The following is a 243,793-nucleotide window of genomic DNA, read 5'->3' on the forward strand; positions in this document are numbered from 1 at the left end:
CATCTGAATCATTAATGGGTCAATAAAGAAATAAAGGAAAAAATTAAAGCACTAAATGCCTACATAAAGAAGCTAGAAAAATTCCACACTAGTGAATTAACAGAACATTTGAAAACTTTAGAACAAAAAGAAGCAAACTTACCCAGGAGAACTAGATGGCAGGAAATAATCAAATTGAGAGCTGAAATCCACAGAATAGACAAGCCTTTATCCAAACTAACCAGAAGGCAGAGAGATAATATCCAAATTAAGAAAATCTGAAATGAAAAGGGGGACATAACAACAGACATGGTGAAAATCCAGAGAAACGTTAGGTCATATTTTGAAAACCTGTACTCCACAATATTGGAAAACTTAAAGGAAATGGATAACTTTCTGGATAAATATCACTTACCAAAATTAAACCAAGACCAGATAAGCAAATTAAATAGACCTAAAACTGCTAAAGAAACAGAAACAGTCATCAACCATAAAAAAAAAAAAAAAAAAAACCCAGGACTAGACAGTTTGAGCTCAGATTTCTACAAGATGTTCACAGAATAACTAATACCAATTCGCCTCAAATTGTTCCACACAATAGAAACAAAAGGAACATTGCCAAACCCTTCTTATGAGGCTACAATTACTCTGATATCCAAACCACACAAAGACATTACTAAGAAAGCGAATAATAGACCAATCTCACTCATGAACATTGATGCAAAAATACTCAATAAGATACTGGTAAATTAAATCCAAGAACATAACAGAAAAATCTTTCACCATAATCAAGTTGGCTTCATCACAGGCTTCATCCATCTCAGGCAGGGATAGTTCAACATATGAAAATCTGTCAACATAATCCACCATATAAACAAACTCAAAAATAAAAACCATATGATCATCTTATTAGATGCTGAAAAAGCTTTCGACAAAATACAACATCCTTTCATGATAAAGGTCTTGGAGAGAGCAGGGATATAAAGATCATACCTAAACATAATAAAGGCAATATACAGCAAGCCAACATCCAGCATCAAACTAAATGGAGAGAAACTCCCAGTGATCCCACTGGAATCAGAAACAAGACAAGGTTGTCTACTCTCTCCATATCTATTCAATATATTTCTTGAGGGCCTAGCTAGAGCAATAAGACAACAAAAGGAGATCGAGGGGATACAAATTGAAAAAGAAGAAGTCAATCTCTCACTATTTGTTAATGATATGTTAGTTTACATAAATAAGCCCAAAAAAATCTACCAAGGAACTTCTACAACTCATAAACACTTTCAGTAATGTAGCAGGATACAAGATTAACTCAAAAAATTAGTAGCCCTCCCTTATACAGAGGATACATGGACTGAGGAAGAAATCAGAGAAACATCACCCTTCACACTAGCCATAAATAACAAAATATCTTGGAGTAACCTTAACCCAACAAGTAGAAGAACTGTATGACAAGAACTTTAAATCTTTGAAGAAAGAAATTGAAGAAGACACCAGAAAATGGATAGATCTTCCATGCTTTTGGGTAGGTAGAATTAACATAGTAAAAATGGCCATCTTGCCAAAAGCAATCTACAGATTCAATGCAATGCCCATCAAAATCCCAGCAAAATTTTTCTCAGACCTTGAAAGAACAGTACTCAATTTCATATGGAAAAGCAAAACACCCAGGATAGTCAAAACAATCCTGTACAATAAAGGAACTTCTGGAGGCATCACCATCCCTGACTTTAAAATCTACTACAGAGCTATAGCACTGAAAACAGCCTGGTATTGACATAAAAATAGACAGGAGGACCAATGGTATGTGTATGTTTTATATATGCACACATATATATGTATCTTACTGAATCCTGTTAGATTAATGTTTATGTGTACATGTATGTGTTCAGGGATGACCATTTGGGATTGAGCAAGTTGTGTGGGAGTTTGCCCTAGAAGAGACTGATTCTCTCAGCAGGCATTGTTCACTTGTACCTCTTCATGTAGGAGTGCAACCATGTGGAATTTCTCTCCACATTGGCATGTCAACTGATGCTGTCATTATACTGTTCTTGTTCATGCAACAGTATTGTTCAGGGTCCATGGGTACAGCTTTCCTATAATACATAGAAGAAACTATCTCAGCAGAGGTCCTAGCCTTCTAGTTTGCACAAATTTTTGTCCCCCATTTTGTGATTTACATTGGGGGAAGCATCATCACCCCACCAAGTGGCAAAACTTCCTTTAAATTACTTACATATGTATACATATGTACTTTTGTATGTATTTTAAGGAAACATAAAATACTTTTCCTTATTGCTTTTCAGCACCCATTAGTATTCTTCTTCCTCCTCTATCCCTCCCCCTCAGTGTTTCTTTCCTTCCCCCACACCAGAGAGAGTCCCCCCACATTTTCTGAACTTCCCTCTTCACAGCACCCATGTTTGACTGCCTGCTTCTCTACAGCTCTTTCTTCCTGCCACCCAACACGCCATGGTCCTACTTTACTGTCCTGGTTCCTGCAGTTACTCCAGGCTCCATCTTGTCATCTGAAGATTTGGAGCTAGGAACAGCAACTAAGAGGGAACCTACAGTCTTTGTTTGTCTAGAACTGGGCCACTTCACTCAGTATAATATGTTCTAGTTCCATCCATTACTAACAACTTTAATGATTGCATTGTTTTACAGCTGGGTAGAATCCCATTGTTTATATCAACCACGTTTTCATTAGCCATTCATCAATAGAAAGCTATTTAGTTTATTTCCATGTCTAGTTCTTATAAATAGAATGATAATGAACATGGCTGAGCAAATATCTGTAGAGTAGGCTACCCAGCTCTTTGGGCATATGCCAAAGAATGGTACAGCAGAAGCATACAGTAGATTTATTTTTAGCTTTCTTAGAATTCTTCACACTGGTTTCCAGGGTGATTGTAGCAGTTTACAATCCTACTAACAAGGATTTTCCCATAACCTGGCCAGCATTTGTTGTCAGTCGTTTTCTTGATCTTGGCCATTCTGACTGGGGTAGGATGAAATTCCAAAGTAGTACTGACGCACGTTTTCTTAACTGTGAAAAAAAAAAGTTGAGTATTTTTGATAAATTTCTGAGCCATTTCTATTCCTTCTTTTATTACTCTATTCAGATTGATAATATCCATCCTAACCCCCCTTTTCAATGTGGTTAGATGGTTTGCCAACGTGCATGTCTGTGCACCATGTGCATGCAGTGTCCGCGGAGGTCAAAGGAGGGAGCGAGATTACTTGACAGTAGGGTTAGAGACAGCTGTGAGGCACCATGTGGGTATTAGGTTGCTTTTTGTAGGATGATCATTTTCACAATATTAATCCTACCCATGAACATGGGAGATCTCTTCATCTTATAATGTCTTCTTCAATTTCTTTCTTCAATGTCTTAAAGTTTTTATTTACAAGTCTTTATTTTTTTTGCATTTTTTTATTAATTAATTTATTTAATTATTAAAGATTTCTGCCTCTTCCCCGCCACCACCTCCCATTCCCTCCCCCTCCCCCAATCAAGTCTTCCTTCCTCCTCAGCCCAAAGAGCAAGCAGGTTTCTCTGCCCTGTGGGAGGTCCAAGGACCACCCACCTCCATCCAGGTCTATTAAGGTGAGCATCCAAACTACCTGGGCTCCCACAAAGCCATTACGTGCAATAGGATCAAGAACCCATTGCCATTGTTGTTCAGTTCTCAGTAGTCCTCATTGTCCATTATGTTCAGCGAGACCGGTTTTGTCCCATGCTTTTTCAGTCCCCGGCCAGCTGGCCTTGGTGAGTTCCCGATAGAGCATCCCCATTGCCTCAGTGTGTGGGTGCACCCCTCGCAGTCCTGAGTTCCTTGCTCGTGATCACTCTCCTTCTGCTCCTCCTTTGGATCGTGAGACTTCAGTCCAGTGCTCCAATGTTGGTCTCTGTCTCTGTCTTCTTTCATCGCCTGATGAAGGTTAATATTCAGGGGGATGCTTATATGTTTTTCTTTGGGTTCACCTTCTTATTTAGCTTCTCTAGAATCACGAATTATAGTCTCAATGTCCTTTATTTATGGCTAGAAACCAAATATGAGTGAGTACATCCCATGTTCCTCTTTTTGGGTCTGGCTTACCTCACTCAGGATAGTGTTTTCAATTTCCGTCCATTTGTATGCAAAATTCAAGAAGTCATTGTTTTTTACTGCTGAGTAGTACTCTAATATGTATATATTCCATACAAGTCTTTAAATGCTAGGTTAGAGCTAAGACAAGAATTTTTGTTGTTGAGGCTGTTGTAAAAAGTATTTTTGCTCTGATTTCTTTCTCGGGACTTTGTCATTTATTTATAGGAAGGTCACTGATTTTTATGTGTTAACATTGTATTCTGACACTTTGATGAAAGTGTTTGCCAGCTGAAGAAGTATTCTGATGTAGTCTTTAGGGTGTTTTATGTTTCTCTCCATTTATAATTATGCTGACTGTGCACATGTAGGTGTTAGGAATTGAACTTGAGTCTTCTGGAAGAACAGCAAGTCCCTTAACTGTTCAGCTCTCTCTCCAGCTCCATAACCAATTGGGTCATTTTTTTTTCTGGAGTCTTTGTTGGTTTTTTGTTTTGTTTTGTTTTGTTTCGAGTTCTTTATGTATTCTAGATATTAATCTTCTATCAGACATGTAGCTGGCCAAGATTCTCTCATCCAGGGGGATACCTTTTCACTAGGTTGGTTGTTTACTTTGTTGTATAGAAGTTCAGCTTTTTAAGGTTCCATTTATCAACTGTTAACCTTAACTCCCGAGTGAATGGGCCCTGACACCCAATGTCCTTGCGTTTGCCTGTATCAGAGCATTGTCCACGCTTTCTTCCAGCAGTTTCAATGCTTCAAGTGTCATTCTGAAATCTGTAGTTGATATCCGTGCAAGGTGATAGTTATGGATCTAATTCTGTTCTTCTAAGTTGATATTTGTACAAGGTGATAGTTATGGATCTAATTCTGTTCTTCTGCATGTGTATATTCCACTTTCCTAGTGAAGATGCTACCTGTCCTCTGGCATGTACTTTTGGCATCTTTGTCAATATCAGAGGGCTGTAATTACATGTATTCATACTCATGTTTCTATTTTGGCCCATTCATCTACACACCCATTACCATGATTTTGTTTTTCTTTTCTTTTTTTAAACCCTATCTCTGCAATAAGGCTTAAAATCTGAAACAGTAATCCCACCAGCATTATTATTCTTATTCAGGATTACTTTGACTCAGTTCTGGGGTTCTTTATGATTCTGGGGTTCTTTATGAATTTGGGGTTTTTTTTCCATTTCTGTGATAGATATCATTGGGATTTTTACTGAAAGTGCTTCGAATCTGTAAATTGGTTTTGGTAGGATGGCCACTGCGGCCACACTGGTTGTACCAATCCGGGATCATAGGAAGTCTTCCATCTTCTAGTGTCTCCCCATCTTCCCTCAGAAATTTAGTCCTCACTGATACATTTTTATTGCAAGAGGAAAGGTTAATGTTACTTATAAGGGAATTACTTATGAATGCTAATAAATTATACCCTGGAGGTTGAACTAGGTTTATTGTTTTTATAAATATACAGTATTAGAGCAAAGAAATGTCATTTGTTTACGTACTAACTCTGCAGAAGCAAAAGTGACTAATTCTAACAGAGATAATAGTCACTGTCGTTTTATCAGAATAGGTTTGCTGACTTCTGACCTAAAATAAAAAGACATGGAAAAGTTAAACTTTTCTACACCTAGTCAAGTAGACTTCAAAAGCAGTAAAACATGTTAAGAGAAAAGCTGAATACATGTTTTAATAGAAGAACATACTCACAGACTATAAAAATCAATATTGTAAAGATATCATTTCATTTGAAATTGTCCTATATGTTCAGTTGAATCACAATTTAAAATGTCATCAGAGGTTTGTTTGGTTTAGTTTGATAAACTCTTATGTCCATTCTAAAATTGTAGAGGAAGAAGATTGACAGAATATTGATGAGCAGCTGAAATCTTCAGTTTGGAAAAAATACTCAAAATCAAAAGGACAAACAAGTTAAGGTAAGAAACAGATAAGACAAAAAGTAATTAGAAAGAAATAATAAAAGTAAGAGAGAAGCATATCAAGTAGAAAAGACACAAAATAGAGCACTTATAAAGCCAAGTTTGTTTTATTAAAGAATAATAGAAATAGCCTTCTAACAACGTGCTCATTATTCAATACTGTAGCCATTAGTCACCTGTGGCTCCTTAAATTTAAATGCAGGCGAGTTAAAAATCAAATGTAGTTAACGTGGTTCCTCTTTCACAGTAACTACATGTCAAGCATTCAGTAACCACATCTGGCTTGAGGTCACCTCACTGAAGAGGGCAGGAAAGCATATTTCTACCATCACAGAACAACAGCACTCAAGTCCAGGAAGTCTACTCACAAAAGAGAAGGTACGTATGACCTTCCTACCCCCACATCTAACACAAGCAATCAGAATGTGATAGAATAGTATAATATTTCTTTGATAAATAAAAGTAAAAGGCTGCTATAAGCAACCAACCCATATTTGCATTACCTTGGGGAGCCCTTTAGAGGCAGGGATTTTGAGATAAGTGTGAGCTAACCACACAGACAAATAATTATTAAATTCCTAGTGTAGATAGCCTTTTATTGTAAATACTAGAGTAAAATAAAAGAATTGAGATGAGCCATGTCTTCAAAGAGCTCACATTGTGTAACAGAGATAGAGTGTAAACACACACACACACACATCTTACAGTGGTCTAAATCAACCTTAAAAGTGACTTGAGCTGAACACAAGTGAAGGAACCTTCATGTAAGTTATATGAGGTAGAATGGCTTTGTTAGCTAGTGAGAGACAGGGCAGGGCAGAATTGGCTTTGGCTATCAGCAACTATGCTTGACCTTGGGGAGAAAACTTTGTCTAACATGATTCCAGAACAGACAAGCAGCATGGTGTGCATGAACCAAAGTAGGAAAGAGTGAAAAATTATAACCAACGTACCCTCAGCACTGCATCTCAATGAGGTACAAAACCCTGGGCAAAGCATGCCCCCCAAAGCAGGCATTATCACTTCTCTTTCTTCTCAGAAAACTGATGAGGGGAAGCCCCTCTTTCTGAAGCTTCATCATTATGGAACAAATATGCATTAGCATTTCATGATCTAGGTTCTGGAGATACAATAAATGAGCAAGAAAAGTCTAGTCCTTGTGGTATCTGTTAGGAGAGAACAACTCAGAAGATACAGGATGGAGGGCTTGATATGACAGAGCGTGAGAAGCCTCCTCAGTTTGCTTCTGCAGGCTCACAACATATCCATAAGCAAAATGCTTCCATTGTATTGGCATACCATCTACTGTCATATATATCTGACACTGCGATTTGCTTCCTTAAATCTTAGAAGCAGTGAGGAGACAGTTGCTCACATACATGGAAATAAATCATTGGTACAAAAGTCACATTTCTCAGGGATCAAGCAGTTTTATTCCCTAACCATTGTGCGTCTTATAATAAAATTAATGGACTGATGACAAGAATGTGGATGATAGAGTCACACAGTCCACACATTTGGACATAAAAGAAACCATGAATCAGACTTGAGCTCCCTCTGTCCTCCTGGGTTATTTGAATAATCCAAGCCAAACACCAACTCTCAGAGATGGAGGTCAAGCAGAGAAAAAAACAGCTTGGCTCCCAGGAGCAATTATCAGAGCTAATGGAAGAGCTGTCTGGGTGTGTGTCCCCTGCAGGGAGGTTGTGAGGAAGATCATGAAATACACAGTACAGCCCAGTGCCTTCTTTTCCAGAAGAGAGCGAGAGATGTATTTAGACCTGAAACCCTCCAGCGTTGGAGAAATTTGGTCTCAGTCCAACTGCCAAATAAATAGTCTTCAACTCAGAGGAAACCATCCCATTTCACCTCCTTGGGGATGACAAGGGATTTTCTCCAGTTTTTGAATCAAAACCAAGGTTGTAGCATCAAAGTTGAAGTGACTGAGCCCTCAAAGGAAATGCTTCTGATGCTGCAAGTAGGATCTGGGGAAATCCACACCAGCTCTGGTCTGGCCTTACAGGATGCTAACTTCTGTTCAGGACAGGGACTGGGAGAGGGCTGATGGCCAATGATTAAACAATGAGACCACAACAAAAAAGAGAGAACAAACACAGAAACGATTAAAAAAAAAATAATAATGCTGCTTGCTTTCAAATGAGTCACAGTGGTACTGGGAAGGTGATAAATCTAAGATTTGGGCCAAAGACCCCAGAACTAGATAAATGCAGTTGGTTTTCTTTTCTTCCAGAAGCCATGGCTTCTCTTTGCCTGGCAAGTGGACAGGTGGTAAATAAGGTTTGGTTTTGGGGGGTTTTCTGTTTTTACATGTATAATTATATGTCTCTGTCTCTTTTGTGCTTCATCTGTTTCATTTTGAATTTGCCTCAGTCAAGAGGGGCTTACTAGCGACGGTGGAGCAGAAAAGCAGTCTTTGGCACTGGGGGGAAAAAATCCGCCTTTCATGCCAACTCTCGCTCTGACAGCCCCTGCCCATTCCCCCCGGTTTGTGCCACCCATACTTTACTCTGCCCTCCCTTCAAGTTCTGCAAGTTCTTCACACTGAGGTTCTTAGCTAACCACAGCTAGAGCTTCTCCAGACTGGCATTTTTTAAAAGGCTTTGACGTCTATCCTTTGTTACCAAACCCCTGAAAAGAGCCATTTAAAAATGTCATCGTTGCCCATTTACCGATGAGAAAATAAAATGGCGGTGTACTGGCAATGATCCAGGTAGGTCTTTAACTCAAGTCTGGGAGCTTTTGAAACAGATCACATAAATAAACACATAGGTTCTGAAGAATACAATTCATATAGAAATTTAGTAGCTATACAGCAAGCAGTAGCTACATAATTGGTACAGATGCTTCTAAACTAGCAGCTGTACACTACAATATCTTTCTTTTGGCAAAACATTCCACTCATATATGAGAATTGTTTAAAAAGAGGCACAGGGAACACAGCTGGTTCATGTTGTCTCTTAACCCTCAAACTCACAGAGATCCACCTGCCTTGCCTCCCAAGTGCTGGGATTAAAGGTGTGCGCCACCACTACCCAGATGTTTGTTTGTTTGTTTTTACCTTTACTGACTTAGTGTCCAAGAAAAGGAATGCCAACAAATTAAATTAAAGATAAAAATATTTCCCATGATTTCAGAAAACTAAGATTGCTTTCTACATATTTCTTCAACATATTTTCTACTGTTTTCTAACCATCAACCAATGGGCCTTTGATGTATTTTCTGGATCCAGAATGTAATAGAAAACATTTATGGAGTTGATAATCTGTTTCTTTGCTTGGTAGGTGCCTAAAGTAACTACACAGTCATTTTCAGACCTGTACTTGTAGGTTTTGAGTTGTTTTCTGTATAATAAAAAATGTTTTATAATAAAAACAAGTAAAATTAAAAAAAAATAGCAAAGTTCAAATTTGTGCCGTGTTTTACCAAAAGGCAACCCATATGTGTCCCTAGTGTTGACTATTTGATTTAAGAGCCTGTGACTAAGATCTTTTGTTTCTAAAATAATGCATAACAGAGGTTTTTCCAGAAATGATAGAAATTTATAATCATAAGTGTAGAGATCCATCTGTTTCACAATCTGCAATAACTAGAAAATGAGTGTTTCAGCCTGATAAAAATGTGGGGTTTGGAGGTGACAGAGAAAGGAAATGTGGGAAGACATTGCCTTGTCAGGGACAAGCTGAGGGATCCTTAGCCACAGAGCTGATGCCAAGCAATTGTTTTTAGACCTGTGTATCCCTACCTCTGGAAGACATGTTTTACTGATTTTTAAAGTGACCTTTTAATTTTTATTTATAAGAGGAATATTTTGTGTCCATGTGCAAAATGGAGGCCAGAAAGGGCATCTAATCCCTCAGAGGTGAAGTTACAAGCACTTGTGTGATGCCCAGCTTATTATGTGGGGCTGGGATCCAAACTCTGGTCCTCATGGTTGTGCAGCAAACACTCACAACCGTTGAGTCATCTCTCCAGCCCCTATTTTTTTTTATTTATTTTTTTTTTTTGGAGCTTAATAGGCTTCTGGGTTATGGTGATTGTTTAACAGCTATTCATTTTAAGCTTTATCTCTCCCTAGATGGACAGATGGGGAAAAGAAAGGAAAAAAGGAAGGAGGGAAGGAAGGAAGGAAGGAAGGAAGGAAGGAAGGAAGGAAGGAAGGAAGGAAGGAAGGAAGGAAGGAAGGAAGGAAGGACAGAATGGGGAACTAAAGCTGAAAACCTCAAAGTCCTTATTTCAGCCCCCCCACCCCCACCCCACCATGCTGGGGGTTTCTCCAGCCAGGAAGCTCTGTGAGGAAGAGGAGAGGATATCAGAAATCTTCAGTCATTCAGAGAAAACATGAAAGATGGTATCTGCCATGGATGCTGAGGTTGCACCTTATCAGTTCATAAATCTCGGAGGTCCCTGGGGCACTTTGTTGTCATAAAAAGAAGTTTCTAAGTTTAGGGATTTCCCCCAAGAGTCTTTGTCACGGTTTCATATTTAAGCTGTTGGGAGCCTGCTAACTCTCTCATTATCCAAATGGAACTGCCCTTGATTGACCTTTGAATGTCTAATGCTGCCGGCATTCACAGAAGCAAATTACACATTTTTTCCGCACTTTCCATCCAATGAACTCATTTAGGCAAAAGCTTGCATTCACATACAGAAGTGCCAAAAACTATCAAACTGATAATCCTCTCCATGGAATAGTTTCATGAGAGGAGATGATACATTGTGGGATACTTAATCTATCATTCAATTCTTAATTTAAAAAAAAAATCCAAAATAGGGAGATGTCTTAGTGTATAAAAACACTGACAAGCCTGACACCCAAGTTTGAGCCACAGAACTGCATGTAAAAAGTTGGGTGGTGGCATACATCTGTAACTCTGCACTTCTATGGCTTGTATGGAGGCAGACACAGGAGAATCACCCAGACACTCTCAAGCCATCTATCCTGGAGGAAACAGCAGAGACAAGAGAAATGCTTCAACAAGGTGGAAGCCACGAACTGACTACTGAAAGTTGTCCTCTGGCTTCACATGGGCAGCATGATGTACATATATCAGTACTCACTCACTCACACATATGCATGCATACATACATACACGTAAATAAACATAATTTAAGTATAAAACACAACTTCTTATGGTTTAAAGACTATAGCACCCTTTATAAGAACCAAGAATCACAGAAACCAAGAACCTTAAAGTAATATATATCCTTCTGCCTTCGCATGAACTCTCAGATTCTCCTGGAATTATGGGAGATCTGATGTGGGGGTTTAGTCACATCTTGGAACCATCTTCAAAGACACATGATTGTCCCTTACTCAGGGTTCTCTAGCTTTTTATTAAGTGTTCAAAGCCAGTGATATAGAGCAAAAAATTTCTTTTCAACAGCCACAGACTAGATAGCTACATCAAAAAACTTTTTAAAGAACAGTATTTTCGGAATAAATGCATGTCACCCCATCAATAGGTTTCTATTTTTGTGTCCAGTTTCAACTGCCCATGGGGGTTTCATTATTACAACTCTCTAGTTATGAAAACAATCACTTCTTTCTATCCTGGAGGCTTTGGGCATTTAGTCCACTGATTCTATGTGTGTGAGAAAGATCACAAAGTAGTCCTTTCTAGAACAAAGTCTCCAAGTAATAGTGCTTGCTAAAAACAAAATATTGCATGAGATTCAAAGTAAATATTACTCTGTAGCCACAAAAAAAAAAATCTGACCACAATCTCACATGATGGCTGTGCTAAACTGCCGTATAAACTAGTTAGTCTACATTTTGTCAAAATTCCTGAGGCCAGATAACTAAAGAGGTTTACTTAGCTGACAGTTCTAGTGGCTGGACCATGGTGTCTGTTGAGGATCTCCTGACTGCATCCCGGCACAACGACCTGAGGAAAGTGGGAAAGCACATGCAAAGGGTCTAAAGGCACGCTTTCTCCAAAGCTAATTCATCACAGGAAATTAGCCTTTATCCATCCGTGAGGGTCAGGACCCTTGTCTATTACTTTCCAATAGTCCTCCCCTCCTAAAGTTTCCTACGATGTCAGACTGGACCTAAGCTTCCAGCATACAAAAATCTTTGTATGTTACATTTAAAAGGTATCCAAGCTATAGCACCAGATAAAAGATTTCAGATGTTGTTCTAGAAGCAATGAGAATAGGTAGGGGTGTATTCCTTTTTTTAACTGGAGGAAAACATGATCAGATGAATAATACATGAAAAACTCACTGGATAAGACAATGGTTTAGAAAAGGGGAAATTTCAGAGCAGAACATTCTACTTGCTCATGAAGGGAAAGTCCTTCAAATGTTTGGTATCATTACAGGAGAATCACCTGGGGCCTTTACCATTGCTGGTAGAAGCACAAAAAGCAATTCTGGTCCTTCCTTCCAAAATGCTCCTTGCCCCCAAAGAAACAAACTCCCTCTTCTGTTCACTGAAATGACTTCATTTCATGGCTGCTGATAATGTTCTCAGTCCCTTACACAAACTTGGGGTTACTTGAATGTTCTCATGACTAGTTTCTCCCAGTGCAAGATATTGAGGGACAAGATTATGGAGGAAGCCACACATCTTCTAACATAGTCTCAGAAGCCACACACTATTGCTTCCACGATATTATTTTTCAGTAGAAGTTAATAATTCGTTTAATCCACGACACACTCAAAAGGAGAGACACTATGTACGTGTCATCTCCAGAGCAGGCACATTCCTGGACGCATTTTAAATCTCACTTATTTACTGGGTTGGGACACTCAGGCCACGTGCACATATGGAGGGGGTAACATGTGAGATTTACTTTTCTCCTTCCACTGTGGGGATTGCTGGGGGCAATACAGTTTCAAAGGCAGGCAGCCCCTTTCCCTGCTGAGTCATCTCCCTGGTCCTAATGGCACATTTTAAAGGACTCCACAGTTGAGACACTGAAGATGGAAAGGTTGAGTTTCTGAAAGACAAAGCTCTACAGAAACTCATGAAAGCAACAAGGAATGCCCCCGAGATTCATCAGGTACAGACCTGGGAGGGCTGCTCCCTGTTTGTCTATATACCTGAGAGGCAGAGAAGCCAGATGGGATTTTCATTGTACTGCGTCCTGATTTTTACTTCTAACCACAGAAACTAGTATTCCGTCCTTCTGAACAATTTAGATGCATTACACCGGAGAAGGGGAGCCTTCGAATGAGCCCTCAAGCAACTTCCTCCCTTTCCGTCCTGGAGTTTGAGAAAGGCAAGTTTGACTCCAGTTACTTGATCATCTGATGGGGGAATACAGTTCCTGCCCATTTATTGAACGAGGGCATCCTTGGATGCCGGTAGGAAACAGCTCTGTCTTTGTAGTCGCTGTGCTCCTTTAAAACATCTGCATTAATTATTTACTCTATCCTGGAGTACATTTCAGGCAAATCATACTGTTTTCCCATCCAATCTCAGGAAAGAAAAATAGTACAGCTGTTCTAAGGTGAATATAATTTTCTGGTTTGTTTTTGTTTTTGTTCTATTTTGGGAGGATTTTGGGGTTTTTTGTTTTTGTTTTTTGTTTTGTTTTGGGGGGCTTGGGGGTTTTTTGTTTTGGGAGTTTTTTGGGGGGTTGTTGTTTGTTTGTTTAGTTGGTTGGTTGGTTGATTTTTCGAGACAGGGTTTCTCTGTAGCTTTGGGGCCTGTCCTGGAACTTGTTCTGTAGTCTAGACTGGCCTCAAATTCACAGAGATCCTCCTATGTGATCTGCCTCCCAAGTGTTGGGATTAAAAGCATGTTCCTGGATATATATATATAATATATATATATTATAATATATATATATATATATTCCTGTTTTAACACATCCTCTTTGAAATTTAAGCCCCAATAGCATCTTGCAATCATAAGTAGAAAACTTCTTTTTCATTTTTTATGACATATGAAAATAATGACGCATTATATAAAATAGCACTTACACTAAATTAAATGTGGTAATCCCTTTCTGTGGGCATAAGAGATTGTAGTTGAGAACAGTAATTAAAATTATTCTCATTAAATTGCAATTGGCATAACATCTGAGAAGGCAATGGTGGCTTTAAAATAAGCCACGGCCAGCTCTCTGCACTTTTCCTTCAGTCCCTGACTGGCGCACTGGGACCTTCCAAGGTCTGCAGCATGCAAAGAAAGATGAATAAACAAAGTCATTCTCCCACAGCACTTCTACTCTGCTGTGGGCATCTCCTCTGCAATGGATGTTCTAAATGTCAATTTCTTTCCTGGGCTGGTTTTGTGGTATTTTTTCAAAGACGACTTCCATCACTGGGTATTTCTTGCTTACGGTTCCTCCTCCAGATGACCACTTCCAATTTCCCCTATCTTGTGACCCACAAAAAAAAAAAAAAAAAAAAAAAAAAAAAAACTCAATATAATACCCTCCTGCTCGATCTTCAGGAGCTCATGCAAACTCGAGCAACAATTATTCCAAATACTAGAAGTCGTGATGAATTCCAGCAGAGCCACCTTCTCTCACTCTGCTCTATCAGCAAATGTCAAGGCATTGTTTCTATGGTGTTTGTATAGGAGACTACACAGAGGGTGGACAAATCCCATGGTTTTAAGGCCACATCAACCTTAGATTTTAAAGGTATAAGGCAAATTCTAGTCTATCCATCTCTCCAACTCCAGAGAGAATACCAAGAACTGTCTGAATGGTCCAGAACCATCCTCTTTGAATTTGAGAACACTACTCACTAATTTCTTCTTAGAATGACCAGTCTAAAGCAATAATTTCACTTCTGTTTCTGGTTTTATCATCAACTTATATAAATAATTTTATTTATAAATAAAATGAAATGTGAGGATTTTGTGTTTTGGTTGTTAAATCAACTCATTCCCTACTTTTGCCTCACAGTACTGAGAAGTAACTTTCAACACCCATTCATGTATAATCTAAATCTAATCAGGAGGCAATAGCAGCCACTCCCAGGTTCAGCAACATCATACAAAATAACTGGCTTATGTTCTCGCAATATGTAAGTGACTTTAGGTGACAATAAAAGGCTAAGGGACCATTTCGAAATTGATGAGAAGATAGAAATTTAAATAAGCACAATGCATGAACATGAACAGGATCTTGGATTGGGAAAAAAATTCTGCTAAGCGCAATTGAAAACATGGGTAAATCCATGTTAAATCTTTCAGTTTGATAGCATACAGCAGTCATATAGAAGAATGTGATTTGCTCTTAAGAAATATTAAAATATTTAAGTCTAAAAGGACACACTTCCTAAGACTTTCAAATAGTTCACTAAATAAATGGACATACACAGATGTGATTCTGGATCCTATGAGAGAGAAGAGGCAGAGAGAGGAGGGAGGAGGGAAGGGAGGAGGGAGCAGATATGACAAAATGGTAGCACTAGGGTAATCAGAGCAGGATACACACACTGAAAGGCGGAAATTACTTCAAAATAAAAATTAAGTTATTTCTCATATTCTTTACAAACCTAAAAGTATGTCTGATAGTGCCCGTTTTATAGAAAAAAAGACATGAAGGCTCAGAGATAACTGTAAGATTGTGTCTAAGCAAATTCATCCCCCAACTGTTCATCAACACAGCCCTTACTCTTTTCATCAAACTATATTGTCTCTCCATAGCATAAGAAAAAGTCAAAGCAGATCCAAATCTATCTGGGTTAGAAAAATTGCCATGAATCATCTCGATGGGTAAACCCTGAAAGCCAGAATGACACTTAAAGACAACAGATTAGTTAACTATTTCAGAACAGACTAGAAAGACCCTTCAAAATGACTTGCTTTTCTTTTCACTACTAAATTCCACAGTAAACTGTTTATGTGGTGTTTGTGTAGGAGATTAAATGCTCAGGGGGTGGACAAACTCCACAGGCTTTAGGACCGAGATGGGGAACTTCTCTCTGCACAGACCCAGGAGATGGGAACATTAGCTTGCTTGTGTTTCCACCAAAATCTGATTGTTACTAGACTTCAAATGGCAAAATACTTATGTTTGGTTTTTGTGAAGCCTTCCCTTCCTGATTTATTCTTCCAAACATTTTACTAAATGCACCCATGTTGTTAAGAATAGTATTCATTCACTCACATTCATTGCTGCTTAACCTCGGTTCTACGTGTACCAATGTGCTCACTCTAGCAATGATTAATATTTGGGTTGTTTCACGCTGTTTGGGACTATCACGTTGCTATGAGCAGTCTTTTTCCATTCTTTTTTTCCTGGATTTTCTAGACAGGGTTTCTCTGTAGTTCTTTTGAAGCCTGTCCTGGAACTAGCTCTTGTAGACCTACCTGGCCTCGAACTCACAGAGATCCTCCTGCCTCTGCTTCCTGAGTGCTGGGATTAAAGGCATGCGCCACCACCACCAGTCTTTTTCATAGTCCATGAAACATAAGAACTCAAGTTTCCACAAAATAAACTCCCAAGTTGGTAAGTGCTGGGCCATAGGTACCGCATCTTCTGTATTAGAAGACATACTGATTTCCCTCCAGCTGTGCACTCTGATGGACTGCATATGATCCTGCTCATGTCACCCCATTCTACCCACAACTTAGAACTATCTATATCTTCAACTTCAAATTTAGTCATTATAATGAGTATAAAATGTCACCTAATTGTGTTTTTAATTTGAAGTCTCTTGATTGATAGCAAGTAAGTTTGATCACATGTTGTATATTTCTGAACTTTGCATAGACATTTTAATTAACTGTGCTGTTTAAATTGCTTGTGCATTTTAAATTATGCTTCCTTTTCCTTGTGAATTATGAGTTCTTTGATTTCTGGATATCAGCCCATTGTCAGGTCAGTTATATATATTACAGATATTTTCATCAACTTTTTAATTGTTTAATGACTTTGTCATCAAATCCTGAAGACAGTGTCCTAAGTCATCACCTAGAATCTTTACTACTAGGTTTTTCACATGTATAGCAATGGTCTCTTGGGGGTTGATGTCTGTATACGGTAGGGGATAGCAGTCAGTTATCACTTTTCCATATGTACACAGAGTTTTAATATTTGAAAAGACAATGCTGATGGCTCCAGTGTTATATGCCATCTCTGTGTAAATCAAATGTGTTTAGTTATAAGTCTATTTCTGAGAGCAAGTCAATAAGCAGTGTTCCTCCATGGTCTCTGCTTCAGTTCCTGCCTCCAGTTCATGCCCTGAGCTTTTGTCATAGCTTCCCTTGATGATGGAGTATAAAGTGTAAACTAATAAGAAACCTTTTACTCTGAAAATTGGTTGTTGTGGTTTATCCCAGCATCAGAAAAATGACTAAGACAATGTCACATAGCTATAGCTCTTTCAGTAGAGCAGCCGAGGCAGGAGAATTACTACAGGGTGAAGGTTAGCCTGTGCTACATAGTGAAATTCAGACCAGCCTTGGCTACAAAGCAAAACCCTATCTCTAAAACAGGGCTGGAGAGTCAGCCTCTGAGTGGTTAAGAGCACACGCTGCTCTCCCAAAGAACTGGGGTTCAGTTCCCAGCACTCACATAATAATTAATAACAGTAACTCCAGTTCCAGGGGAACCAACACCCTCTTCTGACTTCTGTGAGCATACATGAAGGCAAAAAGTACTCATATACATAAAAAAGAAAATAAAACTTTCAAAGATATTTTTAGAAAAGCAAAATGTTTTCCAAATAATTTTCATTTCATATCACTAAATGTTAGCACTAAATTTTAATTAATAATTGACATTAATAACAAGGTTTAAGTGGTATGGGACAAATGTCTATATTCTGTCAATTATATTTTAAAGAAACACTGATTGGCCAGTAGCCAGGCAGGAAGTATAGGCGGAACAACCAGACAGGAAGTAGAGGCAGGTCAATGAGAACAGGAGAATTCTGGGAAGAAGGAAGCCCATTCCTTGGCAGTTGTGACCCGGCCACAGAAGAAGCAAGATGTGACTGCCTCTCTGAAAAAGGTACTGAGCCATGTGGCTAACATAGACAAGAATAATGGGCTAATATACATTATAAGAGTTAATAAGAAGCATGAGCTAATGGGCCAATTAGTTTATACTTAATGTAGACCTCTGTGTAATTTCTTTGGGACTTAAGGACTGTGGGAACCAGGCAGCACAGGAACTGGGCATGACAGAAACTCAGACAACAGGCTTATAATATTATTGCAGTATTTTAGTAATACTAACTTAATATAATTACAACTTCACATACTTTTCACTTGCTCCTCAAAACATAAAGTTGATTTTATTATTGATGTTTACAAATGAAAAGACTGAGGCTAAAAAAATCTACATAATTGACAGAAAGTCCAGCTCCTGGAAAAGACCATTTGTGAGCATCCAGAAGAGGCTGGTCTTGTCAGCTCCAAAAGGCATGCCCTCTGTTTCCCCCTTGTTTGCTCCCTGAGAGGCCACAGCTCCTAGAACACACAAATAAGGCACCAAGAGATGCTCATTTGATATCAGCACTGACAACACAGCTCCAAAACTCTGAACTTAAAGCCTGTTATTTGAGCATATCTGACGAGGATTTCAAAGAAGAACTATATCTTGATAGAAAATAGTGTATTTCAAATTTAGTTAAAATCTCAAGTTTAAGTGGCATTCTTGCCCCTTCTTAACAAACTTTAGTTCTTTCCCGTTGGAGACTACCAGAGGTAATGTTCTTTCCTTCATCCTCCATCACAGGAAAAAGAGGAATTATTTGTAGCTCCAGAAGTCTCAGCCTTTCAAGTTACGTCAACCATGTTAGTCTCCTGAACTGGTCTCAATCACAACAAACTTCTCTTTTTGAAGGTAGAATTATGCTTTGCTTTTCTTAGGAAATGCTGCCAAAAAAGTTGCATTCACTCTGTTATCACAATGGCAAATCTCTAAGAGGAATAAAGTTTGTTTTCTTAGCACCTTTCCATTTGTCATGAATATTTAGGGGGGAAAAAACACAATCAAATAAAAAAATGCACGTAAAAAAAGAAATCTAAAAATTTGTCCCTTTAAAAAAAACTATAAGAAATCTCAATGTTAAAATTTAAAATGGAACATAAGAGGCCAGCAAAATGATTCAATGGCTAAGAAACCACATTTCCTTGAGGGAGGAGCCTAGCAAACCTCAAAAATTCACATTAAAGTACGTACTGTCTTCTTTCACAGCAACTATGCACTAGGAAAGAATAAATTACCAGTTATTTCCAGGACTATTGGACACCAGCTTTACACTAGCAGGAATGCCGTTTTTGCCTATCAGTCATAGAAAGGTTTTGTGGTGGTCAGATGATCAACAAAGTTCTTACTTCCTACACTGGACCCCATTCATGAAAATTACCCAGGGAAATGATTATATATATATATATATATATATATATATATATATATATAGAGAGAGAGAGAGAGAGAGAAGAGAGAGAGAGAGAGAGAGATAGATAGATAATGTCTGGTACACAAGTCAAGTTTGATGAGTAAATAAGCATACCAAGTATTACTTAGAAAGAGCTAAATGGTTTATGGCAGCTGTAGTCACCAAAGTCACTACCAGAAATCCTCCATTCCCCCCCCCACTCCTCCCATCCCTCATGCCCCACTTCCCAACTCCCCCACCTCCCACCTCCCATCCCCCCCACCACTCACCTTAAAATGGTCACCAAAGTAGTAGGACACAAAATCAACATTAAAAAATGTCATTGACCTAAAGATAAGGAACTTTCCAAGAATTAAACCAGGAAAAGAAAATCCCATCCACAACTTAACCAAGGTAAAACCCTACACAATAAAAACTTCAACATACATACACAAAGAAATTGGAGTAGATACTAGAGAAGATAAAGACCTCGTTGCTGACTGAGGTTTTCTGTCCCACCAAGCCCCACAGCCATTTAGCCCCAAAGAAATGCACAGGGGTCTACATAGTTATAAACTGATTGGCCCATTAGCTCAGGCTTCTTATTAGCTAATTCTTATATCTTACATTAGCCCATAATTCTTGTCTGAGTTAGCCACGTGGCGAGGCAGTCACATCTGGCTTCCTCGGAGGCTGGGTCACAACTGCAGAATGAACTTTCCTCTTCCCAGAATTCTCCTATTCTCATCGCCCTGCCTCTACTTCCTGCCTGGTTGTTCTGCCTCTACTTCCTGCCTGGCTACTGATCAACCAGCATTTTATTAAAATACAATTGACGGGGTACAAACCATTGTCCCACAGTACCTCATACTCATGACTCATGACATAGCAGGTGTAATAGTGTGCAAATAGAGACTTTTCGGGAAAATGGTGAAATCCATAAAAGAAAGAATCAGTGTAATCAGGGGGAAAACAGAAAGAGGTCAAATGGGTACTGACTTAGAAGTTTCATTCCTACTGTGTAGCTTCCATAATGCTGAAAGGCACTACACACACTAGGATGTGGGGGGGAGGGGGAGGCGGGAGGTGAAGAAAAGCAATTATTGATTGCGCACAGCTGCAAGCCCAGTGAACTACAATGACTGTTCTAGCAAGATACATCCACTGGTGCAATCGTGTCACAAACGTTCTGAGAGCAACTAACCCCTTTTGTATTGAATCTAGGCCAGTTCATGAGATGGAATCTATACTTGGGACCATTTTTGGGGCCTTGAATCTGTAGATAAAAAGGTCATGTCATTAGGGTAAATTCTATTGCAATTATTTGTTAAATGGATATAATATAAAACTAACTTCTAATAACAAACTGCTATACCCATAGACTAATGCATTTCTCTCAACCTTTATCAGTGAAGTTTCTTCTTCAGTATCTGGCAATTAACACAGAGGCCCACAACCTGTCAATGTGCAAAGAGTAAGAGGGTGGAGAGTGTTCTGCCCCCACTTAGGAGACATTTGTATCTTCTCCTTCCTCTCAAAGCTCAGGGATCATCACAGAGGGGTAGGTGGAAAGATAATAACCAGAGGCTGTGGGTGATTACAAAGAAATAGGTTCTTCAAATACAAGTGGGTGGTTGTATGTGTGAATTCACATACATCAGGATCTAAGCAAGTTCAACCCTGATAAACTCTCAGCATGGAGGAGGTGATGGTCACAAAGTCCCACCTGTCTAGTGGCATTTAGTAGCTACTGGGAATGAGTTTTTCCTTAAGGGTGGGGTCCCTGGTAGATCAACTACACTCTGGGGCAGACCCCATAAAATAACCTAGAGTTATGGCAACACAAACTGTATTCAGTGAGTACAGAAAGATAGACAGGCACATAGACAGATGCAGAGAGACAAAGGCAGACAGACAGACGGAAAGAAAGACAGACAGAGAGAGCAGGAAGTGAAGTTGGGTGGGTAGGAAGGCGGGATGTTGGGAGTTGAATATGAACAAAATATATTGTACCAAATTCTCAAAGAATTCAAATATCACTTCTAAAAATAATAGAATTCTCTGTTCCAAAGAGAAGAAAGGAAGTACTTTAGAAACCCACAAATACAGCGACTGACAAAAAGCTGAGTAACCACAGAAGAGAGGCCAAGCTGAACACAGCTCTAACCCTGTGCTAGGGAGCGGGAAAGGGTTCCAGAAACCACAACCGAGATGTCCTCCAGAAGGCCCCACTGAAAGGAGACTGGTAGTTTTATGGAAGTCTCACAAGCCTCAAACCCAGCTGCAGATTTTAGTGAGAAAGTCATTTCTCAGATGAGTGGGTCAACCGTGTCAGGAATCCCATTTTGTCACTCTATGTGACCTGAAGGGTAGGGCTGGGTGCCATCTTAAATGAGATCTTATGGCTTCAAACTAAACTACCCTGGTGCTGGAGAACAGAGAACAACCACAAGTCAGAGAGCCTAACTTTACACACCTCGAACCAGTAGCCATAGATTACACTAAAGGGGAAGCTGTGGAGAGCTGGAGGGTATTGAAAGTCAGAGAACAGGCTCCCAAGAGGCCCAGCTCCAGCAACTAAATACATAACCCAGTTTCCTGTGCCCGAAAGCAGATAACATCAACTAAGAATAGCCGGCGTTCAGTAGGCCTGAGCCTGAGGTCTATGGAGGGATCAGCTTCTGCAACCATTTATCCATCCTTCAGTGCTGTGTAAGTGAAGAGCTCGTCTTCTCAACAGATAAATAGTGAAAGATGTTCAAAGTCTGAATGAAGACAAGTCCTCTGTCTGTAGAGATCTCAGTGTAAGATGTTCAAAGTCTGAATGAAGACAAGTCCTCTGTCTGTAGAGATCTCAGTGTCATGCTGTGTCTCACTCTCTCAGCTGGAACACCAGCACAACCAGGATAGTCTAGGAAAGCTAAGAGAACCTGTCAATCTCACGAAGAACTGCATGTAGCCATTAGAGGCCCCTAGTACACAAATAAGGAAAACCACTAGCATGAAGACAGCTCTGGAGACCACTGTGGACACTTCACGCCAGTAGAAACTCAGGGAAGACAAGAATCAATGATCTCAAGCCGTCACACTCCCACCTGGACTACCAGGCCGACTACAGATTTCAAGGACCTAGAAGAGGAAGCGGAAACAACAGGCCATCTTTCAATGTTATCTTTCTTTTCTCGTGTGTGTTTGTTTTCTGCCCTTGTGCATCTCTCTTTGACTTTTAGTAAAATGTTAACAGTATCTTTACTTTGTCATATTTTTAATGTTTATATTTTATTTCCTTTTGCCCTTCATACACATAAATATTTGCTTAATTTATCTTCACATTTTTCTTCATTACGGTGCAGTCTTGTATTCTTTTTTACTTAGACTGTCTTCCCTTTTATATTCTTCCTACTGTAACTATAAATTTATCTTGATCTTGTAACTCATGATTCATTGTTTTCCTTATCTTGTATTTGTCTAATTTTTATTTTAATGACTTTCCTCTGCATTGGGGAAAAATATTTTCTTTTTTATGTTTCTTATTTAAAAAAATTTCTGACCTCTTGATCTTTTCCATTCCCCAACTTGACATTCTTCTCTCCTTTTGCTTTTCATTCACTTAACCTGCTTTACTTCTGCTCGTCCTCTTGCCATCCCCATCTTTTTTGTCTACTATTTTCACACTTAGAGTAATTAATGTGCAAAACATATTATGCTTTAATTCTGGCATTCTCTGTTGTCTGATGATCATTGCTAATGTATTAGTAGGTTTCGTATTCCTAAATTTTTTCTCTTCCTTTTAGAAGATTCATTTTATTTTTAATTATGTGCATGTGTGCACGTTAGTATATGCTCATGATTGTGGGTACCTAGGAATCCAGGTGCCTTGTTGAATTCCCTGGAGTCAGAGCTACAGAGCACTGTGAGCCATGGGACACGGTACTGAGAACCAAACTCAGGTCTTCTGTAAGAGGAGTATGTATTTGTTCTTAACCACTAAACTATCTCTCCAGCACAGTTTTCCTTCTGAAGCCTTTCAGTATTTGACTTTCTGATTCAATACGATTATAAGAAAGAAATGGGTTTTGTGGTCAATCAATAACAAAACTGAACGCCAGGATCAGATAGCATCACCAGTGAAGCGAAAAGGTAAGCGGCTTTTATGAAACAGATTTTTGAGAGGAGATTATCCCAATCTTGAGACTGAGTAAGATTCAGACTCACTTCATTTACTGATTCTGGCTTTCTGTATCCTAGATAACACAAGAGTAATGTAACAAATCACATCAGTGTACTACTGTGAACCACATCAAAACCCTGAAAAGCAGTTTTGAATGTCAAGAGTATTCACTTCCTTAAAAAACAACTTTCCTGTCTGGGTGTAATATAAATCCACACAGTAATTCCAGAATACTGGAGGCAAAGGCCAGAAGCTTGAGTTCCAGATCATCCTGGGCTACAGAGTAAGGACACACACACACACACACTTCTTTATTGTTGTTTGAACATAGTATTTCCTTGACATACATATACATATATACAAACAATGAAAATGTTTAAAATGTCTGTAATACAATAGAAATTAACTATAAGAATTCTTGGTGTAGTGGGAGATTATAAAAACTAAAGGCATAAATAAAGAAACAGTCAATAAAATCGTAGACTTTTTTTCCAAATTAAGAGGAAGAAGTGGATATCAAAACCCAAGGGGTATTTAAATCTGAAATAATCATCACCAGAGAAGGACATCTCCGTGACGTATTATAGTTAAGATGTCAACATGGGAAGCACAAAAGCAACATTAAAAACTGTAAAGGGGAAAATACCAATTCACTTACAAAAGCAAACAAATCATCAGACTTAGAAGACAAAAAAAGCAAGGGATGATGTATTTCAAACCTAGAAAGTAAATAACTGCAAACAGTTATTGCTATATTACTATATCCAGCAAATAGTTTTTGTTTTCATTTTCTTATTTTTAAAATTTTTACACAATATATTTTGATCATATTCTTCCCACAATTCCTCCCCAGCCCCAATCCCTGGCCACCCTACTTGATGTTCTCATTCTCTCTCTCTCTCTCTCTCTCTCTCTCTCTCTCTCTCTCTCTCTCTCTCTCTCTCCTCTCTCGTTGGCCAGTCACTCCTGAATGTGAGGCTTGTCCTGGAGAGTGGTTGACATTCCCAGTGTCACTCCATGAGGTAAGCTGGTAAATTGGTGGAGAAATAAGGACACTTCAAACACAAACTAAGGCATTTTGTGATGTCCAAGCTAACACTGTAGAAAATACTTAAAGAAACACTATCCACAGAGAAGGAAGAAAGCCAGTCTTAATAGTACAGGAACAAATAAATTTGACAAGAAGACCTGATGAACAACAACAAAAAAGATCTGAGAAATAATCTACCTTATCCAGCCTAGAAAATCAGCAAGCCTTTAATAATAACAGGCAAAAAGTTTTAAAAAATTAATAATCAACCATAAACACAACCATTAAAATTACAGGAGTTTGTAAACCTATCTCAGGATTATCTTAAATACAAATAAATTCACTTCACCAATAAAAATATAAGTGAATTAAAAAAAGGATTCAACACTCTGTTGTCCCCAAGAAACAACACTCACTGGTAAAGACATCCATAGACGGAGAGTCAAACCCGCAGAACTCACAGAAAGATCAGATCCGATACAACAGTAATTCTAGCACCCTTACAATGAGACGAGAGGCAAAGACAGGACAAGCAACCCACAGGAACTCCTGGGCCAGCTGTCCTGGCAGCCACAATGGTGAAAAACAAGAGTCTCCGCCTCGAACAGGTGGATGATACGGACCAATACCTGAGATTGTCCTCTGACCTCCACATGCACCAAGGCAAGGATGTGCCCACACTTACACACAGGAACATGCACACATATAAAGTAATGATTGTACAGAACAGCAGTATTATATTATAAAACAAAATGAGGACATAACAAGCTCTAATAAAGGCTTTTCATCCATCCATTAAGATGATTGTATGATTTCTGTCATTAAATCTATGTGTTACTACATTTACTGATTTTCATAGCTCAAACAAATTTTGCATGTCTGGAATGAACCCAATTTGGTCATGGTGTGTAATCTTCTTAATATGTTCTTGAATTTGATTTGCAAGTATTTTATTGAGAATTTTTTATCCATGATCCTCAGAGAAATTCATCTAGTTTTTCTTGTATTGTGTCCTTTTCTGTCAGTATGCCCATATTTGGATATTTGAGATTAGAGTGATACTGGATTCAGAGTCTTAGAAAAGCAAAATCAAGCTTTTGGAGCACAAGTTATTGAAGTATCCCCCCCAGTGATCATTTAAATGTTATGGAAATATGCTCTAACCCTCCCTTTTCTGCCTCTGATTTTATTAATTTGAGGGTTTCCTTTCTTTTTTCTTTTTTGAATAATTTATTCAAATTTTATGTACATTGGTGTTTCGTTTGCGTGTATATGTGAGGGTGTCAAATCTTGAAGCTACAGACAGTTGTTAGCTGCCAGGTGGGTGCTGGAAATCGAACCCAGGTCCTCTGCAAGAGCAGTCAGTGCTCTTAACCATTGAGCCATCTCTCAAACTCCCTTTATCCTTCTTTCTTTGACTTGGATTTTTGTTTGTTATTCTTGTTTCATCTTTTCAAATAACACCTTTTCGTTTGGTTGAATTTACGTATAGTTCTCTTGGTCTGTATTTCATTAATCTCTGCCCTAATTTTTCTTATTTTTTTTTCTGTCTATGGCTTCTAGGTTTGGCTTGATTTTGTTTTTCTACGACTTTGATTGCATCATTGTACTAACTAGTTTTGTATGTCAATTGACACAAGCTAGAGTCATCAGAGGAAGGAGCCTTATGAGATCCAGCTGTAAGGCGTTTTCTCAATTAATGATCAATGGGGGAATGCCAAACACAAGGTGGGTGGTGCCATCCTTGGGCTGGTGGTTGTGGGTTCTATAAGAAAGCAGACTGAGCAAGCCAGGGGACGCAAGGCAGTAAGCGGAAACCCTCGAAGGCCTCTGCATAGCCCCGTCTCCGGGATCCTGCCCTATTTGAATTCCTGTGCTGACTTCCTTTGGTGATTAACAGCAATGCTGAAGTGTAAGCTAAATAAGCTCTTTCCTCCCCAACTTGCTTTTTGTCATGAGGTTTCATCAAAGCAATAGAAACCCTAACTAAGACAATCATTAAGTTATTTGATATCTATGTTTTCATTATCAACACTCAAATTTTCTTCTTAAAACTGCTTTATCTTTACATAAAATAATACAACCAATGTCTTCCATGGGGGGGAAACTGCTTTATCTATGGCTGAAAGACCTTAGTAAGCTGTATTTCATTTTTATTTGATTCCAGCAACTTTTAAATTTACTCCCTGATATCTTTAATGACACACTAGTAATTCAAAAGAGGAACTTAAGCCTCCAAGCATTTGTGGAGTGTCTATAGTTTATCTTGCTGTTGATTTCCAATTTCATTCCACCATGATCTGACAAAATAAACTATTTTCAGTCTTTTGTATCTGTTAAGGTTTCTTTGTCACCTAGAATGTGATCAATTTTAGAAATAGCTCCATAGAGAATATGAGGATATATATTCTGTATCTGTAAGCAGCAATACTAATAGAGATACATTAAGTCCTTTTTTCCTACAATGTAGTTTAGCTCTCAGGATTTTTGTTGACTTTTATCTCAATTTAGTTGATCTACCTGAAGATGACAGCCGGGAGTTGAAGTCACTCACTGCTGTTGTATCATGACCTGTCTGACATGCTGTGCCCTCTTGCTTTATGCTAAAAGAATGGGAGCTCTAACATGTGGTGGCATACAATTACAATTGTTATAATTGTTATAATCTTAATAAACGAGCTCCATAATGATATGTAATGTACCTTTTATCTCTCCTGACTAACTTTGATTTGAATCCTACTTCATCAAAATAACAGATTAACTATGCCAGTGTGGTTTGGGCTTCTATTTTCTCAATAGGCTAACTTCCATCCTTTGACTTACACTCGATGGGTGTCTCTTCTGGTTAGGTGAGTTTTCTAGAACAAGTAGACAATTGGATCTAGCATTTGAAGCCAGTCATTTAGTCCACATGTCTTTATAACTGAGTGGAAGCCACTTACATCTGGGGTTATTACTGATTTCTGTCCTCTTGTTGGTAGTTTTTATGGTTACTTAGAGCATATTTGCTCTTTTCTCTCCCTGTCCATATTGGTGTTTTGCTTATCTACTGTGTTTGACATGACAGATTCTTTTTTTTTTCCAGCTCTTGTCTGTTAATCTATTCCTTTTATCAAATCTCACTGTTTCCTGTGTTCTTTTGTCTGAAACTGTTGCGTCCTTCTCTGAGCACACCATTCCTTTGAGAATCTTCTGCAGTGCTGACATGAGCTGGCCTAGTTTGTGTTTGTCTTAAACTGCTCTCTAAATAGTTATGTTTATACTCCTAGATCTGTGGCACTCTCTACCCTTGTCAGAGAAAAATTTATTTTTGTAGTGGGAAGCAGTCAATTAGAGACTCTCAACTAGTGAATAATGCTAAAAAAAATTGATTGTGAGTGTTCTGCCCTAAGTGGGACACTTAAGTCAATACACACACACACACACACACACACACATCTGCCAAGGCTCAGGGCACATCACAGAAAAGGAAGCAGAATAATGTAAGACCTGTAGGATAGGAAGTTGATGTGAAATCCTTTCTGCAGAATCTGGTATGGCTATTGCACTCATAAACCCATAGTATCTGTGGTCACCTGCACAAGACCTGAATAAGATCAAGCCAGTCAATATTCTAGCATCGCTAGAAGAGGAGATCATGAGACCACTATCTCAAGCTTAGAATTTATTGAAAAGTGGTGACTTCTAGGGGAGAGAATGTCATTTTTCCTGGGGGTATGTCAACTAGTGGGTAGGTGGCAAGGCTTCCAGTGAATGACCCCCAAACCATGGGCATTAGGCCAGCACTAATTGGACTCACTAAGATATAAAATAGAAAGAAGAGAAAGAGAAGGAGGAGGAATAAGAGAAGGAAAAATGAAATTGGGAGGATGTGTTGAAAGGATTGGGGGATGGAAGGGGAGAAATGGGAAGGAGTGGATATAATCAAATATCTTGCACACATTTTTTTAAACTCTCAAAGAATAAATAAAATATTATTTTTAAAAGTTAGAAAAAGAAATTTCTTTATTTTTCCTCAATTTTAAGAGATAGATTTCTGGATATTACCATCTTAATTGGCAGTTCCATACTTTTTGAACTTGAAATATATCATTTCTTTCTGGCTTTTAGGGTTGGTACTGAAAGATATGGTATTCTGCCATGTTTAATTTTGTAGATGATTTGGTGCTTTTCCCTATAGGTTTTTATACTGCTTCTCTTCTTTGTATTTTTGACATCATAACTATTATATGTTACAGACTATAAATAGTTATATATAATAAAAACATAGGTATGTTCTTATCTGGTCATGACTATTAGAGTTCCAATTGTGCTTTATGTTTGGATATTTCCTTCTCTAGACTTAGGAGGTTTAGCTATAATTTCTTTAACATAGAGCCCATCTGCCTCCCAAATGTTTATGTTTCTACTCATAGATTAGTGTTTCTCTCCTTTTTGGTTAGAAAAGCTTTTTGCTGTAGGCAGTGGTTAATGCAGATACTCATAATGACTCCAAGTTCTGAGAATAAATGACTTTTGAGGGCTGAACCCTAAAGGAGACATCTCACCCCCTTGAAGGCTCAGGAAATGTCATGGAAGATGGGGCGGAAAGGGTGTAAAAGCTAGAGAAGAAGGAAGAGGGTGCTGTGAGACACTTCTGAGCAAGGCACTGAAGCTGCAGTTACCAGCACAAACTGCACACAATGGGGCCCGTCAACACTCCATCATGGATGAGGAAGGGCTCATGGGGTATTACCCTTCCCAGACAATCTATTGGCAGCTAATGGTTATTAGGAGAAGGAGAAGCCCATACTCCAGTAAATAATCCTTCACCCATGCTCATGTAGACAATCTTTTTTGTTTACTTATTTTATTCTTTGAGAATTTCGTGCAGTAAATTTTTATCATATTCGTTCCCATTCCCCAAATTTTCCCAGATCTCCACACCTCCCACCCCATCCAATTTCTTGTTTTTTCTCTCCATTAAAAAGAAAAGGAAAGTAAAAAATACTAGTAATCATGGATCTAATTGTGTTAGGCAATGTCTCTTGAGCATGGACGCTGGAGTGTAGTTGATACTCCCAATGTCACGTCATTGAAGAAAACGTATCTTTCCCCTCCTAGCAGCTATGATTTGGGAAGATCTTCTTGGCAAGGTGAGGAGGATGGGACAGTACTTTGTGTTCCCTTCCTCTCCGAGCTGGGATTCTGTCTGGCTTAAACTTGTGCGTGTCTTGTGTATGCTGTCTCAGTCTCTGTAAGCTCATGTGCATCTGACTTGTTGTGTCTAGAAAACACTACTTCCTTGAAGCCACCCACCACCTCTAGCTCCTGCAGTCTTCTCACACCATCTTCCATGTGGATCTCTGAACCCAGAAGGGGGTGTGATAAAGACTCCCATTTAGAGCAGAACACTCTAAAGTCTTACTGTCTACATGTTGTCCAGATAGTGCAAAAAGAAACTTCTCTGGGAGAGTTGAGTGGTTCACTGATCTATGGATATAGCAATACATCATTAGGAGATATTTTATTGCTATGTTTATTAGCAGTATAATGGTACCTGGTTTTCCCTTGGACTCACAACCTATCTAGTCTGGGGTTCTTGGTCTCATTATAACAGTGTCAGATATGTGTTCCATCTCATGGAGTGGGCCTGAAATTCAATCAAAAGTATTTGTCACCACCATACTATCTGTGCTTCTATTGTACCAGTGAGCCTGTCTTACAGGCAGGTCACTATAACAGCTTGCAGAGCTTGTAACTAGCTGAGACTGATGATCGCTTTTCCCTCCAGTAGCATGTATAACACCTTCTAGCACTGTGAACACTAGCCAGTACTGGTGATGCTTACTTCTCTCTGTTCTAGGCTGTAGTTATATAGTGTCTTCAGCAATGGGGTCTTACTCTCAAGTTGTGGAGGGTAACCAATAGCATAGGCAGTAGCCTCTGGTGTTAGGGGTCTGTGGGATCCCTTTTGCTGATGACACAAAGAGGTATAATCCATTACTGGTACATACTAGGGCTTTTATGTGGTATCATACGATGTCTAGTTAGGGTGTTATATCCACCATCATATGGTAATTCAATTTAACGTCCTTTTATATGTGTGTATATTTTAGGAAGCTTCTACCGCAGTAGGCTTTCAAGGGGCTTTTCAGAAGACCGTTCATGTTCATTATCCTCCCTGCCTTCAGTCCTCCACTGTGCTCTCCATTCCCCAGTCCTTTAATCCTCCCTTTCTCGTTTCCCCTCTGTCCTTTCCTACACTGTATTTTATATCATTCAAACCATTTTAACTAAACTGAGTGGATCATTCACATATGTCAAAAAAAACAAAAATAAAAAAATGAAAGTGGAATGAGGGCTTATTAGGAAGAAATGATTCAACAGAAGTGGGAGAATCACAAGAAGAGCAAAGGGGGGTGAGTATGATCAAAATACATGGTATACATGTATGAAACTGTCAAATAAAATTTTTCAATATTCTTGAAAGAATAGTAAACCTAGCCAACAATTAATTTTTTTCTACCTTTTAGAATGTTTGTCAGAAACACAGTTTTCAGGCTTCAGAATTAGAGGACTGTGTTTTAAATGAATTAAGAACTGCAATCAAAATGTCTAGTGAAAGACTTGCAAGTACCAGATGGCCAGGAAAGAGAATGGGCTCAGGGAGGGGAGTAACACAGAGTGATGGGGGAGGTGAGTGTCATCAAAGCCTGTGATAAGCGTATGTGAAACAGCCACAATAGAAGGCATTGTTTACACAATAAATATACGCTAGGGAGAAAAGGTGAAACAGATAACAGGGAAGCTTCTTAAATCGTAATTTGTCATGTTGTGTGTGTGTGTGTGTGTGTGTGTGTGTGTGTGTGTGTGTGTGTAAAGATGCCCCACAGAGGCCAGAAGATGTCAGATCCCTAGGAGCTGGGGTTACAGCTGGTTATGAGCTAGCCAACATGAGTGCTGGAACCAACTTCAGATCTTCTGAAAGAGTAGCAAGTGCTCAACCACTGAGTCACCACTCTGTCCCCACCCCCACTTCTCCACCACACAGAGTCTTACTCTGACCCATTTCCCTCTCAACTCAATGCATACTAAACGAAGAAACCTTAAGCAAAACCCCTCACTTTGTAACACCATGAACTTGCTTGCTGAATACCTGTGTTGTGTGAGCTGGGATATAGATAAGACTTGACTGTCTCAGAGTTAGAATCTGCATAGGACCTGCTACAAACTCACGCTTCTCACCTTAATGCCTGATGGGCTTGGCAGTGAACTTGACTCTGTGGTGATGCTGAGGGTGAGACCAGATTGGTGATGATCATTGAGCAGATGGGTGCCTGCTTCCCTAACAACATTTCCATTCAAACTTGAGATGTATCTCTATAATGGTCAAATAAAACAATCATCATAACTTGCCAACCATAAGGCCTTTATTTAACTCCAAGTAAATAAAATAAGTTTAGCTCTCTGTGCATTTTCTATAGAAAACAAGACAGGCTTGCATGATGGCAAATACTCATTGCAAGAGAAGGATGCCTAGCCGTTAGGGGCAAAGCAGCCAAAGCAGGGCACTACTGTCAGTGTCTCTGCCAAGAGTTTTCAATGAGGAGCTCAGATCTTGGAAAAAAGCTTCTTTTCTGGCTTGTGGTTACGATGTCAAGCAAACCCAAGTTCCACCTTGACGAGAAAAGCTATTACAACAAGAAGAGAAGATTAAATCTTCTATGGAAAATCTTACAACCCAAAAATAGAGTTTAAAGAGTCAGGTTGGGCACATCCAGGCAGAAGCCGATTGAGTGGAACTGATTTATTAGAAAATTGCTCTTTCGTTTTTCATAATGCCTTCCAGAAATCACATGTCATAAACTGTATGCTTGTTTGACTAGTTGAGGGTTTTGGTTTTTTTGTCTAACACCTAACTTTGATCCTTGTGAGGAACTCAAGTCCAGCTGTGTGCTTTGTATATGACACTCTTCAAGTACAACCAAGTTTACATCCTGCCGCAACCTTTTTCCCATGGCCCCAGCTATTTGTATTTAATGTTTTGCATGCACCCTCAGCAATATGTTTCATATTTCTGATTATGTCTGTTTGAAACTTACTTTCAAGAGGGTTTTTCTAATGTATGGGCCCAGGGGTAAATAGCAGGTGTGGTTGCTGTACTGTCTGCATATAAGAAGTGGTACGTTCTTTCTAGAAATCAACATGGGCTTGATGGTAGGAGTACAAGCTTTTAAATAAAAGAATAGTTATAAATCTAAAGAGGGCTGTGTGGCTTAGAACTCATGATGCCCTGGTTGTAATGACAGAGCAAGGCTGTTGCATGAGCAAAATGTTCTCCTCATATTTTCAGGAGAATATCAGGGTTATATAAAGTATGAGAATCATCAGACCCAGGAGAATTTGAACGCTTTTTCCAAGACCTCATAGCTACTTAGAAACAGCCCTGTGACTCTCTAGTGTGCCATCCCTAGGCAGGATTCTTCCCAACATTCTGCCTCACGCTGCCACATAAATAACCCACCCCAGACAAAAGGTGAAGCTATGACATGTATGTGGTAGGCTGCAAAAGGACTCCCAGAAAGTATTTGTCCCCTGGAACCTATGACTCCGTGACATTACATAGCGAATTAACTTTCTAATGCTGAGAGCACAAAGGTCCTCATGCTCACAGATAACTCAAGAGAAGTCAAGAGTGTTAAACACACAGGGTTGTCTTTTCAAGGAAAAATAGGTATAACCTGTTTTTCCACCCGGATGGCTGGGAATGGAGGTGTCTAATTGCCTGGTGCTCTGCAATTTTGGAAAGGGCCAGGTTATAGCAAGCTCCCACAAGCAGGACCAGAGGTGGCTAATAGTCTAGGAGCCCTTTGCATGGTCTGCATGGCCAAGAGCTCTTCCGAGCTCCCACAAGCAGGACCAGAAGAGGCAACTCAAATGTCCTCTACACTATCTGTATGACCAAAACTATACCAGACCCTTCCCTGACCCTTAAGATAGCACTTGTAACCTATTTGTAGAACCCATGTTCTTGGAAGAAGTGACTTGTAGTCTGAGTTTTGATGTAATTATGCCTCCTTGTGCACAGTAGAGAGAATTACACCAGAAAACTTTTTTCCAAATAGTTTTGTGCTTAAATACGTTTACAATAAACTTCTCAGGATCAGATTCTAGAAGTTCGAACCAGCATCCACTAAGTCATTCCAATAAAATTCCCTTCTTGTGTCTTGTAGATCATTTTTCTGTCGAACATGGCATTTGTTACAATTAAATAAAAGATTTTTGATATGGGGGATTCTTCTGTCAAATCCAATGCAATCACAGAGCTCCTCATGAAAGAAAAGTAGGATGGTTGGCACCAGAAATGAGTCTGCAATGATGGAAGTGAAAGTTAAAATAATATAGAATTGGGAACTAAAGAATGTGGGCCACTCCTGATGCCAGAAAAAGACAAAATAATAGGTTCTATTTAGACCCACAAGACACAGATTAGGCTTGCTGACACCCTGATTTTAGTCCCATGAAACTGATTTTGGACTCCTGTCCTACACCTGATTATTACAAATTTGGAATGATCCTCTTACACTGTTTTAAGCAAGAATTTAACTAAAGAAGGGAACAGGGGCCAGCAAGGTAGCTCAGAGGGTAAGAGCACTTCCTACTGAGCCTGATAACATGAGTTCCATCCCCAGGACCCACAAGGTAAAATGGAAAAACTAACTCCTGAAAATTGTTTTCTGGCCTCCACACACACACACATGTGCACACACACACACACACACACTCACACGCACGCACTCAGGCAGGCAGACAGACAGACAGAGATAGACAGACAGAGATTAGATAGTTAGATAGATAGATAGATAGATAGATAGATAGATAGATAGATAGATAGATAGACAGACAGACAGATAGACAGATAGAAATGACAACAGTATCAGATCTCACATAAGCCTTGTTCCTATAACATACTATGAATAACTACTAGGTAGTCTTTATTCTTGAAAGTTCATGTTCTTCCTTTCTACGTTCTAGTTTCTAAGGTAAACTTGACTTTTCCTAACAAATACTTAGATTTAAAATCATACTGAACTACATACAGTAGGGAAATAAGACAGTGTAACAAGACAGAAGTTGTTTTCTCAGTGACTGGTATGGCTGCTCCATCAAGTCAGGCATAAGTTTCTTTTGTCATCCTCAGCATGTCTCTCCTACATGGTGTTTCAAGATGGTTGCTCAGTCTCCAGCCACCACATCCTCACTGAATCCAACAGGAAGGCAAACAGAAGTATAAGGCCATGTCTCCTGCCTAGAACACAATATGCAGCATGGGTGCATATGATTACCTTCTACTTGTCCAATTTGGCCACAAAGCATATTTGAAGTTGTAGTCTTTAACTGGGAATATTGGTTATAACCCTTTCCTTTATAAACAGGGGGTTCTATTACTAAGATAACAGAATTACTTGCCTTATAAGCGATTAGAAGACACAGTCACATTACTTAGTAGGGTAGATGTTAGAAGATTCCCAGAGGAACTGTGCCGGACATGTGTTCCTTATTTCTCATGACAAGGACATCTTACAGATGAGCCCCTATTGGAGCATTGCCTGCTTTGTCATTGGAATCAAGCTCTTTCACCCATGCTAATATACAAACCACCAATTATTGGATCTTTTATTTATGGTACTATTGACTTAATCCTTTTGGGGATGCAAGTCTACAAGTGTACTTGATTCATCAGTTCATAGCAATAAAGTAGCAAATAACGCTCATTTGTGCTACAATAAGTTTCTACAAAAATAATACTTTGGAGGTGACTTTGCATTACCTGCAGTCCCTGGAGTTTTATATTTAAGGCTTCTACTGGCCCCTTTCCTGAGTCCTCTCCTGGACTTGTTCTTCCATCCCAGTTACCGCGCAGAACATAACCCATCTTTCGAAAGTCTGCTGAACTGCTCACATCACAACTGCGGTTTCCCCTCTCTCTCCTCCTCCCCCACCTACCCTCTGTTCCCCCCATCTACTCTTCCTCCATTTCTATTCAGAAAAGGGCAGGCCTCCCATGGATATCAATTAAACATGGCATATCAAATTCCAGTAAGACTAGGCACTTCCCCTTGTATTAAGGCTGAACAAGGCAACCCAGCATGATGAAAAGGGTCCCCAAAGCAGGCAAAAGAGTCAAACACAGCCCCTGTTCCCACTTTTAGGATGCTCACGAGAAGATCAAGCTATACAACAGCAACATATATGCAGAGGGCCTAGGTCAGTCCCATGCAGGCTCCCTGGTTGTTGGTTCAGTCTCTGTGGGCCTCTATGAGCCCAGGTCAGTTGATTCTGTGGATTTTCTTGTGATGTCCTTGACCTCACTGGCTTCTGTAGTCCTTCTTGCCCCCTCTTCCAAAGAATTCCCTAAGTTCCACTTAATGTTTGTCTGCGGGTCTCTGCATCTCTTTCCATCAGCTGCTGGGTGAAGCCTCTCTGAAGACAGTTGGGCTAGGCACCAATCTATAAGTATAGCAGACCATCATTAGGAATCATTCATTGCCATTTTTTGGCACAATTTCTGTGCCACTTTTACACCAGCACATCTTGTAGGAAGAACAAATTGTGTGTTGAAGGGTACATGGCTTGGTTGGTTGTTCCAACACCTACACTGGAAGTCTTGTCTGGTTACAGGAAATGGCCAGTTCAGGCTCCATATCCCCCATTGCTGGGAGTCTTAGCTAGGGTCATCCTTGTAGATTCCCAAGAGTTTCCATTGCACTAGGCTTCTAACTCCTCCTAGGATGCTCCCAGTTCCACTTGTCTCCCCCAGTACTCTCTCCCTCCATCCTTCCCTACCTAATTCCTCCTAATTCAATCACCCCACCCCACCCCTTCACCCTCAATGTCTGTTCTATTTTTCCTTCCCAGGGAGATTCATATGCCCCCCTCCATCAGCCCTCCTTGTTACTTAGCTTCTCTGGGTCTGCGGATTGTAGCACGGCTATCCTTTACAGCTAATTACTTATAACTGAATACATACCATGTTTATCTTTCTGAGTGTGGGTTACCTCACTCAGGATGATATTTTCTAGTTCTGTCAATTTCCTTTCAAGTTGTATGACGTCATTGTTTTTAACTGATGAGTAAATATCCCATTGTGTAAATGTGCATTTTCTTTATCCCTTCTTTGGTTGAGGGATATCTAGGTTGTTTCCAGACCCTGGCTATTATGAATAAAGCTACTATAAGAATAATTGAGCACATATCCTTGTGGTATGATTAAGTCCTTTGGGTATATGCCCAGGAATAGTATAACTGTGTCTTGAAGCAGATACCTACTTCATCTTACTGGTCCTCAGCCTCCATTCTGACTCGGCCTCGCCTTCTCAAAACCCTCTAATGCAACAGTAAGAAGGAGCCATCTGCGCCTCTCTCAAAAGTCTTTAACTGGGGCCAGGTGGTGGTGACACTCTGACACACACCATTAATCCCAGCACTCAGGAGGCAGATGCACGTGGATCTCTGAGTTCAAGTCCAGCGTGGTCTACAGAGCGAGTTCCAGGACAGGCTCCAAAACCACACAAAGAAACCCTGTCTCAAAAAACAAAAACAAAGTCATTAACTGGCTCATGATCTGAGTGACCAAAGATTTTGAAAACAGAACCACTTACAAACATTACCCAAGACTATGTGTGATGGCACACACCTTCCATCTCAGTGCTCAGGGGGAAGAGGCTATCAAAGCTCTGAGTTCAAGGCCAGCCTGGTCTACACAGCAAGTTCTAGGCCAAGCAGGACTATGCACTGAGTCAAAGACAAGACCCAGGTGACACCCTCAAGGAGAATTGGGAGGTGTTTCTGGAAGAACAGAATGTCAACAGCAGACGAAACAACCGATATCCTGCAGTGAAAACGGGAGAAGGATGGGAGACAGAGGAGAAGCAAAAGAGAGACAGAAAGACGCAGCAGATCATCACTGGTCTTCATCTCAGGTTCACCTATGGCTGGGGCTCCACTTCCTTCTGCAGACTATGAAAGATTCCCCTAAATCTATCAGGGAATTTATCTTTGAGCTGATTATCAACTGTTCTGGAAGTCCCCTGCCTCATGAATGTTAGCAGGAGGCAGATTCAGTTCCCACTGTCAGTGCTGAAAACTCTGCCTACTCACCCCTTCCCTGCCTGCTCTGCAGGGTGGATACTATAAACACCCCTCTCTGCCAAGGAACTGCCATTGCTCCAGAGTCTTGAGGACCGCAGGAGCAACTGTGTGGGACAATCCAACAGTGCTAATACACACATTAAAAGATAAGGAAAATAAATGTCTTTTAAAAGGCTAGACATGCCTGGGCTGTAGAAGAGTGAAATAGCAGAAGAATGAGAAGCTAGGGAAGGGTACTGATGGAACCAGTGTCCCTACCCCATCCCTGTGTAGTTCAGAAAAGCCCAGAAGACAGAAGACATAGCAAAAGGCTCTTGGGGTCAGAGCTGCCAGGCCACAACTAGACTCCATTGACGTCTATGTTGTAATAGACTCAGAGTTTTGGAACACATTTAAATTCTTTTTTTAATTAATTTTTATTGAGATATACATTTTTCCACCCCCTTTTCTTCCTCCCTTCTCCCCTTCTGCCCTCCCCCCTCTCACTCCATGTTCCCAGTTTTCTGGAGCTGTGGGTTGTAATCTGGTTTGTTTGTACTCCTTTGCTTGGCTTTTACTCTTCTATCCACTTATGAGTGAGAACATACCGTGTTTGTCTTTCTGAGTCTGGGTTACCTCACTCAGGATGGTTTATTCTAGTTCCATCCATTTGCCTGCAAATTTCATAATACCATTGTTTTTTACCACTGAGAAGTTCTCCATTGTGTAAATGTACCACATTTTCTTTATCCATTCTTTGGTTGAGGGACAACTATCTAGGTTGTTTCCAGATTCTGGCTATTACAAATAATGCTGCTATGAACATTACTGAACAAGTGCCCTTGTGGCCTGGTTGAGTATACTTTGGGTATATGCCCAAGAGTGATATTGCTGGGTCTTAAGATAGATTGATTCCCGATTTTCTCCACCATACTGATTTCCAGAATGGCTGTACAAGATTGCGCTCCCACCTCCCACCAGCAGTGAAGAAGTGTTCCCCTGACTCCACATCCTCTCCAGCATAAGCTGCCCTCAGTATCTTTGATCTTAGCCATCCTGACAGGTGTAAGATGGTATCTCAGAGTCATTTTGATTTGCATTTCCTTGACGAAGAAGGATGTTGAGCAATTCCTTATATGTCGTTAAATCATTTGTGTTTTTTCTGTTGAGAATTCTCTGTTTAGCTCTCCACCCCATTTTTAAAATTGGATTATTTGGTATTTTGTTATCTAGTTTCTTTAGTTCTTTATATATTTTGGAGATCACCCTCTGTCAAATGTGGGGTTGGTGAAGATTTTTTCCCATATGTAGACTGCTGTTTTGTCTTGTTTACAGGTAACACCTTTATTTTTCTAATGGAGATTTCTTATAAACTCTGGACCTGACTCAGCTGAGAGGTTTACCCTGGACTCATGCTGTCTTGATTTCACAGTGCCAGTTTAGAACCCTGGTCCTTATTAGACAGACTAATGAGCCACATCCCTCACCCTCTGCCACCCTCACGTCAGCCTTACTTGGTTCATGAGTAAAAAGAGATGCCGTTATTCAAACACAATTCAATTGCTCTTTTTTTGTTGATATCTCTGTACTTCTTCCTCCCCTAATTTTTGCTTCATGATATACTTGTGTATTTTAAGCATGTCTGCTGAACAATATGATACAAATACAAAGCTTTTTATTTTACATATTTCTTTTGTTTGTCCCTTTAGCTCCACTCTCTGACTTTGTTCTGTCCTGGCACATTGGATAAAATACAAGCAACACATCAGATATTCTAGAAGCCACTCTTAGCCATTAAACAAAAAGATCTTTGTCTTGACTCAATGCTAAACACTCTACCTCATTGCCTCTGCACTTCCCATATTCAGTCCCAAGGAGGAGGGCATAGATGACGTCACCACTCTCCTTGCTACATTCCCTTAGCCGGCTGCAAGTCCTCAAGCCTCAGGTTTGGGAGAGAAGAAATCTGAGCAAAGACACAAGGCCCATGGACCTTATTGTCTTGACAACGATTGTCCTCTAAGGTAGTGTTTGTTCATGTTGCAGATAGAGTTCATGGACACCAGAGGGCAGCAAAGGCTCTTTTTTTTCCAGTTCATGTCTCATGGCCACATTTCCTTATAAATTTTCCCTCACTTCAAAACAAAACAAATAAAATAAGCACCTAAGTCACAAACATGTCAAGTTTAGTTACAACCCACCTTCCCATGGTCTAGACTGAGACATATTTCCCCAATGGCTTCCTGTATAGCAAATTGCCAGTTAAAGACCACCATTAATATTACACTGCCATGGGTACTCTAAATCAGAAACACATAAACATGCTTGTGTCTTTCCAAGACATAAGAATTTATTGAATGAAATAAGTTATGTCAACTGCAATTTGCCGACATGGTTTTAGTGTTTCCATTTCCAGGTGTCCATATGTCCTGGTCTACTTTTATAAGTTTATGGGTGGTAGTTTTTGCTTTGAGGAATAAGTTTTTGGTCTGTGCCTCACGGTTGGCTGTGGAGGGCCCTGTGCCTGTGTGCACGAGGCGCAGTATCTGCATCTGAACTCAAGATGGAGCCAAATTCTGCTTTGTAAAATGGAGTCACCCAGGGCAAGGCACAGCCTGAGAGCCACTGTTTCACACAGGATGAATGGAGCATGCTACAGTCTGAGCTCCACAATACAAATGTGTATTAATACTCTAGTATTAATTCATGCAGACTAGTTATTAGTATTGTAATAATAAAACCCATTGGCTTTTCTAAATACAAGTTAAAAACTTTACTAGCGGTACTAAATGTGATACTACTTTATTATCACAACACTCCTAACATGATAATTCAATTTATCACCAACACACCCCATGCAGGAGTTCTGGGAAAGGCATCGAGTGGCTTGTTAAATTTGGATTTCAAATACACAACAAATAATAGTTTAGTATATAACCCATGTAACATTTAGATCACACTACATGGAACTTCAATAAATTTATACTAAAAATTGCTTCACTAGACCAGGCGGTGGTGTACGCCTTTAATCCCAGCACTTGGAAGGCAGAAACAGGCGGATCTATGTGAAGTCAAGGCCAGCCTAGACTATGTGAGCGAGTTCCAGGACAGCCAGGGCTATACAGAGAAACCCTGACTCAACCCCCTTCTCCAAAAAAGAAAAAAAAATTCAACAAAACTCAAATTTAGCTAGCCTAAATTGGACAGGTGGAAAAGTGTTTTCTGTATAAAGAAACTGATCTTTGGGGGGGAGGGAAGTGAGGAGGGGGCGGGAGGGGGAAGCCAGGTAGGAGGCAAGTAGCCTGACCTAAGTAGCAGCTGGGAAGCAGTTCCTGAGCTTCAAACCCCTGCCATCCGGAAATGCTCTCCCACTGTGCTGCTGGCTCCTTGCTGTGCTGGGAGTTCCATCAGTCAGCAGCCTCCATCACAGGTAAAATAACACTTGCCATTGTTCCCAGCTTACTAGAAAAACAATTCTCCCTGGCCGAGGACTCACCAAAGTGGTACACTCCCATAAGGCTTTCCAACTTGCCAGCTTCTGTTTATTCAGAAACACAGTGAAAACTTCCCTCAATCTCTGCTCTTATTTTTGACACTGATAGTTCATGCTTCTATAACTCCTTTTCAGACTAACTCCAGTAAACTGAGATTTAAACACAATAGTCTTCATGACTTGGTCCTGTGACTTAAATTACCTGAAGCTCATTAAGGTAATTTAAACAGAACATAAAGAGAAAACAAGATAAAACTGTTGTGGATAAGGATATTGGATATTTGGTAGACTTATAGTCCTATCAGCCAACTTAGATTTTTCTAAAGGATCTAGTGCACTAAGGAGGGATTGTAGAAGGGTAGCCTTCCCTTCTCCCTAAGTTAAAGTTAGTCCCCAGTACAGAGGTTCTCAACCTGTGGGTTGCAACCCCTTGGGGAGGGGGAGGTTGTACAATGACAAGGGTCACATATCAAATACCTTGCATATAAATATTTACATGATGACTCATAACAGCAGCAAAATTATAGTTATGAAGTAACAATGAGATAATTTTATGGTTAGGGTCACCACAACATGAGGGATTGTATTAAAGGGTCACAGCATTAGGAAGGTTAAGAACCAGTGCCCTAGCAGGAAGAAAAAAATAACAACAAAGGGACATTGAAAATATTGTATACAAGTAAAGCATTCGGAACAGTGTCTGTATGTGTAAGTTATTGTTGCCATTTTTACTAACACCTAGGAATGTGTTGTCATGTCTGGAAGGGTCTTCATGCTTGACCAACCCATAAACATCGCAGAATGGAGCGTTGGGTCCCAGAGATAAAAAGATAAGACTGAGAGACAATGGAGAAAGTCTACTCATTCATTCAGCAATCACACCATGAGTAAGTACTATGCACCAGTTTTGAAGGTCTGGAGAGTCTAATAAAATAGTTTGATGACGGACAAATGCCTACTACATGGTGGAAATACAGAGTGGAGTTAAGTCAATCTAGGAAGTCAAAACCAATCAGAGAAGCTCCTACAGGGATATTCCAGCTGATGCTCACTGGGCTGGTAACTGCTGACCAGGCTAAGATAGTTCCTTCCAGGTAGAAGAGATGCTTCAAAACAACAGTAGAGGTATAAGATACCACAGTGTGTCTGTAGGAAATGGAAACAGCTCATTAACCCTCTTCTGGAAACCCGAGACTGAGCAAGCCACAGTTCCGGTAATGATGGAACACCATCTATGGTAACCCTGCAGAACGAAGTCCAAAGGAAAAGTTCTTCCATCTTCAGCAGACAAAAAGGACACCACAGGATGAGAGACTTGGTAACTTGGAGAAAAGAGATCTTTGCATGCTGACCACTGAAGATGCGATGTCACGTTACATTCTAATTAATCTTAATAACATTGTTGCAATGAAGAATTTCTACCCAGTGTGTGGGCTTTCACACATCTTGATAACCATGCTATCACATGGGTCTCATTATTTCCATCTTATGTCTGAGGAAACTGATTGCAAAGCAATTGGATGATTTTTCTCAAGATGCCATATCCAGTAACAAGAAACCTAAGAATCAACATTTTTGTCATGAGTTATTTTATCCTCCCTTCCTTACCACCTCTTCAATCAAAACAAACCTTTTATCTCATCTTTTATTAAATCAATACCCTGAATTCCATACTTCTGCCAAGTTTTCCCAAGCCTCCCCCATTGCACAAAGTATGGAGCCTTTTGTCTACCAGGCACTCAGCACCACCTTGACAATGGGTACTGACCACTGACCATCAGTTATCAACCTGGGCGGACAGCTGTGTCCCCAGCACTAAGGAATAACAGTCATCTAGACCCATCTAGGAAAGATCGAACTTTGATCCAGGTCTTGAAGAAATCAGCAACTCTTAAACAGGAAACAGGAAGTGGGGGGAGCTATTCCTTGCATGGTGGAGAAGAAAGAATTGGTACACAGGCCAGGTCATGACCCTCCCATGCCTTTGGCTTTAAATCAGGTATGTGTCACGCAATGACAGGATATGCCCCGAGAACTTTATAACTGGGCAATTCCCTTGTGCAAACATCACACATCATACTTTCTTAAACCCAGATGATATGGCTCACCCTCTGACACAGCAATCAAGAGAAGGAGTAAATACGGGCTATCCAAGGTGGCTGCCATTGTAACATGCACATCGTTTCATAATAAACCTTTCTTTATAGGTAAGAGTAGACTCTAAAATTATAGTGAAAGTATAGCGTAGTAAATATATAATCCAGAAACAAGATTTGTCATCACTATCAAGCATTATATACTATCATAATTATATTGCTGTACTTTTACCTATAAGCACAATGGGCTATTTAAACTGTAGTTATCACAGACACTTGACCAATGTACTTCAGGTCTGATATTAATAGTTACTATTAAAGGACAGATGCTTTTCAGCACCACCATAAAAATCTTATGGGACAGTCGTGGTATGCATGGCCCATCATTGACCAAAACATTGATACATGGTATGTGGTAACACCATCATGGCAAACATCATTTATACGGTGTTTAGTCCATTTGTGCCACTACCGCAAAAATACCTATGACTAGGCAATTTACAAACAATAAAAATTGATTTCTTACATTGGGGTGGGGGGGCGACTGATCAAGATCCAAACTCCAGACACTAGCAGATGTGATGGTTGCTATGTGCTCACAGGGAAGAAGTGAAGAACAGAACAAATTCACTCCCACAAGTCCTTGTCTGGGCGCTCTAATCCAGTCTGTGAGAACTCCAAACTCACGGCGTGATCACCTCTCCCATCCAAGCACTAAGAAAGTTTATCTCACATAATAAAGTGAGATTGGACACATTCGAGGTGGTAAAGTAATAAATGTGCCTACTTCTTAACACTTCCACATTGGTGACTGAATTTAGACATATGAATTTGGGAAAACAGATTCTGACCGTGGCTGACTTATATTTTGTGCTACACATATGTTTTAATGTCTCTTATTAACAAGGCTATCTGAGAAGCACAACAATGAATGGGACAAAGTTCATAGCTCACTAGGAGAGGAAGAAGAGACACAAGTGTCGAGAATGAAAGGCATGACATGGAAAATTCACAAACAGCGGAAAAGTGCTATTAGTCAGACACAAAGAGCGGCAATCCTGGATGGCTTTCTGGAATCCATGGTGTTGCTTCCAGGCTTCCCAGGATGAGATTTTCAAGAATCAAGATGGATTCCAGTCCGTTCCAGGCAGTAAGTCCTATAGAGAAAAATACAGGGCCTACTAGCTCAGGTCAGCTGTCTCTGTGGGTGTCCCAATCATGGTCTTGACCTTTTTGCTCATCTTATCACTCCTCCTTCTCTTTGACTGGTCTCCAGAGCTCGGCCCAGTGCTGAGCTGTGGATCTCTGCATCTGCTACCATCAGTTGCTGGATGAAGGTCCTATGATGACAGTTAAGGTAGTCATCAATCTGATTACATGGGAAGACCAGTTCAGGTCCCCTCTCCACTGTTGCTTACGGTCTTAGCTGGGGTCATCTTTGTGGATTCCTGGGAATTTCCCTGGTGCCAGATTTCATGCTAGCCCCATAATGGCTACCACAATGAAGACATCCCTTTCCTTGCTCTACACCTCTGTCCTTCCCCCATCTCAACCTTCCTGTTCTCTCATGTTCCTTTCTCCCCTCCCCCTCCCCTTCCGCCCTCCTTCTCCCTCCCATGCTCCAAATTTTCTCAGGAAATCTCTGTCTCTTTCCCCTTCCTGGGGGAATCCACATATGTCTCTCTTAGGGTTCTCCTTATTACTGATAGTGGGGGATTCTGCATCGGACCAAACTAGGCCTTCTGAATGTGGGTGACAGTTGTGTGGCCAGGGCAGTCTATGGGACCATGGGCAATGGGACCAGGATTTATCCCTAGTGCTTGAACTGGCTTTTTAGAGCCCATTCTTTTTGGAGGGATACCTTGCTTAGCCAAGATATAGCGGGGAGGGCCTTAGTCTTGCCTCAAAGTGATGTGGCAGACTTTGTTGACTCCCCATGGGAAGCCTTACCCTCTCTGTGGAGTGAATGGAGGGCTGGGGTGAGGAGGAAGGTGGGAGGAGTAGGGGGAGGGAAGGGAGTAGGTACTCAAATAGGTATGTAAAATGAGAAAAGGTTGTTTTTAAAAAGTAAAAATAGAAAATAGACAAGATCCAGCAAAGAGTGGGGAGTTAGGTTTTATTATATCATTGTAATCTAGAGAAAAGGGTTTAAATTAAGTTTTTAACATGGATGATGATAAACTATGAAAAAAAACCATAGAGCTTTGGGTTCCTAAAATAGAAGTCTGATTCTGCCACGGACTTCCTATGGGACTTTGGATAATTTACTCAATCCTGAGCCTCAGCTACCTCAGCTGAAACATAAGATGACACAGTCAATCTTCGGGTACTCAGAAAGTGGTGTCCGTTCAGCCAGTTGCCCAAGTATTTATTCAACAGTTTTGAAAGAAAGAGAAGATGAGCACTCCCTCGGGTAGCAATTCCCAGGCTTTCTTAAACCACTTCAAGCATGTTCAGTATTCACCCAACTGAACATTATCCTGTGGTTAATCTAGTAATCTGAGTGCATCCCTTTCTTTGTACTTGGCACAGACAAGCGGGATTTATGTTAAATTTCCTTACTAATCATGTCTTGTTTCACCTATATGCTGTGACATTGAATCTCTGGCTTCTGGCTGCCCCTTGAATTAGCTTAGCTCAGAATGGTTACAAGGATTACATGTGCAGACCGTTCTGTTAAAATTGTTATATTACCATTGACACTAGAGCCATAGAGGCTGAGGAGAGGTAATTTAGGAAGACTATTTCATAACGCAAGCAAAGGGTCTAAAGTTCTAAGATAAAAAGAACAACTCTGGGAATAGGGAAGAAAGGATAGATTCTTAAAGTGTGTGTAGAAATGGGATCCCCAGGTCTCACATTTCACTACTGTGTAGGAAGGAAAAGAGGGGCTGAGCTCTGTCTCTGGGAAAGCTGTAAGATCATGAACACACTAACTGGTGAAGAGGAGAGGAGCAGGTTTGAAAGGGAAGCCAGCGGCTCCATCTGGGTCACACGCAGTTTGAAAAGCAAGTAACAGAGCAGTTAGGCAGAGAAAGACACCAGGCAGTTATAATTTCAATCCATTCAAGAAAGAAATGAGTGCCCATGCAGCCTTGGTGTCCCCTGTGACTCTATGGACTGTGAACAAAGTAAAGTTGAATGGGAAAAGTGAGGGGACTGGGAAAGAAAACAGGCCCAGGATTGTCCAAGGATCTGTTTTGCCTGTTGGGCTGACAGTCGGGAAATTTCAGACATATAAAGTCAAAATTGCCTACAGAGACAATATGTGAGTTCCTAAAGACACCTCAAGGAAGAACGTTAAAGACAGTAAATAAACTGGGCTTACTGGGGAGCCTACATTTGGCATTTTCTCTCTCTCCTACACCTAAAACATGACCCCTTATAAATCCACATCACTTGGGTATGTTCTTTAACAAATGTCTATGCTGCTTCATACTGGCTCAAACATGAAATCCTTTTATTACTTATTTTTTAATGGAGAAGCCAAGAATCCTGATTTTGTCTGAATGGAGATTCCTAAAGTGGAAGGCAACACCTCAGACTGCAGCTTCCGTAGCACCTATCCCTATGTGACTGATAAACCCCGGGGCTAATCCCACACTCTACACGCTTCTATTAAGGGTCTATGAATCACTTGATAAGTTCTCATACTCCTGACTTTTACTTACTGAGTATGGTAAGCAGAATACTTGCAAGACAAAAGACACCCACATCCTAACCCTGCGACTTATCAATCCCCTGACTCTTGGGAACAAAACCCCAAAGAGAAACATCTTCAAAAGGTTCACATGCAGTAGCAAGCACAGGTACCACATCCATCAGCTGCAAGGAAGATCAACCACACATTCGCCCTGGGAATCACAGCACCTCACGCTGTGCCTGGCACTGTAGTTGGTACAACATAAATATCTGAGAACGCTATAGGTTTGAACTTTGTCATTGCCATACAAAAATTTTATAGAATTTTTCTAATATCCTCTAATTCTCCTTAGATTTTTCTTGAAGAAGAAAAGCTTCTCATTTAAGAAGCCTGATGCCAGGGAACCTATAACATGCAGCAGAGAGAAAGAACTGCCATGCAGTGTTTCAGTGATCTGCATTTACCCCAAGAGGCTTTAATGTGCCCAAATGTATATCCCTTTGCAAGGCTGAGTTGCAGAATTCAAAGCTGCTTTGTTGGCTGGATCTAACTGTTTGAACACATGCATGGCTGCTATAACTGGCTGAGACTCAGGAGGCAGGAATCAGGAACAACTGTTCGCTCTTCCATGTCCAGACACTCCTTGCCAGTCAAGGGAAATCCCCAACCACATTTAGCATGGGTAAGTCTCCAACCAGCCCCCTTTTCTATATTATGAGTCAGGAAGTGTAGGGAAGGTGCCCAGAAGATGAGGCAACCCAATTTCATACAGCTAAACAGAGAGATTCCCCCCTACCATAATATGAGGAACCAGGGCAGGAGTTTATACTACGGAGCCAAGGAATGGCACTCTGAGATTCTAAGGAGAACTTGGTGTGGCTAAATCTTGAAGACTAGTCATGGCCCTTGGTCAATGGACAGACTTCTTCACTCATCATGCCTGGACATACCCTCTGCCCCTGAACAGAATGGGAACATATTTTTACCCGTGCCTGGGATGGAACTCTGAGTCAGGTCTTCCTACTATTTATCTGTTACCTAAATATCATCCCTAAATCTTCAGTTTCAGGACAGTTAAAGGTCTGTAAAAAATAAGCAAGCAGGTTAAATATGCTTCTTTTCCATTACACAATTTTTGTTTCTTTGTCAAAAATCTGTAGTTCGTAGGCATGTGGGTTGGTATCCAAGGTGGATTGATATCAGTTCCCTTGGTCCTCATATCAATCTTTATGCCAATATCAATCTGTTCTCAGTACTGTGGCTCTGTAATGAAGTTTAAAGTCAGAGATTGTAATGCATTCAGAAGTTCCTTGATTCTTTAGAATTGTTTAGGATTATTTAGGTTATCCTGAGTTTTGTTTTCCTTATGAAGTTGGGGATTGTTTTTTCGAGGTCTGTGAAGAATTTTGCTGTAATTTTAATGGGCATTTGCATTGAATCCGCAGGTTGCTTTGTAGCTATTTGTAAAGGGTGATGTTTCTCTGCTTTCTACCTCAGCTCATTTATTTATCTGTGTAAAAGGGGAGCATTTGGGTTGCTTTCATATCCTGGCTATGACAAAATAATTCTGCTATGAACATAGCTGAGCACGTGTCCTTATGGTATGGTTGAGCATCTTTTGTGTATAGGCCCAAAAGTGGTATCACTGGGTCTTAAGGTAGATTGTTACCTAATTTTCTGAGAAATCGCCATACTAGAATCCAAAGCAGCTGTGCCAGTTTGCACTTCCACCAGCAATGGAGTTTTTTCTTTACCCCACATCCTCGTCAGCATAAGTTATCAGCAGTGTTTTTAATTTTGGTCATTCTTACAGGGATAAGATGGAATCTCAGAGTTTTGATTTGTATTCTTTGGATGGCTAAGGATGTTGAGCATCTTTTAAGTGTCTTTTAGTCATTTTGGGTTCATCTGCTGAGAGTTTTCAGTTTAGGGCTGCACCGTGTATTTTTATTGGATTATTTGTTCTTTTGATGACTAATTTCCTGAGTTCTTTGTATGTTTTTGGAGTGGATTAGTGATTCGTAAAGATATTTTCCCATTCTATAGGCTGATATTATGTCTTGTTGACTATGTCCTTTGCTATACAGAAGCTTCTCAGTTTTAGGAGATCTCATTTATTAATTGTTTCTCTCAATGTCTGTGCCACTGAGGCTGTGTTTGAGATGTGCCAATGCATTTTAATGTACTTTTACTTTTCTTCTATGAGGTTCAATATTGTTGGTTTCATGTTGAGGTCTTTCATTCATTTGGATTTGAGTTTTGAGCATAGCGATTAATATGGATCTATTTTCATTCTTCTACATGTTGATGCTCAGTTTTGCCAGGATCACTAGTTGAATGTGCTTTCTTTTTTCCATTTTCCTGTAAACTAGAAAGACTTACAACGTAAAAGGAAGATAGTTTACAAACTTAATTAGATATACAATGGCTAAAGCCTAATTATAATATTCTTATGGGAGATCTTGAGCTAAAAAGTAAAATTCTTAAAGGGAGCAATGAGCCAATTTCCAATAAACAGCTAACAAAAACTGTCAAACAGGTACTCATGCAGGTAGAGTATATTAATTGTGATTCAGCTATAGCAAGTGTGTATATTATTTATAAAATTTATCCTATAGCAATTTTACAGAAAAACAGAACGTCTTTTACGAGTGCACCTTCCTATTTTGCCAGTTAGGATATTAAACTCTTAATTTAAAGCATTAGCTTGTCTAATACAGAAGAGCAGGATGGAATCTGGTTCCGCTAATGCGTCGTTTCTCCACATTTACTTGATTCTATTTGAGACTTGTTTTGTTGAATGCTTAGGTTTTTTTTTATCTCTTCTATTGCCCAAGGTGTCAACCACCTTATATCATCTTTTGATTATGTTTTCTTCATTTCAATCACATACTAGATTCTCACATATACTGCTTCCCTCTGTCTGTCCCATCTGCATACCCCATTCAGAACCATCCTTACATGTGTGTGGCTTTATAAATTAACATTCCACTGCACACAGCTTTCCTATCTATTGCTTCTATTTCGATCTTCTTGACTTTATTTCCTATCTCTCCCATCATAAAATTTTATGCAGCCCAGGAAAACACTTAACTCAGAACATAAAAGGGAAGTTTAAATCACTTTGCCAGTGTACTTGGAATTACATTAAACAAAAACTGATTTGGGGAAAACTTGCTTGAAATAAATTTGCTTAAAACCAATTTTCCAATGCAGGAGCCCCTAACCCGAGAAGAAAGACAGGCATTTTGAAAAGCTCATATTCCTTGACTTTCACTTCTACCAGCCTCATATAGCATCAAGTATGCCCCCCAAGAAATCTGAGAAGCTAAAAAAAAAAAATACTTCTGTAATTTTTAGGTGCACATCTTTGACTTCTAAGTGTATTCACCATACACATTCATTCCTTGCTTTGTGAATGTACCTTCTGCATCACAGCTGGGGATGAGTGGTTAAAAGTGTTTGCTGCACAATCCTAATGGTCAGAGTTCGGATTCCAGCACCTACATAGCACCCAGCTATTCCACAAACACTTATAACTTCAGCTCCAAGAAATCAGATGCCCTTTTCTGGCTTCTGTGTGTACACTCAAACCCACAGGTGCAAATATACTCACACAGATATGCAAACATAAATAAATACAATAAATATTGAAAAAAGAATCATATGGTTTTGGTATGGTGGCACACTCTTTTAATCCCAGCACTTGGGAGCAGAGACAGGTGGGTGGATGTCTGGAGTATATGGCAAGTTCCAGGTCACCTAGGACTTCACAGTGAGACTCTGTCCAAAACAAAAAGAGCAATATTTTACTATAGACATATTTTGCTGCACATATAATTTGTATCTTAATTTTATTTATTTTCTGACATGCCATTTTAATTTTTCTCGTATTTTCAAATCTATTCATTATGGTTTCTTTAATAATGTTTATACTTAGGTTACCAATTCAAATATCATATAATATTCAAATGTTCTTCCATCTATTGATTTCTGTTCTTCTGTTTGTTTTATATCTTGCATTTAATTTTAATTCCCTAATTCCTGTGGAATTTGTATTGGTTTATTGTCTAAAGAGTTGGTTTTGTTTTGAATGCTAAAGGTTGTCTGATTGATCTCTGTTGAACCCTGGCTGCCTGTTTGGAGTTGTTTCTAGGCCAAGACCATTTGGTTTTACTAAGCAACATCTTGGCACATGCTGTCCAGTAGGGTAACAGAATGTTCTCGTTCTGGAAGAACTAAGAAATTACAGCTGGAGACCCCTTACCAGCTGCTTTAGCTCAGATCTGGAATGTCCTTTAAAGGCCCATGTAATACGGCTTATTCACCAGCCTGGCACTATTGGGAGAAGTGGGATCTTTAAGAGGTAAAGTCTAAGAAGTTTTAGGTTCATGAAAATTTGCTCTCAAAGGATGCCCTCTTCCTCCCTCTCTTTCATACCCAGAGAGATGGATGATTTGTTTATTCCCCACATCTCTGCCATGATAAGCTTCCCCCCCACACACCCGAAGCTACATGGTCAGTTGGCTATGGACTGAAATCTCCAAGACTAAGACTGTTCTTTTTATAAAGAACACTAGTGTATCAGACAAAACACATTTTAGTTTAAAGGATAATAAATACTTCAGTTTGCTAAAGCTGTTTGTGAGTCTGTAAAAGTCTAAGGAGAATTAAACATGTTCTTTTACCAAGCACCATGGTAGAAGTACGTTGTTACAATCCACAGAGATGGACCAATTCCCTAAAAGTACAGAGTCATGAGTTTCACATTCCTACCAGAAAGTTGCTCAAGCTGAGAGAAATATGAAACTCTGATAATTCCAATGTGTTTGACAGGCCTGATGCAAGATTTGGAGCTCCATGCTAACTACATAGCAAACATAGGAGCAGGAGAAGTAACTCCCAGAATGGCTTGTGGTAGAATGCACACTGATGTCCTTGCTCTGTCACCAATAGTTTGACTTCACCTAAATTATCTGATGAGTTTTAGTTCGCTTTCTTGCACTTGGGTCATTTTATAGGACTGTTGAAAGAAGAAAGGATATTGGTATGAATATACTATGGAAGCTACGAAGCACTATTCAAATATTGGTAGCAATTAATTATGTACTTGTGTATGTAACATAATATTCTACTGTGTGTGTGTGTGTGTGAGAGAGAGAGAGAGAGAGAGAGAGAGAGAGAGAGAGAGAGAGAGAGAGAATATTCTACTTCCTTCTCTTGCTCAGAAGGAGACTTGGTAACAACTGTCCTTGCCTAAAGAAACACTATCAGGACTCTCTCTCTCTCTCTCTCTCTCTCTCTCTCTCTCTCTCTCTCTCTCTCTCTCTCTCTCTCTCTCTCTCTCTTCCATTAAAAAAGAATTGAGCATTGACTCTAGGTAGGGGTGGAATGACCCTATTCTAGCCACCATGTATCATATGCTGAAAGATTATGACACTTCATAGAGAAAAGTGAGGACAGGGCCTTGTCACTATTCTATCCTAATTCTCTGCTTATACTATGATCGTGAAGTTTGTGATAAGTCAGCTTTTGAAAGAGACTAGCAGAGTGTGGGAGTGTTAGCTGCATTTCTACCCTTGGGCAGAGTTAAGCCCAGGGTAGGGGAGGATATTGTGGGTAATCGAGTGGAGTCAATGGGAGCCTTGCACAATGATTCCAAGACTTCACTGACTCAAAGATGTGTTTGTGCAGTCTACCGATGTTCCCATGCTTCCGACGACAGAAAAATGCATTCCATCTCTGCTTATTCGTCCGGGATGCCTTTTCCTCTCTTCTTCATTTTTGTCAGACTTTATCCTTCTAACCTTTAAATCCAACATCTCCACAGACCATTTTTTAAACTGATGTGTAATAGGTGTACATACTTTCAGGGTATAGTGTAATAACTCAATAAACGCATATACTGCGCAATAATCAAATCGGGGTCATTAGCATTTTATTATCTTTAAACGCTTAGCATTTGTGTTGAGAACGTTTGACCCCTTTTAATTCCAGATAGGAAATTTAGAAACAGGAAATTATCAATGCACTTGAGCATGTTCTGAAAATCTAGAAATTAGGGCCACCAAGATAGCTTAGCAGGTAAAGATACTTACTGACACAACTGATGGCCTTAGTTCAACCCTAGGACCCACATGGCAGAAGAAGATACTGACTCTAACAAGTTATTCTCTGACCTCTCAAAGCACACTATGACACGCACGCATGTGCATGCACACACACGAGCACACACACACATAAATAAATTAGCACAAGGAAAGACATAAAAATAGAAAGTATTATGGGAAAGCAAAAAGAGATCTCAAGGAAGATAGAAAATAGAGCAATGGATTATGGGAGGGGAACAGTGGAGAGCAAGGTGAAGTGACACATGCATCAATATCCCATGAAAACCCAATACTTTGTATGCCGACCTAAAAAAAAGAACTTTAAAAATAAAATAAACAAAAGTAGAAGACAAGCATGCCCATCAGATTATCTTAAACTGAATCATCACCTATAAAATGAACATTTGTCTATATTTCAAATTAAGACTGTGTGGAAAATAAAAACCTTGGAAGCATTTGACATTAAAAATTGTAACTCAATATGATTAAAATGAAAAATTTTAAACTCCACCAACAATTAACAAAACACACTTTTTCCTAATTCAATATAAAATGTAAATAGCAACAGCTAAGGATGCTTCGGCATCCCTACACTGGTTGCTACCATTTGGGTCTTAAGTCCCCCGCCCCAAATGCCTACTTGTTAAAGGCTTGAGCCCCATTTTGGTGTTCCTTGGAGGGGATGGAACCTTTCATAGTGGAGCTGAGTGGAAGCTGTTTGGGTTATTGGGAGCAGCATGCTGTCAAAGAGAATTGTAGGAACCGGTTTCTCTTGTTTCTTTACCTCTTGCTTCCCAGCCATGAAGTGAGCAGTTTTGTTCTGTCAGGAGTTTTTTGGTATTGCCATCTGTCATTTGCAAGAGGCCTGATACCAGTGGACCTGCCTGACCATGGAGTCACACATCCAAAACTGTGAGCCAAAAATATACCCTCTGTCTACAAGTTGATTGTGTCGGGTATGCATTACAGTAATGGAAAGCTGGTATACACACCCAGTGTCACAAAGAAGCTAATCCACCCTCCTAAGAATTGCTCAAAGACTTGAGGCTAAGATTTGCTTGTTAATTCAGGCTTTAGCCAAAAATTCTCAACAAGTACCTAAGACCAAAGAGCCTGACATTTCTTGATGTCTCTGACCAGTTCATGACAAAGCCAAAAGTCATAACACAGTATATAGATAGAATTGGGGATAAATGATCAGTATGCAGCTCTTAAAAAGATTATTCTGGGTGTGTACTGAAAGAAAAAGTAGACACACCTAGGTGATGGCATAGCGTCGCCAGTTTGTTAGGGCATCAGAAGGTCAACTTGCAAATCTTCCTGATGCCATGTTTAAGAGCACTGTGTTGGTAGACAGATAGTCCAGGGTTTTCATATTGACACCAAGGAAACTTTCATGTGCTACAAGTTAGACCTTCCCTAACACCCTCACCATGAGGCTTTTGCCAGGACACTGCTACACAGACAACGTCTACAGTATCTGGAGCAAAGGGAACAATGGCTTCAACTAGGGTAACAACAATGAGGTTAAGATGACTGAATGGATTTACAAAGATATTTGAAAACGGTACTGGTAGGTTCTGGGGACTGGATATGTGGTCCAGTATTTAAGCAGGTGGGAGAAATAGGCTATCTCCTATATTTTGATTAGAAAGTCAAACATAGCCGGGCAGTGGTGGCTCACGTCTTTAATCCCACCACTCGGGAGGCAGAAGCAGGAGGATCTCTATGAGTTTGAGGCCAGTCTGGTCTGCAAGAGCTAATTCCAGGCACCAAAGCTACCTTGTCTCGGAAAAGAAAAGGGGGGGGGGCAAACGTTTTGAGGTAATAATTTGAGACAGAGACAGTGAGATGATCTTGAAATCCCACACTCCACAGCTTTCTGTCATCCTGGCTCACTGCACTCCTCCCGGCTCACCTGGACCACTGTCCTCTCCCCCTTAGCCAGCTTTCATTTGTCTGTTAGAAGACTCCTTGAGCCCCAGGGTCTTCCTACACAAAGTTCTCTATGCCTAGAAAGTTCTTATCTCAGATCTCTGCGTGGGTGGCTTTTTTTCCCTCAGGTCCATGCTATTGGAGGCCTCAAACCACCTAAAATAAATCTCCCACCTACTCCATCTTCCAGCACAACTGATTTGTATCCATCCTAGCACTTACCACAACTCACAATCGGTCTGCTTATTTTGTGGTCTATCTCCTTAACCAGACTGAGGCTTCTTAAAAATAAACAATAATTTCTGACTCCTTAGCATCTAACATAATTCTCTGGAAAAAATAAATGTGCAAAAGAAGTAGCTAGCAGGGATCAATACTCCATGGCCTCTGCAGTACAGATCTCTAGAGGCCTGTCATAAAAATCTAACGAAAACAGGCAAGATACTGCAAGTAGTTCCTGTTCAGAAGAGAACAAGCAGAGGCAGGTCCAGGCTTGGTCCCTGCTCGGTCCCTAGTCACACTGTGTGGGCTCTCCCATGACCCTAAGTCTGACCCAGCTAAAGAATGGGGAAGTTCACTGTACAAGTGACCAGTGTGTAAACAGGTATTACATTTCTGTAGCAGTTACAGCTCACAGAAGATGGCTTACATTCTCTGTGAAGTCTTATACTGACCCAGTAAAGAGAAGAGGTTACTCACCATTTTCTGGATGGATATAAGGAAGCTGAAAGGCCAAAGTTTTGTTCAAGTTCATGGGTTTAACAAGCATAAAACTGAATTGCAGTCTAGGTGACCGGCCTCCAAGTTCACAGTTCTGTGCACCGTGTGGTTCCATTTAGTATGAAAACCTGGGCAAGGGCCCAGGATCTGTTCTCAGTGCTGCGGAAAACAAAGCCTATTACAAACAGCCCGCTTAGCATGCATGGTTTGTGCAAACAAACGGGTTTCAAAGGAAATACAAAACCCCATCCTTGATCTAACACAGACAAGTACACCCCCAAACAATGTGAACCTGCCCCAGACCACCAAATGTATAGCTTATAAGCCATGAAATTAGTCCTCCTCCTGGGAAAGGAACACAATATGTCCGTCCTTGATTCCATTTTGCTTGAAGATGATGCTGTCCTTTAGGACGACATGAGACAACACTGTCTAACAGCAAACTCTTCAGACAGAGCACTATTGTCTTCCTCATAGAACGCTGGGCCTTGTTCCCTTTTCTCCTGCAAATAAGTGTCAAGCATTTTATTCAGAGCTCTTTAAGAAACAATACACCCATATTTTCTGCAGAAATGAAACTTCTCATTTTACCTGCTTATGTCTTGTGCTTTTTATATCAAGTCCTAAAGAGACTAAATAAACAAACCCACCTTTTAAAAAAATTGTCTTCAAGCGAAGTCTATAAACATTGTGAAATGTAGCATTCTCGAATGGGTTTTTGAAATAATTAACATAGGCTAGGAAGGTAACTAGATGGTAGAGTGTTTGTCAAACAAAGCCCTGGGTTTGATTCCCAGAGCCGGAAAGGAAAAAAAAAAAAAGACTTGTCTCACATGGCAGTAATCCCAGCATTCAGTAGGTAGAGGCAGAAGGATCACACATCCAAAGTCATCGTTGGCTACGTATCAAGATTGACGCCTATCTTGGCTTGAGACAATAATAATAGTAATAATAATATAGGCTATATTTAAGTCTACCAAAGCAAAATACAGGCCCTATTTATATAATTTAATATAAATCACTAAATCTTCAAGGATAAGTAATTGTGTCAAAGGTAAAGATGTTCACAACTCCGTGAGAAAATTCACTAGTTATCAAAAACAAACAGTAAAGATTAGAGATAAAAAACTAAAAGGCACTATTATCTGGGGTGCCAACTGGAGTAGAGGTGACCCCCTCTCCTGTCCTTCACCCAAGAAAACCCAGAGGAATTCCGGCCACCGCATCACCCCTGTGCCCAGCACGCTCCTCACTGGTCACTCCACGCTGCACATCTTTTTCCTTGGATGCTCCTAATCCTTTTCCTCGTTCTCATCCCTTCCCACTCTCCTCTTGTCTTTCCCCATTCTTCACCTCCTCCTCATTCCCTCTGCTGCTTGTGCTTTCCTCCCTTGGCAATAAAGACCATAAAACCAAGTCCTAGGATGAATTGCTATTTATTAGTTGCTCTGAGAACCTTCCGTCTTTGTTTTAAATGTGGGTGCTTTGAGTGTTTCCTGTGTTTTCACCCTAATGGAAAGTCTGCAGAGCCAGGGGTGATGGCACACAGCATTAGTCCCACCACTCAGGAGGCAGAGGCAGCTGGATCTCTATGAGTGTGAGGCCAGTCTGGTCTATATAATGAGTTCTAGATAGCCAGGTCTATGTAGGGAGACCCTGTCTCAAAACACAAACAACCAATGACATGGGTGTGGGCATACAGAGAGATGCATTGGTGCCTACATTATTCATGATGGTCTCCTGGAGGTTAACAGACTTTAAAAGAAAGAGTAGTCCCCACTCTAGAATTGTATAACTTTGGCTGAGCCATCTGAAATCTGCCTGGACTACGTGTCTGTACAAAGATTGCACTTCTACCGCCAGGAAATGGTTTCTTTGGTGTCTGTGACACACTAAAGACCACATCTACCACCCTTTGCCTCCCTGGGCTCCCACATTTGACAGAGCCAGCACCTGGCCTCTCCCTCAGTAACTTCCACTTTATGCAGACTGACTCAAGCCTTCTTCCCAAGTATAATTAGTCTCTTCATTTACTCAAGCTGCTCTTCCCTACAGAGACACCCGTTTGCCTTCCCCTCTCCCATGTTCCAAGAGCTCCCTTCAGTCTTATTTCTCCCCTGAACCCTCCTCTGAGGTACTTTTCTAGCCTCAGGATCAAGGTTTCCCAGACTGAAATTTAGCTTTATGTTTGTTAACCTACACTCTGTGTGTGCATACCAAGTATATGCTGTTTTGTTAACCTGCACTCTGTGTGTGCATGCCAAGTATATGCTGTTTTGTTAACCTGCACTCTGTGTGTACATGCCAAGTATATGCTGTTTTGTTAACCTGCACTGTGTGTGCATGCCAAGTATATGCTGTTTTGTTAACCTGCACTCTGTGTGTGCATGCCAAGTATATGCTGTTTTGTTTACCTGCACTCTGTGTGTGCATGCCAAGTATATGCTGTTTTGTTTGTGAGGAAGTATAGTAGTTTATGTCAGTATGAAAAATAACTGAAAAATTAAAAAGAGAACGGTTTGTTCGGTTCCCAGTTTTGATGGTTCCGGCCCATGATGGCTGTTGTTTGGGGTCTGTGGTGAGGAAACACATTGTGGCAAAACTACTCACTTCACGGCCAGAAGAAAAGAGAGGAAATGCCTGGAGTATCACTGCCTCCTTTGGGAACACCCTCCCCCAAAGACCTGAAGATCCCACTACGTCCTGCTCTCTGTAAGATTTGAACCCCTCCCAACAATGCCATCCTGGGGACCAAGGCCCTTGGGTAAGGAGGGACTCAAGAACCAAATAGAAAAGGTATCTGCAGCTGCTACTCCCTCTACTACTTATCTGGTCTTAGACACTAATTGCCTAGTGAACACCTTCTGGCACAAAAGATTCTCTTTTCTGAGAAGGAAAAAGTGACAAAGGTCTTGGCGGCCTGTATTCCAGCTTTACCCAAAGCTAATTATCAGTTTCTCAGCAGATCACAGAAAAAGGAAAGGATTATGGCAGGGCTGATTTCTGTCCAGCGTTTATCCCTTTATTCTTACTGGCTAGCAAGCTTCTGAGCTCCTACTCAGTGTCTCCCTCAACCAGTGTTCCCGTCTGTCTGTCTTACATTTCTCACCAACACACCAGCTAAATGTATCTTTTAGTGCACCTGGAATTTTGTTCTTATTCAGTTAGAGTGAGACGACATGTCACTGGAAGAGGGATGGAGAAACAAACAAACAAACAAACAGAAGACAGACTCAGAAAGCCTATCTAAGTTTTCAAAATACTGCATATGACTTAGAGGTTAAGAGCCCTGACTGCTCTTCCAGAGTAACAAAGTACAATTCCCAGAACCCACATACAGCTCAGAACTGTCTGTAACAGACAGGCACCATGCACAGACATACATGTGGGTGGAATTTCTCTATGCCCCAGCAGCTGCTCCCACACAACCACACAGAGACTTATTAATTATAAATGCTTGGCCAACAGCGTGTGCTCATTTTTCTCTAGCTTTATAACTTAAATTGACCCATTTCTATCCTACTATGTGCTGTCCCAAGGCTCATTCACCTCATGTATGCACATCCCATCCCGCTTGCTCTGCATTTCATGGCATCTCCTTAGACTACACCTCCCTTCTTCTCTCCAGCATTCCCTCTGCCCCAAAAATCCTGCCTAGCTATCAGCCAATCAGCTTTTTATTAGCGGAACACATTTTCAGAGCGTACAGAAAAATTATTCCACAGCACATGCATGCAAGCATTCACAGATACCCATCAAATAAGTAACTAAGTAAGTGAAGAATTTTAAGAGGCAGTGGTGCTGGAGTGATGGTTCAGAGGTTAGAACATTGACTGCTCTTCTAGAGGACTCAGTTTCAATTCCTAGCACCCACCTGGCAGCTCACAGCTGTCAGTAACTCCAGTCAGCTCAAAGGGGTCAGGTACCATTTTCAAGGCCCTGTGAGCACAAGGCATACACACAGTACACAAACGTATATGCAGGCAAAATACTCAGACACATAAAACAATATATATGATTTTCATGTCACTCCAAACACTTCTTATTGCCACTAGATCCATAGCTGATTGGGTTAATTTTCAGTGTGCCCCCGTGACTGGAGGTGGCAGGAAGCCCTCGGGTATAACTCAGGTTTCCAAATGTGCCCCTTATCCCAGGGATCCTCTGCTTGTTCTGCAGAGGGAATGTGGTCCAAAACAGTCTAAAGGTTTTATCCTTCCCAATTTCCTCCTATGAAGCAGTCTGGCATGGACCTAATATCTCATCTGTGTCCTTCCCTGTTGCTTCCTCCTTTGACCCACAGTTCTTGGCTCTGATTCAGCACCAAAGACTGAAATACAAAAACTCTAGCTTGTAAAGAAAACTAGAAAAGTCAATATTATTTGTTCATGCAGAGTATGCTCACCTGACCCCTTAAATGCCAACCCTAGTCTCTTGAGTTCCCCTCATTAGTATCAGCAAATATTAGGAGAGTTCAACAGATGATGTTGAACAAATAAAAGAGACCATGTGATAGGCAGCTATGGGAACAACAAAACTTGGGTCCTCCAGTGCTCAAGGTCTGTTCTAGCTTAACAATAAGCACAGGGCTTTGCATTTTCATGGACTGGCCTTACTGGGGGAGTTCCAAGCTATTTTCTGTTGAATGACATAATTCTATGTAAGTAGACTTCTCGTGGGAATGGCAACTGGACAGAGACAATCCCAAAAACTAAGGTTGTTTCGTGGGGAAGTGAGGCTTTTACTTACGCTGAAGGAGAATAAAAGTCAATTTTGAAAGAGCATGTTGTAAGAACTCTGAGTCCAATACTATGGACTTAACCTGAGTAGGAAACCTAGCATTGTCCGTGTTATCCCCATACCTCCAGCTGTACCATACGGTAATATGTTTACCTGACCACTGACATACCCGGCCTACTAGGTTTTGTTAGTGACAAAAGCAAAATGTGGACACACACACAAAGATTACTCAAAACCTGAACCTTCCTGATTTGGGTCATCTAAACTTAATAGACAAATACTTGCATATGGAAAGGAAAGAAAGAAAGAAAGAAAGAAAGAAAGAAAGAAAGAAAGAAAGAAAGAAAGAAAGAAAGAAAGAAAGAAAGAAAGAAAGAAGAAGAGAGGGAGGGAGGGAAAGAAGACAGAGAAAGAGAGAAGGAAGAGAAAGAAAGCAGGCTTTAAAGGGGGAGAAAAGGCAAAAGAATGGAAAGAAGATAAAAAGGAGAGAAAAAGGAAAAGAATATTTAGCTAAAAGTTTGGAGGAACTTTATACCAGTGTTTTGTACACTTGGGCAAACTGGTTATTGGATGGATAGATAGATGAATTGGTAGATAAAGTATATGAATAATTTAATTTTGAAAAATTGTTTTAATATCAAATAATTCAGAAACTCTGCTGAAATATTAAGTAAATCTATCTGTATATAAGAAGTCAGTACCATTGGCATTCCCTCCTAGACCTTTAAATAGAAGTATGTTCTTCCCATTGTCTATCCTCCACTAGAAATGTTTGCCTATAAACCAGACACCTACCCTGCCCAGTTACCTTTCTGTAAAGATACTGATCAGAGATGGGCTTGTCATTCAGCAGGGCAAAATTCACAGGTATGCATGAGGCCTGTACCTTTGGTTTGGTTTTCAGAATCCAGGGTTTTTCTCTCAACTATGATGAGACGCAAATGAAGAGTGGGTGCTCACTAATGAGAATTGACTACACACTTATATACAGCAAAGTAGAACCCAACAAGAAAAAAAAATTAAATTCTGGGCTTTCAATCTACCAGTCAAATTTCAGCAAAGAATTTTAGTTGTTAATTGTGAAATAGCTCTACCTGCCAAGGAGACTCTTGGGATGGAGTACTGCTGACGGATACTAAATGTAAATACTCATCTTACACAACTCTAACTGTGCATTCCTCTGTAAAATAAGAAATTTTATGTTCACAGCACTTAAGTTCAGCGGTCAAGACCTAGGGCAAACACAAGCTCTGGCTGAGAACAATAACTTGATCCCAGGCATTTAATAAAGATGACTCAGCACTCAGAACACTTAGAGCAAATCTCGGAGATTAAAGAGACTGCCTGTACCAGATGCCCTGTTTCTTCCACGAGGACTTTGTCAAGACAGTGAAGTACCAGTGATGCAGCCGGAAAGCTACAAGTGTTTAACTTGCTACTGGCAGTGCAGGGTGTGATGCTGACAAGTGCTACAGAAGACAACCGTCACCATGGATATGTTTCACTAAACTGAATTCTTCTATTTAAGAGCCTTAACATTAAGTACAGGACCAACTTAGGCACATTCTTTTTATTTTATTTTTTCCCCCAAGCTTTGGAGCCTGTCCTGGAACTAAAAGCTCTTGTAGACCAGGCTGACCTCGAACTCACAGAAATCCGCCTGCCTCCCAAGTGCTGGGTTTAAAGGCAGCGCCACCACCACCCGGCTCTTAAGCACATTTTTTTTAACTTATTTTATTTATTTATTTATTTATTTATTTTTATTAATTAATTTATTTAATTATTAAAGATTTCTGCCTCTTCCCCGCCACCACCTCCCATTCCCTCCCCCTCCCCCAATCAAGTCTTCCTTCCTCCTCAGCCCAAAGAACAAGTAGGTTTCTCTGCCCTGTGGGAGGTCCAAGGACCACCCACCTCCATCCAGGTCTATTAAGGTGAGCATCCAAACTACCTGGGCTCCCACAAAGCCATTACGTGCAATAGGATCAAGAACCCATTGCCATTGTTCTTCAGTTCTCAGTAGTCCTCATTGTCCATTATGTTCAGCGAGACCGGTTTTATATATAATAAATAAATAGATTTTAAAAAAATGTGCTTTGTCCCATGTTCCCGGGGACTGAAAAAGCATGGGACAAAGCACATTTTTTTTTAAATCTATTTATTTATTATATATACAGTATTCTCGGTATTCTGTCTGCATGTATGCCTGCAGGCCAGAAGAGGGCACCAGATCTCATTACAGATGGTTGTGAGCCACTATGTGGTTGCTGGGAACTGAACTCAGGACTTTTGGAAGGCAGGCAGTGCTCTTAACCACTGAGCCATCTCTCCAGCCCCTTAAGCACACTTTTAAACAAAAACTATTGTGTTTAAGAATTCGGAGTCTGTTGATTGGTCAGGATTTCTTGGCCCACACTCCTCTGCAGGACAGGCAAGTAACTCCTTGAAGAATCGCCTGGTAATCTGAACTCAGCAACTGAGCAACGCTCATAGGAACTTGAACCTCCTGGTGTGTATGGTGAAAACAGGAAGGCTTGGGAACTACTTTGAAGGAAAGTATCCAACCTCATCTTTTGTGTGGTACCTGCTCCAGACTCCTCAGAGAACGACAAGCTCCCTCTACTTCAGGATTCAAGGTTGTCAGTTCATTTCAGTCTGACCGTATGCCCCGGTTTTAAGTTTGAGGTTCTTCTTTCCAGGATCAAAGGCTTAACATTCATATGAGAAAATCTGCCAAGCTGTGATTTCCAATGATGCTGTAATCTGGCAACTAGACAGCTGAACTTCAACTTTTAATAGCATCAAATCTTATTAGCCCAAGAACTGAGCCAAGCGTTTAAGAATCTTAGCTTTTCATCTTGTCTGTAAAGATTCCATTCCACTCAGAAATATCCACCACAGTCCTTACCACGCCCCTTGCTGCCCTCAGGGTCAAGTGCAGCAGCTACTTGGGCTGCCAAGTACATGCCTCTGTCGGCATTTCCTCACAATCAACCATTTGTGATCATTTGATGCCATTGAGTGCCATGGGTTCCAAGTCTTATGTTTTCCATTAACAATGGGTTCAGGCCTAAGCAATAAAAGTATAGGTATTAGAGTATCTCTCCCAGGACTCTTTCTAGCATAAATTTTGTCAATCAGGATTCAGGCAAGAGACAGAAACCTCACAGTCACTGAAATAACAAAATTGCAACTTTAAGGAACTGTTAACCTTGTAAAAGGGTAATTCACTGCTAAGAAAGGAAATTTTATTTTGTTTTGTTTTGTTTTTTCGAGACAGGGTTTCTCTGTATCTTTAGAGCCTGTCCTGGAACTCCCTTTGTAGACCAGGCTGAGGAAATTTTAAAGTATGCTAGAAAGGTAGTGGCCATGACAAACTGTGGGTACCACTTCTTAGACTAAGGGACAAGTAAACGGAGGTAGACTCCGGAATGTAGAAATGACTACAACACACAAGAGTCAGGCCTTTTAGGAAGTGGCTCAATTGCTTTAACATGTCACCCACCACTGGAGTGAAGTCACAACCTCCATGTCACTTGCTGGAGCCATGGGAGCAATCTACTCCCTAGAGAACGCGACCAGGGTCACACTACCTGAGTGGTTTGTTTTTTTTTTTTTTTTTTCTGTGTTCCTGTGGAAATTATAAATAGGCAAGGTAGAGTTCCTTCAATATCGGGAGTCCAATGTCCAAGGGCTCTTCAACTCAGAGGCTTATAGCTCTGGGCCTTGAGAGTCATAGACTTATGACTCTAGGCTTTGAAACTGCGGGGTTTATTACTCTGAGCTTTCTAAGACTGAGGCTTTTGGCAGTAAGCCTGTGAACTAGAAGCTTACGACCCTGAATACTCAAGTCACAGGCTTAATTCTCTGGGCTTTACATACAAGTGGCCTTATACCCAAAAGCTGGTATTCCACCTCCAAGCTTTCGCTGTCAGGACCCTCCCTAGAACTTTCCCAGAAGTGTGGGGGTGCATGGAGGGGAGGTTCTGCTAACCCTTCCCTTGGCACTTGGCAGTCTTTTGTCTTCTACCTTCTGAGCTCTTCTCAAACTTTTTCTCTTTCAGCTTTTCCACAGTCATTTGTAGTTACAGTTCCCACCCGTTCGCTGGAACTCTCCAGTGGCTTCCTGTCTGAGGAAGCCGAGAACATACATCCTCAGGAGTTTCCAGGGCCCATAAACTCGGACATCACTCTCCAACCACCCTGAAAGAGATACTATCGAGTACCTGCGGAGTGTCTGGAAGCCCCAGGGTTCTGTCTGCTCTAAGTGGAACCAACTCAGCTACTCTGCCTGTTATAAAGATAAGCCAGCAATAAAGAACTATTCCGAAGACTTTTATTGGGGCCTTCTATTACAAGAGAGATAGCATACATGAAGGAAGCTTCCAAGACTGGTCTGAAGAGAGAAGCAGGATGCTTATCTGGCCAGAAAGGGGGCATGATATGTTTGTATCCAACTTCCGGTTCTACCAATTCCAGTCTGCCAATACAGTCTGCCAATCGCTGCTTTGTTTTTCATTAAATTCAGTAGCTGCCCCTTAAGCAACTGCTGTCCTAATCGGCAATTGCAACTCCACATCTACCAGCAGCAGTTTGGCTGGGCTGGCTGTAGCCAGGCAGGAATTCTGTCCCCTCAGATACCAGCTCACTAAAGGAAAAGATATCAGTCACTAAAGGAAACTTCATCAGGATCTCTATAGTTCTATAGAACTCAGGATCCAAAGGTTGAGGTGAAATTCTGCTCACTCAGAGAGGCCAAATCAAATAACTAGTCTCCTCTCCTAGCTGGTCCCTGATAACGGGACAGCCTTCTGCTCAGCCCCCACTTAAGAACCCTAGTTATACATGGTTCCTCCCTACCACTTCCACTCAGCTCAGCCTCCCGACCCCAGGTTAATTTTATTTAATCAAACAAATGTGACATGTCTTTGCATCATCAAATATTTCACAACATAAACGAATATAACACACCTAAAATTAATATTCCACAACACAGCCTTTTTGCTGAGTCTTCAGGGAAGTGTTTTCTTCCACTAGCCTGAACAAGAATTGTTGAAAGATGGGCGGGGTCATTCAGAACAACTGCAATAAGGTCATGGTCAAAGAGAATCTCTAGAAGTTGTTAGGTGTCGACTAGAGCAGATATGAATGGAGCAAGTCCGCTCAAGCAGATGTGGTGGCTTCTGACGGACTGGTTTTCGTGACTGGTGTGAATTTTCCTCAGGGCATCCATGAAGGGTTCTAAGCAACCATGATCACCGTCTGGATGATTGTCAAATAATCAGGCTACCACTTAAGGTGGCTGGGCACAAGAAAAAGGTTTGGTAACAGTCAACCAAAAAGTCAAAAGAGTCACTCCTAAAGAGCGCATTCAAAAACGGCTAGCGATAAAGGCCTCCTGTGACATTAACGCTCTGAACAATATCTAACAGTGCTTAACTCCCAGGCAAATAACCCTTGAGGAAAGCTGAATCCTCGTGATCTGTCTCAGCAAAGCCAACTGTGGGCTAATCTGCTCTCTGTTGTGTAAAGGGGAAAACAGAATAGGAAAAAGATAAAGCCCTTCTTTCTCCAGTCTTGACGATCTTTTTCAGCACACGCTGGGCTCCCAAGGACAGATCGTAACACATGGCCATCTGCCAGAGGGGATGTGATGTGCACAGTTCCAATCCCACAGCTAGGATGATGAAAAGCAAGTATGCAGTTAAGAGGGACTGACAAAAGAGTGGACTCCAGTAAAAAGCAAAGGCAAGACAAAGGTCAGTCATGTTCTGAGACACACTTTGCAGCAAGAGTCCTCACCTTTGAGACAGAATATGTCAGATAAGTTTGTGGCAAGGGCCAGCAAAGATTGAAGAATTTATTGGAATTGCATATTGGAAAAAAAAAAAAGGCAGGGTAGTGATGGCACATACCTTTAATCCTAGCACTCGGGAGGCAGAGGCAGGTAGATCTCTGTGAGTTCGAGGCCAGCCTGGTCTACAAGAGCTAGTTCCAGGACAGGCTCCAAAGCTACATAAAAATGCCGTCTCGGTGTTCTCTCCAACTGTTAGGTTGCTTGAAAGCATTTTCTCCCTGATACCGGAACCTTCCATCCCTCATAGTAAATGTTTCCTTCCCCTAGCCTGGGTCTTCCGTTTCTACATTCTGGCCTACCTGTGGAATGCCTCTCCCACAGCACTTCCTTTCTCATGATCTTCTCACTAGCCCTTGAGAAAATGGTCTTTCCTCCTGGGACTCCCTGGCCGCACAGCTGTAAGTCAAGGTCAAACTCACTTACTTACAAGGGTCAACACAGTGTTCTTCCAACTTTTTTTTTTAATTTATTTATTATGTATACAATGTTCTGTCTCTGTGTATGCCTGCAGGCCAGAAGAGGGCACCAGACCCCATTACAGATGGCTGTGAGCCACCATGTGGTTGCTAGGAATTGAACTCAGGACCTTTGGAAGAGCAGGCAATGCTCTTAACCGCTGAGCCATCTCTCCAGCCCCATCTTCCAACTTTATTCACATACTAAATACATGGGAACATTCTTTTGTTTGTTTCGTTGTTTGGTTGGTTGGTTTGTTTTTGTTTTGTTTTTGTTTTTCGAGACTGGGTTTCTCTGTGTACCTCTGGTTGTCCTGGATCTCACTGTATAAACCAGGCTGGCCTTGATATCACAGAGATCCTCCTGCCTCTGCCTCTGTTGGCATTAGAGACATGTTCCACCACCATCCAGCAATAGGAACATTCTTTACTTTTACAAAAAAAAAAAATGTACTATGTCAGTTTTTTGCTTTGAATAAAATAGCCTTCATCTTTCATGTTCACAATATGACAAACAGAAAGAGAAAAATACTAAAAAATAAAGAAAAAGCTGAGCATGAAAAGAACACTACTTTCTATCCCGTCTCAGAGTGGGCTACAGCCTGTTGTTGCTAGATCTTCCAACTTTTCAGAAGACAGAAATTGTGGTGTTCTGTGGGGGAAAAGCGTGTTCTTAAAAATGTTAATCTCTACCTTAAAAGAATTTCAATTTTCGTTAGGACTAAAACAGTTTGCTGGATCATCACCGGCATTGCAAATTGGATTAGGTGTTTATCTTATTGTATTTGCTTAATTTACAACTGGAGGCTATGTAATTATGCCTTTGATAGCAATCAATCATCTGTTTCTGTACCCATTCACTATATTGTGGCATATCTGATTTAGCCCATCGGTGCAACATGTTCCTCATAGTGCCTTAAACTGAATCCATTCTCTGTATTACGGTGTATTTGGTTCTCAGCCCAACTTTGCAACACGTTGCTCACAGTGCCCTAAAGTCAGGCTACTTTGCTTCCCCTCCTATGAAAGCAAATGAAGTTAAGATATGTGCTTTCAAACAGAAGGGTGGAGTCAAGCTAGAGACTTATTTTAACTTTAAGGTTTTTGCCAGTAATCTCTCTATAAGTCTGTGCACAATGTTTAGGTATGATCAGCATGCATGTAACACAAAGACAGCACATCACTGTACCGAGAACACATGTCACAGTGAGCCTCCACACCCAGCACTGCCACAGAGTTCCTTCAAATCTCCTAAATCTGTTCTGAAGGATTCCTCACGCTGAATCCCAACCATTGCAGCCTCCCTATCAATGTTACCTTACATTATATCATAATTGTATGTAATTCACTTTTCCTGTAAGAGCTGGGACAATCTCTCACATCTATCAAGCAAGCAATAAGGAAAGAGTTATTGCATGAATCATTATCATCATCTAAATAATAGCTACCATTTCCAGAGCAGCTGCCATGTGCTGAGCAGTTAACCATGTTATCCTCCATACTTTCCCTGACTGGAGCACACAATCTGAAGTCAACTGCCAATTACCCTTACTTTACTTATGTAACCTTAATTTTGTTTCTCCATCTAGGGCTGGTGCTTTATAACATATCCTTCCCCACCCCACCCTAGTGCTGGTGACTGAATCCAGGGCATGGTTCTCAACCTTCCTAGGTTCCTTCAACCCTTCACAACAGTTCCTCATGTTGTGGTGACCCCCACACACACACCATAAAATTATTCCGTTGCTACTTCACAAGTGCAATTTGCTTCTGTTATGAATCACAATGTAAATAATCTGATTTGTGACCCAAGGGATGGCGAGCATAGGTTGAGAATCGCTGACCTGGGCCTCCTATAGTCTGGGTAAGCATTCTATCACAGAGCTGCTTCCCAGTCCCCTTGAGGCGCTCTTGGTTCCCAGGTTGACCTTGAACTTCTCTGTAGCTCAGAACTTAACGAACCTCATTTCTCCAGAGTAGCTGGGGTTTCAGGCTTATAATAACCAGGACCAGCCTCTGACAGATTCTGGTTTCTGAGCAAAATGTCTGCCATCTATCTCTAACAAAGGAGGCATCCTCTCTACTTTGTGCTTGGGAAATAGGAAGTAAGTGAACCAAAACCTGCCACTTCCCCAGGTGAAAACTGACTGGCATACACGTTCGATCTCAGGAAGCACATTGTGAAACTTGTACTTAAACTTTAGGACGAATGTGTTGAATACTTTATAGTTCATCCCTCCAGGGATGGGGAGGCAAAATAAAAAAAGGTTGTTTCCATTGTCCTCTTACTGACGTTGGTACAGAATTTCTGCTGCAATAGCCACTTCCTCTGGCTTTCATCCCCACACACATCTGGTCTTGCCACATCCTGAGAAACCTCTGAAGCCTAGGTCGGCTGAGGAGTCAGCGCTAGATGCTCACAGTGAAAGAGGGGTGCACCACCAGACCCCTAAGTTGGAAGTCTGACGGGAGTGGGGCGCGGGAGAGCCTGGGCTGATCGCCTAGAGCGTCTTTGCAGAGCCACTGGACTCTATAGCCCCCCCAGCAATTCTCCGCCTTAAGCTACCTTCCGACTGCACGTGGCCTCCTTTCGCTCCAGAATCCTACTCGCCCAGCAGGCTCCACGTGAAGCTTGACTCACGACCGTCCCGGACGGCCCCGCCCCCGGCCCCGCCCCGGCCTCGCCCCCGGGCCCGCCCATTCGGCCCGCTCTGAACTCGGCTTCTTCGGAGCCCGCCGGCTGCTTGCTGCTGCGGCTGCGCCTCCTTGTTCCTCGCGTCACCGCTGCCGCCATGCCGGGAGGGCTGCTTCTCGGGGACGAAGCCCCCAACTTTGAGGCCAATACCACCATCGGCCCAATCCGCTTCCACGATTTCCTGGGAGACTCGTAAGTGACCACCGCGTCGCCCTGCCAGATGTCAGGTCCCCAGAACTGCCTTCCCGGCTTTTGTCTTCCCCGCTGCGCTCGGCCCCGGTGCGCCGCTGGTTTAGTCCCTCACCGGTTCCCGCACGTGCCCGCTGCCGGGGTTCCGCCGAGCATCCCCGGGCGTTACTGGGGACCTACGACCCCTGGCCTGCCCTTAGCTGATCTCCGGATCCCTTTCCTGACTCGGTGTGGCTGGACTGACATGGGGGAAGGGGTCCTCACCGCGGTTTGTTGTCTATTTAACCTGGCTTTATAAACAATGCTCACTTGTAACGACCGAAAGCCCAGGGGAGGTGGAGCAGGGGGTGTGCGGTGTTGGAGGTCACTTCCTGGGACGCTTGCCCAGGGTCGCGCTGCCCGTCCTCTCGCCGCTCTAGAATTTGCACCCGACGGGAGGTGGGTGCAGAAAGCCTTAGTCAAAGTACACAGTCACAGATAAGCGGGATTGTTCCGCGTTATCTAAAGCCCTGCTTAACTTCTGAAAGTGGAAGTTTCGGGCTTCTGAAAAATTTTAAAACTACCATGTGCCAAATAAGTGGCCAGAAGACTTTTTGTCCAGAGTCTACGTCAGTGGTCAAAATAAGATTTTTGTGTAACGGTTTTGGGAGGAACCAGGAACACTGTGTGGGTGTGGCTGTCATTCCAGATTAAGCAACAGTTTGAATGTAGTGGCATTTCATTTTTATTTTAATAAATAAAGTTTGCCTGAAGTTCAGAGGGTTACAGCCACACTGGCCAGCCTTACAGACCAGGCCGCTGTAACACACCACCTTTAATCCCAGTAGTCACACTAATTTGCCATCAAAACCTGGTGGTGCACGACTTTAATCCCAGAACTAGAGAGGTTTATAAAACAGCTCTCAGTCTCATTCTGAGATTCCTGTAGGCTGGATTGCCATTTCGGACTGAGGTCGAGATGAGAGCCGGTAGCTGGCTCCTTTGCTTTTCGGATCTTCAGCTTGAATCCTAGTTTCTCTCTCCGAGTTTTTATTAATCGCGCTTCAGTTTGCGAGAGGGCGTTGTTCAGCGCCTGAGACCATTTTGCCACCTTAGGCCATTCCAAGGCCAGGACACGTGCGTCCCCACTTTGAGACTCTTTTGTTTCCCAGTGGCCCCCTCCCCCTCTGCGTTTGCAACCCGCGCCTGGCCTTGCCAGGCTGATAGCCACAGTGGTGGCCTTTAATGGCGAGGAGTATAGCGATGTTACCTTCCTTTTACAGCTCCTGAGGGCACTAATGCTCTGTTTCCGTCAGCATTTTGCATACGTGTCAGGTTCCGTTGTAGTTCTGGAGTTTCAGTGCCCGTGCTCCATTGTGTTTGTGGGTTTGTGGCCTATTTATAGCCAGTATTCCGGTGTGTGTATGCGGGAAGTCCGTGCAGTTTATGAAACTAGCCCGGTAATCAGCATTAGAGAACCAGGTGAGGATTCTTGCCTGGCATCCATTTTCCATCTGCTGACCATGGCAAAGCAGACAGAGCTTTTCAAAGAGAAGGGCAGACTAGAAAAAAGTAGCAAATGAACTCTCAGACCCTGCAGAAGAAGACTAGAGTTAAGCATGGATGCCTGTCTCATTCTTAGAACCTAGGTGTTAATCTTTATCCGAGAATGCAGAGAGGATTTACACAGTGTTCTTTCCCGTTCCTGCCTGCAGCCACAGCCCCGTGAAATGTGAGACCTTGCTGGAACTCTTTGTCGGTGTGGATTATAGATAACAGTGACTCTAAAGCACGTGTGCAATGGAGATAACTATGGGGGGGGGGGGGGTCCTTTGTGGTTGTTTATTGACCTACATCTATCTAGATTTGCTTAGAAATGCTGTTTCCCATCTGCATCCAGATGTGTTGTAAGCCTACTTATTCCAGCAACTCGGGAGACCGAGGCAAGAAGATCCTAAATTCAAGGCCAATCTGGGCAGCTCACTGAGGCTCTAAATAAAAACTAAATAAAAAATCAGTAGCTGGGCTGGTGGTAGGCACGCCTTTAATCCCAGACAGAGGCAGGTGGGTCGAGGCCAGCCTGGTCTACAAAGCGAATTCCAGGACAGCCAGGACCGTTACACAGAAAAACCCGGTCTCTTTTTGGGTCTGGCTTACCTCACTCAGGATAGTGTTTTCAATTTCCTTCCATTTGTATGCAAAATTCAAGAAGTCATTGTTTTTTACTGCTGAGTAGTACTCTAATATGTATATATTCCATACTTTCTTCATCCATTCTTCCATTGAAGGACATCTAGGTTGTTTCCAGGTTCTGGCAATTACAAACAATGCTGCTATGAACATAGTTGAGCATATACTTTTGTTGTATGTTTGGGCATCTCTTGGGTATATTCCCAATAGTGGTATTGCTGGGTCAAGAGGTAGGTTGAACCCGACTTTCCTGAGAAACCGCCACACTGCTTTCCAAAGTGGTTGCACAAGTTTGCATTCCCACCAGCAATGGATGAGAGTGCCCCTTTCTCCACAACCTCTCCAGCAGAGGCTATCATTGGTGTTTTTGATTTTAGCCATTCTGACCGGTGTAAGATGAGCACGAGCAAGGAACTCAGGACGGCGAGGGGTGCACCCACACACTGAGGCAATGGGGATGATCTATCGGGAACTCACCAAGGCCAGCTGGCCGGGGACTGAAAAAGCATGGGACAAAACCGGTCTCGCTGAACATAATGGACAATGAGGACTACTGAGAACTGAAGAACAATGGCAATGGGTTCTTGATCCTATTGCATGTAATGGCTTTGTGGGAGCCCAGGTAGTTTGGATGCTCACCTTAATAGACCTGGATGGAGGTGGGTGGTCCTCGGACCTCCCACAGGGCAGAGAAACCTGCTTGCTCTTTGGGCTGAGGAGGAAGAAAGACTTGATTGGGGGAGGGGGAGGGAATGGGAGGTGGTGGCGGGGAAGAGGCAGAAATCTTTAATAATTAAATTAATTAATTAATAAAAAAAATACACAGGAAAAAAAAAAAAGAAAAACCCGGTCTCAAACAAACAAAAACTAAACTATTTAAATAAGCAAATGAAATGACCTCCTCTTAAGAAGATGAAGTAACCTTCAAAGCAAGCTCAGAAGTGGGCTTAGAGTGACGCGGGACACTCCTGTCATACTGGAGGAAGGCTTTTCCGCTCTATGTATCATTACAATACATGGAATTTGCCTATTTTTTTTCCTAACCCTAACTCCATTCTGTAGATAATCTCAAGTCAAACTGCCAATTACAGACTCAAGTATCCTTTGGAGGGAAAGAAAATGAACTTTAAACATTACAGGTGTCTGCTCTGCCTCTTACACTTAGAAACAAGGATTTGGGTGCTGTGTGGGTTTGCTTAGCTTTGTGTGGCCTCTGGATGTGGAAGATCATCTTCGCAGGGTTCCTCACTAATCAACACCTGTACCAGAGGTTTTCTGGCAGAAGTAGAGACCCTTCTCTTAGGAGAAGGAAACTTTTTTCCTATGAAAGTGAGGAAGAAACAGGAAAATGTAATTGAATTTCTCCAGAGAGCAGGGCGGGTGGGCCCGGGGAGACAGTCTCGGAATACCCTAAGATAGACTGGAGTGTGTGAAGGAGCATAAGACCAGTCCTTCAGCATGACTCAGCAAAACACACTTGCCTCGCAATTAAAAAAAAAAAATCAATTCATCGCTCCTAAATATCCCATAAAGAAATGCCCTGTTCCTTTTCTTTCTGCATCTTCTAGAGCCTTTCTCTAAGTCACATCTGAACCTTACATTGGTTCTTTTCCATAGAATCTAGGGCCTAAGTGTCACAGCTAGATTAAATCTTGAAGATGTCCCTCTTACTGCCCGTATTAAGAATTCAGCACTGCGTACCTCCACAGTCTTCAAGCATTGCCTAGCTCTTTCACAGGGCCTTCTGTCCTTTTAAGAAGACGGCCTCGCCTTGCCCTGGGAGCCAAGTGGCAGGTGTCCGTGGGAAGCTGTAGCTTCAACGGAAGGCAGTAGCTGCGCCTGCCTTGTTTGTGCTCAGGGAAAGTTACCAAACCCTGAGTATCTAGGCCAGATTGAGCAATCCGCTGGTTTGTTACCTTGCCCCTGGGTGGCTCAAACAGTGGGAGTGCACAGAACCCAGCGCTGCCTTTTCCTTTCACTTGTAAGAACGGCTTCTGTTGCCAAGAAGGAAATAGTGCTCCCCAGTTTCTTGGGAGCCTGAGTCATCCTCAGGATCTGTACCTTAGACCTTTACCTAAGAATTGTAGAGTGGAAATCTATGTTGTAGGATATCCGTGTATTTTCTACCTGCTTGGTCTAAAGTGAATCTGCACCTGCTGAAGTATTGGCATGGTACAAATATGGGCACCTTGCTCAACAGGTTAGATCAGTCAAGTGGCTTTCTGAAAGATTTTGTATCTAGCTGCTTCCAGAAAACCACGTACCAACCTAAATTCTACCTAGAAATCGAGGATAGAGCCCTGTCCGCTCTGGGTTACATAACCTGTTTATTGCTGTAGCCAGGCATCTCTTTGGATCTGGGGCATTGTAGATGCTGAATATCAAAGTTTGTGCCAGAAAACAAACAAAAGTCCTAAGAAATATTTCAATAGAGCCCTTGGCTTGAATAGCACACATTTTATTGACTGAAAAGGAGTCATGGTGACTTCATAGTTAAGAAGGGGGCCGGGTATGGTAGTGCATGCCTTTAATTCCAGCACTTAGAAGGCAGAGGCAGGCCCTCTCTCTGAGTTAAGGCCAACCTGATCTCCAGGTCAAATTCCAGGACAGCCAGCCAGGGCTGCACAGAGGCCCTGCCTCAAAAATAAATAAATAAATAAAACGAGTCCTTTTGAACCATTTATCATGATTTTTATATATATTGGATATATAAAATTGTATATATTGATAGACACTTGCTGTCCACTTGGGCTTCTCTGGAGGCAAGTTTGGAACTGAATTGTTTAAAAGTCTTCATTAAGCAGACATTTGAAGACAGAAAACCTATTTTGAATGCAGGTATTGTTTTCATTCTGCATGATGACAGTACCTGTTCACTAAGTTGTGACCCTCTTCTTCATTCCAGATGGGGCATTCTCTTTTCTCACCCACGGGACTTTACCCCAGTGTGCACCACAGAGCTTGGCAGAGCGGCAAAGCTGGCTCCAGAGTTTGCCAAGATGAATGTTAAGATGATCGCTCTTTCGATAGACAGTGTTGAGGACCATCTTGCCTGGAGCAAGGTATAAGTTCCATCTGTGATTTTAGGTGTGTGTGTGTGTGTGTGTGTGTGTGTGTGTATTCTTCCTTTCCTGTTGCCTTCCACACAATTCCTAATAGCCTTAACTTCTTGGTGACCAGCAATGTCATGGAAGTCTTTGTGTTCCTTAGTAAGGGAATAGGCACTTTGCTTTCTTCCCCCTCTGTATCAGAAGTATTGATTGGCATTGACTTTGATTCTGAGGTTATTAGATCTTAGTTACATAGAGTGTAACTTGGTTTCCGAGATGAAAGTGTACATAAACTTGGGGATCAGAGTTCATTGCTTAATTGAAAGTCAGACTTCAACTTCACAGGATCTCTGTGTTTCTATGTCCAATGATGGATTCTCAGTCACCGTCTTCCCTGGTTCACCTTAGCATTCAGCTCAACTGATCTCTCTAAACCCTACCTCTTTTCCTGGCATTCAGGATGTTGCTTCCAGCTGTCTGTGCGTAGAATCATTCTTCCTTGTCTTCCAGTTCCTAATTTGTGCAGAATTTAGCCCAAGCTTACTTCATGGGCCACTTCCCTTTTCTATCTGTACTTTCTCTCTTGGTGAGCTCTTCCGCTCACATCTTCAGGTAACACCCATGAATTGCTTCTCAGACTCCCATATCCTGGCCTCCAGGTCAGTAAAGCCAGCCTATTCTGCATTTCTCTGGGATATCTAAACACTCTAAACTTAGCGTATCTAAAATTGGGCCCCATTATTCATCCCAAGATCGTTTTCATCTCCACTATTAGCAGCAACATTTTTGGTGTTGCTGAGTTGAAACTCCATTGCCATTCTTAACTCCTTGTTTTCACATCCCTCGTCTGGTTTATCCACACACTCCTAGGCATTCCATACGAAATACGTCCATTTGCCTTGCCTATACTGCTTTGGTGCACCTCAAATGCACCTCATTAAAACCCCTTTTTGTCCTTGTCTAAAATTAGGAGGCATGATGACTCTCTGTGTCACCTCCCATGACACTGTCTAAATCTCTGTAGGTTGCTAATGTTTTCCCCACTTGTGAGTGTAGGACCCTGCTGGGGTAGACTCTAGTTCACTGCTACAGAATAGGTGACAGTCAGTAATTGTTGAACTTGTATGCTTTGTGCAGAAGTATTTACATGTATTTGGACAGAATGTTTTAATTGACTTTACTACAGTATACCATGTAATACCTACCATAGGGGTGTGTGTGTGTGTGTTTATGCATTTTGGTGTGTTAGTTGGACTACATCCCATGGCCATTTCACACCAATTAATCCCAAATGTCTAGGATCAAAAGGGTGATGGATAATGAAGGTCACCATCTTCCCTGAGGTAGATTTTTTTCATTCTGCACACCTTGGCAGTAAATGGTAACTGGCATTTCCACAGCAAAGCCCTTTACCATAAACTTTTTGTAAAGGAATATTGGGATGATTTCCTCGAGCTCAGCCGGTTGAAAAGGAGGACGTCAGTGTGATCTGAACCTCAGCCGGTGTTCTTCCAGTGCTGGCTGGTAAAGAGTGAAAATAGAGACCAAGTAATGTGGTGCTTTGATGTCCGTGAGTGTAATGCACTGTCACAATTAAGCAAGTGACAAGGTCAAGAATTAATGACTATCAATATTAAATCACAGGTTGCCAAGAGTTTAGAGCTCGCACCTGTATATACAGGAACACATACCACACACCTGTAGGTATACAGGAACATACCCAGGTTCATTTTAGTTGCCCTAAAAGTTTCCAGAATTGTGATTGTCTGGAACAGAAAATAAATCCAAACTTCAAAGACAGTGTGAGCTTCAGCGTGTGACAGGCCGCATAGGAAAGCCCCAGGTGTGCAGGCAGGAACCCACATTGGTTATTATTTATCTGGTGACTAAACAATAGGCAGCCAGTGACCAACAGCCACAGGCAACGCAGGTAATAAAATTAATGCGTATGTTCAAGTCCGCTGCTGTCCATTTCAGAGTTTTAATGTCACTCTTATCTCCTCTCATCTCTGAGAAATGCAAAATAGGTCAGGTCTGCCCATGAGCTTCACATGGATAATAAACACCTTTTTCTAATCTTAAATCCAATTTTCGGTCACTTCCTAAAATCTCACTTTCCTACCGTGTTTTTTGTGTGGACTTGTCTGCATGATTCCTTAATGTTGACTTCCCCAAATGCCTTGCTTTTCCCAGTGAAAGCCTTCCCGTCTTCCAGAGCCCAGGTAGAAGACATTCCACCCCTTTCTTGCGGCCTTCCTTCCTTCACCCCCGGGGTCCTATAAATTTATAGAGTTTTGTGTGGAAAGGGCTTTGGCCTATGTGTGCCATACTCTGCTAATATTCCTGTCAGTGAATAATGGCAACCACACGTGTCCTGAGAACATGACTGTGGTGGTTCCTCAGCCTGCGAAGTGTTGATTCTTCGCTGGTGAAATGCAGAGAACTGTGTAACGTTTAAAATTCTCTTTCCCCTTCCTCCTCCGTTTCAGGACATTAATGCTTACAATGGTGATGAGCCCACAGAAAAGCTCCCATTCCCCATCATCGATGACAAGAAGAGGGAACTTGCCATCCTTTTGGGCATGCTGGATCCGTCAGAGAAGGATGAAAAGGGCATGCCCGTGACGGCCCGTGTGGTGAGTCCTACAGCCCCATGTGATTGAGCCGACTCAAGAAAATGGGAGGAATATCTACCGTTCTAGACAGTGTGAGCCAGTGGCTGTCCTTTATTATCCGGATGCTGGGGCAGAGTGGCTGAACTAGTCAGCTCAAACTTGTTTAATTTGTAGCTGTTGGCTATATCCACGCATCAATAAGTAGTTCATCCAGAACTCACTGGGGACCAAGCCTGACGGCCGCCGATGCTCAGCTCACATTAGCACGTTAGCAATACGTTCATGATGACCAGCCCTCAGTGGCCTACCACAGCTCCCTGGGGCTCTTCCCTGAAAATTTGCGTGACACTTTCTTTCTTCTTTCTGGGACAGCAAACTTTGAAGAGTAACAGAAAAGGGAGTGACCTGTGTCTCGGACAGCTTTGTCTACTCCCCCCCCCCCCCCGCCGCGCCTTGTTCTCCTTCTATATTTTTGCATCTTTGAACACTTAATGATGGCAGAGCTTTCTGGAGACTTTGTGACAGGGACCTTAAAACAATGAACTCCAAGAATTACAATTTCTCCAGGAATCCCATGCTAGAAGGGAAAGGTGAAGGCATCTGTTACCAAGATAAGAACTCTGTTCCCACAGCTCTGAGTAAATGGATATGTATGGCATATCCGCACTATCTTTTCTATAGCAGTGTTACGCTGGGTCAAGCAAAATAGCTTAGGCAGGTAAAGGCGCCAAACCTGAGGATCTGATTGGCTTCCTGGAACCTATGCAGTGCTGGAGAGAACCAACGCTTGCAAGCTGACCTCTGACCTTCACTATCACACTGGCTTGTGTGTACACCCACACCCTCACACGCAAAATAAATAAAATTCTTTTTAAATGACAGAGGACTGTTAGAGCAGCAGTTCTCCACCCCATTGGGGTGTCAAGCAAACCTCTCACAGGGTCGCGTATCAGATCTTTACATTACTATTCCTAACAGTAGCAAAAGTGCAGCTATGTAGTTAAGTAACAACTAAATGATGATAAGTATTATTATTACTAATAGCAACTAATGTAGAAGCTACAGCTATGTAGTTAAGTAACAACTAAATAAAATAATAAGAATTATTATAAATAATAGCAACTAATGTAGAGCTAAATAAATAATTTTATGGTTGGGGGATCACCACAGCATGAGGAACTGTATTAAAGGGTCACAGCCTTGGGAAGGTTAAGAACCACTATGTCAGAGGAAGTGTGGACAGACTAGGAGTCTTTTACTCCCTGGTTTGGCTGCCCTATAATGAAATCCATTTTCCTTTGCCAGTTCTGTTTTCTCCTCTGGAATAGAGGAAAATGAGGCAGCGAGCCCATGAACCTGAGTGTGTGTCTGGTAACGCCCCGTGTCTGCTTTACAGGTGTTCATTTTCGGCCCTGACAAGAAACTGAAGCTATCTATCCTCTACCCAGCCACCACTGGCAGGAACTTTGATGAGATTCTCAGAGTCATTAAGTCTCTCCAGCTGACAGCAACAAAACGGGTTGCTACCCCGGTTGATTGGAAGGTAAGGCTGTTCCAGAACAAGGTGCCCCACTTGCCCCTCAGGAAGGTTGGAGGGTCAGTCTCTAATGGCCACCTTCAGGATCTAGCTTTCCTGGGGTGTTTCTATTGCCCCGGTCTGGTATACCTGGAGGATTTAAGAGATCATTTATACGGTCTACATAAAACAAAACTTTATGATTTTTGCTGTTACAAACTTTCAACACATCTGTCACAATGGTCCCTTTTTTTGTCTAGAAGTTAAACATCCCTAATCCCAAATATCCCAGGTCCACAGCTCCAAAATCAAAAATTTCTTGATGCGTTTCATCATGTCAACTTTTGGAGATCAGAGGCGTTCAACTGGATGTGTGCATGCTCCATATCCAAAATCGTCCAAATGTGAAACACTTCCTCTTTAAATACAGGATACTCGACATGTATAAATAAGAATCCCTTCATCTAACCATTACCTGATGAGCAAATATTTATAGTAAAACCTTGTTGAATCTGGACATTGTGGGAGTTGTGATCCTAGCAGCCAGGGCTGGAGCATCACAAGTTCAAGCTCAGCCTAGCCTCACAGCAAGGAAAGAAGAACTTAGTCGGCTGCTTCACGCATGTCGTGGCGGCTCCATGACTGTGGTGTTCTGGTTTTACAGCATTTTTTTTTCTCCAAAGCTCCAACCTTGTGCATATTAGTCTAAGGGAGCACATTCTTGGGCTTGTATATTTGTGTTTGAGCATTTAAGATAAAGTCTCAAGGTCCCCTGTAGCTCAGGCTGGCCTTAAAGCTCACCAGGTTGCCAAGAATGACCTTGAGTTTCTGATCCTCTTGCTTCCTCTCAGGTGCTAGGATGTCAAGCCTGTGCCACCATGCCCCAGTTTTATAAGATTCTGGGGGACTGACTGAACCCAGGCTGTGTTTTATTAGTTAAGCCCTGCCCCCACCTTTTAAAATAGGATCTCAGTATTTATAATAGGCTGGCCTTGGATTTTTAATCTTCTACCTCAGGCTTGTGCGTGCTGAGATTACAGGCATGCACCACCACACCAAAATTGTTCATAAACTATTAATACCTAATAAAGATCTCTGCAGATTAATAGGACAAGATACACCAAGAGTATCTTAGTATTGCTAACCTGTGTACTGGTTTTTGATTTGTCTGACAGGCAAGTCATCTGCATTTTCAGGAAGTTGAGTGGGGAATGGGAGGTGAGAGGGAATGTAGCTCGATCCGATCCTGTAAACCAAGGAGTAGATTTAGAATTACATTTTAAGGAGTGGTGGCTGGAAGAGAAAGTATCAGCTCAGGACCCCAAACCAAGTTCTCAACTCAAAGGAGATTTGCCCCAGAGAGACGAAGACCAGGGAATAAGAGACAAAGACAGGGGTGAGGGGGAAGGGGACAAGAGAAAAGGGGGAGCAATATTTGTGAGGGACACACGGACAAAGGACTCCCTCTGAATAGAGAGGAGACAGACATGGCACATAGGAAAATGGCGGTTTAAAGGGGGAAACCTTGTGTCCGGCTGGATTGTTTAATTTTAGTTGGGCATGTTAAAGTAGCCAAGGGGGGGCTTTTAGTTGCTGGACTTCAGTGCTATGAAAGCTGAACCTTGGTAGTTGGCTTTAGGAGAAGGAAGAGGCCAAATGAGGGAAGATACCTTGGAGGCTAGCTAAATGTAGGATTGTAACCTAAGGATTCTTAGCAACGCAGAGGGAATGGGGGAGAAGGGCAAGGCCTGCCAGAGCCTTGTCTGTCAAGCTCAAGCTGGCTAGAGTCCCTTCACTGCCCAGCTATGATGGGATTTAAAACCGCACTGTTTCTACCTAAGATGGAGAAATAACTTTCCTAACAAACATGTCAGAAATCAATCTGTAAAACTGTAAGTTCCTCAAGAGAAGAAAGAGTATTAGCTTCCCTTCATTGCCACCATCCTTCGCCAATCTCCCATAGCTAATTCTTATTAAAGACCTTTTACCCTTGCTATAAGATTGAATTGCACCATCTCCCAATAGGAGGGCGAGAGCGTCATGGTCCTGCCCACCATCCTTGAAGAGGAAGCCAAAAGTCTATTTCCCAAAGGAGTCTTCACCAAAGATCTCCCGTCTGGCAAGAAGTACCTCCGTTATACCCCGCAGCCTTAAGTCTTTGTGGGAGCTGGCTGCAGCTGCTCAGACACAGTGGACCTGAGGATACCAGCTGACAGTCATCTGTCCTCGCCCAGCTCCATAGAAACCTCCTGCTGTGTGATCACAGCCAAAGTCATTAGGTCACTAGACTACTGGATCATTAAATGGAAATGGCACCAACACTCTCTCGGGGTTCTTTACTCTGTGCCTTCACAGCATCCTGCCCCTCCGTCCATCTCAGGGTTCTGCTGACCAGCTTTCTCTGAAATGCATTCTGTAGTAGAAATTCTGACCTCTGCAGGGTTCTAGAGTGTCAGGTAGGGGTAGGGGAAGCTCACTCGTCTCCATGGTAGAATGACTATCACCTTTTGTAGCCTCCAAATTAGAGGCTACCCATTTTGGAAAATAATGAAACAGGGGAAACTCTCAGTTCTGTATTTTTCATAAGTAACAAACTTGGGAACAGCCCAGGGAAATTTCTAACTATTGTGCTATCAGGAATCTGATGCGTTTCTGTCAAATGGGGGCTCAGAAGAGGCTTCCTTTGCCCTGCCAAGGAGGGAGGTGCACCCAAGACCGCTCATCCCTCCAGGGGTTCCTGTTTGTCTGCTCTGGCGCCATGTACATGCCAACACACCTTGTAAGGACGGGCGGTGACAGAACGGTCGCCACTAAGCTGTCCTAGCAGTAGGTGGCCACTTTCCTGAATTCTGCCTTTTGGGGTTCAACAAATAAAATCCTTTGTTGAGACTGATCAGAAAATTGTGTTGTCACGTTTTGAAGTCCTAGCCTAGAAGACTTAGCCTAAGGAACAGAAGCAGGCTTCCTTCTTGCTAGGATTGACGTGGGTATTTTTCTCCAAGGACAAATAAATAAGATTTCACGTGAAACAGGAGCCACTGAAGGATAGGTTCTCTCACATGTGTTGGGCCACTTTGTTGCTTCCTGTTTTTCTAGGGTCTCAGGAGTAGGTATGTAGATTACAGCCTTAACCTAATGTCTCAGCAGTAGTAGGGAGACAGAAGAAAGAGCTTTGGGGGGCTGGAGAGATGACTCAGCGATTAAGAGGAGGCCCTTAGTTCCCAGCAACCACATGGTGGCTCACAACCATCTCTAGTGGGATCTGCTGCCATCTTTTGGCATAAAAGCATACATTAAAAAAAAAAAGCTTTTGAGATGGTGGTATGTGTGTATATATTGTGTGTATATATATATATATATATTTTTTTTTTTTTTTTCCTACTCCAAACTGAATGGTTTGGGGAATACACAATGCTACTAGACAGGGTAGAAAGGCGTTTGTGGGTATAGGTCTGGGTTGCTTGAGCAGTGGATATTTAAGGCAATGGTGGATCCTGGGTCTGGTGAGGAGTCCCTTGTGTTGTAGATGTGACCCAGACAGTTCATTTCCTGACTTCCCTTGCCGTTGTCTCCTGTCATTCCCCTATCAGGTGCCTCACAACTGGCTCTCTTCTCCCTTAAACACTGGCTTGTTTTTGTGCTTGCTTTCCATGGGAAGTCTGGCTTCAACTTCCTGTTGAGTTTTTTGCTTTCTGTTTGTGATACTATCTTGCTTTACCGCCCAGGCTGGCCTTGACATCAGTCGTGCTGCCCCTGCTTCCCAGGTGCCAGGATTTGCAAGAGGACGCCACCATGCCCTGTAGTGTCAACTTTAGTGACAAAGTTCAAAATCTAAATTGCCATTGTTAGTTGCTCAAACTTGAGTCTAGTTTTTATTGATCAAAGGACTGTTTACCACTGAATTAGTAAATTCTAAGCCAGATTCATTGCCTTTTCCCTCATCTCCATAAACGTGTTGCACCTCCTCACACAGGCTTCTAAATCTTGGCGTTTTGACTATTCTGCCCACATTAATAATGTCAGTATAAAAATTCTTTAATAACTGAATTCTGGTACTTCTCACTAGACAGTTTTGAGAATGAGGCTTGGTACAAGTATCCTTTACCAAATACAAAGTACTCAATATTATATGGACATTTCCAAGGCATGAGTGATTCTGAACACGATTTTAAATGTTAGGGGGTAGGGATAAATTTTGGACTGAATTTTTTTTTTTGAATGAATTTTATTATCCATGTAAAGATTTGTTTCTTGAAGCTGAATAATGACTGCAGGAAATTTTTTTGTTGGTTTTGACTTGAAACGGAAACTCACAATGTAGCCCAGACTCCCAGCTGCCAGGATTAAAGGTGTCTGTGCTACCTCCGGCCCAAGAAAACAGGAAAGAAGAGGCAGCTCGAATGGCTCTTCCGGAACTAAGAACTGCTCTAGTTAGAGCGGACGGCCTTCTAGGTGAGCACAGGGACAGACTGAACTCTCGGGGTGCTTGCCAGAACTGCTTTCACCCCCGCCTTCATAAAGAGGCCAAATCAAGCTGTCAGTTCCTACATGCAAGCTGAGGAAATAGAGTTTTGACTCTGGCTTGAGTGTATGTTAACTGGCTTTTTTTCTTTTAAAAAAACAAAATCCTTACCTGGGAACTGGAAAGATATTTAATTGGTGAAATGCTTGCTGTGCCAGGTGTGGTAGGGCATGCTTGTAATCCTGGCGCTGAGAAGGCAGAGACAGGTGTATCTCTGGGCTCCCTGGCCAACCAACCTAAGCTAATCTGCAAGCCCCAGCTCTTGTGGCTAACTAGTTCAGAAATGGGTGTGTGATAATTCTTGCCCCTGAGACGCAAATAGAAGGTTCCTAGGGGTTTCTAGAATTTCTCTGCCTCCCCCCCAACACACACACACACAGAGAGACAGTGTTGTTTAGGTGAGACTGGCCTTGAACTATTGAACTCTTGGTCTTTCCTCCCAAATGCTAGGATTCTCGGTGTGAGCCACCCACCATGTCAGGCTTCTAAAATAATCCTTTAACTAAAGAGTAACTCAAAAGGGTTTGGGTTTTGTTTTTTGTCTGCTATTGGTTATGATCAAGAAAACATGCAACCGCAGAATTAGGACAGGACAGGTGAATAACAATAGAAGGAAAAAAGAACTAGTCTGATAATTTCTGCCTTCTGAAAAACCTGTCCTTGGGTTACGTAATGATAATAAATTTCCTTGGTGTTTACAGCTTTTGAGTTGTTTTCTAATCACCTGAAGCACAAAGCATTCTGTAAATGAAGTATCATCCTTGCGGTCATTTCAAATGCAGGCTAATCAACCTCCTAAGCAAGACTGTAAAGCTTATACCTTTTCCAGTGCATCTGGACCACCTACACTTGACTGCAAGATTAAATATGCACCAAAGGTACTGAGCGGTACGTTCAAATGAAGAGCCCAGGACTGAGAACACAGAACCTTTTACGGGACAGGCCAAGGAACACTGTTGTTGTTCATTGATGTTCCCCTCTCAGGCCTGACAGGGAAGGGGAGGCTCCAGCGCATCTCGGGGTAACAAGCATGTGGCCATGTGACAGTTCTGGTCCAGGAAGTTCTGGTCCTTAACTGCAGAAAGACAAAGCCATCTGTTGTGTAGTGAGAAAACGCCCTGGGCAAAAGTGACAGGGAGAAAGGTTTATTTCACTTGTTGACTAGGATATAGTCCATCATTTTAGGAAAGACAAGGCAAGGAGTGGTCACTTCACATCCCCAATCAAGGACAAAAAGAATAAATGCATCTTTGCTTGACGGACACTTATATTTTTTTTTTTTCACTCTTAAAATAGTTCAGGGTCCAGCCTATGAAATGGTACCCCCCACACACGACAGGCTGGATCTTCCTACGTCAACAGTCAGGGCAATCCCTACCACAAACATGTCCACAGGCCCCCTCGATCTAAGTCATTCCTTAGCAGAGGCTCTTCAGGTAAATTCTACGTTATGAAAAACTGACTATTCAAGCTAAGCAGCCTTCCATCAGAGAATCAAAGTTCTTCACGGGTGTTTCACTGACATGAGAGGCCAGGGCCACGGGTGAGGGAGTGGGACACTAGGAGGGACTTGGCCCATGACACTGTCAAGTGGCAGTATCATGTGCTCCTATTTCCAGGCACGTCACATCAGAATGCGAACCCATGTTTTCAGTGAAGTTAGGTTTCTGTAAGGGTGCAGTCACACCTGGCATTTCCTGACACAGTGAAGGCCACTCAGGACCTGCCCTGAGAAGTTTGAAAGCTCAACTTTTTCTCCCATACATTTTTCCTATTCTTACCTGTATTATGATTTTCCCAAAACTATTATATATTCTGAGTCTTGTTGATAAGAAATAATGGCTTCTAAAAAGTCATTCATTGACCATAACATTCAACTTTATTTGACTTTTAAAAAGAAAATGGAAAGTCACATCAAGCAGGACTATGAAAGGTAAGGATGTGGATTTCTCCTAAGCTTTGCTCCCAGTAACCAAGATGGTGGACCATTTTCCCACTTTTCAGCACATACTAAATTAGAGGGGGAAGATACAAAGTTTCGGAGAGGCATCAGTTATGGCAATTTCACGAGTAGTGTGCTTCAGACTGCGACATAAATTGCACACCTCATTTGCCAACTTAATCTGTTACCATTTGTGCTAAGCTAGAGGAAGGTTTCCTTCCCTCCGTTTTAAAGAATTTTGTATTATCCTGAAGAATTTTGAGTATCTCAAGCATAACGCAGCTACTCAAGATCTGAAGTGTCTGTGGTCATTGCTTCTGAAATGATTGCAGCGGCAGACAGCTCGAGCAGTGGCTAAGTCAACATTGTTTGTGCCGGGTGTCAGCTCTGTTACCTGACTCCACACATCATAACGGCCGCGCTAATTTATGGCCACCTTCAAACTGCGAAAGAAAGGCAAAAACATTAGACTATGAACACTTCAGGAAAAGATTCTTACCAATTAAGTGGAATCAAAAAAATGCTGGAAGGTTTCTTCTATCTTATTTTTCCTTAAAAGAGCTTACATACTAAAAAGTCTCTAAGTTACGATACAATTAACATGCATGTTTATAATTTTTATTTGTTCATTTATTTTTGCTTTATATGCCTCAGCGTCTTGCCTGCCTGTATGTGTTGTTTTTCGTTCAGTGCAGAGGCCACACTTTGACTGCTCTTCAGCCAGTCATTGCAGCTCCACAGTTACTGGCCTGCTTCTCTGGCAGAGGCCTGGCCACTTAGGTCATGGCCTGGCAGGAATTCTGTCCCCACAGGCACTGACTCTGTTGCTGTCACCAAATACAGCTTTTAATTAAATCCCTATTGCTCTATTTATCAATAAGGCATGGGGGTCAGAAGCTGGGGTGAAAACCTGCTAGCTCAGAGAGGTTGAGTAGCAACTAGCTGACCTTCCCTCTTTGCTGGTGTCTCTGAAAAAGAGTGTCCTTCCTTCTGCCAAACCAAAAACAAAAAAATCAAAAACCCATGTACTCAAAACCCCTCCCTACTACTGTCTGTGTGTCTCTCTATCATCTTCCAGATATATGATTACTTTCTGTCAATTAGTGGCTAACTCAGCCAGCCCTTGACCCAAGGCTGATTTTTTTCAATTAACGCAAATGCAAACTTGGGGTTCACAGTGCTATCAAATATCCCACAACATGTATGTATGTGCACCATGTGTGTGCCTAGTGCCTGTAGAACCTGGATTCCCTGGAACTGGAGTTACAGATGACTGAGCCACCATGTGGATGCTGAGAGCCAAACTTGGGTCCACTGCAGGAGCAGCAAATGCTCTTAACCACTGAGCCATCTCTCCAGCCCATGTGTGTATTTCTAGACTGTAAAGAGATACTGCATTAATTTAATTGGCAATTGATATTACATTAATTCAACTATCAAAAGCGTGCTTAAGGAAAAAGAAGGGTAATGAAATTTAAATTCTAGTTAACTTTATGAGTGATTACAGAGTCACTGGGAACTTTTTCCATAAATTGTGGAAGTGAAAACTTTTTCAAAAATCACGGGGCCTGTAGGCTGGGACTATGACTCAGTGGTACTCTGCCCCTGGCAGGTGCACTGGTACTAGCATGCTTTTAGGCCCTGGGTTCATTCAGTTGCCCAGCCCTGCAAATAACAGAGATAGTGATGACGCCTAGAAGAAAGAGTAACAAGTGTGGAGCCCAGATGTTTGATTCTCAGGATCTCCACCTGTGAAATGAGGTTCCTTTAGAGGCACGCAAAGGATGACCCTAGACGAGCCACCTTAACAGAGCTGAGTTGTTTTAAAGGAACTATTGCCTATGACCTTGATCGGAGCAGCTTCCATTTTTTTTCTGACAAGCACACTGCTTATCACCTTGATAGTAAATGTAGGTAACAGGACTAAATTTTCTTTTAGAATAGCCTCATGGACATCTCCTTGAATATGGAGAGAGAGAAAAAGAGTGTGTGTGTGTGTGTGTGTGTGTGTGTGTGTGTGTGTGTGTGTGTTTGAGAGAGAGTACCATATATGTGTATCACATGTATCAGGTGTGTGTACCATGTGTGTGTGGTACTGTGTGTGTATCATGTATGTGTGTGTCACGTGTATGTGCACCGCTTGCATGTCTGTGTGCACATGTGTGTGCGTGTGTGTGTATGTGCACGTGTGTGTGTATCACTTTTGCTTAGAGGACAGGCTTTTTTAGGGTGGCCTGGTATCTAGCCATTAGAAATCAAAATGAGGGAGACTATTGAATGTCCCTGAGGCCTGTCCTTAGCGCCATCACTCCTATACCCTGTCACCCTGTGAGATCTGCTCATGCACCCCACCCAGAAGTATGCATTGCTTCAGCAAAGCAATTGAGGGACTGAAGAGAGACCCTATCATCCTGGGCATGCAGACAGTTCCTCCACCTGGGCTCTACTCTGTTCTGGCCCAGGGTTAACAAGTCCCTTGTCTCCCCAGATCTAGGCATGGCTTCCAGCATTGTTCAGATTTCTCCACATCAACTCTGGGAGCTGAAGAGATCAAGAAAAGCGAAAGCAAAAGTACACCCGGCTTTGAAACCGTGTTTCAAACTTCTGGTTTTTACCGTGATGTCTGGGAACCGCAGCAGTGATCAGCACTGAAGGGGATCCCTGAAAGTGTAATAATGGCCTTTATGAATTGATTGCAACTAGCAGCTGTCTAGTTGTATTTGAGGCCCACTTGATAGGAGGGAACTCATGTCTGATGGTGTAAACCTGGCCATCTTCATGTGCCTAGTGAGGTCAGCCATCTCAGAGGACAGCCTACTACTGCCCGTTTCCTAAGCCAGTTTAATGGCCAACCGCACTTTAAATACTTGTCCTTACACCCACAGCTAAGCATAGCTCTCCCTTCGTCAAAGAAGCTTCTTCTGCAGCAGGCCGAGACCAGTACAGAAAGCCAAAGCCACAGCTAGCCAAAATGCAGAGAATGACTAACTGTGGGCCTCCTGGCCCCATGGGGTACATCTACAATGCAGACCTTCTACCAAGGCTCAGGGAGCATCACATGGGGTACATCTACAATGCAGACCTTCTACCAAGGCTCAGGGAGCATCACAGAAGGTGGTGGACAGACATGGTCAGAACCAGAGGAACGGGAAATGTGCTGCAAGATTGTGTCCTACATTCGTGAAATCCCAGCAATCTGGCTACCTAATAAGACCTGAGCAATGACTGCAGTTAACATGCCCCTGTGGATTGGAGAAAACATCCCTAGATGAAGGACTACAGGTAATGACAGACTGAAGAGGAAGGAGAATTAACCCCACCTGGAGGTGAACACCCTAAATGGTTATTTGATCGCCAAGTGGTCAGCCCCCTCAAAAAATACACATGGAAGCAGCACTGAATGGACTCTTCGGGTGGCACGTGTGTATCTATTTACACAGGCATATATGTGAACAACAAGGATTACAAAACAAGAGGCCATGGATTTGAAAGGAAAGGGGACCATGAAAGGTGTTAGAAGGAAAAGAAGGGGCAGAAATAATGCAATGATATTTTAACTAAATAAAATAATACTTTTTAAAGTTTTTGGTTTTATTTTTTTAAGGTCCAAATAAATTTGTCATCCTATTCAATAACGGTTAATATAAAGCTGTTGGTTCAAGTAAACTAATAGTTAATTTGGTTGATACTCTAGGAAGCCACCCGTGATCGAACTGTGGCTTCCCCCAGCTCAGTTGTCCAGCCACCCAGATAGCACATTCTGAAAGGGAGAAGCATGGACGTTCAGACAGCGAAACCTAAATCTGACTTGATGGATGTCCCTCCTCATCACACAGATCCTTAGGTTCTGAATTACTAGCAAGGAAGGAGAATGGGGAGAGGAAGCCTGGGTGCATGTGTCCATTACACATTTCAGTGTTTAGACATGCACACGTGTACACAGGCGCACTCCACTGCGTGTGTGCCTGGAGGGGTAAGGGAAGATGATGCCCTCCGATGTCTCCCCTATTATATCTCTGCTTTTCACTCTTTTTCTTTTTTTCTTTTCTTTTCTTTCTTTCTTCTTTTTGTAATTTTTTTGTTGTTGTTGTTTTTTGTTTGTTTTATATTTTTGTTTTCCAAGCCAGGGTTTCTCTGTGTATGTAGCCTTGGCTGTCCTGGAACTCACTCTGTAGACCAGGCTGGTCTTGAACTCAGAGATCCACCTTTTTAGAGCAGCTGGCCAGTGAGCCCCACAATTCACCTACCCTCCCTACCCACAAGCCACAGCTCAGTTGTGCGGCCATGCTTTTATGTGAAGACTGGGATCCAACTTCGGTCCTCAGGCTTATGGAAGAAGCACACTAGCCACTGAGTCATTTTTCCAGCCTCCCAAGTTACACAATTCAAAACAATGGTCCCTGACTTTAGTTTTCAGGTAATAGCGTTAGCTTTGTCTCAGTTGGTCCAGTTTAGTAAGCTGTAAGAAGCCATCTTTTCCTGCTGCTGCATTTTGCTCCTCCATCCCACTGAATATTTATGTATTTGCTTAGAGACAGGGCCTCCTACAGCTTAACCTGCCCTCAGTCTTGCTAGGTAGCTAGGAATGACTTAAGCTCCAGGTCCCAAGTGCTGGGATTATAGGAGAAGGGACTCTGGCCAGTTGGAGTGTGGTGGACACAGCTCTGGCATGCCTTACCCTTCTCCATTCCTTTTGCCTTGCTGAAAACTGCTAGGTTGTATTCCTAACACTAGCCAATACTAGGCCTGCTCCCTTATTTGGCCACTTTCTCCTCCTGAGGCTGACTACCAAGGTCCAGTTATCAAAGTATTGAAGTCCAGCAATCAAAAACCCCCTTTGGCTCACCTAATTAACATGCCCAATTAAAATTAAACACCTCATGCTAACACAGGATTTCCTTTGTACCTTTATAAACCACCATTTGCCTATGGGCCAGTCTGTCTCCTCTCTATCCAGGGACAAACACCCTGCTCCCTCTCCCTTGTTCCCATTCCTCATCCCTGCCCTCTGTCCCTCTGGGGCAAATAAATCTTTGTGAAGAGAACTTGGTTTTAGCGATCCTGAGCTGATACTTGTCCCTTCCATAGGTGCATGACATCACGACTGATTGTGCAATTTATTTTAGCTATGCAGATTGATATTCACAATGAGAAAAATTTGTTCCACCAGGCTGTGGTAACGCACGCCTTTAATCCCAGCGTGCAGGAGGCAGAGGCAGGCATATCTCTGTGAGTTCAAGACCAACCTGGTCTACAGAGCGAGTTCCAGAACAGGCTCCAAAAAGAGCTACACACAGAAACCCTGTCTTGAAAAAATTCCCTCCCCCCAAAAAAAAGAAAAAAGAAAAATCTATTTCAAGTGCCCAATTTATTACCTCGTCTTTTCTCTTCCAGTTATAGTCTTTCTTGGTTGTTCGAAGACCACCACTGACTGAGGTGAACAGAATAAAAAAAAAGTTAGGAGTATTGGAGTACCAGTGTGCTCTCTCCACAAGTCTTCCCCTCCCCCACCCATCTCGTTTCTTCCTTTGGAGCTTTGTAACATGTTCCTCAAAGTCTAACATCCAGGCTGGCAAGCAGGTTCCCCAAACAAAGCAGGCTGTATGCAGCCTAGAGCGTACAGTGTGGGCTCCAGAGGAAGGCCTGCTCCCCTACACAAATCAGTTGATGTCTCACTGACTCTTGCTACATGTGGAAGTGAGGGCTGCACACTGGTAGGTCTCTTTTTTTTTTTTTTTGATGAAGACCTCAAAATCTACATTTGTAAACGTGAAACTTCTACATGTTTTCCCATGGCAACTCAATGAAATTTTTCAAAGCAAAATATGTGTCAGGGTCCCAACTCAAAGAACTGGGTTGAGACCTGGTCTTAACCATTTGTGAGTTGTGTCTCAAACCCACCGGAGAATACTAATGATTGTGCTCTCCTTTGTCCAGTACCCTCCAGAGAGCCCGAGGCAGGAGAGAACTACTCTTTTGCAACTCATTAAGAATTGCATGGTCTCATGCTCTGTACACTCAGTTATGTTTCAAGGCTGATTCTGTATTCGAGCTGGGACAGGTGGGATGGTGTTGACACAGAACCCAGCAAGGCAAGGACAATGAGCACAGCATGAAGTCCTTGAGTATGTTTCCCCAGAACAAAGCCTTCCTACCCCCTCTTCTCTGTGAAATCAATGCTCAGCAACATGATTGAGAATTGCCATCTATTGACTTCCATTACTTAATGACCTCCAAAGTGTAACCAGAGCAATCCATTCCACTTGTGGCATAGAGTACAGTTTGTAATACTCAAAGAAGGTGGATCAGGTTTCATATTCCCTTCAGTTGCTGGGAACAGACCAGCTCCCTGCCTTTGACCCCACTGTGGGAGTCGCTCCTCTCCCTATTTTAAAAGCACCCCAATAGCACTTTGTTGACCCACCTGACCAGGGCTGGTTGTTATCAAGGTGTGTATGCAGGGAAGGACAGAGGAGAGGCAAGAGCCACATGGATTTTAGTGGCTGATAGGTACCCTCCCAAAACCAAAGTGGCAGCCAGCGTGGGCCCTAGAGTGGGGACCACCTCCAATCACTTTGCAGAATTAAAAGACTTTGGCATTTGTCCACATGCTTCAGGGTAGTCTTCTCACCACTAAAAGGTTATCATCCCTTACCCATGACAGGGGTAGCTGCATCATTTTTGACAGGCTCGGACGCCAGGATTATCAGAAGCTTGCTTACATCTGAAATTCCCTGGATCTAAAGGCAAAAGAAATGAAAATTAATCAAAAGAACATCGATCCCCAAGGGCTGCTTCCCAACTGTCTTTGTAAAGAATGCAAGAAACAAGTTGAAACTTAGCACTAGGTCTCCAGCCTAAGCCATGTGTGTATGTGTCTGTCTGTCTGTCTGTCTGTCTGTTTCCTTGTCTTCTGAGACAAGGGGCTTGTAAGAGTTAGCCAATAAGAAGTTAGAGCTAATGGGCCAAGCAGTGATTTAATTAATATAGTTCCCATGTGATTATTTCGGGTGTAAGACAGTTGGGCAGTCAGGAACAAACAGGCAGGCCTTCTTTGTCAGATTGGGGGGTCCTTCTTTCTCCCAGCATTCAGTTCTGTCTTCCCTGACTACCTAAGTTCTGCCCTATCAACAGGCCAAGGCAGTTTCTTTATTCATTAACCGATAAAAGCAACATATAGAAAGAAGGACCCAGCTGGGCGGTGGTGGCACACACCTTTAATCCCAACACTCGGGAGGCAGAGGCAGGCGGATCTCTGTGAGTTTGAGGCCAGCCTGGTCTACAAGAGCTAGTTCCAGGACAAGAACCAAAAGCTACAGAGAAACCCTGTCTCAAAAATCATAAAGAAAGAAGGACCTCCTACACTAGGGGCTGACCTCCAACTCACTAACATCTCTCTCAGCCAAACTGCTGGGACTCCAACACACACCGTACAAACCCAGGCAAGCCCTATCCTTTTACTTCAAAATCCCCTTCCATGTTGTTTCAAAGAAATATTAGACCAGAAAAAAAAATTGTCTTTTGCCTATTTGTGGAAGCCAAAGCAAAAATGTCTACTTTCCTTATAACCGGACTAGAATACCTCATTTAGAAAGAAGGGAATGGCCAGCAAGCCGTGGATGACTCACACCTACACCGGGGATCAACGACTCAAGACCAGCCTTCCCACTGACTTCCCAGAATGCTAGGAGAGGAACAGTGATTGCACTAAGGTCTCTAAATTCTGAATTATCTCACCCAGTCCTCATACTGGCCTAACTATTAGGATTTATGGCACAGGTGACCCTGGCAGGACTCGGTGGGAGGGGTCGTGGAGAGTGGGAAACAGACAGATACTCCATGCAATGAGAGCTTGGGTATAGAGTTTATTTAGTGGGTATTGTGTGGGTATAAGGATAAGGAGTTATGGAGGGGAGAAAAAGAGGGAGAGATAGAGGGACAGAGAAAAAGAGGAGAGAGGAAAGGGGGATGAGGAGAGGCTGCCTCTTTAGAAGAAGGGAAGAAGAGAGAAAGAAGAGAAAACATGAGATCAGATTGGAAGTGGGCAGAGCTTGTCTCTTAAAGAAACAGGGTACCCAGGTGATTGGGCAGGCCAGCATATTTACCATTATATCACTAACAGCATGGCTGCTGCCTGCATCCTCATTACATTAAGTAGCAAGCCAAAGATCAGAACAATTGGGCAGCGTGCTTGGTTCCTGCATCCAGTAGGTACCAGTCTACTGTTAATCCTGGCTCCAAACTTTGCTGTCTTAATGACTAGCTATTTTAAGCACACAATTAACTGTTGTCATCTGAGTTTTAAAGCTCCTTATGGAGCACCATGCAAAGCAAATGGCTCTTTAGAAATTATACTTTTTACCTGATCACAGGACTTAGGAATAATGCTGGGTGCGACATGCGATTCTTCCGTCTTGCTATTAATTACATTGCCGTACACAAGAATAACGATTTTCATGGCCACATGATTAAGAGTCATTTCATTATAGCTTGACAGAGTCTCCACATATGCATAATTGGACACCACACACTTCTGAAACTTTAAATCCTACAAGAAAATCACAATTCTTTATAAATCAAACAGACGAATTCATGCTATCAAGAAGGAAACGGGTGCCCTTGTCTGAGTTCCTTGAGGATATCAGAATGCATGGAGATTCTGGAATAGACAGAATATATCTAACGTTTAGCATGGCTTTTGCAAATGTCCCTGAATTTGGTTTCCCTGTCTGATGAACAAGCCATCAGTATCACCGTGTGGTCAGCCATGTGCTACTGGACTTCTAGGCTTAACCAGGCTTAAGATGCATAGGTTTCTTCTAGCAGTAAGCAAATGTCTCACTTGACAAGTGAGTATGCAATAATAACAAAGCCCCAAATCAAGGCAAGCAAGGCTTTCCATCTGGGCCATACAGGAAGGCTTAGAAACGTAGACTTTGGAACGGAGCAGCAGCTGTTGTGGGTGGACTTGATGTACCACAAAGGTTTAGATGAAGCTCCAGTGTCTCCGAATATGACTTTATTTGGGAGTAGAGTCTCTGCAGCCAGGTAAGGTGAGGTTATGTAGGAGTGGGGGAACTTTGTAGACCAACTTGAATACAGGCAGAATGCTACATGAAGATAAAGGCACCCAAGTGCAACCCAAGGAGGGAAGCCTGAACCAGATGTTCCTGTCGGCAGGAGCTCACCTTGCTCTCGGGGACAGCTTTGGCTGTCAGTCACCGACAGGCAAGCAAAGGGCTTATTCTCTGGGGGCATCATCTCAGCCAGGTCACCAAAAACATAAGAAAATTAGCAAATGGGTTATGGGAAATTTTGCAACAAGTGGGGGGAAGAAGCTATATGTGTGGTATCAGGGTTTGAAAATGCGAGAATATTTCGACAGAGCGGAGAAGTAAAAAGCATTCATGAATGTCTGGGGTGCTAAAAAGTCTTCTTTGGTTAACTCTTTCATGGGGTTATCAGAAGGAAAAGAGTCCTAAAATCTTCTCACAACTGTTCTCTCTTTTTGTTGCTGTTGTTGTTAATGTTAAAAAAAAATCAGCTTCCCTCTCATTTCAGGTTTTCACACCTAAAATTATTTTCTTTTGTTTTGTTTTTGGCTTTGTTTTAAAGCAGATTCAGTCTGTTGTTGAGGCTGACCTCTTGCTCTTGATCCTCATGCTTCTACCTCCTTACCCTCAGTTGAAAATGACATTTTTAAAGGATTGCTTCTAAAACCACAATGTCATTAATGAGTTAATAATAACTAATTATAAATCCTTAGTATCACCTAATAGTTAGGACACAATCAAGTTTCTCAACTTGTGTAAGATGCGATTTAATACCCAAAGTACTAAATTTGTTTTTTCTGTATTTACATTATTTGATTCGGACAGTCTCTCCTCCCCTTCTTAAAGCCACTGAGTTATTGGGGAAAACAATGAAATGCGTTTTTTCTGGGCAGAATAAATGAGGTTCTGAACTTATCTGATGGGGTGGGGGGAATCGAATAGATATTCATTCCTTGAGGAGTAAGACTGGAGAGGTAATGGTTAGTGCTGTCAGTTTGAAAGAATCTCGAATCACCTGGGAAGTGGCCCTCTGGGTGTGTCCATGAGGGATTATCTTGACCTGTTAATGTAGAAAGCTCCATCTTCACTGTGGGCAGGACCAATCTCTGGGCAGGAGACCCTGAACTGGCACAGAGTAGCGAAGGGAGGCTGAACACTAATCTACATTCATCCCTCTCCACTTCCTGATGGCAGGTGTGTTGTGACAGTGGCAGCATCCTGCAACCTTGACTTCACTGTCAGCATGGGCTGTGCCCTTCAACTGTGCCCTCAAATAAACCTGGGTGTTGCTTTTGTCAGAATATTTATCACAGCAATAGTGTGGCTAAGTGGGTTGTGGATAAACATTATTGTCCCTGACATTTTATATTGGAACATTCTTATTTACATCATGAATTTGCATGGCCTGTAAATCAACATGTAAGTATAAAGAACAGCTGTCCTGCTGTTGAAAAAGTTCAACATCCTGGTTAATGGCTCATTCTAGACGAGCAATTGTCTTACTCCTCTGGAGAGGCAACATAAAAGGAAAAGGCTCTTACTCGCCTTACTCCTCCGCCAAGGTTTTCCTGAAAGTAATTATCGTTTGGAAACAAAACCTGACTGGCTTGGAGGACGCACTGTTTCTAACCCAAGGTTTACAGTAGGCGAAAATCATTAAGCTTTGGGTCTGACTCACAGTAGGGGTGAGAATAAAGACTAAGTCACTTACAAACACAAGACTACAGATGACGCTGGCCAGGGCAGACTGGAACCACTACACTTTGGAGGAAAAGCGCACCAACAAGTTCTGTAAACCTAAGGGTTGTTCATTAAGTTTTTCTGATTGGATTGATGATAAGTTCAGCTTTGGGGGTATCTACCTATTCAAAAGCTTCTAATTCTGTTCTTTAGAAGGATCTTTCAGATAGCCTGGAAAAATTAACTGAGACAAGAGGATTAACGGCTCACAGGGATTTAGGATAAGACAGCTGTTAAAACCAACTTTAAAAAAATCAAACACCACCTTTCTTTCTATCTTTGTCTGAAAAATATGGGATGTACTTCATTTAAAAAAAATTAGTGCCGGCCGGGCGGTGGTGGCGCACGCCTTTAATCCCAGCACTTGGGAGGCAGAGGCAGGCGGATCTCTGTGAGTTCGAGACCAGCCTGGTCTACAAGCGCTAGTTCCAGGACAGGCTCCAAAGCCACAGAGAAACCCTGTCTCGAAAAACCAAAAAAAAAAAAAAAAAAAAAAAAAAAAAAAAAAATTAGTGCCTACAAATGTATCTACATTTTCTTCATATAACTTACCTCACCAGCAATAACTTGTTCAAAATACTGATTTGCAACACCAAGAGCAAGCTTGAGCCATATTTTATATTCCAGAGATGGCCAGAAGACATCAAAACCTTCATATAAATCCTCCAAGGAGATGAAGAAAGCCTGAAAAAACAAGGTACCAGGACACAGACAGCTAAATTAAAATCAGTCATTAAACAGGATGGCCACCATCTCCTCAGACAACCAGTTACCAACTCAAGGATACTCTAGCATCAATATGGTACTCTAATATTTAAAAAGAATTAGCGTTGTGAAAAGATTATATGATAAAAACCTGTGGTCCAGTGAAAGGTATACACTTTAAAAAAGTAGCCCCTGAGGGGCTGTAGAGATGGCTCAGCAGTTAAGAGCACTGACTTTTCTACAGAGGACCCAGGTCTGGCTCCCAGAACCCAGGTCAGGTGGCTCACAACCATCTGCAACTCCAGCTCCTGGGATCCAATGCCTCTGGCCTCTGCTGTCACCTGTACTCACTCACATACACACACCTGCACACACATATGTACACACCTACACATGATTAAAAATAAAAGGCAAATCTTTTTTTTAAAATGTATATCCAGATATTCATCATTCAATATTTACGTTGAAATTCTGGCTCATGAGCCTGAGATTCGGGAAATGGGTTTCTCACTGCAGTGCAGTTCATTCACAGTGCTCCCAACTTACAGGGTCCCTTTTCAGAAGCAAACTCCTTCCTCGCTGCCGGGACTCGAGCGTAATGAATTGTCATGAGCTCACTCAGATCTGTGACTAAATGCATCCCTTCTCTCCTCTCCCACAAACAACAATTGAACGATGCACCCTTCCTTCCTGCTTCTCCACATCCCCCTAAGACTATGCTCCTTCTATCAGCCTAGAAAACTGAGAACAATTTGCAATAGGAACTGCAGATCTTTTGGGGGGGGTTGTCCACACCAAATGGTATTTCAGTCACTTTTTTGTTGAACCAGTAACTAACGTGATACTTGGCAAGTATAACAAAAGGGAGTTTGAAAACAAATGAGCATTCTTCCAGAATGCTGCTTTCAGAATGGTGCAATTCACACAGCGTAACACTGCAGACCATAACGTCATCTAATCTCCATGACATCAAAGGACAGGCTTCCTCTCAACTTAAATAAGAAGGAAACCAAGACTCAAGGAGGCTAAATAACTTATCCACAGGCAGGATGCAGCAGAGCTCAGCAGAGATTCATTTGTGAGAGATTAAGTCTCTCTTCTCTGAGCTAGTCCATACTGCTACCATCGGCTGATCATGTGATCAAATAAAATATCACACCCCAACTAGAGAAGATACTGGCATTTCTTATCAAGAACTAACTAATAACCTACAACTGAACTATTTTGTACCTGCAAAGTAGTTTCACAGATGGCAGTATATTGAATTTCACGCTTAAGCAAGCAGCTGAGCTCACCAAGTACATCTCCACTGGTACAGTACTCTGTAAACATAGTCTTGAACTGTCTGTCAGTTCCCTGGTTTGAGTCTAACCCAAAGGTGGGAGATGAGCTATGCAACTGTAGGGGAGAGATTATGAAAAGGGAAATAAAAATGTTAAATTCTTTGAGTATTCCAATAGCTTCGACTCTGTCTTACGATTGTTCTAGAGCAAGTCAAAGATTTTTTTTAACAAGATGTGTCAAGAATTAAGGAAAGAGTTGACTTTCACAAAAGTCATGGTTTAGTCCGTATCTTAACACTTCAAGGCAAAGGTTTTCCTCACATAAAAAGTCAAGTTGTTGGCCTAGGAATGTAGCTCAGGGGTACCAGCACTGGCCTAACATGCTTGAGGCCTCAAGTTCAATCCTTAGCACTGAAAAACAAAACAAACAAACAAACAAAAACAAGATTCTTATAAGGATTAAATCACATTGCCTTTCTCGACTACTTTTATAAAACTGAAGAGTAACCTCTTCCTTTCTCCATCACTTTTAACATGCTCCTGATTGGAGAGCCCTAACCTAAGCTAACTGAAATCTAAAATGCTCCAAAATCGAAAAATTTTGAGGACTGAAATATCACCATTGATGGAAAATTCCACACTTGATCTTGTGGGATGGATCACAATAAAAATACGGTATACAACTGCCTTTAAGATATGTAGAAGGCTTACAAAGAAACAAAAATTAATTTCATGTTTAGACTTGAACATTACTCCAAAGAGATCTCATTTCCAGGCTGAGAATAAGGATGAGCCACCCACAGAATTCCTGGTGTCCGAAGAAAGACTCATCTATCAGGAGAAAAACTACCATGTGTATATTTCCTGGCTCTTGTTTACATTCTGTTCATTTTTATGAGAAATGTATAGAGAGATTGAGAATTGTCCTCTTCCCAGTTATAGACAAAACTGCAATAAATTATTTTTCCCATTCTTTATGCTATGTTGTTTTCTTCATAGGCAGTGAAAGACACTAACACTTTGAAAGGAGAGAGGGGGAGAGACAGACAGATAGACAGACAGACAGACAGAATGGTGGCACAGTCCTATAGTCCCTGCACTTGGGAGGCAAAGGCAGGTGGATCTCTGGACGAATCAAGTCTGATCTCCAGAGTTCCAGGACAGCCAAATCTATACACAGAAACCCTCTCTCAAAAAAACAAAACAAACAAAAATTCTCAGGACCAGATAGCCACGGGTAAGATTCTGGGGGTGCCATATCCAAAAGACCCAACATATTGTCCCTTCATGGCCACCAGTTTTGTTACCAGAAACACACACACACATACAGTCTGTCAACTTCTCATAACCTAGAATAACCTGAGATGAGTCCAAATGAGGAACGATATAAGCCAGGCTCTTCTATGGACATGTCTGTGAGGGATTATCTTGATTTTTTAAATTGACCTGGCCACTGTGGGTAGCATGATTCCCTAGGCAGAACCCTGAACTTTACAAGAGTGAAGAAAAATGGTTGAGCATAGGCAAGCGATGATGAGTTTGCTCAGTCTTTGCATCAGAGGTCCTATGGGGGCATCTTTATCCCTGGCATGAACGTTTCCTGGAGAAATCCTTATTCCTAGGACACCTCTTTTACAATACTAAATGTGTATATATTTAACTTATTTTATATACCATGTCCTCTCCTTTTATCTTTCCACTGGAAAATAAGTTCCAAATGAGCTGAGATTTCTGTCAGTTTTTTCATTCCAGTGCTTGCTCATGATAGTAATCTGTTCAATCAACTAACTAAACTGCCTAGAATCAAATCCCTGGTATTACATTATTTCTTCATATTATTTTTATCACTGTAGCTTATTTTCATTAGTGTGAAAGTTTCTGAAATACTCATTTTAAAATTCAAAAGCTAAATATACTCTTTTCCCTAGGATAAAGGCTTGTCACACAAAATCATCAGCTGGGAACCATGCTGACCACTGTAGTCAACTACTAAGGTACCAGTATGAAGGAGGAGACAAGATTCTTGCCTCCCATCACACTAGAGAACTCATATTCTATCTATCTATCTGTCTGTCTATCTATCTATCTATCTATCTATCTATCTGGTGTGGGACAATTGTCTATATTCTGTAAATTATGTTTTAAATAAAACACTGATTGGCCTGTAGCCAGGCAGGAAGTATAGGCAGGACAACCAGACAGGAAGTAGAAGCAGGTCAATGAGAACAGGAGAATTCTGAGAAGGAGGAAGCCCATTCCTCCCCAGTCCTGTCCAGACACCGAAGAAGCAAGATGTGACCTGCCCTGCTGAAAAAGGTACTGAGACAAGTGGCTAACATAGACAAGAATAATGGGTTACTATAAGTTAAAAGAGTTAATAAGAAGCCTGAGCTAATGGGCCAATCAGTTTATCATTAATATAGACCTCTGTGTGATTTCTTTGGGGCTAAATAGCTGTGGGACCTGGTGGGAGGACAGAAACCAGGCAGGAGAGAAACTCAGACAACATCTGTCTATCTGTCTGTCTATCATCTATCTATCTATCTATCTATCTATCTATCTATCTATCTATCTATCTATCTATCTATCTCTATCTCCTCAAACAAAAGTCTCCTCGTTGATCAACTGAAAAGTTTTGCTTTGTTCTTCATCCAACTTGACCTGTGAGACTCAGAGCTGCAGCCAAGCCCTTATGTCTGAACGCTCATTTAGATAAATGAGTCCAAGTGCTTACTGGTTTCCATGCCTGAACATCCTGAACTACTAATTCCTCCAGATTTTTTTTTTTTTGCAAATACCATTTTTTTAATATTTATTTATTCACTTATTATGTATACAATATTCTGTCTGTGTGTATGTCTGCAGGCCAGAAGAGGGCACCAGACCTCATTACAGATGGTTGTGAGCCACCATGTGGTTGCTGGGAATTGAACTCAGAACCTTTGGAAGAGCAGGCAATGCTCTTAACCACTGAGCCATCTCTCCAGCCCTCCTCCAGATTTTTTGTGAAGAGTAAGTAACAACTCTGAGTGCACTTTGTAAAATGGGAAGCACATTCAAGTATTAAGTGTGAAGATTCTGTCTCGGCCACCATCCTTACTCTCCACAGGAATGGTATCATGTGGAAGAGACATACAATTTCAAACTTTTCAGCTCCAGAACTTACCCCTAAGTTACAACTGTATATTCAAAATGCATTTAAATCAAGAAAAATTAGTTGTTCTTACACTTGCCATTCCTGAAATAATTAAGAAGATTCCTTGGGGCATTTCACCTTCTCTGCAGATGATATCACCATAGTCAAAGTAGGTGAGTTGAGTTCTTTCCTGAATGGCAAAATAAAGTAGGGGAGAGCTCAATCCTAAAATTTCGTAGACCACTTGTCTAAACTGAAATAAGGTTTTAAAATTAAAAATAGTTTTCAAAGCCGGGCGGTGGTGGCGCACGCCTTTAATCCCAGTAATCGGGAGGCAGAGGCAGGCGGATCTCTGTGAGTTCGAGGCCAGCCTTGTTGTAATATGAGCGGCGGGGCTGCGTCCCCGGCACCCGGCCGCCCGCATGGCTTATGCCCCAAAATAATTACACGGAAACTGTATTCTTTTAATCACTGCCTGGCTCATTAGTTCCAGCCTCTTATTGGCTAGCTCTTACATATTGATCTAACCCATTTCTAATATTCTGTGTAGCACCATGATCTAGTGGCTTACCAGGGAGATCTTAACCTGCGTCTGTCTGGAGTGGGAGAATCATGGCGACTCCTCACTCGGCTTCTTTCTCCCAGCATTCTGTCTGTTTACTCCACCTACCTAAGGGCTGGCCTATAAATGGGCCAAGGCAGTTTCTTTATTAAATGAAAGTAACTCCTCCATCACAGCCTGGTCTACAAGAGCTAGTTCCAGGACAGGAACCAAAAGCTACGGAGAAACCCTGTCTTGAAAAATCAAAAAAAAAAATAGTTTTCAAATAGCATAAAAAAGGAAAACATCTTCTGGGATTCTTAGTTATAGTATAAATACACATATCACATCAATTTTAAGAAATAAAAACACAGGCAAACAAGAAAAAACTTCATGGTGAGTACTTATCACAGCAAATAATGCTAGCACCCAGTAAATGATCAGGGGATGACTGAGTAAATGAACAAATAAGAAAGTGTTTAACCCTCACTGGGGCTTGGGCTACAAATGTCAAACCAGGCAGCCCACTCTGGGCCACAGAAGGGCTTTTAGTTAGGTGGGACAGGTGTTGTCAATAAAGTGTGGTGCCACAACTTTATTGGAGATGGGAACGGGGCACTTAGAGACAGTGAGAAAAGGAGATGGGGTTTTTCTCAGTTGTTTGTGATACCCTCACCAGCAAGGTGGGATAGCTAATCTGAACCCTGAAAGAAGAGCAACAGATAGCAGATACATGTGAAAAGACCTAGCAGCAAATACAATGTATACAGTTGAGATAACTGCAAAATATTAAGGATATCTCAAGCAGAGACAGAGACCAGACTTAGCAATACCTAGGCATCAGAATATTGTAGTTATCTGGGGCTCCACATATTTTATAGACTCACAGAAATGTTTAAATTCTTTTAAAACAGTAATGAGAATAAAGTTTTTAATAAAAAAATGTTTTAATATATTCATTTTTGGTGTGTATGATGTGTGTGTTGATATGTATAATGTGTGTCTGTGTGTGTGTTTGTGTGTGTATTTGTGTGTGAAGTCAGAAGACAATCTTGGGTGTCTGTCCTGGCCTTGCACCTTGTTTGAGACAGGGTCTCTTGAGACACTGTGTGCACTAGGCTTCCTGGCCACAAGCATCCAGGAATTTTCCTGTTGCCTTCTATCTCACCACAAGCTGGGACTACAGAGGCGTGCTACCATGTCCAGCTTTACGTGCATTCTAGGGACTCAAATTCTGGTCCATATGCATGCCATGGCAAACACTTTCCCATCTCCCCAGTCTAATATCCTTATTTTTATAATAACACCAACAGATACAAAGTAGAATTTTCTACATATTTTTGTGGAGGAACAGGCCTACAAAAACAAAATTGCTTAAGTCCCCTCCCCACAAAAGTCATAACATAACCAAGTCCAGATCTGGGTCTTGAAGACGCTCATGAGCATAGAAAAGAGTTTGGGCTTTAAACAAAGTGAACTAGTGAAGGGATTTTAATAGGAAAACTATGGTGGTAGTTATCATTTGAGAAATAAATGCAATCAACAGGTTTCCAAATCACCCATACTGGCCATCTCAGAGCATGAAGTTGAGAACCAAGAAAAGCAGCTCCCACCCTGCACTTTACATGGTTCTCAATTGTGTGATGGCGCGCAAGCACTGGCAAGGCTACAGCTAGAAATCCAAGGAATCTAAGGTTAATGACTTGTTTATGTATTATTTCAGCCTTGGTTTTCTACCAACCTCTTTACACTGATCTTTATAAACTATTCTCATGCGTGTGTATGTGTGTGTGTGTGTGTGTGTGTGTGTACACAGTACATGTATGGAAGACTGATGGAGGAGTTAATTTCATTGGTTAATAAAGAAACTGCCTTGGCCCATTTGATAGGTCAGCCCTTAGGTGGGTGGAGTAGACAGAACAGAATGCTAGGAAGAAGGGAAGTGAGCTCAGACGCCATGCCTCTCCTCTCTGGGTCAGACGCGATGAAGCTCCAGCCCAAGACGGACGTACACTAGAATCTTCCTGGTAAGCCACCACCTTGTGGTGCTACACAGATTATTAGATATGGGTTAAAGCAAGATATGAGAGTTAGCCAAGAAGAGGCTAGAGCTAATGGGCCAAGCAGTGTTTAAATGAATACAATTTGTGTGTTGTTATTTCGGGGTATAAGCTAGCCAGGTGGCCAGGAGCCATGTGGCAGGAACATAGCCCACTGCTCTTTCTACAGAGGACAGAGGACAGTCCCAGGTCTTGGTCCTCACCTTCTACCATGTTTGAGACAAGGTCTCTTTTTCATTGTTCACTTCTTCATACTCAAAGACAGCTGATCTAGGAGCTGGCAGGAATACCTGTCTCTGCCTTCTCTCTCACTGTGGGACACTGGGACTATAGACATGTGCTACTACACCCAACTTCACACGGGTTCGGGGGATCTGAACTCAGGTCCTCACGCTGGCACGGCACATGCTTTACCTACTGCGCCATCTCCCCAGACTGATAATTGCCATTGTAATTAATTAACTGTTGGGAGTTGGAAGCATGAAGCAGTAGAGAAAGTTAGCTTTGTAATTTTTGCTCCTTGTAGCTCGGACAGACAGTGAGGATGAACTCAACTACAATAAGAGATGCTTCTGTGGTTTTGCCATGTGGATTTGTCAACCCAGGCAAGAGTGCTGGGCTATTGTTGATTAAAAAGACAACCACAAGTTTCCAACTCGGTGTGAGTTTCAGCCTGGTGAAATCCGACTTACATGGCAAAACCGTAGGAAAGTTAGGAGCCACCTAACCAGCGCATGGTATCTGCAGGCAGAGGGGGAACCACCAGCCCTACAGCAGTGTGACTAGCTGTGGAGGGGAGAAAGGCCGTGCCCGAGCTGTCCCTAAAGATGTTTGTGAGTCCTTAGCATGTGGAGTTATCTTCTCATCCTTTTTACCATGGCTCCTAATTCATTGCTGGCTGGCCAGTCAATCACTGTGAAAATTACTACCTATAAGGAACCAAATTCTAATTTTATCTTAAAACTCTGTAAAAAAAAAAAAAAAAAAAAAAAAACCTTCAGGGGTTGTGAGCTTTAACAAGCACCTTTCAAGTGCTTCTTCCCAGTCCCAGGCTAGCCCTCTCCCATTATCAGATACCATCTGTTTTCCAAACCACCCCCAGAAGATTCCGCCAACAAGGCTTCCTCTGGACAGCTGCTACAAGCTACACCAACCAAACTTTCCAAGAGTCCGAACCAAAGCACAAAACTAGGATTTGAGAACCCATTTGTTGTACCCAAGCATTAGAAGAAAAAAATGTTCACAAATTTCTGTTAGGCCTTTCTACCCTGCCCAAGGTTGGCTAACATTTTAGACTGAATGTTTGTGTCTCCCTAGAATTCCTATGCTGAAGTCCCAAGCCCCAGCGTGAGGCTTTTAGGAGACAGAGCCTTTGGGAAGTGCTTAGATCATAAGGATGAAGTCCTCATGTTTAGGATTAGCGCCCTTGAACCCTCTTGCTCCTCCTGTCAGATAAGATCAGAAGATAATCATTTATAAATCAGACGCAGACTCTCACCAGACACCACATCTGATCATGCCCTGATTTCGGATTTCCCAGCTTATTTCCCAGATTCCAGAACTGTGAGAAGTTTCTTTCTTTCGTTCTTTTTTTCTTTCTTTCTTTCGTTGTTTTTTAGTTTTGTTTGTTTGTTGTTTTTTGAGACAGGGTTTCTCTATAGGTTTGGAGTCTGTCCTGGAACTAGCTCTTGTAGACCAGGCTGGCCTCGAACTCACAGGGATCCTCCTGCCTCTGCCTCCCGAGTGGGATTAAAGCCGAGTGCCACCACCACCCGGCATGAGAAGTAAATTTTTGTTGTTTGAAAGCCACTTGTCTGCAGTACTTTGCTATAGCAAATCAACCTACGATAGCCAAATGGCTCTTCACTTGTGAAAGCAACCACATTCTTCAGAACATTTTTTCCTTGTTTAAATTGGATTTTTGATGTCTTCAATTAAAAAAAAGCTTATTTAATTAAAGTCATATTTCTGATAAGCATTTCTTTAGTCATTGGTTGGGGCAGGGGAAATGTTTACATCCTGTACCAGAACAGAAGACGTTATTACCTTGAAGAACTCAATGAGAACATCTTTATTTTCCATCCAAACGATGTTGGGTAGGTATTTGTCTGGAGTTGGAGGTGGGATTGCCATTGGAAAGTTATTCAAGGCTTTTATTTTTGTAAGAAGTACCTAAAAATGAACATGGGAAATTATGGTGATCATTTCTGTGACAAAAAAAAAAAAGGCATGAAGTCAAAACCAAGGAAATCTAAATACTAAATACGCTTCTGCTGTACGGACTTTGACTCACAACCCCCACTCCCCACTGTCATGTGTATTATACTCTTTTTGTTCCTGTTACCTTCTCTTATTTTCACTTATTAACTCAGATCAAACTTCTCATCTTTATAATTCAACTATTACATCCTACCCTCTCTTACACACACACACACAGAGAGAGAGAGAGAGAGAGAGAGAGACCCCTACAAATATGTTATGGTCTCCATAGATGCCCCAGTCAGTGGAATTGTGCAATACAAATTTTACCAGTAAATGAAGAAGAGGGAATCAACCAATCAATCTACTGAGTCTAGCCAACAAGCCAGAGGAAGATTTCAGAGACAATCCTGATAAGAAGTAAGGAATCTTGAAATTTTTCTGAGTCTTTCTTCAAGTCCCTTCCTGAAGCCTGGACACACAACCTGCAAGTCCTCTGAGTCCTGTTTTTTAAATCTCCATGCTTGCTTCTTCACTGAATTTAACTGAAGTTGGCTTTAGTCGCTTGAGTCAAGGTGTTCCAACTGCTGGAGCACGCCAGGCAGCAGTGGCTTTGATCGCCACAGGCATTAAGAATGCCGGAATTGTCAAGGTAGCTCCTGTGGTTAACCGCTTTCCCCAAACTCCTCCTCTCATTACACCCTGGGACACCTGAGCTTCCAGAGCCACACAAGGTGGGGACTGCATTATTACCTTATTCATTTCAATGCCCTCGTGCTTGTCAATGATGCCTCTTGACCAGAGGAAGGTGAGGTTTTTCAGGGCTTTAGCAATCACATGGCGGATGGCCTGCTTTGTCTTCAGGGCGATGACAACATCGCGCCCTTCGTGCTCGAGGAGCCCTGGGAAAAATAGACTTGGTAAGCAACCTACGCAGTACCACAGTAACAACTAGTATTGTACAATATCCTTCCATTCTCGCAGAACTCCTGAGGCTAGTAGGGTGAATTTGCATCCCATCAAATGGATGAGAAAATTGAAAACTAGTTTCCCCCACAACTACACCACTCTCTGTCTTATCCCCAAGGTATCTCACTACCTATTTCTGCGTCAAAACTCAATTCACTAGAGTATTGTTTTGACATCTCTGCCTCATCCACTATGCATTCTTTGGTGGTTGGATGACTAAACGCCTTTCGTTAGAAAGAACATCTGGACTTAGGTGTGTCTTGTGAGATCAAGTGGCATACTCATTCCTTTGTAATAATACAAGAAGTCAGGGACTAGACTCTCGGCCCAAATTAGCATTTTATGTGTCATCTTTACATTGAGCACCATGTCTGATGTATGTATGGAAGGTACTTACACATCTTTTTTCACTAAAATGAGGTGACCAGTAAAATAAAGGGTAGCCACGATCTAGAGCATAGAATTTTAGTACCAGATCCACCAAAGCTAGAGATCTGACTGCCACCTATTAGCCACATGACCTCAGGCAAGCTAACCACACTAAGCAAAACAACTTCTTGTCAAAGATAACCTTCGTGTGTTTCTTCCTAAAAACCTTGAGGACCCTGACCTTGCCATCTGAGCAGACACCCCTGCCTCCACCTTTTCCCTACACTGACACAGCACCTGCCAGGGTCTCTCTAATGTTCTGTGCCAGGCTTCCCTCTTTCAGGCTGCCTGCCAGATCCCAAACCACAACATGGAGACTTCTTACTAGTTATGAATGTGTGGCCTAACCTAGGCTTGTTTCTGGCTAGCTCTTTTAACTTAAGTTAACCTGTTCCTCTTTATCTACCTGTTCCTGAAGCTTCCTGCCTTTCTTTCTGTGTGTCTTACTTTTCTGCTGTGTGCAGAGCAACAGAGCCCTGAGGAGTATCTGTCAAGAAAAGGCTCCCCCAGGGAGACGGGGCTGCATCTCTGTGCAACCTTCCCTATTACAAAAGGACAAATGCTCACTGAAGAGAGCTGAAAAACTTAAATAATAGAGTGTATGCCCACAGAGGAAGGAGAAAATACCCATCTGTGGTTGAATTCCTCCAGAGAGTTCTCTGGCTCTTTGGGATTTTTTCTTCCCAGAACTTTTTCACTCTGACACCAACAGAATTGTGTTGTCAGTGACTCACAATCAGAGCGGGAGCTCTAATCCATGTGACCATATTTAGAAAAGGGCCTTCACAGAGGTGATGAGGCTTAAAGGTTGCCATAACGGTGGAGTCCCCACTGTGTAAAGATGGGTTCTCATCCTTATAAGAGAAATTGGGTACCAGAGTTCCTCTGTCCATGCAGAAAAGGTCAAATGGAGACACAGCAATGAGGCAGCCATATTTACCTCCCAAGAAGCCAGGCTTCACCAGAAACCAACCTCGATAGCACCATGATGGCCTTCTGAAGCACAGAGAAATAAAATCTATAGACACGCAAAACAAAACAGAGAACCAAATGGTCCAACCACTCACCTAGTTCTTTAATAGCCTCTCGTTTGTTTTTTTCTAAAATGTCATATAGTTTCTGTAAGAAATTAAGGAATGGTTCTTATTACACCAAGTACAATCCTGGTTTTATCACCTGAGAAAAAGTTAAAGAAGCATCACAAAGGAATTCTCACTTAGTTTGATTTAGGGGAGCTTTTGTCTTCCAGAAGAATTTCACTGTGTTCCCCAGACTGGGACTCAAATTGCTATGAATAGTGCAAGGCTGATGTTTTGCATAAGTACCTTGCTTTACTGTGACTGTTTTTATTCAGAAAGAAAGAAAGAAAGAAAGAAAGAAAGAAAGAAAGAAAGAAAGAAAGAAAGAAAGAAAGAAAGAAAGAGAAACAAAGAGGGAGGGAGGGAAGGAAGGGAGGGAAGGAGGAAGGAAAGTACCCTTCACTCTCCTGTGCACCACTAAGAATTCTCATTGGCAGAGACCTATTTGAATGTATGCCTAGGGAAACAGCTATTTGGGGATCTACTTTGCCAAGAGCACATTAACAAGTGGAATGGTGTGGACATGCTCTGTAAATAAGTTCATGCTCCTAAAGGCCACTCCTTAAATAATCGAAGAAGTAACTCCACACTGAGGCAAACAGATGGTGTGATTGCTTTTTCAACCCCACGACAGCTACTGTGGGCTGCTCACTGTGTCCCAGGCACTGCTCCTCATAAAGTTCACTCTGGCTGTCAGTCTTTCTGGAGCATTTTCTTAGCCACAACAACTCGGAGGCAACAAAGCACAGTCCTCTGGTTTGTCACATACGGGTGCCTGCAGTGCCCTCAGATACTGCATTGACTCTGAGACAACAGTGCATAGTCCCCTGGGTTGCCACATACGGTGCCTGCAATGCCCTCAGATACGGCAATGACTCTGAGGCAACAGTGCATAGTCCCCTGGGTTGCCACATACAGGCACCTGAAAGGCACTCAGATACTGCTTATCGGAAACAATAGGTCTGTTATCTGAAGTTTAAACAAAAAAAAAATTGTTTTTTCCTGTTTGTTTGGACTTTTAAAAAATTACACCTAGTAAATCCCTTTCTTTGTATATGCAAATGAGATATGTCATCTTTTATGAAACACTTCGATATTAGTACTAGTATTAGATATCTTATGGCACCAACATACTCACGCCCAGCCCTTTTTGAATTATGCTAAGTCTCCTTTGTGCAGAACTGAATTTATGTTCACACTGAGATTCTGGGCAACAGTACCTCCTGCCTTCAAAGACACCACTACCAGAGAGGCAATGTCGGTCACCTCACTGCAGGTAAACTGCCATAGGCCAGTTTCCAGAAACACCCGGTGTTGTGGAATTTAGTTTAAGATGTGTTACATTCGTTTATGCTGTGGGACATTTGTTTTTTTTTTTTTTTTAAAGATTTATTTATTAATTATGTATACAACATTCCTTCCATGTATGCTTGTATGCCAGAAGAGGGCACCAGATCTCATTATAGATGGCTGTGAGCCACCATGTGGTTGCTGGGAATTGAACTCAGGACCTCTGGAAGAGCAGTCAGTGCTCTTAACCTCTGAGCCATCTCTCCAGCCCGACATTTGTTTAATAATGCAAAGATGTGTTGCATTCTTTTAGGCTGCATTTGTCTAACTCTGTGAAGCTGTGTATCTTTGTCTGTCTAAAACCTGATTGGTCAAATAAAGAGACAATAGCAAGGCAGGAATGAGGACAGGTAGGGCTGGCAGACAGAGTAAATAAGAAGAGAAATCTGGAAAAGGAGATCAAGGAGGAACAAGAAGGAGAAGGAGGAGGACTCCAGGGATCCAGTCACCCAGCTTCACAGCAAGCCACAGAGCAAGAAGTAAAGAAAGATATAGAGAACAGAGAAAGATAAAAATCCAGAGGCAAAAGGTAGATGGGATGATTTAAATTAAGAAAAGCTGGCTAGAAACAAGCCAAGCTAATGTTGGGCATTCATAAGAAAGAATAAGCCTCCGTGTATTTATTTGGGAGCTGGGTGGTGCCCCCCCCTCAAAGAACAAAGAGACAAAAAAGTAAAAAACAACTCAGTCACTTCAGAAGAAGCAGTTACCTAATACATATCTCAAAAAGTCACTGAAGTCTTTACTGAAGTCCTCTGCTTCTAAATTTTTATTTTCCTTTCATGTGTAGGGGTGTTTCGTCCAAATTTATGTCTGCACCATATGAGCGCTTGGTACCTGGGGGACTAGATGCGAGCGTCACATCCCTGGAGCTAGAGCTAAAGATGACTGTGAGGTGCCATGTGCTGCTGAGAAACGGATATGGAGCGTCTGAAACAACAGCCAGTGCTCTTCACCACTGGGTCATCTCTCCCTTTAAAGTGCCAATGGAGGCTTGTTTTCTACCTTAACTCTCAAGGCAACTCCTCCAGATCCCTCCGTCAGCTCCTAAATATCTCCAAACGTCCTTAGCGCCCTCCCCGGTTTGTCTTCTCTCATCTTCCTCCTTCTAAAGCCTTTTCCCCTGTGAACTTCTCCACATTCTCTGTTTTGTTTCTTCGTTTTCTGTTTGGGGAGGGCTGTGGCAGGGGAGGGAAAGGGTCCCATTGTGTAGCCTCAGCCAACCTAGAACTCACTGTGTAGTCCAGCGTAACCTAGAAACAATTCCCACTTTTGAAATGGGACGTCAAGGGAGCAGAAGGCATGCGGGAAACAGAAACTTTTCAAATAAGAGATTCAAGAGACAGAAAGAAAGAGAGAGAGAGACAGAGACAGAGAGAAAGAGAGAGGGAGAAAGAGGGAGGGAGGGAAAGAGAGAAATCATTGCTTAGAGAAAGAAATAATCAAAATGATGGTGAAAAAAATTAAAGCAACATTTTAATGGGTCTGCAAATGAACAGAAGGAACGCAACAGAGGGCTAGAGAACACGCAGAGGACTAGAGAACACACAGAGGGCTAAGCATTACATTTAACAGGGGCTGTTTCTGGCTGGGCGGGAGCAAGCTGAGTCACTTTTACTTGCCAACTCTTCTTGGACCAGTGACTCATCGCGACTCACTCAACTTTTACACCCATCTCACTACCAGTACTGTTTCTACAACCATCAGCTTCACCATGAGGCTCCGTGAGTGCCCAGCTCACATTTGGCTTTGTTCAGCATGTTCAGTTCTCTTTTTTGGTGGGTAATCATCATCATCATTATTGCTTTTGCTTGTTGTGTCTTGTCCTATTTTCTTTGAGATAGGGTCTCACATAGCACACCCAAGTGCATACACACACAACCATACACCCACATATGCACGTATGCACACACATACACACATAAAAGTTTACACTGTTCTCTGAAGAACCTTGTATAACAAACATTTGAACCTGTTTGACTACTGAAATCTGTCTGTTGGTCACATACCTGACAAGCTGATCCTAAAGACATGAGTATACCTAAGTAAGGTCATTCCCATCCACCCCATCCTCTGCCTGTTTCTCACCTGATAGATTGATTCACGACCAGAAATTTGCCTGACCAAAAGTTTAGCATCTTCCTGACTTTTGACATAGCCTTTTGTAATACTGTACATCAAACTGAGGCTCTTCTTGATCTGTACGTCCGCAATATTTATTAGTATTGGTATTATAATCTGGAGCAATAAGGTGAAGGAAAAATCATGCATTTAATTAAGTGTTTTCTCTTTCATGAGGATTGAGTTTACAATGCTATGGGCATACACATAAGCAGGAGAGAGTGTAGGTACAGGCTGTGGACACCACAGAAGGGAATTAAAGGCATTGAGCAAGGCAGAGGAGGCAACAGAGCCCTGGGACAGAAAAGTGGAAAAGAGACTGGGGTGCACAAGAAGAGGCAGTGGGGTGGTAGAGGAGGGAGCAAAATTAATAAAAATATAGTTTTATTTGAAAACCCTAAATTGAAATCTAATACTGTGTGTTAATTTATTTTTTTTAACAAAAAAAAAAATCATGAGGAAAACACCCATTCTGGCAGAAATTCTCCAAGTGTCAAATGTAGGCCAGCAAAAAACATGTCCAGGAACTTTCTAGAAATGCAGAATTTGCCCCTGTCCAGAAGTTCAGTGTCAGACACTGTGGTGTGTGGTCAGCGGGGCCACTGACTGCATCCATACGCACTTGGGTTTGTGACCACTCCTGAAAGTCAAAGCTCTGTGAATAATTGACTGTAGCTATAGGTGGAGTCCTGGTCCCTGTCCCTCAGTCTCTCTCCTCTTCAATATCAGAAAGCAGAAGTGGTGGCCCAGGGCACTGAACAACAACTTTGAGGGATAAACACTCTCTCTGCACCATGCAGGCTTCCTTCCTTCCTTGTTCTACATTTCTCTACTTATAGGCTGAGGCCAACTAATGCAGGGACTTAAGAGGCTGAGATCTCTTATACCACCTCTCCAGTCACTGTCTCTGTGACCTTCAGCAAACTACCTCTGACTCTGAGGACTCTGTTTCCTCCTAAGCAAAATGAAACTAATATGTAAGGGCTAGGAACCCAACGGAGCCACTGCTCCAAAGCCAACTGTCACAGCAAGGTGCTTCCCATAGAGACCATGCTGGGTCAGAGCACAGGAGCATTTCGTGAGAGACTCAATATCAGTAGAGGAGAAAGTAACAAGAAAATAGTACCATAGTGCCGGAATTAAAAGAATAGAGTTAGAACGTATGAGCTGCCATTTGATTACAAACTTGGGTGTAGAGGGATTTTGTCTAAAGAAAATGTTTTCAAAGTCTTCTCTTGTGATACACTGACACCCCCTGAGCTGACCACTGATGCCTAGGGCATCTAAAATAAAGATCTCCAATGTTTTCCCAACCTTTGCCAAGGCAGAGATGTTTCTTTTTGAAGTCACATTGGACTGAGTCTAATTTTAGGGTACCTAACTTTATGTAGAAGTTACACCTACCCCAGAAGGTTATTGTAAGAGTTTAACTGGATAGAGCATATAAAGTACTTGTCCCAGTTCCTGGCAAAAAGTAAGTGCTTAATTAAAACCCAACTATATAATAATATTTATTTATTAAATATACTTTGCTATGATTTTGTTCAGGCAGTACAAGACAGAAGGGTTAACTAACTGATTGAGAACTGCTGGGCACACTCTCAATAGATTTGCGTTTGTTTAACCATCTCCTCTAAAATGAAACATTCTATTCTGGAGGAAGTCTCCTTAAGACTCAGAAAGTAAACCACTCACAAGTATCAGGAAGTCCCTGAAACTTACAAGGCTCACAAGGCCTCTTCCCCAGATTATGTAATGGTGAGCACTGCTGGGGAAAGAAACTGACCTGCCGATTCTGAGTCACCTCTATAAGTAAAGCCTCACCCATACTTCTGTTAAGTAAACCCAAAAAACTCTGCTTGAAGAACATTCTGAAAGAGACAGCTCCTTCTCTCATTTTCTCAAAAGAGTGAAGCTTACTAACTCACTTAGTAAACTGTGCAGCGAACCAGTATTTTAGCATAGGAAGCCTTACCTTTAAGATAGGAAGAAACCTAATTATTCTTAAATACCCTATCACCACTGTAAACTGGATCAGAATCAAGCTGTCTGGTCTCAGCTTGACAAAGTAGATGCACAATATATCAACGATTCCCATAACTATGATGAAAAAATCCAAAGTATTCCAATTCTGAAGAAAGTACTTTTTTTTTAAAATCATTATCTGTTTAAAAACACAAACAGAATTATGTTACTCCATAACAACTATATATTGACATAGGGAAAAGGGAAATATTTAAACTTGTAAGTTAAGCTAGAAGTGAGTTACATCCTAGGTGTGACCTTTTTATTTTATGTGTATGTGTGTATTCACCTGAGCATATGTTTATGCACACCACCTGTGTGCAAGTGCCCATGGAGTCCAGAAGAGAGCATCTGATACCCTGGATCTGGAGTTACAGTTATGGATTTCTGTGGAATAATCCTTCTGTGTACTGTGAAAATGTGTTGCTGTCCTTTTTATTTAAAAAAAAGATGATTGACTGATAACTAGCCAGGATTTAGGGGGCAGAGAGAAGACTGGGGAGAAGAAGGATGGAGTCAGAGGATCACACAGAGTAATAGAAATGGGTTGACTGAAGTTACAAGAGCTAGCTAAAAATAAGCCTAAGCTACCGGCCACGCTTTTATAATTAATATTAAGTTTCTGTGTGGTTACTTAGGAGCCGGCTAGCGGGATAGAGCTGATTGACAGGACAGAAAAACTGTGTCTACAATGTCTAATTGTGAACTACTCGGTGTGTTTGCTGGGAACTGGACTCAGACCCTCTAGAGGGCACTGTCCCTTCTTAAGCTCTGAGCCATCTCTCCAGTCCCATGAGTTGTATTCTAAAATCTGAATTTTAAGCTACTTGTCTGGAATTCCCCCAAATTATTAATACACATCAAAATGTTTAGTGAGACTCAAAATATAGCATCTATAATGGAGCTGCAAAACCAAAATAATAATTTAAAGGCAGTAGACAAGTTTGCTGCAATACTATTAATAACGAAGCATCATAAATTACCATCACTGAGTATCCTGTCCAGGCACGTGACTCTCAAGCCAATTCATTTGTATTTGCTTATACATTCCATGAATCATCTGAGGGAAGCGTTTATGCCTGAAATACCAGTTTTCTGTCACCTAACCCTTGGGAGTCTCTCTACTATTATGAGATGCAGCCGATGGCCAAGACTGGCACTAAGACTGTGAACATCCCAGGATCCATCAGTTGTAATAACAAATAGCTTCTGGTATCAAGTTATTCTGATAATAAGATAACAGAAAATGGATTCAAAAATATCTGGATTATTCTTTTTTGTACAATATATTTCTATTTTCCACAGTACCTTCAGTGCTGATTCTAATGTGTATAAAAACATAAAATAGTAGTTTATGGATATCAGTGCTGATATATTTAGCTCTCTTGCAGTTGGCCATATGTGTATTATCATAGGGAAAATATACATTACTGCTACAACATATGTGGCATATTCAAATTCTTCTGAAATTATAATGCGATAGACAAAAATCAAAAATTTATTATTCCTGAAAAAAAATAAGAGCAAATAATAGCAAGTCATTTAAAGTATAACAAGTAAGCAGTGAAGGCCAACATCAGTCTAAACAAATCAAACTAGACATAATATTAAATACATAAGTAAAAATAAAAAACCAAGCATACAGCCAGGCCTTTAGTCCCAGCACTTAGGAGACAGACGCAGGTGGATCACTGAGTTTGAGGCCAGCCTGGTCTACAGAATGAGTTCCAGGATAGCCAGCACTATACAGAGAGACCCTGTCTCCAAAAAACAAAATACTACTACTAATAATAATAACTAGCATACTTTACATAAAGATTATAGTAGAGGAAGAGAAAAGGCTGACTCTGTTAATGTATATAATAAATTAAAAGCAAGAAACAATAAACGTAGAGGAATCTGTGTTATTCATTAGCATTGTTTAAAATTTTTAAATGGGAGAACTATTCAACAATTACCATATTCATGCCGGGCAGTGGTGGCACATGCCTTTAATCCTAGCACTCAAGATGCAGAGGCAGGTGGATCTTTGTGAGTTCGAGGCCAGAACTCACAAAGTTCTGGTCTACAAGAGCTGGTTCCAGGACAGGCACCAAAGCTACAGAGGGAAACCTTGTCTTGAAAAACAAAAACAAAAAATTACCATATTCATTTCTTAAAACTTTCTAACCCATCCAATATAGAAATGAACAAAAGAGGTTTCTGGATATGATTGCTGTTTACTGGGCCAACTTCATTTGATTAAAAAACATCTTGGTTGTGAGATTTCTTCCTTATGTCTTGTTGCCTAGGTAGCTCCCAGAGGCTTCCAAAACAATACAAAGGCTATTGTTGTTCCTGCTTAACCACTAGAACTAGATTTTCTACATTTCTAAATCCTTATTGCTGAAGACAGCATCCACTCTGGACACAGAACACAGAAAAGTGAAGCTGAAACTGAACTGGACTCTTTCTCCCTGCGGCTCACACTCACAGTGATGGAACGTGCTATCTAGGCTATCAACGGAGAAAAGTCATCAACAGTCAAATGCAACTGTGGACCTTGAGGGTGTTCGTGATAAACTGCCTGGCAAGATATGCCCACTGGTTCAATATTGGCATGGATGTGCTGAGAGAAACAACCACATCTTGATTAGATTGGAGGCCCACTCCCCTGGACGGAATATATGCCTACCACTATAGGTCTAGCCAAAAGCCCGTGGCCAGGAGCTCCCAGTCCTCCCAGTGGACCTGCAGTCGATGCTTTGTCAAATGCCTTCCAGATATATATGTGTCTTCTCATAGACTCACACGGCTCTCAGCCTCCGTCTTTTACAGTCCAAGTGGGACTCATGACTGGTCAAAATAAGGCACTGCTGAGTGTCTGGCCTCAAATGGGACACTGATGCCGCCTCCTCTGAGGCTCAAGGAACATCTTGGATGGGAGGTGCAAGGACTTTGAGAACCAAAGGATGAAGACGAATGTTGTGGGGCGCTATCTTCTGGATATGGCATAGCTGTTGGAATCATCAACACACAGCAGGTGTGACTACGGTGGGTAGGGCGGTGCACAGAGGAAGGGAAGCAGAAAGAGACAGACAGACATCCTCTCTCACTGCTCCCAGATCTGAACAAGCAGCCTTACTCTCCCAGGGTCACCCTTTCTCTGCCATGACGATCTACGCCCCTCAAACTGTGAGCCGAAGCTATTCCTTCTTGAGTTGCTTTGTGTCCAGAATCCCATTACAGCAATGAGAAACAATGCTCTTGAACATACGTCAGGATGCTAAGGGTTTACTTTTTTATGTTCTCTTTAAATTTATTCAATGGAAGAAAGCAGAAAATATTCCCTGTATGTTCTTGTTTTTGCGTCCTCTTTTGAAAAAGAGAAACTATTTTCCTGCTCTAAAATTATATAAGTTCACAGTCTACATAACAAAGTAAAAACTCTACCCAGGCTAAGCAAAACATGTATTTAATAATATTTTGGAAAATCAGGCATTCTTAAGGTACAGTTGATTTTCCCTTAATTTTAGACATTTATCCAACAAACAAGGTTGCCTTGGGCTAGATTTGGGCCACTGCAGGTATGGCTCACGCTTTCCCAGTCCTCTACCCAGATGAGTAGTGCAAGAAACGTGGTATATGAGCCAGCCCTAAAATGCCATCATCTTCTTCTATAAGGATGTCAGTGAAGTTGCTGAGCTAGAAGAGGCAAACACACTGTTCAGTCCCTACTTAACCTGTAAACATCTGTCACAAAATTAGTTTAAATAGGAGGGGGATCTACTCTAAAAGTGTTGCAATGGTGATATTCTGGGTATGATGCTCTTAAAGGTTCATAATACTTACCCAGGTACAGTGAAAAGTATCCTTTCTTTGTGATATTCCAAGTAAGTTAACATGTTTTTAAACTTTATAAGCCAACTTCTAGCTCTCACATAAGTTGAAACATCAGAAATACTCATGAATCTAAGAAAAACACATGTGTGTTGTTAAAAATAGTATCTCAGTTAGGACAATTAAAGGGGGAAGATATACTAAATATTAATGTGGGCTTACTGAATATGCTGTCTTAGCCCTTAGTTCCTGCACCTATCCATATCCGTAGTCATATTTCAGTAACACTTTTAGCCTGAGATTCCTGTGCCCACGTTCCTAGAACCCTTCCTGACCTGAGACAGAACCTAATTAAAGTTTCTCTAGACCAGCCCTCTTAGAAGTTCTATAATTAAGCTTCCTTTTATCTCATGTTATGCGACCCTAAAGGCAACTGAATGCCCCAGCTTTCCCAAATATAATCCCCAGGCCAATGATAGGTCTCCCATAGAGATGACCAGACTGCTGATATAGTAATGACCACCCAGTTGTTATCTCTGCCACTGACTCACAGTTTTGTCTCAGATACCCACTCACTAATGCTAGCCAGGACAGTGACCGAATATTGATGCATCTTTAAGACAATGAGCTTTTCCCACCAAACTGCATGGCATCTAGCCATACCATCATTTAGGCCAACTACTCCAGAGCTCACTCTATCCCCGGAGAGCGATCTAAGAACAAAATCCAGGCTGCTGTTCTTTTTCCAATAACTTAGAGAATATGATACAAAAGCAGAATACTAAGAAAAGCAATTAAAGCTCTATAGAATCTTCTTTACGTATTTCCTTGTCTCTTATCGAAGCCTGATCATCTCCAAAGTTATGAAACTCATGAGCGTGGGCGGCAGAATAAAGAGGGGCATTCAAAGTAGATAAATAGGGGGTAGGGATATAGAGAGTGAGGAGAGTTTACCAGCGTAAAAAAGAAAGGGAGGGAGAGGGGACTAAAGGAGGGAGGGCAGGTAGGAGGGTGGGAGGAAAGAAAAGGAGCGGGAGTAGGAAGAGGGAAAATGTTATTAGACAGATGAATGAGTGCACAGGTGGACAAATAGATGGACACAGAGAGAGCCAAGATGATAGATTGGTTAAACCGGACATTTAATTCTCAGTTTGTTCATAGCCACATATTCATTCAGTCTGGGAAAATACAAATAAAGAAGTGTCTCACTTACTTTCCGTGGATGGGGCAGTAGCTTTTGGTTGCACCAATTAATATCCGGGCTGCCTCTACCCCAAGGACTCCATCATTACATTGCTTTTCAAAACTGCTCTGAAACAGTTTTGATATTTTAGTATTTTATACTTATAAATATTTACATATATTTATATTGAAATAAAAATGACAAAGGATCAAAACATTAATGGAATGGCTGAGAACTGCGGCTCACACCTGTAATCCCAGCACTTGAAAGGCGGGAGGATTATCATGAATTCCAGGACTGAAGGAGCTACAGTGAAACCTTACTTCAAAAGAAAAAAGAAAAAGTATAAAATAACTTATGCTACTCTTACAACTTTATTTCATTGTTTTTTAAATTTATTTATTTATTGTGTGTGTGAGCACAAGAAGGTCAGAAGACAATTCATAGGAATAGTTCTCTCCTCCACTAAGTGGGTCCAGGGGATAGAACTAAGGTATTCAGGCAAGGAGACAAGGGCCTTTACCCACTGAGCAGCTGGCTTGCCAACTCCCATCGTGTGCTTCCTGGTTCTTGCATAACTCACACTATAATTACTAACACCAGTTCTCAGCCTTGGCACGTCATGGGCTCTGTCAATGTATTACACTACTAGAAGTTAAATAAGCAGCCAGGGGAATCTCATATAAGAGGAACACAATGTATTCAATTTCCAAAAAGCAGTTTCAGCTGAATGTGGTGACAAAAGCCTGCAATCCCAGCACCTGGGAGACTGAAACGCAAGAATCATGAGTTCAAGATCAGCTTGGGATACCTACTGAGACCCTGTCTCAAAGACAAAACAAAACCTTTCAGCTGTTTAAAGGGCCACAAAGTGACAGATGAAACTTACTGGTCTTAGAAACAAAGCGTTTGTAACCTGAATTCAAAGTCCAAAGAAGGAAGACTTGGTTTTGTTAAGTTTTAATAACTCAGGCTGCAGAGATGACTCCATCAGTAAGGCATTTGCTTTACACGCACAGGACCTGAGTTTGGATCCCAGCATCCCTGTGAAGGCTTCCAGTTCCAGCCTGTAGTCCCAGCAATGGGGAGGTAGAGACAGGAGGATGCCTGAGGCCTGCTGGCCAGCCAGCCTAACCAATCAGTGAGGTTCAGATTCAGTAAGACAAACCATCTCCAAAAATAAAATTGAAGAACAATTGAGAAAGACACTCATTGTCAACCTCCAGCACATGCAGGCAGAGTTTTTGTCTGGCCAACAGCTCCCAAATAAACACACTGGGGCTTATATTAATTACAAATGCTTGGCCAATAGCTCAGGTTTGTTACTAGCTAACTCTTAAACTTCTATTAACCCACATTTTTTATCTATGCTCTACCATGTGGCTTGGTACCTTTTCTCAGTATAGCATGCTCATCTTGCTTCTCCCTGTATCTGCTGGCGACTCCTCTGACTCTGCCCCACTTCACCCCATCTCTCTCAGTTTGCTTGTACCACTTAATACTTCTTGCCTGGCTACTGGACAATCAGCTTTTTACTAACCACTGAGAATAATACATATTTACAGTGTATAGAAGGTTTATTCCACAGTGCACACACACACGTACACACACACACCAAATAAATAAATTTCTGTAACTCAAACACTAATTTTGACAGTCCATAGACTATATCAGAAGATAAAAAGGTTTTCTAATTACCCAAAAACTATAAGGGTTAAAGGCTTGTGAGACAACAAAATAATATTGCTTGAATAATACCAACCATTTGTATTATAGCTACATGCAATCTGGCCTCTTCTATTAAAACTTCATCTGTTGGGGACTCCTCTTTTGGACCATGAAAAGAGGAAACCTGAACAGTGTGCGTCTGTTTTAAAATCTAAAGAGACAAAGTTAAAAATAAGCAAAAAACAGGCTAAAACAAGATAAACATCATACTTAACAAAGATTTTAGTAACTCGCTCAGAATTGCTGCAGCAATGAACTGTATATAACTTGATTAATGCTTTACCATATGTGTCTTAGTTAGGGTTTCTATTGCTGTGAAGAGACACCATGACCATGGCAACTCTTATAAAGGAAAATATTTAATATGCAGCTTACAGTTAGAGGTTTAGTCCATTATCATCATTGTGGGGGGCAAGCAGGTAGATGTGGTGCTGGAGAAGAAGCTGGGAGTTCTACATTTTACCTCTTGCAGGCAACAGGTGAACTGAGACACTGGTTGTAACTTGAACATAGGAGACCTCAAAGCCCTCCTCCACGGTGAGACACTTCCTCCAACAAGGCCACACCCACTCCAACAAAGCCATACCTCCTAATAGTGCCATTCCCTTTGGGGGAACATTTTCTTTCAAAGCATCACAATATTAGACCATTGATTTCAATTGCCATGAAGGAAATATTTCTTTGGGAGATTTAGAAGCCAGTTTACCCTTTAAGCCTGTCTATACTTCACTACTCTCTACCTTAGCCTGTGGTTTCTACTTTTTATAAAACACACAGAGAGATCTCTCAGGATCTCTACCTGTTGGAAGCGTCATCCTAACAGAGGTCATTGCTTGGAATTTAACCAGACATTTTGAACAAACATCCATTTTTCTTGTATCTAATATAAAGGTCAATCATGAAGACTTTCTTTTAGGGACAGAATTCAAAGAAGTTGCTTCACCAGGACATCAAAGTTAATAGATTTCCCCCTCTATTTTCCAGTATTTGGTTAGTAGACTCACGTTTGTGCATCTGTGTATGTATACAGATGTAAGTGTGTGTATGTGTGTGTACATGTGTGTGGAGGACAGAGATCACCTCAGAAGAGCCACTTTGGTTTTGGTTTTGTTTTCAAAGGGATTTTTACTAATTATATTTGTTCTTTGACAATTTTAGACATTCACTTTTTGAAACAGTCTCTCACTGGAAGCAGGAGCTCACAGATGAGGCTAGGATGGCTGTCCTGTGAACTCCAGGGCTCCCCAGAACTGGAATTACCAGCAAGTACCCTCACACCGGGCTTTTCCATGTATATTCTGGAAATCAAACTCAGGTCTCCATGCTTGCGTGTCGAGCACTCTACCCACTGAGCTGTCTCTCCTACCCCAGAATCGTGTCTCTAATACTGAGTCAGGGAAGACAGGAAGACCCAGAGGAGGAAAATAAGATGACCATCATGTCTATCAACTCACAGGATTGTATCCAATATTTGCTTTTTCTTCTACTACATTCCAGTTAACATTTGTTAAAATTTTTTCTGTTTTAAATAAATTTATTGCATTCTGTATATTCTGCTGTATGTGTTCAATGGCATTTCGAACAGCCATTTGTCTTGGGAGGGAGAGAGCACACAAACCTGCGATCAAAAAGGAGAAATGAAGGCATTAGCATAGTACCCACCCCAGCTTTCACCCCTCCCCCTGTTCCCACCGCTACCAATGCTCTTCTGCTGGATTTCCCTATATGTTTGTTATTTCACCGTTCTCATGTAATTATATTATAAATAGCTTCAGATTCCTCTTAGATGTTATTAAATGTCCCCATTTGTGATTTTATTGTCTCTATGTTTATATTTGTCTTTGAATTCAAATTCTTTTTGAAGATAAGCAGCTTCAGCAGAGCTTGGGCAGCATCTCCCTATGTCCATTCTCTCCTTCATCCTTCTGCCAACAGAATTCCTGACTTTTGACTAAAAACATGGCCAGCCAGAAAAAAAAATGATTTTCGAGGTTCTGTCGCTCGTGTGTCTCCTGTAATTAGGATCCAGCCTATGGAGTGTGTGCTACAATGATGCATCTGTCCTTAAAGAAAAGCTGCTTGTCCTCCTGTCCCCACATTCCAACTTAGTCTTGCTAGTTGGTTAGACTGTGGACACGAGCGATTTCTCTCGTGTTAGTTAGACTTTGGTACAGAGCAGTTTCTACCCTGCAAGCACAAAGGCAGCCTATGGACTAGAAAAGCAGTAAGAGAAAGGGGGCCTGGGTCTCTGCACGACCAGACCCAGCAGAATCATCCTATTATTCTAGACATACTGGTAGAAGGGAAAGAACTGTCTTTTTTGGGATTCTTTTCATGTTTTTTATTAAATTATATGAACCAATAATGCAGTTAAAGAATAATTTACATGCAATTCATTAATGAAAAGAAGTCATGTATGAGCCAGTTCCTGTAGTCCATAAGACATGTCTACACAACCCTCCATTAATACTCTATTTGCATTTTCTCTCCAATAAACCTCTATATAATACAATATAATATAATATATAAAGTATATAATAATACTTTACCTAATGTCTTGGCTGATCGAAGCATCATATGTGAATTTATTCCTGTTGTCAATATTGATAGTATTTGTATATAGAATATAAACTAAAACCAAAACATACAGATGTTAGAGCCAAATATCAAATGCTTTTCCCAGAGGTAAACATGTTCATTTAACCACCTGTAAAACTCTAACTCAATCCGTATTTTTAAATTCTGTCTCAATAAGCTAAAGTCAAAGGGTTGTTTTGTGGACAACTGTTTGACCAGAGTACATGAGGCAAAAATTAATTTTCAATTTGAATAAGAAAAAATGGCTAATCATGTATATTCCAAGCTAAGGACACTGAGAGAGAGAGAGATCTTTCCAATGCTTTGGGCCAGTCAACCCCTCCAAGCTCCAGTGCCCTTCACTGAAAAATGAAGTTAATAACAATATCTCCTCCAAAACATTTCCCCAAACTGATCAGAGTCATCCAAGGTACTTGCCAAACATTCTGACTCCCCGGTCCCTGCCCAGAGTTGTGACTATAGGTTTGGAGTACAACCCAGGGAATTCTTAATATCATGTCGACTTGGGGAACGCAATAAAACAATACCCAAATGTTAGCTCACAGCTCATTGGTGTGATTTTAGGCCAGTTCATTGTGTAAGAGAGAATCTGAGAGGCTAAACTTTTGGTTATTGTACTTTTCCTTTGAGACATAGGAAAACATTTAATTTTTTTTTTAACTTTTAATGTCTTTAGTGAAACCACAGACTTTATTCAACTCCAAATTAACTTCCAGACCAAGTCCACAGATCTTAGTCTGTGGAAAGACCGGGAAGGAACACAATTCTCTATCAAGAACAATGATTCCTCTTTGGGGAATTTGGTCCCTGGAGTTTCTTTACTTTGCTTTCCCCACACACAAAATGAAAAGGCTGATAGTTAATCTTAAAAAAAAAATGGGTATTTGTACCCCACAGGCCTCTGAGACAGGAAGAAAATAGCAACAAAGAGAAAAATCCCTGGCCAGCAACCAGACATCAGACGCTCTGCACTTCCAGATTCCTCAGCAAACAAGAAGGTGGCTGTCTTGCTCCTTCCCGGGAAAAAATTTAAAGTGTGTTTCATGGGAAGGTTGTGGGAAATTAGTTCTGAAGGTTTCTAAGAAATTTCTCTACCTTGTTCAGTACTGCCATATACACAGAGGTGCAGGGACTAGGGCTGTGTTAACATATTTGCTTAGCATGTACAAGGCCCTTGGTTTAATCCCCATCACTGTAGAACAATGAACAATGGTGAGGTCCCTTCACACTGCCAGCGCATATCAGGGGTGTCTGCTTCAGCACCACACCTCTGGACTGCTAGAACCCACTAGCCAGCCCAAGGCTTTGAGAAAGAGGAAAGGAAACCAAGTTTTGTTTGTCACTACAGATCACAAAGTCTTCAGCCAGACTTTTTTGAGACAGAGTCTTTCTACAAAGCTATGGGTGTTTTTTACTTCCTATATAAACCAGGCTGGCTTTGAATTCACAGAGATCTGCCTGCTTCTGCCTCCCAAGGGCCGGGACTAAAGGCGTGCGCCACAACTGCCTGAGTTCAGCCAAACATTGTTAAATGAGTCTGAAGACTAAAGAATATGCTTAATGCAACAATTTATAAACTCAAAAGGTATATATTCCTTTGGTACACATCACTAGCATCTCCGATTTTGTTCTGGCAGCTACATGAATTTGAATGTCCTAGATGAAGGTGTTTTATTATCACTTTTCTGATAGTTATTGGGGGGAAATGGCGTTTGTATGCTTGGTAAAACTTACTGAGTGTTTATTAGGTGTTAGCTATTTTTACAACCCTCAATTAGAAGCTGAGATTGAACGAAGCCAAGGTATATCCCCCAAAGTCAGCCAGTCCGTGAATGGTGGAGTCAGGATTGGAAATCAAACATACAAATAACCCTATTAACAGTCACTGTGTGAATGCTGGCCCCTTACACATGATCAACATAAACTTTTTTCTAACAACGTCCTTTTCTACTGAAAAGAATGCATTAAAAAAAAAACCTAATTCAAAGTTGGTTAACTTTAAGATGAAGTATAGTATGCTACAAAGTAAGTAATAAATGACTCAATAAAAATATTCATAACACTTGATTATTTTCCTTACCATATGTGGTGCCTCTATTTTATGTTCAGAAAAACTATAAATATCTGGAGCCAGGAGTAAGCTAAAAACACCTCTAATTCCAGACCATGCGATGACAACTCCCCATCGCCAATCATACTCATAACTTGAATGCATCAAAATAGGACTCACGAAGAGAACAGTAAGCAACCTGTGGGCAGGAAAATGGTATAAATAAATAAAACGTACATCATACAGTAATGTTATACATGGTTAAAATTGTGTACTCAGCACAAAACTTCACTTAAGAGTTTCCAGGGATGAGAAAACAGCAGAGGTTACCAGTAAGTCCCTGGAGCTAATCTGAAGTTTGTGCGCACTATAGTCTGTGTATAGTGGAAGAGTCTACACAAATGTGAGAATTTATCGCTAACACTATGGTGTATAGTTTGCAGCTAGGTAGTAAATTCTTATATGGACAGTTCTCCAAAGCATCTTGACGAGTCCATCTGTTCTGTGACAAACCACAAAATGACTGAGAAACTGGAATTGGAAGAAGTGATGATCAGACCCCCCCAAGAAAACAAAATTACTATAGACCCATTTATAAACTTAACCAGGCAAATTTTTTTTAACCTCCTACAAGAAGCATACACTAGGCCTGGGGAGATGGTTCAGGGATGAAAATACTTGCTGGAGAAGTATGGAGACTGGAGTTCAGATCATAGAACCCAAGTAAACACCTGGTAGATGTGGTGGTCCACCTGCAATTCCAGCCTCAGGAGGCAGAGGCAGGAGATTCCCTAAGTAGACTATGAGAGGGCTGGAGAGACGGCTCAGTGGTTAAGAGCATTGCCTAAGTAGACTATGAGAAGAGCTGTATCAGTGAGCCCGAGGCCTGGGCCTGACTGAGAGACTACCTCAGTGAAGGAAGTGGAAGATCAGTCGAAGTAGAGTCTCAAAATCCGCCTCAGGGCTCCCCCACAAGCATGCATACACACACATGTGCATGCACATCCCTCACACATACACCCACATACATGTAAAATATGTACATATATGCACTATATACATGCCCACAGATACACACACACAAATGGGTAGAAAAGAATCCTGTACTTCAATGTGTTTCTGCTTATTTTAAGGTCACTTTTCAATAGGATCTTGTGACAAAATTCAAAACCTAACCTTCTTTTCGTTGTTTTATTATGTGTATGGACATTTTGCCTACATGTATGCCTGTGTATCACCTGGTGACCTAGTGACCTCAGAGCTCCACAGCTCCTGTGTATCAACTGAGGTCCAAGATAAAATTACACTGCGCTCATTTTCTCCTCCTGTCCAGAACTGCCCCCTCATTTGTCCATAAATCTTCTGCTAACAACTTCTCTCTCTCTCTCTCTCTCTCTCTCTCTCTCTCTCTCTCTTTCTCTCTCTCTCTCTCTTTCCACATGTGTGAGTGCATGTGTGTGTGTCCCTCTCTCTGGATCCATTTATCTTGAATATGTAAATCCATCACAGAGCAGGCATTTCACAGAAACTCATGACTAGCTGTGGACCCCAGGGGCTGGAGAGATGGCTCAGTGGTTAAGAGCACTGCCTGCTCTTCCAAAGGCCCTGAGTTCAATTCCCAGCAACCACATGGTGGCTCACAGCCTGTAATGAGATCTGGCGCACTGTTGAAGAAGAGGCCTGGTCAGTTATCCTCATCAACTTAAACCATGAAATCCAGTATGGACAAGTTCAACAAATATACAGGGTGCCCATGCATGCTTCAGCATTGCCAGGGCATACATTTCATTCATTTTTTCACATTATAAAGCTTAGTTTCCTTATGTTACAATTATTTGAATATTTCTCTTATCCTACCAACGAGATGGCAGACTTCTTGAAGAGAGGCACTGTACTTTCATTGTCACTGTGACCCTTGAGACTTCTACCAGAAGCTCTTGTTGTGTTTACCTAGCCTCTTCTTTGCAGATGAAAAGATGTGGAACTGCTATTTGCCTAGAATGCAGCTTGTGGTGAGGGGTATCACTAGACAACAGTTAGGAGAAGCACCACCTTCTGGAGGCTCTAAGTTGAGAAAGCAAATCTGCATAGCCAAACAACCAAACACCTTGGAAGAGCTGGCTGACCCAGCCCGTCCTAAGACAGTAGGAGATGGGTGTTTCTAGGCCACTCTCAGTTTAGGGCACTAAACAGGAGGAAGGGAGAGAGGACATGGCAGGAAATTTCCCACTGAAGTAAAAGCTTGATGGCTTCCTACAGGTCTGGAGTCAGGGACTCAAAGGGGAGACCTTTAGAAATGGGGAAGCCTGTGAGGAAATGTAGCTCCTGTTGATGGCCCAACAGCGGATGGAAAGTGAGGCGGTCTCTAGGGGTGTGGCAGTAGCCCAAAGAAGCTGGATAGAACAGAGGCCTGACCAAAGCCTCCAAAGGCACTGTCAGTTCCTGATATCAGAACAGACCTGGCTAGAGAAGACACGGCAGTTTCCATTATCACTATGATTGGCCAACCAGTCCCATCCATTCCCATAAAGACCGGCCATTTACATAAGGGATATACCCAACCTTTGAGTTGAAAGAAAAGTATCAGAGTGACTGTGTGTGTGTGTGTGTGTGTTTTGTGTGCATGTGTCCACATCTGTGACTGTGTTTGTGTGTCTGTATATGTCTGTGTGTATGTCTGTTTGTGTGTGTATGTCTCTGTGTGTGTCTGTGTATGTGTGTGTTTCTGTGTGTTGTGTGTCTGTGTATGTCTGTGTATATGTCTGTCTGTATAAGTCTGTGTGTGTGTATTTGTGTGTATGTGTCCATATCTCTGTATGTGTGTATGTCTGTGTGTCCGTTTGTGCGTATGTGTGTTTGTGTGTTTCTTTGTCTGTGTGTCTGTGTATATGTCTGTCTATGTGTGTATGTCTGTGTGTATCTGTTTGTTTGTGTATGTCTGTGTGTATATGGTGTGTAATGTCCTAATAATTCTGATCTGACCTCCACTTACATGATAATATGTAACATAAAGTTACAGAAACAAAGTTTTATTTTTGAGGCTATTATGTAATACCTAAGTTATTGCAGACATGTAAGGAAAACGGTTTCATATTATACATGTCAGTGTCCAAGTCAGAAACTGGACCGTGTGCCCAAGGCTATTGTAGAACATTTAAAGCCATCCCGGAGTCTCAGAGATGGCAAGAATAAGTGAGTGATATGAGCCCAGAAATAAACTTGTACCTACAAATTCAGGTAGGAAGCAAAGACTGATTTGCAAACCAAAGACGGTTAGGAGGCCTACTGATTTAACAGCCACGTGTAAGCAGCAAGTGTACATCAGATGTGGCACATGCTGGACAGAGTGTAGGAGTGATGTGTTAGATTGCATGGTAATGGTTCCTGAATCCTAAGACTGGATTCAAAATAGCACCTTAGAAAGCAAGGTCCTTTGGCCACTGCACAGTATAGAAGTCACACTGTCAGGAATCCTTATAGAAGACACACTATCAGGTTCAGGCAACGGCATTTGAGTAGGGAGTTCATTGAGTCCACCTTTCATCCCAGCTCTGTCTTTGCAGGTTGGGTGGCTGACTCCAGGCAAGTTTCTGAGCTCCCTGGAAACTTCCTCTGTAAACTGATGCAATAACATCTCTTTCCTGGAGCTGAGTTAATTTCAGTGGCTTAGTCCCCGGGGCAAGTGCTTAGACAATGACTTTACCGAAGGTTCTGATTACCACATGCGATGAGAAAGTCAGCAAGATGGGGAATGCCATTCATCTCGTCCTGTGTGCTCTAACTTCGACCTTTAGTCCAAAGGACCTGATGACAATACACAGAACTGTTTTCTGTATCTCCCCTCTGCTCAGTCAGCAGAATCAGTAAGACAGGCCTGGGACTCGGCATTTCTATCACATTCAGGGTAAGAAACCTGAAAAAACCACTCACTCAGGGCTTCACAGCATGCCACTGCCAAGGCCCAGACAACAGCGCACATTCCCCGAGCACAGAACATTTCTTCCCCAGACTCCACTGCTTCCAATTCTAACTCTGAGCTTAAGAATCTAAGTGTGGGTGGGAGGGGGCTGGGAGATGGCTCAGTTGGCAAAGTGCTTGGGGCACAAGAGTGAGGACTTGAGTTCAATCCCCAGCACCCACATAAGAGGCGGAGTAGTGGTCTGTACCTGTGACCCCAGTGTTCAGGAGGCAAAGATGGGAATATTCTTGGGGCCTGCCAGTATGTCAGTCTAGCTGAAGCAGAGAGCTCCAGGTTCAGGTAAAGACTCTGTCCCAAAAAATACAGTGGAGGGCCCAGTGGAGGTGACTCAGCAGATGAAGGCGCTTTGCTGCCAAGTCTGAAAGCCTGAGTTCCATCTCTAGGACCTACGTGGTGTCAGGAGGGAATCAACTCCTGCGATCTATCCTCTGATAGCAAAATGTGTGAATATATGTGTGTGCATGGAAATATATATCAATAAATAAGAAAACAAATAAACATGTAGTTTTTAAATAAGATAGAGAAAATATAAAGGAGGACATTCAACATCAGCCTCAGGCCTCTCTCCATATGTATGCACACACATGCACATATTCACATGCACACACACGCATGCACACGCATACACACCTGAATACATAAATGCATATATATACAAAAAAATCTAAGCCCAGCAAAGAAAACTTTAAAATGAATCATTACCTTGCAAAATTCACTGTTACAAATAAGGTGACAGTGAAAACTAGTGAGTGGAATCTGAAATATTTGATTTCTCCACAGCCAATCACAATGCCAAAGAAGCCATATATTAAATGTTCATATGCAGATGAACACATTATTAAGAACCTAGGATGGATAAAAAGGAAATCACATTTTAATTGATGCACTTTCAAAAATATATGCTTTTTCACATAAAACTACCTATGTTATGACTGACTAGGTTATAACTAGGTTATCTCAGAGGAACCTGGGTCCTCCACCCTAGTTACAGCCAACATTAGGACAATTTAAGACATTCAGGTCATTGTTTACATCACACCACAACTCATGGTGTGCCTCTCACAATGCAACAGTATGAGCAAAGAAGAGAAATAAAACCATCCCCAAGCTGGTGATGCACCAGTTTCTATGGGATTAACCAGCAGTTCATCTAATACTGGAGCTGAATGTCCAGCGTGAGAATGGCTACAAAGAGCCACGTGGGTACCACAAAGTGACAGCTGAGGATGATGCAATGCCACTTCACCATTTCTGCTGTGACTTGCATTTGGAAAGCCTCTCTTGTCGGCTTTTCAGTCTGCTGAATTCCTACACATCTGGGCAACCTGGTGTTTGCCCTGTGTTCTCCATCTGACGCTCTCTGGTTAGCCATGACCTCTTCTGAGCCCCTGCAGTGCTGATTGCCTACACTACCACAGTGAAGCAAGGGAGACCAGTAGGTTGTTCTCAGATTGCTTCTGAAAAACCTGTGATGTGGCATATATAGGATATGCTGGCTTGCATGAGCCAGGACCAGATCTGACGTCTCCAGGCAGATCTCAAATCCTGCCTCCTCTTGATTCCCTCTCTGAGGACTTTGAGCTGTTTTGCCCCAAAGCCTCACCAGTGGCTCTCAAGATCTACACCAGGGAAGAAGTGTCAGGAAGCCACATTTTAGCTGCAGATAAAGTATGGTATCTGGTATAAATAGGACACAGTATGACTCCTCAAGACATTCCTGTCTCCTGATTCAAACCACTCAGAGCTCCTGTGGGGAAAAGCATAAATGGAGGACCTCAAACTCCAGTGCTTAGTTCTCAGCTGTCATAGAATAACTAATGAGTTGAATACTTTTTAAATGATCTCTATAGAGTCTAACAATGCCTTTGCATATAATAGGACCCCCAAAATACATAGTTTTAGAATACTTATCATTAGGTTTTTTTATAAAAACAAGTACACCTTTTAACAATAATGGGTTTGTTTTGTTTGTTTGTTTTTGGAAAATGTCTTACTCTTATTGCTCAGGCTTAAAATTCAACACCCAGGCCATAGCAGCAGAAAAAAAATTGGTGACTTAAATGAAGGAATAAACAACTGAGGGGCTGAAGAGATGCTCTTCCAGAGGTCCTGAGTTCAATTCCCAGAAACCACATGGTGGTTCACAACCATCTATAATAGGATCTGATGCCCCCTCTGACATGTAAGTATACATGCAGAACGCTCACACACAAAATATAAACTTATAAAACAAATTTAAAAAGAATTAACAATTGAGTGACCAGAACGAGTAATTGCAATAAAGTCGAAAGGCAGCACGACCCGTCTCAAGAGCATATCCAAGTTCGGTTGCTGCATCAAGCAATAAGCATCATGAACCAGTTAGTCCCCAGCTTCATTCACAAACACGTCAAAGTAACAAAAATTATAGGTACCAATTTTTTTCATTTTGCCAAAAAGAAAAAAGGAGTACCATCATCTACCACTGGTATTGATTTTTATAGGATAATTTAAACACCAAAAATATATATATATATATAGAAAGGGCATTATTTTATAACAACTTTTATATTGAACAAATCTTCATGAGAAAAATCATGGTTAAGGCATATTGTCCACATCTGCTTTCATTTGAGATGAGAATTTCTTTGGCAGATTGTGACGTGGTGTCTGGATTCTGAACAATTCTGTGGTTTAGCATTGTTTCTCAGAGAAGACCTGAACCATCATTCTGTGGACTGGTCCACACCCAGTCACTGAGGGAAGACCGGGCAAGAGTTCTGCTAGTGACACCTCACTGTGATGCCTTCTTCCTTCACGTCTGACTTTCTTCTCATATCAGGATGGTGTCATCCATGTATGGCGTGAAGGAAAAAAAAAAACATAATTTAAAGTATAACTCCATCACAGTAACATAAAAAAGGCACTATGGTCTCTGAACCACTGATTCTTTACTCAGAATAAGAATATCAATAATGGGGCTGGAGAGATGGCTCGGCAGTGCTCTTCCAGAGGTCCTGAGTTCAATTCCCAGCAACCATATGGTGACTCACATCCATCCATTTTGAGATCTGGTGCCCTCTTCTGTCCTGCAGGTGTACACGCAGGCAGACTATTGTATACATACAAAATCCTATGGAATCTATACCGAATATACGGCAGAAAACTCACTTAGTAATTATGAACTCCATCCTCGGTTTAAAACTCAACGAATCTAAATTCAGGCCTACTGTAACCAAAGCGACAATTCCTGACATTCCAAAATATTCCACTGGGGAGAGAGAGAGAGAAAAAAAAAGAGTTAAAAGTAAATGCATTTAAATCTGCACACTGGTGTCCACTGAGTAAAGACAATAGGAAAGTTGAAAGTGGTGTTTCTCATTTAGAAAGTGGCTTCAGGGAATTCGCCTAATACTGTAGATCGGGAAATAGCAAGGTTTCTTCTGTAACGGGCCCCATAATAAAAACCTAACCTTTGTGAGCTGTAGGGGACCTGTCACCGCTATGTCCCTCCGCGATTATCCTGTAAAAGAAGCCAGAGCTAGCATGCAAACTAACGACTAGCCAAGAGAACACTGTGGGCTTTCAACTTCATATGATCTCCATCCCCATGAGCTACTTGTATTTTATTCTGCTCTTTTTTACAAAGCTATTTTCAGCTAAGAGCAAAATTGACCCAGTTTGCCAACCCTACATTATCACCAAGGCCAGGGTTGGTGGGGACTTTGTGCTCCGTGTACCAGGAATTGCTGAAGGAACTTACAGCTTCCTGAAGCTTCTGCCTCCCCCATGTTCCCTCCCCCGCGCCGACTAAAGGTTAATTCGCTGGGCTCTAGATGTTGAAAAGCCTAGTCTAGGGAAAATGTTTGAATATTGTAAATATCATTGATGCTGGGCTACAGACAAAGATCCGAGTGTAACAGCAGACAAGAAGTGAAAGAGACGACCGCTTTCTCCACCAGTGTCTGCGCAGGTACAAAACAGGCGTGAAAGAGCAGCCCCTCCCAAACCTACTGCAAACATTAAATTTTATGAGATAGTGCTCGGCACATCCCCAGGGGCGATGGACGACCACCGTTGTGACTGCGGCATCACATCGCTCTCCAGCCACTGGTTCTGCTGCTCGTTAACAGTGAGGAAAGATTTCACTGTTCTCATTTATCTATTCACAGCTTCACCCTAGACTTTCTCACCTACTTTCCTAACTGAATTTCACTTAAACCATCAAGTCAAGTAAAGCTAATGGTTCCGCAAATGTGATGACAGGGAAGGAAAAACGTCAAACTCTTGTTTCTGGCTTTTATCATAAGTACATACTAGTTTTTAGTTTTGTTTGATTGATTTTTATATAGCTTGATTTCTTTCGTGCCGAGTTTTAAACGCGTTTTTGTCAAATGTTTAAGTTTTGTTGACTTGAGCTGAGCTGATCAAGCGCTTTGATCCCACAGTTGAAGGAAAATAAGGAATCCACACTGTTAGTTAAGGGACGACCCGAACTCAGCTTGAGAATTCTGTGTCCAGGCTGGGGATCTTCTAAAGTGAAAATGAGGCTAAAATGGTTTGCAACCGGGTCTTGCCCCCTCTACCCTCAGCTCTCGTCCATTTAATCTGTTTAAAGGGGCACCAAGCGTTGACTGAAAATATCTCCATCCTAAAAGAAAGAGGAAGGGAAGCAGTGTTTATGAACCTCCCTGCCTTGAACCCAGCCAGTGGTGAACTGGCAAAGGCTTAAAAATTAATCTCTGGGGGCTGGGGACTGGGATGGGAGGCAGTGGAGAAAGGCTTGCTAGGTGCCATAAACTGACATTCAAATGAAGGTAGGAGGAGATTTGCATAATGAGCTCCTACCAGCCCTTAAGTACCTCCAGCTCCCGAGCATAGCGAGTCCCATCACACAATCACGCATCTTCCTTCATTTATACCTGCAGTTCCTGTACAAATGAGGTAATTTGTATAGATGAAGAGACAAGTTTTGGGCTAAGTATGTCCTAAGGTCGCTGATTGATGAAGCATATCTGGAGTCTGCTTACTCAAAAATTGAGTAATATGGTTTATTCAACCATCGTGTATTAAATTACTGTCAGGTATGTAACAAACTCTAAGCTTGGCTGAAAAGAGGCAAAGTGGAGAGCAAGAGCTGACTATGAGCCGCACTCAAGCTCCAGAGGCTCACAGTCTGGTAGGGAGATGGAAAGATAGGATGGAATCTTCTTTGAAGATAAGGAATCCACAAAACTTTCACACAGGAGAAATAAAATTGAGTTTAAGGAAATGGGCTTTCTGGGGGAAAAAATCTGCAAATGTTTTCTCTTGTTTGACTGGCTCACAGCACTGAGCAACTACTAGGTGGCGATCTGTCTGTTGGGGAAACAGTGCTTTTCCATAACCAGTCGTGTAAAGAGCTCTTGAGATCTGAGATCTTGCCTGAAAGTCACTCGGTGACAGCAAACGCAGTTTGGTCATAGTTACTAACTGAAACACTCCAAGTCCCAATTTTATAGGATTGAGCTGACTGAAGGCCTGCACGGACGGAGCTCTATTATATTACTTTGGCAGTTGTCCCGCCCCCAGCTTCTCTGGGGACAGAAGCACCTCTGATCTCTCCTTCTTTCCTGCCTTCTAGATTGAGGAAAAGGTCGGCATCTCAGTAGCCTTCTCAGCTTACTAAGTAAAGGCTGTTGAGCTGGGAAAGACCTCAGGAGCTTCTCCGCCAATTTCCCCTTTTTTACAGGCGAGCTGCTCAAAAGTCAGAACAGATAGGAACTCCATGTTCTCCTAGGGGACAACCAGGGACTACCTGTCGGGTTAGAGAACAGAGCGCAAAGGGGTAAGAGAGTAACCAGGGGTAGGGATGCAAACAGGAAGGGATATGGAGTTACAATAAAGAGGATATTAAGAGAGGGCGGGAGATAACTAGACGGAGAGGTGGAGCGACAAAACAGAAGGGAAACCGCAAAGAGGCGGGAATGGTTGCAAAGTTTCTGGAGTAAGGAGCAGAGCAGAAGAACCAAGACTCCTGCGCTTTTCAGGAGAACAACAGTGTTTGCATTCCTTTGCCTTACCGAGGTAGAAAGTCATGTACACCAGAGAAAAACAGAGAACAACGTTAGTCAGTGTGTTGCTAAAAAGGTCGGTCAGTATAATCCGAATGAATCTCGTACACCAATATCCACATATTGCGCTTCCAAAAATGTCAAAGCTGAGTCCAATGATGACATGTAACTCTAAAAAATAGAAGAAAGGGAGAAAGAAAAGCTTGAGTTTAACATCTGGGGGTTTTGTTTGTCTTTGGTTTACTCTTGAGGCTTGTGAACAGGGAGTCTGTTCTTTAGCAAAGAGAGCGCCCCCAACAAACTTGTGAAAAAGAGGCTGTCTAGGAGTAGCCTTCCCGTTCAGTCTACAGCTTACGATGATTTCTCCAGGGAATTTCTCCAGGGATACAAACAACTCCCACCCACACTCCTATCAGCAATCCCAGTGAAACTCCTTGGGTCACACACAAGACAATAAATAGAGGGGCTAGTTGAAAAGAGGATTTAATGGGAGTGAGGAAGAGACAAGAGAAAATAACAAGGGTGAAGATAATTGAAATACATTGTGTACATATTCAAAAATATAACAAAATCCATTTGTATTTAATTAGTATATGCTAATGAATCATTTCTAAACTGTCTACCCAAATTACTGGGGCTCCTTCATTGAGAAGGACTGTGAATGTCTCTTTTCCACCCATACTTTTTCTGCTTTCCAGCCTTGTCACCCCTCCCCTGCAGTTGTCACATAACAGGAGGACACTTCCCCCTTCATGCTACGGCTTGACTTTCTCTTTCTTCTCTAGCTACCAGGACAACATCTAGAAACCTGTCAGGGGAACATATTCCACCCCCCCAGTGATCATTAGCCACACAAATCCAGCTCTTTTCATTCTTAGGGTTGATCTATCAATACTGTAGGAATCAAGTTCTCAGCATCAAATCTATGACCAAGTCGACTCTTTCCGTCCACCGAGAAACATAGTGATCCTAGCTCAGGAGACACCCTGAGCCAAGTGATGTAGTGATGTACATGTGCAGGCATGCCAGAGGAGGGAAGTGAGGGGTTTCATTACTATTGTCTGAATTACTTTTTTATTCTTTGAGATTATAAAATTATATCATTTCCCCTTCCCTTTTCTCTCTCCAGCTCTCCCATATACTCTTGTTTGCATTTCGCTTATCATACAATGTATACTTTGTGTTTTAAGTGATCACCAAAATACAAAGGTGTTAGTTATTTTCTTGTTATCTAACTTACCATTTTAACTGGCCCCAGAGCAATGTATAGAGAAAGATGCAAAGACAAACTCACTTTCATTTCAATACGAATGATTTTAGAGAACATATGGGACAAAACACGATGCTCTTACCCCTGAACATGGAAATGTTAGTTGTATGGCCCCGGAAAATTCCAAAGAAAATGCATGTGAAGCTACAAATGATCAACGACTCTCCTCTGATAATGTCCGTGTACATCTTAGAAATGCCTGGGGAGGGGAACAGGAACGAGAGTTTAATGCGGTGCAGTGGTGCTCCTGCATAGAGAACAGGGAAGAGCAAGAGCGTGCTAGGGAAAACACAGAGAGCAGGTGGTCATAACTGGCATGCGCCCGTGAAACAATCACAAGCAACACTTTTCATTCTTGTGCTAAGCCTTCTGACTCTTCAGCTGCAAAGGAACACAACAGAAGCAACCCTTGTATCACCCTGTCCTGGTTTTGTGTCTGTTGCTATGATAAAAATATATATATATATCCTGATAAGCTCATCAAGGCCAGTTGGACTGGGACTGATGGAGCATGTGAACAAACCGGACTCTCTGAACGTGGCGGACAATGAGGGCTGACTGAGAAGCCAAGGACAATGGCACCGGGTTTTGATCCTACTGCCCTACTGCATGTACTGGCTTTGTGGGAGCCTAGTCTGTTTGGATGTTCACCTTCCTAGACCTGGATGGAGGGGGGAGGACCTTGGACTTCCCACAGGGCAGGGAACCCTGACTGCTCTTTGAACTGGAGAGGGAGGGGAGGGGGAGTGGGGGGAGGGAGAGGGAAATGGAAAGAGGGGAGGAGGTGGAAATTTTTAATAATAATAATAATAAAAAGAAAATAATATCCTGACAAAAAGCAACTTATAGGACAAAAGGTTTATTCTAGTTCACAGCTCCAGGTTATAGTCCATCATGGCAGGGAAGTCAAGACATCGGGAATTTAGAGCACCCAGTCACATCACACACACTATCAAAACCAATGCACGCACACTTCCTTGTACTCAGCCACCTCTCTATACTATGTATGGAGTACTTATGTACACTTGCACAATCCAATATCCCCTGCCTAGGGAATGGCACCACCCTCAGTGACCTGGTTTTTGCAATACCATTTAATTTGTAATCAAGACAATCACACACACACACACACATGCCTACAGACCAACTTTATCAGACAATTCTGCATTGATACTCTCTTCCCCGGTGACTTCAGAATGTGAAAGTTGGAAGTTAAAGCTGACCTTTAGATGCCCACTGCCTCTGATATTTTCTCATTTCCTTTTACTTTATGTTTGCATATGCATGTGTCTGGTTGCCTATATGTATTCACACCTGTGCACATGGACACACGTGTGAGGGGCCTGAGGTTGATGTTAAACTATCTGCCTCAATGACTGTCCACCTCATATTTAGAGGCAAGATTTCTCACTGATCCCAGAGCTCTCTGTTCCAGCTAGTCTGGCGTGCCAGTTTGTTCCAGGGATTCATAGTCTCTGCTCTCCCCGCACTGGGATTATAGGGAAACAACTGTGTCTGCCTGGCTCTGAAGTGGGTGCTGAAACTCATTTTAGAAAAGCGCAAAATATCCAGGTATTGTGGCACACCTTTAATCTCAAAACTGGGGAAAGGATCTCTGTTGAGTTGGAGGCCAGCCTGGTCTACATAGTGGGTGAGTTCTAGGACAGTCAGAACTACAAAGAGAAATACTGTCTCTAAAGAGAGAGGAAGGGAGGGAGGGAGGGAGGGAAAGAGGGAGGGGGAAAGAGGGAGGGAAGGAAGATGTAAACTATAACCTAGCAATAACATATACATGGTTGTTTGCAATATTATTCACAACAGTTTCAGCTAATGGGTGCATAAATGCCAGGGGTACACCCCTCTAGCTGGACATTATTCCTCCACAGAAAGGAATGCTAATCCAATCACAGCACAGTGAACCCTGGGAACCTTATAAGTGAAAGATGTCAGACACGAAAGCCGTGTACAACAGCCTGGCCTGTCTGTGGTCTTACTCTCTGTTGCTTCAGTCCTTTGAGGTCAGCTGTGGTCCCAAAACAGAAAATAAAAAATTGCAGAAATATACAACACATAAGTTTTTAAGAAATTAATTACAATATATTGTGATAATTCTACTGGTTAGTTTTTACACGTTGTTGTTACTTTAATGAGGCTAACTTATACCGTAAGTCTTATCGTAGATGCGAATAACGGTATATCTAGGACTCCGTCCTATCCATGGTTTCAGACAAGCACTGAGGGTCTTGGAACAGACCACGGGTAATGAAGGACCACTACACTGTATGGTTTGATTTAAACCACGTCCAGAGCAGACAAACCCTCAGGCAAAAAAGTACATTAGTAGTTGCCAGGGGCTTGCGTAGGTCAGAATCCATGTCCAAACTTCCACCTGATACAATTCTATTTCTGCCTGGAGGTTTCTTTTCACAGTTTATATGGTACAAGTCAGTGAATGAGAAATCCATTCAGCCTCCACATATTTGAGAAAGCGTCTATTTCATCTTTACTTTAAGATACCGAGTCTAAGCCGACACTATTTTTCTTATAAGGCTCTAAAAAAAAATGTTGCTGTGCTGTCTTTGGGTTGCACCCCTGTGTTTCTGAGGAGGTTTCTCTAATCATTATTATATAGTAAATATTTTTACCGCTTACCTCTGGCTGCTGTTCAGGGATTTTTAAGGATTTTGTTTTGATTTCCCATGGAATGATTTTATTTCTCTTGGACTTGGGAAATTGTTTTGGAGATATTTGAACCTTTGAGTTTTCACCAAATGAAGAGTTTTTTATTCATTATTCATTCAAGCATATGTCCTTTCTCTGTCTGCCGCCTTTGGGGAGTCATATACTGGGTTGCCTGTGTTTGTCCCACAGCGTATCGAAGCTCAGTTTTCCCCGGTCTATTTTTCACATTCCTTCTGGATTGTCCCCACTGCTGTGTCTTCAAGTTCATTGGCCCTTTCTTTGCAGAGTCTGTGTCTCTAGAAGTTTTGATTGAGCCTCTTGTATTGCCCATGTCCAGTGATATACCAATAAACCAGATCTCCAAAACTAAAATGGACCAAACTGGACTGGAGATATAGCTAAGGGGTAGAGTTATTGTCTAACATGCACAGGGCTTTGTTTCTAGGCCCTCTTTTTAAAAACAGACGAAGGGAAAGCCTGATTTGTCGTGTTTGTCATGTGTAAACACATTGATTTAAAGCTCCTGCCCTGGTCTGGTTTCTCTTGCTGTGATAAACACCACAACCACAAGCAACTAGGGTAGTACAGGGTTCATTTGGCTTCCCTCACTGAGGGAAGTCAGGTCATGAACTCAAACAGGGCAGGAACCCAGAAGCAGGAACCGAGACAGAGGCCGTGGAGAAGTGCTGCTTGCTGCTTGATCCCCCTGGCTTGCTACCTTGCCTTCCTTCATTGTTTTTTTAATTTTATATATTTTTTTAGTTTGCTTTCCTATACACCCACGTATTTTAAAAGCAGCTGATAGGCTACACTCAGGAGGCAGAGGCAGGTGCATCTCTGAGTTCAAAGCCAGCCTGGTTTATATAGTGACCTTTGGGTAAGCCAAAGCTACATAGTAAAACCCTGTCTCAAGAAAGAAGATAAATAAAAAGCAACCACTTAAAATAAACCATTGAATTAAAAACCCAAACTGATCACAATAAGTGACATATTATCATCATTACGATTACAGAGACAACTGGACCTGTCTAATGTTCTTTTACCTTGGGGTTTTGAAACAACAATAATTGAACATATGTAGTTGAGATGCTATCGCCATCATCATTGTTGTTATTCCTAAGGTAGTATATCTATTTTGTTTGAAGAGGAATCTGTTTTCCAGTTTTTAATCTGGATGTGAAGTAATGGAGAAACCCTAAATGGATTAATATTTAGGTTTGTCTCCAGGGACTGTCTTATCTGTATTGCCTTTAAGTCAGTCATCTATCCTCGAGAAAATAAAGCACTAATTCCTACTCTGCAGAAGACACTACAGTCCAAAAGAAACAATGTATCCTCACTTCTGCCAGGTGAGAAAAAGGAACCTGACATGGGGGAATAACAAGGTATCTTCACATCAGTGAAGCGAGAGAAAGGAACTGACGTACCAATGGTTTTTAGCGAGTTGACGGAATGGAGAGGGTCTATTATGCACAGCGTGATGGTGAAGAGTAAACAGCACTGCAGATCCCATGAGTCTTCATTGAATTTCAGAACCACATACGCAATGGTGACAAACGCTATTGCAAAGCTAATCACTCCCGTCAGCAAAACCTGTGAACCAGTTCATCACACAGCGTCACATCTACCCAAATATAACAAGACTGCACTTACCTGCATTGAAGAACCATATCCTGGGGTACAGATATTTTTTACTTTATTATTTTTAATAATGTAAAATTTTATTTATTCTTTGCATGCATACGATGTATTTTGGTCATATTCACCATTTTATTCTTTTTAACTTTGTTTCTTCTTTTTTCTTCCTTCCTTCCTTTTTTTTAATGTTATGTGTCCTACCTATTTTTTAATGTTATGTGTGCTACCTATGTATCAGTAGCATGTGTACAACCTGCCTGCCTGGTGCCCAGGGAGGCCAGAAAAGGGCATCAGATCCCTTGGAAATGATGTTACAGATGGTTGTGAGCTGCCAAGTGGGTGCTGGGAACCAAACACATGTCCTCTGGAAGACAGTCGGTGTCTTAACTACTGAGCCATGTCCCTAGCCATTACTTTATTATTTTTAGCTGGCATAGAATTGTATAGAGTTTGGGGGTGCCCAAAGGTGTACCCAGAGGACTCTAAATCAACACATCCCAGATTCACACCCTGTAGACATGCTTACATGCCCTTAAGCCTAACAGGCAGAATGTAAATTCAAGACTGGTTTGCTCTACACGGTGAGTTCCAGCCCAGCCAAGGCTACATAACTAAAAAGAGAATGAATGTACCCCCCCCCCGAAAAGCATTTAAAAGTTAGAATTGAATAATAATGAAAACACGAAACATCAAAACATGAGATCGGGTAAAGGGGGAAAAAATAAACATTGAATATGCAAAATACCATTAAAATGCTACAAATCAACTAATTTTAATTCAATATGCTAGAAAGAACAGAATTAAACTAAAATGGGGAAAACCTCCTCCGAAAACACAAATAAAATCATGAAAGGAGTGTAATTACGGAAAAGGAAAAATGATAAATACAGTCCCAGCAATTAAAAGAAGACACTGTCATGATGGAACCTGATTAGGACCAGCACCCAGACCCAAATATTCCCAGACCCTCTGTGATTTCTGAGCTTCCGTTTGCTTATGGGCAAATCTGACATTGTTTACTCAGATCGCAATGTAGCAGTCCCTCAGCAAACACTAATTCCACACACACACATACACACACACACACACACACACACACACAGCCTTCTCCTCAACTCTTTTAAATTAGTGGTTCTACAGAGCACTAATTTAAAGTGTTTTCTTACCTGCCATAACACGTTCTTGACTATATAAAAGTCCACGTCCAAAGCAGCCACAAATACAATTAAAGGTAAAAAATAACAATAAAGTGAAAAACTTGGTGTTTTTAGAAGAGGGTAGACAATTTGGTGCACCTAAAGGAACAAACGCATGGAAAAATTAGTCTGTTGCTTGTGGTGGTTTTAAAGTGTGCCCCTCCGCCTCCCCCTCCCCCCCCCCCGCCACCCCCCCCCCCCCCCCCGCCACCGCCTTCCCCACTGTCACCCCCACCGTCACCGCCCGAAAAGATTCGTGTTTTGAGGACTTTGTTCCAGCAGGTGGCGCTATTGAGAGGTGTTTGGATCATGAGGATGCTAATTTCATCCTTGGGCTTTTAGGATATGGCCGCTGCATGAAAGAAGGTCACAGATGTGGCGTTCTAGGGCGTATACTGTCCTGACCCCGGCCTTTTTAGCTCTTTCTGCCATGATGATGATCCATCTCCCCACATACCACAGCCATGGAGCCAAACAACAAACCCTGAAAATCATGAACCCATGAGCCGAAAACCATCTTTCCTCCTTCTGGAAAATTGTTGGTTCGTTTGTTTGTTTGTTTTATTTTTATGTATATGAATGTTTTTGCTACATTTGTGTACATGCATACAGTGGCCCAGGAGGCCAGGGTTGGGTGTCAAATCCCCTAGAACTAAAATTATAGAGGGTTATGAGCTGTTATGAGTGTGTGCTGGGAACCAAACCCAAATCCTCTGCAAGAGTAACAAGTGCTCTTAAGCACTGAGTCATCTCGCCAGCCCTTCCTTTTCCACTCTTTCCTGCTTTTAAACTGGTCTTCCTTGAAATATGTTACATGAACATGACTTAAAATCTAAAAGTGGTACTTCCAAAAATGATATAATATCCCTTACCATTGATGTTACATGAGATAATACTATGAAATTCCAAGAAAAAAATATTAAGCTATTAGGTATTTATTTTAATATATCTATTATATGCTCTCACACGGATATTTGTGGCTTTGCAGTTATCTACTTGGAATTGAAAAAACAAAAAAAAATTCCAGTTAGTCAGCAGGGAAATCTGATGTTTAGATGGTGGTATAATCAGTTATATAAGGCATTGATGATGGAAGGTGTACATAAGTAATAAAAAACACAACAGTTGTGGGAGTGCTGTAAATGTTCCAATCTAACAACTGCATTATGTAATTTTTCTGTGCCTCCATCTGGAGAGCAGCTGGAGAGTTTACTGCCATCAAGTTCCTGCAAGAATGAATGAGTTAAACTCAAGGATTAATGAGTTGAGTATAAAACACTTAAAAATAAGTGCAGCACACCGTAGGCACTCAAATGGTGTTGGCTAGTGGGGGCAGAGGAACTTCAGGAGGGTGACAGGCTTCTGCAGACCTAGATAAAGGTGCTGCAGGTGTTATTTCCATCTCAAAAGATTGAATGGAGACAACCTGTTAATGTACATTGCATCGCTGTTAAGGCCAGGCATTAATAAGTTAAAAACAAATGGAGGAATATTTTCTTGTGGCCTTATTGTGTATAATGTGTGCTTCATATCTGATCTGAGAGAAAGGGGCAATCATGCTTTATCGTGAAATAACTGCTTCAGGGGCTGGCAGGATGGCTTAATGGTTAAGAGCACTTGCTGCTCTTGCTAAGGACCAGGTGAAGTTCCCAACACCCACACGGTGAATACAACTGTCTGGCATGCATGAAGCCCTGGGCTTGAGTCCCAGGACTGCAGAAGAGGAAAAACTTACACATTTGGAGTGGGTCTTGTTTGAGGTGCTTGACCTCTAACTTAGTACAACTTAGTGGGTAGACAGTACCTCGACAAAATGGTAAGCCAGCTGCCCTGTCACAAATCCTGACAGAGAGAGAATCATCAAGGCAAAGACTTCGGAATTCTTTAAAAGCATCTTTGAAAACCCTAAAAAATAAAAATACAAGTTATAATTTCAAAATGGTAATTATCCTATTTGATCATTATGCATTGTATGCCTATGTCAAGTTGTACTGTAACCTATAACTATATATATATATATATTGCATGTCAATTAAAAATAAACCTTATTGAAAGAGAAAAATGATATTTATATTTTCAACATGATGTAATTAACTGTTAGTCTGGTTATTTAATTTTCAACTTCTGAGTCATAGTGTGCATGAATAGTTAATAACTGTTACAAATGCTATTTGGTTTTAGGAAATTCTCTCTCTGTGTGCACACACTTGTTGAACCGGTTCTCGCCCTCCACCTTATGTGGGTTCTGGGGATTGAACTCAGGTAGACAGGCTTGTGTGGGAAGTGCTTTTAACCTCTGAAATCACCTGGGTGACCCACAAATACAATTTGTTAAGTGTAAGATACACATAAGTAGGCACCCCTCACAGAATAATATGGGAAATATTGAGGTTTCACAAGCCTTACACTTGCTTGCCCACAAACGTGTTAGGGTCGCTCTATAGGCATCTTACCAATGGGGTTTGTTGGTGACAATTAATCAAAAGGCTGGACTTAGTTAGTATCCATATACTTCATTTTATGCTAATAAGCATTCATCCTGTGCTAAAAATACATATACTGGAAGACAGAGATACGTGAAACTGACTGCGGCACAAGAAACACCTTCTTTACAGGACAAGTCATGAGACACTTGTCACTGTCTTGCTGCTTGTAAGTCAATTCTGTCTGTTCTTTCCCCTAGAGACAGAAGACAGACTAAAGACCCACTGACAGTTCAGGTTCTTGCATCCTGCCTCCCAGCTTGAAGTTGAACCAAATCAGTAAATAATTATTGAATACTTCTTATGCTTATGTTCCGGTAAAGCGATGGTATTGCCGCTGTTTCTGCAATGCCCTTGATGCTGGCCACTTAACCGTTACATCCTCAGAGTTTATCTAGAGTCAGCAAAGCTCACGGTCACCAGGCCACTGTGGGTACCAAAGGAACCAAAGTCCTTAGATATTATATTAAAATCTCTAGACAAAGCAACTCACTCCCTAATAAACGCTAAAATGAAGATGCTCTTTGTACATATTTGTCTCATTATTTGGTCCTAGATGATCCTCCTGACTCCAGAAAAGGTTTTGGAGCAGGTGGTGTTTTTCCTAAGTAAATATTCTTTTACAGAGACCTAGAAACTTTCATCACAGGAGTTAACTGTGGAATAAGACACCTGTGTTACTGAGTAGGCCACTTCATCTGGTATTCATGTAGGAATATTATTTGCTGCACCTGCTGGATTCTTAATCAATATTTAGGAGGCCTTTGTTTACAAAGCCCTCTCCAATTTTCTTCTAGGCAGGAAAAGTGGGTGGAGTAAAGAAAAATCCCATCAAAAGCCAAAATAGGGGCTGGAGGGATTGCTCAGTGGTTAAGAACACTTGCTGATCTTCCAGAGGATCCGGGTTCGGTTTCCAGCACTAGCATCCTTGGCAACTCACAAACAGCCATAACTACATAGTTTTAGGGACTCTACTGCTCTCTTCTGGCCTCTGTAGACATGGCATGCACATGGTACATAGACAGGTGTGCAGGCAAAACATTCCTACACCTATAATAAAATGAAATGCTTTTTTAAAAGCCATAATATGACATCAACTCTGCAAATTGTATCCTCTTTGTCTGTTTGCCAACTGTCTCCCCTCATTTCAGATGTTTTATCAGGGTCGGCCTGGTCATGCAGGCAGCGTCAGGATCTCCTTCCTCCTTATTAGTAGAGAATCCTGGCAATATCTTTATGTCAACATCAACACACTGCCTCATGGTTATTTGTTTGCCTGTCTCTTCCATGAGAAAGTTCTATAATGGCAAGGACTGTCGGTCTCTTTAATGCACCACCACCTTCCCGTGTCCAGCTAGTATCACTGAATAAGGGCTATACACAGTGCTCCTTAGAGACTGAGTGACGCTTGCCTGACAGTCTCCACCGTCAGCTTAAGGTTTCCTTGGCTGTGACCTCCTGCTATGGTGAGAAAAGTCTCTAATGACAGGGGAGTCCCGCATGACGACTTACCTCCCAAAACAATAATGGCACTTATGATAATTGTGAAATGCTTCTGGACCACAAAGTAATCGGCTGGCCTCCCACAGAGCAAGTCAGGCTTGTTGTCATCTTTGGCTGCCCAGAAGGAAAAATTGTTGCTTGACATTGCTTTTCCAGAAGTAAATTGCACTTATGGCAGACTACCCTGCTGTAAAATGGGGAAAAAAAAAAAAAAAAAAAAAAAAAAAAAGAGGGGGAAGAGGCATGAGTCCTACTAGGGTTCAGTTTATTCACGTTCCATGTAGCTGAGGGGGTAGCACACTCAGATAGGAGCACATTTCTGCCCTCACTCGCCTTCATGCTCCAGGGATATTTACAGGGAACTAGCAGCAGCGTTGGTGTTCCTTCATCATCATGCTACCTACACAGGGGAAGGAGTGGATCAGGACTGAACTGGACTCTTTTTGTGGTGACCTGATCATGTGCTTGCTTGGAGCCGTAAGTCTCTCAAAGGCCAAGACTGAGTCTTTGACTTTCATTAAGGCCGTAAACATGGTTCACAGCACAAGACGGATTCACCATAAACACCTGACGAGTGACCTCTCTGAGGGGGAAGGAGCAAGGACAACCGCCACGCTCCTCATTCTCCGTGAGTACAAGTCACTCTGGAATGACACTTGGCTACTTCAGCTTCAAAACTTATTGCTCCTCTCTCAGCAACTGAGAGGCAATGTAAGTGGCATCGTGTCAGCTAAAGTTGGGAGGGAAGACAGGGATAAAGGATATTTTTTCAAAAACTGAAAAGATGGAGGTCGAGGTTTGATTGTGTGAAGCCTTTGACAGAGGTAGAAAAGGCAGCTCTTGCTCCAGGCCATGAAGCCGGACCACAGGCAGATGGCTTGTCATATCAACAACAGGCAGGATACCATTCCTAATGGCCCCACTGAATTGGTGTCCTGTGTAAGACATAGCCTGCGTAAATGACCTGACAGTTCTGAGAAGGACTTGGCTTCTTCTGTTTTCCCTTATAGCTAGCCTTAATCTAAGAGCTCCTGAAGATTCCTGAAGTCGCCTCAAGAATAGCCTTCATCTTCTGCCCAGTTTTATACTCATTTGCTATCACTCACAAAGATTCTAAAGTAAAGAAGGAAATGGTCACTACATCTTCAAGTTACTCCCAACACTCAAGCAGCTTGTCGGGTCCTTCTCTCCAATCCCTTATTCCCATGTGAATGACCTTAAAATCAAGTTCTTTCCCAGAGGTGTGTTCTTCCAAGCCTAAAATGGCTCAGAGTTGACATCAAACTGTAGCCTTTCAAAATCCCAAAGAACAGGGCTCAGTTGTGCTCAGCTCTGCCTCTGTTTGCCAGGGCCAGTACCACCAACTGATACCAAAGCCAAAGCTGTTTCCATGCTGACCTCCCATTGGTTTCTTGCCAACCTGCTTTTGTTCTGATTGGCTGCACTCATGATTCCCACCTCCAATCCCAAAGGAGTTATTGAGCTGCAGAGAAGCACACATTTAATGGCCACACTGTAGTCTACACCAACAACTGTTTTTAACTGATTTTCTTTGCCTCACATAACAGAAGAAAGGGTCAAAGATTGCCACATAGACAGAACCTCTGGGGTTTTAAAAACACACGTGATGTTTTTCTTATGCCAATTCTCTCCAGTTCAGCCCTGATCCCCTTCAACACTACTGCCTTCTCGCTCATTTCTGAAATTAGCTTTTAGCTGGCATACAAAATAATGGGGTTCATTGTAACATCTTAGTACACATGAACTCTGCTCACATTTGTGCCTCTCACTATCCTCCCACATCCCTACTCCCCACTTTCTGCCTTCATGTTGTATCCATCTTACCCACCCATCACCCTTCTGGTCCCTTTAGACTTCTTCCCCTACCCAGACCTCCTGATTCATTCCTATTTACCATTTTCCTTTTCTTCCTCTTCTGTTTACTAACATCCTCATTTTCCTCCATTCAACTCATCACTGAATTTCAGTTCTTCACTTGAAGGGACAATGTCACCCACTCTCCTGAGGATGTATTCTTCAACAAATTCTTGATGCCTTGTATGTGAATCTAAATCGCTACAAACAAACACAGTTAAATATTTCTTTGGTGAACGCTAATCATCAACTTGCAGTTTGCTGCCATGGAGGAGTTACACTGTGTGCAGGGAACTCTTTTTCTTCCTGCTCCTTACTAATCAAGGTTGCTGTGTGTGCTCTTTCAGAGAGTGCCAAGGGGAGCATCACACAGAAAGCTCACTGAATCCGCCATCTGCATCACTTCTGTGGTAAAGAAGCTCTGAAGGATGTCTCGATTATTAGAGACTGAATTTCAGTCAGAAGTTCTATATCTGCCCCTGAATTATAACTAATAGATCCACGCCACCCTAAAATGATCTCTGCAACTTTCTTTGTATCGATGTGTGGTTTTCTTAAGCTGCAGGACCATTTCCCTCACCTGATGCTCACCTCACCACGCTGGCCTTCACTTGCACTTTCATTTTCCACTCTTGGTTGTCACCTTGGCTCCCAGGCTGCACTGCCTCGGGTCATTTTAAACAATGCCCTTCCCTGCTGGGTTTAGCTCCTGTTTCCCTGTTGATTCCCCTGCCCCCAAGCTCTTTTGGTTCTCCCAAACCTTGTAACTGCAACTCTTATAGTTTTAAGTTTCAAGACTCAGGTTCTCCAAGTCCACATACCTCAAGAAACTTGGACAAAATTTATATTCAACTCTGGCTTAGACATGGTTCTGAAAGTCAGAGAGAGCACATCACTAAGCTGCAGGGATGATGGAGCTACTCTTCATTATAACCATCCTGGTGGAGAAACTTTTCAAAAGCAATAATAAATTTATATTTTGCAATTGGAAAGCAGTGTCCAGGCAGATCTCCAAGTTCGAGGTCAGCCTGGTCTTCAGAGCAAGTTCCAGGACAGCCAGGAATACACAGAGAAACCCTGTCTCAAAATAATAAATACATTTTATATTTCACCATTCTGAGTAAAGCCAGCACAAGTAGGTGTTGATAGCCCTGGAGAGCCCAGAGGCTGAAGTGTGTTTCCCGCCCTCGTGTCTTCTGACAACAGACTATGCTACGTGACTGAGACAGGCCTGTAATACAGATGAGTCACTCATAGTTTTCCATCTGCCAATAAGTTGATTTGGTCAAGGGTGGACATGGGACTGCAGAAAGGTGGGTCAGACAGGTCCTTGTGCTGGCATAAGCCACTGCTGAGAAAGGGAGACAGATGTGGCAGTTCCATCACCATCTGGGAAGAGTCGTGGTGACCACCCAGGATACCCAGAAACCATCTTCCCAGCCATAGGGGGAAAAAAGCCCAATTATCTAAGAACCCTGAGGTGTTTCCAATTTCTTAACAAATGCCCCTGTAGTTCTGTCCTGGGTTTTATCTTTTCCCACAAATCACTTCTTGGGTTAATAACTTTTGTCATCTAGAAAGGCTGGAAAATGAAGAGTAACTTCAATTTCAAACCCAGCAGCTACTGGTACATTCATTTACTTGAAAGTGGTGGGTTCCTTTCTTCAGCTCAGATCCTTCCCCTCACACTTAGAAAAGGCAAGGTGGCACTAGGACCAAGTTGGGACATGTTCACTGAATCTTTGGGCCATTATTAACATCATAAAACAAACAAACAAAAAAACTTCCTGTGGCCTCATAACAAGAGCCTTTTTCTCTAGCCTGCAGGGACATTGCCCTTTCTCCTTAGCCCCCTCTAGCAGCCTCACAGAGGATCTGAAGGCTTCTGATCATGGCTGTCACTCACGCTCCCCGCTAGACTTTTGTAGCTTCAACCCACCATCCACTTTCAAAACCAAAGCCACAAATTCTAGGCTTTGTTATGCTACCTGACATTTCTGAGTTTCAACTTGTGTGTTCTATTTTACTGTGTAACCAATAAATACAAAACTGGGTGACTTAAAACGAAACATTTATTTATCTCAGAAGTCCGTGATTCTGGGAGGAGTCAGCAGAGAAGGTTGCCTCCACTCCATACAGCATCCAATAGTGGCTTGATTGGAGAATCCACTTTCAAGATGACTTCACTCCTAGTCAGGCAGGCTGGCAGCAGCAGTTAGAAGGGTGGAGAGGAGTCAGAGCTGCAAGCTTGAGAAACCTTTGAGAGACCTTTCCTTGTTGGTCTCCTCACAGGCCGGTTTCTAAGGTTACCGGTATTTTAAGAGATTGAGGCAGAAGCCACATCACCTCTTATAACGTAGCGTTGGAAAAAGACACAGAATCACTTTCAACTGTAGTCATGGGCTCCCCAGATTCAAGACAGCTCAGAGATTCCTATTTCTACACTAGGAATGCCAGGACCACACAGCGAGAGGAGTATGTGAAATGGGAGACTAGGCGATCTTGGACAGTGTAATCCGCTGCATATTAGACAAATACCGGCTAACTGTCAGCCTTTTACAACATGGGGTTTTCTGCTAAAATAAACATCAGTCGGACTCCATTGGTCGAGTACAGTAGTTGTCAAAGATTAGATACTACAACCGTACTGGTGTATGATAAAGTTTTATCATCTATGGTAAAATGAGAAAAGTAAATCTCACATAAAGTCCTACGCATCATCTAAGCCTAAGTGTGGCTTAGAATGAAAATAACAGCAACAAAGAAGGGCACCTGGCCTCTTCCCGATGACGCCAGTGCTGGTGTGCACAGAGTGTCCTGGAAAACATACATTAAAAGGGCCCAAAACAGATCTCCTTCTGCCAGCAGCGAACGCTCAGGGGTCTCACAGATAGATTAGCATCAGTGCTTCTGCTGAATGGGAAATGCTCACAGAGTGAAAAGATCTCAAAAGTGAGATTTAGGGACACATTTACACTAAGATTGTCTCAATGCCGTGACCAAGAGAACATGGCCTGGCGAGTGTTACTAAATGGCTTCCTTATTTTCTTTCTCCTATTTTTTTTTTTTTTTGCTGTTAAAACATATTTTGTTACATCTTTTGATAAGGGACAGAACTTGCTATTTTAATAATGTTATATTAATATCCTACCTTTATATTTTTACATTTTTTATGATCAACAAAACATCAACCTAAAGAACTATCATCTAGAACTGATTATAACACTGAATTAGCCTTTCGAATACTGTGGAGGCATTCCTGAATTGTTAACATGAGCTTTTGAAAACATAACTACCCTATGCAAGTTCAGAAGACACCATGCAGCTAATGAAATAACATCAAACTCACAGCATAAGTGCATTGAAATCTATTAATCTAGCTATAAGTCAGTGCAACAATAGGTAATAATTGATATCGTCTCTCGCAAAACAGAAGTTATAGATCCACAGATATAAACAAGTGTTCAGAGCCCCACATCAAAGGAATCTCTAAAATAAGATTCAAGAACCTCTTGGAAATCACTAGGCCATGACAATCGAGACGACAGTTCAAGAAATACAAAGCTGAGGGAAGGCGGACACGGACCCGCAGTGTTTGATGTGGGTACGGCTTGTCCGCTGGGGGAGTGGTGTCGCAATAGTGCACCGACATAGCATAAGATAAGGTTGCTATTATTTCTATAATGCAATCAGGCTCTATAAATGAATGGAGACGTAATGAGTTCTAGGAGTACTAGGTAATGTTAGGTACGGGGATTAAGGTGAATCAATTCAACTTTTAGTTAATGACTTACTATTTTACGAGCTCTTTAGGTATGACAAAGAGCAAAATAAAAAAACAAACAAACAAAAAACAACCAGTCTTTCAAAAAGATCATTGCTCATTCACATGGCGAGACAAGCATGTTAATAATTACACTGAGCACAAAATGAGGCTCTGGCAACAGAAGTGCTCCCCAAAGAAGGAAGGAAAGGTTAGATCTCTAAAATACAAGAGCGTGGGACAGTCATGGGGTGAAGAAAAACAATTGTCCCACCAAGAATCAGAATTCAATTCTGAGAGTTTCTGACAGCGAGGACCTAGAAGAAGAGACGCTAGAGAGGAGTTAGAAAAGTAGATTATAAGAAAGTTGGGGTGCTGGTATAAAGGTGCCAATGCAAGGAATTGTACAAATACAGTGTTAGCAAGTGTATCAAAGGCTATAAAATGTTTGAGGACAAAGACTGCAAGACAAAAGAGGGAGAGAGAGGTTATTCTAGTAGATGATAAAAATGCTCCTTTCTTACCTGGGAGTAGGGTGGCTTACGGGTCTCCCTTCCTACTCACCAGGAGCACAGGCCTGGAAAAGCACTGCTGCCTTCATGATCCAGGCTCAGGAAAGGTGGCTTAGAATGAAAATAACAGCAACAAAGGGCACCTGGCCTCTTCCCAACGACGCCAGTGCTGTGCAGAGTGTCCCCGAATACATGCATTGAAAGGTCAAACACAGGTCCTCCTGCTGCTGCCAGCAGCGAAGACTTGGGGTGTCTCACGGATGGGCTAACATCAGCACTTCTGCTGAGGGGAGCTGAATGGAAATCGCTCGTGGAGTGAAAAGATCTCAAAAGTGAGACTTGGGGACATATTTAAATCAGGATTATCTCAATGCCATGACCAAGAGAACATGGCCTGGCAAGTGTTAGTGAAAGACTTCCTTGTTTTCTTTCTCCTCTGAAGGAAAATAGTTTGCATAGCAAGGCAAAGAGGAGGAAGTGGTAAGAACGGGGAATATTCTCGCTCTCCTTTTTTTTTTTAACATTTTATTTTCTATAAAAAAACTTTCCCAGAGAGTCACAAAGGAATAGGAAGTTCAGGGTCATGCTTAACTTGACTAGAAAAAGGCTTTCCAAAGAACTTTTGGGTAACCATGACCTTTAAAACCTGGGCAATATGAAAGAGAATGGCAGGAAGTGGCATGGAGCCAATAACAATATCTGTATTACCAAACCTCCTGGAGAGGGGAAGCTAGGCAGATTTGTGTTCATTGGGGATATTAAAGGTAACAGTGGGCTTCTCTCAGAAACTGTCTTCACCTTCCAGGTGAATTTTAATTCAGACATAAAAAGTAACAGCCAACACTAGAGAACCCTACCCTACCCCAAACAGTTCCTAGTATTTACTGTTTGAGAGAGAAAGAACAAATGTTCTTCCTTTAGAAATGGCCTAGTGCATCTTTTAAAAAATGGATTTCCCTAGCCTAGTAGAAATTTCTTGCCTCAGTTACACAGAAAATTATTAGCTTCTCCGTGTAGCTTTTAAATCCTTGCTCAGCTCTTCTGAAGGAATGCGGGAACTCATGAGGAGCCATGCTTGGAGGACTAGTGAGGAAATGTATTTAGGGGAACAGAGGCCCAGCCCCTGAGCCAGGTGTGAGTGTTCTGAACAGCCTGACACAAGGTCGGGGTGACTGAATTTGTACCCCAGCATTTCTGCAAGACCTGAGTCTATTTCTTGAATTCAGCTGGCAGGAACGGTTTTGTCTTATCTAACACTGGGAAATAACAAGTCTGTGTGGGGTCTGTAGAAGGCGCAATCTTGACTTCTTTGCTGATCACGGCTTAGGTTATCGATTTGGCACTTTTCACTTGCCCTGAAAGAAGCACATTTTAAAATGACATTTGATTAGCTTGAGATATGGAACACGATGAAGCCAGTTTTTCAAACAGTGGACATGGAATACATCAGTATATGCTAGCCTGAATTCGCCATTAATTAAACCCTGGCACTTGGGTACATCAGTTCCAACAGTCTCCGGCTCTCCTGTGGTGCTTAAAGCCATAAGGACACACTTTTCATGTCCTCGTTTTTTTCCTGGTGCTTCTCAGACTGCTGCCTAGAGGAACTCTGATTAAAATGCTGATCCTCTTTCGTTTTCATTTCTTTGTTATAAAGTGAAGGATCGTTCCAGATGTTCCATCAAGACCCAGCATAGCATCTTATGCTCTGAAGGTGTCTAGAGGGGACACCTGTTAACATACGGGACCTGGGGAGAGGGCCAATTCTTCTGCAGAGGTGAGGGGGGAAGGAGGGCTGTTGGGAAATGGACTGTGTAGTCAGTCACTGAAGTCTTAATCACCTCACATCTGAACTGCGGGGCTTGACTCCCTCTAATTTCCTCTCCCTCCAAACCATTTCATAAAGAAAGCCAGATTATTCTCCCTTACCTGATCCCTCTTCTCTGCCGGCCTAAAGGTTTGTTTCTTTGTGTGTTTGCCTTGCTATGTGGCCTCAAACTCCTGGTCCTCCTGCTCCAGCCACCCAAGTTCTGGGATTATAGGCACACAACACTGAACACCTTGTGTGTATGTGTGGCGTGTGTGTGTGTGCATGCACACACGCATGCACAAGCATGTGCACTCAGGGGTGGGTGGAGCTTGTACAAGTGCACCTGTGTGTGCCGTGCATGTGTATCCGTATGTCTTTGCAAATTACAGGACAACTTCACATGTCCCACTTCAGGACATGCCCATATCGTTTTTTGAGGCAGGGTATCTCATTGGCCTGGGGCTTGCAGATTTAGCACGACCAGCCTGCAAGTGAACCCCAGGGATCTGCCCGTGTCTACCACCGCAGTACAGGAACAAGCACATGGCACCCTGCTCGTCTACTTTAGTGGCATCTAGGGATCAAACTTGGGTCCTCATGTTTGTGAGGTAAGCATTTTACTGGCTGAGCTCTCTCCAGACCTAACAGCCCTGTAATGGCATCCCACTACCCATAAAGCTGAAAGCTGTCTGAAAACTTTCAGTAGTTTTAGTAAAATGATCACAAACTAACTCTGTGGCCCTATTTTCCTGCCCTGCCTTCACACAAGAAATACAACCAGCCAGATGGGAGCTCTCCACTCCCTTACTCTCTAATCTGAACCCGACATGGGCAGCCTGTGAGTCCACTCTAAAACTGTCCAACTCTACCCTGGCTTCACAACAATTCCTGCTGCTTCGGGGGACTTTCTCTATGTTCCTTTGGCCTTCTCTAAAGTTCACCTTCCTGGGTATACACGCTTTTCTCACAATCTATAGAAGCAACTGCTTAAGAGGTGGGGGAGGCACTCTAAAGACTCTGTTCTCCCTTCAAGGTACCTAGGAGAGTGCCAGCCACCTGCTCAGTATATATTCGTTATATAGATGGCAAGGGTGAGCCCCTCTATCACCTATACTAGCCTAATTGTCTCAACCTCTTAAAATCTACAAGTCATCTTGACAAACACAAAAAGCTTAGGTAATAAATGCCACACACACACACACACAAAGTGAAGTTGAACTCCAACCCATTCTATGTACAAGAAGGAAGGAAGGAAGGAAGGAAGGAAGGAAGGAAGGAAGGAAGGAAGGAAGGAAGGAAGGAAGGAAGGAAGGTCAAACTTTATCAGAGACTAAATGCGAAAACTATAAAACTCCAAGAGAAAATCATTAGTTTACATCTTGATAACCTTGGACTAGGCAATGTATCTCAGCTACGACACTGAAAGGCTAAGCTTTGGGCCTTTAAAAGATACAACCAAGAAAATGAAGACACGCTCACCCAGTCAGACAGCACCATCTCATTACATCGATCAAGGCACAAGAGGAGTGGACAGCTGTCCGCAGAACCCCAGGTTCTGTTACCTCACAGCACCACACTTTACACTGAGTGGACAGGGCATCGTTGGCTCAGGTTATGGCAAAGCTGTTCATTAACTGAGCCGTAACCCAGACAAGTGCCACCCGCATTCCTATTGGGGGCTGGAAACTGGAATTTAATGTCACTCTTTCATCTTTAGTTGCAGTTTGGATGTGCCTGCCTGGATGGCCAGTTTCTTCCTTCTTTCACAGGGTGGGAATAATTCTAAGTAGAGCCTTTTGCTAACTCAAGAAAATGCCCTCACAGATGAGGGCAGTTAGCCAATTTGTGTCTTTTTCCTAATTATTTTGGGCTGTCCAAGTGTGTCTCTGGAGAACTTCTGGAAACTTTCACGAAGTCTCTTTTGACACTTAAAACATTGTCTCTCCAGTGATTGACTTGAATGAGAGACCAACAAGATGAACCTCTTCTTTATATTCCTGGTCCCAGCTCTTCTTTCATACCCATCCTTCCTTCAGCTCTCAGGGAACACAGGAACAAAGGGTATTTGTCAACAATGGGTAGTGAATAGCCTAAGGTGACCTCAAACTCGTGATCCTCCTGCCTCGGCCTTCCCAGTGCTGAGATTGCAGGCATTTGTCATCAAGTCCAGCTCAGAGTCATTTCTGATATTAGACTTGTATCCAGAATATATAAAGAACTGTTATAACAAGATACTTTACTTTTAAATTTTAGAGGAATCAAAATGAATAGTTCTCCAGAATAATCATACAAATGACCAATAAGCACATGAAAAGATGTCTATAATTAATAGTGATCAGATAAATTCAAATCAGAGTATGATGTCATACCCACTAAGTGTGTCTAAGATATTTTAAAGACAATAATAAATGTTAACAAAGGCATGGAGAAATTGGAATCGTCATATGCCATTGATGAGAATGAAAACAGCAGCCCCCTATAAGACTAGACACAGAGTCACCTATGACCAGAAATTCCATGCCTGTTTATATACCAAATAAAAAATAAAAATATATGACAATACCCACAGTTCATATCAGCATTGTGTATACTGACCCAAGCATGGAAACCAAAATGTCCTCTGGTTGGTGAATAGATTAAATTAGTATCTATACAATGAAATGTTATTTATCCATATTAAATGGTAATACATGTTGCAAAATAAATAAACAAGCGTTAGGCCAAGGGACAGAAGCCAATCACAACGAGCAATGTGTTGTTATAATTCTTTCTATGAAGAGTTCAGAGTAACCAGATCTAAACTGGGCATGATGTCTCACATCACATCCACCACTGACCGGATGAGGCAGGAGGATTATAGCAAGTTTGAGGTCAACCTGGTCTACACCACAAGCTCCAATCCAGGTAGGGTTACATAGCAAGACCCTCTGTCGAGCAAATCCATAAAGATAGAAAGTAGAGCAATGATCGCCAGGGCTTGGTGGGAAGGGATAGAAGCCGCCTGTTCATAAGCGTCGGACTTCCTTATGGGGTAGCGAACGGCCTAAAACTAGAAACGGCGATAATTATACAGCTTTCTGAATATACCGAGAAGCACTGGTTGGTGCTTTCAGGGATAAATTTCATGAAAACTGCATAACTATAATCCTGCCATTTTAAAATCCTAGATATACCTGCCAATGAGATTTGATGTGTGCATTTCCTCTGGTCTCAGAATACCATTGTCGCCGGTGTTCCCCAACCAAAACCAGAATTATAATACTCTCCTGGATGAGAATCTCAGATCAAAATCTGTGGCATTAGTTGGGGAGATGGCACCTGTGACCCAAGCACTCAGTGGGCATCAATGGCATAAGCTTGGAGAGGAGGCATCAGTGACCCAAGCACTCAGTGGGCATCAATGGCATTAGCCGGGCAAAGTGGTACCTATGATCTAAGCACTCAGTGGGCACAGTCAACCTGAGCCACACAGTAAGACCTTATTTCAAAAGACTCAAAGGTGGGGCTGGGAAGATCCTTCAGTGGCTAAGAGGACTGGATGCTTATGCAGGGGACCTACCTGGGTTCAGTCCCCAGCACCCACATGGTGGTTCACAATCATCTTTAGTTCCAGTTCTGAGGGATCTGATACCCTCTGATCTTCAAGGGCACCAGGCACGCATGAGGGTACACATACATGCATGCAGCAAAAACACTCATAAAATAGATTAAATAAATCATAAAAAGATACTACAAACATATAAAATTTAACAACTGATAAATGCAATATCAGGATTAGAATCAGGCATATCTTACAAAAATAATTGTTATTATTAGTTGAATGAAGATAGTTAAAATCATAGATATTAGAAAGAACAACACTGAACTGAATTATTCTATATCCTGACACTCAAGCCCAAAACTTACGTGGTGTAGACATTTTTGTGAGGATGGGAGTCATAATCTCCTCTAGTTGCTGTTTCTGCTCAAAAAGCTCACTGATAGAAGCTTCTGGATGGGTTTCCAACCACTCATTCTTCATACGGCACGCATTGATGATAGTGTTCTAGGAAAGAAATAGATAATTTACTTCCGCTTATGTATTGAAAAATAAGACTAGTATCTCTAGGATCAGCAGGACAGCTTAGTGGCTAAAGTCACTTTTATCAAACTTGATGACATGAGTTCGATACATGGAACCTACACACTGGAAGAAGAGAACAGATTCATCCAACTGTTCTCTGACCTCAACATATGTGAATGCCTTGGCATTCACACACACACACACACACACACACACATGCACTCACACAATAAATAAATGTAATATTGTCTTTACAAACTGGAGTATCTCCAAGACTGTGCTATCTGAACTTTATCCAACAGAGTAACCCTTAGGTATATTTAGCTCTTGAGTATTTGAAGTCTGGCTAGTATGACTGAAGAACTAAATTTTGAATTATATTTAATTTTAAATAATTAAAATTGAAACAGCATATGGCTTCTGACTACTGAACTATCTAACCAGTAGAATGAGAAGCCATGAAACTCACCACTGAGCATCGAGAAGCCTTAAACCAAGCTACCCTTTCTCCCTGATTCTCTGTTCCTATTGAGCCCTCTTGATGAGAGAAGTGTTTGCAAAAGTTGAAAAATAGGTGGATAGTAGGGCTGGAGCGATGGCTCAGCAGTTAAGAGAACTTGCTGTTCTTGCAGAGAACCTGAGTTGAGGTCCTAATACCCACATGGCAGTTCATAACCATCTATAGCTTCAGTTCCAAGGGATCCTACATCCTCTTCTGGTGCACATACATACATGATGACAAACACTCATGCACATAAAATAAAAACAAATAAAGCTTTGGGGAAATGTCAGGTGGGATGAGCTACAGGAAACTCCGTGAAAATGATATTTTACTTCCTTTCAATAGTGTGCTAGAGGAGGAAGTTCAAAAAAGTTCTACCAAACAGCACACCCACAACACATTCCTGATGTCTGCTTAAAGACGATTCTCACATGTGCCTCGCACATACAGACAGAATGTGCCAACCAAAAATTAAAAATAGGAAAGTGTTTGCTACAGTAATATTTATAATAATGAGTAAAAATTGACAGCCTGTTGATGTGTGCTTTCCATGGTGCTAAATAATAAGCCATAGATAAGAAAGCTTGCCAAAGAGACAGATTCAAGGAAGTGTCCTTAAGATACCCAGAGAGGGAAAAAGCAAGCTACTAATAGTAATCTATATAGCAGGATCCCACTTTACAGCAATAGATGCCCTTTACAGACCTCTATTATCTGTGTTTATAAAAATCAAGAGGAAATATGATAAAAAAAAATAACACAAAATCACTATCAGAACTCCAGGGCAATTAAACTGGAAATGAGAAGGGAACTAAGTTCATTCAAGATTACTTTTTCCTAATTCTGTGTGCATAGTACATTTTTTATTGAAATGTAAAGTTTTTTTTTTTTAACCACAGTTGACAAAGCACTGTTCCTTCCTAGTGAGAACCCTATGAGTTAAAGGTTCAACAGCCTTCATGCCTGCTCCAATCAAATGCTTCCTGTACTTTCTTTCACAAGAAGTATTGTAAAATAGTTTATGAAGATATAAAGTACAATGTGTGCTTTAGTGAGATTTGGGATGCCCATTAAGCAATTCCTAACTGTTATTTTCACCAAATAATGTCAAAACAAATTCTCATGTCTCCTACACAGAAACACAGAGAGCAATTTAAAGCCATCACACATTTCTAATTCCTGGAACCATTTACTTTTTTGATACAGGGTCTTATTATATAGCCCTCCTTGGCCTGGTTCTCAGAGTGTAGCCAGTCTTGCCTAGAACTCAAGGCAATCCTCCTGCCTCAGCTTCCCAAATGTTGGAACACAGGATGCCACTATGCCCAACTTATTGAGCACAATTTTAATGTATATCCAAACCGATTTTTTTTACTTTTTTCTCATTATGGAAGATTTGATACATGCATTATATACATATACATACATAGAAAAGTGTAATATGTATGTCTTTTTAATTTTTATTGATTTTTATTGAGCTCTACATTTTTCTCTGCTCCCCTCCCAGCCTCTCCCCTCCTCTTTAACCCTCTCCTAAGGTCCCCATGCTCCCAATTTACTCAGGAGATCTTGTCTTTTTCTACCTCCCATGTAGATTAGATCTATGTATGTCTCTCTTAGGGTCCTCATTGTTGTCTAGGTTCTCTGGGATTGTGTATCATGCATGTCTTAAGCTTTGAAGCGAAATATAGAATTGAATATCAGAGGAGCACAGTTCTCTAACAGAAGAATAGAAAATTAACATCTCCCAGTTCTCCTCACCTCTTACTGCCTGCCCCAGAGACAGAAGCACAAGCCATACTTCTCCCTTCGTAGTTTGACTATTAAAATAGGTATCCCTGACAGTATGCTTTGGGGGGGGGGTAGCTTTCTAAAAACCTTTGCAAGTTTTAGTGGGTTTGTTTGTTGCTTGTTTTTCCAAATCTTCACTCTGTACAACATTCTAATACGCACCCATGTGGTCAGGTGTGATATTTTGTACATCAACCTCATTTACTTTGTATCATCTCTTCTCTTATCAGAAGCTTACTAAAGAAGGGAAAGGAGGGAAGGAAAAAGGAGAAGGAAGGAGAGGGGAGCATTAAGGAGAACCATCTACCTCTAGAACATCAGGACAGGTAATAATCACAACATAGTACCTTGTCTTCCTTGAGGAGTTTCCCTGGTCCCTTTTCTGGGTCAGTAATGATGAGAGAGGACTTTGTGATAAACTTTTTCAGAACCAGCCTTGCATCTGAAAGAACAGGACAGAAAAATGTAAATCAAGACAAAAACAAAGGGCAAGCCATCCTGACTGTGCAGCCACCACACAGGCAGAACTCGGTGCGGTTTTTGTAGAAGGTCCACCGGCGCTGTCTTTGAGGATTCAGAAAACCAGCACTCAGGGACACATCACTTCAGAGCACTCAGTGTGTCCCTGTAATTACGATAGGATTTTTGAAGACCCAAAGAAATATAAAACATGATACTGGGTAACAAATTGTCATATTTGTTTAAATGTTCATTCTGGAGAAAAGAGCAACAAGAGAAAAATATTTCCAACAGACAGATTGTCACTTTCTTGAGTTTTCACACACACACACACACTCAAAAGAAAATCTCATCTTTTTAAAAAAATGCTTAAAATACTTAATTTACTTTAATACCCATAGTCATCACACACACACACACATACGCACACCACAAGATCTGCTTAAAAGTATACTAATCTGAGAGAATTAGGAGCCTGAAATAAAAAAAAAAAAAAGGGCTTACCATATTCTTACACAGAATTACTGAATGCTAGCCGGGCGATGGTGGCGCACGCCTTTAATCCCAGCACTCGGGAGGCAGAGGCAGGTGGATCTCTGTGAGTTCGAGACCAGCCTGGTCTACAGAGCTAGTTCCAGGACAGGCTCCAAAGCCACAGAGAAACCCTGTCTCGAAAAACCAAAAAAAAAAAAAAAAAAATTGCTGGATGCTAGAAATTGTAGATTAGTCCCAAATTACATTCTGCATGACAAAATAGTTTTCTGTGGCTGCTGTATCAAGTACCTACAAATCAGGTGGGTTAAGACAGTTCAAATTCATCCTTTCACAGTTCCAGAGGTCGAACATCTGAGTCCAGTTCTGCTGACCTGCAGGCTCTGGGCAGAGACACTGATCCTTGCCTTTAACTTCCACCGAGCTGCCTGTATTCCTCGGCTTGTGGCCCTTCCCCCATCTTCAAATACATCCTTCTGATCTCTGTTTCTATCATCAAGCTATCTTCTCTTCTGTGCCAATCCTCCCTCTGTCCCTAGCTTATAAAGACACAAATTACATGTGGGCCCAACCTGGATAATATTCCTAATCAAGGACTCCAAGGATCTGCAACGTCTCTTTTGCTATATGATTCAACAGTCACATGTTTCAGGGATCAGAATCTAGTTGTTTGGTAGCCATTATTCAGCCTTCTTTCTCATCCACTTACAATTCACATGCATCTCACAGGCAAAACACATTTACCCATCCCAATACTCCCAAAACGTATGACCACATCATGTTGAGGGAGCTGTGGGCTGTGTTCCTGCCACCCAGCGCCCGGCCGCCTGGCTAGCTTATGCCCCGAAATAACAACACACAAACTGTATTCTTTTAAACACTGCCTGGCCCATTATATCTAGCCTCTTCTAGGCTAATTCTCACGTATTAATTTAGCCCATTTCTAATAATCTGTGTAGCACCACTAGGTGCGCTTACCGGGAAAGATTCAGCATGTCTGACCTGGCGGCTGGCTGCATCGCGTCGGGCTCTGAGAGGAGCTGCCCTGCATCTAAGCTCACTTCCTCTTCCTCCCAGCATTCTGTGCTGTTTACTCCACCCACCTATGTTCTAACCTATGAGGCCAAGCAGTTTCTTTATTAATTAACCAATGACCTTCCTCCATCAACATCAACTCAAACTTGAATTTTCATCTAAATCATCACAACTCAGAAATTTCAAACCTCAAACTCTCAAGCATGTGCGTAAGGTTTGGGTGAGACTCTATGCGATCCGTCCTGGGCCAAAATTCCTCTCTATCCATGAACCTGGTGAGCCAGAAACAGTTTATCTTCTTCCAAACTATAATAGTGGCACAAGCACAGAACACAGTCATAGACACTGCCACTCAAAATAGTGTCAAAATATAGCATAGAAATCCCACTTGGCTTCGGACCTGGAGATGCCTTTCTAATCCTGTAGGCCTGTTTCTTTACCCTCTAGACCCAAGGATCCACCCACTGAATCATCTCTCCCTTATCATGAATTATATCATGTCACCTGACCTGGTAGATTCAAAGCTATAATTCCAAAACTTAAAAGGCTGAGACTGAAAGATCTGTGGTTTCTAAGCCACGCTGGATTACAGAGTTCCAGGACAGCCTGGACCTCATAGTAAGACCCTGATTGAGGAGGAGGTGGAAGAGGAGGAGGAGAAATGACGGAAGGGAGGGAGGAAGAAAATAGAAAGTGTGTGCTAGCAGTTGAATAGCTTTATCAATCTGTTCCTGCCTACAAAATTTTGGTAGACCAGTACTCTTCTTTTTAATTCTCTGTCCCTTTGTTGAAAATGGTATTTCTATCCATGTAACCCTCTCAAAATCCTTGTGAGACTCCCTACATATCACAGAGATTGATCTAGTCAGAAAGAGGCTCCTCCTGATCTTTTGTGAATAATTTAATTTTCATCCTGACTTATGCAGAGATGGCTGGGAGTATGCGTGATACAAGCTCCCCAACAATTCAGTAGCAAAAAGATGTCCATCCTTATCAATGTCTTTCCCTCCAAAGCTTATTTTCTTGATGGAGACTCTCTTAATATTTAGTACCTATGCTCTTAATAGACTTCTGTCACTGTAATAAAATGACTGAAATATGAAACTTATAAAGAGGAAAGGTTTATTGGCTCGAGTTTCAGGTTTTGGTCTCTAGGTGGTTAGTCCTGTTGCCTTTGGGCCTATGACATGATAGCATTATCACAGGGAGTGTATGAGAACCAAGACCTTGTAGTCAAGAGCAAACACAAAGGACAGGAAGGGACTGAGATCCCACCAGTCACTTCAAGGGTCCAGCTCCAGTAACCAGACCTCCCACTAGGTCCCACATCTCAAAGTCTCCAGTGATATGCCTTTGGGTGCAGGGGCTTTGAGGGAACACCTCAAACACAGGAGCTTGTCCTGTGATCTGTGTGTGCTGCATCCCCACACTATCAAGCTCTGCTCCCCTTTTGCTTGACAGTTCTTCCAGTAATTTATCCCTTTCCTCCCACATTTTACCATAGACAGCAAGAAAAAGACCAGCCACACCTTCAACCTTTCGCTTGGAAACATCTTCATCTAAACTTTCAAGCCTTCCCTCTCAGAGTCTGTTTTCCATACAACAGCAGGGTCCAAAGCAGCCCATCTCACTGCTGCTCCATAGCAAGCCCTCTCTGCCTTTGGGAGTTTTGCTTGTTTTCATGAGGTTTATTATTTTGATTGCATGCCTATTGCTAAGTACATTCCCTGCCAAAAACATTAGCAGATTGTCCGTTTTCAAGAAACCTAGGATGATTAACTGGGTACAACTTTTCACCCCAGTGCATCTTCTTAAATGATGTCATTGAACTTACCCCTGCGTCACTATGACTGATGATGTAACAATGATCGTCACTGTGTATTTTGCTAGGTGTGCTGGGCTGCCTTAGCAGGATTATCTGAAAGGCCTTGACAGAAGCACCAAATTAACTAGCATCTTCTGCTCTGTCTGACCAACTTTTTAGCTCAAGATTTTCTTCTCAATTAGACAAAAAGATGTCTAACAAAAGACGATCTGTGCTTTCTCCCCTGCTGTTCTTCTGTTTCTTCCGAGAGAGCGCCTGCATTTGTGATGGGACAATCTGGACGAAGGTTGGATGGGAGATTTTTCCGGAGGAAGTGCACTCCCTGAAAGCTAAGGCTCCCTCATCCCACTGTCTACCTTACCCTCTGGACAAATTCTGCTGCAACTTTGCTAACGTGGATCTAATCCAGAGTTCTTTACGCCTCACGTACATCTTAGTGCAAGCTCTCTTCTTAATACTGTTTGTTTTATCTGTGCATTATCTATGGATGAAATGGACGAGACACCAAAGAAAGGTGAATTTGCGATGCAGATGGGAGGAGTTGTGGCATCTCAAAGGGTGCATGGCACAAGGTTATGCAATTCTCTGAAATTAACCTTCCCTGCTCCCCATTCGCCTGCCCCACTTCCATTATCTAATGGTTTCCTGCACATATTTATGAGTTCCACAGAGGTGTGTTTAATCGGAAGGTCCTTAAAATTATCTCCACCAGCTCCTTCTTTCAAGTTACCAAACACACCCAAACACCGAGATGTGGTAGGTAGGATTGTAGGAAATGAGGTTACCTGTTTGTCCTTCAGTAAGTCACATATTCTTTCTCGGCCTCCTCATAAAATGATCTGAAATAAGGGGGTCTCTTAGAGAACCTGCGAGTCTATCAAAGCTCACTACAAAAGTTGACATGAACTTCCCAATGGAATGGGCTGTAAACTGATTTCTAAATGGTAGAATTCAGTGGGAAACGGGGCTTCATTCCCAATTTTGCCAATAGATGGCACTATAATTCAAGACAATCAAGAACATTCTTCCTTGACCTTCAGAGTGACCTAAATATGTGTTTTCTTGTTCTTAAAATATTACTGTATTATGCAGTGATCTTTCTTAGTAAAGGAAAATACTTTTCTGTAACAGGAGTGGCTGCTTGTTGGGGTTTCTGTCCTGCCCAGTTCCCACAGCTGTTTAGCCCCAAAGAATCACAAGAAGTCTACATTAGGATATAAATTGACTGGCCCATTACCTCAGGCTTCGTATTAGCTCTTATAACTTATATTAACCCATTTTTCTTATCTATGTTAGCCACATGGCTCAGTACCTTTTTCAGCAAGGCAGGTCACATCTTGCTTCTTTTGTGGTCTGGGCAGGACTGTGGAAAGAGCTTCCTTCTTCCCAGAATACTCCTGTTCTCATTGCCCCACCTCTACTTCCTGTCTGGTTTTCCCACCTATACTTCCAGCCTGGCTACCAGCCAATCAGTGTTTATTTAAAATATAATTGACAGAATATAGAATTGTCCTACACCATTTTTCTTCTCTTTATTTGGTTCTGGGATTAAACCTAGGGCCTCCTACATCCTAGGAAGCTCTCTACAGCTCACTGAGTTCTGTCCCCAACTCCTAACAACAATCTTAAGGACTCATTTTATGTTCCAGGTACCACGGAGTGATTTTACTCAGGTCAACCTGCCAGGAACCACGCACTTAAAGAAAACTAGCTCCCCCTTCCCCTGAAGTTGTTGACTGTCCATAGTTCCTTATGGAGGGGTGAGGGCTTGTGAGCCCTTCCCCATGCCATGCTAGGATGTGCACTGTCCTGCTCTTGTGAGGATCTTGTGCAGGCAGTCATGGGTGCTGTTAAGTTCACGAGTGCAGAATTCCTGTCATGGTCAGAAGATACTGTTTTTCTCTCATCCTCTCTGACCTCTGGCTCTTTCAGGCTTTCTGCCTGCCCTCCATGATGCCTGATGGGAAGGGGTGTGATACAGATGTCATGTTTATGCCTGGGCACTCACAGTCATTTATTTCTACACTTGGACCAGTTTTAAGTTTCCGCATGAACTATCTGCACAAAGAAATTTCTTTGATGAAGTCAGAGAGTTGCACTGATCTAAATGGAAAGAGATACAAGTTTAGACTGCAGTTTGATACTATGCCTACTTAGCAAAATAATATTAGTAGATTCACCAGTGGGACCTGTGAGCTCCACTCCCATGGATTCGTGGCCAGATACACAGTACCAGCCCTGTGTTTCCTCCTGTGGAGCAGGCAGGCCTTAGGTCCAATCAGAAAGACCAGGTTACTCTAGTAGGTCCATGCCACATCTTGCCATGCCAGTCATTGCTGCAGTTCACAGGGCTGACAGCTGGGTAAGACCAGGGCAGCAAGTTCAGCACCTTCCAATACTGTGAAGGCTAGCCAGCAGGGAGAAAGCCATCAGGTCAAAACTGACTCAACTTCTCCATGTCTCAAAGGAAAACATCCTAATTTCTCTGGGCAAAACGTTCTAACCCTAGAAAACACTAGCCAGTGTTTGCTGGTGGTGACATGTAAATATATGATACGTAGATCTTAGTAGTATTTAAGTTTACTTTTTCAGAATATCATTTCACTTTGAAATAAAACAAAAATCATTTGTTTTGCTCTTTCAGCTGAAAAAGCAAGCCTCTTTAGAGAAACATGGTAATGACCTAGAGAGCCCATCCATCTATGACATTGAACAAATCCTCTGCAGACTGCTGGCCACAACATCAATGATGACCAAGTTCCTGAAGCAGGTGTCCCAACATTCTTCCCTTAAAAAAGTTAAGCAACAACGTAAAGTAAAGAGGAAGAAGAATAAAGGAGAGGAGCTGAAGGATTCTAAATCTAAGCACACGCAAATGTAGCCCAGTCAAGTACAGAAGAGTACAAAGGTTCTATTTCCAGAACTATCTGAGGATGAAAAGGGCTTTGTTTTTTTGGGGTTTTTTTTGGAAGTTGGTGTAGTTTTTTGTTTTTTTGGGTTTTTTTGCCATAGTCTTTACTGAAAATTTGTCAGACAAGTCTGGATTTCCATTCAACTGCAAAATAGTCCACACTTACTAATGTGGCTCCCATAATAAAATTAAAACACCTTAACATAAAAGTTATAATCATCTGGTGGCTATTATAGCAGCAACATTTTTTTCCAGCCTGACGATTTGTTTTCATCATGACAGGTAGCTGCTATGTGATTTACAGTGCATCATTTAGTTTTCACAAGTCTCAAAGGGAAGGATCCATCACTGGCCCCTCCTTCCAGAAAAGGGAACTTGGGTACAAAGAATTGGAGTACTCTGCTCACGCTCACATAGGATTCATACCCAAGCATCCTCCACGGACCAAGTGCTTACCCTTTCCACCTGCCCTCTAGATTACCTATGGAAGCTATGGCATAGGCTCCAGTAAGGCAATCTTGTTAAGTTCATTCCCAGACCTAACATTTGACTTATGCTCTTAGCTATGCTACTATGTATTCAAATCCCATTCATCTGGCAAGGTCAAGTTGAACTCAAACAAGTTGGCTTCCTGTTCTATCTCAGGGCAGGGACTGCCTTTCCTGCCAGTTTTTCCCTTTAACCTTTCTCTTTATGCTCACATATTTCTGATACTGTTATATAATTGCTAGATGCTTTCTAGATGATTGTCCAGATGGCAGAAACAACCAGTCGGGCCTACAACAATATTAGCACATTCAGTAGCAGGCACTCCATCAATGCTCGCTAAGCTCATGCATGCAGATAGCCATACAAGATGACTTGAAGTCTATAGGCACACAGCAAGCTACACAGGTATGTCTTCCTAAAGGCTTTCCAAGCTGTGGTTTACAGATCTGGAGAATAATAGAGCAAGCTGTGAGCAAAATTCAAGGTAGCATATAGATTTTTTGAACTTTGTTGAAATAGAAAATGCATAAAAGACATGAAAAATTTTAAGTGCACATCTCAATGAATTTCCATAAACAAAATATCCATATAACCAGGGGCCAAATTGAGAAAATAACAGGTCTCAGAAGTCCTCCTGTGCAATAGGGTAATTGGGATTTGGGTTACTAACACCATAAGTTAACTTTTCCTAAGAAAATATTTTTTTTAATTTTCAATAACAACTTTTTCTCTGGGGGGTCAAACATATTACTGATTACAAATATATTATTTAAGCATTTAAATATTTAAACATTTAGGTAATAGTGTACTTTGCCTAGGTCTTTCAGACAACAACCTTAAACATATATTGTATAATTTATTGCTTCAATTATCAGAAGTTGGTAAACCAACAAGACACATGCTGGGGGGGCAGGTGGTTAGGAGCAAAGTAAAAGAGAAAAGAAAAATGAAGACAATCTTCATAGACTGACAACAGAAAATACAGAATCTAGTCGGAAGGTAGAAATGTCAATCATCTCATACTATGGCCTCAAACATCTTAACATCACATGTGCTCCTTACCTGCCCAGTCCAGAAAATGAACACACTCAGTCTGAGAATAGCGAGCAGCCACGTCTCGAGCTTTCTCTCCCCGGAAGTTCAAAGCGTCTATATCGACGTCCAGTTCCACCAGGGCCTTCAAAGTTTCCAGGCGGCCCCAGGCTGCAGCGCAGTGTAAGAGAGTGTACCCTATCAGAGTAGAGATGGTAGGTCAAACAGATTTAGGAGGGCTTGGCAGTTTTTAACTTTATGGTGGTAGAAAAGGCATTCACATTCTGTAGGGAGCACACTTAAAGACTTGTTTAGTCTTTTCAAGGCCCATAACATGTGTTCCAATACTCTGATACATTGATGCTAGACAGCAACAGTGAGCAGCAGCTCCCAGGCAACCATGTAATCACATGAATAAACCAGCTCCCAAGCATGTTCTCTGGTATTCAGAGTTGCTATACTATGATAACCAGGCTAGCTAAGTTTCTGCTTACAGTACTTTATAGTGGGTCCATTGGGTCATTGGTGTAGGAGGTCCTTCTGTTTATGTGTTGCTTTTATTGGTCAAATAAAGAAACTGCCTTGGCCTTTTGATAGGGCAGAACTTAGGTAGGCGGAGTAGACAGAACTGAATCCTGGGAAGAAGGGCAGACAGGCAGATGCCATGGTTCTCCTCCTTGAGACGGACGCTGGTTAGAAGCTTGCCAGTAAGCCACAGTCACGTGGCAACCCTCTTCTTTCAACTGGTCATGATTTCATCACAAGTCAGGGTACATCTGTATGTTTGTTATTCCAGACTATTTTATGTAGTGGATTGTAAACGTAGCCAAATACTGAACAGTTACTATGAGCCAGGCACCAAGTGTTTTACATAGTAAATTCATTGAATTTTAGAGACCCTATAGCATCAGAATTATTATAATCCTCATCTTACAGACAAGAAAACTAAAATTCAGAGATGCTCAGAAACTTGCCTCAAGGAACGCAGCCAGGAAAATGATGGATCCAAGATACCAACCTGGGCAGTCTGACTCCTGAGCTCCTCCACATCTGCTAAGGAAGAGGGCAATCTCCCTATCAGCCGCCCTCTTCGGAACCGCCAGCCTAGACGATTTTAAGGAACTTTCGACAGACTCTAATTACCCTCGCTTTACTCTTAATCAAAATCATTATCACTGTGTATGCTTTGATTTGCAAATTCATCTTTTGAATTAAATCTGACAGTGTGACTTGCCAAACTAGAAAGCAATTTCCTGGACTTAGTGAGGTGTGCAGTAAAGTGGGAAACACAGGGTACACCTTCAAGAATTTTTCCCACTGATCTGTTTAAAAATCAAGGATTGCTGTTCCATTGTCCTGAAACGCCCCAGGTAAGTCAGGCAGCCAGGGCTAAGAACACAGCTTCCCTAATATGCACAAGGCCCTGGGTTCTAGAACACAATTAAAAATTATCTAAATTAAGGTTCCAACACCAAAGCTTCTAGCAGTCCTCACTAAAAGATCTTGGGAGTCAGGGGCTCACAGGGTGCCTTACACAAGCTCCATGCCTTGCACAGCCAGAAGGTCCTTCACACAGGAAACATGTACACTGCTGGGTGACCTGGGGGCTCTCATTTGGCCCATATCCAGAGACTACCTGGCCAACACTTGTCTTAAGAACCCAACCCTTTTGTTCTCGAAGCATCCAGGAATGTTCTGGCTTTAGGCAGCCTCTGGTTTGTCAGAAGTTGCAAACACTATACCATTACCAGGGGAAGGAAAATGCTTTTACTTACAGACCCTGCTAAGAGAGAGAGAGTCAGCTTTGTTCACAGGTCACTCAAAGCAGAAAATGTGCCAACTGGTGACAAGTATAAGGGAATGGATTGTAACTTTAAATTTCTAAGAAATTCCAAAGTGACTCATTTAAAGAAATACACACATACACACACACACTCTTGAATGCAGGTGTGGTGTGTGCACACAAATGCACTCACACACACACACATGCACACACACTGCTGGTAGAGGAAGTGTTATTAAATTCTTATCTCTGGCCATAGTCCTGAGTCATTTGGATGTAGTGTAGACCTGGTACCCAGGGTGACTGAGACATGTTTCTGATATGAGAAATTTCAAAAGAGAAGTTGAGTCAATATAAATTGTAACAGTTCACTACACTTACCCCTAAGAATAGACTTATGACTTCCTTAAATAGCCAAAGAGAGGCAAAAAGAGATGAGCAAGAATTCGTGTGTTGAAGCTCTTACGAAAGGACTTTGTATGTCCTTAATTTAATCACTGCAGAAGCCCTAGGAGGGAGGTATTAGCCTTATTATAGTATATAATGGAAAGTAAAGGCCAGCAAGTCTGCACTTTCCCAAGACCACGCTAGTAGTCTTTGACATCACAATAAGCAAAATATTTAAGAACTCTAAGAGCCAGAGCCTGGCTGGAGCATTGTCATGTCTTTATTCTTGACGATCTTAATCCATTATAAAATTAACACAGAATCTCTCACAATGTGGAGGTGTGAGGAGTCTGAGGTCAGAGTGTTGGTGTGGACTTTGCCAAGGCCTCACATGGTGGGAAACACAGAGATGCTCTCCAAGCCCTTAGTCCACTGCCCAAGGTCAGAGTATTAGTGTGGACCTTGCTGAGTCCCCACACGGTGGGAAGCAGAGAGATGCTCTCCAAGTCCTTAGTCCACTGTCCATCTGTGGGAGGTTCTCATAAAAACTCACTTCCCCGCGCTCCCACATTGGCATCCATTTCCCAGCACATGACTTTTGTAGGGGGCATACTCAGACCACAGACTACGAGATACCACCCTTATCATTCCTGCCTTCAGTGTGAAGGTGGAAATCTTCCATTAGCTGAATGGTCCAGAGGTCCTGATTCACTAAGAGAAAGACACTCTCTATAGATAAGGCACTGCAAGTATGACCAAGAAGTCAGTACACATAGGAGATAATCTGGACCTCATAAAAACTAAAATCTGGATTTCTCAAAGCTGAAATAATTCAAGGTGTCATCTACTCACTAAATTCACTGTGACAACTGAAAAGTAGGTGTGAAGGGGAGGCTTTATATTTTAATATAATCAGTTTAAAATAAAACTGTTTTAAACAAGCTTTTTACCAAGGAATATTCAATGTTTTTAATCCTTTGCTGGAAATAGTCCATTTTGAAAAACAAACAAAAAAAACTCACTTTGCAGTACATTAACAGCATCACCATTCCAAGAGAAGAAAATCCTCCAACATTATTTCGGGCTCAACAACCTGGCTCAGTGATCAAAAGTGCTTGCCACCTGACTCAGTCTGAGAACCTGAGTTTAATCCACAGAATTCATATAGTAGAACAGATGCCTAGAAATTGTCCTCTGACCTCCATATGTGCACCATAGTGAGTGCATGTATGTGCGTGTGTGTGCACACACACACACAAACACACAATGTAAAAATAAATTTTTAAAGTAGGATTTCAGAAAACATTCAGATAAGAATTGGATCTTTTACCTGGTGCACGTTTTCCTATCCCTGCACTTGAGAGTTAGAAGCTTATGGATCTCTGTGAGTCTGAGATCAGTTCTGTCTACATATCAAGGTCCAGGCCAGGGCTACATAGTGAGATCTTGATGGAAGGAAGGAAGGAAGGAAGGAAGGAAGGAAGGAAGGAAGGAAGGAAGGAAGGAAGGAAGGAGAAGAAAGAAAAGAAAGGAGGAAGAAAGGGAAGAAAGTAGAGAGAGAGAAAGAAGAAACAAAGAGAAAAAAGGAAGGAAGGAAGGATGAAAGGAATAAAATAAAGAAAAAGGAAGGAAGTGAAAATAGAATTGGACCTTCCTAAACCTCTCCTCTTACACTGGCAATGAGCTTTAGCTTCCAAAAAGGAGGATATAGATGGAGGATTGGAAACCCCACAGAAAGAAAGAAAGAAAGAAAGAAAAAGAAAGAAAGAAAGAAAGAAAGAAAGAAAGAAAGAAAGAAAGAAAGAAAGAGTCTAAGGATGAAAGAACAGAGGCGTATAAGAAGTATCACCCTAGCTTTCTTTCCGCTGCTGTGGTAAACACCATGACCAAGAGCCACTTGCTGAGGAACTAGTTTGTTTCATCTTACAGCCTACAGCTCACAGTCCATTATGAAGGAAGTCAAGGCAGGAACTCAAACAAGGCAGGAACCTAGAGGAAGAACTAAAGCTGAGACCTCAAGGAGCGCTGCTTACTGGTTTGGTCTCCATGGCTTGCCTTTTTATACAACCCAAGACCACCGTCCAGGTGTGAGCAACACCTACAGTGGGCTGGGCCCTCCCATATAATTACCAAGAAAAACGCCTTGCTGTCTTGCTGACAGACCAATCTGATGGAGATACTTTCTTATTTGAAGTTCCTCCTTCCCAGATGATCCTAGCTTGTATCGAGGTCCTGAAACACTAACCAGCACTGGAGGTCACAGTGAGCCAAAAGATCAGACAAGCAGGAAGAGCAGTCTCCTCCTTGCACAGGCTTTGTTCTGTGAACCTCACAACTGCCAGGGCATTCAAACCTCCTCCTGATCCCCCGACACAGCACTGGGGAATGACATTGCTCTCAGCTATACATAAGGACCCGAAACACAAAAGGCTGCTTCTAGTTATAGAGTGTGCCGAAGATAAGTTCAACTCAAAGAACTGAAATAATGAAAGGCAAGAACAGAGAAAGCAACCATTTCTACAACTAAAAAGGCAATGGCTAACATAAAAAATAAAATGGAGGCTGGAGAGCTGGTTCACTGGCTAAGAGCTAGTACACGAACCTCATTTAGTTTCCAGGATCCAGGACAGGAAGCTCACAACTGTTTGCAATTTCAACTACACAGGATCTTGTGCCCTCTTCTGACCTGCACAGACAACTGCACTCATGTGCACATACCTATACACAGACAAATATAGACAAAGACACACACACACAGTCACTGAAAAATAAAAATAAACCTTTCTAAAAGGAGAAAATATAAAACTTAGCAATAGGAGAGGCTATCTTAGTTAGGGTCACTGCCTCTGTGATGAAACACCATGACCAGAGCAACTTAGGGAGGAAAAGGTTTATTTGGCTTACATTTTCATATCGTTGTTCATTACTGAAGGAATTCAGAACAAGAACTCAAACAGGACAGGAACTTGGAGGCAGGAGCTGATGCAGAGGCCATGGAGGGACGCTGCTTACTGGCTTGTTCCTCATGGCTTTCTCAGCCTGCTTTCTTATAGAACCCAGAACCACCAGCCCAGGATAGCACCACCCACAATTAAGAAAATGCCTTACGGGCTTGCCTACAGCCTGGTCTTTTGGAGACATTTTCTTAATCGAGGTTTCCTCCTCTCAGATTACTTTAGTGCATATCAAGTTGACATAAAGCTATCCAGCACATAGACACACAAAGTAAAAAATGAACCTCAAAACTATACAAATCTTCAAAGACAATATAACAGAAAATAACTAACAAAATGACAAGAATAGATTGTTACATACTAATAATAACCTTTAATGCAAGTAACTTGTAGTCCCTAACTAAACGATGTGGATAAAAAGACAGGGAAAGAAGAAACAATACCCATCTATATGCTTCCTGCAACAAACTCACCCTACTGATAATAAAACATATAGACTAGATGATAAATTAAAAGATGGAAAAGAGATATTTCCTGCAAGTAGAAAAGAATACCAAGAAAAAGTAGTAATATTTAAATCAGATAAAAACCAGTTTTTTTTAGCAGCCAACTTTAAATTATCATAATGATTATGAAAGGATTAATTTATAAGGAAAATAAGGCTTATTTGGGTTCAATTCTGGAGGCTCTTCTAGTGTGCAATGGGGGGTTGGTAAGATGGTTCAGCAGGGAAAGGGGCTTGTTACACAATCCTGGTGACCTGAGTTCAATCCCTAGAACCCACATAAAGGTGAAAGGAAGGAACCAACTCTGCAATGCTGGGCTGAATCCAATAGGTGCATTATGGCCTTGTGCATACTGAAAGTGCACACTACCAACTGAGTCACTGACGATACCCTGACTGCTTAATCTTTCAGTGTAGGGAACTACACTAGTTTTTTTTTTTTTAACGTTATAACCAATCTTTCATTCGTGGCATAAACACAACTGGCCAATAAGTTTGGGCTTGATAAAAAAATTAATTTAACTGTTTGTTTTCACTACAAAATTAAAAATGTTTTGGAATAGTTATATAAAATATAAAGCAGGCACATCAACTTATCTAGTCACAAAGACTGTGAGACACATCCTCAGGTGGTCACAAGTGATACTGACAAAAGAAGAAATACCTCTGGCAGTTTTTTCGTTCAGATTCACCCCATACTTTGCCAAGGCTCTAATTACATCACTTTTCCCAGCCATGCAAGCTGCATACAGCAGGTTTCTCCCAACAATGTCTTCTTCCAGAAGCAGTTGCACAGCATGCTCATGGTGAGGGTGATCCGGATCCTCGAAAATCTTCTGCAAACCTTCTACATCCCCCGTGAGAGCTGGCTGCAAGAGGGGGTTCTCTGAGCCTGTTTCATCTGCTTCTTGGAATTCTTCATAGTCTTGCTGGGAGGAAAATACTGACTTTTCTGAACCCTCTAATTCTAGAGCTCCTTCTGGCTCCATTCACTCCAGCAATACCTAGCACTGAGGGGAAGGGGAGGAAGGCAATTCAAACATATCAGTGTTTATATATTTACTCTTTTAATTTATTGAGACAGAGTTTCACTATGCAGTTCTGGCTGACCTGAACCTGCTCTGTAAGCCAGCTGGCTTTGAACACTCCAGATCCACCTACTTTGCTTCCCAAGTGCTGAGATTAAAGGCTACTTATTTATCTTTAATCAGTTCACTGACAATATAAATGTAACAAAAATATGTACTTGAAAATAATTATGATCATAAAATAAGCTGCTTTAGCCGGGTGTTGGTGGCGCACGCCTTTAATCCCAGCACTCTGGAGGCAGAGACAGGCAGGTCTCTGTGAGTTTGAGGACAGCCTGGTCTACAGAGCTAGTTCCAGGACAGGCTCCAAAGCTACAGAGAAAGCTGTCTCGGAAGAAAAAAAAAAAAAAAAAAAAAAAAAAAAAACTGCTTTAGCCATTTAATCAATAAAATCTACAATGAGTAAACATGTGGCCTCAGTATGTGACAAAATACTAAGTATATAATATAAATAGTAAATTCACTAGGAACAGATCAAAATGAACTAAATTCATTAGGAAAAAAATCAAAAGAGAATTGTTAAATAAATTTATCTGCCTAAATTTCTTGTTAGGGAGAATTAAGAAATACAGTTGGATCATTGGAGCCAAATTACGAAGACTTAAAAAAAATTAGGCACTAGCTTTTAAACAGAATCTATTCAAACAATTTATTAACTTATTATTTATTGAAAATTTATCAATGTTATTTAAATGTTTATATAAATTAAAAACACATTTGTTTTGTTTTGTTTTGAGATGTTTTGTCTTGCCATGTAGCCCTGAATGGCCTGAAACTTGCTCTGTAGACCAGACTGGCCTGGAATTTGCGGTGATCCTCCTGCCTCTATATCCTTGGTGCTGGGATTACAGGTGTGGGCTACTAAGCACAGTTTTAAACAAACAAGTTTGTCTTCTTTTCTCAACAATCTCCTGTACACACAGGAGGAAAATATGACATGAACAAAATCTATGTTACAAAAAGTGACAAGCAGTAAGTGTGAAATGCTTGTCATGAAATTCTATGGGACTCTAGAGAGGCCAAAATTAATTCCGGTCAATTAAGGAAATCTTAACAGGGCTCACTCTGATGGAATGTATATCAAACTGGAAATGACTCAGTGAAGAGTACCATGGTCCCCCATACACACCAAATGTTTTGCCCTCACACCAAATATTATGACATCACATCAAATATTATGACATCACTATGTACTCAGAACAGCAAAATCCTTAAGGGAAACATCGTGCCCAGGAACGGGAGAGATGACTCGGCAGACAGGAGCGCTTATTGCTATTGCAGAGGCCCCAGGTTTGGTTCCCAGCACCCAAATGGCGGCTCACAAGCACTTCTTCCTCTAGTTCCAGGTCTGCTCTGGGCTCCTGCATATACCTGGCATATATAAACTTATGCAGGTTCACATACACACATCTGAATAAAATAACTTTATTTTTTTAAGTAAAAACTAAAGATAGCAGTTGAATAGGATGAGTTACAGCAATACACCATGTGACCAGATCATGTGACCAGATTCCATCACCTTTCCGCATGGTCTGCACATCATTTCTAACAAAGGGACGCAGAGGCAAGAATAGTATCCTAAGGGTGTGATGGATCCCAATAGACTGTGGCTCATATTTTCTTCCTGGCTCTTCTCACACAGTAGAGGGAGCCACCTTTCAAGAAACTGAGGGCAAACTCTGGTAACAGCTGGCCAGAAGAGAGGCCCTCAGCCAAGAAGCCTATAAAGAGTTTAATTCTGACAGAAACATTTAATGCGCTTGAAAGCAGCCCTGTCTTAGGTGAACTTTTCCTGGCCTGCAGCCTCCTGCGAGACACTGAAGTAAGGGATCTAGTTAAACTGTACCCAGATTCCTGACACACAGAGACTGTGAGATAATCTGTGTGCTATTTTAAACACAACAAGCTTGGCTAATTTGTTCCTTAGTGTTAAATAACTAAGACTGTAACAATGTGCATAGCTCAACACTATTTTGTTGAGAAAGCAAATTCAATGGCACATATAGACCAGGGAGTATCTTTGCTAAGTCAAAAGCAATTAAAGGTAAATTAACTTTTTCAACATTCAAGCAGATGCAACAAACACTCAGGGATGGTTTGAAAGAGAGTGCCCCCGTCCCACCCCTGCCATAGGCTCATATATTTGAATACTTGGTGCTGTTTGGGAAGGACAAACTTAGTGTTTGGGAAGGATACACCTACTAAGTAGTGTGACCTTGTTGGAGGAGCTGTCTCACTGAGACTGTGAGATTTCAAAAACCTATGACATTCCCTTTTGGCTCTCTTGGTTTCACATTAGTTTCTCAAAATATGAGCTCTCAGCTACTGCTCCAATGGTATGCCTACCTGTCTGCTGCAACACTCCTGGTCACCGTAGTCATGAACTGTGACCCTCTGAGACTGTAAGCCCCACATAAGAGCTTTCTTTTATTAGTTGCCTTGGTCATCACAGCCATAGAAAAGTAACTAAGAAACAACATGTTTTAAAACAAGAGAGGGCTGGCATGGTGGACTATTCCTGTAGTACCAAGGACTTGAGAGGGTGGGCATGCAGACTGCAAAAACAAGACTTTTATTTTTGCAAATAAAATAATTGAAAAACAGATAAAGACCCATAGGCCGTAGTTTTCTGATCCTATTCTTCAGACAAAACAAATATATTTTCTTTGCTCACATGTATACTAATATATTACACAAACTTCATAAACTATACAGGCATAGAGAGGAGGGAAGGTAGTGTGCCTATAATGCAGAATGTCACTGTTTAATCTTCTTTATTATTATGTATCAAAAAGAAAAGGACGAGGAAAAAGAAGAGGAGGGGAAGAAAAGAGGGGAAGTGGAAGGAAAGAAAACAAAGCTAGATTGATCACAAGGTTCAAGATGTTTACCAAAAGGTTCTTGGCAATAAAGAATGAGCAAGACTGTGTTACTGAGAAGAACCCAAGAGAGAGAGAGAGAGAGAGAGAGAGAGAGAGAGAGAGAGAGAGAGAGAGAGAGAGAGAGAGAGAGAAAGAAAAAAAAAAGAAATCAAACAGCTTAGTGAAAACCACTGAAAATGAGCATGCGGTACATGCATAGAGACAGGCGAAGGTTGCAGCGAGGAGTCATAACTTGATTCTGTAGGCAATTGGCAGGTGACTGTTGAAGGAGTCAGCACTGGGAACTAAGTGTATTTCAATAAAATTGATCTGACAAGCCTTGGTATGCATTAGACAAATCAGATTGAAGAGGCAAAAAGGAATGGCCAATTATACCATTACTGCAAAAGTTCAAACTAATGAGTGTAGCATGAATTCTAATTGGTATTACTAATAAAACCCAGAGTCAGATATAGGGTTAATGCTGACGATAAGAGAAGCAGAGCAACCTGCACTAGAGAGTTCTTTTACCTCTACCAATGCTCAGACCGGAGGGGCAATCCTGCCCTCAGACTGCATCTCCTGACTGCATCTGTCTCCACCAAACCTCAGACTACCTTGAGCTCCTGTCTTCCTGCCCTGTACTCCTCTCTCCGCCCAGCCATATTACTCCTATCTCCACCTCCCTAGTGCTCGGATGAAAGGTGTACACCACCACTCCCTGGCCTCTAGTGGCTTAGCTCAGCACTCTGATCTTCAGGCAAGCTTTACTTGTTAAAACACAAGCACAATATCACTACTTAGACAGCTCTAACTAGTCCCTCATCTAAGTCAGGGCCCACTGAGTTTCTTCCATTTCAAGGCTCCCTCCAATCATGGTATTTATGGGTACGAGCAAGAAACAAGAAATGTAAACGAGGCCATTTTAGATTGTGATATGGTAATAAGCATGATGAAGAATTAGGAAACAACAGGGAAGGAAAGAGGAGGGAGAAGGAGAGGAGACTGACACAGGGCTGCAGAGGGTACCCGTACCTTCCAAAGCAGGGGTCAAGGGTCAGATGGCACTTTACTTGGCTTGTGTAGTCGACTGTTTGTGTACCACGTGGTTACTCCCTTTGTTGCAGGGGACTAATCACAGGTGTCACTCAAATAAATGGGTATGGCTGTGGCTAAAATATTTGCAAAATGGATATCGGCCCACAGGGCATAGTTTTCAGATCTCATTCTTAAGGAGACAGAACAAATTATGTTTTCTATGCCCAGATACATAATAATATCAAACACAAGCTTAGTCATAGAGAGGGGAGAGGGGAGAAGTCAGAATGTCGCTAATTTATTTCATCTTCACTTAATTGAATTTTCTAGAGGGAGGCTATAACCTGCTCTGACTTAATAAATGATTCTGAAAGGTCTAAAAACTTCTCGACTACACAGCAGGAACATTTAGAGGCTGCAAAGTACCAAAAATAGGAAATTACACAAGTGTGATTGACAGCCCACAGTCTGATCAGCCAAGGCAGAGACAAAGGACGTAAGGGCTGTAGGCTGAGCTTATTCTAACTGTAAAGAGGACGTGCTGCAACAACAGATTGGGAGAAGGTTCCAGAAGGTCTTTCTTAGATGGATGATACTTCAGTATCCTACAAACAAAGGGTAGGGAGGCAGGTGAGGCTCCCAAAGTTATAGTGGAGTCGACCCCGAAGGCTATTCTAGCCAATTGAATTATTTCTTCAAAGAAGAAAATATAATAATAATAATAATAATAATAATAATAATAATAATAATAATAATAACTGTCTCTTAAGGATTCCTAAGTCCCAGCTCACAGAGGAGCTGGGTCCTCGCCCAGCTAAGTCAGCCCTGAACACCCAGAAATTCAACCAAGAGGGAAGACCTGAGGATCCACAGACAGAAGGCCAGCCTTGGGCTAGAACCAGGTCACGTGAAAAGAGAACAGTGATTCCCTGAGTTCTCCCTTCCGCCCTCCTGAGCTGCCCTTCAGCAGCCGCAGGATGCTCAAAGCCGGGATAAGATGTGCAAGCCCGTGGGAGACACAGGCTGAGGACGCCTTGGTTGACGCCCACACCGGCAGTCCCTACCACAGCAGCACGTAAGGATGATGCGGGTGTATCTTGCCTCGTTGCCCCCATCGCCCACCCAGGACCTCAGCGCCTGGACTCCTACTCACCGCTCCTAGGGCCCAGGCTTCCGCGGTTACCATGGCGACAGCGCACTTCGCGCAGCCGCGCCTCACCTCACAGCCTAGGTTCCAGCTGTGCGAGAAGGTCAGGGATGCAAAGGCACAGGACGCTGGAGGGGAGAAGCTTAGAGGCATTCTCCCCGAATAACGAAAATTTGCGTTCCGTGGCGTGCAGGTGTTTTATTTTGTAAAAATATTCTGTAACTGGTCTGTTTTGAACAATTTTTAAACTGAAGTATGTTGATGGCTCGTTTTGGTCTCCTCTTTTGCCTTTAAATTGATTTCTTTTTGAAAATATGAGGATGAATCGTATTTTAAAAATGCAACTAAATACCTTGCCTAATTTCCTGCTGCGGCCAGCGCAGCCTGGATAGCCAAGAAAGGGGGGGGGGCGGGGCGGGGCGGGATTGAGACACGGAGCCTTCTTTTCAGGTGGAAGAACAGCAACCTTTATTTTGCCCAGCAACCTTTTATACCTCCACTCCTTCTGTGGAGACCCACCAGCCAGAAAAAACACAAGCATCCTTGTCAATTACAGACCCCAAGGAAGTTCCCCTGTGGGTCAGGGGGTGTGAGGGCAGCTGGATCACAACAATTTCCGAGTTATTTGGGGAATTTATAAAGTTAGTGTTACCTTGACTGCCTCCTGACAACTCACATGGTAGAAGCAGAAGGAACTTGGAAGTTAGATGTGTTAGATTCTTTCTTATTCAGAAATTTAAAATTCAAAACAGTCCTGGAGGTGGGGATGACCAGGGGAAAACTGAAGGGAAAACCTGCGAAATTGCCACCTTACTTGTTAAGCAGTACATGTGTTCAGGTGATTTGGCAGAGAGAAAACCAGGAAGTCTTTGTTCTGAAGTCAAGTGTGAAGGGAAACATCATTTCTGTTTCTACAGTGAAATCATTAAAGAGGAGGTGATAGTTCAGAAGGGCTTGGCACTTGAGCCGAAGATGGATACTTCTTAAAGCCAATGTTTGAAGGCTGACAAAACGTCTTAGTGGTTGGTTGAGAGCACATACTCTCGCAGTTCGGTTCCGGCATCCACACCAGGCAGCTTACTACACCCTCGAACTCCAGCTTTAGGGAGCTGACACTCTTCTGACCTCTTTAGGCAAATATACATATACACATGTATGCACATACACAAGGATAGATGATAGAAAGATAGATAGATAGATAGATAGATAGATAGATAGATAGATGATAGATAGATAGATAGATAGATAGATAGATAGATAGATAGATAGATAATGTGGTACACACTTTTAATCCCAGCACTCAGGAGACAGAGGCAGAGGCAGGCAGATCTCTGTGATTTTGAAGCCAGCCTGGTCTACATACATACATACATACATACATACATACATACATAGCATGATGCTCAATGAAGTTAATGTATTTTTTTATCTTCTTGTTTTGACAACCCAGCTGAAGCTTCCCTTCCCTCCCCTCTTCCCAGTGCTTCTCACTTTCACGCACGCGCGCGCACACACACACACATGCACACCATCCACTCCTCCTCCACTGTTTCTCTTCAGATATAGGCGGGCATCCCTTGGATATCACGGTTATATCAAGCTGCAATGAGACCAGGCACCCCCTCCTCCACCAATATTGGATGAGGCAATCCAGCAGGAGAAACAGGTTCCAAGAACAGGCAACAGAGTCTGAGACGTCCCCTGCCCTCACTGCTAGGAGTCTCTCAAGAAGACCAAGCTACACAACTGTAATATATATACAGATGGCCTAGGTCAGTCCCCTGCAGGCTTTCTGGTTGTTGGTTCAGTCTCTGTGAGCCCTTATGAGCCCAGGTCAGTTGATTCTGTGGGTTTTCTTGTGGTGTTCTTGACACCACTGGGTTTTATAATCCTTCTTCCCTCCTCTGTTTCAGGATTCCCCATGTTCCACCTAATGATTGACTGTGGGTCTCTGCATCTGCTTCCATCAGCTGCTGGGTGAAGCCTCTCTGATGACAGCTGGGCTAGGCACCAATCTATGAGTATAGCAGAATATCTTTAGGAATCATTTCATTGACCTTTCTTTATTTTCTTTTCACTCTGTTATTTCTATTTGGTTCTATCTGGGGGTATCCCACCTCTGGGTCCTGGCCCTCAGTGGGGAACTCCATCTCAGGATATGAGTCTTCAACTGTGCCAGTTATCAGCTGGTCACCCCCACAATTTCTATGCCATCTTTACCCCATTCGATATGAGTGCACTGCTCCACTTCTTTGTGAAATGAGTTCCGTGGGAAGAAACGATTCCAGGAGGAATACTATGATAGATGGTGAGGTTTGGCAGCAGCATTGCATCCAGGAAAGGTAAATTCATACCTAGAGTAAGTATCCATTCGAGTAACTTGGATCTCCATGCCTGCACCATGAGCACTTTACCCACTGACCCATCTCCCTGCTATCTAATCCTTAAAAAACATTCAGCTGTGGTCAATGAAGGGACTCTGGCCAGCTCTAGCGTGGCAAACGTGACTCTGACAGCCTCACCCTTCTCCCCCATTCCCTCTGTCTTGCTAAACCATTTGCATTTCTAAAACCAGTCATCGAGGTCTATATCCTTATTTGACCATTTCCTCCTCCTGGGGCTGACTACTAAGGTCTAGCTGCCAAAGTATTGAAGTCCAGCCATCAAAATCCCTCTTTGGCTCACCTAATTAACACACTTAATTAAAATTAAACACCTCATTCTAATATGGGGGTTTCCCCCCCTTTTTTTTAACCTTTATAAACCATGCTTCTATAGGCCATGTCTGTCTCTCTTTATCCAGAAGCAGTCCTTTTATCTCCCTCTTCCTTGTTCCTTTTCCCTCTTCCCTCATCTTCTGACTCTTATTGTCTTATTCCTGGCCCTTTGACTCTCTAGGGCAAATAAATTTCCTTTGTGCTGAGAACTTTGTCTTGGGATGTCCTGAGCTGATACCGATCCCTTCAGTCAAAGAGGTATTTTTCCACTCAAGAAATGCATCCGTATTTTCTTACCCTACTTGTATATACTAAATACATTTGACTTTTGTAGGGTATAATGACCCAGCCTAGTCATGCCAACTTGAGGCCACTAAAGTTTCATTGTAACCTGTTGGGCAACAGTTTCATGAGCGATTGAAACATTCCATCCTACAGGGAAGCTCCTCAAGCAGGAAAGTAAACAATCCAAAAATAGCTTCAGGAAGTCCCTGAAACTGACCAGATTCACTAGTCCCCTCCCTGTAGGGGAGACCCAGCCAATCACCTTGTTTGTATGGCAGGGTCCCCCGAGGATATTTTTTACTTATAAAGATTGCGGGTGTGCTCCCCCCCTCCCTTCTGCTTTCCTATTCTCCGCTGGAACTTCGGTTCTGTGAGTCTTTCCCTAATTAAAGCTGAATATTTTATTATAATTTCCGTCTGCCGTTCATTTATGCCGCTACACCTCCCTGCCTGAGGAAGGGGAAAAAAAGAAACTGAGCTGCAAAGAAAGACTCTTGCATGAGCCCAGATGTCAGGAAGATTTAGACAAGCTAAGTTACAAAGAAGACTCTCAGAGGAGAAAAGCTACAAAAAAAAAAGTGTTTCAAACCAGATAGATGCCTTGAAGAGATTTAGACCAACTGAGGCACCTGGAAAGGACACCCTCTATTGAATGAGAGAGGGCCTGCTTTTGGTCCTGGCAACCCAGCTAGCTTACACCTGAAATAATCACACAGATGTAGGGATAAGTCCCGCCCCTTAAGGGGCGTGTTCGCCTCAGGCTAATGTTTACCTATAAATCTGGTGAGCCTGCTCACAGCGCTTGCTTCTGCTTTCGTGGTCTCCATGGGAATGGTGGTTCTGTAAGTCTATTTCCCCATGAAAGCTGTATATATTTTTACAATCTGTCTGCATTAGTTTATGCCATTACATTTTGGCGTCCAACGTCGGGCTATTTTGCCCCCGACTAAGCGTGTAGCCAGCTAGCTAACACAGCACGCTCCCGGGTGCCGTTTTTTAGTTCGTGACTCGGGCCCCAGTGCCGAGTCCGAGATACACTCGGCCACACAGGCCCATTCTGCCCCACCTGCTCGTGGGAGCAATTAACCCCTCCCTGCCTGCCTTGGCTAAGTTTGCAGTGGAACCCCACTGCCTGAATTAGTGGAAGCTCAAGTACCTGCGGTTTTGCAACAAAAGCCGCCACAGCGGCAGATTTGGTCTGATACAAAGTGACTTAGCCGGGCGGTGGTGGCGCACACCTTTAATCCCAGCACTTGGGAGGCAGAGGCAGGTGGATCTCTGTGAGTTCAAGACCAGCGTGGTCTACAAGAGCTAGTTCCAGCACAGGCTCCAAAACCACAGAGACCACCACTGGCAGGAACTGGTCATTGCAGGTAAAAAAAATTTTCTTTTATAAATAAAATGTCTGAACACGTTACCATTCAAGAATCTAACAGTTTTTTTAATTGTACCATGTGGGAGATTTTACAAGAGGTGTCTATCACCCCACATCTATGGATCCTTCTGGGATTCGTAGTTTTCATTGGCACTAAATGGTTTGATAACAGAAATATGATAAAGTCTTTACGAGATGAATCCAGGATTCTTAAGGCAGAGATTGAACGCTTAAAAGCAATTGAGAATGACAACAATCTTCTCAAGAATCAGTTTGAAGTTCTCCAGGAAGAGAACAGATCTTTGTTTAACATGACTCGATCAACCGAACAAAATTTTAAAAAGGTACAGGCTGATGTTAAGGAGAAATTCATTACTATGGAAGAGGGAACAGCTTATTTGGATCGTAAGCTTCAGTCCCTTTCTGTAGGAACTGAAACATTAATGGCTGATATTAAGGAGAAATTCATTACTATGGAAGAGGGAACAGCTGATTTGGATCGTAAGCTTCAATCCCTTTCTGTAGGAATTGAAACATTAACTGAGAGAATCAAAACTGCTGAATGTGACAATCAGATTTTGTCTAAAGCGTATGGCAGATTGGCGGAAAGATTGTCAATACAAGAAGGCACGGTTTATGCCATAAAAATTATGTCCAAAGATGAGATGTTATCTCTAATGGACAAACTTCATACTTTAGAATCCTCAATGAAGGCTTTGGAGCATAATTCTGGACAGGAGATTTAGACATTGTGGAAGGCAATGGTGAATAGAATTGAAAAGATTGAGGAATTTCTAAATTCTGATGAAGAGGAGCTAGGGGTAGAAAGGCAAATTTTAACTACATCTGTGGGTAAATCTCTCCGGGACAATTTCCACAAAGCTCTACCTACAGCTCTACCTGCCTTTCCAGTAATAACAACAGAGAAGGTGATTGGTTCCAGAAACCCTAGGGTCATCAAGGAAGATACATGGGAGCCTGTCCGTATGAATGATCTCAAAGAAATTAAACAGGCTGTCATGACTTTTGGGATGCATGCCTCTTTTGTTAAAGCGATGCTAAAATCTTGGGCCACGACAAGCAGAGCAATCCTCTCGGACTGGCTCCAGCTGAGCTCTTCGGTACTTGAGAGTGGACCGCAATTGAAATGGAAATGTTTATTCAGGCAAGAGGCTAGACTTTTAGAACAGCAGGAAAAAGAGAAGGGAATTGACATTTCCCTAGATAAAATTCTAGGTGAAGGGCTCTTTTCTGACCCTCAGGAACAAGCTAATTTGGATGAAAACACACTCTCCATGTGTACTACAGCAGCCTTAAGGGCTTGGGACAGGGTACAAGACCCAGGATAGAGAATGGAATAATTTGTCAGAGTTAAACAGGGTCAGAGAGAACCCTTTAGTGACTTTTTACAAAGACTAACTAAGGCTGTACAAATAGGGATATCTGACCCAGAAGCAAGATGTATAATGATTGAGTCTTTGGCTTATGAAAATGCAAATGTGGAATGCAAAAGGATTTTGGGGCCTTTAAAGCTCAGATCAGCGCCCTTGGAAGAATGGGTCTTGCATACACTGAATGTTGATACATTTGATTATGGCACTGAAACATGGGTAGAAGAAGCAATTTCCAATGGTAAAAGGAGACACCAGAATACCAAATGTTTTAATTGTGGCAAAATGGGTCATATGAAAAGGAATTGTAGACAACGGATTTTCAGAAATAATAATAATGTATCTTCTAGAAATAACAGAAATAAGAGGACTCAGCCTTCAGGTTTATGTAGAAGTTGTGGAAAAGGCAGACATTGGACAAATGAATGCAGGTCTACAAGAGATAGACAAGGCAACCTGATACAGACGGGAAACGTGAGAGGGGGGCCTCTCAGGCCCCCATGGCAAACATGGTTCAGTCATTTCCAGTTTCTGCAGAGAAGGTGCCTCGTCAGGACAATTAGGAAGCCCCATGCCTACTCTTACAACCAATAATGATCAGAAAGATAAGTTACATGTGTTTTGGCAAACTTCTATAAATGATCAAAGACCTAAACTGAGAGTGTGTGTAAATGGCATTTTTATTATTGGCCTGCTGGACACAGGTGCTGATGTAAGTATCATTACCCCAGAATCTTGGCATCCGTATTGGCCTCTTCAGAATGTAAATGTTCAGCTCCTGGGAATTGGAACCCTATCTCGAGTAAGGCAGAGCACAAGATGGGTTGAATGTATAGGGCCAGAGGGACAAATAGGAAAATTAAGGCCATATGTAGCCAATATTGCAATGAATTTATGGGGTCGTGACCTATTATAACAATGGAATACCCAAATTAACATTCCTGCTACTTCTAGAGCCTATATTTCTGAGAATAATATTAAAAGATATTACAAACGGAGAAAACCGGCCATTTGGGCTGTACAAGAACAAGCAATTGATGTCCCTTCAGAGATACCAACAGCCTTGCCTCTAAAATGGTTGACTGAGAAACCAATATGGACAAAGCAATGGCCGTTAGCTGAAGAAAAGTTACAGGCTTTAGAACAGCTGGTACAAGAACAATTAGATGCTAGACATATAGAAGAATCTACCAGTCCTTAGAATTCTCCTGTATTTGTGGTTAAGAAAAAAATCAGGTAAATGGAGAATGGTGACTGATCTCAGGGCCATTAACAAGGTTATTCAACCTATGGGCCTTCTGCAATCTGGAATTCCTTTGCCCTCTTTATTACCAAAAGGATGGCCTCTCATAGTTATTGATTTAAAGGATTGTTTTTTCACTATACCTTTACAAAAAGAAGATAGAGAAAAATTTGCCTTCACAGTGCCTACTTATAACAATTCTCAACCTTCGAGGAGGTACCACTGGGCCGTCCTCCCCCAGGGTATGTTAAATAGCCCCTCCCTGTGCCAATATTTTGTGAACCAATCACTGCAAATAATACGCAAGAAATTTCCCAAATCTATAGTATACCATTACATGGACAACATTTTGTTATCCGATTCAACCTTGAACAGACTGTTTGAAGAAATAAAGATACTTTTACCTAAATAGGGATTGCAAATTGCTCCTGAAAAGATTCAGAAGGGAGATTCTGTTAATTATTTAGGTTATAAAATAGGTTTGCAAAAAATTAAGACACAAAAGGCACAAATTAGGAGAGATCGCCTACGGACTTTCAATGACTTTCAAAGACTGTTAGGAGACATTTCCAGTCTACGACCAGCTATTGGGATAACACCTGATCTAATAATTCATTTGAACAAAACCTTGGATGGTGATAAAGATTTAAACAGTCCCAGAGAATTAACGGCTGAAGCAGAAAAGGAACTGACAATGATTGAGGAAAAATTACAACAGGCACATGTGGACAGGGTGAATCCATAGCTCGATTGTATTCTCGTCATACTACCATCAAAAATTTCTCCTACAGGAATTTTAGTGCAGAGAGATGATATTATCTTGGAATGGATCTTTTTACCACATAAACCAAGTAAGAAACTGAAAACTTATGTGGAAAAAGTCTCTGAGTTAATTATAAAAGGCAAGCTGAGACTTCGTCAACTAGCAGGCATAGACCCAGCAGAAATTATAGTGCCTTTCACTGCTGATGAACTAAAGAAATTATGGGAAGATAATGAACCATGGCAAAGAGTTTGTGCTAATTTTTTGGGAGACATTAATAACAACTATCCAAAAAGCAAGAGGCTTAACTTCATAAAGAGAACTTCTTGGATTCTTCCTCAAATCGTCCGTGATGCTCCAATAACTGGAGCCCGTACATTCTATACTGATGCCAATAAATCAGGGAAGGCAGGTTACAAATCAGAAGACTTGGGTAAGGTGGAACAAAGTCCTTATGATTCTGTCCAGAAGGCGGAATTATATGCCATTCTTATGGTGCTAAGGGATTTTAAAGAACCTATTAATATAGTTACTGATTCACAATATGCAGGAAGAGTTATTTTACATATTGAAACTGCTGAATTTATACCTGATGATACAGAACTAACCTCATTGTTTCTCCAGGTTCAAGATATGATCAGGAACAGGCTTTGCCCCTTGTACATAACACACATCCAATCCCATACGGGTCTGCCAGGTCCTCTAGCACAAGGGAATGCAGAAATTGATCAATTATTGATTGGTAGTGTGCTACAAGCCTCTGAATTTCATAAAAAGCATCATGTTAATAGCAAAGGTGTGAAGAAAGAGTTTTCTATTACATGGCAACAAGCTAAGGAGATTGTAAAGAAATGCCCTACTTGCTCTTTCTATAACCAAACGCCACTGCCTGCAGGGGCTAATCCAAAGGGCACTCAAAGGAATGAAATCCGGCAGATGGATGTGTTCCACTTTGTAGAATTTGGCAAATTAAAATACGTTCATCACACCATTGACACTTATTCAGGCTTTTAGTGGGCAACTGCTTTAAGTTCAGAAAAAGCTGATTCAGTAATCACTCATTTATTAGAAGTCATGGCTATCATGGGTATACCTACACAAATAAAGACGGATAATGGTCCTGCTTATGTCTCTAGGAAAATGAAATGGTTTTTTGATTATTACAATATCAAGCATGTTACAGTATACCATACAATCCTACAGGTCAAGCAGTCATAGAAAGATCAAATCGAACTATAAAGGATATGTTGAACAAACAGAAAGGGGTGGAAAACACCCCCAGAAATAGGTTACATAATGCTTTGTTAACCTTGAATTTTCTCAACGCTAATGAGAAGGGAACAACAGCTGCAGAAAGACATTGGATAATGTAAAAGTCTACTGAACTAAATCAACCAGTTTATTTCAAGGATGTGCTGACCTCACAATGGAAGCCAGGAGATGTGCTGCGTTGGGGAAGGGGTTTTGCTCTTATCTCCACAGGTGAGGGAAAATTGTGGATAGCGTCAAAATTAATAAAGGTTCGGTTTGAAGAAGAGAAGCCAGTTGGAAAAGATAAATAACAATTCATTCACAAGGATGGCGAGCATACTGATGGTAAGAAATACAGATAGGTTGGGGGCAGGGTTCTTTTCTTATCTCCACAGGAAAATACTCATCTTCAAAGAAATTAAGGGACGCAGTCTGAGGATTCGAAGGACAGGATCGCTCCTCTGGTCTGAGCAATGGTAGAGCTTCTCCATTGATTTCCCGTCATAGGGCTCTCTGTGTTGTTATGACAAAATATCTATGCCCAAGGACTTTATAAAGAAAAGAAGTTTGCTGAGCTTATTCATCTTTGGTTGGAGTGACCAAACAACATTGCATCTCATGTTGGAAAAACACAGCCCACCCTCTTAATATATTTTAATACATCACAATAGCAGAAAAGGAGATGACTAAGGTATCAATTGCTGGGGTCAAACAATGCTGAAGCGTATCTTAAGTGCTGCTAACCATACTTCCCCTATCACTGAGACCAGATTTGGGTTCCCTATTAGTTATTTTGTTAGCATCCTGTATGTCATTTTCAGTTATACCACTATTGTAACTAAACAATCATGTAATTTGTGGTTTATTTTATAATGTCTGTCTGTTCCCACCACAGCAGCAGCCTGCCTCTGCTGCCGTAGTTACGTCATCATCACCTGTTGCCAGGTGCCTTTCCATCGACAGCTGTGTGACATGTACAACCCTTAAAAGTGCCCGCCAGGTACAGCTCTCTCTTTGCCTCTTCTTTCCTCTATCGTCTCTTGTTTCTCTTGTCTCTTTTTTCCAAAGCAGCTTATTAAATATTTATTCATAGCCTTGTTACAAAGTGTACATTCATCTATGCAGTGTCCTGACACACCTCTTAGAAAATTTAAGTCATCCATGTTTCTAAAGACCAAATTCCCAAATCATTAAGGACACCCCTAAACCACCTGTTAGCTCCCACGTGTCATTCTGGAAGTGCTGGTCAGCTTCAGACACCCACCTGCCAAATGAGTAAGAACCAGTTAAAAGAAACCACATTCCCAGAGTTGGGAAGTACATTCACTCATATACACAAGTTAGGGTAGATTTTCTGTTACTCATGCAGCTCCTACAACCCAAGATACCAAACTCCAGGGTAAGAAAAGGCTACAAAGCATTAATTTATGCCTTTTTGACACCACATTCATTAGTGACCAAAGGCGAATGGGCAACACAAAGGGTGTTGCCTCTTTCTCATCTCTTGACCTCTTTCCTGTCTTTGCCTCCTCTTTTTCTCTCTTGCCTCTTCTTTCCTCTCTTGCCTTTCATGTCTCTTGCTCCCCTTCCCTATTCTCTGCCTCTCTGTCTGTCTGTCTGTCTGCCTGTCTGACTGCTTGCCTGCCTCCTCTTTCACGTCACCACCCCAACATGGCCTTTCACTCTCTCCCTCCCCCTATAAATGTCTTGCATTAACTCTATTGCACAAGCCATGTTTGCTTAGTAGCACACCTTGGCAGGGCCTGCCAAGAAGTACCCACTTCACCTTTCTTTTTTATTTATCATTACAGTGACTATTTCCTCAAGAATGAGTACTTGACAAAACAAGAATCCCATGGGTCTTGTTTACACCTAAACCTTGGAGTCTATGTAATTCATACGTGACAAACAAGATATTATTTCTAACTGAAAGTCTAAAAGTTAAGCTCATTGGTCTCGAAAGTATTGTTACCACTGTCTCACATATTGTAAAACCAATTTTTTTTTTGGTCTTTTGAGACAGGGTTTCTCTGTAGCTTTGGTGCCTGTCCTGGAACTAGCTCTTATAGACCAGGCTGGCCTCGAACTCCCAGAGATCCGCCTGCCTCTGCCTCCCGAGTGCTAGGATTAAAGGCGTGAACCACCACCCGCCCGGCTGTAAAACCAATTTTTAAGTATATTTTCAACTAGAAATTCACAATCCCCAAAGATGAAGACTTAGTGGAATTGTAGTTCTATAATAATTGGAAATGCCAGGTTTTCATTATGCTTATTTCTATGTATAGTTTGATAGGTCTTGACATAAACAGGAAAAGCTGATTCACACTGAACTGCTCCCCTTTGAAGAGAGAAGTAGAAGCATAAGCCAGATTACAGTGGGTTGAAGAATGAATCACAGATTGTCAAGAATAGAAACTATTACTTTTTTCCCTGGCCATAGGCTAAAATTCCATCTTTAGTTACTAGCATTGCTTAATGGTTTTTATGCTTTGTTATTGAAATTTGTAGCTATAAAATTATAATTTATATTTTGGGAGACTCTAAGGGTCACTTTGAAGATGCCTTTTAGGCAATTCACACAAAAGAAACCTTACTGCCAGCTGCACATATAAAATGACGTTTCAATTGATCAGAGAAATGTACATCCAAGCCATTTGATAGCCACCAGATTGGCAAAACAAAATTAAAGTTGCAAGTACCAATAATATAGATGAACAAGAACCTTTGAACCTTTGCCAAGGGAGACACAACATAAGTCCAGGCTGTAACCCTGACATGCTGTGAATTCCAAAAAGGTGTTTTGCAGGTGCCCTTGCATATAATGCTTTGGTGCCATCAGCAAAATATGAATGATGGTCATAAATCCTTCTTCAATATTGAAGACCAATCATCTCCAACTACAAGTTTATTAATAAAAGGTATATTTTCTCTCAAAAACAACTGCAGAGTCTGTAGATTTCATGTAAAGATGAGTTAAAAAATTTAGTTACGAGGTCCGGCGGGCGCGAGGCGGCGGCGGTGGCCCGAACCCAGCCCAGCCTCGTCCGCCCTCGGCCCGCCCGGCCTGACCCCGGCCCCGGCCTGACCCGGAGTGCCGTGGCCTCTCTCCGGCCCGGCCCGGTCGGGAGCCTCCGGAGGGAGCGGCTCCGGCTGCCGAGAGCGCAGGCCCGGCCATGACCGACTTTAAATTGGGCATCGTGCGGCTCGGCCGGGTGGCCGGAAAGACCAAGTACACACTGATAGATGAGCAAGACATACCACTGGTGGAGAGCTACTCTTTTGAGGCTCGAATGGAAGTAGATGCCGATGGAAATGGTGCTAAGATATTTGCATATGCCTTCGACAAAAACCGAGGAAGGGGCTCAGGCAGGCTTCTGCATGAGCTGCTGTGGGAACGACACAGGGGAGGTGTGGCTCCCGGGTTTCAGGTGGTACATCTCAATGCTGTGACTGTGGACAATCGTCTGGACAACTTGCAGTTAATACCATGGGGCTGGCGACCCAAAGCTGAAGAGACCTCCAGCAAGCAAAGGGAGCAAAGCTTATACTGGCTTGCAATCCAGCAGCTTCCCACGGACCCTATAGAAGAACAGTTCCCTGTCCTGAATGTGACCCGGTACTATAATGCCAATGGAGATGTGGTGGAAGAGGAAGAGAATTCCTGTACCTACTATGAGTGTCACTATCCTCCTTGTACAGTGATTGAGAAGCAGCTTCGGGAGTTCAGTATCTGTGGGCGTTGCCAGGTGGCTCGATATTGTGGCTCTCAGTGCCAGCAGAAGGACTGGCCTGCCCACAAGAAGCACTGTCGGGAGAGGAAGCGTCCTTTTCAGCATGAGCTTGAGCCAGAGCGATGACGGGCTGAAGAGCTGCCACTGCTGCAGGTTCAAGGTTTCCAGCTCGTAATGAGCACAGTGGAAGATAGACTGGCAGTTGAACCTGGAGGTGCCAAAGAAGCCAGCAATGGATCCAGAGCAGCTGCCATAAGACCTCACAGCAACATGAAGCCTGTGGGGACAGTGCCCCTCCAGTGTTCACCCCCAGCAGAGACAACGGGAGGCTCCCTAGGACCTTTCTCATTATTTATATGTTAATATGTTTGTAAAAAAAAAATTTAGTTACGTCTAGTATAGTTTTCAACAAATCAGCAACAGTCTTTTACTGATATACTTAAAATTGTAACCCTCACTTTCTATTTTGTTGGTTGCTTTCTAAATATATTGTAAAAACAAGACGACCAATTATTGAGGAAAATTTTGAAACAAAATACAAAAAGCGTTTTTCCTCTTAGGATTAAAGTGAGTTCACAAAAGAAGCATCTAAATTAAGGAGAAAAGACGCCATCAGAATCTTGGATTAAACTCCAATATCTTGAAACTGTGTTGAGGAAAAACTAGAGGGTAAGGTACCTTTGATAGCGTCCTTAGACTTACACATAGTAGGGGACTGATAGATAGAAACTAGTCAGCTCCTTGTGTGCATGTGGTAAGAATTCAATCCACAATCATGGACAACATTTGTATCCAAAAGAAAAAAGGCGGAGGTGGGGGAACCCAGCAGCTACAAGCAAATCAAAATTCCTAGCTTCCGGCAACTATTTCCATCTTTATATTGCTTTTGCTATGAAACATATCAGGGGATAGTGAAGAAGAAGGATGTTTTTAAATACATCAATAAATTATCCGGACACACGCTAACGGTTCCAGTACTGGGAAACACTCAGCGAGCGGCGCAGCTACTTCCGGACCCAGAACGGAACCACTTGCCCGAACATGGGCAGTCCGGCGGGAAGGATTTAGGGACAGGACCACTTCCGGCTTCTGGATAGGGGCGGGTGCGGAGAAAGGAAATTGCTGCGGGAGCCGCATCCTCCCTGCGCTAGCGGCGCCAGAGGTGGAGACAGAGAGGGCGGAGGAGGCAGCGAAAGGTGCCGCAGAGAAAAAAGTGTCAAAGCCAGTAAGTCAGAGCCTTAGAGCAGGGGATGGAGAGCAGAGCTCCAGGTCTCGCTCCGCAGATCTGTGATCTCAACTCGCCGAACTGCCCAGTGGGGTTAGGGCAGCTCTTTGTAGGTCGCCTGTCAGTCTGTGCCGAAAAGAGACTATTGAGGCGCCTGGGTCGGGCCTTGCCGTGCGCCAGACTGCGCTACTTGCCGGTGTCTTGCCGCCAGGGGAAACCTGTGTTGTGCTGTCTGGGGACGCTGGGGCTCCGCATCCTGGACAGCTTCACTTGGGATTCTGAGGGAGTGAGCACTAATGCCTCCCATTTTACCTTTGGAAGCCAGCGAGATCCTGGTGGTAGACAGTATTTCGGGAAGTAAGACGATTGCTTGGGAGAGCGTTAGTCTGGCGCTGTACTTTCCCTGCCCTTGTTCAAGCTGTCCGGGCTGGTTGGAAACTGAATTGTTTTTAAAAACAAGTACCTCGGCCTGCCCCTGTCACTTCAGAACAAGTTAACCTTCAGATCCAGTGTTCCTATCCGACTCATTAAATTAGTACTGCTCTGGGTATCTAGTGTTTGCTTTGCAAATACACTTGAAGGCAAAGTTAGAGAGAGAGAGAGAGAGAGAGAGAGAGAGAGAGAGAGAGAGAGAGAGAGAGAGAGAGAGAGAGAGTCCAAGCGCTTTTCGAACAGAGACAAAACCGACTAGCTATCATTTCCACTTTCACACTTTCCCTCACCCTCCATATAATCAATCGACTTAGCATCCTCAGTTAATGATGGTCATCTTAAAGGCACTGCCTTCCGTTATGATTGTGCGTCTGCACAAACATTATATCGGGATGCAAGATTCTTGATGACAGACGAAATGAGTGAAATGATTATGAAAGTTGCTGGAGAAATCAGAAAGTTTTTAGTAAGTTACTGCTTTTCTCTTGCTTAAGGTACGGCTTTAGAATACGGTGAAGGATACTTTTCATGGTGCATGGAAGGAAAGCCAATGCGCAGGTAAGCCATTTAAGAAGAAAAGAAAACGTTGATTTCACTAATTGAAGTTTAGCGGCTACTAACGGTGCATCATTTAAAATTATTTTATTCACAATCCTTACTAAATCCTGCTTGGAATTAATCATTCTTGTTTCAAATAAAACTAATAATGTCAGAAATTAGCAGCTTCTTTTGTTTGTTTTGGTTTTTGTTGTTGTTGCTTGGTTTTTGTTGTTGTTTTAAACAAGAATTTACTGTGTAGTCCTGGATGTCCTGGAATGTACTTTGTAGACTAGGCTGGTCTCAAACTCACAGAGATCCACCTGCCTCTGTCTCCCAAGTGTTGGAATTAAAAGTGTGTACCAACACACTCTGCCACTTGTTAATGAAATGTTGGAGTTAGTTTTCTAAAGGGAGTTTGAATTTTTTGGTTCTGAATACTTAAATCTGCTTTTTTGCACAGTAATTTTTGTTACGCATAATGATAAGTGTACTATGATGCTTTGTGTGGTTATTATAAATTAAATTCCCTGTATAATATAGAAGATTATGTTGTCAAATAAAAGTAATATTTTTAAGATACTGTACTGCATTCCTAGTTATGGTTTGGTTATCGTACTGGTGTTCAGTAGTCTATTATGTTTATTAAGAAGCTACATGAAAGGGAAGATTGAGGACTAAAATAGATGTAGGAAAATAGAAGTGTGAGGAACTATGTACAATTACAGGTTCTCTTGCCTCTAGAATTTACTAATACCTTTTCTCAATCCATCCTAACAAATTATACTAGAATCTTTATTGAAACAAGTCAATTCTATTTATTCATTGTTTAAACTCATATTATTGTTTTCAAACCCTATTTTGTCATATTACTTAACATCAAAGATAACACAGACTTTTTTAAGAAAAGAGAAATTACAGGATAAGGACAGGGCTTAGAACTAGAAAAAGGGCTGGTCATGACTGTGCAGACCTGTAAAACTCAGCACCTTGCAGGCAGAGGCAGCTAGATCTCAGGATCAAGTTCAAGTAAGAGGAGTGGGAATATATGTCCTTTTCGAGATTGCTGTTGATTTATCAATTGGCTTTTAACTGTTTTACTGTTTCTTGCCCTGTTAACTTCATTGGTGTATCTGCCATTATATTTAGAATAGTAAATGTTCACAGATGCTTTAAGACGTCCAAATGAAAAGACATCATAGAGGTGACACATTCCATTACCCTCCTTATATCTTACCATACAATACGAATCATGTAAGACTGTAAAGTACTGGGAGAAACCAACTACACAATAGTAAGTGCTTTACCACTTCATTTTCTAGCATGATTGCAAAAGCCACTGATTTTGCCTCATCCTCAGTTGCCATAAATGTTTTATCTTAAGTAATTGGTAAAATATGAACTTAATATTTTTAATTAAATTTTATTTAAAATTTTTTTCATATGATATAGTTTGATCATATTCCTTCCCCTCCTCCACCTCCTCACAGAACCTTCCCACTCTCTATCCATGCAACTTCATGTTCTTTCTCTGTCTTAAAACATACACACACAACAACAACAATAACAGAAAAATGCTGTATGTTTGGTGTTGGCCGGCATACCCTGGAGTGTGGTTGATAGACTCAGGGAAAACTGACTTTTCCTCTCTCAGTAACTCTCAGTTGCAAATAGTTTCTAGGTTAGGGGTGGGGCTTTGTGCCTATATCTCCTCAGTGTGGCGATTTTATAAAGGAAAGTCAGGTTATGGCAATATTTTTAGTTTACTAGTAATTTCTATATAAAATATTCACTTAATCACTCAGTCTGAGGAGCATTTTTGCTTGTCTTATTTTTATTACATCATACTGTTCTTCAAAATGATGTTGTATGATTCTAACGCCATCAGTTATTGACTTATGGCCAGAGGCCAGCCTACCCCCTGTTCTTACCTTCACTAGTGCTGCCTACATTAAGCTTTGGTCGCGCATTCCTATCCTTCCCTTCTACTAAAACCTGTAAGGCAGTGCTAGGTCTGTACTCAGCTGCTGCTGAAGAAACTGGATAGAAGTAACTCTTTATTGTGATTATCTGGACGCATGCTCATCTCCTTCACAGACTGTACGTTCACCCATCGCACCTAATGTATGACGCCTCATGATTAATGCGTAGCTGTCTGAGTGAGCAGCTTCCAGCTTGTCCCTGGGTGGGGCAGGTCTTTTGTAGTTTTAACATTCTCTTTAATTGTATGTATTTATGCAGTAAGGTGTGATAATTTAATACACATACACATAATGTGTAATGATCAAATCAAAGTAATTAATCTATCTCCTGATATGTTTTTTTACCCATTATAGAAAACACTATAAAAATTCTAAAAACCGAACAAAAAGTAACACCAGAACTGTCACTTGGCTAGCTGTCCCGTTACTGGATATCTATATCCAGGGAAATGGCATCACTGTATCAGAGAGATTCCTGCCCTGCCATGTTTATTGCAGCACACAGACATGGGATATAATCACCTGAAGTATCCATTGACTAGAGAAAGTATAATAGTGAGTCTACACCACACCCGTGCACTATTATTTAGCACCCCCAAAAATGACACCCTATCATTAACAGCAACCTTCATAGAAGTTTGTTATCATTATGTTAAATGAAAGAAACCAGGTATGAAAAAAAAAGCTGCATATTCTCAGGAGTAGAATACTAAAGTAAACTGATTTGAGATAAGTAGAAAATAGAATATTACTAGGAAAAGCAAGAGGATGGGGGGTTTAAGGAGGCTGAATAATAGGTTCCCAGATAAGAAAAGTAAGTTTTAATGTTTTTCAGCACAATAGGTTAAGGTTTATAAGAATTTATCATATGTCTTATAAAAAGATTAGAATTCAAAGGTTCCCAGCACAAATAAATGATAAATATAAATACTTAAGGTATTATAATTCATAACTATTCAGTTTTATAAAATTGATTGAAATTTTATTAGCATAAGTTTCATTTATTTAACTCTGTGTATTTATGTGTATATGGCATTACATTTAAAAGATACAATTGCATATTCAAAATTGGGCATAGTGGTGCATGCCTGTGATCTCAGCATGTGTTAAGTGAAGGCAGAAGGATCAGAAATTCAAGGTCATCCTCAGCTGCATAACAAGTTTGAGGCCAATGTAGGCAATAAAAGATTTTGTCTTAAAACAACAAAAATGCCAAAAAAAAGAGAGAATGTCTTCCAAGACAGATCCCAGGTCCCACTATTCTTCTCCCAAAGGCATTTGTTTTTTCTGCATTATTCTTAAGGCCTTTAATTCCTGTACAAGCATAGAATATATTCTCTTAAAAATCGAGACCAGCCTGGTCTACAGAGCTAGTTCCAGGACAGGCTCCAAAACCACAGAGAAACCCTGTCTCGAAAAACCAAAAAAAAAAAAAAAAAAAAAAAAAATATTAGGGCTAGGATACTGGCTCAGTTGGTAGAATTCTTGCCTATTATGCTTAAAGCCCTGTTTGATCCCAAGCACTGAATATGCAAAGTTGAGTGTCACATTACTGTGAAGTGACTCAGCTATATAACAGATTTGGAGCCTGGACTATACGTGTTGCTGCCTCAAAAATCAAACAACAACCAAAAAAAAAAAAAAAAATGAAAAGAAGAGTGGGGGAGGAGGAAGAGAAGAAGAAACACAACAACTACAACAGCAGCTCTGGGCTTCCTCTCTCTTTAGCTGCAGCTGGACAAAACAAGAATTGTGGACATCAGACTGTAACCATGAAATAGTTTGTTCTTTATCATTTTACCCCTTTAAGAGTCAATGTGCATTGACATTCAGATCAGACTCTAAGAGGTTGCTGTCCAGCACTGGCTAGAGCTGAAGTTGGATTCTGAATAGTTCTGAAAGGAAAGATTTAGAAAAACAAAACCATAATGTCAACATATCGTGCACATTGTTCTGTTTCTTTACCACTTGACAAATTATCTTGTGAGCCAGTGTGATGGCATAGTCCTGTAATCCCTACTCTCAGGAGCTGAGGCAAGAAGATTGTGAGTTTGAGGCTAACCTAGGCTATACAGCAAGACCCTGTTTCTATTTTTTTTTTTAGTAACCAATACACATAAATCTCTCTTATTCTTTTTTATAGTTACATAGTGTTATGACATTTCTACACACCACACTTAAACAAGTTCTATAGTGAACATCCATGTAGGTGATTTTTGCTCAAATGTGTAAGCATAATATGTCTTCCTTCCTATTTTACATGGTTCCCAAGATCACACTCAAGTGTTTGCACTTAAGCAGCAAGAACTTTTATCCACTGAACCATCTGGCTATCCAAGAACTCTAAAGAAGGGGTTAGGACAGGCAAGATGGGTCAGTGGGTAAAAGTGATCTGTCGTTTTGTTACTTTCGGAACCAATGTACACTGACAACAGATCAGATTTGTTTGGGCTGAATTCTAGGCAGGTAGTAGATAAGCAAGAAAAAGGAGAAAATAATAGTAGAGAAATTAACATGAAAGAGTTCTGGTAGTTTAACTGAAAGACTACCTGGGGTAGATTTATGTTGAGGAGATGCCAACAACTCCAAAGGTTTCAACTTGAAAAATTGAGTGCTGCCCTGATGGGATACAATACATTAAAAAAAAAAAAAAAAAAAGAGCAAGTTTCCCAAACCTCCAGCAGGTTCTCATATGTTTCAGGAGTTTTGTGTCTAAGGAACCAACTAGCAGTGCCTGGCTTATGAATGGATAGAAAAGGGATTTATGCTGGAATTTCATAAATCATGAGTCAATCAATATGCAGAAGGTTCTTCAAGCTATGGTATGAATGAGGGAATAGAAGGGATGACACCGAGGAGAGAACCCTGCGGACCAGGAATGATTGACCTAAAAAGAAGACAAGTAAACATTCTAAAACAAGTGAAGCTTTAGCTGCAGTTTCCTGTTCATCCCAGCTAGTCTGAAATGCATTCTTAAAAGTAGTGGCAGATAGATCTGCGTGATTTGACTGTTCCCCAGGGTGGCATGCATGTGATGTACGATGCCTTGCTTACAAGCACCTCCTCTTCCTTTCTGGAACTCAAGAAAACTGAGTACTGTGCTTTGTTTCCTTTGGAGATTGCGCTGTTACCTGGCTTTCTTCTAATGAAGTGTTGGGACAAGGTTTGAATGTACTCTAGAACTGACTTCTACTTCGTGCCTTACAAGGAAGGAAGCAGTTTACTTACATGGCTACTTGCCCTTCCCTTTGTTTTTTCCTTGATCACTTGGGTGGAACTTAGACTTTTATCCGGTAAATGATGAAGAGATGTCTTAGAGTTAAAACATCTACAACTTTTTTCTAATTTTAAAAACAGGCAGGGACTGGAGAGATGGCTCAGCAGTTACAAGCACATATTGTGCTTGTAGAGGGCCCTTCAAGCTTGGTTCCCAGCACCCGTATCAGGCAACTCACAATCACCTGTAACTCCAACTCCAAGGGACTCTGAGGCCTGTGACCTCTGCAGCACCTGCACTTGTTTGCACACACACCCACACGTGCACAAGAATGCATAATAAAAACAAATCTTTTTAAAACAGGCAGTCAGGCTTTTTGGTCTGGAATTAGATTGAGATCTAGTATTTAGTGGGTGTCCTTCTGGTGTGCAGAACCAGCACAATGAGATATTATTTGTTTTCAAGTGTATTTATAGCTATAAATGAGAATTAGCTCAAACAAATCTTAAAGTACAGGCTGTTAACTTCCAAATTAAAAAAAAAAAAAAGAAGTAGTAGGAGTAAAAACACAGGTTTTTTTTGTTTTTTTTTTTTTTTTTTACACTGTTGGCAAAGGTATAAAAGGAGAGATGTACAGGTCTAAGGAAACAGTCCACTCCACAGATCTTTGATTATAAATGCTTTAGAGTGGAAAGGTGTTGTTTCTAAAATTGTTGTTGCAATTGTTTTTAAAATTAGCTATTTACCGAAAATGATTTCTTAATGGAGACTGCTGTTAGTATAGTAATAGGTTTTAGGAATATTTGACTGTTTTTCCCGACTCTAGATTAATTCAGGAATTTGTATTCTCTGATCCACAGTAGTGAGTATTGTCAAATAAAACCAGCCACAGAGAATCCATGCTACTGTGTTCATCATAGAATGTCACTTGGCTGACGATGTTACCCAGCAGTTCTGTGAATCCTTACTCATTGCTTCATCATTCGACACAGCAAATATCCCGCATCCTTTTCCATTCTTCCCATGATCTGTCACCTCTCTTCCTGACTGCCGGCAAATGATCTGCAAATCAATCTCCAAGGGAAACTCTTCCTTCTGCCTAAGAAACTTTTTTTCTGTGTTTTAATCTTATACCTTATTACTCTCCAGTGAGCCACTTACTTCTTCAGTGCCTTTGTTCTACCAGGCAAAGAAGCCATGGGCATATAAATGAGCAAGGTATAAACATATATTTCTAGGTCTCTTTTAATTTCTCATTACAGGTACCTAAGAAAACATAAAATATTTCTTCCATAAGCTCTCTGGAGAAGATGAGACTAGGAAAGGAGGCTGGATTCTTAAATACATTTACAAAGATAAATAGCAGAAAGAGAAGAAACATATCTAAATATATAGAACTAAATATAATTTCCAGACCTACACACTTCTAGAGTTAAATACAGCTTCCCAGAATATTTAAAACTAAAATCTCAGTACCAGTGATCCCTGTTCTTATGCCCTCTTATTTTAGAAGAACACATAATACAGCCATGCGACTACATGTTTGCTTTTCTCCTAAGGATAACCGGCACATAGAACAGATTTCCAAAATCATTTCCGTTTTAAATACTTGATCCGGTTGTTCAAGGCCGTTTGTAACAATAAAGATCTGCACTTGGAGTCAGAGGACCTAATTTAGAGAAATTTCAACATTGTCAGTCTTTATGAAGTAAGTATAGTTATTCCCCACATACTCATGATGGACATAGAGATGAGACATATACTGGCTACTTTTATGTCAACTTGACACAAGCTAGTGTTATCTGAGAGAAGGGAACCTCAACTGAGAAAATGTCTCTAAAAGATCAGGCTGTAGGCAAGTCTGCAGAGCATTTTCTTAATTAGTGATCGATGTGGAAGGGCCCAGCCTATTGAGGGTGGGGCCACCCTTGGGCTGGTGGGTCTGGGTTCTATAAGAAAACAGGCTGAGCAAGCCACAGGGAGCAAGCAAGTAAGCAGCACTGCTCCATGGCCTCTGCATGAGCTCCTGCCCCCAGGCTCCTGCCCTATTTGATTTCCTGTCCTGGTTTCCTTCATTGGTGGTGGGTGATGTGGAAGTGTAAGCCAAATAAGCCCTTTCTTCCCACCATGCTCTTTGGTCATGTTTCATCACAACAATAGAAACCCTTACTAAGACAAGACAGGTTAGGTAAATTTCCCAGCCTAGGTTTGGCCAGTGTTTGCCTAATTACAAACCTGGCATTCTTGCATGAGAACTAGATGAGAAGATTTGGAGGACATGCCTTATTTTGACAAGAGGAAAAGTTAACTCATTAACAGCTCCGTAATGGGCTCTGGCTCCAAGTGTTGGGGTATAGCAGCATGTGGAAGACAACAGAGCATTTGTTCTCAAAGCACTTCATTTTAATTGTAGGAGAGAGCCAATATTTTATGTATTTATGAAGAGACGTTAAACAAGGTGAATGATCTGAGTACTAGACATATGAGTTATTTCAGAGAGATGCTCTGACAAATTGGTAATCTAGCAGATGCATAGAATGAGTGAAGGAGTGAGCTCTGCAAATCTGTGGGGGAAGAACTTTCAGGAAGAAAGAATAAAGGTCTAAAGCAAAAGAAGCCTTGACTTTGTCCCCAAACCAGCAAGAAAGTGTAGCTGGAGACCAGGGAGCAAGGGGACACAAGGAGACGGGTTCAAAGACTTAGAGAGGAGAGATTCCCAAGAGCCTGTAACCTTAGCTCTGCTTTGTTGCCCTTCTGTGGACATTTTCAAAGGATTTTAAGCACAGGGGTGGCTCTAAAGATGGAATTTACTTTCCTGAAGGAACTCTGGTTGTAGTTTAGTGAAGGAAATATAAGCTGGCAAAAAGAGAATTAAGACTATAATTCTTAAGGTTGTTGTAATAGTCTAGGTGAGAAAAGCATGGGAATAGCCAAATTAACATGAAAACCAGGCTAGTAAGGATGTAGGGAAACAGTTGGATCCTATTTGAAGGTAGGATAGCAGGATTTGCTGATGGTTGCGTTTGTGGGTGTTTAGAAAGGGACTCCAGGAGCTTTGGATTGAGCAGCTGAAAAAATGGAAATTTTCTCTGTTAGTCTGGGGAGGTTTAAGGGAGAGAACCAAGGAATCAGTTTTGATGATAGTGTGACATTAACATGGATCCAGATTCAATATTACCAAGTAGGAAATAGGAATCCTTTAGCCATTTGTATGTGGGTGATGGGAGCTATTACAGTAGCTCCAAATTGTTTATCCAGAGGAGAGAATTAAGGAGAATTAAGTGCTTTGGAGAATGACTCCATTCTTTCACTCAGGAATGGTGGTACATGCCTTAGAGCTCAGTAGTAGGGAGCTAAAGCAAGAGGATCATAAAAACAAGACAGAAATAGAATTACTTTCTAAATTTGAAAAGTAGACCATTAATGAGACTATAGAAAAAGTGAGCAAGGGGATGGGGAGACCTTGGTCCTGTCTCAGTGAGGTGATGGCACAGACTTAGTTGACTTGGGGGAGGCCTTACCTTCTCTGAGGGAGGGACGGTGGAAGGAGCCGGAGGAGGTGGGGGAGGGGGAACTGGGATTGGCATGTTAATAGTAATAATAATAATAATAAGGAAAAAGAATATATATTAATACAGTAATCAGAACACAAAGTTTATGTGTTGATATATGTACGTGTAATGCTAAAATAGACTTGGGGAGTGCTGTGTTTTGTTGATAGGGCCTTGGTATGTACCTCAGGCTCCATCCTTAGCCTCCCCAATTCTGGGAGTACACCACACCTCACTTAATGTTATACTTTTAAAAGAATAAAGTAGCTATGCAAAAATTAGCTTATCCACATTTTATCTAGCTGAAAAAAAGACATATTTAGATAAGAATTCAACAATACTATCTCATTTAATTCATAATTTAAGTCGGAGCAATAACACTTTGGTTTCAACATTTAATATCAGTGCTATTAGGAATTTTCTAATTAGTCTTCCTTCCTTAATGGTGATTTTGTTTTTCTTTCAGAAGCTTGATCTGTACGAACGTTAACCATGTCATTCTTTCTTCCATCATCTGCTACATACAAGGCAGTTAGGTACTATTAGAGATATCTCGGTAGTTAAGAGCACTGGCTGCTTTTCCTTAGGTCCTGGGTTTGATTCTCAGTAACCACATGGCAGCTCAGAACTTTTTTTCCTCAAGTTCCGGGGACTATGCTCTTTCTTCTGGCCTCTACTAGGCACAGACATGATGCACAGACATGCATGTAAGCCAAACACTCATATTTATAATATATATTGATTGTTTATGTAGGTGGTAAGATTATCCTTTAACCACTCAGCTTTAAGTATCCATGTTTAAATTGTCAGGCATAAACAATGTTGCTTGTAGCATGAATAATAAACACCCAGAGACAGTTATTGGGATTTAAGCTGAAGATCAGAAAAGCAGAGCAGCCAACCACTAGAGAGACCCTTTACCTCTACCAAAGGGCAAGGTCCTGTCTCCACGAATCCTCAGACTCCATACTCCTTTGAGCTCCTGTCTCTTCCCCTTTATACTCCTCTCTCCACCCAGCCATATTGCTCCTGTCTCCACCTCCCTAGTGCTGAGATTAAAGCTGTGTGCCGCCACTACCTGGCTGCAAACTATATTTTTAAGCTTTTGATAAATAATATACAAACGTTGCCCATATTTAATGTATACATTTTGATGAGTTGGAACTTACGAACACCTGTTGTAGTAGTTATTTTCTTGTTGGTATGACAAAACATCTACCAAAGCAATTTAAGGGAGCTTATTTGGCTCATATTTGAGGGTACATCTTATCATGGCAGGGAAGTTCGGGGAAGAGTTTGAGAAAGCTGGTCACGCTGCATTCAGTCAGGAAAAGAGTGACAAACATTGCTGCTCAGCTCACTTTCTCCTTTTTATGCAGTCCAGGACCCCAGCCTGTGGACTGCCATTGCCCACATTTGAGGGGACCTGCTCACCTCTGTTAGCCTAATCTAGACAGTCCCTCCCAGATAGATGGACCTGAAGCATGTCTCTCAGGAGATTGGAGAGTTTATCCCTCATGTCTGTGTCACCATCACACAACGCTGCATATATCCATCACTCCAAAAGTCACTTTATCTGATCTGGGTGTAACTCGTGGTGGAGCATTTACCTTATTCCCGTCATCTGCCCCCAAAATAAATAATAAAATATTAGTTTATCAAGTAAAAATGCTTTTGTCTGGGTCATGTTTTTTTATCTGATTTATTCCTTCCTTCCCCTTTTCTTTTTTGTTTGGGTTATGTTTGTTTTGTTGATTGGTGTTGAGTTGTTTTGGTTTGCAGTTTTTTGTTTGCTGGTTTTGGTTATTTAGTTTTGAAATAAGATCTATAGTGTCACTGAGTTGGCCTCTAACTCACAGTTTGCTACCTCAACCTTCTAAGTGCTGGAATTACTGCATGAACCTACCAACCCCAGCTTGTTTGCCTTCTTCCTGGTTACCCGTGCATTTTCACTCTTGACTAATTATGTTTTCCAGTTGCTTCTTAGTGCACATATGAATTTTCTTCAGTTCTGAGTAAATTATATAACAGATAGACATAGGTTCTATTTCTCTGTGTGTTCACAATATAATGATTATGAAAATCCAAATCTCCTAATTCTAATTATTTGCCAGTTATATTAACTATTGCTTATCTACGTGGTTTGTGCTTCCATATCTAGATCATAAACTATAAATTGCGTCTCATATATTAACGGAAATAGCCTTTTTAAAGATAATAAACCTTAAATGTATTTTAGAAACTAAGAGATAATATTGAAATTTGGAGGCTGGCAAGATAACCTAGCAGGTCCATGTTTGACACTCAAGCCTGATGATCTGGGTTCATTGCTCAGAACCCATAGTGGAAGGAGAGAACCAGCTTCAGAAAGTTGTCCCTTGATCTCCAAGCACAAATGTTTTGTACACACACACTCACAGAGATACACTAACAACAAATAAATAAATAAATAAATCTTCTTATATCACCACACAGTGGTGGTGCACGCCTTTAATACTAGCACTCTGGAGGCAGAGGCAGGTGGATCTCTGGGAGTTCAAGGCCAGTCTGGTCTACAGGGAGTTCCAGGACAGGCTCCAAAACTATAGAGAAAGAAGTCTGTCTCTAAAAGCAAAGAAAAAAAAATCTTCTTACATCATTTCACTTACTTGTATCTGGGAAAAGAGGGCTTAAATTTAGTTTTGTTATGCTACATCTGAAATTCACTTTGTAGGCCTCTTTCTCCAAGTTATTTGAGTCTCCCATGTTTTACTAGTGGAGGTTTTCATGATGGCTGAATCAAAATAACCTGTACTTGGTGGAGTTCCTGGAGTTCTAATTTTAAAGAATTAGAGTAGTACAGAAATCTGCATAACTAATAATAATAATAATAAACCTCTATTTTATTGCAGACTGGTCCTACAAACTGCCCTCCTTATAGCACTCATATGAATCAACTCCAATAGGAAACTGTGGTTTGTCCCAAAGCTTCAGGAAACCTGCTCTGATGGCCAGGGTTTTAAGAAAGTCACAGATAATCACAGTAGCTTCTTTATCTATAGAAGGAAGACTTTATTCTAGATCCAAATGTACCTGTTTTGAGTGGGATAACAAATATAGTGAACAAGGAAGGACGCTTTTCACATTTGGAAACTTGGAGACTATCAACATGCAAAAACTGTAGATACACACACAGGCAGAACACCTCGTTCTCTAGTGCAGTGAGCATCAGATTGAAGTGACTTATAGATGTTCTCCCACTCCACTCAGGTTCTGGGGTTCTGGGTTTGTTGTTGTTTGTTTCAGATCTTAAAGAAAAATAATTTTTGTAGCCTGTAGAACATGTCATTTTTTTAAAAAAAAGATTTGTTTATTTTTATTTTATGTGTGTGGGTATTTTCCCAGAATGTACATCTGTGCACTGTGTGTGTAGTGTCCTCATATAGGAGCTCACATGCAGAAGAACACGTGAGCATGTCATGCCCTGGAACTGGAGCTACGCTTGGATGAGACGTACTTAATATACAGGAAATACCCAGCGTACAGGCCTCAGCAGGGGCTATTTATATACAAATGCAGGCCCAGAGCTCCAGCTGTCACCCCACCCTGACATATTTACTTGAAAACCAAAACCAATAGCAACAAGTTTTAGAATAACTTCTTAAGAGAGGCGTCCTCTCCCTTCTCTTTGTACCCACATTCCTGACTAATAGAATGCATGTAACTATTTCCTTGCCCGTTTGCCTGTTGTTTCATTTTTTAGCTATTTGTGAGGCACTCTCCATTTTACAACTAAATCTAATCTTATTTATAACACTCTTGTTTTAGAAAAATCCAGACCTCCAAACAGCTGATGTAAAATTAAACTTTCAGAAGACTATGTATAAAGAATGCCTGTGAACTTACACATTTTTCTTCTTTTATAATCATAGTAAAGCCTGGCTGCTTCTAGCTGATCTGACATATGTGGTGCTTTTAAATAATACTTGTTATGCTTAGTATTCCTGGGCCCAAAGTAATCTCATCTAATGTTGGTCTAGAAAGTTCTAAGAGTGGTGCAGGGACACCAAGCACCTGTCCTGGCCCGTGAGGCAGCGGGTGCCACTATTGATGAACAGATCCATAGTGGAGACCTGGGAAGATAGAGTGCTCAGTGGGAAGACGGGAGAGAAAGAGAAGGGAAGCAGCGCATGCACTGTGGAGAGAGGTGGAGCTGAGAACAAGCCAGGATGAGGAGTCTGTGCCCCCGCCTGAAGCCGTGGTGATGTCCTGGGGCCATGTTGCCACCGGAGGCCATACTGATCTGAGTAGACTGTGCTGCCACCTGAGGCCATGGTGATGTCAGGGCCCCAGCAACTCCAAGGGCCATGTCTGGGTCCATGGTGATGTCCATGGTCTGATTTGCGACCATGGACCACTGGGATGTTTGTTTCCTGGGCCACCCCCTAAGGCTGTACAGATTAAGGGGTGGGAGAGGGGAGGCGTGTTGACACAGTGTGGGGCCGGGCGGGCAAACTGATCAGAGTATCCTGTGCTGCCTCCTGGGACCATAATGAAGTCAAGGCCTGTGCTGCCACCAAGGGTCATGTCTGGGTTTGTGGCCAGAGTCCATGTTGATGATGTGGCCCCAGATTGTCACCAATTCTCTGTGGCCTAGGCTGCCACCTGAGGCCATGGGGATATCTGGACCCAGGCTACCACTGGGGGTCTATGTCTGGGTCTGAGGTACTACTGCAGCTGTGATCTGTGTTGATGTCCATGATCTGTGTTACTACCAAAAGCCAACTGCATGTCCAAGGACTGGGCTACCTCCTGATGCCATGTTGATGTCTGAGTGCCATGAGTAACTGCCCCCACCACTCACCAGCTGCAGGAGAACTGGTCCCACCCTTCATGGCATAGGCACAGGAGAGCTGGTCCCACCCCTCACTAACTGCTGGCACCAGGGTGTGCTCTCAGGGAGCTGACTCCGACAGTGGCAGGTGGCTCAGGTGAGCTGGCTCCCAGGGTGTGAGCGCTGGAGAGCTGGTCCCTCCCCACACTAGGAGTCCTGAAGGCCCGAGATTGGTTGAGCTGGCCCCACCCCTCACTGGCTACTACATTCTTGAGAGCGGATTCTACACTCACCTAGGCAGCTTAGTAGAGCTCACCCTGGTGGTCTGGTCAGTGTGGGTGGAGCGCAGGAGAGCTAGCCCTGAGGGCCTGAGAGTGGGAGAGCTGGCTCCACCCCTTGCCTGGGCAGTGCTGGAGAGCTGGCCCAGGTGCTGTGCATGAGGGAGAGCTAGTCCCGATGGCATGGACAGAATGTTTTCTATTCTTCTCTCATACATTTCATCCAACTGCAGTTTCGCCTCCTCCCCCTCTCCCCAGTATCTCTCTTCACCTCCCCTTTCCTTCATGCCCCCCACCCTCCTCTCCCCACCCCTACCCCATCTCCCCATAAAAAAGAGCAGGTCTCCCAGGGACATCAACCAAGCACAGCAAAGCAAGCCACAGTAAGACCAGGCACTACCATCACATCCAGGCTGGACAAGACAACCTAGTAGGAGTCACACAGGTAGGCAAAAGAATCAGCGACAGCCCCGTACTCTCCTTGTTAAGAATTCCACAAGAACACCAAGCTACTCAGCCATATCATATATGCAGAGGACCTAGGTCAGACCCCTACAGGCTCCCTGATCTCTGCAAGCCTCTATGATTCCCAGTCAACGGATTCTGTGGATGTTCTTATAGCATCTCTGACCTCTATGGTTCTTCTCTCACATAAGTACCGCGCGCTAACCGATTGCGCCACTGGAGCTCCTGGTTCTTCTGATCCTTCTTCCCCATCCTCTGCAGGACTCCCTGAGCTCTGCCTAATGTTTGGCTGTGGGACTCTGCATCTGCTCCCATTGCTGGATGTAATCTCTCTGGTCTCTTTGGTGATGATTCTCAAAGATAGGACCCTTAACAGAAGTAGAAAACTTTAGATCTCAAAGATGCAGAGCCTAAGAACCACCTCACTGTATCACTCTCGAGGACTCATGTGACGAAACTGGGTCCTTTCCTTCTGTGGCCACCAAGTGGAGGTGAATACAAGCAGAATGGTACTTCAGACGTAGAATGTGACGCTGGCGACCTCCGTACCTCTACAGAGTGAAAAACAGTCCCTCCATGTTGGTGACTGCTCATTTACACTAAACCTACAGGAGAGGATAATAGACCAAAACCAGGAAGAAATGTGATTCCAGCTTCTGTTCATTAAATGTGTATGGGTTTTCTTCACTGCTAGTGAGAAAAAAAAAGTTAGTATGACGGAATTTATTTTACCCAACTGAGATCTGGTTTACTTTATACTTTTGTAGTCTATCACAAATGTTACCATAATATAAAGTCTTTTCCAGCATGCTTTGATCAGAAATGGAAAGAAGAGCCCAGCTCTTTGTTTCCAGCTGTTACTGCCTGCAACAGAGTAAATGCATCACATCACGTGATTGTCACTATAAGGTAGAATACTTGATACTTTAGTCAAAGGGAAGGTTATCCCTCATCCCCTTCATTTATGAACAAAACCTTTGCATACAAATAAGTAATGCAAGTAGGAGGCCTGATGATTGACAGGTTTGAAAAAGAGTTGAATATTAAATCTGCATTGATCACTTAATCATAAAGGACATTTGTCAGTTAAAAAAATTAGCTGAGGTTGGGAGGAGGTTACCACTGGATCTCCAGTCCTGGCTTCTCCTGCCACGGGTAGATGGATGGGTTCAGCTGAAATTCTGTTCGGAGTATGTCTTCATTGAACCTAGTAAGATTCGGTTTTTAAGGCAATCACTTTAGGTTCTGTATCTTTAAAGTCTAAAGTTTTCTACTTTGTTTCTGTTAAGAACAGAATTTTTTAATGAATATTTTTGATTTAAAAGCATTTTCTAGCCAGGCGGTGGTGGCGCACGCCTTTAATCCCAGCACTCGGGAGGCAGAGGTAGGCGGATCTCTGTGAGTTCGAGACCAGCCTGGTCTACAAGAGCTAGTTCCAGGACAGGCTCCAAAACCACAGAGAAACCCTGTCTTGAAAAACCCCCCCCCAAAAAAAAGCATTTTCTGCCAGGCAGTGGTGGTACACATCTTTAATCCCAGTACTTGGGAGGCTGAGGCAGGAAAATCTCTTGAGTTTGAGGACAGCCTGGTTTACAGAACAAGTTCCAGGACAGCCAGGGCTACATAGAAACCCTGTCTCAAAACAATAACAACAACAAAATATTTTATACAGTATATTTGAATCATATTTTTTCCCATCCCCCAACTCCTTCCAGATTCTCCCCACCTCCCTATTCACCTAACTTCATGGTCACTTTCTTCCTCTCTGAAAAAAATAAAAAACAAAAATCAAAACAAAACAGTAAGACAAAAACAAAAGGCACACAAACACACAAACATGGAGTCTGGCCATGGGACCTGCCCTGGATTGTGGTTGGTACACCCAGTGACACATCGTTGGAGAAAACTGATTTTCCGCCGGGCGGTGGTGGCGCACGCCTTTAATCCCAGCACTCGGGAGGCAGAGGCAGGCGGATCTCTGTGAGTTCGAGACCAGCCTGGTCTACAAGAGCTAGTTCCAGGACAGGCTCCAAAACCACAGAGAAACCCTGTCTCGAAAAACCAAAAAAAAAAAAAAGAAAACTGATTTTCCCATTCATAGCAGACATCAATCTCAAATAGCTTCTTGGTTAGAGGTAGGACTTTACCCACTTCCCCTTTTCATGCTGGGATTTTGTCTAGTTTGAACCTGTGCAGGTCTGGTGTGTACTGTCATAATCTAGGAGTTCATCTGTGCATCCATCCTGTTGTGTCTGGAGATGCTGCTTAAAGTCATCTATCACCTCTGGCTCTCAAAATCCTTCTGCCTCCTCTTCCAATAGATCCCTGAGTCTTTAAGGAGGGGTTTGAAAAAAGACCCGTTTAGGGCTGAGAGCTCCAAAGTCTCTCACTCTCTGTACGCTCTGTCTAGTTGTGGGTCTTTGTGTTAATTATTGTCTACTACAGAAAGCAGCTTCTCTGATGAAGGCTGAGCTATGGGCATAGCAGTATGCCATTAGGAGTCATTTTATTGCTGTGTGCCTTTAGCAGAATAATAGTAATAAGTTTTTCCCTAGGGCCGGTGATCTGTCTAGTCCAATAGTGTTATAAAGAAATAAAAGGGAAAGTAGAATAGAAAGATCAAATGGGGAGGAGGATGGGAGATCAGGGTAAAGTAGGGATATGAGGAAGAACAACCAATAGTAAAAAGCCTTTTGAAAAGCCGTATGGAAGCTTACTACTGTAGAAGCTTCCTAAAAATATATACATATACAAAAGGAATTTAAATGGAATCACTATATAATGGGAGAGACAATGCCCAACTTATGCCACTAAGTAAAACCTCCAGTACCAGGGATGGATTACATCTTGTTGAGTTGCTGGGCCCTATAGATCCTACCACCACCACTCAAACATCACGGGCCGTTGTCAAGATGCTAGTTTCTCTATGACCTGGTCAGGCCCTGTTGCTGGAGATACATTACTTATGTCATTGACCACGACTTTCTAGCTGGTGCCCAACTAGAAATTTCATCCCTACCGACTAGAATGCATGGTGCTGGAAAGTATTTTTTATGCTGCCAGAGAAAAAGAGTAATCATCAGTATTATCAGCTACAAACCCTGTGACCTACAACAATGGCCTGCCTTCGAGATATACTGGTACCGTCGTAGCACAAATGTTCTGGGAGTAACCAACTACTTTTTAACTGGCTATAAGGTCCACTCCATGACATGGAGCCCATACCTGACACTGTCAAATTGGTCAAGGACTTGCAGAATTCTTAATTCAGAATAAATTTAAATATTAAGCATAGTACTTGTAATTTTTCTGTCTGTATATGTACAAATGTGCTTGCCATGGGACACAAGTAAAAGACAACTTGCAGGAGTTGGTTCTCTCCTTCTCCAGTGCAGGTGCCCGGGACTGAACTGAGCTCATCAGGCTTGGCAGCAAACCCATTAAGCTGCTGAGCCATCTTGCCAGCCTTTGTTTGTTTTTTGAGACAGGGTCTTGCTCCGAAATCTACCCGAAGCAATCCTGCCTCCATTTGCTCAAGAATTCACAGAGATCTGTCTGTCTCTGCCTCATGAGTGTCAGGATTAACGGCATTCCCACACCCAGCTAGAAATTTTTAATATGAATAAGTATAACCAACTTATTTAAGAGAAATTTAGATGTTTTTATTACAGTAATATTTCTAATTTAAAACTGCAAGTGTGTAACAAGCAGGAGACGGGAAGCTTTCTGAGCACCATCCTACCTATCTTTGTGTAGTGGATACCAGCTGAGGGTTAAAGAAACTAGAAGCCAGGTATGGTGCCTCATGTCTGTTATGCCTGTACTTGGGAGGTTGGAGCTGGAGGATTACCATGAGTTCAAGGCCAACCTGAGCTATAGAGTGAGTTCTAGACCAGTCTAGGATATAAAAACCCAGTTTCAACACATCAGAGCAGAACAAAATAATTAAAATGATTAATCATAGCTAAAAAGTTTGGATAAATACAAGATTTATAGCAGAATAGTGTTAGTACTTGAGTATTAGACTTGATGAGAGAAAATAAATCCAGATTTAGGCAGGGAAAGGAGTTTTATTAATTCACACTGTTCATTTCTGCCTATAAATAAAATAAATGCTTCATTTTATTCTTTCATTTTTGATGAGCAATCTACAGTAGTTTTTTACCAACTGCCCTGTTCATAGGACACACTGATTTCCTAACTTTAGAAATGTAGGCACAATACTAAAGTTACTCAGAGCTTTTCTTACTGCTGAAAACCTCGCACTTACGTAATTCTTCACTATTAGTCACAGTTGGATTTTGAGCTTTCCTCTCACTAGAGATCACAGCACCCTCTGACTATGTGTGGCTCTCCACAGTTGCCCAGCATCAGGCTGGCATGTTGTTCTTTATATAACTGTGCTCTTGATTTTGTGATTTGGAGTGTGTATGTGGGCGGGTATGTGCTGACTTTTTAAAAAGTTCTTTAGAACCATTATAATTGACAGTATATTTTCGACACATATTTATTAGATTAAATAGCACTGTTTTTGAGACAAGAATTTGCTATGTAGCCAAGACTGCCCTTTATCGGCTTAGCTCAGCCTTAAGTACTGGGATTACAGGCATACATCGTCATGCCTGACTGATAAAACTTCCTAAGATGAATTACATGTCATTTGTAGTAATAGCTCATCCCTTGAAAGCTAAGTCAAAGAAATAGAGTATTAAATATACTGTATTAATTTGGAGGGTTGTGGCTGTCTTCTTTTCTTCCTGACTTTTTATGTAACATAAACTCTGTGTTACAGACTTTGTGCTAAACTGTAACTAGAAATATAAAGTGAATATAAGGAAAAGGAGAAGTCAATGCCAGCTACTTTAGGAAAGTAACAAATATCAAGATTTGAATCAAATTAAGTTTAAGAAAAAATTTTAGGGCCAGGCAAGTGACTCACACCTTTAAACACAGTACTCAGAGGTAGAGCCCAATGAATCTCTGAGTTAGAGGCCAGCCGGGTCTACGTACAGAGACTCTGTCTCCAAAAAAAAAAAAAAAATTAACTTTTTAAAAAATAATTGAAATTTGGGCCCAGCAAAATGGCTCAGTGTGTAAAGGCAAGTCTGATGTTTTGCTTTGGTTTTCAGACTCCACATGGTGAAAGATAAAAATCTTTAAAGAAAATAAACATAATCAAAGTCTTTAAACAGTTTTATATGTCTGATTTGTCTTGTTGGGAGGGGTGGGTTTTTTTTTCCAGAAACAAATTTTAAATGCTTTTCACGAATTTTTAAATTTTTATTTTTTATATTCAAACCTTTATTTTTTAAAATCCCCTGTTACAATTATATAAGTTTGAGAAAACTCCTTTTTAAACATACAGAGTTAGTAAGTGAATACAGAAGAGCAAACTCATTTTAGAGCAAGCTGGCAATGGTACATGCCTTTAATCCTAACACTAAGGAGGTAGCACCAGACAGATCTCAGTGAGTTTGAGGCCAGCCTGGTCTACAGGACAGCCAGAGCTGTAAAGAGAAAGCTTGTCTTGAAGAAAAAGAAAGCACATTAAAAAACTGAAAAAACTGCTGACTGGGGTTGGCGCAGGTCTTTAATCCCAGCACTCGGGAGGCAAAGCCAAGTGGATCACTGTGAGTTTGAGGCCAGCCTGGTCTACAGAATGAGTTCCAGGACAGCTAGGGCTGTTACACAGAGAAATCCTGTCTCGAAAAACAAAACAAAACCAAAAAAAGAAAAAAGAAAAAGAAAAGGGAAAGAAAAAATAGGCATCTCTCCAACTTAAAGGAGATGATGTCATCCTCATGTAGTTGGTACAGGTTGTTAAGGTAGCCGTAATCATCTAAATTTATAGCTGCCTTTTCCACTTAGGACTGAAGAAGAAAATTTAGATAATGCAACAAAGGAACAATGTTCGTGATAACATCCTGTTGAGTTTTTCCATTGGTATTGGTCCTTGGGTTGTTTCCCCATATGAACTTCTATCATTCACTGTAAATTAAATCTATACTTTCTTCAAACAGAGCATGATATTAGGAAATAAGCTCTGATATTGAAAACCATGGGTTCCTATGAGTGAACTTTGAGTGAGGGTGCCCATGGAAGAAATTGTATTCTGGTGCCACAAGAGGTCAGAGGGTAAATGAACTCCAAGGCAGGCAGGACTCTGCTCACAGATGGCTGGCTAGACACAACTCGAAACTCGGGCAGCATCTCATCCACATAAGGTATTCCTCTAACAGGACATTGGAGACAGAATTCCCAGCATCCTATAGGGAAATTTTTCTCCCTATCTATCAGCCCACCAAGCACCAGTAGGTTCCCAGCACAGAGTCCTTTGTGTCCACAGATCCCACAGCAGAGGGAAGCAGAAAACAGGTTACAGATATTTTAGTTCTTAATTCATATGCAAAATGACATATTTGCTTAGGGCTCTCTCAGACAGTCTCAGTTTTGACTGGTTCTTCTTCCCTGTCAGCTTTTCATCAGTTTTATTAATGTAAGTAATGTGGACAAAGATAGTGTGATACCTCTGGAAAAAATATCTTTTTCATGAAATTATATAATAAAAGTAGTCTGGAATGGAATTAATAACCTGGGAAGAAATGTATGAGTTCTAGGGCTCTTTCTTTAGGCAATTTCAAGTTTCCTTACCACTTATCAGTACCTTAGAGCAAGAAGAGAACTAATAATAATTCCCTCTCTCTCCATTCCCTCATTCCTGTAGGTGTACCAACATTCGACCAGGAGAGACTGGAATGGATGTAACAAGTCGCTGCACCCTTGGAGACCCCAACAAACTGCCAGAAGGGGTTCCTCAACCTGCTCGCATGCCCTATATCTCAGACAAGCACCCTCGGCAAACCTTGGAAGTGATCAACCTTCTGAGAAAGCACCGAGAGCTATGTGATGTGGTGCTAGTTGTGAGCGCTAAGAAGATATATGCCCATCGAGTCATCTTGTCGGCCTGCAGTCCCTACTTCCGAGCAATGTTTACAGGAGAATTGGCCGAAAGCCGCCAGACAGAAGTAGTGATCCGAGACATAGATGAGAGGGCTATGGAACTACTGATTGACTTCGCATATACCTCCCAGATAACTGTGGAAGAAGGCAATGTTCAGACCCTCTTGCCTGCTGCTTGCCTCCTCCAGCTGGCAGAAATACAGGAAGCCTGCTGTGAATTCTTAAAGAGACAATTAGACCCTTCTAATTGCCTGGGCATTCGGGCTTTTGCTGACACGCATTCTTGCCGTGAGTTACTAAGGATTGCAGACAAGTTCACACAACATAACTTTCAAGAGGTGAGTTGTGGGCTATGGAGATAGCTCATTGAATAAAGTTCTTGCCATGCAAACACAGAGACCTGAGTTGAGCTCCTGACAACCAATATAGAGCCCTGCATGTCAGTAGGCACCTGTAATCAGCTTTGGAGGCACAGAAACAGAAAGATCCTGGGGCTTGCTGACCAACCAGTCTTCCTGAAACAGTTCCAGGTTCAATGAGAAGCCCCATCTGTCTCAAATAAAAAAATAATAATATAAGAATAATAAGAATAATAAAAGAAGAGACCCAACATTGACCTTTGGTCTCTACACAAACATGCATGGACAAAGTGCTCCACATACATGTGCGCGCGCGCACACACACACACACACACACACACATGTTGTACTAAGTGATTTGAATGTATTCATAATCTGTTTGTTAAAAGAACAATAGGGGGTGATTTATTTTGGGTTTTATTGCTTTGAAGAGGCCCCATGACCACGGCAACTCTTCTAAAGTAAAACATTTGATTGGGGTAGAGGCTTACAGTTCAGACGTTCAGTCCATTGTTATCATGATGGGGAGCGTGGCAGCGTGCAGGGCAGTGTGCAGGCAGACATAATGCTACAGCTGAGAATGCTACATCTTGCAGGTAACAAGAAATCGACTCAGAGTTATGCTGAGGGAAGCTTGAGCAAAAGAGACCTCAAAGCCTGCCCTCACAGTAACACCCTTCCTCCATCAAGGCCATTTTCCTTCAAACCACCACAGGGAACCAGTGAGATAGTTCAGTTTGGTAAATCTGTATTGTATCGCCAGAACCTATCGTGGAAGAAGAGAATGTTGTCTTCTGACCTCCACACTTGTGCCATAGCACATATACACACAATAATAACAATAATAATAATAAATACTTTTTAATTTTAGAGAGCATAATTTATGCTCTCTTATGAACATAAATTCAGAATTTATGTTCTCCTAAACTAACTCCTGTCTTGTATTCTGGTTCTTGCTTACAGTATCAAATAAATAGGTTGCTATAAATACTACGCCTATTAGTGATTTTTTTTTTCTAGACAGGGTTTATTTGTGTAACAGCCTTGGTTGTCCTGGAACTTGCTCTGTAGACCAGCCTGGCCTCAAACTCACAGAGATCTGCCTGCCTCTACCTCCCATGTGCTGGGATTAAAGGCGTGCGCCACCACCACCTGGCGCCTACTAGTGATTTTTAAAGGCCAATATTGTATTCTACCAGCAAAAGTTGTTTCTCCCTAATCATCTTCATAAAGGGTTTATTAATAAGCCAAAACATGGTTTATTTGTACATGAGAGAAGTGATTTCCTATAACATTTCCCTCCTGATTAGACAGTTTATTCAACAGGATAAGTTACACACCAACTATTTGGTAAATAAAAAAAAAAGAAATTTAGATGATACCAAAAGAATTTTCATTAAATTCACTTTTATTATTTATTCAGCATGGCAATAATATGAAACAATCTCTATTTGATCTGGAAATGAAGAAGCATTTCTAAGTGATAAACTAGAAAGACTAAAAGTCAAAACCATCAATTTTATCACATATAGAATTTTTTTGTGATACTAAAACAAAGGCCAAATACAAATTGAGGGAAATATTTGCAACCTTTATTTACTATCAAAAGGCTGGTCTGCTTAATGCATTGAGAGCACCAGTAATTCATACCAGTGAGCTAGCAGAAAAATAGACAATACACAGAGAGAGAAATTCAGACTGTCCTTAAATACCTGAAAGTCCACTTGTTTACTTGTTTATTCAAAAAAAAAAAAAAAAAAACGAAAAGACAAATTACAACTCACCAAAGTGCCTTTTCCCTCCAGTTTTGTTTTTTGAGATGCTGTCTTACTTTTCAGCCCAGGCCTTGAACTCAGCATCAGCCATCATCAGCCCCTTACGTGCTAGCATTTGTAGACACACCTAGTATATCTGGTCAAAGCACCATCTTTTGATTTGCAATTATCCTTAAATGTAATATATCTTCTTGGTGAGGCTGTGGAACATAGGTTCGTTGCTGGTATAAATATGCATTGACATGACCTCTTGAAAGGAAATTTGGCAGTATCTATAAAGATAACTCTTTACACCAACTTTTAAAACCGGCATTCTCAAGAACTTATACTATGTGTACTAGAAAGCAGAAGAGTTTGAAGAGGTGGATTGAGGTTCTGTATTTGATATTGGATAGGCAACTCTTTCTATGGATCTATATTCCTTGAAGGGTTAGCCTGAGATTAACTCTTGGTTCAAGTCTCTTTTAAGTGAGATATAACCTAGAAGCCATAAAGGAAAAAATTAGATTTAGCTACTAAATATGTGAAGCTTTTTTGTTTTTAAAACAGCTCCATAAATGTGATTAAATAATGCCAATGAGAGCCCTACAAAGATAGAAGAGCGCCTTGCAGCCTTCCCAGTACTGATGGGTGGTTAGCAATGGAGTGACTGGCACTGGGTAGTAGAAAAGGAGAAACGAAAACCAGAAGCGTAGGGTCAGCAGTGCAAAGAGTCTCTTTTAAGAGGACTTTCATAGAGTTGGAGCATTGGCTCAGCACTTAAGAGCACTTGTTGCTCTAGCAGAAGACCTGGGTACAATTACCATCACAGACATGGCGGCTCACAACTGTCTATAACTGCAGTCCCAGGGATCTGACATCCTCTGACCTCCATGGGCACCAGGCATGCACGTGGTACACACATACATGCAGGCAAAACACTCATACACACAAAAGTAATAAAATGAATAAGTTTTTTCAAAAGAAGGCTTAAGCCGGGCGATGGTGGCGCACGCCTTTAATCCCAGCACTCGGGAGGCAGAGGCAGGCGGATCTCTGTGAGTTCGAGACCAGCCTGGTCTACAAGAGCTAGTTCCAGGACAGGCTCCAAAGCCACAGAGAAACCCTGTCTCGAAAAAAACCAAAAAAAAAAAAAAAGAAGGCTTAATATATATTGCATATACTTCCTACTTATATGTATATTATATTTCCAGGAAGCATCTGAAAATTAATATTAAGGTCATTGGCCTTAAGTATAAGCATTTTGATACTAGAAAACAGTCAGATTAGTAGTGTTAAGGAGCCCAAGTTGGCCTTGAACTGACAGGAATGCTTCGCCTTCAGCCATCCAAGTGCTGAGATTACTGACAGAGCCACTATGGGCAGCTAACTTTGTACTCTGTACGGAAAACCTTTCCACTGTGTATACCACATTTTCTTCACTTGTCCATTATGGACCCGAGACGGACTCCCTGTCTTGGCTGTTGTGAGCACTGCTGCAGTGAAGATGGCTGTGCAGGTATCTACTCATGCTGACGGTGACTCCTTTGATTGTGTATCTAAGTCACGCCACAGGATCGTTCTCCTTCAGTTTCTGAGAATTTACATGCCACTTTCCATAGCAGCGAAATTAATATATGTTCCTAGTAACCATGCATAAGAGGTCTTTCCTACCCTCATTTTTTTTCAGCATTTGATTTAGCTCGTTTTATTCATTACAGCCCTTCTGACTATTGCAAGAGAAAATCTCAGTGCAGACCTCGTGGTGGTTTATAGTGCTGGGGATAGAACCCAGGCCCTTGAACACGCTAAGTAAGACTTTTACCACTGGGCTACATTCCCTAGCCTTTTACCCCAGCCTGCTGATATTTGTTTTTTAATCCATATAATAGAAAAATTTATCTTCTGATGAAATTTTAAAAGAATGTTAAGGCATTTTTAAAGATACACAATACCAAACTTGAACTTAAAAAAAAATAAACTGGGAAATACATAAGCAGACAGTGAAAGGTAGCCGCAGCTGAAGTCTGCAGACCGCAGAGGCCGGAACTCTTATTAGAAGTAGGCCCAAATGTGCTTTCTGGACGTTGAAGAACCCACAGCACCCAAATTAGAGTTGTGCAGTAAAATGGGCTCCAGTTAAATATAAATTCCAGAAAAGCAGCACATTGTTTGTGATGTAGATAGGCCCTGGTTTATGAGGGGTTCCCCTAAATCTGGCAGCCCTTCACAGGAGGTGCAATGCAACCATGTTCATTACTGTTTCATCTGGCTAACTAGTTATTCAGGTGAAGTGTCAAGGTCAACTGTTGAATATCCTGACCCCTAGAAAGTCAGATCATTTTAATCCTCGTGCCATGAAAGGTAATAAATAACTGTGGCTCCTGACTGCTAATTTTGTGATTTGTATTTTCTCTAATGTTTTTGAAAAAAACATTCTTGATCAAATGTTTAGAGTATTATTAAGCCCCATCATGTCCTGCTAAATATTCTAACCTTTTTGTTTTTTTGTTTTGGTTTGGTTTTTTATATTTTTTTTATTTTTATTTTTATTTTTTTATTTTTTTATTCTAACCTTTTGATGAACAAGAAAATAGCCCAGGCCGGGCGGTGGTGGTGCACACCTTTAATCCCGGCACTTGGGAGGCAGAGGCAGACGGATCTCTGTGAGTTCGAGACCAGCCTGGTCTACAAGAGCTAGTTCCAGGACAGGCTCCAAAACCACAGAGAAACCCTGTCTTGAAAAAGCAAAAAAAAAAAAAAAAAATAGCCCTGTCCCCAAAATAATGTATTGTGCTCATTAAAGGCAACACAGAGTCTGAACTTGTAGCAGTATAAGACGTCATGTATAGTGTAATAGAGAAACTACCTAGAGGGTAGCAATAGTGTTCCCCTTCCCTCAATTTCACCCTATCCACTACATCACAATAAATCTTCAAAGTCATGGCTGGCCTGCACAAAGCAATGTCCTTATTGCCACATCATTTCCATTCTGATAATTCTCTAAGACTTGGGTAAAAGTAAGCATGAATGTGTGTAATTTCTCACTAGACTATTATCTCATAGTGATTTGGTCCTCAGAAGTTTCCCTGGGCCCAATTTTTTCTTCATTATATTTATGCATGCAGTGGTAACTTTATATTCTTGTAAACTGAATCCATGTTTCTGTCCTTTTAGCAGCTGATCTTCCTCTAAAAGCTTTTCCTGGAATTTATAAACCTGCTATCACTATGAAGCTTTAATTTATTAGCATGATTGTGTAGCTTATTTTGAATATAATTTTTTATCTTATTCGTTAATTTTTTAAAGGGAAAAACTTTTAAACTAACTAAACAAGAATTAACTTTGGTAACATTGTGTATTTCCTGTTCTCCTTTATTCTCTTTTGAAACTTTTCTTTTTCTCCTTTTTTTTTTTTTTTAAAGATTTATGTTTGTTATGTATACAATTATGCCTACAGGTCAGAAGAGGGCACCAGATCTCATTACAGATGGCTGTGAGCCACCTTGTGGTTGCTGGGAATTGAACTCGGGACCTCTGGAAGAGCAGCCAGTGCTCTTAACCTCTGAGCCATGTCTCCTGCCCTCCTCGTTTTAAACACTAGCTCCATTGTAGAATATAATTTTTCCCTATAACAACAACAACAAAAACAAATAAAGGCAAAAATTGTGCTTATAGGTTCCTTTTTTCCTACCTAAATCTGAGCAGGTAATGGAGAGTGAAGAATTTATGTTACTTCCAGCCAACCAACTTATTGATATAATATCTAGTGATGAGCTCAATGTTCGGAGTGAAGAACAAGTGTTCAATGCAGTGATGGCCTGGGTCAAATACAGTATTCAGGAAAGGCGTCCTCAGTTACCCCAGGTAAGAATCAAAATGCTTCTCCGAGAGGTTGCTTTGTACTAGACACAAGTAATGTACAGAGACAAAACAATCCTTGTTTCCACATGATCTAGGCAGTAAACCTTCAGAAGCATTTGCCTGCTTATTGTTGGAAACTTACTGCTCCTTTGCTTCCTGTCTGTTTGGGATTCATTCTGTTTGAACTGTTACACAATTTAGAAATTATATAAAATTACAAAAGAAAGCAGGGATGTATCTGCTCCCTTAGGTTGGAAGTCCTACCACACTTGGAAAAGTGAGTGGACTCAGCGGTCACATGCTTAAGATTCATTCTTGTCATGACTGTAGTCCGCCTTATTCAGAAGAGATGCATTCCAAGATATTTAAAAGATGCCTAAAACGTCAAACCCTATATATACTGTGGTTTTTTTTTCAGTATAAATATATATATTCCAGGCCGGGCGGTGGTGGCGCATGCCTTTGATCCCAGCACTTGGGAGGCAGAGGCAGGCGGATCTCTGGGAGTTCGAGGCCAGCCTGGTCTACAGGAGCTAGTTCCAGGACAGGCACCAAAGCTACAGAGAAACCCTGTCTTGAAAAAACAAAAAAAAACAACAAAAAAAATTTATATATATATATATATATATATATATTCTGTGATAAAGTTTTTTTATAAATTAGATCCAGTAAAGACTAGCAGTAACTAATTATAAACAATATTTATAGTAGTACTGTAATAAACATTACTTAACTTACAAATTTTTATTTCTGGAATTTCTCACTTATTGTTGTCTAACCAAAGTTGACAACCAATAACTGAAAATGCAGAAAACAAAATTAAAGATAAGGGGAATGTGTATTTTTTTAATATTTTCTTATTTATTCTATTATTTTATATGTGTGAGTGTTTTGCCTACATGTATGTAAGTACACTATGTGTGTGTCTGGTGCCCACAAACGTCAGAATAGTGCTTTGGATTCCTTGGAATTGGAGTTACATCCAACATGTGGATACTGGGCATTATGACCAGATCCTCTGCAAGAGCAGCAATTACTTTTTAACTGCTGAGACATCTCTGCAACCTGGAAAGTCTAGTCTAAGAGTTTAGAAGTTATTGATGACAGCATTCTAAAGTAGCATTCTAAGGTGATACTAGTATGTATATGGTTTTGTAACTAGTCTACATTACTGAATTGATAGAATAAATTTTAGATTTACTCTTTATCCCTTACACCCTTCTAAACTGATTATGTCCAATTAGATCCCAAAACTTCTGGCTGCACAATCAGTAAACATGAGTCAGTACTCCTAACAAATTGTAATGGGAGCTATGCCTTAATTGTGTTTATTATCCCGTAGGTGCTGCAGCATGTTCGCCTGCCTTTGCTTAGTCCCAAGTTCCTGGTGGGCACCGTCGGCTCTGATCCTCTCATTAAAAGTGATGAAGAATGCAGGTATGAGTGGATAAGAAAATTCAACAACTGAACATTTCTAATTTCTGTTTTTCTCCTTACTGGTATTGCTTCTGAATATTGTATTTCTTATGCCAAAACTAGGGTAGTCAGTATTTAACAAGTTTTTCTTCTGGACTGGGGTCAAGGGGAGAAGGAAGACAGGACTGAGCTTTGAGTATTCTGTTCCCGTAGGAGTTTTTGTTGTTTTAATATTTATTTATTAATTTTTATTTTATGTGCATTGGTGCTTTGCCTGCATGTATGTCTGTGTGAGGGTGTCGGGTCCCCTGGAACTGGAGTTACAGACAGTTGTGAGCTGCCATGTGGGTGCTGGATATTGAACTGGGTCCCCTGGTAGAGCAGCCAGTGCTCTTAACTGCTCAGTCATTTCTCTAGCCCCTTTTGTTTTGTTTTTTAATGTGTGGTGTTTATTGGAGAAGTGGTAATAAAGAAGTAGATTTCTAAGTTTTGATGCATGTTTGACTTTGAAAAGTCAATTCTCTTTTATTGTTTTTCCATGAAATAAATAAATAATGCCGTGAGTCTGTCTGAGTACTTTCTCATTGATCACATAATGTCTAACAGAAATAGGATAGATTCACTTCAAAGATTATAGACAGTTAAAAGTTCTGCCCCTCCTTACATAGTTTTGGGAAGGTCATTGATATATCTCAATGAAATCATTTCCAGATAGTCTTAAGAATGAAGACCTTATTGATTTACTGAGCTATCTCTGTAATAGATAAAGAAATTTGGAATTATTCCAGATCCTAGAACATAGGTAGGGCATATAATCCATTGCATTTCCTCTGTGATCTTGGGCTTGCCATTAGTGAGAAATGCAACATTTGAGATTAGATGTTTGTGTTTTCAGTTTGAAAAAGTACATGTTTGGGGTGGGGAATACTGATGAGATGGCTCAGTGGATGCAGTAGCCTGCCACCATGCCTGACAACTTGTGTTTAATCCAAAACCCACATGGTAGAAGAACAGAACTGACTTCTGCACATCTCTGTTGTGACACTTGCATCCCATACGCATAGATAAAAGTTAAATAAAAACTTTTACATTTGTAAAAATAGAACAGAATAGATCACTAGCGGTCAGTTCCCTAATTATATGTGAAGGGAAATATGTAAATTAACACAGGATGAAATATAAAGAAATAATACAGAGATATCCCTCCCCCAATTAAGCATAAAACAGATTATATTGATCCTGATATGGGAAGTAAAGTTCTTTTGAAGTTGATGCCTGCCTGGTACCGTAGCCTTGGCACCCTAGCCTTGGCACTGGGCAGTGCTTACTCTGTAAGCTCCTTCATCTGTAAGGAGCGAGAGAATAAGTACCCGTTCCACATGCCTATTAATTATATGAGTGCGTATATTAAGAGCTTAAAGCAGAAACTAGAAGGTCGCCGTATTGTTGCAGTTAATTCTTTGTTGGATGCTAAGTGTTACCTGTGCTGCAGTCTTTTTAGAGCCTTTGTCTATAGTAAAAGCTGACTGAGTCTATCTTTCAAGTTTGGGGAACTAGAAAAAAAAACCCTAATCTTTGGTTTGATTTCCTTTTAATTTTTGTTTTGTTTTCTGTTTATTTTGTTACTAGGACAAATAAAGAGGAGAAAATACATTTTTGGGTTGTGCATAGCACCAATCATGTATGAATTACTCGTTGTAGTGTAAATAATGAGAAATCAAAACACAGTAATTCAGGGTACATTTGGAGTTGAAGTATAACAGTATGGTAGAATTTACATAAATCAGAAACTGAATCTCCTAAAATATTCATATGCAGAATATTGTACTATGTCAATCTCTAGGCTGTGCTCTTAAAGGAATATTGAGAAATGTGTTGTTTATGTCAGTGAACAGTTGTATGAAAGCACTCTTAGCAAATACCCACTGCTCTCACTGATGTCCTTTCCAGACACCTGTAGACTCTCTAAGCAAGCTGGTGACGTGTTGGTTTTTTAGGGGAAGGGGTAAGATGTTCTCTGTTCTTTGATTGTTGAGCTTTAGGTTAGAATTAGCCTCAAGTATGAAGTTACGCTGGAAATGCCATCGACTCAGAAATCCTAGTGTGGCTTGCATCGTGGTTCATGTCTGTGCCAATTTCAGTATTGACAGGCAACAGGGTTTGGTTTAACTTGTGCTTGTTCCCTTTTACTAACATGTTTTCTTACATCATACAGGGACTTAACTTGCAACATTATTTAGTCATTTGAAATAAATGCAAAGTTATTTTTCTACAGAGACTTGGTAGATGAGGCTAAAAACTACCTCCTATTGCCTCAAGAACGACCACTAATGCAAGGACCAAGGACAAGGCCACGGAAACCTATTCGATGTGGAGAAGTGCTCTTTGCAGGTGCCAATCTTTGTTTGTTTAGTTTTTTGTTTTCTTTAAGTTAAATCTCACTGTGTTGCCCAAGCTGTCCTAGAATTTTCTATATGGTGTAGGTCCTCCCACATCATCTTCTATCTATATACCACCATGTCCAGTACAGGCTTATCTTTTAATATACTGCAATTAAACAAATATTCTCAGGTATGTTTGAATAATCATTTACATAGTTGTGATACCTGCGATGATAAGATATACAAAGTAAGTCAACAAGGCTATTCTTCAAAATCTGTCTTTTCAACTGGGTTTGGTGGTACATGCCTTTAATCCCAGCATTTAGGATACAAAGGCAGATGAATCTCTGAGTTAGAGGCCAATCTGGTCTACAGAGTGAGTTCCAGGATAGGCAGGGCTACATAAAGAAACCCTTTCTCCAAAAAGAAAAGAAAAGAAAGAAAGAAAGAAAGAAAGAAAGAAAGAAAGAAAGAAAGAAAGAAAGAAAGAAAGAAAGAAAGAAAGAAAAAGAAATCTGTCTTTTCATAATTTTGTAGGTTGAAGTCCAAAGCCAAGGTACCAGCAGTGTTGCCTGCTGCTGAGACCTACCTCCCTCCTCCACATGCAGAGTACCTTCCTCTGTGCCCTTGGCCTCACACGGCCTTTTCTCTGTGTGAGTGACGGATGAGACAAGTCTCTGAGGTCTTTTCCTCTCATTGGTCCTACTATAATGGTCCACCTTTATGGCTTCATTCACTTTAATTACCTCCTTAAAGGCAGTCTCCAGTCACAGTGGAACTTTGACTTCAACATATGACTTTTGGAGATCCACAGTTAAGTCTCTAATATCTGATTATGTCATCCATGTGATATGGGGATCACAGTGCACACAAAACCACCATGGTCTCTAACTTCTCTAAGTCAACAGGCAAGATTGAAGTTTTGTTCCTGAACGGTCCCTTTTTTCCCTTTTGATATTGAAGAATACCACTTACCAGGTAGCATTAATTTGATATGAAATCATCAGTCCAATATAAAGCTGGTTTTAAGCTTTCCACTATTTAGTTGTGCCAGAGATTTAATGATTGGTTGATCTCAAAGATTATGAGCCCTCACATTTCCAGCCTAGGGCCATTTTAGAGTTTAGGATGTTTTCTCTGATACTGAAATTCCTTATATATGCCCCGTTACACAGTTCACATTTAAGCAAATTACTGTATACAAGACTGGCTGTGGTTTAGTACTAGGTGACTCTTCTAATTTGAGTGAAACAACAGTAAAGTAAAATTATATCACGTTGAGATTTGGAATAAAGAAAATGAACTTTTGGTTTATCTAGAAGGTAGTTAATATTATTCTGCTCTGAATGTAGCTCAGGAATTTATTTGACATCCTTTAAAACTAATAGTTCCCAAAGTGTTTTGAGCATAAAATAATCTTATTTTTTTATGTTTCAGAATCACTCTTATTTTATGTTGAAATGGGGATGATTTGAAAGCAAAATTTAATATATCTGCCATTACCACAGCCCCACCCCCCTGGTCATTTAGAAAAGAATAATGGAACTTGGCTTGGCAGTTATTTTAAATCATACTCACTATACTAGTCTACCCAGGCTGCCATAACAAAATAGTACTTCAGATCAAAGAAATGAATTTTCTTTCAGTTCTGGAGACTGAAATCCAAGATCAAGGTTACAGCCCAGTAACTGTTGGTGACTTTTGATGACTATAACTTGACCTGCTTCTGCCATGTGCTTGGAGAGTCAGAGCTTTAGGTCACAGAGAGCCTAGCAGTCTACCTTAGAACAGGTATTCTCTTAACAATTTCTGCCCCTCCCTAGTTGGTGGTTGGTGTAGTGGAGACGCCATTTCCAGTGTTGAACGGTACGACCCACAGACCAATGAGTGGCGAATGGTGGCTTCCATGAGTAAAAGACGGTGTGGAGTTGGAGTCAGTGTTCTTGATGACCTGTTGTATGCAGTAGGCGGCCATGATGGATCCTCCTATCTCAACAGTGTTGAAAGGTAAGGGTAATTTGAAAAAAGTCCCTATTGTCCCTATGATTTTGTTTGAGATGTTAATTAAGAAACAGATGTGACTTACTATTTTAGTCTTACATCTGTGAGACCAATTAACAGTCTAGACTCCTTAGAATGACACACAAGATCTTTGTGATCTGATCTCTACCAATCTTTCTGGTCTCTTCCCCATGTACACCATTTTCTAAGCTTGCAACTGCAGATACAACAAATTGCTTCAACTCTTTGGACATGCCATTGTCTTGCCTTCTTCAATCCCTGCATATATGCATGCTGTTCTTCTCCCCTGAAATATCTTTGACACTTTAAGGCTTATGAGATTTGAAATATTACTTCCTGCATAAAACCTTCTTTGACTACAGATGAGCTACTCATTTCTCTGCTCTTTCATGAATATTTTAAGTATGCTTGTACATGTTGTACTAGTCAATTGTTGAGGTACCTGGCACATTGGAACTCTACAGTGAGTGGTATTTTTTTAAGTTTCTTATTGCCACACACTCTCTTTCATTAAGCAGTGTTGACCTACAATGATTTTATCATAGTTCCAATGCATATTTATAAAACCTAGTGTAACCAGTTCTGGATATTGGTTCTAGATATGACATAGCTAAAACACAAAACCAGAGGGTTGGCTCTACAAATTGGGGGGAGGGGGGCAGGGGGGAGATGACAGGTAGAATGACACTTAGACATGAATCAGTGGGCAAAATAAATCAAAGTTCAAATGACTAAATATTTATAGCTTAACAATTAAATTAATATATTCCAAATGTATAAAATGTAACTAAGGTAGTACACAGAGACAAACATATGAATGATATGCTACATGCTTTTTTTTTTTTTTTTTTTGGCTTCTCAAGACAGAGTTTATCTGTAGCTTTGGAGCCTGCTGTCCTGGAACTAGCTCTTATAGAGTCTGCCCTCGAACTCAAAGAGATCTGCCTGCCCCTGCCTCCCCAGTGCTGGGATTAAAGGCGTGTGCCAACCACCGCCCGGTGCTGCATGCTTTTGAAAGTAAGAAAAATGAAAGCAACAGGTGGCACACACATGTAATCCCAGTGCTTGGGAGCCAAAGCAGGAGAAATCACAAGTTCAAGGCCAGTCTGAGATACATAGTGATACCCTGTGTCAAAGAGAGAAAAAGAGAGAGAAAGCAAACCATGCTTTTAAAGAGCAAAAAAATCCAGCAAAATAGAAAAAAAAGAGAGAGAGAGAAAGAAAGAAAAAGTAATGAAAACTTAAAAAGTAAAAATGGATATAGCTATACAAGGAGCAGCTTGGTATTCTTTTGTTTTTGGTTTTTGGGTTTTTGTTTTTAGTGGTTAAGAGTCTTGTACATGCTAGATAAGCACTCTACTATTGAGCTATGTGCTCGGCCTTGTAGTTCCTGATTTTAATTATCAGAGTGTCAGAAACAACCTAAGAATATAGCAATGAGAATAGGAGTAAGGGACTGGAAAGACTGCTCAGTGGTTCAGAACACTGTTACCTTTACAGAGGAACTGAATCCAGTTTCGTGCACCCAGTTGGGCAGTTCACAACCATCTCTAGCTCCAGCTTCAGGAGCTCCACCACCCTCTTTGGGCTTCTGTGGGTACTACACTCATGGGCACATGCACACAGATAGACATACACACATATAATAAAAATAAGTCTTTTTTTAAAAAAAATTGGGTTAAACCGTGCATCTCACATTACAATATAACAAAATAGTTCAAAGGAAAAATCTATACTTATATTAACAAAAATATCTCAAAAATACATCAGAGGAGAAAATTTCACAGTGTGTGATATTATGTAAATAAACATTCCTGCATTTAAATAAATGCACGAGTAGATAATATATTTTATTGCAGAGGCTTAAGGGATGTATGTCAAATCCAAATGGAAAGAGACTAGAGTTGAAATGGAATTCTGTAGCATCCTGATATTTTAAAGAAAAATATATTCAAAATAAAAGTTAAAATAAAATTTTAAAAAGTTAATTAGGTTGGGGTATAGGTCTATAGCAGCACAGTTGCTAGCATGTGAGCCCCCTGTTCAATCCCCAGCACTGCTCAGTTCGGTTTTCATATGCTTGATTATTAGTCAGCCTGTTTGAGGGAAAGAACAGCCCTTAAATAGAAATATATGCTTATATGCTCCAAATACTGAAATGAATTTTTATTTGGGCCATCAGCTCACAAAAACTGACATGGAGACTTATTATTAATTATGAAAGCTTGGCCTATGGCTTGGGCGTGTTCCATTAGCTCTTATAACTTAAATTAACCCATTTCTATTCATCTGTGTTTTCCCTTGTAGCTTTTTACCTCTTCCGTCTTACACCCCCTGTTTCTTTTCTATGTCCTCTGGTGTCTCTCTCATGCCTAGATTTGTCTCTTCTTTCTCTGTGTGTCCAGAAGTCACACCTAACCCACTTACTGCTTAGCTACTGGACACTCAGCTCTTTATTAAACCAATCAGAAAGCACCTTGGCAAGGACACATCTTCACAGTGTACAAAAAGATTATTCCACACAAAATACCATAAACACAGCCAAGCTCTAGCGTGTAATACAAGCTCTCAATGTGTTCTTTGCAGATATGACCCCAAAACAAACCAGTGGAGCAGTGATGTGGCCCCTACAAGCACCTGCAGGACAAGTGTTGGTGTGGCAGTACTTGGAGGTTTTCTCTATGCTGTGGGCGGACAGGATGGTGTCTCTTGCCTCAATATTGTTGAGAGGTGACTTATTTTTAATCAAAATAATTTTTATTTTTTTAAATGAATATACAAAGTTCTTTTGCTTTTTTATATATCCCTAAATGGCCTACTATGAAAGAGAGAGACAACACATGTGTGTGTTTGTGTGTGTGTGTTTGTGTGTGTGTGTGTTTGTGTGTGTGTGTGTGTGTAGATCAGATGACTTTGAGAGACTGGTTCTGTCCTTCTACCATTTTATGTCCCCCCACCATCTGTTCTTTAATTGATTAAAAATATATTTGTGGTAAACATGATATGTTCAAATATTTAAACCATGTAGAATGGCTAAGTCAAACTAATTAACTGATTTATTTCCTTACATACTTTGGGGGTTTTGGCGAAAACAGTTAAAATCTACACTCAACAGTTTCAACAGTAACTACTCACCTATTGTACTTTAGATTTCTTGAACTTATTCTTTGACCAGCATCTCTCTGATCCTGCCAACCCCTCATTGCGAGAGGAGTCCATTCTACTCTTTGCTTCTACAAATGAGACTAATTTTAGATTCTATCTTCAAGATATGGTATTTTTCTTCATGTGTCTGATTTATTTTACTTAACAAAATGTCCCCCATGTTCTTCGTATTGTCACAAATAACAAAATATGGCTTTTAAAAAAAATGAGTAGTAGGTGTGTGTGCCCATACATTTTTTTAAATCTATGATAAATCTCTGTATCCATTATATCTCTTGTGATTTCAGGCCTGTGGAAACTACTTGGGCCAACAGGAATGTTTTTCCTCCCTGCAGGTATGATCCAAAGGAGAACAAGTGGACTCGGGTGGCTTCTATGAGTACTAGAAGACTAGGGGTTGCTGTGGCTGTGTTGGGAGGGTTCTTATATGCTGTAGGTGGCTCTGATGGAACGTCTCCACTCAACACAGGTTAGTTCCTCGTAAGGCAGCCTAAGTCCCCAAAGCAGCATGTTTTTCTGGGGAGAATCCCTCTGCACTGGCAGGCTTTCTGTGCAAACTTGACATGACCTAGAGCCGTCAGAGAGGAAGGAGTCTCAGATAAGGAAATGCCTCCATGCAATCCAGCTGTAAGGCATTTTCTCAATTAGTGATCATTGGGGAAGGGTCCAGCCCATGGTGGGGGGGTGCCATCCCTGGGCAAGTGGTCCCAAGTTCTATACGAAAGCAGGCTGAATAAGCCAGGGGAAACAAGCCTGTAAGCATCTCTCCTCCATGGCCTCTGCATCAGCTTCTGCCTCCAGACTTCAGCCCTGCTTGAGTTCCTATTCTGACTTCCTCCAGTGATGGACTATGATCTGGAAGTGTAAACCAATAAATCCTTTCCTGCCCAGCTTGTTCTTTGGTCATGGTGTTTCCTTGCAACAATAGAAACCCTAAGACACCCTTTATACAAAATATAAAAAGCTCAAGTTATTTTATAATTTTCACTATAACATCTTTATTAATTCTTTGAGAATTTCATACTATATATATATATATATATATATTTTTTTTTTTTTTTTTTGGTTTTTCGAGACAGGGTTTTTCTGTGGTTTTGGAGCCTGTCCTGGAACTAGCTCTTGTAGACCAGGCTGGTCTCGAACTCACAGAGATCCGCCTGCCTCTGCCTCCCAAGTGCTGGGATTAAAGGCGTGCGCCACCACCGCCCGGCTTCATACAGTATATTTTTATTATGTTCACCTTCCTACTTCTCCCAGATCTACTCCCTCCTCCCCATTCCCTCCCTTTTATCTCTTTTCTTTTTTTAATAACCCACTAAGTCTAATTTGTTTTGCACATATATTCATGAATGTATTTGATATTTAAGAAAATGTTATGTTTTTCTCTCTAGGGAAATGCAATTCATGACTTCTAGTATGTTTCCCAAAGTTTTCTTTCTCTATATACTTTATAAGCTGCTAGAAACTTATACTGAATTTTTTAAAAAAAAATTTGAGACTGCAGAGATAGATCAGGGGATTAATGGTTAATAGCACTTGTTCTTGCAGAGGACCTGGGTTCACTTCTCAGTTCCCACATGGTGACTGATGACCAGTAACACCAGTTCCAGGGGATCTGTTGAGGACACCAGGTATGCACAGGGTGTGCATACATACATGAAGGCAAAACACTTACACATTAAATAAATAAGTGGATAAATAAATAAGGTGTAGGCTACAACTGAAAAAAAATCTACTTTCTAAATAATGACTTCCCTTCTTCCCATAATCACAACCTACCCTTAATAAAAAATAATTTTTTTAATATAAGAATAAATAAAACCTTAGAACTACAAGCTTCTTTGCCTTTTCTGTCTAGACATAGTAGGTATTTTTATCTAAGGATGTGTCAGTGGCACACCCATGAGATTCATTGTTATGCCTCTTTAGAGGCTTAAAAGACACTGGCATGGGAGAGCACTTGGGAGGCAGGAACAGGAGGATCATGAGTTTGAGGCCAGCTTGAGCTATGTAATGAGTTCTAGGCCTGCACCACAGAGCAAGACTCCATGAATAAGTAATTAGATGAGTAATCTGAGGAGTACAAGAGTACAGAAGCTGTCCAATTATTACAATAAAATCTTAGTGCTAAACTGATCTTATAAATCATAATCTAGTTCCACCCCACTGAAGAGAATAAGCACACAGAATTAGTTATGTGGCCAAAACTAGAACTTAACTAATGTCCTTTCCTCAGAAGTTGACTGCAAGAAACTGGTTCCCATCAGATTCTATACTGAAAAGAAATGCCATCGTATTTTGGCTATGAAGAGAGCAGATTAGTGGTCACTTACTGGTCTTTTCTTTTCCCTACAGTGGAGCGCTACAATCCTCAGGAAAACAGATGGCACACCATAGCCCCTATGGGGACCCGAAGGAAACACCTAGGTTGTGCAGTGTACCAGGACATGATCTATGCTGTAGGAGGGAGAGACGACACTACAGAGCTTAGCAGTGCTGAGAGATACAACCCCAGAACTAACCAGTGGTCTCCCGTGGTGGCCATGACGTCCCGCAGGAGTGGAGTAAGTGCCAGCTGCCGAGAGCTTTGTAAACAAGCATGGAAGGGGTGTTCAGATGGAATGCTCTGTGAAGATATTTTCTATCCATTCATATATTTAATTATGTAGTTATTTTTTATTATTTATCTTCTATCAGCTACTTCTCCAGAAGGTATCTTCCCTATATTGTTTATACCCCTCTATTTAAGTTCTGTATATCAGTACTAGTTATTCCTATGTAATATTTCTAGCTATTTTTCTTAGTAGACTTTGCATACTAATGCAAATATTTAGGTAAAACATCTGGCCCTTCTATGAGTCTTCCAAAACTGGTTTGAGTCTGTCCCATCTACAGTGAAGGCCAGATCTGCTGAGTGTTGTCAAGATCTCAACCATGAATGAATGACCTGTCACTAAAAGTTATCCAAGGTAGAATATAAAATCCTCCCTTCTGGGAATGTTTGTCTCAGCAAAACCTAACCCATTAGCCATTAATCATGGCAGGAATCCCTCAGTGGAGGACACATACTCAATAGGAAAGAGAAGCAAACAGTCCCTAAGGACTCCATAATCTGGTTTGCAGAAATCAAGGGGCCTTACTGAAAAGCACCAGCAAGTGAAAGACTCACATATCTGTGGCCATTTATTACTGGAAACTTAACAGACTTTTAGTTATATTCCTATTATTCTCACTGCTTCATGTTGATTGTATTTCCATTCATTTGGAAGGCAGAAATGTCTACACAATTCTCCTTCTAGAGCTCTTAGTCTGAAGGAAAGTGAGGTGTCTGCAGTACCTGCAGTAAAGATGCGCTGTGCTCGTAGTGTATGTGCCAGAAGGACATGGGAGATGGGCTTAATTCACACGCGTTAACACCTGCACGCTAGCTCAGAGCCTAACAGTAGAATGACTAGAGCATAGAGTCCATTAGGAGAGGGAAATGTGGGAGCTGAGGCCAAACATGGTGCCTCTAACAGATTTCTGGCAGGCCTAAATAACACTATGGACCTAAACCTGTCACTGGGCAGGGGTGACATGTTGTTAGAAAGTGGATTCGAGTGAGCAAAGCAGGCTCAGATATAGTTTGGTGGTTCTCGCTCACATGTAGTGAATGGCTTCCTAAATTTTACAAATATATGCTCTGATTCTTGTGTACGTATAGTAATTTGGTACAGAATTTAACGGTTCCCATAATGTCATAGATTACTGCTAATTTTTCCTTCTGAATTCATGTAAACTATAAAATGAAACCATAAGAGGTTTGAGAAATTTACAATTCCCCAGTGGTTTTCTCAACGCCACTGTGCTCTGCCCTTATAGGTTGGTCTGGCAGTGGTCAACGGACAGCTCATGGCAGTGGGAGGTTTTGACGGCACTACATACTTGAAGACCATTGAAGTTTTCGACCCAGATGCCAATACTTGGAGGTAACCTTTTCATGTTGCAAGTCTTTTCATTACTGACTTCAAATTATGAGCTCGAGAAGGATCATGACCACCAAAACTGGGATGGCCAGGGCCCTGAAGTCCTCGTGTGGTTTCCTGAAGAGAGCTGAGTTGACTCAGATATGATGATGCATTTTAACTTGCTGTTCTAAAGTGTCTGATAAAAAACTCCAAAATTCTTCTAATAATCATCTCATTTTATATAAGTAGAGGTGAGGAAAACACTATCATTTCTATTCTCTTCACATCCTAATGGCAAAACCAGAACACCATGAAAATAAAAGGCACTTAAATAAGCTAGTGACAGTAGACTCAGAGCCTGGGCCTTCAGTTCTCAGTTTGTCCGTACAGGTTCTTGTCTTTGAGAAGCCTTATTTCTGGGGGGAAAAGTGTAGTTACTTTCAAAAAAAAAATATTTTAAAGCCTATTCCTTCTTTAGCTTTTAAACGTGTATTGCTATAGAGTCTTCTGTTGTGAAATCCAGCCTGTTTTAATTTTCACTTTTAGGTAGGAAGCTATACCTTATTTCTGAGAGTTTAGCTATATTGAACTTCATTTTATAGATTTTATGTTTCTTTTAACTCCTCAGGCCCAGGGGTGGGCACAGGGGTAGAGTACATGCCTAGCTGGAGGAGAGCCTGACCTCAACCTCTAGCGTTCTCCCTATCTCAAAATTCAGAGGCAGATGCTGAGCAAGCACTCCCTCCAGTTCCTTTTACAGAGACTGAGAGCACTGTCTTGAGATTCTCTACTGAGCAGTCAAATTACTGAGGTCAGATTAATAACATCATGGTACTTTTTGCTCAGACATTACATTTTTCATGACCAGTTCATTAGATTTACTGAATATTCTGATCCCAGAGGAAACAAAAGTAAAGGGGACAGCTTCCTTGCAGTCCCAGCTCTGGCATTGTAGTGTCATGCTAGGTGGAGGTGCTGTGTGACAGCAAGCTCAGAAGGGGGCTAAGATGGCAGGGAGGAATGTTTCTGTAAAGGGCGGCCTGGGAAGCCCCATGAAATGGTGAGGACAGAGAAGAACAGGTTTACACAAAGAAAAGCCTGCCATTTGCAGAATGTTCTTTCCTTTATACAGTTCTCTGTGGGAATTCAGAGTAGAGCACAGTTTAAGAAATAGCTACATTTATTCCTGTCTCATAGTTGCTGTGATTTATGTATAGACTTTTATCAGCAGCCATCACTCGAGTTAGTGGTGTATGGTGAATTCATAAACTTCTTAAAAATAATCTACAGAGAAGTTGATACCTAAATCTCTGTAGTTTCAAAAAGTATGTCAAACTTTTTGTTGGTTTGAGTTTTTTGTGTGTTTGTTTTGTTTCATATTTTGAAACAGGGTCTCTCCTGTAGCCTTACTGTTCTGGAATTTCCTATATATATCAAGCTGACCTCAAACTTGGAGATCCACCCGCCTCTATCTCCCGAGTGCTGAGCTTAAAGGTGTATGTTACCATGCCCAGCCCAAAATTTTTTTTTTTTTTTGATTTTTGAGGGTTTCTCCGTAGCTTTTTGGTTCCTGTCCTGGAACTAGCTCTTGTAGACCAGACTGGCCTCGAACTCACAGAGACCTGCCTGCCTCTGCCTCCTGAGTGCTGGGATTAAAGGCGTGCACCACCACCGCCCGGCCGAGCCCAAACTTTTTAATTTTGTTTTTGTTTTGGGCTTTTTGAAGCAGGGTCTCAACTGTAGCCCAAGCTAACCTGGAGCCCACTCTGCAGCCCAGGCTGCCCTCAAACTCACAGCAGTCCTCCTCCCTTAGCCTCCCGAGTGCTAGGATTAGAGGTATGGAAAATAGCCCAGGTTGGCCTAGAACTATGTAGGCCAAGGTTAGCCTTAAGCTCAGATAATCATCCTGCCTCATGCTTCCATGGTCAGTGATTACAGGTATGTGTTATCATACCTACTACACATCCTAAATCAATTTTATCTCATTGCTGAATGAGGAGGTAGGTTTTTTTTACCCTGAAAGTCTTCAGCTTTGAAGATGATCTTGTTCACAAATCACAAACTAAATGCTGCTGTGATGCTACATAAACAAGAAATAAACACAGAGAACTGATGGGTGGAAAGAAAGGATCATTGGCAAAGCGCTTACTGTGCAAGCATGTGGCCCCGATTTCATGCACAGTCCCACATAAGAAGCCAGACACATAGCAGAGCAGGGGAGGCAGAGACAAGGCGGACCCCTGGGCTCCCTGACCAGTCAGCCACGCCTGCTATTTAGGTGCCAGGCCACTGAGAGACCAGGTCTCAAAAAACAAACCAGACTGATGTCTTCTGAAGAATGACATCTTAGGTGACCTCTTGTCTCCAGACATGTGTGTACCTTTGCACAGTATATACAGATACACAAAAAGAAATGGAAGGAGGGAGGGAGGGAAAAGGAAGGGAGAAACTGAGCAGCTTGTCTTGGTGGCTCATACCTATAATCCCAACCCTCTGGAAGCTGAGGCAGGAGGATTGCCACGGGTTTGAAGCAACCAGACTGGAGTAAAAACAGCTAAAAAATAAAATGAAATAAAAAAATAAAAGTAATTGAGGCTGGTACAGTAATACATACCTATAATACCAGCCGTAGGTCTAGGAAGATCCTAGCAAGAGCCTGTCTCAGAAAATAAAACATTGATTAATAATTGATTAATTTTAGTTTTAGGCAAAGAGAAAATGTGTCTGGGAAAATAAATATCAGGCATAAAATTCGACACAAAAGTGTGGAACATAAGGTTAGTCTGTTAGAAGCCGGTCTGTGTGTAAAGCTCTAGTACAAAAGGTGAGCAGACGGCCTCATTCCACAGAGAGCTTTCCAGCTCTGGTCTGCATTAATTCTACTGCTTGACTGTGATCAGTTTGCTTCTGATCTTTGGAGAGTTACATAAAGCTGAAAATGCTGTGAGTGACGTCTTCATTGAGAAGGAGCAGTGCTTTTTCCAGTTAGAAACTATGCTTTTGTTTCTATCTTTGCAGGTTATATGGAGGGATGAATTATCGTCGGCTAGGAGGTGGTGTAGGAGTTATTAAAATGACACACTGTGAATCCCATATATGGTGAACACAGGAAAAGGTCTTGCATATGCTCCTTTATATTTGGAAGAGCCTTGACTTTGAAGCTTTGTACAGCTCGAGAAAACATTAGAACAAATGTTATTCTTTGCTGGTGCCTCAACATACAGAACTACAAGTCTAACGACAGAACTCACCTGCAGACGCCACCTTTGCACAACACCTTTCTGCTCTCTGCAGAGAGCGTTTATTTTGGGCTTTAATTTATCATGGAGTTTTGATGGTGATTTGTTTTTGTTTTGTTGGTTGGGTTGTTTTGGGTTTTGGGGTTTTTTGTTTTGTTTTGTTTTTTAACTTATCTTTTGTACCAGAGGGGGCAAAAAGGAGAAAAAAATTCCAAGCTGCAAAATTTACTTTGCTTTCTAGATTTGGTTTCGTTTTTGAAAATACTGATAAGGGCAGAAGGGCTATGGTTACTCCAATTAGATACTATCCATCTACAAAGATTGCCAGTGATAAAGACAGATATGCAAAGTATACTCGCTAGTTACTATTCTTGCACTAAATATTAGAGCACTCCGAAATGTAAAGGGGACTGGAAACGGTCCGGCGAGAGTTGTGTGCTGCTTTTGCAGAGGACCCAAGTTCAGTTCGCAGCACCCACATCTGGCAGCTTACAACTGTGTGTAACTCCAGCTAGGTCAGTGGTTCTCAACCTCCCTAATGCTGCAATACTTTAATACAATTAGTTCCTCATGTTGTGGTGACCCCCAAGCATAAAATTATTTTCATTTGCTACTTCATAACTGTAATTTTTGCTACTGTTATAAATTGTAATGTAAATATCCGATATGCAGGATATCTGATATACAACCCCTGTGAAAAGGTCATTCCACCCCCCCCCACACACACACACACATACTTACAGGGGTCATGACTCACAGGTTGAGAACCGCTAAGCTAGGGGATCCAGAACTCTCTTCTGGCCTCTGCAGGTACTTGCACTCCTGTGCATTCAGTACACACACAAACACACAAGTACCCCACAAGTATGATTAATTTAAAATAAAATTTCTTTTAAGTGTAAAAGAAAAAACAAGAAAACATCTCGTTAAATAGGACACTTCAGAAGGAATATTGAATCCGTAAAAGCAGGACAAGCTACAGTTTTCATTCACCAGATAACGTTTACATCTCTAACTGAACTTGCTTTCTACTCCATTTCCCTTTCCGTCTTGTGACATTTTCATAGTTTCTGCCACATGTACCTAGGTCTCTGCTCAGTGCCTCTTCTAAAATCAGTGTGAGTCTCCTCCGTTGTCTTGAGAACTCCGGTAAAATCAAGTGCAACTCTGAAAGAGTTTTTGTTCACAGATGTCCCCCTGCAACTTTCTTTCCTGTCTTCTCATTGTCAGTAGGGGCCACCGAGGAGAAGTGACCTCTCTTCAGCAGTGGATTCTATTTTTCAGTTTACACTGGCTGTTCCGGCCGGTGAATCTGAGCTGACCTTCAGTAAAACGCTCTAAATGGAAGCTGTCTCCAGTTCATGTGAGCAGTACAAGTGAAGGGATGTCAGGCCAGCCAAAGCATCCAATCCGATCTGGAGTTTCATGCTAATCATATCTCAGTCTTTCATCCTATAAGGCCACCGTTACTGTGTCTCTTAAGTCGCACTTTCTGATGAAAGGTTAACATTTTTAAGGAAATAAATGAAAATTTTAGTGCCTACAGTCCTCCCCCATTGTAGTGATAGACTGATTTTTTTTTCAATGTATTTTGCGGAAAACCTTTGAATGAGACTTATCCACAACCAAAAGGAATAACCTTGACCTTCTTCCTCTCCCCTACAACAAAATGTTTGGCAACTTTTGTGTTTACATTTAAACATCATTTGCACCTTTTTCAAGGAAAAAATAAGTATTTGGTAAACAATTGTTTACATGTATCATTTATGCTTTTTTCTAGCATGTATAACTTTTTAAAATAAAGGTATTTACCATAAAGTGTTTGAAATTTTTTTTTTAACTCTTTTACATTGTGTGTGTGTATGTGTAAGGGATGAGGTGGAGCATGCCCCAGCACCAAAGGACAATTTTTAGGAATCATTCCTCTCTTTCCGTCCTATGGATTCCAGGAATCAAACTCAGTTCATCAGGCTTGGAAGCAAGTGTCTTTACCTTCTGAGCCATCGCTCCAGTCCTAATGACTGCTATTTGGTACTTCTAACTTTACTGTTTTTATGGATTTTTTTTATTTTTTGTATCTTACATTAGTTTTTTTGTTGTTGTTTTGTTGTTTTTTTTTTGTTTGTTTGTTTTGCTTTTTCGAGACAGGGTTTCTCTGTGGTTTTGGAGCCTGTCCTGGAACTAGCTCTTGTAGACCAGGCTGGTCTCGAACTCACAGAGATCCGCCTGCATCTGCCTCCCAAGTGCTGGGATTAAAGGCATGCGCCACCACCTCCCGGCTTTGCATTAGTTTTATATAAAGTTTCAAGTGCTTCATTTTGAAAGATATTTAAGACTTATTATGTATTTTATATTAACATATTAAATAAGAAAATATGTAAGAGGCCTACAACTCTGACTGAGAGGACTAATCCTCTAGTCCAAACCCATTTAATACACTCACCTAAATCCGAATACCAAGGAAGTCTGCCTGTATATTTAATGGTGGGGCTGGTATTACATATTTTTTCCAAAGCTCCATTCTGCCTGTTTTCATTCCACACTACCACCTGAGTTATCTGAAACATAGCCTACAATAAATACAATAAAAATGATATAGTTTGAATCATAAATGTCTCTCAAAGGTCTATTTTAAAACAAAAGGACATCTCTGTGAGTCTGAATTTATAGGAAGAGGACATGCCCAAAGTGATTTGGATGAGTGGAAGTTTGGGGTTCACTAAGCCAGAACAGTCCCTAGCTTCAGAAAGTTCTCACATCCAAAATGAGTTTGATTAAGCTAATAGATAAATGGCTCTCAGAGTATCAGCTTCAGGCCCCAGTATTCTTTCAAAGTATCCATGAACCAAAGCAATTTTCTTAGTAAAACTACATGTTTGGCTGTTCACTGTGATGGGCAAGCAAACTGCTGGTGCCTGAACACTAATGAAGGTGGCAGCACCAAACTGTGACCAAGTATTCCCACCATCAACAGACACGAGTCTTGTTGGTTTGGGGGGCGTTGTTTGTTATTGAGACCGGCCTTGATATGTAATCCAGGTCTGAAATTTGTGGGCCACACTCAGCTTTGAATAAGGGTAGTAGAGATTTGAACCTAGGTCCTCAAGTTACACCTGTAATCCCAGTTCTTAGAAGCCTGAAGCAGGAGGAAGTGCCTGGCATTCAAGGCCAGCCTGGGTTCTATAGTGACTCTTTCCTCAAAAAAATCCAAAACAGACGTTGAACAAGCACTGCTCCCAGGACTGTGAGTTAGCTCAGTTGGTAGAGTACTTGTCCAGCATGCACAAAACCCTGGGTTCAAGCCCCAGCACCACAGAAACAGGGCATGGTGATGTACTCTATAGCCCTAACACTTGGGAGGTGAAGGCAGGATCTCACATTCATAGGAGACCATATATCTAAAATAAATAAATATAAGGCCGGGCAGTGGTGACGGCGCACGCCTTTAATCCCAGCACTCGGGAGGCAGAGGCAGGTGGATCTCTGTGAGTTCGAGACCAGCCTGGTCTACAAGAGCTAGTTCCAGGACAGGCTCCAAAACCACAGAGAAACCCTGTCTCAAAAAAACAAAAAAAAATTAAAAAATTAAAAAAAAATAAATAAATATAAGTAAAAAAGCTCAGTGTTTAATAAGAGCATTGGCTACTCTTCCAGAGGTCCTGAGTTCAATTTCCAGCAACCTCATGTTAGCTCACAACCATCTATAATGAGATCCGATACCCTCTTCTGGAATGCAGGCATATATGCAGACAGAACATTCATACATAAAAAATATTTTTTAAAAAGCTTCAAATGTGACACAAAATCTTATGCTCATAAAGTCAAATGACATTGAGATGTAACACAGGCAAGTTTCTTAGGTTGCTTCACCTCAGTTATGACCTATACAATAGAAGACTTAATTAAAATGTATTTGATCTATGAGTTTTTACTGAGAACTGGTCTAAATATGAGGTTAAGCATGATTATTTCTTCCTGGCAATGGAGCTCACGGATGATGTTCCCACTGTGGTACTAGATCTGATTCTCAAAGTTTGTGCCTTGTGAGCTGAAGCAAAGGCTAACACTACCAAGGCACTAATTGAAAGATGCCATTAATATACACTGGATGATTTTTCAAGTATATATTTAATTCAGTACTGCAATCGAATTAAAAACAAAAATATATTGGTGGCTCAAGACCATTTATTATCTTCATTTTTCAGAAGGTTTTGATGGCAAGTTCTCTACAGCAAAATGACATAAGAAATATGTCTAGAAGATAAAACTGGCTGGGAATGTAGCTCACATGATAGTGTTTGTCTAGTGTGTACCAGACCCAGAATTCGATGCCCAGTTCCATATAAACCAAGTACATTGGCTCACACCTCCTATAATCTTTGCACTCCAGGGCTGGGGTCCTCCCTAAAACTACATAGCCAGATTAGGCTATGAGACCCTGTCTCCAAAAGAAGAAAAGAGGAGGATGAGGAGGAAGGAACGAAGAATGTTAACACAAATCTAAGATGCTTTTAAAGAGATTAAATTTTTTTAATTAAAACATCTTTTTCCTTTATATAATCAATTCTGATTATGGTTTCCCTACCCTCTATTCCTCCCAGTTTCTCCCTACCTCCCTTCTCGTCCCAATCCACTTTCTTTATGTACCTCTCTCATTAGAAAACACACAAGGGAGCTGTAGAGATGGCTCGGTGGTGTAAGAGTTCTTGTTGCTCTCGTAGACCCAGGTTCAGCTCCCAGAAACCACATCATGGCTCACAACCATCTGGGGAAAACACACACGCACACACACACAAACACATGAAGCAAACAGGCTTCTAAGGATAATAATAAAACAAACACAAACAC

General features: G+C 41.5%; 6 protein-coding genes and 1 non-coding gene across 8 annotated transcripts; 4 read left to right on the forward strand and 3 right to left on the reverse strand.

Moving 5' to 3' along the window:
- The first annotated feature begins 69,431 nt into the window (after positions 1-69,431).
- Positions 69,432-84,167, forward strand: Prdx6 (peroxiredoxin 6). Its single transcript, XM_057769851.1, has 5 exons — positions 69,432-69,598; positions 74,670-74,826; positions 77,304-77,450; positions 78,826-78,972; positions 80,971-84,167. The coding sequence occupies exons 1-5, from the start codon at positions 69,504-69,506 to the stop codon at positions 81,097-81,099; spliced, it is 675 nt and encodes a 224-aa protein (XP_057625834.1). The 5' UTR covers positions 69,432-69,503; the 3' UTR covers positions 81,100-84,167.
- Positions 84,168-84,336: 169 nt separating this feature from the next.
- Positions 84,337-146,405, reverse strand: Slc9c2 (solute carrier family 9 member C2 (putative)). Its single transcript, XM_057769850.1, has 27 exons — positions 146,270-146,405; positions 144,079-144,179; positions 142,245-142,373; positions 140,868-141,033; positions 136,841-136,957; positions 135,498-135,659; positions 132,607-132,706; positions 130,159-130,302; positions 125,508-125,676; positions 123,379-123,460; positions 122,284-122,447; positions 120,864-120,953; positions 119,132-119,229; positions 117,931-118,050; positions 115,408-115,606; positions 114,050-114,238; positions 112,042-112,191; positions 108,592-108,643; positions 106,880-107,028; positions 105,974-106,099; positions 101,418-101,516; positions 98,138-98,305; positions 96,755-96,886; positions 93,772-93,957; positions 92,065-92,149; positions 90,785-90,840; positions 84,337-85,852 (listed from the first exon to the last, which is right to left on the reverse strand). The coding sequence occupies exons 1-27, from the start codon at positions 146,403-146,405 to the stop codon at positions 85,817-85,819; spliced, it is 3,405 nt and encodes a 1,134-aa protein (XP_057625833.1). The 3' UTR covers positions 84,337-85,816.
- Positions 146,406-150,230: 3,825 nt separating this feature from the next.
- On the reverse strand, positions 150,231-180,615 carry Ankrd45 (ankyrin repeat domain 45). Its single transcript, XM_057769999.1, has 6 exons — positions 180,589-180,615; positions 175,113-175,458; positions 168,850-169,017; positions 160,924-161,018; positions 158,127-158,265; positions 150,231-153,765 (listed from the first exon to the last, which is right to left on the reverse strand). Exons 2-6 carry the CDS (start codon positions 175,435-175,437, stop codon positions 153,734-153,736), a joined length of 759 nt encoding a protein of 252 aa, XP_057625982.1. The 5' UTR covers positions 175,438-175,458; positions 180,589-180,615; the 3' UTR covers positions 150,231-153,733.
- Positions 164,578-167,268, forward strand: Tex50 (testis expressed 50). Its single transcript, XM_057770000.1, has 2 exons — positions 164,578-164,901; positions 167,032-167,268. Exons 1-2 carry the CDS (start codon positions 164,578-164,580, stop codon positions 167,266-167,268), a joined length of 561 nt encoding a protein of 186 aa, XP_057625983.1.
- Positions 180,616-190,959: 10,344 nt separating the features above from the next.
- LOC130875240 (small nucleolar RNA SNORA13) lies at positions 190,960-191,092 on the reverse strand. Its single transcript, XR_009057178.1, has one exon. It is a non-coding gene; the product is annotated as a small nucleolar RNA SNORA13 (small nucleolar RNA).
- Positions 191,093-192,604: 1,512 nt separating this feature from the next.
- LOC130874868 (zinc finger MYND domain-containing protein 19-like) lies at positions 192,605-193,707 on the forward strand. Its single transcript, XM_057770408.1, has one exon. It carries the CDS (start codon positions 192,781-192,783, stop codon positions 193,462-193,464), a length of 684 nt encoding a protein of 227 aa, XP_057626391.1. The 5' UTR covers positions 192,605-192,780; the 3' UTR covers positions 193,465-193,707.
- Positions 193,708-194,448: 741 nt separating this feature from the next.
- Klhl20 (kelch like family member 20) lies at positions 194,449-240,753 on the forward strand. 2 transcript variants are annotated; one of them, XM_057770813.1, is made up of 12 exons: positions 194,449-194,563; positions 195,490-195,553; positions 216,563-217,136; positions 222,620-222,778; positions 224,118-224,212; positions 226,467-226,582; positions 228,396-228,579; positions 231,181-231,324; positions 232,095-232,228; positions 234,115-234,323; positions 235,621-235,727; positions 238,725-240,753. In XM_057770813.1, the coding sequence occupies exons 2-12, from the start codon at positions 195,531-195,533 to the stop codon at positions 238,807-238,809; spliced, it is 1,830 nt and encodes a 609-aa protein (XP_057626796.1). In that variant the 5' UTR covers positions 194,449-194,563; positions 195,490-195,530; the 3' UTR covers positions 238,810-240,753. The 2 variants fall into 2 exon arrangements, with proteins under 2 accessions (XP_057626796.1, XP_057626797.1); XM_057770814.1 differs by having other exon boundaries at positions 194,452-194,567.
- The last annotated feature ends 3,040 nt before the right edge of the window (positions 240,754-243,793 follow it).

Source organism: Chionomys nivalis, chromosome 5 (genome assembly GCF_950005125.1).
Source record: "Chionomys nivalis chromosome 5, mChiNiv1.1, whole genome shotgun sequence".
NCBI lineage: Eukaryota > Metazoa > Chordata > Mammalia > Rodentia > Cricetidae > Chionomys > Chionomys nivalis.

Excerpts from the sequence above, each read along its gene's own strand:
- Slc9c2 (XM_057769850.1), bottom strand. The coding sequence starts at position 146,405 with ATGTCAAGCAACAATTTTTCCTTCTGGGCAGCCAAAGATGACAACAAG. Across the intron at positions 119,230-120,863 it reads ATGTAGCTATAATACAAATG|AGCAGTTTTGAAAAGCAATG; the intron begins GTTGGTATTATT and ends AAACTGTTTCAG. Across the intron at positions 106,100-106,879 it reads AGGGCATTGAAATGAATAAG|GTACTTCTTACAAAAATAAA; the intron begins GTAATAATGCAG and ends GTTCATTTTTAG.
- Tex50 (XM_057770000.1), top strand. The coding sequence starts at position 164,578 with ATGTCTAACAAAAGACGATCTGTGCTTTCTCCCCTGCTGTTCTTCTGT. Across the intron at positions 164,902-167,031 it reads GGACGAGACACCAAAGAAAG|CTGAAAAAGCAAGCCTCTTT; the intron begins GTGAATTTGCGA and ends TTGCTCTTTCAG.
- Prdx6 (XM_057769851.1), top strand. The coding sequence starts at position 69,504 with ATGCCGGGAGGGCTGCTTCTCGGGGACGAAGCCCCCAACTTTGAGGCC. Across the intron at positions 69,599-74,669 it reads CACGATTTCCTGGGAGACTC|ATGGGGCATTCTCTTTTCTC; the intron begins GTAAGTGACCAC and ends TCTTCATTCCAG. Across the intron at positions 77,451-78,825 it reads TGCCCGTGACGGCCCGTGTG|GTGTTCATTTTCGGCCCTGA; the intron begins GTGAGTCCTACA and ends TCTGCTTTACAG.
- Klhl20 (XM_057770813.1), top strand. The coding sequence starts at position 195,531 with ATGGAAGGAAAGCCAATGCGCAG. Across the intron at positions 195,554-216,562 it reads GAAGGAAAGCCAATGCGCAG|GTGTACCAACATTCGACCAG; the intron begins GTAAGCCATTTA and ends TCATTCCTGTAG. Across the intron at positions 222,779-224,117 it reads GGCGTCCTCAGTTACCCCAG|GTGCTGCAGCATGTTCGCCT; the intron begins GTAAGAATCAAA and ends ATTATCCCGTAG.
- Ankrd45 (XM_057769999.1), bottom strand. The coding sequence starts at position 175,437 with ATGGAGCCAGAAGGAGCTCTAGAATTAGAGGGTTCAGAAAAGTCAGTA. Across the intron at positions 169,018-175,112 it reads GAACGAAAAAACTGCCAGAG|GGTACACTCTCTTACACTGC; the intron begins GTATTTCTTCTT and ends CTACTCTGATAG. Across the intron at positions 158,266-160,923 it reads AACTCCTCAAGGAAGACAAG|AACACTATCATCAATGCGTG; the intron begins GTACTATGTTGT and ends TTTCTTTCCTAG.
- LOC130874868 (XM_057770408.1), top strand. The coding sequence starts at position 192,781 with ATGACCGACTTTAAATTGGGCATCGTGCGGCTCGGCCGGGTGGCCGGA.